This window comes from Carcharodon carcharias, chromosome 5 (assembly GCF_017639515.1).
Source record: "Carcharodon carcharias isolate sCarCar2 chromosome 5, sCarCar2.pri, whole genome shotgun sequence".
Lineage (NCBI taxonomy): Eukaryota > Metazoa > Chordata > Chondrichthyes > Lamniformes > Lamnidae > Carcharodon > Carcharodon carcharias.
This window is the reverse complement of record NC_054471.1, coordinates 40,260,935-40,549,292: the sequence shown is the minus strand read 5'-3', so window position 1 is coordinate 40,549,292 and position 288,358 is coordinate 40,260,935. Positions and strand designations below refer to the sequence as shown.

At 44.4% G+C, this 288,358-nt stretch overlaps 3 protein-coding genes across 8 annotated transcripts in view; all 3 read right to left on the bottom strand.

Annotated features, from left to right (window-relative positions):
• Positions 1-49,169: 49,169 nt before the first annotated feature.
• Positions 49,170-67,076, bottom strand: malb (mal, T cell differentiation protein b). The gene is made up of 4 exons (XM_041187300.1): positions 66,752-67,076; positions 57,992-58,159; positions 56,200-56,322; positions 49,170-50,381 (listed from the first exon to the last, which is right to left on the bottom strand). The coding sequence occupies exons 1-4, from the start codon at positions 66,839-66,841 to the stop codon at positions 50,304-50,306; spliced, it is 459 nt and encodes a 152-aa protein (XP_041043234.1). The 5' UTR covers positions 66,842-67,076; the 3' UTR covers positions 49,170-50,303.
• A 29,835-nt stretch (positions 67,077-96,911) lies between these two features.
• nphp1 (nephronophthisis 1) lies at positions 96,912-268,965 on the bottom strand. Of its 3 annotated transcripts, XM_041188671.1 has the most exons (23): positions 268,789-268,965; positions 267,075-267,133; positions 261,357-261,417; positions 257,425-257,570; positions 242,239-242,437; positions 232,904-233,005; positions 230,284-230,477; positions 225,257-225,305; positions 218,396-218,480; positions 213,611-213,705; positions 200,882-201,010; positions 189,624-189,698; positions 185,723-185,833; positions 182,021-182,103; positions 179,132-179,208; positions 178,958-179,051; positions 172,005-172,117; positions 168,565-168,638; positions 162,561-162,605; positions 115,218-115,517; positions 110,141-110,308; positions 102,009-102,134; positions 96,912-97,141 (listed from the first exon to the last, which is right to left on the bottom strand). In XM_041188671.1, exons 1-23 carry the CDS (start codon positions 268,849-268,851, stop codon positions 97,067-97,069), a joined length of 2,523 nt encoding a protein of 840 aa, XP_041044605.1. In that variant the 5' UTR covers positions 268,852-268,965; the 3' UTR covers positions 96,912-97,066. The 3 variants fall into 3 exon arrangements, with proteins under 3 accessions (XP_041044605.1, XP_041044608.1, XP_041044606.1); XM_041188674.1 differs by lacking the exons at positions 110,141-110,308; positions 115,218-115,517; XM_041188672.1 differs by lacking the exons at positions 96,912-97,141; positions 102,009-102,134; positions 110,141-110,308; positions 115,218-115,517 and adding an exon at positions 146,974-148,726.
• A 16,180-nt stretch (positions 268,966-285,145) lies between these two features.
• The window catches only part of LOC121278420 (mitoregulin-like), a 14,764-nt gene continuing 11,551 nt past the window's right edge, over positions 285,146-288,358 (bottom strand). For all 4 annotated transcript variants that reach the window (XR_005943139.1, XM_041188840.1, XM_041188839.1 and 1 more), the window contains exon 3: positions 285,146-286,356. The gene's annotated coding sequence lies outside the window, so the exon portion shown is untranslated. The remainder of the gene's footprint in view (positions 286,357-288,358) is intronic.

Sequence of the window (288,358 nt, the reverse complement as noted above, 5' to 3'; positions counted from 1 at the left end):
TGGGGACCAAGATAATGCTCAGCTGAAGGCAGATGTTGAGCCTCTGGAGTCATCCATTAGTAGGCAGATGCTGGATGTCCAACAAAATTTCCAGGAGCATCTGGCGGAGAAACATGAGGGTATGCGTGCCATGGTCTCTGTTGTGGAGGAGTCCATGCAGAGCATGAACACTGACCCTCATGGTTGAGCACATTGCATCCTCCATTGAGACAGTGGCGACTCTTATGGAGAGGCAGCTCCAGGGACAGAATCAGGTGTTCCTAAGGTTGTGCTCAGACCTGCAAGCCCTCACACAGATGGAGGTCACTGTCTTCCTTAAGAGGCGGAACCTCCTTCAACATTGCACCTCAGACATATTGAGGTAGCTGCATCACCGCCTGTAAACCCTGGCAGCAGGATAGTGGCATCTTCTGCAGCCCCTTTCACCTTGGACAACCTGCTGGCCCTGCACCCCTTGTGCCTGCACCTCTCCCCGGCAGGTCGCTCCCCTGAAAGCTGCATAGGGACATCTGGCCTCCTCTCCCTTCTGCCCCTCTCTTCCTCAGAGGAGGAGGTGCCACCAGCAGAGACCACTATCCCCATTACCAGGGTAACAGAAGGCTGTCTGATGCCTGGAAGGGTCCACATGGTCTGGATTCTCTGGTGTCCTTGGAGACACCAATGAGTCCTGAAATGAAGCCTGGAAATGCTAATAATGAAGACTTGAACATAAATGAAGCTGCCATATACCAATAAGTCACCAGCAGCAAACTATCTACCAAACTCCTCACTACTCACACTGGCAATGCTGCTGGCCCTTTTCATCCTGCCTGTGGATGAGGTTTTTGAAATTGTCGGCAGGCCGCCTGCCCATTATTCCCATGCAACAAGCACAAAATCGCACAGTCAACAAAAAATCGCCATCAATTCGCTTTCAATGGCTTTAACTGTCCTCCTAATTAATGGCGGGTGCAGCTCCGGCTCCTGTTCCTACGCCCGCCGACCGAAACGTCACATGAGTGCGCGATGGCCTCGAGACGCTCACCTGAAGCCACCACGCGCTATTTTACAATCGAGCCTGTTGGGCCCGCACCCTCATGCCCAGCAAAAAATTCTGCCCAAAGTGTTTCAGAAGTTCTCCCACTGGGTTGTTAAACCTCATTGATCAGTTTGGCACCAACTTCGATTCTGTTCTCAGTTAGCTGGTCATGTTTAGGGAGGCAGTTCAGCTACTATTGCATCCCAAAGGAGGTAAAGCTCAGCCAGAGTTCCATCTCTTAATCATCACTATCCTGTGACTCAGGTGCATGCATGTAGATATCAGAGGGAGAACAAGATTTCGCCATTTGTTATCTCCCCAACACTATCACCGCTACCAGTTAATGACCTGGAGCTATTAATAAGCACAGAACAGACATGGAAAGAAAATAATTTCACCTTCAATTACAAAGAAAGAAATTTAATTACACTTCTTACTCATCAAGGTAAGCACCATTCGTGCTGGGGAGGGGAAGTGTTTGTGGTTCGGACATGAAGAGTCAGCATCATGCACTTCCAGGTCAAGTATGGAACATTGGAATGCAGAGTATTGGTGCCTCTACTCGACCCAGTTCAGACGAACGGGTCACCAGGGAATTTCCATTTGCTAGCCCAAACATCTCGGTAAGTCTGCGTTCACAAAAAGATCTTGGCAACCCAAAAAAATAGTTACAATCGTTCATTCCATAGACAATGTCACCACCCCACATAGCACTGAGGTGGACAGACCAGAGAATAAATGGTTTGATCCCTGGTCTGTGCTGAGATTCAGCTGTGGGCAGCAAATTGAGCCGATACATTGCTGATGGTCAAGGAAAACGGGGAGAAAAACAAATCAGCCAGTTTCCTGGGATCAGTCGTATTCCAAAGACTCCAGCTGGGAATGTGAAGGCTGTCAGCCTAGGCTCACACATGAAAAAGAACACTAGGCACCTGTTGAACCGTACCCCAGTGAGAGTAGGTATTTTCAGGAGAGATGGCAAGAAAATTAGAGAAAACAACATGCTCTCGGTAAAATTAATTAATTTTTTGAAAATTAATTCAGTCACTTAACCACCATCATTCTTTATTATTCCTAATTCCGTTGCCTTTCAGGTCTAAGTCTAGAAATTAAAATGAGCAAACTTGTAAAGTAATCAATTAACATTTCTACATCCCTTATTTACTGCAATTATTAACTTTATAAAATTAAACTTTTTAATGCAAATATTTAAAATAATGAAGAAAGGAATTGGGATATGAACAGGCTTGTTGTGCATCTACTTATGCCATAAGTATGGGGAGGTGGTGACATAGTGGTATTATCACTGGACTGGTATTCCAACAACCCAGGGTAATACTCAGAGGATCTGGATTCAAATCCCACCATGCCAGATGGTGAAATTGGAATTTACTGGATAAAGTGGAATTAAAAGTCTAATGATGACCATGAAACAATTGTTGTAAAAACCCATCTGGTTCACTAAGGAAGCCTCTATCCTTATCTACATGTGACTCCAGACAGCAATGTGGTTAACTAACTGCCCTCTAAACAAGGGCAATAAATGCTGGCCTAGCCAGTGCTGCCCATGTCCAATGAATGATTTAAAAAACAAAAGCTTTGTCACTTAAATTTGAGTTTAAAAAGAATTGTTAATTGTTGGTTATTGTTCCGCACTTCGGTCCTTATTTAAAATGATTGGGCTTATTTTGTCCATTTGTTAAACATAGTAATGATCGATTATAAAGCATAGGTTCTGCACAAGTGGGAGTTAGTACTTCAAAAAGTACATGGTGACTTACTGTGGCAGCAATGTTGATTCTGTAATTTTTTTAATTCATGTGTGCTAAAGTGAACCTCGTGTCACGAGCCTCCAGAACGGCTATACTTAAATAAAACACAACTGCTTTGAAGTGGTAGAAGACATCCTGAAAGAAAAGAGGAAGCAAAGAATGACAAACCAGTTCACACAATCATTCACAATCAGCTCCCCCAAAGGTTCAGTTGGAAAATATACAGTTCATTGAGAAAAGCCAACAAGGTTCTGTGAGGGACATTACAATGGTTATCTTGAGATAGGCGTGTAAATATTAGTTATGCTCCCTGCTCTTGTAGCTCCATCTGCTCTAAAATACATCCTTGAGATGAACAACCAAAGAACCCACTGACCCTAATTGCCTAATTTCATACATGAATATTGACAACATGGCTGAGGTACCAAAGAGCAGCAGGCATCAACTGAACTGATTCCCACCAAGAGTTAGCATCTCTAGGAGAGGAGGGCAGAAAAGCAAAGGGACCAAAATAACATCACCAACTTGAAAACCATTTACAGAATATGACAATGGATCAAATAGCCACTTTCAGTATTATTTACACCCTTCAGCTGTCTCAAGGCACATTATTAAGAGCCATATAGCCATTGCTTCACTGTCGCTGGGTCACAGACCTGGAATTCCCTGCATAAGTGCACGGTGGGTGTAGCTACACCACATGGACTGCAGCGGTTCAAGAAGACAGCTCACCACCACCTTCTCAAGGGCGATTAGGGATGGGTTATAAAAGTTGGCCTAGCCAGCCACGCCCAAATCTCAACAATAAATTTTTAAAAGTTTCTAACATTAATTTTGTACACATTTTTTTTTTTCAATACTTCTCTTTTCCTCTTACTTTCTCTTCAAGGTTTTTGTACATCTGCAAATAAAAATAACAATGTAAAAACTGGGCTGTTATCTGGATGTAAAGTCTGACTTTCTATGCAAGCCATCGATCATAGAATTTTTCAGCACAGAGGAGGCCACTCAGCTCTGAAAATTGGCTGATGTGGAATAGGAAAATAGATTAAAAGGTGAGGCAGTGAGGAGGCAGTGGCAAACCTTTAAGGAGATATTTCATAGCCCTTAACAAAGATATATTCCATTGAGAAAGAAAGACTTTATGGGAAGGACGCACCATCCGTGACTAACTAAGGATTGTAAGGCAGGTAGCAAATTGAAAGAAAAGAAGCAAAATGCTGCAAAGATTAATGGCAGTGCAGAAGTTTGGGAACATTTTTAGAAACCTGCAAAGGATAACAGGGGAGATGGTGGTGTAGTGGTAATGTCCAGAGACCTAGGCTAATGTTCTAAGGAGATGGGTTCAAATCCCACCACAGCAGCTGGTGGAATTTGAATTGAGTTAATAAATCTGGAATCGTAAAGCTTGTCTCAGTAACGGTGACCATGAAACTATCATCCATTGTCATTAAAAACCCGTCTGGGTCATTAATGCCCTTTAGGGACGGGAATCTGCCATCCTTACCTGGTCTGGCCTACATGTGAATCCAGAACCACAGCCATGTGGTTGACTCTTAACTGTCGTCTGAATTGCCTGAGGCAAGCCACTCAGTTCAAGGGCAATTAGAGATAAGCAACAAATGCTGGTCTTGCCAGTGACACCACATCCCTTGAAAAGATAAAGAGGGAGAAATTGGAGTATGAGAGAAAACTAGCAAGCAAGAATAAAAACAAGACAGTAAAAGCTTCTACAAGTATATAGAAAGAAATAGAGTAGCTAAAGTGAACATTGGTCCCTGGAGGATGAGACTGGGAATTAATAAGAGGAAATAAGGAAATGGCAGATACTTTGGCTGGGATTTCCCACCTGCCCCCCTTTGTGACAGGTGTCACAGTGGGAGCGGAAAATATCAGGGGATTGCAAAAATTGGTTTCACGTTGTCATAAAACCAGTTTGCAATCTTCCACTCTACCCATCAATGGCAGACTGTGTTGCCTGCCACCCCACTTCAGGAACCTAGGCCAGAATTATTACCTAATTGGGCGGGAGTGCGTCTGACCTGAATGAGTGTAAAATGACGTACGATATTTCAGTCAGCGGGCACATGCAGGAGTCAGCAGTGAGACCGCTGACAATTAACAGGCCTATTAAGACCATTAAAGTTCCAATTAAATGTAACTTTTTGCTGCTTGTCCTACCTTACCATTGGCGGGCAGGCGAAAAGGCCAAGTGGCCTTTGCATTTGTTAGGAAATCTCATCCATGGTCAGGTTGAGGTTTCCAGCAGCAATTAAAAACAAAATTAAAATTTTAACTTTTCATTAATAACATGTCCCTGCTCACGTGACAAAGTCACATGTGGGGACATGTTTTGTAACACCGCTGAAATCTTTTATTTTTATTTCTTAAAATCTTCATCTCCCTGAGGCAGCTCTGTGCCCCCGTGAGCTTTTCCTGTGCGCGCCTGTATGCAAGCGCAAAGTTCCCCGCTCGCTCTCCTCTCCCCCCAACACTGGCAACGCTGAGCTATACACACTGGGCGGGCCTTAATCGGCCCACCAGCGTGAAATCACGGTCTGGCCCCGATCGCGAGCGGCGGTCAGCGTTCCCGCCCACCCCGCCAAGCCCACCCGACAAGGGCAACATCCTGGCCCTAATTTCAATACTTTAGCATCTCATTATAAGCCCTGCTCACCGTAATCATTCCCCTCAAGCTGAATCATGAGCTCACATCGTGTTTCACAAAGGTACATAAGTGACGTGCACCTGGCAACCTGCACTTTGCTCAGGACTTTGAGGTTTGTTTGCCTACCTTGCTTCGGTCAGCACTTGTGGACATCAGCGCCAGGCTTCGCAGGCAGCACCCCATCACTTTTAGGGGGGCTCATGGGCAGGTCTCTACCTACCAGGCCAGCCGTAAGGCGGGGATGGCTTTTCAACGGCTGCAGGGCAAGGGCTGCGCTGGGGAAGGAGGGGGTATCCCAGGGTGTGTGTGGGGGCACATGTTGAACTGTGCAAGTGGCCTCAAGATGGTGAGGGCTGGGGAGGCAATCTCCAGAGGGGATGAGGCCAGATGGAGATGCGAGGGTGTGTGTGTGAGAGAGTGGGTGACAATGCCCCTTGAGCTGGCAGTGAGTGAAGTGCCAGTGAATGTGTGATGGCTTCATGAGTGTGTGAGTTTAGAGTGATAAGATGTTGCCTCACCCTGGTGGCACGGATAAGATCATTTATCCACTTTCTGCACTGGATGGCCAATACCTTCTGTGCAGCTTTGGCACTGACCACCACTGACACTGCCTCCCAAGCCGGAGTGGTGAAATCGAGGACCTCCTGCGACCAGAGCGGGGGTAGAGGACATCATTGTGGGCCTCCAAAAGGCATTCTAGTGATGGGTCACTGAACTCATCTTCTATTTTGAGGCCATGTCTTCACTGGAGCAGTCCTGGGCTGCAAGTATTGAGAACTGCAGGCACAGCTGCAGTTGAGAAATGGCAACCAGAGTGAGGAAGCGCTGTGGTAACGATGACTCAGAGGCCGCCCGCCAACAAGATGGCGTGTTTCCTGTGGCTGCGTAATTAATGGGATGGGGAGCGGACGATACAGCGCAAAAATCCACCCTTGCGGCCAAGGGGAAAAACGTCTTTTTTCACGCCCACCACCACACAGTGCAATTCAGGGAAAATTAAGCGATTTGTACAAATATTTTGTATCTGTCTTCACAGTAGAAGACACAAAAAGTATCCCAAGAATAGTAGAAAATCAAGAGGCAAAACGGAGGGAGGAACTTAAAAAAATCACAATCATTAGAGAACGACCAGGAAAAATATTGGGACTTAAGGTTGACAAGTCTCCTGGACCTGATGGCCTGCTCCTAGGGTCTTAAAGGAAGTGGCTGCAGTGGTAGTGAATGCATTGGTTGTAATCTTCCAAAATTCCCTAGATTCTAAAAAAGCCCCAGCAGAGTGGAAAGCCGCAAATATAACACCACTATTCAAGAAAGGAAGACAACAGAAAGCAGGAAGCCTTAGGCCAGTTAGGCTGACATCTGCCATTGGGAAAATTCTAGAATCCATTATTAAAGAGGTACCAGCAGGCACTTCGAAAATCTTAATACCACCAGGCAGAGTCAGCATGGTTTTGTGCATGGGAAATCATTTTGATTTTATTTTGAATTTATTAGAGTTCTTTCAGGATGTACCAAGCAGGATGGCTAAAGAGGAGGTGTAGTGTATTTGGATTTCCAAAAGGCATTTGTTAAGGTGCCACACAAAATGTTACTACACATGATAAAAGCTCTTGGTGTAAGGGATGAGATATTAACATGGAAGAGGATTGGTTAACTAACAGGAAACAGAGAGTAGGCATAAACAGGTCATTTTCAGGATGGTAAACTGAAATTAGAGGAGTGTCGCAGTACAGGGGCTTTAGCTGTTTACAATCTATATCATGACTTGGATAAAGGGACCGATTGTATTATGGAAAATTTGCTGATGACGCAAAGGTAGAGATATGGGGATAGTATGAGAAAAAGGCTTTGAAGTGGATTATCAGCCATGATCGTATCGAATGGCTGAGCAGGCACGATGGGCTGAATGGCCTACTTCTACTCTTATGTTCCTATTGCTAGGAAAGCAAGTTGCGAGTAGGACACAAAGAGTCTGCAAAGGGATATAGATGGGTTAAGTGAATGGGCAAAAATTTGGCAGATGAAGCATAATGTGGGAAAATGTGATGTTGTCTACTTCGGTTAGAAGAATAGAAAAGCATAATATTCTTCAAATGGGGTGATTCCACAGAATGCTGCAGTACAGAGGGATCTCGGTAACCTTATACATGAATCACAAAAAGTTAGCATGCAGGTACAGCTTGGCAAATGGATTGTTGGCCATTATAGCAGGAGGATGGAGTGTAAAAGTAGGGAAGTCTTACTATAACTGTACGGGGCATTGGCGAGACCACATCCGGAATACTGTATATAGTTCTGGTCTCCTTGGGGTGAATTTTATGGGTGGTGTATTGTTCACAACCATCACCACCACCCCCCCCACCACCCCCCCACCCCCCCACCACCCCCCAACCCACCTCCAGCCAACCCACATTAAACAAGGCCGTCCCACAGCAATACCACACTGTGGGCGGCATGAACAAAGTGAGAGTGGGACTTCTGCCCTTCAGTGGGAGGAAGTCCCACCCTTGAGAGCTGCCAGCCAATCAGATTAGCAGTCCCAGCAGCACCAGAACTCACCAGGGGTAATTCTGGGGTTTTGAACGGGAAAGGACTGAGGAGCCTCAGGAGGGGAATAGTGGGGTAGGGGGTGGGAAGGCCAGGTTGGAAGTGGAGGATATCATCTTGGTGTGGGGGTGGAGCCGCTGATGCACACAGGGCACTCCCAAAGGGCATGACCCCCTTTCCTGCCCACCTTTTTAGCAGTTTGCTTATAAAAGGATTGGCCCACTGCTACCCGCCTGTTCACACCAACAACGATGTGGAATGGGCAGCGTATCATTCGGGTCAATTGGCTTGTTAACAAGCTCAGTTGACCCTCAATTCTTTATTTTAAAATGGCCGATTTTGGCACCCACCCACCTACCGTATTATGGGGGACACTCGGGCACGGGCAGGAAGGTGGTGGCCTTTCCACCCCTTGTACTTTATGTGGCCCCTCCCTTCCTTGATCGACAAGGGAATCAAGGGCTATGGAGGAGAGGCAGGAAAATGGAGTTAAGGCCACAATCGGATCAGCCATGATCTAACTGAATAGCAGAGCAGGCCCAATGGGCGGAATCGTCCCAGATTTGCACTAAGTGTGGTAGCGGGCGGGTAAAACAACACTTTACCTGCCAACCGCGATGGCAGGTTTTCACGCCGTATCACCCCGATCGCGCCTCATTATTTATGCAGACCCGGGAAACACGCCGTCTCCTTGGTGGGCGGGCTCTCATTCGCCCGCCACGCCATCACCTCACCGCTACATTACGCCGGGCGCCATATTTAAAGTCCAGCCACGGGCACACATCTCAGTGCTTCCAGCTCACGACTGCTGCAGGGAAGATGTCCACGAAAATCAAAAAGACTGCAGCCCCCAGGTTTAGCGAAGTGTCGCTGGAACACCTTTTGGATGCCGTGGAGGACAGCCCCGATGTTCTCTACCCCTGCCCTGGCCGCAGGACGGGCAGTGGCCTGACCAACCAGGCTTGGGAGGCGGTGGCAGCTGTGGTCAGCGCCAATGCCCTTAAAAAGAGGACAGCTACCCAGTGTCACAAGAGGATGAATGATCTCCGTTCCGCCGAGGTAAGTCACTCTTCTCAAGCCCATCACACATTCACAAGGATCTCACTCACTGCCAGTGTAAGGGACATCACCATTCACTCTCTCACACACACCGTCATTGTCCTCATCCTGTCCGTGGGACCACTCACCACCCACACATGCCAGGCATACTTACCATCTGGCCTGGCAGGCATCCTGCTTACACTTTCTCCATCTCTATTCATGCAGGACAAGCTGGCACACAGTAAGAGGGAGAGGTTGCAGAGCATTGGAGGGGTGCCAGATATCAAGGTCCTCACGGACTTTGAAAACAGAGCCATCCAGCTGGCTGGCAACAATCTGGACCGGTCCTGTGCTGACGGTGAGGTCGGCGCTGCTCTACCAAGTGAGGACCCAGCAGTGCAACATTATGTGAGCAATGTGTCCTGTTTCACAGGCCACTGCCATGCACAAATTATCTCCCCTTGCTTCCGCAGACACATGTGGGAAACAGCCCGGGGGTCCATGACCCAGGGCCTCCAATCAAGCTCGAAAGAAACTATTCTGAAGAGGAATCTGAAGGCACCCTCGCTGAAGTCAGGTCACAGTGCTCACCCGCACCCTCCACCATCACAGAGACACACACCTCGATGGGACCTAGTTCTAGAGTAGCCTCTCGATCACAGTCTGGTGAGCACATCTCACTGTCTGATCCACAGCAGGCGGCGGCAGGGACTTTTCAGGTGTCCGGCACTCGGAGGACTGCTGGAGGCCAGAAATCTGCTGAGTCCGAGTCAGATGACGGGTCATGTCACGGTTTCTGGAGCTGCAAAGGCAAACCCTGGAACATCAGGAAGAGATGTCCACTGCATTCCTCAGATTGCAAGGCATGATGGAGGAGTCCGTCCGCTTTCAGTCTGAGGTGATAGCATCGGCATGCCACCACACTGAAGTCAACACTGGCAGGTTGGCAGCCGCCATGGGGACCTTGGTCCAGGACGTCGCTCCTGCACTGCTGCGCGGGCTCAACTCCATCATTGGTGCCATAATTGGCCTCCAACAGTGTGTGAGGGGGTGGGGATACAGGGCACCCTAATCTCACTTCCCCCACCGGGACCATCCACCCAGGTATCTCCAGGTGTGCCCAGCCCATCCGAATCCCCTCTTCATGTGACCCCAGCAGCTCCAGCTTCACAGGCTGATGAGGGTGCCACTGCCACACCACACAGTAGGACCCCGAAAGCAGGCCAGGGCCCCCCAGGGTTTGGCCCTTCAGAGGACGCCCGCCAAGGTCATCACAGACAGGGCATCACAGTGAGCAGGCTGCCCCCACCTCCCCTGTGGATGTCCAGGGGGCACCAAGACATGGCGGCAGGGTTAGGAAAGTTAAGATGTAACTCTTTCGAGTTAAAACCAATAAAACCAAATTAACAAAATTGGGATAAATCAGGCACAGCCCCTAGTTCAGGTCAGCTGTAAAACCAAGAACAAAGTTTAAAGGAAACTTACAAACTTTAAATCAAAATGTGATTAAAGGGGTCAACAAAACACCCCAGTCCCCGCGGTGCCCACCGGGCATGGAAGGCAAAGTTAAGATGTAACTCTTTTGAGTTAAAACCAATAAAACCAAATTAACAAAATTGGGATAAATCAGGTACAGCCCCTAATTCAGGTCAGCTGTAAAACCAAGAACAAAGTTTAAAGGAAAATTACAAACTTTAAATCAAAATGTGATTAAAGGGGTCAACAAAACACCCCAGTCCCCGCGGTGCCAACCGGGCACGGAAGGCAAAGTTAAGATGTAGTTGCACAGCCTGGGCACGGGTGTTAATCACTTGTACAGAATGTTCACTATTGTCAATAAACTCCCAAGAATGTCTGACACAAAAACGATGGACAGTCTATCACCAGAAATGGAGACAGAGAGGTCAAGGAAGGGGAGGGAAGTGTCAGAGATGGACCATGTGGAAATAATGGAGGGGTGGAAATTGGAAGCAAAATTGGTAAATTTTTCCAGGTCCAGACAAGAGCATGAAGCAGCACCGAAACAGTCATCAATGTGCCGGAGAAAGAGTTGCGGGAGGGGGCCAGAGTAGGACTGGAACAAGGAATGTTCCACATACCCCATAAAGAGACAGGTATAGCTGGGGCCCATGCAGGTACCCATAGCCACACCTTTTATTTGGCGGAAGTAAGACAAGTTTAAGGAAAAATTGTTCAGTGAGAGAACTATTTAAGCCAGATGGAGGAGAGTGTGGGCGATGGGGATTGTTCGGGCCTCTGTTCAAGGAAGAAGCGGAGAGCACTCAGACCATCCTGGTGGGGGATGGAGGTGCAGAGTGATTGGATCCATGGTAAAGAGGGGACAATTACGGCCAGGGAACTGGAAATTGTTGATATGGCTTGGGGCATCAAAGGAATTGTGGATGTAGGTGGGAAGAGACTGGACAAGGGGAGAGAAAATGGAGTCAAGATAGGAAGAAATTAGTTCCATGGGGCAGGAACAGGCTGACAAGATCAGTCTACCGGGACAGTCCTGTTTGTGGATTTTGGGGAGGAAGTAGAAGTGGGCTGTCTAGGGTTGGGAGACTATAAGGTTGGAAACTGTGGAGGGAAGATGTCCAGAGGAGATGAGGTCAGTGACAGTCCTGGAAATAATAGCTTGATGTTCGGTGGTGCGGTCATTGTCCAGAGGGAGGTAGGAGGAAGTGTCTGAGAGTTGGAACTCAGCCTCTGCGAGGTAGAGTTCAGTGAGCCAGACAACAACAGCATCACCCTTGTTGACAGGTCTGATAACAAAGTCAAGGTTGGACCTAAGAGAATGGTGAGCAGCAAGTTCAGAAGGAGATAGGTTAGCGTGGAAGAGAGGGGCAGAGAAATTGAGACAGTCGATGTCACGCCGACAGTTCGCAAAGAAAAGATCAAGAGCAGGTAAGAGGTCAGAGGGAGGGGTCCAGGTGGAAGGACAAAATTGGAGGGGGCTGAAGGGATCTGTGGAACAGGGGGAGGAGGACTCTTGCCAAAAGAAATTAGCACGGAATCGAAGGTGGCAGAAGAAGAGTTCAGCACCATATTAAACTTATGCTTTTACCCCAAGAATGTCTCCTGACTATGGCTCCTTGTCCTGATGAGCAGTGTTCGTGTCACTCAGATGTGAAACTTCTCTGCACAAGATAAAGGCTGGTACCTCAATCCAGGCCCTCTTGCCTGTGCTCTGTGCAACCTTCAGACCAAAGTGAAGGTCCAGCCTCACATTCCCTGGACACATTACTGATGCCTGCAGCTCGCTGGTGCTTGTCATTGCTGCCAGAATGTAGTGGGCAGGCTTCACAGAGTTCCTTCATTCTCTCTGTGTGCTCTCAGCACCTTTAAAGTGGGGCTGGCCCCCATCTCTTCAGCATCTGTGACCAGTGACACTGTGCTTCTGAAGGGGTCAGGTGCTGAAGGAAGACAAAGGATCAGATGCTTCTAAAGTTTCACAGCTCAGTCTCCATGATATGACCCTGATCACAGAACGCAAGTGAGCTGCCCTCAGCCTGACAGGAGTCAGACATTCTCAGAGGCTATGTGAAGATCTATGGAGTGTCCTCACTGCATGTTGTCATCGTCCTCCTGCAATCAAGCGAGTCTTAGGGTCTCCACTACGTCTCCATGACAGGAGCATTATCACAGAGGGTATGTGCGCTGCCATAGGCCAGACTGGAGTCAAACATTCACAGATGCAATATGAGATCTTACATTGTCTCCCCACTGCATGTCGCCTTCATTCTCCACAAATCTAGCAGCTATGAGGGCCTCCTGAGCACACCTGCCTTGTCTGGTCAGTGCGAGGCCCTCATCCCCACCTTCGCCACCTTTGAGGACATCCTCACCCTCAACCCCATCAGCCTCCTCCTCATCTGAGGAGATCTCCAGCTCTTCCTCAGCCAGCTCCTCTCCCCGCTGCAGCGCCAGTTTATAAAGAACGCAGCAGGCGATGAGGATGCGTGACACTCTCTATTGACTGCATTGCAGGGCTCCACCAGACTGGTCTGGGCATCGGAACCTCATTTTCAGCATCCTGATGGTCTACTCCACCAAGTTGCAAGTTGCAGTATCAGCCTTGTCATACCATCGCTCTGCTGCGGTCTGAGGCCGTTTGCAGGAGTGTCATCTGCCACGGTCTCTGCGGGTAGCCCTTGTCCCCGAGAAGCCATCCTGCAGCCTCTGTGGATCCTGGAATACATCGGGGATTTGTGACCAACTGCGAATGAAGGAGTTGTGCACACTCCCTGGAAACTGTGCACAGACCTGCAGGATATGTTTGTGATGGTCGCACACCAGCTGTACATGCAGTAAGTGGAATCCCTTGTGGTTGATATAGTCCACTGCATGTTGCGATGGAGATCTCAGTGCCACATCAGTGCACTCGCTGGCACCCAGCACCTGTGGGAAACCCGAGATCTGGGCGAATCCAATTGCTCTTGCAACCTGGCTGTCCCTGCCCTGGGTGAAATGTACAAAGTTGTGTGCCCTCGCGAAGATGGTATCTGTGACCTTATGGATGCATTTGTGGGTGGAGGTGTGATATCCCACAGAGGTCACCTGTGGATCCCTGAACAGAGCCACTGGCATTGAAATTGAGCACCACAGTTACTTTCACAGTCACTGGCAGTAGATGCCCTCTATGTCCCCTTGGCACCAAATCCTGCAGCAGGTGATAGATGTGACAACCAGCTCCCTAGCCATGTGCAGTCTTCGGCGACACTGGTTCTCAGTCACCTGCAGGAATGGAAGGCAGCGTCTATAGACCCTGGGCGTCTCTAAGCCCCCACCAGCGTCGGTTCGCTGTGGTTCTTCAGCGACATGTGCAGGAGCCCCAGCCGCCCCTTCTCCTTGAAGGTGCTGCTCCTCCCTCTGCACAGCCACACGCCTCTGTCACTCTCTCCTCTGTTGTCTTCACTCTCAATAAGCCACGAGGCAAACAGCTAATTCACCAGGCTCCATGATCCTGATGTACTCCTCCTGCAGGATGAAAGAGACACATGGTAAGCATGGGTGTACTAAGAGCCTATCCTGGTTAAGTGTGATGGCCCCTTAACACATCCCAGAAAGTGCTGGCCACCACTTGGATGGCCAGAGATTAGTGCGCAGCATGGCTGCCCAAAACCCATTCATCTCTGCCCTACTCCACCTGACCGATGGGCAGCAGCTTTGCCCATTGGACTGCATACTGCACTCTCAGCTCAGGCGCAGGCATTCTCCTAACCTGCACTGCAAGGCTGCACTGTTAGCTTGAACTGTGGGGGAGACTAGTCCAAACCAGGATGCTGACATTGCAAGGGGTTGTGAGCTCTGGAGCACTTGGTGGCACTTTGATGCCTCTGCATTCTTGAGTGGGAGATAAGCTAGAAGCCCGACTCCAATCATATCAATGTGGCTGCGCCTGAACCGTCTCAGCTGCAGAGGAATGGTCACTTTATATAAGCTGTCCCTAATGCGTGGCCACTTACCTCACCAACCCTACCCCCCACCCCGAATGCTTGTGCACTACGTTCAACCACAGGGCAGCCCTAGCCGAGCCCCCCACCTCCCCAAGTCACCTCAAACACAGGGCAGCTCTTGCCCCCCACCAGCACTCCCAAGTCACCTCAACAGCTGGGCTGCCCTTACCCCAACCCCGACAACGTACCTCAAGCTTGAAGTCCAACAGGCGACCCTGACGAGAACTGCACAACGTTACTGTGCACTCACCTCCGAGTTCCCCTCAAAGTGCAGCCCGCCAAGTGCACACCTTTGATGTGCTGTTGTGAAACAATCGGCGTACTTTCCCGCCAACATGAGCGGACAATCCAGGGAGTGGGGAGACGATTCTGCTAGGCAGGCTCAAGAATGATATGCAGGTGCATTACAATGAGGTTCCTGAAGTCTGATGGAGGGAAATATGGCCAGCCATCGATGGGCTGAGTGGTTGATCGAAAACTGGTTTCACACCGTCGTGAAACCCATCGCGCCATATTGTCCGCTCATGCCACCTACCACGCCCGACGCCGGTAGGCACAGAAAATTCCGGCCAACAGGTCTCAAGCCTGTTCCATAATTCAACGGGATCATGGCTCATTTACCTGCCTTTGCCCCATATTCCATAATACCTTTGACTAAGAACATCTCTATCAATCCCTTTTTTAAAAATTAACAATTGATTTAGCAGAAGAGAGTTCCAAACTTCTATCACGCTTTACATAAAAATGTACTTCCTAATTTCCCTCCTGAATAGTCTGGTTCTAATTTTTTTGACCATGTCCTTCACTTCCAGACTCCACAGCCAGTGGAAATAGTTTCTCTCTATCTGCCCTATCTGTTCCCCTTAATATCTTGAAGACTTCAATCAAATCACCCTATAACCTTATAAATTCCAGGGAGTACAATCTTAGTTTGTTTAATACCTCCTCGTAGCTCAGCCCTTGGGGTAAGGTAACATTCTAGGCTAGCATATCCTTCCTAAGGTGTGGTGCTCAGAACTTCTCACAGTGCTCCAGGTGAGGTTTAACCAGGTTTTTGTATAGCTGAACCAAAAGGAAAATACTGTGAACATGGAAATCTTAAATAAAAACAGAAAATGCTGGAAATACTCAGCAGGTTTGGCAGCACCTATGGAGAGAGAAACAGATTCAAGTTGTGAGCACTCATCAGAATTGAACATTGGGCAGAATTTTTACCATCCCCCACCAGCAGGTATGCAGGGAGGGGGGGCCCATAAAATTCTACATGTGGCCTTCTACCGTCTCCCCGCCCACTCCCAACCTGTTCACAATTTTACAGGGGCAACCAAGGCCTAGAATGGCCCGTCTACCCTCCTCCCACTTAAAGCCCTAAAGTGAACAATTATTAGCCACTTAAGAGCCACTTCCCATCTGGCCGCTATATTTCCCCAGTGGAAGAAGTTCAGGGACAGGGGAAGAAACCCAGCAGATCACCCTGCTCAGGCCTCTGGTGCAAAACGTTGGAGATGGGGCAGGGGTTGTGAGGTGGCCCCTCTGTCACTGACCCCCCCCCCCTTTCCAGATCCGGCACACCCCCCAAGGTCTAACTCCCCTGGGTGCTCCCTGTCTGCCTGGCCTTGCTATCATGACCCACAACCCCCCTCCCCTCACTCACAAGGCCTCCCCTCCTGTCCCTGTCATGAGACCCCACACTTACCACCATTCTAGTTCCAGGGCTTAGAATCTGGGGACTCCTTGTAATCCCACCGTTAGCCAATGCTCTCAGTGGCCCTGCTGGGACTACAAGCTGCCGGTCAGTAAGATTGACAGGGAACTCTCTTAGGCAGGTTTTCCTCCCAACTGAGGTGTGGAAATATCACCTCCAATCAATTAACAGTTCTTTTTATTTTTTTATTCATTCATAGGGCGATGTGGGCATTGTTTGTTGCCCATCCCTAATTGCCCTTGACAGTGAGTGGCTTGCTAGGCCATTGCAGAGTCAGTCACATTGCTGTGAGTCTGGAGTCACATGTAGGTCAGACCAGGTAAGGACAGCAGATTTCCTTCCCTATAGGACATTAGTGAACCAGATGGGTTTTTACAACAATCAGCAACTGTTTCATGGTCATCATTACTGAAACTAGCTTTTATATTCCAGGTTTATTAACTGATTTTACATTGCACTAGCTATCATGGTAAGATTTGAACCTATGTCCTCAGAGCATTAGCCTGAGCCTCTAGATTCCAGGTTCAGTGACATTACCACAAAGACACATCTCTCCCCTCAGACTGTGGGGGTCTATTTCCAGCCGACTTTTAGCTTGGCAGGATGAGAAACTCAACCACCTGTAAAATTCTGCCCTACTCGGCTCCTTTCTCCGCTGAACAAACACTGGTAGTTTATTGGAACTAAGAACAGAGCACTAACACCATATGTGCTTCTTCAATCATCTCCAGCTCGAGACTTAATTACTCAAGAAGCCTGCACTATGTAGCGATTGGTCAATACAGTCACATGGCCAACTAATTACATTCTCTTAAAGGTACATAGCAATCCACTTTACCGCAGGGCTGCTAAGGGCAGAGGTAATATACATCTATTATGGCACAGATCTATGTTGAGTAAGATTATGTATAATTTTGATATTGTTTAGATAGAAGTAATGTTAACACTTACATCCCAGTAAGTAGCAATTCAACAGTGTGTGAAATTATTAAACAATTTTACTTGTATCACAAGATAGAAACCATGAAGAAACACATTGTTGCGGTGACCTACATCATTATGTTACTGTGTGCTGTTTTGAGTTTCTATGATAAAATAAATCTAGAGAATTGTTTATTAGTTAGTGATTTGATGACTAGAAGGTAAAACATTTAGGAATGAAGGGGGAGGTTTATGATATATATATATGTATATATATATATATATATACATACATATATATAACATACATATACACATAAAGTTGTTAGGACACATTAGGACATGAAATGTGCTAGCAGAAACAGAGGTGTAAGCATTGTAATTGTTAACCTTTATTGCAAGGAGGATGGAGTATTGAAATAGGGAAAGCATGCTACAGTTGTATAGGATATTGGTGAGACCACACCTGGAGTATGTACAGTTTTGGTCTCCCTATTTAAGGATGGATATACGTTCACTGGAAGAGGTTCAGAGAAGGCTCATTAGGCTGGTTCCTGGGATGAAGGGGTTGTCTTATCAGGAAACGTTGAGCAGATTAGCCATATACCCATTGGAGTTTAGAAGAATGAGAGATGATCATTTGAAACAAGTAAAGTTCTCAGGGGGTTGGACAGGGTAGATTCTGAGAGGGTGTTTCCACTTGCTGGGGAATCTACAACTAGGGAGCACAGTTTCAGAATATAGAGTCTCTCGTTTAAGATGAAGATAAGGAGGATTTTCTTCTCTCTGAGGGTCGTTAGTCTTTTGCAATGCAAGCGGACCTGCTGTGTAATACAGGGCTCACTGAAGGCCATAGACATACCACTGCAGTCCATGCAGATGAACTGTTCTGAACCTCCAGCCAGGTACAGTATGAGCAGCAATGTAGTTATAACAAAGCAGAAGACTGAAACAAACATCACCCAGCCTTGATCAGATGCAAGTGAAACTCGAGCCGAAGCCACAAACTAGGCCACCAAAAACATAGAAAGACAAATACAAACAAAAAAAATCAGTTAAGTATAAAATGCAAACCTGGTTTGCCCCAAGCATTATTCCAACTCCAGACAACTAATGTACTCATAATTTGACATTTGACATGGCAAGCCATTTTTAGAAGCTGCTAGGAAGTTTAGTAATATTAATACTATCAAGGAGCACCATCCATCACCACAAGGATTGCAGCAGTTCAGTGTTCACCTTGTCCAGAACAGTGGTCTGCACTTGAAAGGACTCAGTGCAAAACTGCTTAAAAGAAACAATATTTTGGTGAATGAGCGGTAAAGCTCTGGATAGATTCCATACGGACATGGTGGAAAATCAATATAGATCAAACATTACTTAACAGACAATTAATACACTGAACTAAAGAAAAGGTATTTCCACATCGACAAATTAATGCAATCAAGGTATATCTTACAGCTCCTTTTGCTGTGCACTGCACTTCTGGAGATATGTAGCATTATAAAGTCCAGAGCCAAGTCACTCCCTGCTTTCCAGCAGATTCACTTCTCCCTGCCACAACAGGTCGGATCTCCCAGTATTCTTCGAAAATTGTTCCACTCAGTCTGAGTATTCAAGAACTGACTTACCCCAGCAAGGCCCACCTCAGCGATTCCTTAAATTTTGTTCCCTAAATCTCCAAAAGTCCCATCTGTTCCATCTTCTTTTTGAACAGAGAACCTGCTCTCACCTGCATCCTGCTTGGGTGTTAACACAAAAACAGACTTTTCCTGTTCTTCACAGCAGTAGCTGCATTGTTTTTTCACTCTTTCTCTCCCTGTCTCTGTGTCTGTCTCCAAAAAGCAGCTGTCCCCTTTTTGTGTCAAGGTGTGAAAACTGTCATTTGATTTTAAATATGTTTAGGCTTGGGTTTCTTTCCCCATGAGAACCAGATCACATGGGCCTGTGTCTGGGCAGAGGTTTAGTATGACCACCATCCCCCCTTTTCCAGAACATTCTGCTTCACATTAAGGTAAAGGAGGCATTTTTAAGCATAACCATCTTGCAAAGTCCTGCATTCATAACACTTGGAACAAGTTGATCTGCCACCACCCAATCCTTTCCACCTCCTTTAAAACAGGAAATGGGCAGGTTGAAGGGGGTTGGAATTCAGACTTTTAACATCTTAACACCCCCACCCAGGATGACTCAAATGAGTAAGGTTAAGAATGTGATAAATAAAGCATGCTTGGGAGGAACAGATGACTTTGGACCTAATGTTCTCAAAGCTTTTCACCACTAAGTCTGTTGTAGACTAATTCAACAGTATGATTAATCATTTTTTATACATTTTTGTGATCTGAGTGTCACTGGCAAGGCCAGCATTTATTGCCCAACCCTAACCTGCTTTATCATTCTGTCATGTTGCCCCCCAGGATGGCTTGGCAAGGTAAAATTGCCCAGGATTCCTACTTCTGATTACTATCTATTGATCCCCGCTGGAACTGTACAGTGTGTGTGGACGTTGTCTAAGGGTAGGATTATACTTTGTCAGGATGTCTCCAAGTTGCATGACCAGTCAATATGTGCTGTTTGGGCTCGCATCTGAATAATTGAGTGAGGTAATGGGAGAGTGACTGCCATCAATGGAATTGTCTCCCAAGAAGAGGTAAATGCCTTGAGTAGGAGAGAGAGGAGAAAATTGGAGGGAAAAAAGAAAGTAAAATTGAGGCTCACATTTAAATATGAACTTAACTCAGCCTCAGTATTGACTTCAAACATTACTCCACCTTCAGCTTTGACTAGATTCAGCCTCAAGCTTAAATTCCACCATAGTCTCATAGGAACAGAGGAACAGGACTAGGCCATTTAGTTCTTCAAGCCTGTTCCACCACCATACCATGAGATCATGGCTGATTTGTATGTGACCTAAATCCATACACCCACTTTTGCCCCATATCCCTAATACCTTCGGTTAACAAAAAAAATATCAATCTCAGGTATAAAATTAACAATTGATTCAGCATCATTTTCCATTTGCAGAAAAGAATTCCAAAATCCTTCCTCGCTTTATGAACGGAAATGTTTCCTCATTTATCTCCTGAAAGATCTACCTCTAATTTTTAGACTATGCCCCCACTCATTTTTAGACTATCCCCAACAAGCGTAGTTTCCCTCTACCTACACCATCCGTTCCCCTTAATATTTTGAAAACGTGCCCATGCAATGGCATCCTCATGTGGCTCATCTGAATCCTCGCCATCTTCAAATTCATCCCCTTCAACGTCCTCCTCAACCAAGGAGATGTCCAGCTCCTCCATGTCTCCCTGTGGCAACACATCCCCCCTTTGTAGCACTAGGTTGTATAGTGCACAGTAAATAATGATGCTGCGGGACACTCTCTTTGGTGAGTATTGGAGAACCCCGCTGGAGCAGTCCAAACAGTTGAAATGCATCGTTAAGAGGCCAACAGTCTGCTCTATTAAGGACCTCATGTCTGAATGTACAGCATTGTACCTCTCCTCAGGTGCACTCTGTGGACAACGAACAGGTAGGTCTTCAGGAGGTACCCCCCAACAATGGGGAGCCAACTCTGTCAGTGCTGAGCTCCCTCAAATATCTATGGCACCTAGGAGTGACTCAAAAGGTAAGAGTTGTGTGAGCTCCCTGGGCACCTAGCACAAACATGCATGATATACTTTCAGTGATCTCAAATTAGCTGGACATTCAGAGACTGAATTCCTTTTCTATTAATGAAGGAGGCGATGGCCAACTGGTACTGTCAGTGGACTAGTATTCCAGAGACCCAGGGTAATGCTCTGGGGACCTGTGGTTGAATCCCACCATGGCAGATGGTGGAATTTGAATTCAATAAAAATCTGGAATTAAAAGTCTAAAGATGATCTTGAAACCATTGTTGTTAAAAACCCATCTGGTAATATCCCGTTGAAGGACGCCTGGTCTGGCCTAAATGTGACTCCAGGCTCACAGTAATGTGGTTAATTCTTAACTGCCCTCTGAACTGGCCTGGCAAGCCGTTCAGTCCTAACAAACCTTTACAAAGTCACAAAAAAAGGAACAAGACCAGACGCACCACCCGGCATTGACCTGGACACCGACAACAGCAATTTCAGCCCTGTTGACTCTGCAAAGTCTTCCTTACTAATATCTGGGGGCTAGTGGCAAAATTGGGAGAGCAGTCTCACAGACTGGTCAAGCAACAGCCTGACATAGTCATCCTCATAGAATCATACCTTACAGATAATGTTCCAGACACCGCCGTCACCATCCCTGGGTATGTCCTGTCCCACAAGCAGGACAGACCCAGCAGAGCCGGCGGCACAGTGCTATACTGTCAAGAGGGAGTTGCCCTGGGAGTCCTCAACATCGACTCTGGACCCCATGAAGTCTCATGGCATCAGGTCAAACATGGGCAAGGAAAGCTCCTGCTGATTACCATGTACCGCCCTCCCTCAGCTGATGAATCAGTGCTCCTCCATGTTGAACATCACTTGGAGGAAGCACTGAGGGTGGCAAGGGTGCAGAATGTACTCTAGGTGGGGGACTTCAATGTCCATCACCATGAGTGGCTCGGTTGCACCACCACCAATCGGTTGGCCGAGTCCTAAAGGGCATAGCTGTTAGATTGGGTCTGCGGCAGGTAATGAGGGAACCAAGAAGAGAGAAAAACATTCTTGAACTCATCTTCACCAACCTACCTGCCACAGATGCATCTGTCCATGACGGTATCTGTAGGAGTAACCACTGCACAGTAGTTGTGGAGATGAAGTCCCGCCTTCACATTGAGGATACCCTCCATCGTGTTGTGTGGCACTACCACCGTGCTAAATGGGATAGATTTTAAACAGATATAGTATCTCAAGGCTGGGCACCTATGAGGCACTTTGGGCTATCAGCAGCAGCAGAATTGTACTAGGACACAATCTGTAACCTCATGGTCTAGCATACGTGCCAATCTACCATTACCATCAACCTTGGTTCAATGAAGAATGCAGGAGGGCATGCCAGGAGCAGCACCAGGCATACCTAAAAATGAGGTGTCAACCTGGTGAAGCTAGAACAGAGGGCTGTTTGCATGTCGAACAGTATAAGCAGCAAGTGATAGACAGAGCTAATTGATCCCACAACCAATGGATCAGATCTAAGCTCTGCAGTCTGCCACATCTAGTCGTGAATGGTGGTAGACAATTAAACAGCTCAATGGAGGAGGAGGTTCCATAAATATCCCCATCCTCAATGATGGGGATGACCAGCACATCAGTGCTAAAGATAGGGCTGAAGCATTTCCAACAATCTTCAGCCAGAAGTGCCAAGTGGGTGATCCATCTCAGCCTCCTCCAGAGGTCCCCAGCATCACAGATGCCAGCCTTCAGTTAATTCGATTCACTCCACGTGATATCAAGAAATGGCTGAAGGCACTGGATACTGTAAGGCTATGGCCCTGACAATATTCTACAATAGTGCCCAGGTATGTCCTGTACACAAAAAGCAGGACAAATCTAACCAATTACCGCCCCATCAGTCTACTCGCGATCATCAGTAAAGTAATGGAAGGGGTTATCAAGTGTGCTATCAAATGGCACTTACTTAGCAATAACCTGCTCACTGAGGCCCAGTTTTGGGTTCTGCCAGGACCACTCAGCTCCTGGCCTCATTACAGCTTTGGTTCAAACATGGACAAAAGGGCTGAACTCCCAAGGTGAGGTGAAAGTGACTGCCCTTGACATCAAGCCAGCATTTCACTGAGTGTGACATCAAGGAGCCCTAGCAAAACTGAAGTCAATGGGAAGCAAGGGGAAAACTCTCCACTGGTTGGGGTCATACCAAGCACAAAGAAAGATGGCTGTGGTTGTTTGAAGTCAGTCATCACAGCTCCAGAACATCATTAAAGGAGTCCTCGGTCCAACCATCTTCAGCTGCTTCATCAATGACCCTCTTTACATCATAAGATCAGAAGTGGGGATGTTCACTGATGATTGGACAATGTTCAGCACCATTCGTGGCTCCTCAGATACTGAAGCAGTCCATGTCCAAACGCAGCAAGACCTGGGCAATATATAGGCTTGGGCTGACAAGTGTCAAGTAATATAGGCACCACACAAGTGCCAGGCAATGACCATCTCCAACAAGAGGGAATCTAACCGTTGCCCCTTGACATTCAATGGCATTACCATCACTGAATCCCACACTATCATCATCCTGGGAGTTACCATTGACCAGAAATTGAACTGGACTAGCCATATAAATACTGTGGCTACAAGAGCAGGTCAGAGGCTAGGAATCCTGCGATGAGTAACTCACCCCCTGACTCCCCAAAGCCTGTCCACCATCTACAAGGCAGGAGTCAGGAGTGTGATGGAATAATCCCCACTTAGCTGGATGAGTGCAGCTCCCACAACACTCAAAAAGCTTGACACTGTCCAGGACAAAGCAGCCCTTTGATTGGCACCATATCCACAAACATTCGTTCCCTCCACCACCGACGCGCAGTAGCAGCAGTGTGTAATATTTATAAGGTACACTGTAGGAACTCACCAAGGCTTCTTGGACAGCACCTTCCAAACCCACGACCACTACGATCTAGAAGTACAAGGGCAGCAGATAGATGGAAACACCACCACCTGGAAGTTCCCCTCCAAGTCACTCACCATCCTGACTTGGAAATATATCACCGTTCCTTCACTGTCGCTGGGTCAAAATCCTGGAACTCCCTCCCTAACAGAATTGTGGATGTATCTACAGCACATGGACTACAGCAATTCAAGAAGGCAGTTTCCCTCCACCTTCTCAAGGGTAATTAGGGATGGGCAATAAAAAATGCTGGCCCAGCCAGAGAAGCCCACATCCTGTGAATAAATAAAGATAAATTTCACAGGCTTCTGCCAGGGAGCCCTCAAGGCCATATGTGTGCAATTGATGGCACCCTGCACTTGTGAAAAGCCTGAGATCACCGTGAATCCCACAGCTCTGGCAGCCTGGCTTGCTTCATCCATGCCCATAATGGTGAGCTTTATTGATAAGGGCATTTGTCTTTTGCATTTGTGTGTCGCCAATTGTAAGATTCCACAAATGTCCCACATGAAGCCCTGGAAGGATCCGTAGGCAAAAAATGTTCACAGTGGCGGTAACCTTCAGAGAAACTGGCATTGGATGCCCTCTGTGTCTATGTGGCGTCAATCTCTCATGGAGAATCTGGCAAGTATGAGCTACCATATCCCTAGACAAGCGAATGCATCTGCAGCACTGTCTTTTACTCATCTCCATACATGAGCTGCTGTAGTCCTTTAGACGTGCCAGACATCTTTGTGGATTTAGCCCCTCCTTGACAGCAAATGCAACTACCTGGAGCCCCACTGACTCCTGTTCCTCAGGGCGATGGTCTTTCTTGAGCTGTGCCAATTGACAAAAGGCTCTTCTTCTCCTCATTTTAATCAAAGTTATCAAGAAGGCTGCATTGCCTGCAGCCTGCATTCTCCATTCCCCTCTGTATCTATGAACGGATACAATTGAGCAATCAATAGTCGTTCCTGTGGAATGGTCTCCCTACATATACAAGTCAGGGATGCAGTCTCCACCCCTTGACTTTCCCTTAGTCTGCACATCACATACCAAGATCATCCCTTGCAGGATGAAAACATCCTGGAGGATGATAGGTGACTGAACTTTCCCCTCAAACATGACTGTGCATCCACAGCAAGAGTCTTAATTCAAATCAAATCAAAAGACCCAAGTCCTCGGGTCCACTGTTAACCTTGTGTTGGTTCTCCTCCAGTGGCCTTGACAGTAACTATGGATACCCAGTCCTTGCACTTATGTCCCGACTGCAAGCGTGGTGCCTTGAAAGCCACGGCTAGTGCACTGGGAACATGGAGGCTTGTAGGATCCATGCTGCCTCTGCACTGCAGACATAGCTATTGATTTTTTGAACCTACATCTATTCTGACATGCCTCTATAAAGATCAGATGCCAGTTAAGACCACATGCACTACAGCACCGAAACGTGATGGATTCTCACCTGAATGCATACCATTAGTAAAGAGTCAAATTCATTCATTGCGCATTAGACCAATGAGTCCAGCTGAGCCATGCTCTCCCTGGTTTGAGCTGGACAGTTATAGGGCGCCCCTTCAATCAGCCATGAATTACTTTGATAAACTCCTCCCACATGCCCTGAGACCCCTCCCCAAATAATTTTTTTCTAGCTCATTTTTAAAACTGTGTATTGTAAGATGAATGGAGCTGCTGGCCTTTGTCTGGGAGACCAGATTCCCTATCGTCCACGAAGTCCCTCCCATCCTGCTCCATACTCACCGCCTCCTAATTCCCCTTCTTCCTGTCACTACCCAGCCTCCTGCTGTTACCCTTGAACCCATATCCACGTGGATATTCCTGTACTCCATCCGAACTCTTTAATGTTGATGCCCCCATGCCCTTTGTAGACCTGACCTCTCCCCTTCTGGAAGCCACATGCACTCTGACTTTCCAGAAACCCCCTTACCACCATGAGACCATCCAATACCCACCCATGACTTTTCAGCTACCGACTTGCAGGATACAGATGCCTCGCCTGACTGTGACTGTGCCATCTGCCTCACAGTAGCATGACTCAAATTCCAAAGACCAAATTCCTTAGTTGACTGACCATGCCCTGCACACCATACTGTGCATAACGTCACTGCCCAGAGGGGCTTTCCCCCACCTAAGACCTGGGCCAAGCCCTGCGTGCCATGGACAGCCCTCTAACATGGTCCACACAGACCCAGTCAGTCTCTTCAATATACCCCCAACAGCGTGGCCTCAGCCCCAGGACGGTGTCTTTAATATGCCCCTGACAGCATAGCCCCAGCCCCAGGGCAGTCTCAGACTCTTCCTTTGACAGTCTTACAACTCTTGTCTCAGGACAGTCTTTTACTACTCCACTCTGTTGACCACCCCTAGTCCTGCCTCCATCTCCCCCCTCTCATCTCATGTGTGGCACACCCCACCCCGAGTCTAGAGTTCCACATCCCCATTAGCTCTGCCTCTTTCCCCCCGTCTCCTGTGTTCCAAACCTCCCCACCCCAATCCTCCTTCATCTCCCTCTGCCCCCCCCAGCTGGTATTACCTCCCGTGCCCAGGCTTGGTGAAGCTTGTGATACAGGCACCTGAAATCTCGCTGCAATGGCCTTAAAGGCGGGCAAAAGCAATGTATCAGTGTGCTTTGAAGCCAATTTTATATACAGCTGGGGGACAGACCATTCTAACTATCTGTCGGCAAATGCAAATAATTTCGAGGGGCAACATAATTCGTGCAAGTTGGTCTTTTAATGAGCATTCATGAGATGCAAATATGGTTCCCAACATAGATCAGTGGGAAACTCATCCTGCCTTTAACCCACCCTCAAAGGCGGGAGAACAAAATTGCAAACTAATTCCCCACTGGCAGGAAACTGTCTTTTTCTATCACGCCAAATTTAGCGCCCCCACCCGCCACAATTCCCAACACTGGCGTAAGCAGAAAATTCCGCCCTTTGTAGCTGTTTCAAGTTTCTCCCTCTGAAACGCTACCTTGATTGAGCTCGATCATATCATGACAGTTATTAGATAAATGTTCATGCACCATTAGGATTTAACTAAACTGGCTCATTACTCATCACTAAATCTAACATGGCATTCCTCCTCGGTGTTTCTAGGCAAAAGTGTTGCAGTTGCAGGGAGATGGTAGCACACTAGCAATGATCCTGAGCAAATACACTGGAGATATGAGTTCAAATCACACACACCAGGTCGGAGAATTTACATTCAATTAATCAATGCATCTGAAATAAAATGTGATGTCATTCATAATGAGCATCATCTAACAGGTTGACATAAAAACGCATTTGGTTCACTAATGTCCTTCAGGTGTAGAAATCTGGCCTACAGGTCCTTCTTTTTATTTATTCATCTATGGGACGTGAGCGTCGCTGGCAAGGCCAGCATTTACTGCCCATCTCTAATTGTCCATGAGAAGGTGGTGGTGAGCCACCATCATGAACTGCTGTAATCCACCTGGTGTAGGTATACCCAAAGTGCTGTTAGGAGGGATGTTCCTGCAACCCAGTGGTGGTGAAGGAATGTTGATGTAGTTCCAAGTCAAGATGGTGAGTAACCCAGTGGTGAACTTGCAGCTGGTCCTCTTCTCGTGAGCTATTCAGCAATGGTAATGCACTTGAATGTCAAGGGGAATGATCATTGCCTGGCACTTTTGTGGCATGAATGCCACTTGCCACCCATCAGCCCAAATCTGAATGTTGTGCATCTCCTAATTCATATGTGCATTTGTATGTTCGTATTTGCAGGTCTTGCTGAGTGGAAGCACAGCCTGTTTCAGTATCTGAGAAGCTGTGAATGGTATTGAATATTGTGCAATCATCAGTGGACATCCCCATGTCTTTACCTATGTTGGTGAAAATGTCATTGGTGAAGCAACTGAAGATGGTTGGGCCAAGGACACTACCCTGAGGAACTCCTGCAGTGATGCCCTGGAGCTGAAACGATTGGACTCCAGCAATCACAACCATCCTTTGCGCTAAGTATAACTCCTACCAGTGGAGAGTGTTCGTCCGAGTCCCATTGACTTCAATTTTGCTAGGGCTCCTTGATGCCACTCTCGGTTAAATACTGCCTTGATGTCAGGGACAATCATTTGCACCTGACCTTTGTAAGTTAGCTCTTTTTTCCGTGTTTGGAGAAAGGTTGTAATGAAGTCTGGAGCTGATGGGGCCTGGAAGAGCCCAAACTGAGCATCTGTGAGCATGTTGTTGCCCAATAAGTGTTGCTTGATAGCACCGTCAACAATAACTTGCATCACTTTGCTGATGTTTGAGAGTAGACTGATGGGGCTGTACTTGACCGGGTTGGATTTGTCCTGCTTTTTGGGGACTGTACAAGTTTCTAGGTTCAATTCCCACTCCAGAACTTGTGTACAAAAAGCTAACACTCCTGTGCAATACTGAGGCAGCACTGCACTGTCAGAGGTGTTGTCTTTCAGATGAGAAGTTAAACCAAGGCCCCACCTGCCGTTCGGGCTGATGGAAATGATCTCTTTGCATTAGTTCAAAGAAGGACAGGGGGTTATTCCCGATGTCCTGGCCAATAGTCATTCCTCAATTATCATCACAATTACCTGGATTTGGAAGTTTGCTGTGCGTATATTGTCTGCCACATTTACCACATTCCAGCAGTGACTATACTTCAAAAAGATGTTTTTCATTGGCTGTAAATGCTTTGACATTTCCAATGGTTGTGAAAAGTGCTATATAAATGCAAGTCATTCATTCATTCAGGACATACCTGGTCAAGTATCCATATTATCAGGTAGATTCCTGCATCGTAGCTATACTGGAACAGCTTGACTAAGAGCGAGTTCTGGAACAGAAGTCATTAGCACTACAGCAGAGGTGTTTTGTCAGGGCCCTTAATGTTTGCTGAATCCAGGTCCACAGCAATGTGTTTAACTCTTAAGTGTCCTCTGAAACAGCCTTGCAAGCAATTCAGTTCTATCAAACTGCTAGAGAAAAAGGCAAGCTGGCTGTACCTACACCACATGAACTGTAGCAGATCAGGAAGGCAGCTCATCTCCACCTTCTTGAGGGCAATTAGGGATTGGCAATAAATGCTGGCCTTGCTTCTCACATATCCCAAGAACATGTCAGGGCCCAGAACCCGTGAAGGAACCAGGCCAGAGGTGAGTGGGGGGAGGGAAGGGGACACTGGCTAGGGGGGAGCAGGTGGGTGGGAGAAAAGGCAGGAGCAGACTCTCAGGGGCTCCCCGGCCCAATGCCAGGACCCTCAGTTAGACACTGGGTGCCTTTGAATGAGGGATACGTTCCTCCTCCCTGGAGCCTACAAGCAAACTCGGCGAGTGTTTGTTTCTCCGGCTCCCTGAGTGACAACTGCCCTGCCTGCCTCAGGTTAAATATCAGCAGCAACAGAATGAGGCCCTTAAGTGGGCATTAACTGAGTGAATTTAATCAGGGCAGAAATGGGGAGGCGATGGGGCACCCCTCCAACCCAATTAAGTGCCCCCCCACACTACCGCCAAACCCCCCCCGCCCCCCACTCTGGAAAAAAAGTTCCACCCTCTGTCTTAACCTAATGATTGTCTTATCTCTGCATTTACACAACCTACTGCTTCACGGCTGCTATCAGGGGGCCACAACTCTCATTACAATCTTAAATCCTTTTCTATTTCTTCATTCTATTCATAAAGCTTCCACTGCTTGCTTACCTCTCATTATATCCTCTCTTATAATTGAAGTGATTTCATCCTTAATTTGTGAAGCTACTCCTCCTCTGCCATTTTCCCTCTCTTTCCTACAGACCTAACAATCTGGTATATTTAGTTCCCAGTCCTGACCATCTTGCACCCATGTGTCAGTAATGGTCACTGTGTCATACCCTCCAAGTTAAATTTACAGATAAAATTCTTTCTATTTGTTCCTCAGACATGGTTTTATATAAAGAACACTTACTTGGTACATATCACCCCAACTTGTCTTTCTGCTGTAATGCTTTACTCACATGTTTCTTATTTTCCTCTCCTGGCTTAATCACTTTGCATCTTTCAGTTTTGCTTCATGTGTAGTGCCTCAAGCACTATTTCTGACTCTAATTCGATTCTCCTCCCTTTTGTTTATTTAAATATACATTATCTTTTCTGCTTGAGCTCTGTCCTGAGTTACTCATTTGAAGTCCTGGCGGCTGCCCTCTTTTTTTCTTTTCCACTAGGGCCCTGGTGCCAGCCCAGTTCGTGTGACAAAACAAAAACAAAAATACCTGGAACAACTCATTAGGTCTGACAGCATCTGCGGAGAGGAATACAGTTAACGTTTCAGGTCTGTATGACTCTTCAACTCAGTTCAGGTGACGCCTGTCCTAACAGTAAAGTTACTTCCTGTCCCAATACTAATGCTATTATCCCATGAAATGGAACTCATCGTTCCTACAGTTATGTGTTCACCTCCGTATTCTCCTTATCCTTTTGCCTAGTTGAATTTGACTTGACTAATAATCTGGAGATTAAAATCCTTGAGGTCTTGTTCTTTAATTTAGCACATAGCTCCTGGTACTGTCTAAATGGGATCTCTTGCCTACTCTTGCAAATGTTGTTGGTCCCAATATGGACCTCAACAACTGTATCCTCCCTTCTCTTTCAAAGTCCTTTCCAGCCAGTTCAAGGTGGTATCATACCATACTACACCATCCTCCTTACAAAGGATGCTATTTAAATATTGAATCCCCTACGACTATCACATTACTCTTCCCCTTTTCTTCTTCCTCCTCCTCCCTCCTTTGGACAGCCTCCTGCTCCAAGGTACCATGGTCACCATTCTGGCTGCCCTTACAACATCTTCATTCACACAGGTAGCAAGTACATCGTACCCGTTGAATAGGGTCAATTTCTGCAGATCCTCATTCTCTCTCCTACCTGGCTTCCTCTTACTCTACACACCTCTCTATGAAACGTCACTGATGTCCAGAGCAAACAGTCTGAGTACTGCTCCCTGCCCCACTCTCCTCCGTCCTTATGTGGTCAGGATTGTCTAGAACTTGCATTTCACCTCATGACCATAACTGCCAATTGATGAACTGGATTCAGGATTGGATGGGGATTGAAGCCCCAAAAAGTGCCAGTGGATTGGGAACCCAATATGATCCTCCCCACTTCTGGATTTTACCAGGGTGCATTTGGAAGCGAGCAGGAAACCCCCACGGAGCTGCTGGGTCAGTCATTTCAATATTTAAATAATAAGTTGAGTCTTTCATTCAGGATTGTGGCTTTAACTGCCAGTGTATGAATTTCCTGGGCTGTGTGGATCTCCCCAGGGTCAACAAGGTGAGAGAACGTTGGTGAGTCATTGATCAATGAAACCGATGGGCTGGAATGCCTTGGAATGAAACTGCCTAGCTGCTGCCCCACCTATATGGAAGACTATTGCTCACAAGGCTCGTTCAGAGATCCAGATTACACTGCTGAACAGGTGGTTTCCAACTTTTTGGAAGTCATTTGATCTACCATGGACTTCACACACCTTGATCCAATCTTGCTGCTGCCAGGCTTCACCACAGCATGGAGGTAGGGTATGCGGCTCAACCTTGCATCTCCGACGAGGAACAAGAGGAGCAGCACCAGCAATGCCAAAACTTACAACAACATCACCAACAGCCACACCAATACCAACAACACCAGCAGCACAAGGAGCAGCAACAACAGCAGCAGCTACTCCCCTCTCCAGAGCCACAGGCCGCTCCAAAGGACAAGGGGGAAGGACACAGAGCTTCAGTCAGAAAGAGCCAATATGCTCAGCACCGGATATGCAGACAGTGGATCAGCTTTCTCAACACCTGTGAGGAGGTTCAGCTTTCACAGCAGGTCATTTCTGACATCTGCAACCTCCTGGAACAAGACCTCCTTTCAAGAGGATCAGGACATACATTGTCAGTGGCCATCAAGGTCACCACAGACCTAAACTTAACCTGTACAGTCAATGTTGCTGCCCCCTCACTCTTCCCTTCTTACGGGAACAGCACATCCCCCATCGCCTCCAGCAATACAGCCAGAGAAGAGATAAGAACTGGGAGGAGGTCGGCTTCCCACATCTTCCTCCTGTTCCTGCACTTGCAGCAGCTTTCAGAGCCATTCTGACCTCGGCCGGAGTCCCTTTAGATAGCCTTTCATTGACATAGTGCAGATCATCATCACTCCTGCATTCTGAGATTGATCGAGAAACTCAGAAGTGGGATGCTAATACCATGACTGAGTGAAACAGTCGTGGAAAAGCCCACTGCTTCCTTAAACAAGCTCCTGATCTGCCACCATTCCTCATCACCCCGCTTCCCCACCCCCCACCGCAACCCCCCCACCCCCACCCCAACACACACCACCCCCCCCCCCGCCCAACTAACTGCCCGCCACAAGCCAGATCTGTTTTAATAAAATTCCAACCAATGATATTAAGCCAGAGATCAAGAGAGAGGCGTCTACTGTGAATACGCACTCTTAGGACTGTCTCACTGTCCACTAACTGCAAACCAGATACACATATCTTAGTCTAGATTATTTACAACTCTTTTTTACACACTATCTTGGATTAAGCACTTGAAATACTTACCACAGTTTTCAATTCAACTACAATCTCAACTTCAAGTTTACACACAACCCTTTTCCTTGCCACAACTTCAGCTCTACTTTAACTGACTGGGCCATTTCAGAGGGCAGTTAAGTGACAGCCACATTGCTGTGGGTCTGGAGTCACATATAGGCCAGACCAGGTAAGGATGGCAGGTTTCCTTCCCTAAAGGACATTAGTGATGGGTTTTTACAATAATCAATAATAGCTGTCACAGTCACCATTAATGGTGATTAGATTTCAATTCCAGAGTTATTAATTGATTGAATTTCAATTCCACCAGCTCCCATAGTGGGATTTGAACCTTTTCCCCAGAGATTGGGCCTCTGGTTCACTAGCTCAGTGACATTAGCACTACATCACTCTCTCCCCAGGATGGTAAAAGATACAAACACTTGAATTATTTGCATTGGAAGGTCTCAGGTTTGACCCCTGTGCGCTAGGCTCACTGACCTCACCCAATTTGATGGCTACATTTTGCCTCTATATCCTTAAGCGAGGGAGGGGAAAATGAACACAAATTCCTACTCCTGATCTCTAGCTACTCATCTTTACTGGAAAAGTGTATGGAAAACAGATGATGACTGTGTGATGGCTACTGTCCCCCCACCCCCAAGCTTGAATAACCTGCAAGCTCTGATTGTTTAGAGTCACATTTGAAGAGCAGACCACTTGGACGCTGCTGAAGGTTGCTTGTGGAACCATGGGCCAATAGGAATTGATGGCATCAGAAATCGAAGAGGGGAGAATATTGGGAAAGAAACGTTGAAGGATTCTCTTAGAAAAACATGTCACAATGCTCCTCTCTGAAAGCGTTGATGCAATCAATGTATGCACAATTTATCTTTCTGACTTGTATTTAAATTAAGTTGATCCTTTTACAGAATCCTTGGTCATGCAAGCTGGCATCATGCCAGCTTTCTTACAAGTAAGGGAGAAATATGCAAGGAAGATGCATTGTATAGATACAGATAGAAATACATGCAAGCTGCAGAAGGAAACAGGACCCTTGTCCAATTTATCCTTATTGGTGTTTATGCTCTGCATGGGCATATAGTTCCAACTACATCTACACACTTGTCTTCAAAACCTATTTCCTTCAACCACCCATTGAAGTGATTCTTGAATGTTAACTTAGTTTCTACCTCAAGCACCAACATTGGAAATGAATTCCACTGCCTTGCAACAGTCTGAGCAACACAGCTTTTCTTGCCCTTTATCCCATACCTCTGACATTTACAGGGAGAGCTTAACACTTGCCACCCAATGGAAACTCAATGTTAAAATGCTCAAGGTTGTTTAGCTGAATTTAAGGTGGAGTCTGAGGCTCAATTTCTGATCAGAATTTAAGTAAGACCAAAGGTGAAACTGAATTTTGGTTGAGGCTGAGGTTGAAGGTGAAGAAATAAAAACAGGAAAATGCTGGAAATATTCAGTGTTTGAGGTTGGGATAAACTTTCACCAGTCATCACCCATTCTGATGAAAGGTCATCTCAACCTGAAACGTTAACTCTGTTTCTCTCCACAGATGCTGCCTGACCTCATGAGTATTCCCAGCATTCTCTGTTTTTATTTCAGATTTCCAGCACCTGCAGCATTTTGCTTTTGTTGAAGATGAAGAACTGCTTGAAATTAAAGTAGAGATAGATTTAAATTAGAAGTTAAAACTGAAGCCGAAGGTGCGGTGAAGGGCTGTAGGTAAATTTGAAGTTGAAATTGCAGTTGAATTGAGAGCTGAGATAGCTTAGTTCAACAGCAAATAGGGATGGGCAACAATTGCTGGCCTTGCCAGTGATGCCCACATTCCATGAAAGAATAAAAAAATCTGAATCATTGACTGGGGACTTCTGATTTTTAAGCACTTTGTAGGTTATAATTACTGGTAAATTGTTACTTGATAATTAGTGCAGAGAGCTAGTATTATTTGCACTCAGGGGAGTGTTTGACTTTGGGCGACAACGTAAAATGGACAATATTCATTCAGCCACCCATATACATCTCCTGCAGTTTATGTTTACATTCAGTCGAGAGGTGCATATGGGGCTGGTCCAAAATTGCCTGTCTTACTCTATCAGCCAAAGTCAAATTTACCCCAGCTCTTTATATTACTACAGTAAGAGAATAGAGATCCACAGCCACCACTGAATGTATTAGAAAGGAAAAGCCAAACTATTCCTACAGTAAGATTAAATTGTTTTCAGCTGAGGGAGCCAAAGGGTTAAACAACCTTCAGTCAGGTTCATGTACTTATTGCATTCCATTGACTCTTAGTAATTAAGACAAACTTAAAACACCTGAATTGTTTTCCCCAGCTGAATAGTAATACAGCAACTGCTTATCTAAGTTGATGATAAACCTGTTTGTAATTTGAAAAACTGGGATAGAACTAGTATGACCTGTTGCTGCAAACACTAAAACCAGAAAAAACAGCTTCTCTTTCTTTCACAGCACTCGCTCAACATTCACAAATTATTTGAGAGGGTGTTAGAATCACATCCAAACATTCATCTTCAACCATTTAAGTTTAACTTTATTTACTCAATTCAGAATGCGCTGCCTTTCAGTTTTTAAACCTTCCTCACTTCAAGAAAATTATTGTTTTCATTCTCTGTGTGTATTTTTCCTCTTTCATTTTCATCCATTTTCTCACCCTTTGCATACGTGTCTCCACGCTAACACTGTTGCTCCCCTTCTTTCTCCTCCATTTCTCTATTTCTCTCCTTTCTCTCTCCATACGGATTGATATACAGGAGCCAGTTTGAAGGTGTGTCCCTCAAAATTAATCATTCTTCACCAAGCTTTTCATCATTGCACCAACACTGCCTGCGTAGTGAGACTGTGGACAAAGAGGAGGGGAGTGATTGTGCTAAGAATTTCTGAGATATTTACTCACCTGCTTTTCATTTTACTTTCCTGTGGCTCAGTGCAAGATTTCTCCATTCTATTATTTTATTGTGAAAGATAAAAGCTGCTGAATTGAATTAATTTTTATCACACTGAAACTTGTGAACAGTTTGTTTTGTTTCACAGGGTACCTTTTGAATAATGCAAATATCACTGCATGAAAGCCAACTCCCTTAAATCAATATGTGATTCAAAGCCTCAGTGCTCACTTTCTACTGTTATTACGTAAATGCACGTTAGCAACCAGTTACTACCATTGCTATAGTAACCACTCCTTCACGGTAGCACTCAAATGTCTACAAAATATGCTGCAAAGCCATTAAATCACCTTTTCCTTGGCACGTGCCCCCACCACAATGCCCATTTTCAGCTAAGTTTTATTTCTGTTGTGCCACTTTACCTGCTGGGCAACTTGAAGTGCACTCTAGCCCCAGTGTGGAGGTTTTACTCACAAGCTCAAAGCGTTGCATTTTTTTTATTACCAAATAACTAGTCTGAGGCACAATTCCCAGCTTGATTTCACATTCAAGGGACATGGAGCAAGTGGCCTGACATACTACAGCATGAATACTGAAGCCAATTCCCCTCATCAATCAGTGAAACATAACTGTCACGGACACAAAGAAAATAGTTGATCTTGATTTTTGAATATCTAATTCAGGGAGCACAGCTACATGTAAAATATTAAGAAGATTGTGTACCATTTTCGGATGAAACATATTTTACAGAAAGAATATCATCTGATTACCAAGGTTTTAGCATTTATCTGTCCTATTAATCGGACAACACTACATATGGGCATGGATTAACACAAAAATAAAAGTGAGGAGGGGTCAGGTGAAGGGAAATTTAGAAATCAAAAGTCAAGGCAATAGAACAGTGTCACAGTTTGAGTAAAGACAAGCAGAGACAGGCTGGAAAGGACAGAGAGTTTAACGGTAATAGTGCATCAATGAAAAATATCCATGCAAAGGATAGTAAAAAAAATTAAAGGCTCTTTATTTGAATGCTCAAAGCATTTGCAATAAGGTAAATGAAGTAACAGTGCAAATAGAAATAAATGGTTTAGATCCAATTGCCCATACAGAACCAAGGCTACAATGTGACCAAGGTTAGAAAATAAATATTCTGGGGTGTACAAGATTTCAAAAAGACAGACAGAATGGAAAAAAGATGGAGTAGCCCTCTTGGTGAAGAATGTCATAAGGAAAGTAGTGAGAAAGGATCTTGGTTCAGAAAATCAGGAAGTAGAATCAGACTCAACGGAGATTAGGAACAAATGAAGAGTGATTCTATGTCTTTCTATCTCTTCTTTCTTAAATGTGGAGGTCAAAGCTGCACACCAGCATTCCAGCTGTTGTCTCACCAAAACCCTGTACAATTGCAGCAAGACATCTTTATTCCCGTTCTCCAATCCCCTTACAATAAAGGCCAACATTGCAATTTGCCTTCCTAATTGCTTGCTGCGCCTGCATGCTAACTTTCTGCATTACTTGTACAAGCACACCCAAGTCTCTTTGAACATCAACACTTATAAGTTTCACACCTTTTAAAAAAAATCCTGCTTTTCTACTCCTAAAGTCCTTTGCAACTTGTGAAATAAGCTTGCAGATAATTTTCTGCTTCAATCCCTTAGAGTCACGCTTAAACAGGAGTTGAAAATGCCCAATATATGATGGAAGTGCATCTGGTGTTACGCAGTAAAAAAAATGTCATTTTAGAAACTAAATTAGAGGTTTTAAAGCATTTTGAGGTCAGAGAGTGAACAGTTGATATCGAGAGAGCACTTGGGCTATCCTCCACAATGGTAAGAACAATTTGTGCTAATGCTGATAAAATCAAACATAAAGCTCAGTGTTACACCTTTAAGTGCTCCCAAGATAAGTTATACTAGAAGCAGCATCATGGAAAGATTCCTGGCCGCCTAGATCAAAGGTCGAAACCCACACAATATGCGTAATATAATGGCCATCTAAGTGAGATCTAAAGCCTTGCATGATGCCTTAAAGAATGAGCAGGGTAAGAGTTCACAGTCAGAAAGTCTTAGTGCTAGTCATGGTTGGTTCGAGCGTTTTAAAAGGCATTGCTGTTCGCATAACACCAAAGTAACCAGTGAAGGAGCTAGTACCAATACTTAAACAGCTGATGAATTCCCTGTCCACTTGAAGAAAATTATTGAAGAAAGCGGATGCTCGCCGAAACAAGCGTTTAACGTCGATCAGGCAGGGCTTTATTGGAAGCGTCTGCCACAAAGAAGGGCATTTTCAAAGAGGAGACAACTGCGCTAGGATTTAAAACGCCAAAAGATCATCCCCGCCAAAAATCACTTAAGTCTTCCATTTGGTGGGAACACGGCAGGAGATTTGAAGTGTAAGCTTTTAGTGGTGTACCAATCGGAGACACCTAGGGCTTGCAAGGACTATTCTAAAGAAAATTTGTGTGTTATTTAGCTGTCAAATAAGAAAGACTGATTGTTAGGGGCACCCTTTCAAGGGTGGTTTTCTCTAAATGCCATCCCTGCTTGGAAAGGATGTTGTTCCAGAGAAAATATCATCCTCAAGATGTTGCTTCTTGTGGATAATCCCTAACACCCTCCCCTCCTGTCAACTTTAATGACTTATCGGAAATGTTAAGGTGATTTTCCTGCTACCCGTGCTACATTGCCGCAGCGACGTTCTGGTCTTGTTGTTTACATCATACCTTCTCCAGTCCCATCAAGGAAACACATGGTGAGAATAAGCCAATAACCATGGATTTTGGCATGCATATAATATCCTCAAGGCTATCGACAATATTGCCGTTTCATGGGATAAGGTTATGTCGACATGTATGAATGGTGTGTGGCGAAAAGCATGCCCCAAATGTGTCAATGACCTCAGGGGATTGGATGACATCATCCCCAAAGTTCAGCAGGAGGTCATCACTTTAGCAAAGGAAGTTGGCTTTGAAGAGTGGGAGGAGGCGGACGTGATTGATTTGGCTGAATCCTACAGGGAGGAATTGTCAAATGAGTGTTTAATGCAATTAGGAAAACAGCAAGCTGAAGAAGAAAGCCCACTGTTGAAACACCATCCCCTCGAATGTTAACAACAAAACACTTGCCAAGGGCTTTCCAACTTTCTGCAGAAGCAATGGAAATCTTCACCAAGGGTGCTCCAAACAGAAAGCACAGCTCCAAAGTGAATAAGGCAGTTCATGATGACATTAACTGCTACAAGGAGATCTACAAACAGAAGAAATAAAGCTGTCCAACAGTCTTTTGGATAAATTTTCAAGGTCGTTGATGATCCTGCCTCTTTGCCCCATTGACTCCACCATGACCTGGCTGTTCAGCCTACACTGTCTTCAATCCAAGACCAAAATCACTTCAACTTCAATCATTGAGCTTCTGTGTGCAGGAGAAGCTTGTGCCTGTACACACTCAGAAAGCATATGAGAAAATGAGCCTTTCACTAAACCCCCAGGAAACAAAGGTCCTCTTCTAACCAGCTCCCCGCTATCGATTAAGATCAGCAGTGAGATCCTGGAAAATGTGGACTATTTTACATATCTTGTGACGTCCTCTTGGCCAAGGCAAACACAGACAAATTCATCATTGCCTTCAATATGCCTTAGGCTGACTGAGGATAAGAGCATTTGAGGGCAAGGATCTCAAACCTAATTCTAAGGTCATCATTTACCGGGCATAGAATTAGATAACCTACAACAGGCACTTCAAAGCACTGGCAAAGTGCCCCGGTGGTCCCTTCACAAGCCCCTCCACATCCAGTGGCCAAAAAGGCAGTCCAACAGCAACGTCCTCTCCCAAGCCAACATGCCCAGCATCAAGGAGCTTATCACTCAAAAGCAGCTCCACTGAAACTTTTTAGAGATCTCCTCAAAGTAGTCTTGAAGAGGTAAAACATCCCGCTGACTCATGAGTCCCTGGCTTATGACCAACCAGAATGACGAAGGTTCATTTCGGAAGGTGCCAAACTCATTGAGAGTTATGGTCGGCAGCTCGAGGAGGCAAAATCAAGCCATTGGAGAGAGTGCACAAACCTCCAAACAACTCTCTACCTGACACTCCAAGTACCACCTGCCCCACAGGTGGCAGAGTCGGCAGGTTGGACATTGGACTTATCACCAATCTCAGAACCGGAGTAGGAACAATCATCCTCGAACCTGAGGGACTGCCAAGGAAGAAAGAGAGGCTGGTGAGTGTTATCTAATTTGAATTCATACAGTATTTCTTTCATATTTAGTGATTAATTTTGTTTTACAGGTTATTCCACTTAGGAAGAACAGCACTGTACATGGACTGTACAGTATTTCAACTTGCGAATAAGTTTTCCAGATGAGAAATGTCTTTAAGAATCAAACTCCACTTTATACATTGATTCCTATGGGAACCTCTTATTCACTTAAAATTTGTTTCAATTAAAGTCGCTGTTTTAAAGAACACAACTAGGAACAGGATTTTCCAATCCTGCCCACAGTGAAAATCGTCGGGAGCAAGACGGAAAATTTTGATCGGACCAGCCAAAGGTCCGTTGACTTTGGGCAGGAATTGGGACCGGAAAATCCCAGCCTAGGAATTTAAGTGAGGAACTACTACACAGAATTTTGGAGGCCAAACCTAGAGGGTTGTGTGCAGTTTTGGTGTCCGTATTTAAGGAAGGATGTCCTTGCATTGGAGGTGGTACAGTGAAGGTTCACTTGATTGGTTCTTGGGATGAGAAGGTGGCCCAATGATAAGAGGCCGAGTAAATTGGGCCTACAGGAGAATGAGAGCTGATCTCATTGAAACATACGCAATTCTGAAGAAACTTGACTGGAAATTCACTGAGAGATTGTTTCCCCTGGCTGGGGAATCTAACAGGAGGGCACAACATCAGGATAATGGGTCAATCATTTAGGACTGAGATGAGGAGAAATTTTGCAACTCAAAGCATTATGAACCTTTGGAATTCTCTACCCCTGTCAGGAAGATGTAATAATTTTCATAATGTTATTGGAATTTATTGTAAAATAGAATAATCGTGGGCTCTGTGTCAATGTCTGTGTGTGTCTGTGTGTGTGTGTGTGTGTGTGACTTAATTGAATTAAAGGCAGCTGGTTTGAAGGCTTTGATGTATCGGAAGATAATCTAGGTTTGAAATGTTAAGTAGATAAACATGGGGGAAGTTTTAGAATGTGAGGTGTAAAGGGAACATTTGCATTTTAAATAAACCAGTCTAGTTTGGATTCAAAGCAGGGGTGAAATGTTGTACCTAGTCAGGAGAAGTTAAGAAACAGTGTGATTATTTTTCCCAAAGATTACTGGTAAAATTGGTACTATGAGAGATTTTCATTATTAGAGAGGTAAAGTCCAAAGACAAAGTAAACCAATGTGAATTTGCATCCAAAAGGGAAAATATGTATAAAGGAGGGAAGGCTATGTGTAAGGGTAGGCATTCTAAGATCTAAAACAAGTGTGAAAAGCCTCCAGCATCTATGCCTCAAGCTGCTGTAAACAAAGAACTGAAGTTAAGAAAACTCACTTTGAATTGGATTGTTCAGGTTATCGTGTTTCTTTGGCTGAGTCTTACTGTTGCCTTCACAAGAGTGTAACTGGGGGGTTTAGAAGTTATCATAGTAGTAATCTCAGATCTATGTGTGTGCTTAAAATCATTTCTCCTATTAATAAAGCTTTAATTTAGTTTTGTACAAAACCTAAAAGACTCGGTGGCCTTATTACTATTGAATTCAAGTCATGCATCTCAAAATTTATACAAATTGCAAAACAGTTGTGGGAACTGTTTCAAGTTTCCCTTTGAGATTTGAGCTGCTCAGCATTTACCATCATCTGTGCCATAACAGCCCAGAGGTTGAGGGTGCTCAATCGTTAAGTATATTCAAGTCTGAAGTAGACAAATTTTTGTCTCTCAGGGACTCAAGTGAGATGGGGGGGACGGGGGGGTGGGAAAGTGGAGTTGAGTCAGAAGATCAGCCATGATCGGATTAAATGGCACAGCAGGCTCAAGGGACCTACTCCTAAATTTTATACTCTTTTGTTCTAAAGCACTTAAAACTCATGAGTCAGTAGAAACAACAGTAATAGTGTTAATGTTAACTCCACCCCTGCGCTGGATCATTTTTTTAATGGATAATGCAAGTATGGGTGATACAGAGACAAGGCAGCTCCCAGTATTTTCACCACAACACCTACAGTATCTTTTGAATTTAATGTTGTTATGTCTCTTTTCATACTCTCCTTCAGTTTTTACATTTTTGTACATTTTAACTACTGTTTTATGTTGTCTATAAACTCTTTGGTTGTCTGTGGCTTGGTTTTTTTTGGCAAGTAGAGCTCTTGCCCCTTATGGGTACAAACAGTTTCTGTGTCAGGTTAAATTTTTTATTGAACGCCTCCCGTTGAACATGTCGTTTTACTCATTAACAGATTTGCGCAGTTTGCTGTGAACATGTGGTCATGTGCAAAAAAAAAAGTCAAAAAGTCTAAAGCACTGTTAGCTTTAACACCTAGAGAGCTAGAGTACAAAGGGGAGAAAGTTTTGTTACAGTTATACGAAGTCCTTGTTAGTCCACATCTGGAGTACTGTGTATAATTTTGGGCACCACACATTTGAAAAAAATATATTGAGCCGTAACTCCCAATGGAATAGCAGTTGAGTTAGATTGTCACTCTTATCGAAAATTCTTACCTTAAAATCCAGGAGGTCCTATCTCGCTCGACCTTCCGACTCAGGCCGGCCAACAACAGTGCGGTGCAGCATTTTCCTGGGGCCTATCATCAAAGGACTGTAGGGTTGAAGGCAAGTAAACCCCATCCCCTTTTTTATATCACTAGCTGCCATAACCCAGGTAAGTTTAAAGGTCCAGACAAGTTTAAAGGTCTTTGACAAGATAAGGCAAGTGGGTAGGATAGGTTGTGGACTGGGTCAGGTCTCGGGGTGGGGGGTGCGGGGGGTGTTGGGTCAGAACTCGGTGGGCTTTGGTCCTCAGGGGGGAATTGGGTCAGGCTTTGTGGTGGAGTGGGGGTCGGGTTGGGCATCGAGGGGTTGGTCAGGTCAGGTGGAGCCTTGAGTGGTGGAGGTGGGGGAGGTTGGGTCAGTTCGGGCATCAGGTGGGGGTCAGGCCAGGCCTTGGAGGAGGTCAGGGCCTGGGTGTGGTGTTGGGTCAGGCCAGGTCGGGTCGGGCCTGTCGGGGGAATGTCAGTTCAGATGGGCTTTGGGGGTCAGGTCAGGGGGGGATGTCGGGTGGGGTAGGGCCTTGTGGAAGGGGATGGTCAACTTGAGCCTTGTGGGGAGCAGTCGGGTTGGGGCTGGAGTGGGGGTGGGTGTTTGGGTCAGTTTGGGTCATGGGGGTGGGGGATGTCAGCCCAGGCCTTGCTGGGAGGAGGGGTGTTGAGGCGGGCCTGAAGGGAGCAGGGGAGGGGGTGAGGGTTGGGCCTGGTGGGGTTGAGGGGTTGACAGCCAGGCCTGGCCAGGCAGAGGGCGGGGGTTGGAGTGGGAGGTGGGTGACGGTCAGGCCTGGTTGGGTGTAGAGGATGAGAGTCAGACCTAGTGGTCAGAGGGGGAGAATTTGAGAATTGGGCCTGGTCTGGGGACACGGGGTAAACATTCGTGTGGGGCTGGGAGGAATCCTGTAGGCTGGGGAGTTCCCGTCAGGGGTGTAGTCCCTTAGGGGTGGGTTTTGTCCCGTGAAGGGTGGTTGGTGAGTCCCATGTGGGGAGTAGTCTGGGATGGGGTGAGTCTCCTGAGGATTTGGGGTGTTGGGGGAGTCCCGTGGGGGATCAGTGTGAGTCAGTGCGATAGTTACTCAGAAGTTAGAACAGGTTTTCCTGGATAACTATTAATGTAACACAGTGCTAACAATCCAAAGTTTGTGATTTAAATCCCATTTTCAGATGATTCCCAGTACAGGGCAATTACCCAAGGAAAGTTTGCACTTCTGGGCAATTACCGTGCAAACCTTCCCTGTGACCTCCCAGTGCATCTCTGGGGTACCCCTCATACCATGCCCTGGAGCTCAGAAGTTACGGCCCAATGGCCTTGGAAGGAATTCAACACAGATTCACAAGAATGGAAATACAGCTGAGGGTTACCATTGACCAGAAACTGAACTGGACTAGCCATATAAATATTGTGGCTACAAGAACAGGTCAGAGGCTGGGAATTCTGGAGCAAGTAACTCAACCCCTGACTCCCCAAAGCACGTCCGCCATCTACAAGGCACAATTCAGGAGTGTGATGGAACACTCCCCACTTGCCTGGGTGAGTGCAGCTCCCACAACACTCAAGAAGCTTGACACCATCCAGGACAAGGCAGCGTGTTTGATCAGCACCACATCCATCACCTTCAACATTCATTCCCTCCACCACTGACACACAGTGGCAGCAGTACCCCTCCAAGTTTCAAACAGTTCTTACTTGGTTCTTTCACTGTCACTGGATCAAAATCCTGGAACTCTCTTCCTAACAGCACTGTGGATGCACCTACACCACATGGACTGCAGCAGTTCAAGAAGGCAGCTCACCACCACCTTCTCAAGGGTAATTAGGGATGGGCAATAAATGCTGGCTCAGCCAGTGAGGCCCACACCCCATGAAAAAAAAATTAAATGTTATCAGGCTTCCAAGGGTCAAATTATGAAGAGAGGTTTTTGAAGCTAGGTTTGCATTCATGGATTTTAGGTGCTTGAAAGGTGATTTGATTGAAATGTTTCCATTTTTTAAAGGAATTGTTAGTGTGGGTAGAAAGCAACTGGCCGGAGAGTCTAGGGCAAGAACCCATAACCTTAAAATCAGAGCCAGGCCATTCAGATGAGAAGTTAGGAAGCTCTTCTTCTTACAAAGGGTGGCAGGAATATGGAACTCTCTCTCTTACAAAAATACATTTTTTTAAATTCTTTCACAGGATGCAGACATTGCTGACAAGGCCAGTATATCCCCAAATTGCCCTTGAGAAAGCGGTGGTGAGCCAACAACTTAAACCGCTGTAGCCCACCTGGAAAGGGTACATCCATGGTGCTGTTCGGAATGGAGTTCCAGGATTTTGATCCAGAGACAGTGAAGCAATGGCAATATAGTTCCAGGTCAGGATGGTGTGTGGCTTGGAGGGGAACTTGCAGGTGCTGGTGTTCCCATGCATCTGCTGTCCTTGTCCTCCTAGGTGGTAGAATTCGTGAATTTGGAAGGTACCATCGAAGGAGGCTAGGTGAGTTACTGCACTACGTCTTGTTCAGGGTACACACTGCTGCCACTGTGCATCGATGGTGAAGTGAGTGAATGTTTAACGTGGTGGATGGACTATTCAAGTGGGCTGCTTTTGTCCTGGATGGTGTTGAGCTTCTTGAGTGTTGTTGGGGCCATACGCATCCAGGCAAATAGAGAATATTCCATCACACTCCTGACTTGTGCCTAGTAGATTGATGAGTCAGGAGGTGAGTTACTCATTGCAGTATTCCCAGTCTCTAAAAAGTTCTTGTAGCCACAGTATTTATATGGATGTTCCAGTTCAGTTTCTGGTCAAAAGTAACCCAAGGATGTTGATAGTGGAGAATTCAGCAATGATAATGCCTTTGAATGTCAAGGGGAGAATGGTTAGATTCTCTCTTGTTGGAGAGTCATCACTTGGCACTTGTGTGGCATGAATGTTACTTCAGATGCAAGCTGAATTTAAAAAGTTAAAGATATAAATGACGTCACTAAGGGCTCGCATTACTCCAGTCCCAAAGCCATCAAAAAAGATTAACTGGCCGTTAATCTCATTTGCTGTTTGTGGGATTTTGCTGTATGTAAATTGGCTGCTGAATTTTCTCAACTGACAAAAGTGATTGCACATCAAAAGTAACTCATTGGCCATGTACTGGCTTGCGATGTCCTGAGGGCATGAAAAATGTAATTTGGCTACCAGGCGGGGTTTTCATCAGGGAGAGATAAGAACAACTGAGTTTCAATAGTTAAGTGGGAGGTGGTGTTTTCTAACAGGAAGATTTTGATCACTTGCTGCTTGGATATTAGGGACACAGTTTTCCAGTGGTGATGGGAACATGGAACTTTCCGACAAGCATCAAGATGTAGCTTGATCCTTCCTACATGCCAGGGGTCTCACCCCCTCTGCATGTTGCCTTTGAGGTGGCTGTGGTGAGGGAAATCTACACCTCCTTGTAGATTGTGCTTTTGCAAAGAAAGTCCAGAGAGAGATGCAGTGGTTTTTGTCGAGGTTCATCCCGAGCAGTTCTGTGCCACAGGACTCTGTGCTCTACGGGCTGTTCCCAGGGGCACACACCCAGACAAACATCAACTGCAGCTGGAGGATAATCAACTCGGTGAAAGACGCTCTTTGGTCTGCCTGAAACTTGTTGGTCTTCCAGTGCAAAGAGTTGTCTCTGACTGAGTGTTGCAGACTGGCACATTCCAAAGTCCAGGACTATGTGCTGAGGGTACACTAAAGCTTGGGGCAGCCACCACAAAGGCGCAATGGGGAAAGGGCACTGTCTAAGACCTTTCTGCCATTACGCACCAAGGGGCTGGGAATTGTATAGACCCCTCGGGCTGTAAGACTCACAAGGAATGTATGCAGTGAATACTAAATGTATCATAATTGTACTGAAACACCTCAGAGTGCAACATGAACTATGTGGATAACTTGAGTACCATTACACTGTCTGACTGTCTGTAATGACTATATTGAAATGTCTGTAATGTTCATTGATTGTATTGAAGCACCTCATGTTCTATGTGGAAAACTTGAATATGATTGCACTTTTTGTGATGGCCATTTTGAAATGTTTTGTAATGTTCTTTCAGATATTTTATGAATAAAGTATACTTTTCCAAAATAAACTACGTGTTCATAGAATGATTACAGCATAAAAGGAGGCCATTTGTCCTGTCCAGTCCATGCTGGCTCTCTGAAGGATCTTATTCACCAGCCTCTTCACCATAGCCCTGCAAATCTTTCCTTTCAGAAAGCGTTCCAGTTCCCTTTTGAGAGCCTCAATTGACCCTGCCTCCACCACACCCTCAGGCAGGGCATTCCCAATCCTAACCACTCGCTACGTGAAAAAGTTTTTCCTTGTGTCACCTTTGTTTCTTTTGCCAGCCACCTTAAATCTGTGTCTCTGGTTCCAGATCCTTCCACCAATGGGAACAATGTCTCCATACCTACTCTGCCCAGACCCTTCATGATTATGAATACCTCTCCCACCTCCACCCCCCCCAACTCCCACCACCCTACACAAGCAGTGCTATTAGCAATCATTAAGTACTTACTGGTTAGTTGATGGCAAGTTTCTTCTGGCTGATACTGCAATTTTACCAGTGGTTGATGCCTCTATAGCTGTTTAAAGTTGTAGAGGTAAAAATCCTGGAACTGCCTCCCTAACAGCACTGCGGATGTACCTACACCACATGGACTGCAGCAATTCAAGAAGGCAGCTCACCACCACCTTCTCAAGGGCAACTAGGGGTGGGCAACAAATGATGGCCCAGCCAGCGAAGCCCACATCCCATGAATGATTAGAAAGAAAAGGAATGGGGGAGCATATGCTGAAGAACCTTCTGCTGACTTTAAGGCTTTTAGACAAATCAGTTCCTTCCTGACATGCGTTGAAGAGTGGCCATTCCCCTCGGAATGCAGCGAGACTTGGAGAATGAAGAGGAGGCCAGACAGAGCAGGACAAGCTGCTGGAGGGGTGAGGATTGGGGAAGGACAAGAAGGGCTCTCAGCGAGAGACCATATCTACCTAGGGTGCCCAGGAAACAATTCTCCAACCTGAAACTAAGCTTCAATGAGGACAACCTAACAGCAATTCCTCACAACATTCACATCAAATGCCTCATTGCAGGCCAAGGCCCACATTTCCAGTAGCTGTAAAAGTGATCAGAACATTGAGCTTATGTGCATCTGGCTCCTTGTGGGCTGGAGCTGGAGACTTATGCAACATCTCGTGGTTTTCCATCCATTGTTGTGTAAGGGAGGTCACTAAGGCTCTCTACTCAATGAAAGCTAACTTACATTTCACTCTTTCCTGCCAGAGGCAGAGGCAGAATGAGCGTGTGCCTTTTGTAGGATTGCAGGCTTCCCCATAGTTCAGGGTATCATTTTCTGTGCACACCTCACTGCACACACCATTGTACTTTATAGCAGAACTGAAAGGGGTTGCAATCCCTCAACTTCCAGCCAGTGGATGGCAATAGGCAGTGAATCATGCAGGTCAATGCCTGGTATCTTGGCAACAGTCATGGTGCTTACATTCTGCATAGTCCACTGTGCATTTGAGTCACCACACCAAACCAAAGAGCAGTTGCTATGCAACAAGGGCCATCTTCTAACAACATGACTGATGACTCCAGTGTTCATGCCATGCACATGTGCACAGCATACATACAATGAAAGCCATGCTGTCACACGTAATGTGATAGAACACAGCTATGGTGTGCTGAAACAATGCACCCACTGCATGGATCACTCTAGAGGAGCCTTAAGGTAGTCAGCAGAACAACTTTCAAAACTTGTGGTGGTCTGCTGTACACTGCACAACCATCTGAGGGGAAAGACCATGCCAACTGCTATACAGTTAAGCACCCAAGGAACAGGAAACAGAGGAGGTAGAGGAAGAACAGGAAGAGGAAAATGGGAGGCAACCAAGACAGCTTTTTTCTAGCTGGACTGTCCATGATAAACTCATCTGAGAGTACAATGTCAGTAATCGCAGCCCCAATTCCCCATTCAACAACAGTCCCACACTTCACCTTCCTTCTGTCATTGACCATCACATCATCACTTTGGTCGCAGTGGGAAAATAAAAGCCACCACAAAATGAACATTCCAGGCCAAATTTATATATGAAACCATGCAATATTACATACATTGGTCAACACTCCCATCTTGGAAAGGATGGGCTCCAAGCTCTGCACAAGGCCTTGTGTAAAGCTAGTGCTGGAGCCCTCCATAAAGGGGAGATGGTGGCAGAGTTGCTGAACTAGTAACCCAGGAGCCCAGGCTGATGCGTGGGGGCATGCCCATTGTAATGATTGTGCTTCCACTCAGATTGTAATGGCCATGCTGATATGCTTTGATACAGCTGTTTGGACATTTGCCATGTCAATACCTATGGCACCAATAAGGGTCATCACTTTAAATCATTTCAGAACTTGAAATTGAAAGGGGCTAATAAGTTAATTGACTTCCCGAATTCCAACATTGAGAGCCATGAAACTGTGGTGAATTGGGTAGCGTCTAAGGCTGGTAGTGCAATTCATCGACTATGACATTTGAAGATGCAATGACATCATTGAGCCTCTTGCAGCACTGCTCAACGCTAGATTAGGAGGTGCCCTCCATTGCTATCTACTTCCACCACCTTAAGTATATCTGGAGTGGCTCCTGGCTCCCAGCGGATATAGGGCACTTTTCCTCCAGCAATGCCTTCACTGCAGTGTCTGTTGGATCCCATTCTCTCACACGTTGTGCCAATCTTCAACATATCCCAGGTCACAGGCTCACTTCTTGAATGATCTCCTGCTGCTGATCCAACTACAAGGCACCTTAATTTTTTTTTGAGGTGCAGGCTAGCTTTGAGTGATACTGGCCGTTCACAATATTGGTCCCTTGCTGTTGCCTCCTGCCACTCAACAGTGTGGTTAGTGAAGTAAGCAGACAGCATAAAATTGGCATGCTACCACCATTACAATTGAGCAGCACAACCCCCCATGCCCATTTTCAGGGGTCTTCAAATTTACCCTCTAACATTCCGTATTAGTGATTGTGGGATCTTGCTGTGTGAAAATTGCTGTCACCGTATTCAAACGGTAAATATACATCAAAAGTACTTCACTGGTTCTATACACTTTGAAACATCCTGAGGCCATGAAAGCTGCTTTATACCTAAAACGTGTTTCTTTTTTGCCCTGATTTTTCAGGGTTTTGCAATTTTCATTAATTATTTATATTTAAAAACACAGTGGGGAAGCACAGCTACAACAGTGTTTGGCAATACATTTTTGTATATTTTATTATTTTCCTATTAAACAGTAAAAACCACAAATAAAATTCCTTGATACATATATCAGCTTAGGCTTTAAAAGTAAGAATATTTGATACAAAGTCAAATAATCCTCCAGCCAAAATGCAAAAGCACAAATCCGGTACAATGTGGCAAAAAGAGGAATTGTTTTGAACCAATTAAACAAAATGAAAAATAGATTATCAAGTTATTCTTTTAAAAACTCAGTTAGTACAATAGATTTATTATACATCCAAGAGCAAGAGTTCAAAGTATAAAGGCAGAGTTTTCAGGTGTAAAGACTCTCCTGGGTAAACAATATAGAGAATTTGGGTGGGGAGAATTCCACAGCATTCAGGCAGCATCATTGATTTTCCATCCTTTAAAATTAATAAGCAAATGATCAGACCGGCTCCTTTCTGAGCTTTGTGATCTCATCTGCTCTCTTTTTCTCCACCATGGCTGCCCCACCCAAACACAGGAAAATCCACCCCAAATTTTCCTCCCTATAGTCAGGGGTTACAAGGTTAACCATTCATTGGGAATTTTCAACCTGAGAGAGAGGGGGAGAGAAACTTGTCCACAAGAAAGTCTTTACACTGGATTTCAAACCTCCTGAAACTTGCTTCAGGATTCTCAATCTTTCAACTGTTTGAGTAAGACATGTGGTGTAAACCAGATACAAGCTATCCATGGGATATGGAATGCGGGAACAAAAGCAGATGATTCAGCTCCTCCACCTGCCAATTAGATTATGGATGATCTGCACTTGCATCTTAAATTCAACCACCTGACTCAGTTCTATAATTATTGATACGCTTACCGAACAAAAATCTGACAATCACAGCTTGAAATTAGTTTAGTTTTTTTTAGTGGAGGGTGTTCCAGATTTCCATTTTCCTTTGCAGCTTTTAGTACTCCCAATATGAAAAACGTTAAATATATTTTTGTACCCTATTAGTTCCACCGTTTACCTTCCTGGTTCTATATAAAATGCTGTAATTGCGGTTGCAATGAGAATGATATCAAACAATATTAAGGAAAGAGTAGTGAGCTAGTTTGGGAAGGGGGCAATAGCTTCTGGTAAAATGTTGCCATTTGCTGCTTGTCTTGAGGTTCATGAGGAGGACTTCCATCGCAGTATTGAAAATATCCCATGTATTGTGTAAAGCAAAGTGGCCAAAAATGCAAACACCTGAAACAACGAGAGACAAGAATATTTAAAACAAAACTAGTACCTTAGGACTTTAACCAGAACAGATCTGTAGCATTTTAGAAGAAGTGAGCTTTGATCTACATTCCATTGTTCACCCAGAAACATTCTTGCTACTCAAGAATGTAAACGTGGTACAGCGGTTTACCCAGTGGGCAATGAAGCCTGACAGATCAGGCCGATGTCAGCATTGATCCTATTCTCAGCTAGCTGATCAAACTTAGGGTGGCAGCTAAGGTCCCGCAATTGCACCCCAAAAAGGGGGGAAAAAAGCTCATCCAGAGTTCCAGCGCCTAACCCTATCCAGTGAGTCCCCGCTCCATGAATAACAATATGAGGGAGGAGGGAATTGGCCTCAATTCTGATGCCCTCAACACCATCGCCACTGCCATATTCATACCTCGGCCATTAATATGGCACAGAACAGACAAGGAAAGGAAATATCTTCACCTTCAATTATATAGAAATTTGTATTCACTTCTGCAGTTGTCAGGGTGAACAAAATTCATGCTGGGGAAGAGAAACTTTTCAGATTTGGACACGTACTGTGGAATCTTCCTGGTTCTACAGAGGTGCATTTAAAGATGGGAATGGGAGCAGAGCTCGGGATTGGGGCATCGAGTAAGTGAAACGGTGCGCTCTCACCTCCGATTGTTCCTGCTGAAGGCAGATGAACAATGGAAACAGCTATAAAAACAAAAAAACTGCGGATGCTGGAAATCCAAAACAAAAACAGAATTACCTGGAAAAACTCAGCAGGTCTGGCAGCATCGGCGGAGGAGAAAAGAGTTGCCGTTTCGAGTCCTCATGACCCTTCGACACCTGCTCAGCAGCAGCTGCTAGCCAATAATTACCAAATAGGATACTGAGGGGGAGGGGAAGGCTTCTCGGGATTTTCCTGAATTTGGTGCAGCCTCCTGCCATGCGCTGAGGCCTAGGCTGTGGGCAGAATAAAAATCCACCAGAGGGGTTCCTTCTCCACTCTAAGGAGCCTAACCAGCTTTAGCCATCACCATTTTAAAATTTGATGCACACCTCCATGCAGAAACATAGAAAAGAGAAGCAGGAGCCTGCTCCACAATTCAATATGATCGTAGCTGATCCTCCATCTCAACGCCGTACTCCACGCTCTCCCTATACCCCTTGATGCCTTTAGAGTCTAGAAATCTATTCTATTTCCTTCTTAAATATATTCAGTCACTTAGCCTCCACAGCCTTCTGTGTTAGAGAATTCCATAGGTTCACCACCCTCTGAGTGAAGACGTTTCTCCTTATCTCAGTCCTAAATGACATACCCCATATCCTGAGACTGTGACCCTTGGTTCTAGGCCAGAGGAATCATCATCCCTGCATCCAGTCTGTCCATCCCTGTCAGAATTTTATACATTTCAATGAGATCTCCCCTCATTCTTCTAAACTCCAGTGAATACAGGCCTAGTTGGCCCAACCTCTCCTCACATGACAATCCTGCCATCCCAGGAATTGGTCTGGTGAATATTTGCTACACTCCCTCTATGGCAAGTATTTCCTTACCTGAGAATGGATACCAAAACTGCACACAACGCTCCAAATGTGGTCTAACCAGGGTGCATCTGCAGTAAGACATCCTTACTCAAGTCCTCTCACAATGAAGGCCAACGTACTATTTGCCTTCTTAACTGCTGGCAGTGGCATAGTGGCATTGTCACTGGACTGATAATCCAGAAACCCAGGGTAATACTTTGGGCACCTGGGTTCAAATCCCACCATGGAAGATGGTAGAATTTGAGTTCAATAAATACATGGAATTAAAAATCTAATGATGACCATGAAACCATTGTTGATTGTCATTAAAAAAAAACCCATCTTGTTCACTAATGTCCTTCAGGGACACCCTGACAACTGCAGAAGTGAATACAAATTTCTATATAATTGAAGGTGAAGATATTTCCTTTCCTTGTCTGTTCTGTGCCATATTAATGGCCGAGGTATGAATATGGCAGTGGCGATGGTGTTGAGGGCATCAGAATTGAGGCCAATTCCCTCCTCCCTCAGATTGTTATTCATGGAGCAGGGACTCACTGGATAGGGTTAGGCGCTGGAACTCTGGATGAGCTTTTTTCCCCCCTTTTTGGGGTGCAATTGCGGGACCTCAGCTGCCACCCTAAGTTTGATCAGCTAGCTGAGAATAGGATCAATGCTGACATCGGCCTGATCTGTCAGGGACAAATCTGTTGTCCTCACCTGGTCTGGCCTACATGTGACAAAACACTCCCTCACCAAGGGCAATTAGGGATGGGCAATAAGCACTGGCCTAGCCAGTGATGCCCACATCCCAAGAATGAATAAGAAAAACCTGCATGCTTGCTCTCAGTGATTGTTGTACAAGGACACCCAGGTCCCTCTGTACATCAACATTTCCCAAACTATCACCATTTAAATAATACTCTGCCATTCAGCTTTTCCTACTAACTTATCTAAATTGTCTTGAAGCTGCCTCCTCACCACTCACATTGCTACCTAGTCTTGTGTCGTCAGCAAACACAGAAATATTATGTTTAGCTCCCTCACCCAAATCATTGATATATATCATGAATAGCTGGAGCCCAAGCACTGATCCCTGCAGTACCCCACTAGTCACCACCTGTCATTCCGAATAAGACTCATTTAACATCAGCCCAAGCCTGGATATTGTCCAGGTCTCGCTGCATTTGGACATGGACTGCTTCAGTATCTGAGGAGTCACGAAAGGTGCTGAACACATGAGCAAACATCGCCACTTTCGACCTTATGATGGAAGGAGAGTCATTGATGAAGCAGCTGAAGAAGGTTGGGCCTAGGGTACTACCCTGAGGAGCTCCTGCAGTGATGTCCTGGAGCTGAGATGACTGACCTCCAACAACCACAATGAGCTTCCTTTGTGCTTGGTATGACTCCAACCAGCAGAGAGTTTTCTCCAGATTCTGATTGAGTCCAGTTTTTCTAGGGCTCCTTGATGCCACACTCGGTCAAATACTGCCTTGATGTCAAGGGCAGTCACTGTCACCAAGGCTGGGATGAGATCAGGAGCTGAGTGACCCTGGCAGAACCCAAACTGAGCCTCAGTGAGCAGGTTATTGCTAATAAGTGATAACACAGTTGATGGCCCCTTCCATCAATTTACTGACGATTGAAAGTCGACTGATGGAGCCAGGTTGGATTTGCCCTGCTTTTTGTGTACAAGACATACCTGGGAAATTTTCCACATTGCCGGCTACATGCCAGTGTTGTAGCTGTACTGGAACAGCTTGGCTAGGGGCAATGCAAGCTCTGGAGCACAAGTCTTCAGTACTATTGCTGAAATATTGTCAGGGCCAAAGCCTTTGCAGTATCCAGTGCCTTCAGCCGTTTCTTGATATCACGTGGAGTGAATCGGATTGGCTGAAGACTGGCTGGGGACCTCCTGAGGAGGCCAAGTTGAATCATCCACTCGGCATGTCTGGCTGAAGATTGTTGCAAATGCTTCAGCCTTATCATTTGCACTGATGTGCTGGGCTCCTCCACCATTGAGGATGGGGATAGTTGTGGAGCCTCCTCCTCCAGTGAGTTGTTTAATTGTCCACCGCCATGCACAACTGGATGTGGCAGAACTGCAGAGCTTAGAACGGATCTGTTGGTTGTGGAATCGCTTGGCTCTATCACTTGCTGCTTATGTTGTTTGACATGTCTGTAGGCCTGTGCTGTAGCTTCACCAGCTTGACATCTCATTTTTAGGTGTGCCTGGTGCTGCTCTTGGCATGCCCTCCTGCACTCTTCACTGAACCAGAGTTGATTCCCTGGCTTGGCGGTAATGGTAGAGTGGGGCATATGCCAGGCAGTGAGGTTACAGATTGTAGTTAAGGACAATTCCGCTGATGGGCCACAACACCTCATAGATGCACAGTCTTGGGTTGCTAGATCTGTTCAAAATCTATCCCATTTAGCACAGTGGTAGTGCCAAACAACACGATGGAGGGTATTGGCAGGTTGGTGAGGATGAGTTCAAGTTTGTTGTATGAGGTCAAGTGTGTTCCTTCACAACCTGCCACAGACCCAGTCTAGCAGCTATGTCCTTTAGGACTCAGCCAGGTCAGTCAGTAGTGGTGCTACTGAGCCACTCTTGGTGATGGACATTGAAGTCCCCCACCCTGAGTACATTCTGTGCCCTTGCCACCCTCAGTGCTTCCTCCAAGTGGTGTTCACCATGGAGGAGCACTGACTCATCAGCTGAGGGGGGTGGGGAGTGGTAATCAGTTGGAGGTTTCCTTGCCCACGTTTGACCTGATGCCATGAAACTTCATGGGGTCTGGAGTTGATGTTGAAGACCCCCAGGGCAACTCCCTCCCAAATGTATACCAGTGTGCTGCCACCTCTGCTGGGTCTGTCCTGCTGGTGTGACAGGGCATATCCAGGGATGGTGACAGTGGTGTCTGGGGCATTATCTGTAAGGTATGAATTGGACAGGCCTCCCAGAGGCAGTCTCTTAAGATTGAGCAGGCAGGCAGAACTCATAAGCCATTTGACCCCAATGGAAGAATATTTTCAAAAGACAATAGGATTCTGCCCACAGTATCATATACTGCCAGGCAATTGCTGGAATGTTTGCCTGAGAACAACCCAGATGAGCAAGTCTTCAGAGTGACCCTGCATTGACAAAAACAATATTGGCAATCCAACAAAAGGTACTGAAAACATTTCAGTCCTCAGATGAAGTTAACACTCATCATAGCACTGAGGCACACAAACCAGAGAGTGACAGGTTTGTTCACTGATCTGTGCAGAGAGTTTGCTGATTTAGCTGTGGCAGCCATTGAGCTGCTACATCGGTCGCCACACCGCTGGTATAGGGAAACAGGGAAAAAATCAAATCAGCCAGTTTCTTGGGCCCAATCATAATCTGCAGACTCTGGTTGGGAATGTGAAGACCCGGGGTCACACATGAAGAACACCACCTTTGGAACTGTACCCCCAGCGAGATGTCAGAAAAAATTAACATATTGTACAGAGCATATTATTTTTTCACAACCAAAAATAATTAGTTCACTTAACCATCATTTCAATTTCTCGCATTGTTAGGTCGATGTCAGAGTTGTAGCCACATTGTTCCAGTACAGCTAGATGTGTAGCTACTTCTGGGGCACAAGTCTCCAATGCTTCATCATGGCCCATAGCCTTTGCTGTACCCTGTGCACTCAGCCAATTCTTGACATCCCATGGAATGAACTGAATTGGCTGAAGACTAACATCTGTGATGTTGGGAACATCAGGAGGAGGCCATGATGGATCATTCACTCTGCACTTCTATCTGAGGACATTTGCAAATGCTTCATCTGGTCTTTTGCACTACTGAGCTCCCCCAAGATGGGGGATGTTCATGGAGCACCGCCCCCACCCACCACCCAACCGCCCCCCCCCCCCCCCTCCCCACCCCCCCCCCCGCCACCCCTCCGCCCCCAACCACTTCTCATCAGTTATTTAATTGTCCACCATCATTCATGTCTGGATGTGGCAGGACTGCAGAGCTTAGATCTGTGAGGTTGCTTAGCTCTGTCTACTGTATACCTCTGCTGTTTAGCGTGCTTGCATTCTTGTGTTATAACTTCATCAAGTTGCCACCCCATTTTCAGGTATACCCGGTGCTGTCCTACATTCTTCATTAAACCTCATTGTTCATTAATAATCCACTGCTTGATGCTACTGTACTCAAAATAGTTACTTTGTCCATTCATTAAATACTGTACTGATCAAGTATACAGCACAGATTTTGTTCAATTCAGAGAGAGTATTTCAACAAATGACTTACTGTAGCAGCAATGTTGATTCTGTGAATTCTTTCAATCCCAAATAATAAAAACCTTGTGTCACTAGCCTCCAGAACGGCAATACTTAAATAAAACACAGCTGCAATGAAGTGGTAGAAGACATCCTGAAAGAGAAGACGAAGCAAAGAATGAGAAACTAGTTCACACGATCAATCAGCTCCCTGAAAAGGTTCAGCTGGGAAATGCGCTGCCCTGAGAAAAGCCAAAGAGGTTCCAGTAGGAACATTGCAATGATTAACTCGAGTCAATCATGTGAATATTACCCATGGTTCTAAAACAGTCACCACCCCAGGAAATGCATGCTTTAGGTCAAAAAATCCACTGACCCTCACTGAATCGTTCCACACACGAATAAGGGCAACTGAGCTGAAGTGCCCAGAGGGCAGCAGGAGTCCACATAACCATAACCCAGTAAGAATTGGAGAGGTGGGAGAAAACTAAAGGGACTAAAATAATATCAGAGCCCATTTACAGAATAGAATAGAGGGCAGAGTTCCTACTTCAACATTGTTCACCTACAATTGGCCCCAGGCAACTTTTCTAACTGTTTAAGACGTCATTCTTAAATTTCTGGTATTGATTTTAATTCAATAACTTGCTTTCCCTCCTACTTTCACCTTAAAAAGCTTGCATATAGGAACATAAAAATAACTATGCAAAATCTGGGCAGTTATCCAGGGTTAAATTGGATTAATAGAATTTAACAGCACAAAAGCACAACCTGTGCTATCTCTCTAATGGTTCAATGAAAGGGCCAATCAGTCCCATTTCCCTACCCTTTCCTCTTAACTTTATCTTTTTCTAATATTTATCCATTTCCCTTTAAAAAGGTACTACAGAATCTGCTCCCATTATTGTTTCTGGTCACATCCTCCTTCACTGACTCTGGATTAAAATCCTGGAGCTCCCCCCACCACGGACTGTCATAATTTAAGAAAGCACCTCGCCACCATCTCCTCAAGTGCAGTCAGGGATGAACAATAAATGCTGGCCTAGCCAATGTTCGCATCCCTTGAACCAATAAAAAACAATTCCATGTCCTAACAACCCTCTGCACATATATAATAATGTTAAACCTTTCTAGTTATCAAATCATTAATGGAAATAATTTCTCCAGATTTATTTTAGCAAAAAATAATAATATAGGCCAACCCAATAAACTGCTTCTTAGTAATGTCTTGTAATGCAAATAACTTTTATATTTTCACATGCTCGGTGCTGTTCACTGGGACAGAAGTGTTGACATCACTTCGTCGAAATGGTATCAAAAATACAATCCTTGCAAATTATACACTACTTATATGGATCTGCACTGTAAAACCCATACAGATCCACTTATTATCTGTTCCTGCCACTGCCTGTGCTGCCAAAATCCATGGAACTGTGCCCCAGCATGGCAGCATTAAAAAAAATCACAAATGTTGGCAATGATTAGTTGAAGGGTAATTTCAACTTACCCACCCAGCAGGCACAAGGTAGGGAGGCACTATTAAAATTGAGCGTTGAGTCTGACTACTTTTTTCGTGTTGGAAACCAGTTTGGTCACCATTTTATTTCCATCTCCTGTTATCATTAACTGTGTTTTAAGGACATGTGGGTAAAATCTATGATACGAGTGATTTTTCAGCAGTCTTCCTCCTGGACTGAAATATCAGGCAAAATAAAGCATTTCAGTTTGTTAACTTTGTTGCTGAAGTTAGAGTACCGCAGCAGATTTACAAGGCGAGCGGTCCTGCTGTGTAATACAGGGCTCACTGAAGGCCATAGACATACCACTGCAGTCCACGCCGATGAACTGTTCTGAACTCCAGCCATGTACAGTATGAGCAGCAATGTGGTTATAACAAAGCAGAAGACCGAAACAAACATCACCCAGCCTTGATCAGCTGCAAATGAAACTCGAGCCGAAGCCACAAGGATCCAAACGAGGCCACCAAAAACCTAGGGAGAGAAATTCAAACAAAAACATCGCATAGTCATTTGGTAGCACAGAAACACCTTTACGTTTGGTATTCTTGTGAATGTCCTGATTAGTGCAAGACAAAAAGCTTGAACGCGTCTTCTTTTTCACAAAAACATCAGTTTGATATAAAGTGCCTACCCAGTTTGGCCCACATAATTTTCCATTTCTAGACTATCTGATGTACTCATAACTTGACATTGCCTCAGAAGCCACCTTCAGAAGTCAAATTAACACCATCATGGAGAACTATCCATCACTACAAGGGTTGCAGTGGTTCAACATTCACCATGTTCAGACCAGTAAAACCAAAGGGCCTGTCCTACATTGAAAGGAGTGAGTTCAAAACTAAAGAGAGAAAAGGAAATTTTAGCGAGCAAGTGATAAAGCTCTGGAATAGACTCCTCGGGGACACAGTGGAAGTAAATAGTCTTGATTCACTTTAGAAGTAAGTTAGGTAGAATTCTTTTAGAAATGGAATGCTATACGTGTATAATTTGAGACATGATGTGGTAAGTATAGCATGCTTAGGAGGAGATGACTTTGGACCCATGGTTTTCAAGGCTTTACACCATTAAGTCTTCTGTGATTAGTCAACAACTTCATTATCATTGTATCATGGTCGCAAAAGGAGCATTTGTCAATTTCCTCACTCATGATCACTGTCTACTGATCACTGCTGGAACTGTTCAGCATATGTGGGGACGAAGCACAAGGGTAGGATTACGCTTGGCCAGGATGTCTCCAAGCTGAATGGCCTGTCAATATTCATTGTTAGGGGGTCATTGGAATAATTGAGTGAAGAAGTGGGAAGGCAACTGCCATCTATGAAACCGTGCTCCAGCAAGGGGTCAATGAGTAGGGGAGAGGAGAAAATTGAAGAGAAAAAAACTTTAAAATTGAGGTTAGCTCACAGGTTAATATGAATTAACCCTGCCTCAATCTTAACCACAAATATTACTACACCTTCAGCCTCTACTACAAATCAACCTCAAATTCCACCATAGCTTTCATTCAACCTCATCTCTCAATTCAACTACAGGTTCAATGTCACAGCTTTAATCTTGTATTCAACCTCAGCTTCTAACTTAAAACCACATCAACTTCCTTCAAATAGCTCTTCACAGTCAACTTCCGCCTCAACCAAAATTCAGTTTCAATCCAGCTTCAACCTTACTTCAATTCCAATCTGAAGTGGAGCCCCAACCCCTACCTTAAGTTCAGCCTTCTGCAAGTGAATAACCTTGAGCAGTTTAACAGGAAGAGCTGATTTACTAGAGTTACAAGACTGTGGAATTTATTTCCAGCACTTGAGGCAGAAACCATGGGCAGAATTTTCTGCCTACCGGGTGGGTAGGCCTGACCCAATCCCTGCTGGAGAAGCGGGCCCCGCCACCATTTTAAGTGGGCGGGCCAATTAAGGCCCACCCAGCGTGACATCCTGTGTGAGCGGGGGAGGATTCCCCAAATGCGAGAATGCGCTCTTTCACGCATGCGCACGGAAGAGCACAATCTCCCTGAAGCTAAGTGCTGCCTCAGGGAGATCACTGAAAGTTGCACAAACAATAAAAATAGAAAAATAAAAAAATCCTTAACATGCCCCCCTCATGTGACAATATCACACGAGATGGGACATGTTAATAAATTTCACTAAAACTTTATTAAAGTTTTTAAAACCCTACATGAAACCTCATCCCGCCGGTGGATGGGGTTTCATGTTTTTTCGGAAGACCGCCGGGGCTCCTGGCCTGTCCTTTAATTGTTTTAATTATCCTGTCAATGGCCTCAATTGGCCATTGACAGGTCGGCAGGCGGACAGCTGATTTCACTGTGCCCCCGTCTCCCTGAAGATTTAAATGGGGCGGGATGATGTTGGGGGTTCTGCCCGACGTCATCTTGCGTCATTTTGTGGGTTGGCGAGCGGGCCCTGCCCCCTTCTCGCTGACGGCAAAATTCAGCCCCATGTCAACATTCAAGGATTGACTAGACAGACAAAGGAAAAGGAATAGTGTGTGTAAATATGATTAAAATTATTGAGTCATAAACAGCACAGAAGAAGACCATTTGCCCATTGAGCCCATGCCAGTTGTGATTAGAATTATTTGCTTACATGAAACATAAAAAGCAACATGTGCTGATTGGGCAAATGTTGTTCCCTACTTTAGCTTCTATATATTCCTCTGTAATGTTTCTTGTTTGTATATTTGCACCTTATTGGTATGTAAATTGGTTTATAGACCAGCTCACATGGCAAAGTGGCAAGTGTAAAAGTCCTAGTACTTATTGAAGTGTATCGCTGTTGTTTTTGCTGCCAACGCAGTGCATGCACAACTGTGCTGATGTGAAGTCATTGCAAACGACAGGTTCCATTTGCTGGTAATGTCTGTGTACACCACACTCCTGATTTCACCATTTTTTGATGAAGGGACTTATTGTACTTGCAGCCATTCAAACTTAAGTTGTCTAATATTGGCTCAAAAGTTCATACAACTCCCTTATGGCTGATAAATAAAAAGCAAGCAAAAACAGAATGCAGGGTTATTTTCCCCTCACAAGCTCCAAAATGCTTCATTTTTTCATTGTTAAACGTGATAAGAAGATTAACTTTTCACTTACCAAATTTTTCGGGAGTCGGCGAACTTTGAGGCCACAGTCATAATCTTATTGAGCAGCAGAGAAGGCTCAAGGGGCAGAATGGCCTACTCCTGCTCCTAATTCATATATTTGTGCATTGCTGTTTGTGGGAGCTTGCTGTGTGCAAATTGGTTGCTGCATAATCCACTATGTCTCCTGCCAATGTGTTATATCTACGCAAGATAGCCACCAATACTCATCTGCACATGCATAGAAAAAACAGTGATACCGCTCCTCAATGTATGGCAATTATTCAATTATTCACAAGGTTATTCACCTGCAGAAGGCTGAATTTAAGGTAGGGGTTGGGGTTCCATTTCAGATTGGAATTGAAGTAAGGTTGAGGCTGGGATGAAACTGAATTTTAGTTGAGGCGGAAGTTGAAGGTGAAGAACTGCTTGAAGGAAGTTGACATGATTTTAAGTTAGAAGCTAAGGTTGAATTTAAGGTTAAAGCTGTGACATTGAACCTGTAGTTGAATTGAGAGCTGAGGTCGAATTAAAGCAATGGTGGAATTTAAGGCTGAGGTTGATTTGTAGTCAAGGCTACAAACCATTTGACAAGATAGTTGTCTGAAGCCGGTGACAATCGGAAAAATGGATTATTCCAGAAACTGATGAAGTTCTGGCGCAATTAGATTGTGAAGCAGTGATCTGACGTTTGTGTGCACTACACTGCTCTCATTGTGCTACATATGCAGTTGCATTGAGAGTTTTTTCTTCAGTATTTGAAAGGGAGATAAGGCTTAAAACACGAGGTGTTTTGACAGCTGGATTGGTTTCTAAGCATATGTGGCAAAATACAGTTTTAACCACTCCAGTACAGAATATGCAGATACTCAGAATATGCAGTAAATCAAAGCCATACATTGAGGCACAGTGTCATTGTTTTTTCTATGCATGTGCAGATGAGTATTGGTGGCTATCTTGCATGGCTATAATGCATTGGCAGGAAACAGTGGATATGCAGCAACCAATTTGCATATAGCAAGCTCCCACAAACAGCAATGCACGAACATATGAATTAGGGGCCGGAGTAAGCCATTCGGCCCCTTGAGCCTTCTCTGCTGTTCAACAAGATTATGACTGTGGCCTCAAAGTTCACCCACTCCTGATAACTTTTCACTCCCTTATTAGTCAAGAATCTTTTCACTCCCTTATTAGTCAAGAATCTATCTACCTCTGCTTTATGAATATTCATTGAACCTACCTCCACTGCTCTCTGGGGAAAAGAATTCCAAACATTCACAACCTTCAGAGAAAAAATTTCTTATCTCTGTCTTAAATGGGAGACCCCAATGTGATAATGACCAGATAAATCAATCTTTAGTAATGTTGATTGAGGAATAAATATTGGCCAGGACAACCAGGGATAACTCTGCTGCTCCTCTTCAAACTGGGCAGAGGATATTTTACATAAACCCGAGGGAGCATCTGGACCTTGGTTTAATGAAACCAGAGATATTCAGATTACAATGAGAAGGAAAAGAGAGGCTTTTAGCAGGTACAAGGGAAGCAAATCAGCAGAGGCATTAGTGGAATACATTTATATAAACGACATAGATGACTATGGGGGGATGGTAGGATTAGTAAGTTTGCAGATGACACAAAGATTGGCCGGGTGGTTAACAGTGAGGTTGAGTGTCTTGGGCTACAGGAAGATATAGACGGAATGGTCAGATTGGCTGTCTGGCAGGAGGCAGAGAGTGGGGATAAGCGGGTCCTTCTCAGGATGGCGGCCGGTGACTAGTGGAGTTCCGCAGGGGTCAGTGTTGGGAACACAACTTTTCACTTTATATATTAATGATCTAGATGAAGGAACTGAGGGCATCCTGGCTAAGTTTGCAGATGATACAAAAATAGGTGGAGGGACAGGTAGTATTGAGGAGGCAGGGAGGCTGCAGAAGGATTTGAACAGGTTAGGAGAATGGGAAAAGAAGTGGCAGATGGAATACAACGTGGGGAAGTGTGAGGTTATGCACTTTGGTAGGAAGAATGGAGGCATAGACTATTTTCTAAATGGGGAGAGAATTCATAAATCTGGAGTGCAAAAGGACTTGGGATTCCTAGTCCAGGATTCTCTTAAGGTTAACTTGCAGATTGAGTCAATACTTAGGAATGCAAATGTAATGTTGGCTTTTATTTTGAGAGGACTAGAATATAATAGCAGGGATGTGCTGCTGAGGCTTTATGAGGCTCTGGTCAAACCACATTTAGAATATTGTGAGCAATTTTGGGCCCCGTATCTCAGGAAGGATGTGCTGGCCCTGGAGAGGGTCCAGAGGAGGTTCACAAGAACGATCCCAGGAATGAAAGGCTTAACATATGAGGAATGTTTGAGGACTCTGGGTCTATACTCGATGGAGTTTAGAAGGATGGGGGTACCTGATTGAAACTTACAGAATACTGAAAGGCCTGGATAGAGTGGACGTGGGGAAGATGTTTCCATTATTAGGAGAGACTGAGATCTGAGGGCACAGCCTCAGAGTAAAGGGAAGACCTTTTAGAACAGAGATGAGAAGAAACTTCTTTAGCCAGAGAGTGGTGAATCTATGGAATTCATTGCCACAGAAGGCTGCTGAGGCCAGGTCATTGAGTGTACTTCAGACCGAGATAGATAGGTTCTTGATTGGTAAGGGAATCAAAGTTTACGGGAAGAAGACGGGAGAAAGGGGTTGAGAAACATATCAGCCATGATTGAATGGCAGAGCAGACTCGATGGGTCGAATGGCCTAATTTCTGCTCCTATGTCTTATGGTCACATGGGCAGATAAGTGGCAGATGGAATTTAACCCTGAAAAGTGTGAGGTGATACACTTTGGAAGGAGTAATTTGACAAGGAAGTATTCAATGAAAGGCATGGCACTAGGAATTTCTGAGGAACAACGGGACTTTGGCATGTGTGTCCATAGATCTCTGAAGGCAGAGGGGCATGTTAGTGGGGTGGTGAAAAAGGCATATGGGACACTAGCTTTTATCAATCGAGGCATAGATTGCAAAATGTTGGAGTTGTATAGAACCTTGGTGAGGACACAGCTGGAGTACCGTGTGCAGTTCTGGTCGCCACATTATAGGAAGGATGTGATTGCACTGGAGGGGATACAGAGGAGATTCACCAAGATGTTGCTTGGGATGAAACATTTAAGTTATGAAGAGAGGTTGGATAGACTTGGGTTGTTTTCATTGGAGCAGAGAAGACTGAGGGGGGGGGCGACCTGATTGAGGTGTACAAGATTATGAGGGGCATGGACAGGGTGGATAGGGAGCAGCTGTTCCCCTTAGTTGAAGGGTTAGTCACAAGGGGACATAAGTTCAAGGTGAGGGGCAGGGGGTTTAGGGGGGAATGTGAGGAAAACCTTTTTTACCCAGAGGGTGGTGACAGTCTGGAATGCGCTGCCTGGGAGGGTGGTGGAGGCGAGTTGCCTCACATCCTTTAAAAAGTACCTGGATCAGCACTTGGCACGTCATAACATTCAAGGCTATGGGCCAAGTGCTGGTAAATGGGATTAAGTAGGTATGTCAGATGTTTCTCACATGTCGGTGCAGACTCGATGGGCTGAAGAGCCTCTTCTGCACTGTGATTCTGAGAAAAGTGGCACCTCTAACAGTGCAGCTTTGTACTGGAATGTTAACTTTTTAAATCACCCTTTTTGTGCACGTCACTGGAGTGAGACCCACAACTTTCTGACTCAGGGGAGGGACTGCTAACAACAGGGCCACGGTTGACAACTTCATTTGATTGGAGGCTAAACAAAATAAAAGCAAAATACCACAGGTGCTGGAAATCTGAAATAAAAACAAAGTGCTGGAAAGGCTCAGCAGGACTGGCAGCATCAATAGAGAGAGAAACAGTGTTAACGCTGAGTTTATATGACTCTTCAGGGCTTTCCAACTTTCTGTTTTTATTTTATATAAGATAATTAGTTCACTCATTTAATGCATCAATGCCTTCAGGGAGATGTACTGTGACATGTTTTTTTCTAAAAGTACAGGAGAGGCAATGTTCCCCTTGTTCCTCATGCCCTGAATTCCTATTGGTCCAGCGTTCCACAATCACCCTCCAGGATTATGTCCAAGTGACCGATTCTTCAAGTATCTCTCAACAATGAACAGGCAAGGGACCGTCGTAAGAGGGAGTAGTCAAGCGTCACACTGCCCTCACCCAATAGCCACACACTCACACGTAACAGGTTTCTACCAGAGCTGACTGGTTGGAGAGTGGCACAAGAACATTTGAACAGTGTTCATTTCCCCCTGCCTCTGTGCCCTTAAGTCATCATCGAAATGGGCGAGGTCAATAAGCTCGATCAGCACAGACCAGGGATCAAAACCTAAGACCTTCCAGCTTCAAATAATTCAGCTGTTTGCATTCTTTACGGGGGGGGGGGGGGGGACGCAGATTGAGCTTTAAACAGCTTGTGGGCCTTGGTTGCTGTTAAATTGCCACTTGTTCATCTGAATGCAGAGTCCGTATCCTTTGCATTCAGGGCTTTGGGCGATAGGCAGTCAGCCGCCCGTATACATCTCCTGCAGTTTACATTTACATCCAGTTGACAGGTGTAGGACGGACCTGGTATCGACCGTTTTAATCTTATCAGCCAAACTTGCCCCAGCTCATTGATATGACTGTAGTTAAGAGATCAGAGACCGGTGCTGAAATGTATATAAAAAGATAGCGGAAAGTCTCGTACAAAAGGATGAATCCACGCAGATACGAGAAGAGCTGGTAATAGAAAATAGCTTCATTTAAACATTAACATGTTGCAGCCATAGTAACCCTTCAGACAAGTTAGTTCTCTTTTGGGTTCTCCGGCGCAGTAGTTAGTCTACAGGCAAGCTCTCGGCATTTTACCAATCGGACTGCTTTGCAATTCGGACTTCTGCCAAATTCCTATTGGGACATGGGCTGGCTTTCGGCAGGTAGGGACCGATAAGTCAAACGACCTTCAGCCTGGCTTATCTACTTGTTGCATTCTATTGCGTACTTTCAGCAGTTAAGACACACTTCAAATACCCTGCACCTGAATCGTTGCCCCCAGCAGAATAATACAGCGACTGCTCATCTAAATCCGAATCGCCTGTTCCCAATTTGAAAACCTGAGGCAGCTGAGGTCGGTCACCTGTTGCTGCAAACACACTAACGCCAGAAAAACCGGTTTTCCCTCCTTCGCAGCTTATGGTCAACAATCCTAAATTACTCGACAGCGCAAGAATCACTTGCAAACATTTCTTTTCCAAAGGAGTCATGTTGGACTGGAAACGTTAACTCTGGTTTCTCTCGCCACAAGTGCTGCCAGACCCGCTGAGTCTTTCCAGCATTATTATTTTGTTTTTAATTTCAGATCTCCAGCATCCGCAGTATTTGCTTTGATTGATCTTCGACCATTCACGTTTTTAGTCAGCTCGAATTAATTCAGGATAAGTTGCCTTTCAATTTTAAACCACTCTCTTCAGGTTTTTAATCCATCCTTCATTTTTATTTTCCCATTATCTCCACGTTTCCCTGTCTATGTCATCCCTGTGGCACGTTTGTCTCTCCATTTCTCCCGTTCTTTGTCTCCCACCATCCACACACATGCCATTTTCTCCCTTACCATTTGCGCCCCCCCCTCTCTCTCTCCCCCCCCCCCCCCCTCTCTCTCTCCCCCCTTCCTCCATTTTCCCTCCGCTTTTTTGCCCCACCGCTACCCATCCTTTTGTGGATGCGTCTGTTATGAGGGGTCCCCCCCCCCCCAATTATCCATTTCTCTTGCATCCCTTTCTGTCTCGCTATTTCTTCTCTTCAATCTCAATACCTCTCGCTCTACCCTCTCTTGACCTGTATTCCAGTTACCCAAAACATGCTCTCCGCAATCCTACTGGAACATCTGCAATGCACGATACAAATGTAAAAACACATTGTTAAACGGCGACGTTATAACTTGGTACAAAATTACTTACAAATTCACCAAACATCAAGATCTCTGGAAATGTCATGCACACTTTCACCCCAGATGGTATGGGACTGGTTGAAGAAGCTGGAGCTGACATGGTGTTACTTGTGTGCTACACCGAGTTTTGTCCAAGATTGCCTGGTCAGTGCAAGCAGTCACAGTTGATCGACCCTCTGAAGTTGTTGCCGTCTGGCGTGTATCACCAGCGTTGATATATCAGTGCCAGCTTGAAAGGTGTGTCACGCATGTAATCATTCCTCCCCAAACTTTTCATCATTGCACCAACACCGCCTCTCAAGTGAGGGGAGGGGAGAGATTGTGCAAAATGTTTCAGAGGCGAGCACTCCCCTCACCTGTTCCTCATTGTAGCCCAATTTAAGATGTGGTCACACTGTTATTTTACTACGAAATTTAAGTTTGATCATACCGAAACACTGTTTCATTTTTACACGGCATCTTTCGAGTGACACACACTATTACTGCTCGAAGACAATCCTGATTCAAAGCTTTGAGGATCCCGTTTCATTGCTACGAAAGCGCACAGTGATGCACGTTAAGCAAGCGGCTGTTACTGCTCTTAGTAATTCCTCACTGTATCCCTCAGCGACTCCCCAAATCGCTACAAAATGTGTTGCAAGGAGTTAAATCACCCCTTCTATGGCACGCAACCCCCCCACCCCTCCCTTCAATGCCCATTTTTGGTAAGTTTTATGGCTGAATTGTTCCCCAGGCCAGCTTGCAGCACACTCTAGACATGGTGTGGAGGTTTTAGAAACTCAAAGCGCCGTCTTTGTGTGAGTGAATGAACTCTCCCAGGGTTCTCTGATGGACAATTTCCAGCACGGTCCCACATCCGTGTAACAAAATAACATGCATGAAGGCTGGAGGAGCACTTGAACTGAGACCAGTTCCCTTCCCCCTAGCCAGTGAAACAACAGACATGGACACAGAGAAAACAGTTACTGTCGATTTTTCACTATCTTGATTCGGGTATATACAAGTTATTAACCAGATGGAGCACCCAATTGCCAGGACTTTAACATTTAGCCAGGACAATAACTTTCATTCATAATGCACCTTTAAGGGGTAAAACAACTTCACAAGAGCTCCTGCTCAGTACAGTGCAGGCATCATTGCCAAGGAAGCCTAGCATCACTTAAAGCTAGCCTTGTGGCTAGAATAGATGCTGGGGGCCAGTCTACAAGTGAATCCGACTTGGGCAAGAGTAAGAATAGCTGATCTTGTGAGAGAGGAAGTTCTAAGAAACACCTCACTGGAGATCTTGGTTAAGAGGTTGCAACAGACAAGAAATGTTCGGCATTCTTCAGGGGGAGAGGCAGGGGTGGTGGTACAGGAGGGCTTCTAGGCACATATTCAAAAGCTAGTGGTAAGAGAAAGCCAGGTAGGTCAGTGTCAAGAGAATAGCTCCAAGGACATGAATGCAGCGCAGGGAGAAGTTTAATAACCTCACACGAGTGGCGATGGTTCGAGAATGTTTCTTCAAACGCCATTTTCTACTAACTTCTCCAGTAGCCTCAGACACTGATCAATTCACCACACCCCAATACTCACCTACCAACAAACTACCAATCAGAACTCATATGCTTCACCTCACTCTTACACAAGGAGCAATGTTGCAAGCTTCAATTTCACATCTCACATCTGGCATGCACTGGCAGTTTTTCAACCATGAAAGTCACATCACTATGACACTCACTGTCACAGTTGCCTCTCACTTGCAGTAGATGGTCATGCAAAGCTGAAGACAGCCTGAGGAGAGGCACACCTACTTGTTCTAACCCTCATAGAGGAGGCTGTGCTGGCCACTAAGGGAAGGGTGGGTGTCTGGCTGTGAGGGTGGTAGGTGTGAAGGATAGGGTGAAATCTTGAACAGCCTGTGTGATGCTCGGCTGCCATACAGATTGCAATGCGCGTGCTCCACGAGCCTCCATGGAGTCTGTGTAACATGTCTTTTTGCAAGGACTTAGGAATGACCAAGCAGTGATCAAAAACTGAGAGGTCATCCACTATAGTCAAATGTCTGCATTGCTTGTGGTATTTACGGATGAGCTGGTCTGCAGGATTATATTTAGACCACCCTTGAAGGCAGAGCTCTTGTACTTGAGCACATTCCACATCCTCTTTTTGTGCTCGCCAGCTATCCTGGAGCTTCATGGCGGAGTTGGGAAATAAGTTCATTACAGTCGAAGAGAATACTTTGACTTCTGCGACAAGCATGGAACCCAAAACAATAGATTGGTCTACTGTTGCTGTGGAGAGAGTGTCAGCCATGGTTTGCGGCTTCCCTGGAACATAGATGGCCATGTATTGATAACGCATCAAGCTAGGGTGAAACCATTGAATACATAGGGACATTTTGACAATCTCCATGGAATTCAACAGGGTTAAGAGTGGACTGTGATCTGTACGTGGATGGGCAAGTCCATCAGGTAATCAGAGAACCTCTCAACGGCCCTTGTGACAGGCAGTGCTTCCTTCTCATTGGTGGCTTAGCGTCAATCGGTTTCTGTTAACGCTATGGATGCGAAGTATGTTGGCTTCCCATCGTCATTCTTCTGAAGCTGGCTAAGAAGAGCACCAAGGCCAGTGGAGGTAGCACCAGCAACCACAACAGTGGGCAATGTTAGATCATAATGTGCCAGCACATTTGAAGAGGCTAGCCTTTATTTAATACATTGAATGGCATTGCATTGTTTGATGCCCCAGAAACATGGTTGGCTTTTTCATAGGAGTTCCCGTAGAGGTTCTGTGATGGTCGCTGAGTTTGGGATAAACTTGCCCACCTGATTTACCATTCCTAGGAACTCCTGGATGTCTGTGATACACCATCAGTTGGGGAAAGTCAATGATGACTTTTGTTTTGTGCGGGTCCACCATGATCCCCTGCCTTTGGATGATATAGCCTAGGAACTTGATGGTAATCTTGGCGAATTCACACATGTCATTCAGCGTGAGACCTGCTTCCTGGAGAGTCTTGAGAACTTCCCGGACCCTGTGGTCATACTCTTCTCTTGTGGAGCCATGGATGAGGGCATGATCCATGTGGCAGATATCTCCTTGTTTGCATTCTAGGATTGTAGACGTGGTACACTGGAATATCTCCGGGGTTGATAAGATGAGGAAAGGAAGACGATTAAAACAAAACCGGCCAAAAGGCGTGATAAAAGTTGTCAGCAGTCTGGACTCCTGGTTAAGAGGTATCGGATGGGCAATGAATGCTGGCCTAGCCAGCGACACCCACATCCCATCAATGAGTAAAAAGATTTGCCAGATTCCACTATTAGTGTTGAGTTTGGTGAAGAGGACTTTGTTGTTAAGCTTCGCCAGGCCGTCGTCTACAGACACCATTGGGTGGACTTCCCACTCGACTGCTTTGTTTAATTGCATGAGGGCCACGCACAGCCTGAGCTGACCGCTTGGTTTGGGTAACCAAGACCGGAACACCACCTGGTTGGTTGCGCGACCGTTGAAATGACACCCCTGTGCAGCATGCGGTCAAGTTCCTCTTTGCCCTTTGATGGTAGAGGATGTGGTACCCTCCTGGGGGTGTTCAGGCAGACTGGCATAGCATCTGGGAGCAGTGAACTGGGGTATCCGGTTTTTAGCTTACCCAGCCCCTGGAACAGTCGTGAAAATTCCTGGTGGAGTTCAGTCCTGTTGTCCGGTGGAAGGACCTCATCTATCTTCTGTAGGATGCCCAGTTATATATCTGCTGAATAAAGAGATATTTAGATTATACTCAGAGTATAGAGAGTCCCTGTGACCTGTCGCCTCTTGTGGCACAGAGTGGCTGTGATCTGAGCCTTGATGTGCAGGTTAGTTCTCTTGGACACTGGAGTTTAATGTTTGATGGCTGGACATGAGCTGGGTTGAGCCATGCTAAATGCTCAGCCAGTATGGAGACTCCAGCACCCATAATCGAGCTGAAAGCAGGTTGGAAACCTTTTGACTTCTAAAGTGACTGACCAAAAGTCCTGGCAATGGTCTTGTACTTCTCCCAGGAAGTCTGAGATGGAGTTTGTCTGCTTGGTGGTTTATATTCTGGGTGAGCTGTGAACTGCAGTTATTCCATTCTTTTCTCCACTTATTAGAGATTTTAAATGAATGGAACTGTTGGAAGAGGCCTGTCCTCCCACATAGGCAGCACTCTGCGCCTCATGCTGGGCAGTCTTGCTGGGTTGTCTCTCTGCGCCGCAGTACTGACACTTCAAGATGGCAGCAGTACGGGTTCCCGCCTTTTTGGCCAGTTCGGCGTGCTACTGCATGGGTGGGGCTACTGCATTTGGGCCTAACAGATGAATGGACCTTGCTAATGCTTCGATGTGTCAAAGGCCAATAAGCCAAATTTGCATACTTGGGCTGGCTTGACCAGCGCCATGAAATGGTCAAACGGGAACACGATTGCTTGTTGCGGGCTCCTGTTCGCAGGGACTAACTACGGTCCCAATAGGCAGTAAGAAGCAGTTGGACTGATTCCCTTGGTTTGCGGGACCTGTGGTTGTAGCGTGTTCGTCCCAAGATGAAGTAAAAAAAGCGTCAAAGGCTTTTTACACAGAGTCTGCAGAGCTTTCGTCGAGCCTGTGGCTGCTAAGGATGTTGTTAGCAGCAGGCCTTTTGAAGTAAAGGAACAAACTGAGCTGGAACTGCTGCACTTTGGTAAGGAGACCCGAGGCTGCTCGATACTTCGAGAAGTTATAAAACGCCACATCTTCTAACAGCAGGTTCTGGGAGATCCCTTAAGACTTTGAAACAGGCGGGGTAGAGGCAGTGACTGCTTGTTGAGTGCCACCATTGCTACCTTTTTCCAGTTGGCTTGTTGCTTCGGCACACTTGTGGGATGCTGGCCTGACCAAGGACCATTGCCCATTGTGGGCTGTGGGCGTTCCTTCAACGGCACCAACTCTAGATTGGTTTCACCTTGAATGCTACCATGTTTGATGGATGTGCTAGGTTGTGTAGCTTATGAGGAGGTATGACTCAGGTAGTTACTTAAAACTAGTTTGTTTACACAATGTAGAATATATACAGGGTGGGTTATTGAGTAGGCACATCTCCCCTGAGTGCTGCCTGTCTGCTATACAGGGCCTCTAGCATATGACTGCTGATGTCACAGATACATCATAGTCTACATCATCGTTAGCATATCTATTCTACGAACCCATTACACCACAGAAACCATTGTTCAAAATGGCTTCCAGGGCATCACGGCACTCCAGCAATCTACTCACCAACAGAGTTCTAATTCCTGAGGAGCCAGCCCAGGAGAGAGGTAGTGCCTCTCTCTGGGTGACAGCATTCGTGTTCCCACCCCTCCCACTCCGTCAGTGCTTTTACTGCTGCCTGTCAGCCAGCCAGCCCAGATTGCTGCTGCCCAAGCTGCAGCCAAGTCTTCCAGACCCAGAGCTGCTCAAGGTCACCCTGCAATGCTATCTGCAGTCCCATCCACAGAAAGCCAGCAGCCTTCCACCAGTAATGCTGCAGCCACAGGGAATTGCCTTGTAGGAGCACTAGGATAGGCAGAGGTGCAAGGAAAAGGAACTATAGGGAAGACACAGGCTAAATATTTTATTTTTGTATTCATTATGGCATGATTAATTTATAAATTAGGTTGGAATGTGTATTTTGTGTTGCCTGTTATTTTTGCATTGTCGGAAAGAGGTCAATGTTACAGAGGAAAGGTAAGCAGTGTGGGACTGTTGGTGAATGGGGATTTGGGTTGAGGTTATTACTATTGCTCTTTAATTATTTGTTCATGTAGAGCCTGGGCTGAAAGAAGCTGCCAGCTTGCAGCCTGCCTTCCTCCATCTTCCTCTTCTCCTGCCTCATCATCTTCCAGCTCTTCCTCCTTCTCTGCTTCCTCCATCTTATGCTCCCACTCCTCAGCTTCTCACCTGATAGGTGGTAGCAAGGGCTGTTCCCTCAGGATAGCAAGGATGTACAGCATGTAACGTATCACCACAAATCTTGAGACCCACTCAGCCGAGTAATGCAAGGCTCCCCCAGAGCGGTCCAGGCAGCACCATCGTTGCTTGAGAATGCCTGTTCTATTAGATTTCTGTGGTAGTGTGGCTCCCTTTGTATGCCTGCTGTAGTGTACACGTGCATAGGTTGTGGTCCATAGTCATAGTCATTCCATTTCATCAATGGATTACCCCTGTCAATCAGTAACTGCTCTTTGATTTGTCATGGCAGTTGAAATGCAGCTGGCACAGAGGACTCTGGTTGAATGATGTGCGACTGATATCAGGATCCCGACATTGATCATGTGTTGTCTGTGGTCACACACCAGTTGCACGTTGAGGGAGTAGAGTCCTTTTCATTCAGGTACATGACAGAGTTGATGCTCACAAAATGATTTATCAGCTATCCATCGCACTGTTGATAGTACTCTTGAGCCTTTGACCCTAAAAGGTTGTGGGTTCAAGCCACCCTCCAGGACTTAAGCACCAAAATTAAGGCTGATACTCAGTACTGGCTAAGTGCTGTGCTGTCATTCCGACCAGATGTTAAATTGAGGCCTGCCTGTCCTCTCAGGAGGTTATAACAGACCCTATGATGCTCTTTCAAAGAGCAGGGGAATTATCCCTAGTGGCCTGTTCAATTTTTCCCCCTCAATCAACTTGACAAAAACAGATTACCTGATCATTATCACATTTCTCTTTGTGGGAGCTTGCTGTGAGCAAATTGATTGTCAGAAGGAGGTCATGCCTAACAAATTTGAGTGAATTTTTTGAAGAGGTGACCAGGTGTGTAGAAGAGGGTAGTGCAGTTGATGTAGTTTATGTGGATTTCAACAAAGCCTTTGACAAGAACCCACATGGGAGACTTATAAAGAAGGCAAAAGCACATGGGATACAGGGTAATTTGACAAGGTGGATTCAAAATTGGCTTAGTTGTAGAAGACAGAGGGTGATGACAGAAGGCTGCTTTAGTGACTGGAAGCCAGTATCCAGTGACGTACCATAGGGATCTGTGATCGGTCCCCTATTATTCGTCATTTATATAAATGACATAGATGACTATGTGGGGGGTAGGATTAGTAAGTTTGCGGATGACACAAAGATTGACCAGGTGGTTAACAGTGAGGTTGAGTGTCTTGGGCTACAGGAAGATATAGACGGGATGGTCAAATGGGCAGATAAGTGGCAGATGGAATTTAACCCTGAAAAGTGTGAGGTGATACACTTTGGAAGGAGTAATTTGACAAGGAAGTATTCAATGAACGGTATGACACTAGGAAGTTCTGAGGAACAAAGGGACCTTGGCGTGTGTGTCCATAGATCTCTGAAGGCAGAGGGGCATGTTAGTGGGGTGGTGAAAAAGGCATATGGGACACTTGCCTTTATCAATCGAGGCATAGATTACAAAAGTAGGGAGATCATGTTGGAGTTGTATAGAACCTTGGTGAGGCCACAGCTGGAGTACTGTGTGCAGTTCTGGTCGCCACATTATAGGAAGGATGTGATTGCACTGGAGGGGGTGCAGAAGAGACTCACCAGGATGTTGCCTGGGATGAAACATTTAAATTATGAAGAGAGGTTGGATAGACTTGGGTTATTTTCATTGGAGCAGAGAAGACTGAGGGGCGACCTGATCAAGGTGTACAAGATTATGAGGGGCATGGACAGGGTGGATAGGGAGCAGCTGTTTCCCTTAGTTGAAGTGTCAGTCACTAGGGATCATAACTTCAATGTGAGGGACAGGAGGTTTAGACCATAAGACATAGGAGCAGAAATTAGGCCATTCGGCCCATCGGGTCTGCTCCGCCATTCAATCATGGCTGATGAATTTCTCAACCCCCATTCTCCCACCTTCTCCCCGTAACCTTTGATCCACTTACCAATCAAGAACCTATCTATCTTGGTCTTAAATACACTCAATGACCTGGCCTCAACAGCCTTCTGTGGCAATGAATTCCATAGATTCACCATTCTCTGGCTGAAGAAGTTTCTCCTCATCTCTGTTCTAAAAGGTCTTCCCTTTACTCTGAGGCTGTGCCCTCGGGTCCTAGTCTCTCCTACTAAGGGAAACATCTTCCCCACGTCCACTCTATCCAGGCCTTTCAGTGTTCTGTAAGTTTCAATCAGGTCCCCCCTCATCCTTCTAAACTTCATCGAGTATAGACCCAGAGTCCTCAAATGTTCCTTATATGTTAAGCCTTTCATTCGTGGGATCGTTCTTGTGAACCTCCTCTGGACCCTCTCCAGGGCCAGAACATCCTTCCTGAGATACAGGGCCCAAAATTGATCACAATATTCTAAATGTGGTCTGACCAGAGCCTTATAAAGCCTCAGCAGTACATTCCTGCTTTTGTATTCTAGTCCTCTCGAAATAAATGCCAACATTGCATTTGCCTTCCTAACTACAGACTCAACCTGCAAGAAACCTTAAGAGTATCCTGGACTAGGACTCCCTAGTCCCTTTGCACTCCAGATAACTGAATTCTCTCCCCATTTAGAAAATAGTCTATGCCTCTATTCTTCGTACCAAAGTGCATGACCTCACACGTCCCCACGTTGTATTGCATCTGCCACTTCTTTGCCCATTCCCCTAACCTGTCCAAATTCTTCTGCAGCCTCCCCGCCTCCTCAATACTACCTGTCCCTCCACCTATCTTTGTATCATCTGCAAAATTAGCCAGAATGCCCTCAGTTCCTTCATCTAGATTATTAATGTATAAAGTGAAAAGTTGTGGTCCCAACACTGACCCCTGCGGAACTCCACTAGTCACCGGCCGCCATCCTGAGAAGGACCCCCTTATCCCCACTCTCTGCCTCCTGCCAGACAGCCAATCTTCTATCCATGCTAGTACCTTGCCTCTAACACCATGCGCTCTTGACTTACTGAGCAGCCTCCTGTTCAGCACCTTGTCAAAGGCCTTTTGGAAGTCCAAGTGCATAACATCCATTGGCTCTCCTTTGTTTAACCTACTTGTCACCTCCTCTAAGAATTCTAACAGATTTGTCAGGCATGACCTCCCCTTGATGAAACCATGCTGACTTTGCCCTATTTTACCACGCACTTCCAAGTATTCTGAAATCTCATCCTAAATAATGGACTCTAAAATCTTACCAACGACCGAAGTCAGGCTAATCAGCCTGTAATTTCCCGTCTTTTGCCTCACTCCCTTCTTAAACAGGGAGGTTACATTAGCGATTTTCCAATCCTCTGGGACCCTCCCTGACTCCAATGATTCCTGAAAGATCATCACTAATGCCTCCACTATCTCTTCAGCTATCTCCTTCAGAACTCTGGGGTGTAATCCATCTGGTCCAGGTGATTTATTCACCTTCAGACCTTTCAGTTTTCCTAGCACCTTCTCCTTGGTAATGGCCACCATACTCACCTCTACCCCCCGACTCTCTTGAACGTTGGGGATGTTACTCATGTCTTCCACTGCTAGGTACGTATTCAATTCCTCCGCCATTTCTTTGTTCCCCACTACTACTTCTCCAGCGTCATTTTCCAGCTGCCCAACATCCACTTTTAGGGGTGATGTGAGGAAAAACATTTTCACCCAGAGGGTGGTAACGGTCTGGAACGCGCTGCCTGGGAGAGTGGTGGAGGCGGGTTGCCTCACATCCTTTAAAAAGTATCTGGATGAGCACTTGGCATATCATAACATTCAAGGCTATGGGCCAAGTGCTAGTAAATGGGATTAGGTAGGTAGGTCAGGTGTTTCTCACGTGTCGGTGCAGACTCGATGGGCCTAAGGGCCTCATCTGCACTGTATGATTCTGTGATTGCTGTGTTTCCTAATTACAACAGTGGCTACACTTCAAAAGCATTACCTTGTACCATGGGGAAGACTGCAGTCCTTGCAAACCCTCCAGCTCACTCTGCCTGCTTCTCTCTGACAAAGGGAATGGGAATGAAATTGTCTTTCTTTTCATAGAGAGCCTCAATGAATACCATTATGCAAACTGTGAGATGTTGCTTCACCAGCAGCAGCTTGGAAAGAGCCAGATGCACAGAAGTTAAGAGATACAGGCACCTTTGCAACCACAGGCGATGTGGTCAGTGCCCTTGAGGAGCTGGCATTGTGGCTGCAGCCAATGGCAGATTTCATTGGCAACACCTTTGGCATAGTACAGAAATTTTAAGCTTTGGTCATCATGGAGGGTCAAGGCAGAGCATTTTTCCTGAAACACCGTCTTAGGATTTAGCCTGCTGTTGACAGTCTTTTGGCCCCTCTTCCTCCCTTTTCCAGCAGCTTGTTCTGCTCTGCATAGCCTCTCTCCATTCTTCCAGTCATGCACAATGGCAAGACAAAGATCTCGGGAGCAACTGATCTATGTAGAAGCCTTTAAGTCAGCTATAAAGATCTTCAGCATCTGCCATGCACTCCCTGTAGAGTAGTGAAGGCTCAATCAATTATAAAACTGAAACTTACAGAGCTGCGGCAACAACCAGAAGACATAAACAAGCAGATAATAATCCTTTAAGTAATGTAGGTGGTGTAGCTGCTTAACCATTGTGCTCAGCTGTGCAAGGTTAAGAGAAGGCATAGACTGGAGCCCGGAGTTTCAAAATGGCAGCTCCGGCTTCAAATCAGCATTGCACATTGACCCAACCCTTTGATTAAAGGAATTTCTCCTCATCTCAGTCCTAACTTTATCCTCAGACTATGCCCTTGTGTTCTAGATTCCTCAGCCAGGGAAAACAACCTCATGGTGTCTACCCTGCCCAGCCCTTCCAGAATCTTTTTTTCATTCGTGGGATGTAGGCATTGTGGGCTGGGCCAGCATTCATTGCTTCTATGTTTCAATGAGATCACCTCTTATTCTTCTAAACTCCAGAGAATATAGACCCAATTTACTCAGCCTCTCAGCATAAGACAACTCTCTCACCCGGGACCAATCTGGGAACCTTCACTGCGCCGCCTCCAAGGCAACTATATCCTTCCTTAGATATGAAGGCCAAAACTACAGACAGCTTTGCAGTGTAGTCTTACCAAAGCCCTATACAATTGTAGCAAGACTTCATTATATTTGTACCCGGATCTCCAACATGACATTTACCTTCCTAATTGCTTGCTGTATCTGCAGGCTCACATTTTGAGTTCCGTGTAAGAGTGGTTCTAAATGTCAACATTAAAAGTTTCACGCCTTTTAAAAAATATTCCTTCTTTCTATTCCTGTTACCAAAGTAAATAACCTCCACTTATTGCCCACTGACTTAACCTGTGCACATCTCTTTGCAATCTCTTTGGGGCCTACTCACCATTTACATTCCCACCCAGCTTTGTACAATCAGAAAACATGTATATAACTGCACGGTCTCTTCATCTAAGTCATTCATACAGATTGCAAACAGCTGAGGTCCCAGCAATGATCCTCGTGCCACTCCATTCGTTACAGCCTGCCAACTTAAAAAAGGCCCGTTTATACCTACTCCCTGCTTCCTGCCCATTAACTAACTAATCCTCCATCCATGCTAACATGTACCCCCAACTTGGACACTTATCTTGTGTATTAACCTTTTGTGTGGCATCTTATAGAATGTCTTTTGGAAATTCAGATATATTAAAACTCCTGGCTCCCTTTTATCGACCCTACTAGTTAAATCCTCAAACACTCAAATAAATTTGTCAAACATATGAGGTCCACATGCTATCCCGTTTCTAAATATGGTGTTCGGTGCACTTCCCATTGGATGTTGCACACACGCCAAGGAAACCATTTCAGATACTTAAGAGGCATTACAGGGTCAAAAAATGGGTGCTCCTGAACCAAATTTCACCCCTATTAGGTCAGGTGCCCAAAAGCTTGGTCAAAGAGAAAAGCTGTAAGGAATGATGTAAATGGAGATGTTATGGGAGGGAATTAAATGCTTAGAGAGCTGAAGGTATGTTCAGCGTTGGTGGAACAAATTAAATCTGGATCTACAAATGGCCAGAATTAGAGGAGAGCAGAGATCTCAGAGGGTTGCAGGGGTGAGAGATTTCAAATATAAGGAAGGGTGAGGCCCTGGAGGGGATCGAACACAAGAAAGAGAATTTTAAAATCTAGCTGTGGTTGGACTGTGAGCCAATGTAGGTCAGTGAGCAGAGAGTTGCTGGTGAACAGGACTTAATATGAGTTAGGACGCAGACAGCAGAGTTTTGGATAACTTGTGTAAATAGAGTTGGGAGGATGTCCAGGAGAACATTGGCATAACAAAAACAGAAAGTGCTGGAAAAACTCAGCAGGTCTGAAAGCATCTGTGGAGATGAAGACAGAGTTAACGTTTCAAGTCCGTTTAACTCTTCATCAGAGCTAAAGAACATTGGCATAGTTGAGCCTGGAGGTAACAAAGGAATATTTGAGGCAAATTCCTATTATTAATCATGTTGCACTACTTATGAATATTAATGGGTCTAAAATAAATATTAATCCCTCAGCCAACATCACTAAAATCAGTTGACGTTTCGAGTCCTCATGACCCTTCACAGAGCTGAGTGAATATTAGAAGGGGGGTAAAATTTAAACTGGTTTAATGTTGGGTGGGGGGAGAGAAGTGGGGGGAGGGGTGTGGTTGTAGGGACAAGCAAGCAGTGATTGGAGCAGATAATCAAAAGGTGTCACAGACAAAGAAACAAAGAGGTGTTGAAGGTGGTGATATTATCTAAATGAATGTGCTAATTAAGAATGGACGGCAGGGCACTCAAGGTACAGCTCTAGTGGGGGTGGGGTGGAAAGACTAGCAGGGCATAAAAGATTTAAAAATAATTGGAATAGGTGGGAAAAGAAACATCTATATAAATTATTGGAAAAAACAAAAAGAAGGGGGAAGAAATGGAAAGGGGGTGGGGATGGAGGAGGGAGTTCAAGATCTAAAGTTGTTGAATTCAATATTCAGTCTGGAAGGCTGTAAAGTGCCTAGTCGGAAGATGAGGTGCTGTTCCTCCAGTTTGCGTTGGGCTTCACTGGAACAATGCAGCAAGCCAAGGACAGACATGTGGGCAAGAGAGCAGGGTGGAGTGTTAAAATGGCAAGCGACAGGGAGGTTTGGGTCTTTCTTACGGACAGACTGCAGGTGTTCTGCAAAACGGTCTCCCAGTTTACGTTTGGTCTCTCCAATGTAGAGGAGACTGCATTGGGAGCAACGAATGTAGTAGACTAAGTTGGGGGAAATGCAAGTGAAATGCTGCTTCACTTGAAAGGAGTATTTGGGCCCTTGGACGGTGAGGAGAGAGGTAGTGAAGGGGCAGCTGTTGCATCTTTTGCATGGGCATGGGGAGGTGCCACAGGTAGGGGTTGAGGAGTAGGGGGTGATGGAGGAGTGGACCAGGGTGTTGGTGGTGGCATCATGCTGGAGTTGGCGAAATGGCGGAGGATGATCCTTTGAATACGGAGGCTGGTGGGGTGATAAGTGAGGACAAGGGGGACCCTATCATGTTTCTGGGAGGGAGGAGAAGGCGTGAGGGCCGATGCGCGGGAGATGGGCTGGACACGGTTGAGGGCCCTGTCAACCACCGTGGGTGAAAAACTTCAGTTAAGGAAGAAGAAGGACATGTCAGAGGAACTGTTTTTGAAGTAACATCATCAGAACAGATGCGACGGAGGCAAAGGAACTGAGAGAATGGGATGGAGTCCTTACAGGAAGCGGGGTGTGAGGAGCTGTAGTCAAGGTAGCTGTGGGAGTCGGTAGGCTTGTAATGGATATTGGTGGACAGTCTATCACCAGAAATTGAGACAGAGAGGTCAAGGAAGGGAAGGGAAGTGTCAGAGATGTACCATGTGAAAATGATGGAGGGGTGGAGACTGGAAGCAAAATTAATAAATTTTTCTAAGTCCCGACGAGAGCATGAAGCATCACCGAAGTAATCATCGATGTACCCGAGAAAGAGTTATGGGAGGAGGCCGGAGTAGGACTGGAACAAGGAATGTTCCACATACTCCATAAAGAGACAGGCATAGCTGGGGCCCATGCGGGTACCCATAGCCACACCTTTTATTTGGAGGATGTGAGAGGAGTTAAAGGAGAAATTGTTCACTGTGAGAACAAGTTCAGCCAGACGGAGGAGAGTAGTGGTGGATGGGGATTGTTCGGGCCTCTGTTTGAGGAAGAAGCTAAGGGCCCTCAGACCATCCTGGTGGGGGATGGAGGTGTAGAGGGATTGGACGTCCATGGTGAAGAGGAAGCGGTTGGGGCCAGGGAACTGGAAATTGTTGATGTCATGTAAGGTATTAGAGGAATCACAGATGTAGGTTTCCGTTTCTTCCCCCTCCTTTTTGTTTTTTCCAATAATTTATATAGATTTTTCTTTTCCCACCTACTTCCATTATTTTTAAATGTATTTCCACCCATTGTTTTATCTCTACCTTTTAGCCCTTTTAGTATTCCTTCATTCCACCCCCACTAGAGCAATCTGTACCTTGTCTGTCCTGCTTTCTACTCTTAATTAGCACATTCCTTTAGATAATATCACCACCTTCAACACCTCTTTGTCCTTTTATCTGTGACATCTTTTGGTTATCTCCACCTATTACTGGCTTCTTGTCCCAACAAACCCCTTCCCCCTCCCCCACCCTTAAACCAGCTTATATTTCACCCCTTTCCTATTTTTACTTAGTTCTGTTGAAGGGTCATGAGGACTCGAAACGTCAACTGTGCTCTTCTCCGCTGATGCTGCCAGACCTGCTGAATTTTTCCAGGTATTTCTGTTTCTGTTTTTGGATTTCCAGCATCTGCAGTTCTTTGCTTTTATCTCTCTTTCATCATTTGTTGACCATGCTTTTTAACAGCTTAAGGGGATTCTAGGCATTTGAGGATCTGCGTTGGTTTCTATCACATCAAATACTTTGTGAATACATTCCACTGTTGGTTCGGTTTACTTTGGTTAATTTATTTCTCATCCCTTTGAAGTCTACCTTACTTAAATTGAGGACTTCGGTCTATGGCTCTCTATCTCACACCTGATATCAAATTCAATCATATTATGGCCACTTTCTGTAAGGTACTCCTCTACTGTTAGGCTGTTAACTGGTTCTGTTATTCATCATTACATCCAAAATGACCTGTTCCACTGTCAGTTGAGAAAATTGTTCCAATTTCACTGTACAAATTCATTGCCTTTACTATTGGAGTTATTTTGCTTCTCCCAATTTATGTGAAAACAAAAATCTCCCATTGCAACTACTTGAGTTTGCTACTGTATCCCTGATCTCCATTGTAAAAAATTTATTCATGGGATGTGGGCGTCACTGGCTAGACCAGCATTTGTTGCCCACCCCTAATTGCTCTTGAGAAGTTGGTGTTGAGCTGCCTTCTTGAATGGTGTAGGTACACCCACCATGCTGTTAGGAAGGGAGTTCCAGGATTCTGACCCAGTGACAGTGAAGGAACGGCGATATATTTCCAAGTCAGGATTGTGGCTGTCTTGGAGGGGAACTTCCAGGTGGTGGTGTTCCCATGTGTCTGCTCTCCTTGTCCTAGATTGCAGTGGACGTGGGTTTGGAAGTCTAAGAGTCTTGCTGAGCTCCTGCAGTGCACTTTGTAGATGGTACACACTGCTGCTACTATGCGTCAGTGGTGGAACGAGTGAATGTTTGTGGATGGGGTGCCAGTCAAGTTGGCTGCTTTTCCTGGATGGTCTCAAGCTTCTTGAGTGTTGTTGGAATAGCACTCATCCAGGCAAGTGGAGAATATTCCATCACACTCCTGACTTGTGCCTTGTAGTTGGTGGACAGGCTTTGGGGAGTCAGGAGGTGAGTTACTTGTCGCTGGATTCCTAGCCTCTGACCTGCTCTTGCAGCCACAGTACTAATATGGCTAGCCCAGTTCAGGTTCTGATCAACGGTAGCTCCCAGGATGTTGATAGTGGGGGATTCAGTGATGGTAGTGCCATTGAATGTCAAGGGGCGATGGTTAGATTCTCTTTTGTTGGAGATGGTCATTGCCCGGCACTTGTGTGGCGTGAATGTTATTTGCCACTTGTCAGCCCAAGCCTGGATATTGTCCAGGTCTTCCTGCATTTGGAAATGGACTGATTCAGTAGCTGAAGAGTTGTGAATGATTATACACCCCCTTAACTAATATTAGGAAACCTGCAGACAACTACTAATAGAATATTGCATCCTTTGCTATTATCTTTGGTGTTTCCACTGCCCAATGACTCTTATCAAAATCTCCTCCTCCGCTTCTGTAATAGTGTCATTTAGCAGTACCACTCCTCCTCCCAATCACCCTGTCCTCCCTAAAGACCCTATCGTTTGGAATATTTAACATCCACTCATTTTAGTTTGTGGCCAGGTCTCTGTAATGGCGAATGCATCGTACCAATACAAAATTAATTTATGAATTTGCAGCAGCAGACGGTGGGAATATGAAACATTGGATCTGAATAGTGCCAGCGGTTGGTAAGTATCTGTTTGATATGTGATGCAGTGATAAATGGCAAAGAACATACCACTGGCCACCAGTTATGCTTTAGCATCAGCACAGAATATCTACAAGCGAGAAAGAAAAACACAGTTTGCCAGAAATGCACATCAGGGATTGGATTTGCAAAAGCCCGTGAGGCCAAGGTTGGGTGCATTCGAGCATAGTGTCATGTCATTGATGCTGAGACGCAGCATGAGGTGAGGAGCTGGCAGTGATCCGGTCAACGGGTTCCCAACCCTGGATTGAAAGCCCAGCCCTGGGGCTGAAAAATAGAGAGTCGTGATCTTCCGCTCCTCCAAACTTCGACCTTGTATTTTTGGATACATTTCCAGCACTTCCTGCCCATTTGCAGTTCCAGCATTTGTGGCTTTAATTTTTTTATTACACCAATTATAAACTTCCAATGCAGGCAGCATTCTCATCTATTCAAGGTGTTGTACAGCCATGAATGCTCTACTGTTTAGGCATTTTCTGTCAAGTGTTCTATTGTGAAAGAGCTATTGGTAATGACATCAGTGCTTAAGAATCTGGTGTTCTTCTAAGTGTTGTGCCCCTAATCATCCACCTTTAATGGAATTTGTTTTGAAAATTCTAAATGATAGCATTCTTTCCTGGAAGACTCCATTCTTCCCTGGAAACCGGTTTGACCGCTGCATTGTTATTCTTACTTAGCTCTTTGTCGAGAATCTGCCCCAACCCTTTGGTATTTGGAAATCACATTGGTATCTTGCTTGGTTTCATTCAAGATTTTTTCCATTCTCTTTGGGAAGATTGGGGTGGAGATCTGCCTCAGATAAAGTTCTTCTGTTGCTAAGGTTCTTGTTTAATGAGCCCAGCTCATGTGACAGGAGCAGCAGATTGAATTTTAACTTCCCTAATGTTGACATGTCCAAATCACTCCCATGGCCGATTAACTGCCCAGAGAAAAAATATCTGCATTCACATAACACCTGTCATAACATCGCAAAGCTCTTCACAGAATAGCAATGTCCCGTAAGCTATAATGTGATAATGGCCAGATAATCTGATTTTAGTGATAAAAACAAAAACAAAAAACTGCGGATGCTGGAAATCCAAAACAAAAACAGAATTACCAGGAAAAACTCAGCAGGTCTGGCAGCATCGGCGGAGAAGAAAAGAGTTGACGTTTTGAGTCCTCATGACCCTTCAGCAGAACTGAGTGAATATTAGGAGAGGGGTGATATATAAGCTGGTTTAAGGTGGGGGGTTGGGTAGGGGGAGAAAAGTTGGGGGGGGTGGTGGTGGTGTGGTTGTAGGGACAAGCAAGCAGTGATAGGAGCAGATAATCAAAAGATGTCACAGACAAAGGAACAAAGAGGTGTTGAAGTTGATGATATTATCTAAACAAATGTGCTAATTAAGAATGGATGGCAGGGCACTCAAGGTACAGCTCTAGTGGGGGTCGGGTGGAAAGACTAGCAGGGCATAAAAGATTTTAAAATAATGGAAATAGGTGGGAAAAGAAAAAGCTATATAAATTATTGGAAAAAACAAAAAGAAGGGAGAAGAAACAGAAAGGGGGTGGGGATGGAGCAGGGAGTTCAAGATCTAAAATTGTTGAACTCAATATTCAGTCCAGAAGGCTGTAAAGTGCCTAGTCGGAAGATGAGGTGCTGTTGCTCCAGTTTGTGTTGAGCTTCACTGGAACAATGCAGCAAGCCAAGGACAGACATGTGGGCATGAGAGCAGGGTGGAGTGTTGAAATGGCAAGCGACAGGAAGGTCTGGGTAATGCTTGCCGACAGACCGAAGGTATTCTGCAAAGCGGTCACCCAGTCTGCGTTTGGTCTCTCCAGTGTAGAGGATACCGCATTGGGAGCAACGAATGCAGTAGACTAAATTGAGGGAAGTGCAAGTGAAATGCTGCTTCACTTGAAAGGAGTGTTTGGGCCCTCGGACGGTGAGGAGAGAGGAAGTGAAGGGGCAGGTGTTGCGTCTTCTGCGGTTGCATGGGAAGGTGACGTGGGAGGGGGTTGAGGAGTAGGGGATGATGGAGGAGTGGACCAGAGTGTCACGAAGGGAATGATCCCTACGGAATGCCGCCGGGGTGGTGAAGGGAAGATGTGTTTGGTGGTGGCATCATGCTGGAGTTGGCGGAAATGGCGGAGGATGATCCTTTGAATGCGAAGGCTGGTGGGGTGATAAGTGAGGACAAGGGGGATCCTATCATGTTTCTGGGAGGGAGAGGAAGGTGTGAGGGCGGATGCACGGGAGATGGGCCGGACACGGTTGAGGGCCCTGTCAACCACCGTGGGTGGAAAACTTCAGTTAAGGAAGAAGAAGGACATGTCAGAGGAAGTGTTTTTGAAGGTAACATCATCAGAACAGATGCGACAGAGGCAAAGGAACCGAGAGAATGGGATGGAGTCCTTACAGGAAGCGGGGTGTGAGGAGCTGTAATCGAGGTAGCTGTGGGCATCGGTAGGCTTATAATGGATATTGGTGGACAGTCTATCATCAGAAATTGAGACAGAGGTCAAGGAAGGGAAGGGAAATGTCAGAGATGGACCATGTGAAAATGATGGAGGGGTGGAGACTGGAAGCAAAATTAATAAATTTTTCCAGGTCCCGACGAGAGCATGAAGCAGCACTGAAGTAATCATCGATATACCGGAGAAAGAGTTATGGGAGGGGGCCAGAGTAGGACTGGAACAAGGAATGTTCCACGTATCCCATAAAGAGAAAGGCATAGCTGGGGCCCATGCGGGTACCCATAGCCACACCTTTTATTTGGAGGAAGTGAGAGGAGTTAAAGGAAAAATTGTTCAGTGTGAGAACAAGTTCAGCCAGACAGAGGAGAGTAGTGGTGCTTGGGGATTGTTCAGGCCTCTGCTCGAGGAAGAAGCGGAGAGCTGCCAGACCATCCTGGTGGGGGATGGAGGTGTAGAGGGATTGGATGTCCATGGTGAAGAGGAAGCGGTTGGGGCCAGGGAATTGGAAATTGTTGATGTCACGTAAGGTGTCAGAGGAATCATGGATGTAAGTGGGAAGGGACTGGACAAGGGGAGAGAGAAGGGAGGCACGATAGTGAGAAATGAGTTCCATGGGGCAGGAACAGGCTGACACGATCAGTCTGCCGGGACAGTCCTGTTTGTGGATTTTGGGTAGGAGGTAGAAGCGGGCCGTCCGAGGTTGGGCGACTATCAGATTGGAAGCTGTGGAAGGAAGATCTCCAGAGGAGATGAGGTCAGTGACAGTCCTGGAAACAATGGCTTGATGTTCAGTGGTGGGGTCATGGTCCAGGGGGAGTAGGAGGAAGTGTCTGCGAATTGATGCTCAGCCTTCACGAGGTAGAGGTCAGTGTGCCAGACAACAACAGCACCACCCTTGTCAGCGGGTTTGATGACAATATCAGGGTTGGACCTGAGAGAATGGAGTGCAGTAAGTTCAGAGAGAGACAGGTTAGAATGGGTGAGACGAGCAGCGAAATTGAGACGACTAATGTCACGCCGACAGTTCTCAATGAAAAGATCAAGAGAAGGTAAGAATCCCGAGGGAGGGGTCCAGGTGGAGGGAGAATATTGGAGGTGGATAAAAGGATCCGTTGAACGGGGAGAGGACTCCTGCCCAAAGGAGTGAGCACAGAGACGAAGGCGGCGGAAGAAGAGTTCAGCATTGTGCCGAGCCCGAAATTCATTGAGAAGAGAGTACCACCTGAAAGATAAGACTTACACAAATGCAAGAAAAAGTGGAAAACAAGTGGGCCAGGAGAACTATCCAAAGCAACTTAGCATTACAGAGAGAAGAGGTACACAATGACAACAGGAAAAAGAAAAAAAACTTGCATTTATATAGCATCTTTCATGATATCAGGAGGCCCCAAAGTGCTTTACAGCCAGCAATGTAACTTTTGAAGTATAGTCACTGTTATAACATAGGAAATGTGGCAGCCAATTTTCTAACAGCAAGCTCCCGCAAACAGCACTGTGATAGTGACAAGAATGTTTGTTTCTTTTAGTGATGTCATTTGAGCGATAGGTGGTTTTTGTTGTGTGGACACAGAAAGAACATTGACAGGGAAACCATTCAAGATAGGGGAGCAAAAAGACAAGTGGTAGTTGTGGGGGTTTCTATAATTAGGGGAATTGATAGCTTCCTTTGTAAGCAGGATCGAGAGTCCCGCATGGTATGTTGCCTGCCCGATGCCAGGGTGAGGGACATCTTTGACCGGCTTGAAAGGATATTGACGAGGGAGGAGTAGGATCCAGTTGTTGTGATCCACATCGGGACAAATAACATAGGTAAGACTAGGAAAGAGGACCTGTTTGGGTATTATCAGGAACTAGGAACTAAATTAAAGAACAGGTCCTCAAGGGTTATAATCTCCGGATTACTACCCGAGCCACGTGCAAATTGGCATAGGGACACGAGAATAAGGGATGTAAACACATGGCTAAAGGAATGGTGCGGGAAAGAGGAGTTCCATTTTGTGGGGCACTGGCATCAGTGTAACAGGAGGGATCTGTACCACTAGGACAATCTCCACCTGAACCAATCTGGGACCAATATTCCAGTGAAAAGAGTAAATAGGGTGGTCAACAGGACTTTAAACTAGAAATTGTGGGGGAGGGAAGGGTAAAACTCCAAGAAGTATGACTAATGGGAAACAAAGCAGTGGGTTACCGTGTGTGGTGGTGAGGGGGGGTGGATTCAACTTCATGGAAAATTATGAAAACACTGAAAAGAAAGGAGAGCCCAGGAGAGGCTATTAAAGTCCCCAGAACACAAAATAGGACAGAGTATTTGGAAAGGGCTAGGAATCTAACTTCAAGCACATCAGATAAAGGGACGACAATGAGAAAGGGGTCGGGAAATACAGGACTGAAGGTGTTGTATCTGAATGCACGCAGTATACAAAATAAGGTAAATGAGCTTGTGGCGCAGATTGAAATTGGCAGGTATGATGTGATGGGCATCACGGAGACATGGCTGCAAGGGGATCAGGATTGGGAGCTAAATATCCAAGGATATACATCCTATCGAAAAGATAAACAGGTTGGCAGAGGGGGTGGGGTTGCTTTGTTAGTAAGAAATGAAATTAAATCGACAGCAAGAAATGACGTAGGGTCAGATGATGTAGAATCTGTGTGGGTAGAGTTGAGGAACCGCAAAGGTAAAGAAACCATAATCAGAGTTATGTGCAGGCCTCCGAACAGTAGTCAGGATGTGGGACACAAGATACACCAGGAGATAGAAAAGGCGTGTAAAAAAGGCAAGGTTAAAGTGATCATGGGGGCTTTCAATATGCAAGTAGACTCGGAAAATCAGTTTGGTAGTGGATCCCAAGAAAAGGAATTTGTGGAATGTCTACGAGATGGCTTTTTGGAGCAGCTTGTGGTGGAGCCCACTAGGGAACAGGCAATTCTAGATTTAGTGATGTGTAATGAGGCAGATTTGATAAGGGTGCTTAAGGTGAAGGAACGCTTAGGAGGAAGTGACCATAATATGATAGAATTTACCCTGCAATTTGAGAGGAAAAAGCTGGAATCAGATGTAACAGTATTACAGTTGAATAAAGGCAACTACAGAGGCATGAGGGAGGAGCTGGCCAGAATTGACTGGGCGATGAGCCTAGCAGGAAAGACAGTGGAACAGCAATGGCAGGAGTTTCTGGGAGTAATTTGGGAGACATAGCAAAAATTCATCCCTAGGAAGAAGAAGCATAATAAAGGGAGGACGAGGCAACCATGGCTGACAAGGGAAGTCGGGGACAGCATAAAAGCTAAAGACAAAGCATACAATGCGGCGAAGAGCAGTGGGAAACCAGGGGATTGGGAAGCCTACAAAGACCAACAGAGGACAACTAAAAAAGAAATAAGGAGGGAGAAGATTAAATATGAGGGTAAACTAGCCAGTAATATAAAATAAGATTGCAAGAGTTTTTTAGACATATAAAGGGTAAGAGAGAGGCAAAAGTGGACATTGGGCAGCTGGAAAATGACGCTGGAGAAGTAGTAGTGGGGAACAAAGAAATGGCACAGGATCTGAATAGGTACTTTGCGTCAGTCTTCACGGTGGAAGACACGAGTAACATCCCCAAAGTTCAAGAGAGTCGGGGGCAGAGGTGAGTATGGTGGCCATTACCAAGGAGAAGGTGCTAGGAAAACTGAAAGGTCTGAAGGTGGATAAATCACCTGGACCAGATGGATTACACCCCAGAGTTCTGAAGGAGATAGCTGAAAAGATAGTGGAGGCATTAGTGGTGATCTTTCAGGAATCACTGGAGTCAGGGAGGGTCCCAGAGGACTGGAAAATCACTAATGTAACCCCCCTGTTTAAGAAGGGAGTGAGGCAAAAGATGGGAAATTACAGGCCGATTAGCCTGACCTCAGTCGTTGGTAAGATTTTAGAGTCCATTATTAAGGATGAGATTTCAGAATACTTGGAAGTGCATGGCAAAATATGGCAAAGTCAGCATGGTTTCATCAAGGGGAGGTCATGCCTGACAAATCTGTTAGAATTCTTAGAGGAGGTAACAAGTAGGTTAGATAAAGGAGAGCCAATGGATGTTATCTACTTGGACTTCCAGAAGGCCTTTGACAAGGTGCCACACAGGAGGCTACTAAGCATGATAAAAGCCCATGGTGTTAGAGGCAAGGTACTAGCATGGATAGAAGATTGGCTGTCTGGCAGAAGGCAGAGAGTGTGGATAAGGGGGTCCTTCTCAGGATGGCGGTCGGTGACTAGTGGAGTTCCTCAGGGGTCAGTGTTGGGACCACAACCTTTCACTTTATATATTAATGATCTAGATGAAGTAACTGAGGGCAGATGATACAAAGATAGGTGGAGGGACAGGTAGTATTGAGGAGGTGGGGAGGCTGCAGAAGGATTTGGACAGGTTGGGAGAATGGGCAAAGTGGCAGATGGAATACAACGTGGGGAAGTGTGAGGTCATGCACTTTGGTACGAAGAATAGAGGCATAGACTATTTTCTAAATGGGGAGAGAATTCAGATATCTGAAGTGCAAAGGGACTTGGGACTCCTAGTCCAGGATTCTCTTAAGCTTAACTTGCAGGTTGAGTCAGTAGTTAGGAAGGCAAATGCTATGTTAGCATTTATTTCGAGAGGACTAGAATATAAAAGCAGGGATGTGCTGCTGAGGCTTTATAAGGCTTTGGTCAGACCAACATTTAGAATATGTGAGTAATTTTGGGCCCTGTACGTCAGGAAGGATGTTCTGGCCCTGGAGAGGGTCCAGAGGAGGTTCACAAGAACGATCCCAGGAATGAAAGGCTTAACATATGAGGAATGTTTGAGGACTCTCTATACTTGGGTCTATACTTGATGGAGTTTAGAAGGATGAGGGGGGATCTGATTGAAACTTACAGAATACTGAAAGGCCTGGATAGATTGGACGTGGGGAAGATGTTTCCATTAGTAGGAGAGACTAGGACCCGAGGGCACAGCCTCAGAGTAAAGGGAAGACCTTTTAGAACAGAGATGAGGAGAAACTTCTTTAGTCAGAGAGTGGTGAATCTATGGAATTCATTGCCACAGAGAGCTGTGGAGGCCAGGTCATTGAGTGTATTTAAGACTGACATAGATAGGTTCTTGATTGGTAAGGGGATCAAAGGTTACGGGGAGAAGGTGGGAGAATGGGGTTGAGAAACTTATCAGCCATGATTGAATGGCAGAGCAGACTCGTTGGACTGAATGGCCTAATTTCTGCTCCTATGTCTTATGGTCTTATGGAATATTAAAACTAAGAGCAAACATTTCTGTAAATCTATTCAGAAAAAGAGAGCAATAAAGCAAAATGCCAGCCCACTAAATGCAGGCAAAACTATAATATATATAAAATATATGAGAGAAAGCTAGCTAGAAATATAAAGATGGATAGTAAGAGTTTCTGTCGATACATAAATAAGAAAAGAGTTAATAAAGTAAGCATTGTCCTATAGAAAGCATTAGAATGAGGCTCTAGAAATAATAATGGGGTACCAGGAAATGGCAGAGGAATTGTATAAATAATTTGCATCAGTTTTCATGATAGATGACACTAATAGCATTCCAAAAATACAAAATAATCACAGGGCAGAAGTTGGTGAGGGGGGGGGGAGAAATAAATACAATAACTATCACTAGAGAACAAGTACTAGGAAAACTAATGGGGCTAAAGACCAATAAGTCCCCTGGACCTGATGGGTTGCATGGTTGGATACTAAAGGAAATAGCTGCAGAAATAGTGAATGCACTGGTAGTAATCTTCCAAGAATCCTTAGATTCTGGAAAAGTCCCAGAGGATTGGAAAACTGCCAATGTAACACGCTTATTCAAAAAGGGAGTGAGACAAAAAACAGGTAACCATACGTCAGTTAGCTTAACATCTGTCATTGGGAAAAGGTTGGAGTCTATTATAAAGAATGTAATTGCAGAGCATTTAGAAATATATAATCTAATCAAGCAGAGTCAGCAATGGCTTCATGAAGGGGAAATCATGCCTGACAAATTTATTAGAATTCTTTGAGGAGGTACAAGCAGGATAGATAAAGGGGAACCAGTAGATGTAATATATTTGGATTTCCAAAAGGCATTTGATAAGGTACCACACATAAGATTACTTAATAAGATAAGAGCCCATGGTGTTGGGGGTAGCATATTAGCATGGATAGGGAACTGGCTAACTGATAGACGACAGAGAGTTGGGATATGGGGGCATTTTCAGGATGGCAATCTGTAACTAGTGGAATGCCACAGGGATCAGTGCTGGGACCACAGTTATTTACAATATATATTAATGGCTTAGATGATGGGCATGAAAGTACTATTGCCAAGTTTTGTGGATGACACAAAAATAGGTGGGATGGCAAGTGGTGAGGATGACATAAAGAGTCTACAGAGGGATATTGACAGGTTAAGTGAGTGGACAAAAACTTGGCATATGGAATATAATGTGGGAAAGTGTGATGTTATGCACTTTGGCAGGAAGAATAGAGGAGCTGGATATTATTTAAATGGAGAGAGCTGCGGCACAGAGGGATTTGGGGGTTCTCGTGCATGAATCCCAAAAAGCTAACATACAAGTTCAGCAGGTAATAGGGAAGACAAATGGAATGTTGGCCTTTATTTCAAAGGGAATGGAGTGTAAAAATAGATAAGTCTTGTTAAAACTATACAAAGCACTAGTTAGACCACAGCTAGAATACTGTGAACAGTTTTGGTCCCCTTATCTAAAGAAAGATATACTGGCATTGGAGGCAGTCCAGAGAAAGTTCACTAGGCTGATCCTGAGGATGGAGGGATTTTCTAATGAGGAGAGGTTGAGTGGGTTGGGCCTGTACTCATTGGAGTTTAGAAGAATGAGAGGTGACCTTATTGAAACAAATAAAATTTTTTAGGGGGCTTGACAGGGTAAATGCTGAGAGGTTGTTTCTCCCTGTGGGAGAGTCCAGGACCAGAGGGCATAATCACAGAGTAAGGGGTCACCCATTTAAAACAGAGATGAGGAGGAATTTCTTCTCTCAGAGGGTATTGAATCTGTGGAATTCTTTAACGCAGAGGGTTACATAAGAACATAAGAACTAGAAGCAGGAGTGGGTAATTCAGCCCCTCGAGCCTGCCCCGCCATTCATTACAATCATGGCTGATCTCATTTTGGCCTCAACTCCAATTTCCCGCCCTCTCCCCATAATCTTTCAACCCATTACTAATTAAAAATCTGTCTATCTCCTCCTTAAATTTATTCAGCGTCCCAGCATCCACTGCACTCTGAGGTAGTGAGTTCCACAGACTCACGATCCTTTGAGAAAATTAATCCTCCTGATTTAAATCTGCCACCCCTTAGCCTAAAACTATGGTCTCTCATTCTAGCATGCCCCATAAGGGGAAACACATGCTCCACATCTACTTTATTCTCTTTAGCATCTTATATACCTCAATTAGATCTCCTCTCACCCTTCTAAGCTCTAGCGAGTATAGGCCTAAACTCCTCATAAGACAAGCCCTGCATTGCTGGAATCAATCTAGTGAACCTCCTCTGAATCGCCTCCAATGCAACTGCGTACTTCCTCAAGTAAGGGGACCAAAACACTGCACGGCACTCACAGTACAATAAGGCTGGAGAGGCTGGTTCATTAAGTATATTCAAGGCCGAGATAGACAGATTTTTAATCAGGAAGGGAATCAAGGGTTATGGGGAAAAGGCAGGAAAATGGAGTTGAGGATTATCAGATCAGCCATGATCTCATTGAATGGCGGAGCAGACTCGATGGGCCGAATGGCCTACTTCTGCTCCTACATCTTATGATCTTTTAATAATGGAAAATAATGAGACGGCAGATGAATTGAACAGATATTTTGTAACAGTCTTCATTATTGAGAATACAATAATACAATATCCCAGAATAAGCTGTAAATCAGGAGCTAGAAGGGAGGAAGTAACTCAGGAAAATTACAGTCACCAGGGAAACGGTACTTAGCAAACAGTTGGAGCTGTGGGCTGACAAATCCCCGGGTCTCGATGGACTACATCCTAGTGTCATAAAAGAAGTGGCTAGTGAGATGGTTGATGCAGTGGTTTTAATTTTCCAAAATTCCCTGGATTCGGTGAAGGTGCATGAGATTGGAAAATAGCAAATGTAAGTCCTTTATTCAAAAAGGGAGGGAGACAGAAAGCAGGAAATTACCGTTAGCTTATTATCTGTCATAGGGAAAATGTTAGAAGCTATTATTAAAGATGTTATAACAGGGTGGTTAGAAAAATTCAGTGAAATCAAGCAGAGTCAACATGGTTTTGCAAAAGAGAAATCATGTTTAACCAATTGATTGGAGTACTTTGAAGGAGTCCTGTGCTGTGGATGTACGGGAACCAGTGAATGTGCTGTACTTAGGTTTCCAGAAGGTATTTGATAAGGCGCCACTTCAAAGGTTATTGCGGAAAATAAAAGCTCATGTTGTAGGGGGTAACATATTGGTATGGATAGAAGATTGGCTAGCTAACAGGGAGCAGAGGGTAGCCATAAATGGGCCTTTTTCTAGTTGGCAGGATTTGGTGTGCGACAGAGATCAATGCTGGGCCCTCAATTCTTTACATTTTACTGAAATGACTTGGATGATGGGATCGAAATTATGGGTTCTAAATTTGCTGATGGTACAAAGATAGGTAGGAAAGTAAATTGTGAAGAGGACATAAGGAGGCTACAAAAGGGGTATAGATAGGTTATGTGAGTGGGCAAAGATCTGGCAAATAGAGTATAAAGTTGGCAAATGTGAATTTGTCCATTTTGGCAGGAAGAATAAAAAAGAAGCATATTGTCTAAATGGTGAGAGATTGCAGAGCTCTGAGATTCAGAGGGATCTGGGTGTCCTTGTGCAGGAATCACAAAAGACTAGAATACAGGTCCTTCAAATAATTAGGAAGCTAACAGAATGTTATCATTTAATATGAGGGGAATTGATTACAAAAGTAGGGAGGTGATGCTTTAGTTGTACAGGACACTGGTGAAGCCACATTTGGAGTACTGTGTACAGTATTGGTCTCCTTACTTAAGGAAGGATGTAAATGCATTAGAAGCAGTTCAGAGAACGTTTCCTAAATAATACCAGGAATAGGCAGGAAAGATTGGATAGGCTAGGCTTGTATCTGCTGGAATTTAAAGGAGTAAGGGGCGACTTGATTAAAGCACATAAGATCCTGAGAGGTCTTGAAAAGGTCGATCTGGAAAGGATTTTCCTCTTAATGGGAGAATCTAGAACTAGAGGTCACTGTTTAAAAATAGGGGTTGGCCCATTTAAAACAGAGGTGTAAAGGAATGTTTGCTCTCAGAAGGTAATGAGTCTTTGCAACTCTCATCCTTAAAAGGCAGTGGACACAGACTCTTTGAATAGTTTCAAGGCAGAGGTAGATAGATTCTTGATAAAGAAGGGGGCGAAGGGTTAACAGGAGTAGGCAGGAGGTTACAGTCAGATCAACCATGATCTTATTGAATGGCAGAGCAGGCTCAAAGGGCCAAGTGGCCTACTCCTGAGGAGATGAGGCCAGATGGAGGTGTGAGGGTGTGTGTGTGAGTGAGTCTGGTGATGTCCCTTGAGTTGACAGTGACTGAGATGCCAGGTGAATGTGTGATGGCCTTGTGAGTGTGTGAGTTTAGAGTGATGAGATGGTTGCCTTACCCTTGTGGTATGGATGAGATCATTCATTCTCTTTCTGCACTGGGTGGCCAACATCTTCTGTGCAGCATTGGCACTGACCACCACTGCCATTGCCTAGCAAGCCAGAGTGTTGAGATTGCTGGAGCTCCTGCAGCCAGAGTGGGGGTGGTGGGCCTCCACGGCATCCAAAATGTGTTCCAGGAATATGTCACTGAATTGGGGCGCTGCAGTCTTCTTGCCTTTCAAGGTCATGTCTTCTAGGCTGGAAGCACTGAGAGGTGTGCGTATGGCTGCACTTCAAATATGGCACCCAGTGTGAGGAAGTGGCAAGGTCATGACGTGGCAGGCAAATGAGAGCACGCCCGCCATCGAAACAGCGTGTTTCCCGGGAATGCATGATTGATGAGACAGGATTGGGACGATAAGGCCACCATTGCGGCCGGCGGGTGAAATGTTCTTTTTCCCGCCCGCTACCGCACTTAATGCCAATCTGGGACAATTCTGCCCCTCATCTCTTTTGTCATGTCTTCTTACACCTTTTATCTTTAATCTGATTCTCTTAAAAGATGACCAATACTTACTGTTCAATAAAAAGTGATGTACAACAATTAAGATTTTAATGTTCAACTTTGCAGTTACAAATTGATCAACATGTTTTTATTTGTTCTCAAGATCTTGGCAGTGCTCCTAAGGCCACATCTATTGCCTGTTCCTCTCTGCCCTAAGAAGGCTGTTGCAGCTTTCTTGAAGCCCCTCAGTCTTTGTGGTGATGTGGCTCCTGTAAAAGGATTCTGTAAATTTAGTAGCAAAATTGTACTCAGCCTGTGTGCTTTAACAGTTCTGTTTTCAAGTTTTCCTGAATTCAGTAAAGTTTACATTCCCAGTTGGGTATAGAATGGGACAGGTCACATTTCATACGACTCCCATGCAGTTACAGGGCTGACATAGTCAAGGAGAAACTGAAAATGCTGGAAATACTCAGCAGGTCAGGCAGCATCTGTGGAGAGAGAGAAACAGAGTTTGTGAACTTCAGCCAGAACAGTTTGTGACCTTTGATCAGGACAGGTTGCTGCCAGACCTGCTGAGCTTTTCCAGCATTTTCTGTTTTGATTTCAGATTTCCAGCATCTGCAGTATTTTGCTTTTGGTTTTCTGACACGGTCAAAGCTTGGGACAGGCAAAGAGGATGGATCAGTTGCTTGCTGAACAATGTACGGAAACAAGCTGTGCGCAGTGTGCAACCTGCCAGGGTTTGGCAGTAGAACTTTGAAAACTGGAACTTGCTTGCCTTGTGTTCTTCCAATTTTGGGAAGTTGTGGGGGGCTTGAGGGGAGGACTGGCTAAGGTAACTGTACCCACCCACAGCTTGCTTCCATTTTCATTTCCAGTGAGGGATATATTGACTACCAGGCTTTTATATTGCACTCCGACACATGGCACAAGGAGTCAGGCCAGCCGCATTAATTGTCTAAGTTAAATTTATCAAGTGTATGCTTTGAAATGTTCTTGTGTTGATATGAGCCGAGCTGGATTTTTGGGGCCTGACAGCTTTTCTCTTCTGTAACAGCTCCAAATCTCTCGAGAGTTGAATAGTCTGTAATAATGAACAGGAATGGCCTAGGAAGAGTGGGTGAGAAGAGTGGGGAAGTAACGAAAATACAAGGAAAATTAAAACAAGGTTACGCTTTATCAGAACAGAATTACCACCCCGGATGCAATATAGAACTGCATGACCATGTTACAAGTTGAGAAGAGGCGTATCAGCTTTCTGAAAGATGTCTTCCACAAATTCAACATTTACTTTTTGTACGCTTTGAAGATGGTTATACTGTTTTCCACCTTTTGAACGAGAAAACTGAATGAACTACATAGAGTACAGTGGCTGCAAATGCGAATACCTGCACAGTGAAAAGAAATAGGTGTTACGGTATATCTTCAATTTTAATCATAATCCAAGTATCTGTACAAAGCAACAATGGTTTAGCATGTCGTTTTTAATTGAATTATTTCTTATCCGCTCCTTTTGTGAGAATAAAGATTGGAATTCCACATTGCTAGTCATAGCCCCTTGGGATTTAATAGGATTGTAGGAATGATGGCTGGCTACTGTAATCCCACTCCCCAATCCTTTGCCCATGTTCTTCTATCTTTTCCTTTCAAATAAACCCCTTTAAAAAATATAGTACAGCCTCTGCTTTAAGTGGGGTGGGGAGAAAGAAGTGGAGAGAACAAGTGATTCTAAGTGTGACGAGCCAGGTAAGGGAGAGCGAGGAATGGAAACAGTTTGTCCAGCTACTGAAGTCATAGAATTTTACAGCGCAGGAGAGGGTTCATGTCTGAGGCAAATCAGGAAATGGAAGGGAGGGAGGAACTCGGGAAAATTATAATCACCAGGGAAGTGGCACTTAGCAAATCATTGGGGCTGTGGGCTGACAAGTCCCCAGGTCTGGATGGGCTTCAACCTAAGGTCTTGAAAGAAGGGTCTGCGATTTTTCGTGGCCGGTCCAGCCTTACGGTTGGCTGACGGGCGAATCGGCCAGGCGGCCTTTGCGTTTTTTCATCAAATGTCATCCAAGGGCGGGATGAAATTTCCGTTAAGAAATAAAGTAAAAATAAATATCTGGGGACAGCATTTTTATGAGGTATGCTTTCAGGTGCTTGATTGTGATGCATGAACATTTTTTCTGCAGCTTTGCTTCATCATTTGCGGGTCTGCAGCTCCCTGCGGCAGCTGTCTGCTTTCAGGGAGCTCTCTCGCAGTGTTCACCCATGCCCATGGTGATGTCATCGCCCGCCCCCCCCCCCCCCCCCATCCCGGCAGCGCTGAGCGTTTCAGCCCGCATTTCACGCTGGCTGGGCGTTAATTGGCCAGCATAGTTTCTAATGGTTCTATGAAGAAGACTTAACCACACACATGCACACACAAAAAAAAGTTTTTCTTTTCTCGTTAAAAAGTAAAAGAAGCAATGAGTGTACAAATAACATCTTAAAGAGATAACATAAGAGTGTCAGCCATTTTCCGCTCGTTTACTATAACTTTGATAATCAGTCCTCTCCCAAGGGTTAGGGTTGAGGAATTTTTTTTAAAAAGCGGCTCCCAATCAACAACCAAACTACAATTAATCTCTAAATGAGTTCAGGAAGCAGCTCAATGACAATGACAATAGCATCCAAGTATCATCAGTGATCTAGGATGGTGGGGGGCTGGCCAATTAGTAGCACTGCTACTAATCCTAGATCACCAATGATACCTAGAGCACTGTACACTGACCTGGTTCAAATATCTGATTACCAAGTCTGGCACGGTTCTGAACTGCCATCAGCAAACATCCTTTTGACCCAGAGACCCCACTTACCTTCATTTCCTAGGAAGTACTGCCCCTTACTGGTCAGTATATAACTGGACCCTCAGTAGCTGGACAGGCAGTACTGGGAACTTCTCACAAGTAGGATGGTGAACAGCACACCTCGGCATGAGTTGTGTGAGCGCATTGCCACTATTATCCCTAATTACAATATGGATAGATACCAAACTAGCTGAATGCTTGTTCCACCAGCTGGAGGTTCAGAGCTTCACTGGCAGCTTCTCTGCAATCCAATCAGGATAAACACCAACACTTGGATATATGAATAAAAACAAAAAACTGCGGATGCTGGAAATCTGAACTTGTTTTCTCTTACACAGTCTCCAGGTACTTCTTTTATCAGCTACTGCACAGATATCTGTCTTCAGCATCCGGGAATGGAGTTGTAAAGGCCAGTAATCCTGGTGTATGGATATCTGAGTCCAGTGCTGTGTCTTGCTCATCACCAACTGTTTTGTGAGGGGATTTGGTGAAGGGAGTTGCCTGCTATAGTACTTAACTGCACCATCCTCCCCATGCCCAACAACCCCACCACCCCAGATTAGTGTACCCTTCTACACCTCTTTCTCAATTTTCCCTTCTGCAGAAAATATCATGGGATTCCTTCCTTGACCAAGACCATCCAAACTAGCTTAATTGGTCATTTCATTGTTGTTTATGGGACCTTGCTGTGTGCAAAATGGATTCTACATTTTACCTACATAATAACAGCAAGCGTGTTTCAAAGTAACTCACTTGGTGTTAACCTGAACGCTCTGAAGAAGGGTCATATGGACTCAAAACATTAACTTTGCTTTTCTCTATCCACAGACTCTGTCAGACCTGCTGAGTTTTTCCAGCATTTTCTGTTTCTGTTTCAGATTTCCGGCATCCACAGTATTTTGCTTTTATTTTCACTTGGTGTTTAATTGGGCTACAGTTGTGCTCGTTTTTCAGAGTTTCGAGACTTGGAACTGGCATCGGGAAGTGTGCCACCTGACATATTGGGTTACTTTGCCCTTTACCTGCAGATTACAACCCCCTGATCACTGATCGCTACCTGCCACCCACCCCCCACCCTACCACCCTCATCCCATCGCTTACTCCCCTGAGGCGAGGGTGTTAATCAGGTGCTACATGTGTGCAGGCTCTTTTTACAGCAGATTAATTTTTAAATTGCAGTTATTTTAATGATGTGTGTACAGTAATGTTAAAACTGTAATACCCCACTAGTTCTGTTGGTATATATAGCTGTTAAATGTAGGCATGTGATCACCTCACAAGTTAATAAATAGCTATTCAGTGGGCAGGGAGGAGGAATAAGAAGCCATGAGTATATCCATGCTGCTTGACCTCTTGCGAACTACCCCTCCTCCTCAAGCCTGATCTGGATTACTGATGTTTACATTACCAGAGAGGTGGTGGAGAAACAAAATCAGAAAATGCTGGGAGCAGCGAGCGTTTCAGGTGTGAGCCCTCTATCAGGAGCACATGGATCAGCACCGCTTATTGCTGGATCACTGCTCTGAAGATGCTACACTAACTCCAGAACTAACTTGTAAAAGTGTGCCGTTCCATTCAACGTGCATTTGCAACAATTTATGTGTCCTTTTAGATCCAGGTAAAATAAATTGAATAAATGGATAAAGACGCTCTTCTTGGTGAAGTATTGCTGGGTCTTGCCGCCTGGCCCACAGAAACAGACAGACTGGATCCCAGTTTAACATTTCACCCAAAGGAGAATATTCAGTGATTTCTTTAAAAAAGATCATTCTTGGGAAATGAGTATCATTGCCTAGAGCAGCATTTATTGCCCATTCCATGTTGCCCTGAGAAGGTGATGGTGGTGGGCTCGCTTCTTGAGCTACCGGGCAGAATTTAATTCCCCCAGCCCAGGTGGGTAGGTTTATAAACTGGCGTGTGGAGGGGATGAAGAGTGGTGGGTGAGGGGAGGGGGGGTTTGCCGCTGTCTAATTGGCGGGAAGGCACATTATGGAGAGTCTGTCACCTTCCCAACCTCTCCCCAATTAAGTCGGGGTGTAGAAGGACAATGTCGGCCTTCCCGCCCCTGAGCCAGTTGAGACCTTTAAGTGGCCACGTCCTCACACCACATGGGCAGGCTGTCAGGCATACCCTGGTGGACTGTCTGCAGCTTAGGGTGACCCTCCTGTCTGGGCACCCTGTGCCCAGTGGACGGTCCCATGAGTGGCAGGAGACAGCCATGTGGGAAGAACCCTCTGCTCTCCACTCCGAACCCGCCCTCCCCCACCATCACTGGGATAGCCTGACTGGCTTCACCACTTCACTGCCGAGGCTTCGCCACTTACCTGGGTTCTGGGGCCTTCATGGTAGCTCCTTGTCTCCAGCCTCCTGCAATCCCAGCAATGGCCACTGCTCCCAGTGGCTCTGTCGGGTGTGAAGAGCTGCTGGCCTCAATTGGCAGGCAGCTCTTGGAGGTAGGATCCTCATCCTGAAAGCCCAGGAACTCCAATGGCAGGCAGGTAAGTGCCTGATTGGGAGCTAATCCCATCGGGGCTCCCAGTAATGGCTGCATCGCAATTGCCACTGACTCTCCACCAGCTAGTGGACAGGACTACCACAACATCCATTAAATTTAGCCCACTTCAACAGAGAGTCTACTTCAGGAGACAGTTGAAGAGTCAACCAAATCGGTGTGGGATTGGAGTCACGTGTAGGCTAAACTAGATCAAGATGGCAGGTTTCCTTGCACTAAAGCACATTGGTGGACCAGTTGTATATTTACCACATTGACATGGTCACAATTTCCTGATAATAGCTATTTATTTCCAGATAATTTTAAAACTCAGTTCAAATTTTGATGGTGGTATTGGGACTCATGTTCTCCTGGATTATTAATCCAGATATCTGAATTCCTGGTCCAGTAACATTACCATTACATTACCACACCCTGTTCTACTGGGATGGACAAAGTGGGAGTGAAGTACTTCAAAACAAAAATGGGCCACCTTTTTGAGTGATCCCATAAATTTTGCCTGTAGAGATATCACCAGGTCATTATTAGTCAAAAAGCACTTGATTATATATTGATATCCAATAGCTCGTGTGAGTGCTGAGTTCTGGATCAGAGCTGTGATGTTTAGCTGCTATGTTGGATCTGTGTTTCATGTAATATGTCCCTTTGGGGTAGAGCTCAACTGAGAACGTTCTGAGATCAGGTAGAGACTAATTGTTGGGAACGATTTCTGTAGATTGGTCGCTACATTTACATTTCTGGAAGCAGGGTGAGAGGTAAGCAAGGTAAAAAGTAAAAGCAGGAAATGTTTGGCTGTCTCTGAGAAAATATAGGCCCTTATTTTTGTTTGTATATAATTTACATTTGAGAAGAAAAAAAAGAACCTTTAGGATTGTACCATTCTTAGCAAATAAAGTGTGTGCTTACCGTGGTAGCAATATCAGTCTGGTATTGCTTTTTTAAATTGCTACCTTGCAGGCGTACTGTAGAATTGCCCTGTAGGACTGCAGCGCTGAAATAAAAAAGAGCCGCAATGCCATGATAGCAGACATCCTGTTGAAACAAACCAAGAAAAGATTAGATCAATAAAAAGCTCCTTGTAATCCAAGCATAACCTCAACAAGTAGCTGAGACCAGTGGCGATAGTTTCAGACTCAAAGGCGAAGAGATTGCTGCAAAGCTAGCTCCAGAAAGTATTGTCACCATGGAATGGTCACAGATACTAGGTGCCATTAAAAGCTGTATTAACTAGATCCCTTTTTCAATCTGTATCGTAAAGACAAAGGTTTTCCCATAATCAACAATGACAACTTGTATTTAACGCGGTAAAGCATCCCAAGGCAATTCACAAGAGAATGATCCGACTAGGTTTGAGGTGAAAGGTGACCGATAATTTGGTCAAGGAGATACATTTTAAGGAACGGCGCTAAAAAAAAAAATCAGAGGTGGAGAGGTGGAGGGGCGAGACAGCTGAAAGCATGGGAGCCAAATTGTGGAGTGATGAAAATTATGGATGCACAAGAGGCTGGAATCGGAGGAGTGCAGGGATCTCAAGGGGTCGGAGGGGATAAGAAGAGGCAAAGCCACAGAGGCGTTTGAACACAAGGGTGAAACCTTTTAAGATGAGGAGCTGCAGGACCAGGAGTCAAGATAGGTCAGTGAGCACAACAATGATAGGTGTGTGGGACTTGGCTTGAGCCAGGATACAAGCAGCAGAGGTTTGACCAATCTCAGTTTATAGAATGTGTAACGTGGTAAGCCAGCCGAAAGGGTAGTGAGATTGTTGAATTTAAAGTAACAGATGCTGCTCGCTAATATCTGGGGACTTGTGCCAAAATTGGGTGAACTGTCCCATAGACTAGTCCAGCAGCAGCCTAGTCATGCTCACAAAACAGCCAATGTCTAGGACCGCTCCATCTCCACCAGGGCAGCAGTGATGATAACAATGATATACAGTCAGGAGGATGTCCGTTGTAATACTGAACAGTGACTATAGACCTCAGGAAATCGCATGGCATCAGGTCAAACACAAGCAAGGAAAGTTCTTGCTGATTACCACATGATGTCCCTCCCTCAGCTGATGAATCAGTGCTTTTTCATGTTGAACAGTGCGGAACTTCAATGACCACTAGGCAGAAAGGCTCGGCAGCATCACTGCTGACTTTCCGGCCAAATTCTGAAGGGCATATCTGCTAGACTAGGCTTGTGAAAGGAAGTGGAAAAACCAACACGAGGTCAAAATATAATTTAACTTAGCCTCACCAATCTCTTTGTTGCAGGTGCATCGATCTGTTACATTATTGGTTGGAGTGACCACTGCACAAGGTACTTTTGGAAGCAAAGTCCCATCTTCACATTGAGGACACTCTCCATCGTGTTGAATGGCATTTACACCATGCTAAATGGGATAGATTCAAACAGATCTAGCAGCTAAAAATTGGGCATCCATGAGGTTCAATTGGTAGAACTCTTGCCTCAGAGTCAGAATGGTTCAAGGTCCACTTTAGAGCTCAAAATGTAAGCTGACACTCTAGTTCAGTACCAGAGGAGTACTGCACTGTCAGAGGTGCCATCTTTTGGATGAGTTGTTGAACCAAAGACCTGTCTGCTTTCTGAGGTGGGCATAAAAGATCTCATGACACTATTTCAAAGAAGAGGAGGGGAGTTATCCCTCAATCAACATCACAAGAACGCATTGGTCACATGCCTGACTGTGTGCAACTTGGCTGCTGCGTTTCATATATTACGATATAAAACTTCAAAAAGTACTTCACTGTTGTGAAAGGTGTTATATAAATGCAAGTCTTTCTTCCAATTTTAGCTTTGGGCCATCAGTAGCAATAGAACTGCATTCTATCATTCTCTATAAACTCATGGCCTGTAGATAATGAAGCAGTCTGTGTCCCTATGTAGCAAGACCTGGACAAAATTCAGGCTCAGGCCAATAGATGGCAATAGATTTTTTCTTTGTTCATTTATGGGATGTGGGCCAGTATTTGCTGTCCATCCTTGATTGTCCTGGAGGAGATGGTGGTGAGCTGCCTTCTTGAACCACTGCAGTCCATGTGGTGTAGGTACACCCACCGTGCTGTTAGGGAGGGAGATCCTGGATTTTGACCCAGCAACAGTGAAAGAATGATATATTTTCAAGTCAGGATGGTGAGCAACTTGGAGGGGAACTTGCAGGTGGTGGTGTTCCCATGTATCTGCAGCCCTTGCCCTTCTAGATGGTAATGGTTGTGGGTTTGGAAGATGCTGTCTAAAGAACCTTGGTGAATTTGAGAGTTCATTTGAACATTTGAGAGTTCATCCTCCCAGAAGGTTGCCCTTTGAAGTCCTCGGAGGTGATGCCTTGCAAGAAGATGACAACCAGGGTAGCTCGGCACCTCCAGCTCAATAACTCCTGTACAAGCCCTGCCAACTTCATCATCACTTCCTTAGCTACTCCATCCCCTCCCTAGATATATCCACACAAAATGATTTAATTAGCAAGTCATGAGGAGCATCACAGGGTGGCATATCGAGCAATGCTGAGCAGGAGGAGCTGAGATGAAGAACGAGCTGGAGAGCAGAGATAAAACTGCCCTCATTTCTGGAGTCTAAGCACCCTGGTCTTTGGAGAGCTTGACTATCAAGAAGAAGCAGCAGCAGCATGTGCAGGTCATGGAATAAAAGCAAAATACCGCGGATGCTGGAAATCTGCAATAAAAACAGAAAGTGCTGGGAAAAACTCAGTTGTTCCAGCAGCATCTGCGGAGAGAGAAACAGAGTTAATGTTTAGGGTCCATATGGAGTCATGCGGATTTGAAACATTAACTCTGTTTCTCTCTCCACAAATGCTGCAAGACCTGCTGAGTTTTTCCAGTATTTCCCTGTTTATATTGCAGATAGTGGGGGCTGGTTCTCAGTACTGGTTATGTTAGAAAGTCCACTACCAGCATGAGACAATATAGGGAACTCTGCAGCAATAAGTTGAATGCAACAGGATCTTTGGGCAGTCATGACTTCTGGAGTAGCATCGGTTCTGCTTCCCTAGCCTTTTCAATAGCTAAAATGAGCCAATTTGGTATGTTTATGTGGCAACCATTAGCCCAACTAAACCTGTGCCCAGCACTAACACCAAAGCAAAATACTAAGGATGCTGGAAATTGAAATAAAACTGGAAAATGCCAGAAATATTCAGTAGGCCAGGCAGCGTCTGTGGAGAGAGGAACAGCTAACATTTCACGTCAGCGACCTTTCCCTGCTGCTGCCTCTCCTAACAGAGACTGAGATAGCTTTATGACAGTTCCTAGCAAGACTCGCAAATACAAGGGTGATGCAACCAAAAGTAAGCGTATGAACATCACTGAGACAAATGTCTCAAATGTCCCAGTCACCCAACACTCAATCTCCTGATGCTCAGGGAACACCAGGTAGGTGTAACAGTTTAGATGGACAATTTTCTTGTGGTCAAGAAGGGCCTGGGGTCTGGAACAACTGTTTCTGGATGCAATGCAAACAAAACCAGGGCAGAAGCTGAGACAAGACTCGCTGCACCTTATTTAGAGTCCTGGAACAGTATTACAGGAGTATTGACTTGGCAATCTGGCTCTCTGTCCCTTTTTCTCAGCTCTTATTCCCATGGAATGTTCAGTTTCCAGGTGCAGGGGTAAGGAAATTAACACTTACCTTTGCTTTTAAGTAAGATTCAAGGTACCAGGTGTAGGTACATTGACAGGAAATAAAAGTAATATTTGATATTATTGATGTGTTTGTGTAATTTCTTAATGAAGCCTTCAGCTCTCATTTAATATGGTGGAGATGGTTAGAATGGTCCATTCTATGAATTATTGGTAGCCTGAATGATGAGAAGTAGTGGGAAATTGTTTTCTAGTGATGGGCCGCTTATTATCTAGAGGGAGAAACTGATGATGATTTCCCATTTAATCTCTCTTGCTGTCACCTCATTTCACTCCTGGGTAATCCCTTCATGCTCCAGAAATGGATAGCCTTGTACTTGTCCTTCATTACCTACAGGTAAGAAGGAGACATTGTGCAGTATGCAGCATGCCACTGTAATTCTGGTTAACCATGCTGGGCTGTATTGTAGGGCGTCCTCAGAACTATCCAGAAACCCGAAGAAGGGACTTCGGAATGCCATCAGGAGCTGAAGGAAGATATAATATAGTGCTTAGTACTTTGTTGTACCTGTTACCTACAGATGAACCTTGTGACGCACAGGCAAGAGTGCCACTAACTGAGCCACAGTAGCAATAGCTTGCAAATCTGAGTCTAGCCGATGGCATAACTCCCAAATTGCACCTGGTATGTCTTGCAGCCTTTTCACTCACTCCTTGGGCAGAATTTAATGCCCTCCCCTGTGGCGAGTTTGGTGAGAGGGGGCATTTAATCTGATAGAAGGGTGGTAGATGGAGACCCCACTGCCTTCCTGCCTCAACCACAATTAAGTCTGTGGTGGGAAGACTCATGGATGGTCTTCCCACCCCGCCACCAACTGAGGCTCTTAAATGGTCATTTAATGTCCACTTAGCCTTATTCCTCCACCGCTGGAATTAACCCAGCAGCGGGCAAGAAGGCTTGCCCTGTGGAGAGTACAACAAGCAAATCTGTGTGGGCTACCAGGGCAGGCGGGTGTGGTCCTCGAACAAAGGAGCTCAGTACCTGATCAAGGAAACTGGCATCAGGATGGGGACCTGCTGAGAGCCACGCCCTCCCCTGTGACATCCATCCCAGCACCCCCTTCTCGCCATAACTCACCTATGGCTGGGAACCAGTGACAAGCCTAAGCCTTGGGTAAGTGTAGTACCAGCAGCAGCCACCATTTCTCTGAGGTCACTGTCGTTCAATAGAGCTAACGGCCTCTGATTGGCTAGAAGTTCTCAGTGGGTGGGACTTCCTCACCAGGGGTCCTTAATCGCTGAGAAGGGCCACCACAATTCAGTTGAGTGCTGGCTCTCCAGCTGCGGGCAAGATCCTAGCACCTCCAATAAATCAAGCTATGAACTCTCTCCTCCATCCCCACCCCCTTTCCGATCCCCCTTTTTTCCAATAATTTATATAGATTTTTCTTTTCCCACCTATTTCCATTATTTTTAAATGAATTTCCATCCATTGTTTTATCTCTACCTTTTAGCCTATTTCGATCCCTTCCCCCCCACCCCACCCCCACTAGGGTTATCTGTACCTTGCTCGTCCTTAATGTCACCTATTAGCACATTCATTAGATAATATCACCACCGTCAACACCTCTTTGTCCTTTTGTCTTTGACATCTTTTGCCTATGTCCACCTATCACTGGCCCTCTATCCACCTCTACCTGTCCCACCATCCGCCCACCGCCCCCCCCCCCCCCGCCAATCCCAAACCAGCTTATATTTCACCTTTTTTCTATTTTTCCTTAGTTCTGTTGAAGAATCATTCGGACTCGCAACATTAACTGTGTTCTTTTCCGCAAATGCTGTCAGACCTGCTGAGTTTTTCCAAGTATTTTTATTTTTGTTTTGTAATAAATCAAGCCCCTTGTGCAAAGAATTCAGGTATGAACTTTACACCCTCTAGCCTGAGTATCCATGGGTAGAGTTTTGACAGAATTTATGCTCCCCTTGCATCTATCCTCTCTTCTTCCATACCCTGAAAATAGAGGAAACCCCTTCCATTTCCCAAAGGTACTCAGCAATATTATTATACTCACCAGATTCTTGCTGGTAAATTTTCCTGTCTAAGGTATCAACAATGTGAGTTATTTGGAATTCATTTCAGTCTATGAATGACCTGCAGGTTTTAGGCAATTCTTCATCACTGAACTGCATTGTGCTTCCCCACCTGATAATACCAACCTTGTAGTTGCGTTGTCATCTGGGCATGGGATAGGGTCTAAACAGCAGGAGAACATGCAGGGGTGGGATGTGAGTGAAACCACAACCATTGGTCAGGTAGGGTTAGGGCTTTTTGTCCAGGTTTCTGAGGAATAGAATGTAAGATAATAATGACAGGCAATCTTCAGGGTGGTATTTTATCACAAAGGGCCTGACATTATTTTCATTCTTTACAGCTGCTGTACTGCCCAAACATTAGGCAGCGAACTTAAGTCCAAGTCCCCTGGCATTTGTGCTGAATATGGAATAAAAGTAAATGCATTGGAGAGTGAAAAGAGGTGAGCAGTCAAAGTGTCTGTGGGTGTGTGGATAATCATTTATGAGGAAAGATTAAAGCTTTTCAAGTTCTAAAGACCAGAGCGAAGGTGCTCACCATGTTTCATAAAAGAGGGAGAAGCACAAAGATTGGAGACCCCACTACAAAGTCCAAACCCCCAACAGGAAGATCAATCTCCCACCAGAGAGATCAATATCCCCCACCCACAGGGGTCGATATCCCCCACCCACAGGGGTCGATATCCCCCACCCACAATATCCCCCACCCACAGAGATCGATTCCCTCACCCACAGGGATCAATATCCCCTACCCACAGGGATCGATATCCCCCACCCACAGGGATCGATATCCCTCACCCACAGGGATCGATATCCCCCACCCACAGGGATCAATATCCCCCACCCACAGGGATCGATTCCCCCACCCACAGAGATCGATTCCCTCACCCACAGGGATCGATTCCCTCACCCACAGGGATCGATATCCCCCAACCACAGAGATCGATTCCCCCACCCACAGGGATCGATTCCCCCACCCACAGAGATTGATTCCCTCACCCACAGGGATGGATATCCCCCACCCACAGAGATTGATTCCCTCACCCACAGGGATCGATATCCCCCACCCACAGGGATCGATTCCCCCACCCACAGGGATCGATTCCCCCACCCACAGAGATTGATTCCCTCACCCACAGGGATCGATATCCCCCACCCACAGAGATTGATTCCCCCACCCACAGGGATCGATACCCCCCACCCACAGGGATCGATTCCCCCACCCACAGGGATCGATATCCCCCACCCACAGGGATCGATTCCCTCACCCACAGGGATCGATAACCCCCACCCACAGGGATCGATTCCCTCACCCACAGGAATCAATCCTCTACCACAGGGATTCAAACCCCTACCACAGGAATAGGAGGCTGCACCACAGTGTTCAAATCCCCACCAGATAGTTTGAAGTTCCCACCACAAAGATCAAAAGCCCCCACTACAGGAATTGGAAGTCCCACCATTGCCAACCTGTGGTTAGTTTTATTGAATCCTTGTGTGCATCTCTGATTCCTGCTGCTTTCCTATACACTCGGCCCCATCTAAGCATTGTGGTTTGTGTCATGAAGGCATACCTAGAGTGCTGTTAGCGAGTTCCAGGATTTTGACCCAGTGACCATGAAGAAATGGTGATATATTTCTGAGTGTGATATGCATTTCTGAGTGTTCCCATGCACTTACTGCCCTTGTCCCTCTCAGCAGGTGTTGCCTCAGATTGACCAATAATTAGACTATTTTGTGATTTCTCTATAGTGAGGACAGGAGCAGAGTGGCCCTGTTACTGGCCTAGTGATCTAGAGAACCAGACTAACATGGTGGAGATGTGAGTTCAAACACCACCAGGGCAGATGGGGGAATTTAAATTCAATGAACTAATAAATACGGAATAAAATACTAGTCCAGGACAAAGCAGCCCACTTGATTGGCACCACATCCACAAATATTCACTCCCTCTACCACCGACGCACAGTAGCAGCAGTGTGTACTATCTACAAGATGCACTGCAGGAATTCACCAAGGCTCCTTAGACAGCACCTTCCAGACCCACGACCACTATCATCTAGAAGGACAAGGGCAGCAGATAGATGGGAACATCAACACCTGGAAGTTACCCTTCAAGTAACTCACCATCCTGACTTGGAAACATATCGCCGTTCCTTCACTGTCGCTGGGTCAAAATCCTGGAACTCCCTCCCTTCGATGGTTGAAGAAGGCAGTTCACCTTCTCAAGGGCAATTAGGGATGGGCAATAAATGCTGGACTTGCCAACGATGCTCACATCCCAAAGATGAATTGAAAAAAGTAACTCTGCTATCTATAAAGTTGTAATAAAAATCACATGCTTACCAAGAAACACCATAATGTTGAATTTCGGGGCCATCCGCTGAAGTAACATATCAGCAGCAGCAGAGTTAATACAAAGAGAAGGAGGGAAACAAAAATCACCCAGCCTTGGCTATCATTGTCAAAGATGTCAATAGAAGCCACAAGGATCCAGACTAACCCGCCAAAAACCTGTAGGAAGAATAGCAGATATTTATTTTATACTTGTAAAAGTCAACTGCTTCCCTAATGAATTATGAACAGCTCCTTCCTCCTATCACCGCACTGAAGGACATATGACTTGGTTGCAAACAGTATTGCCTACATGGATCCCACTTGCTGGATAGGATCATTCCCTAACACACAAACAGAGGAAGTGGGCCCCTTCTCCCATTGTTGCAGCCGTTGGGTGCACTGTGCATTATGATAAACCAGACATGGGGAAACTGTCAAACCAGTGGTTCTAGATATCCCTCCACCCTCCGCCTTCATCGAAGATGGCAGTGGCGTCTCTTCAGGAAATCCAAGTAGCCCTATTTCTCCTTGATGATCAGTTTGTGTACTTGCAGTGATTGGCTTATTCACCCCTCACTGAAATATAGCATTAATATACTAAGTTCATTCTAAATATTCTCAGATTATAAGCACACTTATTGGAGGGGTGGTGGGCATCCAAATGTCTAGAAAAACACCCCTGGAACTATTTTTGCAGAGAATTTAGGGGCAGCTTGAGCTCCCATGCAGAAGCTGCTGGGTGAGCAGGCAGCCATCCCAGGAGTGGCAGTGGTGAGTACGGCTGACTTTAACAGTTGGGCCACATTTACTGCCAGCACTTGGAGATCAAACAACCTGAAGGATCGCCTGGCAACACACAGCTACATCATGGGGAAGGGCATGGGAGTGGTTGGTTAAAAAAAAAACACTTGCATTTATATAGTGCCTCAAGGACCTCAGGTGTCAAAAGTGTTTCACAACTAATGAATGACTTTTGACGTGTACGCATTGTTGTAATGTAATGCAGCCAATTCACACAAAACAAAGATCCACAAACAGCAACGAGATAATGACCAGCTAAATTGTTTTAGTGATGTTGGTTGAAAAAGAAATATGGTTCAGGACACCAGTGAGACTCCCCTGCTCTTCTTTGAATTGTATCATAGAATTTTTTACATCTAGCTGACAGGGCAGACGAGTGAATTAAAAATTTCCCAAATTTAGAGTGGAACCTACGCTGCCTTATCCTACCTCCCACCCAGTCCTGTTCACCCACCAGCCCTGTGCTCAAAGACCTACATTGGCTTGCAGTCCACCAATGCCTGGATTCTGAAATTCTCATTCTGTGTTCCAGTACCTCCATGAACACTGCCTATCAATGTAACCTCCTCCAACTCTCCAACCCTCCGAGATGTGGGCATGAGAGCAGGGTGGAGTGTTGAAATGGCAAGCAACAGGGAGGTCTGGGTAATTTTCAACACTTCACCCTGCTCTCATGCCCACATGTCCATCCTTGGCCTGCTGCATTGTTCCAGTAAAGCTCTACGCAAACTGGAGGAACAGCACCTCATCTTCCGACTAGGCACTTTACAGCCTTCCGGACTGAATATTGAGTTTAACAATTTTAGATCATGAACTCTCTCCTCCATCCCCACCCCTTTTCCATTTCTTCCCCCTCCTTTTTGTTTTTTCCAATAATTTATATAGATTTTTCTTTTCCCACCTATTTCCATTATTTTTAAATGTATTTCCACCCATTGTTTTATCTCTACCTTTTAGCCCTTTTAGTATTCCTTCACCCCACCCCCACTAGGGCTATCTGTACCTTGTTTGTCCTGCTTTCTGCCCTTAATTAGTACATTCCTTTAGATAATATCACCACCTTCAACACCTCTTTGTCCTTTTGTCTATAACAGCTTTTGGTTATCTCCACCTATTACTGGCTTCTTGTCTCAACAACACCACCCCCCCCCCCCCCAAACCAGTTTATATTTCACCCCTTTCCTATTTTTATTTTGTTCTGTTGAAGGGTCATGAGGACTCGAAACGTCAACTGTGCTCTTCTCCGCCGATGCTGCCAGACCTGCTGAGTTTTTCCAGGTATTTCTGTTTCTGTTTTTGTTTTGGAGTTCCAGCATCTGCAGTTCTTTGCTTTTATCACTGAATGGGCTGATATGGAGACAAATACTTGACAGGCCAAATGGCCTGTTTCTGTGCTGTAACATTCTATGGTTATGTGCACTGCTGCCACTACTTTAACTGCTAGTCAATTCAAACTACCTCAAAATAATAAAAATATCAGTATCCAGTTCATTTTGTCCATAATTAGATCTAAGGCAGTTTATAAAACATAATATTCAGTTAATCTAAAAGCAAAAAACTGCAAATGCTGGAAATCCAAAACAAAAATAATAATACCTGGAAAAACTCAGCAGGTCTGGCAGCATCTGCGGAGAGGAACACAGTTAACATTTCAAGTCCGTATGACTCTCCAACAGAGCTAAGTAAAAATAGAAATATTTGGTTACTATGTGTAGTGATCTCTGCAGTAGATTCTCACGTGGTTGTTTGTGGGAGTTTGCTGAACATAAATTAGCTGCTGCGTTTCCTGCATTATAACAATGATCGCACTTCAAAAAGTACTTAATTGGCTTAAAGCACTTTGAGATGTCTGGCGGCTGTGAATAGCATTGTATAAATGCAAGTCTTTCTTTCTTTATTAAGTTTCTCATTCCATCTGACTGGAGGGAACAATGACTTGGACATGCCCCAAATAATCCAGCCGCATTCGGTGTTTGTACAGTTGTATAAGATGTGTAATGATTGGAATTAATTAGTCAGTACAGGTAAGCTACACTACTCTAACTTCAATAAGGCTTCTTGTTTTCGATTTATACAGTGACTTATATCAAGTCAGTTGATTAAAACTGAGGGTTTTTTTTCACCTTTTCAAATGAAATTGAGACTGTTCACAACCTTGGGGCAGGATGTTTCTGATGGTGGGACTTCCCGCCACCTAAAGAGTCTCCCTGCCAATACTGGCCACCTCACAGCCATTTAACATCCAGCGGGGTGCTAATTTGCTAAGTGTGAGAATTCCAGCCCCATCTGGGGAGGAAATCCTGCCTGAGAGAGCTCCTGGGCAATCGGATGGCCAGCAGCTCTGTAATCCCAGCAGCGCCAAGTTCAACTGGTGGCCACTGCTGGGACTACAGCCAGTCCCCGAAGAAGAGAAGCTAACGGGGACCGGACTGATGGTAAGTCTGGGGCATTGGCGGGGCCTGGCGGGCAGGCCCCAGTGAGGGAAGTGAGGGGATAGGGTGGCCAGATGTGCCAGTTTTCCTGGTGCCCTGACAATTCCCTCAAAAAATGTCCAATTTTTCAGCGTTTCCCTTTTTGGACAACCTTTAAACTATGCCAATGGGAACAAAGCAGTGGCAAAATACAAATGCGGCCAGAATGTAAACCAGAAAGGTGCAGTAGGGCTGGGGGGAACACCCTGGGATAATTGTTGGCTGAACCCAGGGAGACAGCCCCGGCCGGGCTCGTGCTCCAGGGAGCTCTCGCGAGATCCGTCCAGGCCACTCTCCCAGGTGTGGTGTTGGTGCTGTCTTTTAGCGAAGAGGAGCTCGCTGAAGGCGGAGGTTGTGCAGCAGGCGGTGCAGCTCCAAGTAAAGAAAATGAGAGGGCCGGGGAGGAACAGCTCAGTACTACACTGGAGTGGGGCACAATCACACAAACTCTCATGTGCCCTTAACGTGAAACTCAGTTTGGCCGGGACCTGGTTGATACGTCCTGATTTTGACTTTTGAAAGTCTGCTCACCCTACGTTGGGCGGCCGGGTTCGAGAGACAGGGACGGGGTAGGGCAGGGGGAGGGCTGAAGGGTGATACCGGGGTGGGGGGGGGGGGGGGGGGGGTGTTCCTCTGATGGATGCCAAAGGTGGTACCCCCCATCCTTGCCCAACCTCAGCCCGTGCAGCTAAATCTGCCAGGCTGTACAAGCTTGGCATGGACCTCCCCCTGCCATGGGTAAAATACCAGTAGGATGAGGCACTTATGTGGCCACTAATTGGCCACTTAAGGGCCTCAGTAGGCCTAAGATAGCAGGGTAGGGGGGGAGGGGGCGGGTTTGCTGCCCGATGTCCCCCCAAATCCCCCAGTAAAATGGGAGACATGTCGGGGGCAGTTTGGTAGTGGGCAGACCTTCAAACCAGCAGTGGGAAACCATGAAATTCTGCCCCCTGGTGTTATATTTGACCCAAGATGAGTTTCCAATCACATATTCATTGCCAACATGAAGATTACCTGTTTCTACCTCCATAACATCACCTGACCTCATTCCTACCTCAGCTCAACTGCTGCTGAAATCCTCACTTGTTGTCCCTAGACTTGACTATTCCAACAGACTTCTGCCTGGCCTCCCACAGTCTACCCTCTGTAAACTTGAAGTCATCCAAAATTCTGCTGCCCCGTTGCAACTCACACCCATTCATTCACCCATTACAGCTCTACGCACTAACCTGCATTGGCTTCCCGTTAAGCAATGCCCATGATTTTAAGCAATGCCCATGATTTTAAGCAATGCCCATGATTTTAAGCAATGCCCTTGCCCGTAGCCTGGCCCCTCCCTATCTCTGTAACCTCCTCCATCCCCACAACTCTCCAAGACAATTGTCATTTGTTATCTCTGGTCTCATGAGCATTCCAATTTTAATTGCTCCACTATTGGTGGCCTTGCCTTCAGCTACCAAGACCCTAAGTTCCAGAACCTCCTCCCTAAACCTCTCCCCTCTTTCCTCTTTTAAGACCCGCCTTAAAACCTATCCCTTTTACTGAGCATTTGAGTATCTATCCTAATATCTTTTTTATGGAGCTCGTTATCAGATTTTGCTTTATGTCCCTCCTGCAAAGACACTTATTGGGACTTTTTTGATCTTAAGGTATTGTACTGTTTCTAGCCTTTTAAAGAAGAAGCAAATATTATTGAAATTGCGCACCAGTGTGAAAAAAACATCTTTTGCAAAGCATTCTATCAAATCCTAACAAGGCAAAGTAAAGAGTTGTCTGGCAGTTCTTTTGAGTGAACCTTTTTTTAATGTACTCACAAGTTCAGGAATCATTAGGACATCTGGGATGCTGGTTAGTAATTTGGTCCCTGCAGGTATTATAGAGTCTGCTGGAGGGTCGACATTGCTGGGCTCCTGTGATGCCATTGTTTTATTCTCCCCCAAAGAAAACTTCTGACAATTCTTCGTGGTTTCGTATTTTTGCAGCCGGCAGTGATCATAGCACTGATAGGTAAGTACGGATTTGGACACACCTCTTCCCATGTTTTTCTTCAAAGAACTGGTTTCAGTTGTCATTCCTGCCACTCCTAAAAATGCCACTCTCTTGCAATGTGTATTCTTTAAATGACCAAAATGTAGAGAAATCAAAAACAATTAGCTTAGAGTTGAGCACTGATAGCTCAACTGTAGCTAGTTATACTTTCCTGGGGAGAAGAAGTCACATTCTTTAATTTGTTGGCTCTCCTTCAAAATCTAGTTGAAACACTTTATTGATAAATGGCGTATTTAGAGCTGCATCTTTCAGTTTGATTTTAATTTGTGTTTTCTTCTTGAGGAATGCCGAGTGGAGCGTAATGTTACTGAAATGTAGGAATCACACAGATAAAGGAGCATCAAGTTGATTCTCTCAATCAGACAGGTCAGGGAGGTGTAGGATTTTGTAGGTTGTGGGTGGGAACAGATTGTGAAGAGAAAGCTAATCAAAGGACTTCATTGTGGAATTATCTTACATATGTAGAGCAACAAATAGTAAGCCATGGATAAAGGCCAGCTACACAGGCACTGCACTCTTTTTCCTTTTACCGCCACAATTGGATTTTAATCATAGAAAAGCAAAATACTGGGGTGTTCAAAATCTGGAATTAAAAACAGAAATTGCTGGAAATATGCAGCAAGTCAGGCCACAGAGAAAGAAATAAAATTAGCATTTAAGGACGAACTGGAAAAAGGTAGAGGTGTACCAGGTCTTAAGCAAGCACAGGAGAAGGGAAAGTAGGGGCAAAGAACGAAAGGGAAGGTCTGAACTTGCTGAACTCAATGTTGAGTCCGGAAGGCTGTAAAGTGCTTATTCAGCTGGAAATCTGAAGTAGAAACAAGAACTACTGGAGATATTTAGCATTACCAGGACTGCCTACTGCCCAATACCTCAGTCCATCTGCTGCTGAAACTCCCATCCTTGCTTCTATTGCTTCCAGGAGCGACCCTTCCTGACTCCAGCAAATTCAAATTATAAACACTGCTCCCATCTTTTTGGATAACATTGGTAATGATTCTGCTTTTGCCAGCTATATCTCTCCCAAGCCCACCTTTTGTTTCTTTAGTTGTGCCATTATCACTCTTCACCTTGCACCATTATCCCTTTTTATTTACCCTCCTCATCTTCTATCCCATCACAGGTCTTCCCTTTTGTTCTTTCCTCCAACCCCCCCGCCCCCCTCCATCACTGCCTTTCCCTGCCTCTGATGAAAACGTTGGGTAGAGTTTTCGCCCTGGCATGGGGGTGAGTACTGGGGTGGGCAGGCAAGAAAATTAGTGGCACCAGCGAATGGCCTTTTTGCCATCGCCCTTCTGATTTTGCTCAACCTGCACCGATTCAGATAATTGGCCAATTGGTCTTGTTAACGAGTTTGTTGTCAGCTTGTCGAGGACCAGTTTGGAATTTTTTTGCGGGAACACGGGTTACATGATGGATCGGGAGCAGCCAAAGTGGAAGGAGATGCGCCAATACAGTAGGGAGCCAGTCATACCCGCACCATTGTGGCCCCAACATGGGCACCATTGGGTGAGCAGAGTTCGTGGAGCAAGTGGTCTGTGTAAGCTCAGTCAGTGCAGGGGCCATAGGAAGTAATTAGAATAATTATAGTGAGTGCAGCTGACTGCAAGCAAGGCAACTGCTAAGGTACTCGGAGATAGGGGCAAGTAGCAGCTAGGATCAACATCCTCAGGAGCAGATGCAGAGCCCTGGACATGAGGAGGGCAGAGGAGACAAACGAGGGACAGGAAGCCTCGGTATTGGCTCTACTGTTGAAGAAGAAGCCAGCTGGAGATGTCAGAGAATCAGTGCCGCAGGAGACTGCACTTATCTAGGTATGGAGAGTGACTGAGGTTTGTGTCCTTGTTGAGGAAGAGCTCAGACCTCACAGTACTGCTCGCCATACCATGCCAGTAGCTGTTAGAGTCACCCTGGCCTTGAACTTCTTCACCCCAGGCTCATTCCAACGGTCAGCATTGGACCTTGGGGTCGTCTCACAAGGGGCAGCACACCACTGCATCTTACAGGTCATTGACGCCCTGTTTACGCGAGCTGGGCAGTACATTTAATATCAAACAGATGAAGCCTCGCAGGCACAAAGGTGAGTGGGATTCACTTCCCTTGCTGGATCTCCACAGGTACAGGGCATCATCGATTGCACCCGTGTGGCCAACAAGATGCCGAGTAAGCGCCCCAGTGAAATTTATCAATAGGAAGTGATTCCACTCCGTCAGCGTTCAGCTGGTCTGCAACCACAGGAGCTTCCTGTATGTGTGCACTTGCTGTACAGGAAATTGCCATGACACCTTCAACCTTCACCTGCACAGGTTTCTGCAGCTCTTTGTTCCACCTCCAAACTTTATGGATGACTTTTGGTGAACAATCTCCCGATTTGTACCTTGAGAAAGTGGTTACTTGCCCTTTTATGTTACCCTGAGACAGAGGCACCGGGCACAGAGGGCACAAGCCGTCTGCTCACAAGGTCCTCCGCCACTGGGCAGGCCATCGAGCTTCTGAAGAAGCAGTTCCTGTGCCTGGACCAATTGGCTAGTGCCCGACAGTATTCTCCTGCAAGGATCTCACACATTCTGGTGACTACAAGGTGCTCCTCCAGAGGGAATTGAACCTTGAAGAAGCTAAAGCACCAGATGGACACAGTACATCAGAGGAGGAGGATATAGAACCGAACCATGCTCATATTGAGCAGGGAGATGGCTTGGGCCGACTGAGGAGTCAAAGCCCTCATCAGGGTGGCACCAATGCCAGGGCACATCTGATCCAGGAAGAGTTCACCCGAGCGCTACACATCCAGCAGGGCTGCATGCTTTGGCACTCACTTTGGATTGCCTATGAGAATATTTCCATGATAGAACCATAGAAAATAGGAGCAGGAGTAGGCCATTCGGCCCTTCGAGCCTGCTCCGCCATTCATTATGATCATGGCTGATCATCCAACTCAATAGCCTGCTCCTGCTTTCTCCCCATACCCTTTGATCCCTTTCGCCCCAAGAGCTATATCTAACGCCTTCTTGAAAACATACAATGTTTTGGCCTCAACTACTTTCTGTGGTAACGAATTCCACAGGCTCACCACTCTCTGGGTGAAGAAATTTCTCCTCATCTCAATCCTAAATGGTCTACTCCGTATCCTCAGACTGTGACCCCTCGTTCTGGACTCCGCCACCATCGGGAACATCCTTCCTGCATCTATTCTGTCTAGTCTTGTTCGAATTTTATAGGTTTCTATGAGATCCCCCCCTCATTCTTCTGAACTCCAGTGAATATAATTCTAACCTACTCAATCTCTTCTCATATGTTAGTCCCGCCATCCCAGGAATCTGTCTGGTAAACATTTGCTGCACTCCCTCTATAGCAAGAACATCCTTCCTCAGATAAGGAGACCAAAACTGCACACAATATTCCAGGTGTGGTCTCACCAAGGCCCTGTATAATTGCAGCAAGACATCCCTGCTCCTGTACTTGAATTCTCTGGCTATGAAGGCCAACATACCATTTGCCTTCTTTACCACCTACTGCACCTGCATGCTTACCTTCAGCGACTGATGTACAAGGACACCCAGGTCTCGTTGCAGATTCCCCTCTCTCAATTTATAGCCATTCAGATAATAATTTGCCTTCCTGTTTTTGCTACCAACGTGGATAACCTCACATTTATCCACATTATTCTGCATCTGCCATGCATTTGCCCACTCACTGAACTTGTCCAAATCACACTGAAGCATCTCTGCATCCTCCTCACAGCTCACCCTCCCACCCAGCTTTGTGTCATCTGCAAATTTGGAGATATTACATTTAGTTCCCACATCTAAATCATTAATATATGTTGTGAATAGCTGGGGTCCCAGCACCGATCCCTGTGGTACCCCACTAGTCACTGCCTGCCATTCGGAAAAAGACCTGTTTATTCCTACTCTTTGTTTCCTGTCTGCCAACCAGTTTTCTATCCATCTCAGTACACTACCCCCAATCCCATGTGCTTTAATTTTAAATGAACCACATCCACTGGCTCCCCCTCATCAACTCTATTAGTTACATTCTTGAAAAATTCCAGTAGATTTGTCAAGCATGATTTCCCTTTCGTAAATCCATGCTGACTCTGTTCGATTCTGCCACTGTTTTCCAAGCGCTCAGCTATTAAATCTTTTATAATGGACTCTAGAATTTTTCCCACTACTGATGTCAGGCTGACTGGTCGATAATTCCCTGTTTTCTCTCTACCTCCATTTTTAAATAGTGGAGCTACCCTCCAATCTGTAGGAACTGTTCCAGAGTCTATAGAATCTCAGAAGATGACCACCAATGCATCCACTATTTCTAGGGCCACTCCCTTAAGTATTCTGGGATGTAGATTATCAGGCCCTGGGGATTTATCGGCCTTCAATCCCATCAGAACTGAATAGGTACTTTGCATCAGTCTTCACGGTGGAAGACACGGGTAACATCCCCAAAGTTCAAGAGACTTGGGGGGCAGAGGTGAGTATGGTGGCCATTACCAAGGAGAAGGTGCTAGGAAAACTGAAAGGTCTGAAGGTGGATAAATCACCTGGGCCAGATGGATTACACCCCAGAGTTCTGAAAGAGATAGCTGAAGAGATGGTGGAAGTGTTAGTGGTGATCTTTCAGGAATCACTGGAGTCAGGAGGGTCCCAGAGGACTGGAAAATCATTAATGTTTAAGAAGGGAGTGAGGCAAAAGACGGGAAATTACAGGCCTATAGGCCTGACCTCGGTCATTGGTAAGATTTTAGAGTCCATTATTAAGGATGAGATTTCAGAATACTTGGAAGTGCATGGTAAAATCAGGCAAAGTCAGCATGGTTTCATCAAGGGGAGGTCATGCCTGACAAATCTGTTAGAATTCTTTGAGGAGGTAACGAGTAGGTTAGACAAAGGAAAGCCAACGGATGTTATCTACTTGGACTTCCAGAAGGCCTTTGACAAGGTGCCGCACAGGAGGCTGCTCAGTAAGATAAGAGCCCATGGTGTTAGAGGCAAGATACTAGCATGGATAGAAGATTGGCTGTCTGACAGGAGGCAGAGAGTGGGGATAAAGGGGTCCTTCTCAGGATGGTGGCTGGTTACTAGTGGAGTTCCGCAGGGGTCAGTGTTGCCACCACAACTTTTCACTTTATACATTAATGATCTAGATGAAGGAACTGAGGGCATCCTGGCTAAGTTTGCAGATGATACAAAGATAGGTGGAGGGACAGGTAGTATTGAGGAAGCAGGGAGGCTGCAGAAGGATTTGGACAGGTTAGGAGAATGGGCAAAGAAGTGGCAGATGGAAGTGTAAGGTCATGCACTTTGGTAGGAAGAATAGAGGCATAGACTATTTTCTAAATGGGGAGAGAATTCACAAATCTGGAGTGCAAAGGGACTTGGGAGTCCTAGTCCAGGATTCTCTTAAGCTTAACTTGCAGGTTGAGTCGGTAGTTAGGAAGGCAAATGCAATGTTGGCATTTATTTCGAGAGGACTAGAATATAAAGGCAGGGATGTGCTGCTGAGACTTTTTAAGGCTCTGGTCAGACCACATTTAGAATATTGTGAGCAATTTTGGGCCCCGTACCTCAGGAAGGATGTTCTGGCCCTGGAGAGGGTCTAGAGGAGGTTCACGAGAACGATCCCAGGAATGAAAGACTTAACATATGAGGAATGTTTGAGGACTCTGGGTCTATACTCAATGGAGTTTAGAAGGTTGAGGGGAGATTTGATTGAAACTTACAGAATAGTGAAAGGCCTGGATAGAGTGGACGTGGGGAAGATGTTTCCATTAGTAGGAGAGACTAGGACCTGAGGGCACAGCCTTAGAGTAAAGGGAAGACCTTTTAGAACAGAGATGAGGAGAAACTTCTTTAGCCAGAGAGTGGTGAATCTATGGAATTCATTACCACAGAAGGCTGTGGAGGCCAGGTCATTGAGTGTATTTAAGGCCGTGATAGTTACGTTCTTGATTGGTATGGGGATCAAAAGTTATGGGAAGAAGGCGGGAAAATGGGGTTGAGAAACTTATCAGCCATGATTGAATGGTGGAGCAGACTCGATGGGCCGAATGGCCTAATTTCTGCTCCTATGTCTTATGGTCTAACACCATTTCCCTACTAATACTGATTTCTTTCAGTTCCTCCCTCTCACTAAACCCTGTGTTCCCCAACATTTCTGGTATGTTATCTGTGTCCTCCTTTGTGAAGATAGAACCAAAGTATGTATTTAGTTGCATTTATTGAGAACACAACCTTGAATAGATCCACTCTTACTGCCAATGTGCGATGTATATCTATCCAGTGTTCTCTGTGTCCCTTTTCAAAGACTATGGCTTCCCTTTGACTTCTTCCCTCTTTTGTAGTCGTGACACTAAAGAATGGATACTTACACGTCTGGGATTATGGCTTCATTTCCGGTGTGAATAATAAATTACACAGTTCATATTCACCAGTGAAATAAGCCTGTGAACCATTCAGCATTCTGACCAGCGCAGTGGCCTCTGCTCTCAGCCACTTCTACATGATGCTCTCCCTGTGGCCTCGGATGAGGTGGAGGCGGCCTGCTCATATGAGTCTGCATGCAGCTGAAAGGCATGTGACAATCATCCTTGTCATGGAGGTGCCAGTGAGGGTGCCTACAGAGGCTGCTACATCGGCATCAATGCAGGGGCAGCCTGTGTTACAAGGCTCTGCTACATAGATGGTCCCTCAGTCAGAGGGGCCAAAGAGGCTGGTGGTGATGATGGGCCCCCAATGAGGGGTGGTGCCCTCATCCTCCTCAGTGACTACCTCTGCTCTCAGCGCTCTGGGCGGGGGGGAGGGGGGGGGCGGTGGAGGGGTGCACCAGCTGGACCCCAACCAGCATCCAATCCTGAATGGACTACCCACTTCGCAGTTCTTGACCCTGCACTGACTCAGGGAACTCTGACATGTGGGAACACATCTGTTGCCTGGGTAGCAGTCTTCCCCTGTGATTCCCAAGGCCCTGAATTTGTGCCCAGCTGAGCACATGGCTTGTGTCTGTCCTCCATCCTCCAATAGGGATCACCCACAGATCCATCTGCCTCCATCACCTGCTCTTACTCACTAGTGTTGTGCCCTTCTCCTGCCCGCCGCCGCCCCCCCCCCCCCTCCCCGCCAGTATCACCCTTTCTAACCGCTCAAGGATGTGAGTGTCTCTGCGCCGATGAAGGTTGCACTTGAATGAGGTGACGGTGGTGGCTCTGCTCTTTCGGTTTCCTCCGAATCCCCCGGTGACCCTGCCATGCCCCCTCTCCACAACTGACTCTGTGGGAGACACATATCAGGAACCCACCTGTGACTCACCTGTGACAGCAGAGGGCTGCATGAGAAAACCATGGGTCCACCCTGCCCTGAATGCCAGCCCTCTACCCCTCTTAAGTAAAAGCCCATGGGATGCAGGGGAATGTAGCAAGCTGGATATAAAACTTGATGGATTTTTTTACCACTGGAAGGCTATTCCCATAGGGTTCCGCAGGAATCGGCACAAGGTCCCCTCCTCTTTTTGTGATATGTATTAAAGATTTGGACATCCATGGAGGGGAAATGATCAAGAAGTTTGCAGACGGCTCAAAAATTGGCCACGGGGTTGATAATGAGAAGGGAAACTGTAGACCGTAGGACGATATCAGTGAACTGGTCAGGTGGGCAGAAAAGTGGCAAATGGAATTCAACCCAGAGAAGTGTGAGTTGATGCATTTGGGGAGGTCGAACAAGGCCAAAGGAATACACAATAAATGGGAAGATACTGAGAGGTGTAGCGGAAGCGAGAGACCTTGGAGTGAACGTCTATGGATCCCTTAAGGTAGCAGGACATAAGTTCAAGGTGAAGGGCAGGAGGTTTGGGGGATGTGAGGGAAAACTTTTTTACCCAGAGGGTGGTGACGGTCTGGAATGCACTGCTTGAGAGGGTGGTGGAGGTGGGTTGCCTCACATCCTTTAAAAAGTACCTGGATGAGCACTTGGCACATCATAACATTCAAGGCTATGGGCCAAGTGCTGGTAAATGGGATTAGGTAGGTAGGTCAGGTGTTTCTCACGTGTCGGTGCAGACTCGATGGGCTTCTGTGATTCTGTGACAGGTTGGTAAGGTGGTTAAGAAGGCGTGTGGAAATCTTTCCTTTATTAGCCAAGGTATAGAAAAAAGAGCAGGGAGGTTATGCTGGAACTATATAAAACTTCACTTAGGCCACAACTTGAGTACTGTGTGCAGCTCTGGTCACATCATTAGGGTACAGAGGACATTTACAAGGATGTTACCAGGACTAGAAAATTGCTGCTACGAGGAAAGATTGAATCAGCTGCGGTTGTTTTCCTTGAAACAGAGGAAGCTGAGAGGAGTAAATATAAACAGAAAATTCTGGAAGCTGAAGAGAGGTTTGATTGGGTTGTGAAGGGTCTCGATAAAGTGAATGGGAAGGGCCTATTCCTCTTAGCAGTGAGATCAGTGACTAGGGGGCAGAGATTTAAAGTGATTGGTAGAAGGATTAGGGGGAGATGAGGAAAACGTTTTTCACCCAGAGGATTGTGGTTTTTCACCCGAAGGGTAATAGAGGCAGAAACCTTCATCTCATTTAGAAGGTGTCTGGATATGCACCTCAAGTGCTGTAACCTTCAGGGCTACGGACCAAACGCTGGAAAGTGGGATTAGGCTGGGTGGCTTGTTTTTCAGCCAGCACAGATATGATGAGCAGAGTGGCCTCCTGTGCTGTAAATCTTTCTACCTTTTCTATATTTTCTAAATATCTGAAAAGGAGGAAAGTGCAGCAATGTGGGGAGAGGGCAGGGGAGTGGCAGTACATGAATTGCTCCTCCTTAGGAGAGCCAGCACAGACAAAATGGGCTGAATGGCTTTCTTCTCCTCCTGCTGACTTTCGGCTTCCATGGCAACACAAAATGGCTGCTGTTATGCCTTTAAGTTGGCATGGAGTCTATAAGAAGCGCATCCATCGCAAGCCCGCCCTCACTAGTTGGCCACCAAGCCCACTCTCTAGCCATTAGCAGGCAACTCCTCAGATACTGAAGCAGTCCGGGTCCAAATGCAGCAAGACCAGGACAATATCCAGGCTTGGGCTGACAAGTGACAAGTAACATTCAAGCCAAACAAGTGCCAGGCAATGACCATCTCCAACAAAAGAGAATTCAACCATCGGCCCTTGATGTTCAATGGCATTACCATCACTGAATCCCCCACTATCAACATCCTGGAGGTTACCATCGACCAGAAACTGAACTGGATGATTTATGTAAATACTGTGGCTACAAGAGCAGGTCAGAGGCTAGGAAACCAGTGGCGAGTAACCCACCTCCTGACTCCCTAAATCCTGTCCACTATTTACAAGGCACAAGTCAGGAGTGTGATGGAATATTCCCCACTTGCCTGGATGAATGCAGCTCACAAAACACTCAAGAAGCTTGACGCTGTCCAGGACAAAGCAGCCACTTGATTGATGCCCCATTCACCAATATTCACTCCACCACTGATGCACAGTAGCAGCAGTGTATACCATCTACAAGATACACTGCAGGAATTCACCAAGGCTCCTTCGATAGCACCTTCCAAACCCAAGACCACTACCACCTAGGAGGACAAGAGCAGCAGATAGATGGGAACACCACCACCTGAAAGTTACCCTCCAAGTCACTCACCATCCTGACTTGAAAACATATTGCAGTTCCTTCACTATGACTGGATCAAAATCCTGGACTCCCTCCATAACAGTACTGTGGATGTACCTACTCCACCTGGACTGCAGCGGTTCAAGAAGGCAGCTCACCAACACCTTCTCAAGGGCAGTTAGGATGGGCAATAAATGCTGGCCCAGCCAGTGATGCCCACATCCCATGAATGAATAAAATAAAACCTCAGGATCTGGAAATGGTTCTGACATCGGATTCTGGACCCCAAATGCAAAGATGAAAGCAAAATACTGCGGATGCTGGAAATCTGAAACAAAAACAGAAAATGCTGGAAAAACTCAGCAGATCTGACAGCATCTGTGGAGAGAGAAACAGAGTTAATGGGGAATTTGTATGACCTTCCTCAGAGCTCTGAAGAAGGGTCATATGGATTCGAAACATTAACTCTGTTTCTCACTCCACAGGTGCTGGCAAACCTGCTGCGTTTTTCTAGCATTTTCTGTTTATGCCCCAAATGTAGAGTCTTGCTGTTTAGCTCTGTTTCTCTCTCCAAGGATGCTGCTCTACCTGCTGAGCATTTCCAGCATTTTGTCTTTTTATATGTCAGATTTCCAGTGTCCACAGTATTCTGTTTTTTTTAATTCCAATGCTCTCCTGACCTGCTTCCCATCTTCCAACCTCGCTAACATGCTCATCCAAAGCTCTGCTGCTGTAAAGTGACTCCCGTGCTCGCTGGCTCCTGCTCCAGCAACTCTGATTTTAAACTTCTCATCATTGTGTTGAAATTCCTCTACAGCCTTGCCCCTCGCTATTTGTTACCTCCTCCAAACATACAACCCCCCTCAGAACTCTGCATTCCTCAAATCCTGACCTCTTGTGCATTCCCAATTTGTTTGACCCCATCACTGGCAGCTGCGTTTTCAGTTGCTAGGACCTATATCCTTCCATAAACTTTTCCTTTATGACATTCTTAAAACCTTCTATGGCCAAGCTTTTGATTGATTATTTTGATTGATAACAGTCCTATAAAACATATGTTCAAGGTGGTAAAATGTAACAACTAGTGCAGTGCTAAAGCAGTTTCAAGACACTTTGTTTTCTTGAATTAAGCATCAAGACTAGTTTCGATGACAGGGAAGAGTTAATTCTACATTATATAAGATTCACACAACCAAGCAACTGGAATACATAACACAGCAATAACAAGAGCTTGCATTTAAATAGCACCTTAAGCTTAGAAAAGTATATTTGGCAAACAGGTGCCAAATCAAGAGGGAGAGATTGAGGTTGGGTTTGACTTAAAGTTTAGTCAAAGGGCCTTAAAGTGGCGGGGGGGGGGGTGCGGGGGTGGTGGGTGGATATTGTCGGCATGGAGGAGGTTAGGAAAATAAGGAGGGGTGAGGTCTTAGAAGGATTTAAAAACAAACATGAGAAATTTAAATTTGATCCATTGAAAAACCAAGAGATAATGTAGGTCAGCAACATTATTTGTAAGTGGGGCAAAGTCTGTAATAGAATACAGCAGCTAATCTTGGTCAAATTGAATTTATGAAAGAGGAAGGAAAGCAACCCAAGGACAGGGATTGTGTTCCCTAGTTGGAAAATTTCGATTTTTGTATTAAATGGTACTCTTTATTTTCCGAACACTTTACTTCACAGTTGAAAAAATATTCATCACTCTAATAAAAAGTGAGTGCATTTACATTAGGTTGCTCTTACAGGGTACTATGAGCCTATCAATCAGCTTGGCCAACAGGCAGTAAGCATACTGTTGTGTTGAATTAATGGGGGGAGGGTGGTTAAACTCAGGCTTGATGGCTTTTAAATTTGAATCCCTGATTTGCATAGAAATTGGTGTTGGCATTGAGCCTAATGTGATAACAGACCATTACAGAGCAATTTAGCAAGTACGAGTTAATACCTGAACAACAAATGCTCCAAAATTGCAGCAGAACACCCCAGGTCTGATGCAGACTTGCAGCACGAAACCATATGAAGGGCTCACTATACTGTTATTTTGAACTTAACTCAAAACAAGGTCTGACAGTGTTGTGAATCTTCCTTTACCCCAGAGGTCTGTGGATGCTCAATCACTGAATATATTCAAGGCTGGGGTTGATAGACTTTTGGACTCTAAGGAGTTCAAAGGCCATGGGAATCAGGCAGGAAAGTACAGTTGATGTTGATAGGATCAACTATGATCTTATTAAATGGCAGAACAACCTTGAGGGACCAAATGGCCTACTTCTGCTCCTACTTCTTATTTTCTTTCTCTCTTAGAAAGGCAATGCTTTGTTGGCCTTCACGTCTCATGAGCATTCTCTTGGAGGCTATTGTCTGACCTTATGTCTTTACTTAGTTGCTGTATATTTCTGCAGAAACTTAAAAAGATGCAATCAGTACTCCAGTAATATTGGAATTGACAAAGTAACAAGAGCAAGAAAAGCTTGACCCTTACATCACTTCACAGGTTCAAAAAATGACAGATAAGTAAGGTCATTTGACCCATCTTAACTCATCCAGAAAAATCCTTTCCCCATTTCAATATCCAAATGTTTCTTAAAAGATGCCATCCTTTTGATTCCACTACTCTTCCTGAAGTCTACTAAAGCCGTAAACTCTGCAATTTGCTCACTAAGCCTCTCTGCCTCTCTACTTTTCTTTCCTTCTTTAAGGCACCCTTATCACTTTGACCAAGCTTCTGATGCAGCTGCCTTGTTATTTTCCCGTGTGGCCCAGTGTCAAATTTTATTTGATAACACTCCTGTGAAGTACTTTGGAGGTTTTACTATGTTAAAGGAGCTGCATGAACACATTATTGTTGACCATTTAATGAATTGCTCCTGAACAATCCTATATTTGCCTTTTATTAATTTGGACCTTGTCACTATTTAATTTAAGGTAATATTCTAGAACTACCTCCTCTCATTCCCTTAACTCTCTTGTATAACGAGAAGACCACCTCACACCTCTCCAGATTGAAAATCCTAAGTTTCACCCCCAGCGAGCTGTCCCATTCTAGGCACATTGCCCACAAACTACAGTAAGCATTGCCTTAGAAAACTAAAATTTTAACTTCCAGGCCACATCCAGTCAGCAATACCAGAGACCATCGACACACTGCCTTGTCCTTCAATTTCAATTCATTGCCTCCTGCCAGGCTAGCACTGGGAATATCTGCAATGTTAGTCAATTGCTTCCAGAGATGTGTTAAGGAGCTCAGAGATGTTTAATTCAACAGAGCAAAAACTTTCAAATTATGAATGAAAAGCAAAAGTGGCAAATCTAAAACTAAACAATAATGAAAATGTTGGAAACCACAGCAAGCCGGTCAGTCAGAACTGAGACAACTCAGCTAGGGTATTCTGTCCAGTTTTTGGCACTCCACTCTGTGGAAATATATCCAGGCATTGGAGGGAGTACAGAGGAAATTTGCTAGAATAGTATCAGGGATGTGGAATTTCAGTAATGTGGAGAGACTAGAGAAGCTGAAATTGGTTTCATTAGAGCCAAGAAGGTTAAAAGGTGATCTAATAGAGGTGTTCAAAATCACAAAGGTAGAGTTAATAGGGATGAACAGTTTCCACTGGCAGAAGGGTCAATGAACAAAGGACAAAGGGCAGAATTTAATCAATAGCGTGCAGAAATGGAAGTGGGAGCCACTTCTGTTTTCATGTCGGGAGCCAGCCCCCACACAACTCATGTGAAAATTTGAAGAACTGGAGGTGGACACGTGCAAACATGTGGCAGGGGTGACTTTCTATTGGAGGATACTACCCTCAGGTGACAGGTCAAGAGGTTTGGGCGGGCAGTAAAAAAGCTGCCTGGACAAGAGTAGATGCTCTGCGTCAAGGCCACAGGTTCCAGGTCCATCTCTCTTCGTCCTGCAGTTTGGTCAATTTGTTTTTTGCAACCCTACATAACCCTCAGCCTCCGTCAAATACATCCCCCCATCACTACTGCCGTCATTAAAATCTTTTGTCCAGGAACCACTCCCCGCCTCCCCCAACCACCACCCCACCAACCCCACCCCCGCCAACCGCCACCCCCTCTCCTCTGTCCCCCTCATAACATGCAAGCCATTTACAAATATAATTTGAGATGTCAGAACGGAGATATGAACTGGCCTCCCTGCCGCGTCTCTCCCAGGCCGTCAGGGAATGGCAGAAAGTGCTCTCCCCGAGCGATGGAAACAGGAAACCCTGTCAAAAGCGGCCTGGGAGGTGGCAGAGGAGGTCAGCAACCATGGGGTCCACCCAAGATCATGTATGCAGGGCTGGAAAAGTGCCGACAGCCTCTTTCAATCTGCCCAGGCAAGTGGCACAGTGGCATGGGATTGTCTCTCACGTAGGTATCAGGCTATGTATTTGAGTGAGTGTGCAGCTAGGCTAGGCAGGGGAATGTGTGACCAGCCTCAGAACTGCAAGGTGCTTGAGGCCAAAGCGTGTGAAAGTTTGGCTTGAGTGGGCGATTGGATACAAACTAACACATCGATGGGCCAGTGTCTGTGATGGAGGTGCATGCAGGCAAGGCGGTCAATTCCCATTTGTCAAGTCGCTAAATCTGCACTTTCTCCTACAGGACAAGCAGGCCCATAACCTGAAGGAAAGGGTAAAGATGGGTGGAAGGGTTCCTGAACTGAAGGTCCTCATCCCTGCTGCGGAAGAGTACCTCCAGATTGCTGACGAGCAGGGCGGCCAATCCATTGCTGATGGCAAGGCTGGAGTGGCAAGGCAGCAGAGTGAGAATGCATCCAACCTGGTGCTGCCATAGTGGGCACTCAGGGCCATGCAAGGAATTGTGCTGTGCTCGTCGACTCTGTGAAACCTTCATGTGCTTCTTTTTCTGTTCCTTTGCAGGTGCCTGCAATCCATACCCCAGGCCTCAGCCACTGGAGACTGAAGACTCCACCTCTGGGCACAATGACACTAGTGACCCACAGAGGATGCACTGTCACCTTTCTCTCTCTCACACCCTCCACCAACTCAGCTACAGCCACATGGGTCATGAAGAGGTCGAATATAGAATCAGAGCATCATTCTGGTGAGCACGGCACAGACACGTGCCAGAAGCTGAGGGAGGCTGTGACAGCTGAGGTCCCAGCCGCTTGGAGGACTGTTAGGGGTGCCCCCCCCCACCCACCCACTGCTAAGCTCCACACTGATCATGGGCCTTTAGTCATGGGCACAGGAAGCCTGCTGGACATGCACCAGAGATTAGGGGAACATATGGTGGAGATGCCAAGGGTTATGCATAGCTTTAAATGGAGTACGCAGAAGTTCATGCAAGGCATGAGTCTTGGCATGTCTCGGGCATGTGAGCACATAGAGAGGTGGCGATTGCCATGATGAGCCAGGTCAAGCGATTGACCCATATGTGCTCTGACCTGCATTCCGTTGGCTCCATACAGTACTGGCTGGTCGAGAGGAGGACGAGGCACCTCGACCAACACCCCCCCCCCCCACCCTGAACAATGTACCCCTTCTCCTCAGGTCCTCATGGGGCACACCCAAATGGAGGAGAAGGAGGAGGGTGTGCCAGCTGCCCCGGGGTTCCTCTCAGGACACCAGCTCTCTCTCCACGCCTCCCCCCCCAACCCCACCCCACCCCCCCCCCCCCCCCCCCCCCCCCCCCCCCCCCCCCACCCCCACCAGTTGAGCGGCCTCTCATCTTCCCCTGTGCCATTGACCCCATTCCCTCCAGCAGGCGTGGGTTGAGGAAATTGCCCCGCACCTGTGTGGGACAGCCCCCCCAATGCCACCCCGCCAAAGGAAGCAGGTCGAAGTCATGGCAGGTGACTCAGCAACCCGCCTCCACCTCAGCTGCTGATGTCAGGCTCACGTCTGCCCATCGCGGTGGGTAAAGAAAAATTAAGAAATTACTAGGGCACAAAGGTGCCAGGGGTTTTTTTTTTTACAAAATTCACTTTGTCACATGTAAATATCGCACAACACATTGTTGCCAATTTATTCATGTCTTCTTTACTTTTTAGAGATTTGATTAGTCAGAAACCTAGCGATACTGGCATGCCTCACGACTGGCATTCATTGGGGGTTGCAGGGGAACGATAGACATTTTCTTGGCTGCGTAGGAGACTGTGTCTGTTTCAGATCCGTCTTTATTTAAAACAAAAACAGAATTACCTGGAAAAACTCAGCAGGTCTGGCAGCATCAGATGCTGCCAGACCTGCTGAGTTTTTCCAGGTAATTCTGTTTTTGTTTTGGATTTCCAGCATCCGCAGTTTTTTTGTTTTTATCTATCTTTATTTAATGTTTGCGTGTGTCCATTTAGATGGTTGTTAGTCTTTAAGTCACAGAGGAACATGCAGGTTCTGCAGACACTCCATTATGTGCAGTGTCAAGGAATTGCCTGAAATTATGCTGCACAAGGACATTTGAACTCTCTTATGTGAAGTCAAGGACCTGTAAAGGTGCAGCAGGTTCTGAGATCTCGGTCATTTTTATGCCGCATCATTTGTCCTGCGTTACCTGGTTTTCTGTAGCGAGTGTTTGTGACAGATGTCCAGTCTCCTTGCTATTCTAGGTGGTAGAGGACGCAGATTCAGAGGTAGGTGCTTAGGTCGGGGTATGGGGGGGAGGTGGAGGCAGGTAGGAGTTAGTAGGCATCCAGAGCAGGCAAATCTGTCCCAGTGATGAGAGCATGTTCATGAAGCTTCCTCAATCTTGGGCAAATCTTGTGTCTATGAGATTGTCCCTGGCAGCCCTGGCACATTGTTGCATGGCCCTGGTGCCTATTAGGGGCTCATGCACGTTCATGTCCTCTTCCTCAGGCTCACCCCATTCATCCTCACCTGAGAAGAGTGTTGCTCCTCCCCGAAGTCCTGATGCAAGATTTGCTGCACTGCACGCCACATTGTGCAGTCCACAACATACCACAATGATCCACAAAACCCTGCGTGGTGCAGAGCCTCTCCGGACCTGTCAAGCCCATTTTGACTACGCTAATTGTTTGTTCAGTGGTAGCCCTAGTGAAGGCGCAGGCTGCAGTGTAGCGCTCTTCCCATGCACTTACGGGGATGCGTCACTGGTGTCACCAACCAGAACCAGAGGGGATAACACTTGGCACTCAGAAAGCTGCAGGTTCTGCCAGATATGAGTCATGACCAGCTCCCTGGGGAACGAGCACAGACTTGCAGGATTCTTTGCTTGCAGTTGCAAACCAGTTGAAGGTTGAGAGTGGAATCCCTTGCTGTTCACATTTGCCGCTGGCTTTTCCCAGGGAGCTCAATGGCTACGTGGGTGCAGTCTAAGGAAACGAGTGACGGCCGTGAAGCCCTTTGCCCTTGCTGCCTGGCTGCCAGCACCTGTGGTGAATCTGATGAACGCAGTGGCACAACGGAGGAGGGCATCGGTCACCTTTTTGACGCTCCTGCAGATGGCAGCTTGCGAGATTGCACGCGTGTCACCCCTTGAAGCAGCCGGTGGAGAAAATGCTGAGTGCCACAGTCGCTTTGAGGGCCGCTGGCATGGGCGGCTGCCAAATCCATGTGGCTGCGGGTCTTGCTGCCACACCCAGCAGATTTCTGTCTCTGCTTCCTTGGATGCCCTCAGGTGTGTCTGGTATTGCCCCCTCGGGCATCTGGAGGTGGTTTGGCTGTGTCCTGAAGATGTGCTGCCGCGCCAGTGAGCTGCCTCCTGATCACCTTCCCCCACTGGTTCTGCCTGCTGCCATCCTCAGTTGTTGACCAGTGAGAACGTTCCTTTGTCACATCCTCTCCTCCTGCTCTGGTGACTGCAAGAACATTGGGGGGGTGCGTGAGACCCACAGATATTCCACCAAATGAACTGTAAAAAAGGCAAAGCTATGAGTACCGGTATGTCCATGGGTCTCATCCTGCTGAGTGAGATTTCCCACTTCTCCCTTTGTCCACACCCAAAGCTCTGCCAACCCCACATTGGCCTCTCCCACTTGGATCTGAACCCCTGCCAGCGACAAGTGAGTTTTCGAAAACGGTCAGCTAGGCTGTGCAAGTGATCCTCGCTTTGCAACCTGATACCCTCCATCCTCCTCGTCACCTTCTATTTTGTCCCCATCACCCTTGACTTTTGAACATCACTGTGTACCTTCCCTCTGTGGATAACCTTTGAAACTCCACCCCAAAACCTGGACCATAGTGGAAGTGGGCATGCCAGCCTCCTCTCGAGACTATCCCCACCCTTCTTGAGATTCCTCCTCTGATCCTGGAACCTCCCCTCATCATCCTTAGACTTTCCATTAGATCCTGTGATGGACCCTACAAGATCTTTGAATAGCCCTACCGCAGACTAGACTTGCCATCCCCATATCGAATCAAACTGTGACTGCAGATGCTTCCTCCACCAGCCAGCAGCTTGAATTTGACCAGAGAGAGCGAAAAGAGCAGCGGGGCCTTTAACAGTGAGAGAGAGCGAGAGGAGCAGCGGGGCCTTTAACAGTGAGAGAGAACGAGAGGAGCAGCGGGGCCTTTAACAGTGAGAGAGCGAGAGGAGCAGCGCGGCCTTTAACAGTGAGAGAGAACGAGAGGAGCAGTGGGGCCTTTAACAGTGACAGAGAGCGAGAGGAGCAGTGGGGCCTTTAACAGTGAAAGAGAGGAAAAGGAGCAGCTGGGCCTTTAACAGTGGGAGAGAGCAAGAGGAACAGCGGGGCCTTTAACAGTGAGAGAGCGAGAAGAGCAGCGGGGCCTTTAACAGTGAGAGAGCGAGACGAGCAGCTGGGTCTTTAACAGTGAGAGAGCGAGAGGAGCAGCACAGCCTTTAACATTGAGAGAGCGAGAGGAGCAGCTGGGTCTTTAACAGTGAGAGAGCGAGAGGAGCAGATGGGCCTTTAACAGTGAGAGAGCGAGAGGAGCAGCGGGGCCTTTAACAGTGAGAGAGAGCGAGAGGAGCAGATGGGCCTTTAACAGTGAGAGAGCGAGAGGAGCAGCACGGCCTTTAACAGTGAGAGAGAGCGAGAGGAGCAGCACGGCCTTTAACAGTGAGAGAGAACGAGAGGAGCAGTGGGGCCTTTAACAGTGACAGAGAGCGAGAGGAGCAGCTGGGCCTTTAACAGTGAGAGAGAGCGAGAGGAGCAGATGGGCCTTTAACAGTGAGAGAGAGCGAGACGAGCAGTGGGGCCTTTAACAGTGAGAGAGAACGAGAGGAGCAGTGGGGCCTTTAACAGTGAAAGAGAGGAAAAGGAGCAGCTGGGCCTTTAACAGTGGGAGAGAGCAAGAGGAACAGCGGGGCCTTTAACAGTGAGAGAGCGAGAAGAGCAGCGGGGCCTTTAACAGTGAGAGAGAGCAAGAGGAGCAGCGAGGCCATTAACAGTGAGAGAGCGAGAGAAGCAGCACGGCCTTTACCATTGAGAGAGAGCGAGAGGAGCAGCTGGGCCTTTAACAGTGAGAGAGAGCGAGAGGAGCAGATGGGCCTTTAACAGTGAGAGAGAGCGAGAGGAGCAGATGGGCCTTTAACAGTGAGAGAGCGAGAGGAGCAGATGGGCCTTTAACATTGAGAGAGCGAGAGGAGCAGATGGGCCTTTAACAGTGAGAGAGCGAGAGGAGCAGATGGGCCTTTAACAGTGAGAGAGCGAGAGGAGCAGCACAGCCTTTAACATTGAGAGAGCGAGAGGAGCAGCTGGGCCTTTAACAGTGACAGAGAGCAAGAGGAGCAGATGGGCCTTTAACAGTGAGAGAGCGAGAGGAGCAGCACAGCCTTTAACATTGAGAGAGCGAGACGAGCAGTGGGGCCTTTAACAGTGAGAGAGCGAGAGGAGCAGATGGGCCTTTAACAGTGAGAGAGCGAGAGGAGCAGCACAGCCTTTAACAGTGAGAGAGCGAGAGGAGCAGATGGGCCTTTAACAGTGAGAGAGCGAGAGGAGCAGCTGGGCCTTTAACAGTGAGAGAGCGAGAGGAGCAGATGGGCCTTTAACAGTGAGAGAGAGCGAGAGGAGCAGATGGGCCTTTAACAGTGAGAGAGAGCGAGAGGAGCAGATGGGCCTTTAACAGTGAGAGAGCGAGAGGAGCAGCGGGGCCTTTAACAGTGAGAGAGAGCGAGACGAGCAGTGGGGCCTTTAACAGTGAGAGAGCGAGAGGAGCAGATGGGCCTTTAACATTGAGAGAGCGAGAGGAGCAGCTGGGCCTTTAACAGTGAGAGAGCGAGAGGAGCAGATGGGCCTTTAACATTGAGAGAGCGAGAGGAGCAGCTGGGCCTTTAACAGTGAGAGAGAGCGAGAGGAGCAGATGGGCCTTTAACAGTGAGAGAGAGCGAGAGGAGCAATGGGGCCTTTAACAGTGAGAGAGAGCGAGACGAGCAGTGGGGCCTTTAACAGTGAGAGAGCGAGAGGAGCAGCGGGGCCTTTAACAGTGAGAGAGAGCGAGAGGAGCAGATGGGCCTTTAACAGTGAGAGAGAGCGAGAGGAGCAATGGGGCCTTTAACAGTGAGAGAGAGCGAGACGAGCAGTGGGGCCTTTAACAGTGAGAGAGCGAGAGGAGCAATGGGGCCTTTAACAGTGAGAGAGAGCGAGAGGAGCAGTGGGGCCTTTAACAGTGAGAGAGAGCGAGAGGAGCAATGGGGCCTTTAATAGTGAGAGAGTGCGAGAGGAGCAGTGGGGCCTTTAACAGTGAGAGAGAGGAAAAGGAGCAGCTGGGCCTTTAACAGTGAGAGAGCGCGAGAGGAGCAGCTGGGCCTTTAACAGTGAGAGAGCGAGAGGAGCAGATGGGCCTTTAACAGTGAGAGAGAGCGAGAGGAGCAGATGGGCCTTTAACAGTGAGAGAGAGCGAGAGGAGCAATGGGGCCTTTAACAGTGAGAGAGAGCGAGACGAGCAGTGGGGCCTTTAACAGTGAGAGAGCGAGAGGAGCAGCGGGGCCTTTAACAGTGAGAGAGAGCGAGAGGAGCAATGGGGCCTTTAATAGTGAGAGAGTGCGAGAGGAGCAGTGGGGCCTTTAACAGTGAGAGAGAGGAAAAGGAGCAGCTGGGCCTTTAACAGTGAGAGAGCGCGAGAGGAGCAATGGGCCCTTTAACAGTGAGAGAGCAAGAGGAGCAGCTGGGCCTTTAACGGTGAGACAGAGCAAGAGGAGCAGCTGGGCCTTTAACAGTGAGAGAGCGAGAGGAGCAGCTGGGCCTTTAACAGTGAGAGAGCGAGACGAGCAGCTGGGCCTTTAACATTGAGAGAGCGAGAGGAGCAGATGGGCCTTTAACAGTGAGAGAGCGAGAGGAGCAGATGGGCCTTTAACAGTGAGAGAGCGAGAGGAGCAGATGGGCCTTTAACAGTGAGAGAGCGAGAGGAGCAGATGGGCCTTTAACAGTGAGAGAGCGAGAGGAGCAGCGGAGCCTTTAACATTGAGAGAGCGAGACGAGCAGTGGGGCCTTTAACAGTGAAAGAGAGGAAAAGGAGCAGCTGGGCCTTTAACAGTGGGAGAGAGCAAGAGGAACAGCGCGGCCTTTAACAGTGAGAGAGAGCGAGAGGAACAGTGGGGCCTTTAACAGTGAGAGAGAGCGAGAGGAGCAATGGGGCCATTAACAGTGAGAGAGCGAGAGAAGCAGCACGGCCTTTAACAGTGAGAGAGAGCAAGAGGAACAGCGCGGCCTTTAACAGTGAGAGAGAGCGAGAGGAACAGTGGGGCCTTTAACAGTGAGAGAGAGCGAGAGGAGCAATGGGGCCATTAACAGTGAGAGAGCGAGAGAAGCAGCACGGCCTTTAACAGTGAGAGTGAGCGAGAGGAGCAATGGGCCCTTTAACAGTGAGAGAGAGCGAGACGAGCAGCTGAGCCTTTAACATTGAGAGAGAGCAAGAGGAGCAGCGGGGCCTTTAACAGTGAGAGAGAGCGAGAGGAACAGTGGGGCCTTTAACAGTGAGAGAGCGAGACGAGCAGTGGGGCCTTTAACAGTGAGAGAGAGCGAGAGGAGCAGCACGGCCTTTAACAGTGAGAGAGTGCAAGAGGAGCAATGGGCCCTTTAACAGTGAGAGAGAGCGAGAGGAGCAGTGGGGCCTTTAACAGTGACAGAGAGCGAGAGGAGCAGTGGGGCCTTTAACAGTGAAAGAGAGGAAAAGGAGCAGCTGGGCCTTTAACAGCGAGAGAGAGCAAGAGGAGCAGTGGGGCCTTTAACAGTGAGAGAGTGCAAGAGGAGCAATGGGCCCTTTAACAGTGAGAGAGCGAGAGGAGCAGTGGGGCCTTTAACAGTGACAGAGAGCAAGAGGAGCAGCGGGGCCTTTAACAGTGAGAGTGAGCGAGAGGAGCAATGGGCCCTTTAACAGTGAGAGAGCGAGAGGAGCAATGGGCCCTTTAACAGTGAGAGAGAGCGAGACGAGCAGCTGAGCCTTTAACATTGAGAGAGAGCGAGAGGAGCAGCGGGGCCTTTAACAGTGACAGAGAGCAAGAGGAGCAGCGGGGCCTTTAACAGTGAGAGAGTGCGAGAGGAGCAGTGGGGCCTTTAACAGTGAGAGAGAGCGAGACGAGCAGCGGGGCCTTTAACAGTGAGAGAGCGAGAGGAGCAGATGAGCCTTTAACATTGAGAGAGAGCGAGAGGAACAGCGGGGCCTTTAACAGCGAGAGAGAGCGAGAGGAGCAGTGGGGCCTTTAACAGTTAGAGAGCGAAAGGAGCATCGGAGCCTTTAACAGTGAAAGAGCGAGAGGAGCAGATGGGCCTTTAACAGTGAGAGAGTGAGGAGCGTGGGGCCTTTAACAGTGAGAGAGAGCGAGAGGAGCAGTGGGGCCTTTAACAGTGAGAGAGCGAGAGGAGCATCGGAGCCTTTAACAGTGAGAGAGAGCGAGAGGAGCAGCCGGGCCTTGAACAGTGAGAGAGAGCGAGAGGAGCAGTGGGGCCTTTAACAGTGACAGAGTGAGAGAGGAGCAATGGGGCCTTTAACAGTGAGAGAGCGAAAGGAGCAGCTGGGCCTTTAACAGTGAGAGAGCGAGAGGAGCAGTGGGGCCTTTAACAGTGAGAGAGAGCGAGAGGAGCAGTGGGGCCTTTAACAGTGAGAGAGCGAGAGGAGCAGTGGGGCCTTTAACAGTGAGAGAGCGCGAGAGGAGCAGTGGGGCCTTTAACAGTGAGAGAGAGCGAGAGGAGCAGTGGGGCCTTTAACAGTGAGAGAGCGCGAGAGGAGCAGCGGGGCCTTTAACAGTGAGAGAGAGCGAGAGGAGCAGTGGGGCCTTTAACAGTGAGAGAGAGCGAGAGGAGCAGTGGGGCCTTTAACAGTGAGAGAGCGCGAGAGGAGCAGCGGGGCCTTTAACAGTGAGAGTGAGCGAGACGAGCAGTGGGGCCTTTAACAGTGAGAGAGAGCAAGAGGAGCAGCGGGGCCTTTAACAGTGAGAGTGAGCGAGACGAGCAGTGGGGCCTTTAACAGTGAGAGAGAGCGAGACGAGCAGTCAGGCCTTTAACAGTGAGAGAGCGAGACGAGCAGCTGGGCCTTTAATAGTGAGAGAGAACGAGAGGAGCAGTGGGGCCTTTAACAGTGGGAGAGCGAGACGAGCAGTGGGGTCATTAACAGTGAGAGAGCGAGAGGAACAGCGGAGCCTTTAACAGTGAGAGAGCGAGAGAAGCAGCACGGCCTTTAAAAGTGAGAGAGAGCGAGAGGAGCAGCGGGGCCTTTAACAGTGACAGAGAGCAAGAGGAGCAGTGGGGCCTTTAACAGTGAGAGAGCGAGACGAGCAGTGGGGCCTTTAACAGTGAGAGAGCGAGACGAGCAGTGGGGCCTTTAACAGTGAGAGAGCGAGAGGAGCAGCGGAGCCTTTAACAGTGACAGAGAGCAAGAGGAGCAGCGGGGCCTTTAACAGTGAGAGAGAGCGAGAGGAGCAGTGGGGCCTTTAACAGTGAGAGAGCGAGACGAGCAGTGGGGCCTTTAACAGTGACAGAGAGCGAGAGGAGCAGTGGGGCCTTTAACAGTGAGAGAGCGAGAGGAGCAGTGGGGCCTTTAACAGTGACAGAGAGCGAGAGGAGCAGTGGGGCCTTTAACAGTGAGAGAGCGAGAGGAGCAGTGGGGCCTTTAACAGTGAGAGAGCGAGAGGAGCAGCGGGGCCTTTAACAGTGAGAGAGAGCGAGAGGAGCAGTGGGGCCTTTAACAGTGAGAGAGTGCAAGAGGAGCAATGGGCCTTTAACAGTGAGAGAGAGCGAGAGGAGCAGCGGGGCCTTTAACAGTGAGAGAGAGCGAGAGGAGCAGCGGGGCCTTTAACAGTGAGAGAGAGCGAGAGGAGCAGCGGGGTCTTTAACAGTGAGAGAGCGAGAGGAGCAATGGGCCCTTTAACAGTGAGAGAGCGAGAGGAGCAATGGGCCCTTTAACAGTGAGAGAGAGCGAGAGGAGCAGCTGAGCCTTTAACATTGAGAGAGAGCGAGAGGAACAGCGGGGCCTTTAACAGCGAGAGAGAGCGAGAGGAGCAGTGGGGCCTTTAACAGTGAGAGAGCGAGAGGAGCAGATGGGCCTTTAACAGTGAGAGAGAGCGAGAGGAGCAGTGGGGCCTTTAACAGTGAGAGAGAGTGAGGAGCAGCGGGGCCTTTAACAGTGAGAGAGCGAGAGGAGCAGTGGGGCCTTTAACAGTGAGAGAGAGTGAGAGAGGAGCAATGGGGCCTTTAACAGTGAGAGTGAGCGAGAGGAGCAGCTGGGCCTTTAACAGTGAGAGAGAGTGAGGAGCATGGGGCCTTTAACAGTGAGAGAGAGTGAGGAGCATGGGGCCTTTAACAGTGAGAGAGAGCGAGAGGAGCAGTGGGGCCTTTAACAGTGAGAGAGAGTGAGGAGCATGGGGCCTTTAACAGTGAGAGAGAGTGAGGAGCATGGGGCCTTTAACAGTGAGAGAGAGTGAGGAGCATGGGGCCTTTAACAGTGAGAGAGCGAGAGGAGCAGCTGGGCCTTTAACAGTGAGAGAGAGTGAGGAGCATGGGGCCTTTAACAGTGAGAGAGAGTGAGAGAGGAGCAATGGGGCCTTTAACAGTGAGAGTGAGCGAGAGGAGCAATGGGCCCTTGAACAGTGAGAGAGAGCGAGAGGAGCAGCTGGGCCTTTAACAGTGAAAGAGCGAGAGGAGCAGCGGAGCCTTTAACAGTGAGAGAGAGCGAGAGGAGCAGTGGGGCCTTTAACAGTGAGAGAGAACGAGACGAGCAGTGGGGTCTTTAACAGTGAGAGAGAACGAGAGGAGCAGTGGGGCCTTTAACAGTGAAAGAGAGGAAAAGGAGCAGCTGGGCCTTTAACAGTGGGAGAGAGCAAGAGGAACAGCGGGGCCATTAACAGTGAGAGAGCGAGAGAAGCTGCACGGCCTTTAACAGTGAGAGAGAGCAAGAGGAGCAGCGGGGCCTTTAACAGTGAGAGAGCGAGACGAGCAGATGGGCCTTTAACAGTGAGAGAGCGAGACGAGCAGTGGGGCCTTTAACAGTGAGAGTGAGCGAGAGGAGCAACGGGGCCTTTAACAGTGAGAGTGAGCGAGAGGAGCAATGGGCCCTTTAACAGTGACAGAGAGTGAGAGGAGCAGTGGGGCCTTTAACAGTGAAAGAGAGGAAAAGGAGCAGCTGGGCCTTTAACAGCGAGAGAGTGCAAGAGGAGCAATGGGCCCTTTAACAGTGAGAGAGCGAGAGGAGCAGTGGGGCCTTTAACAGTGAAAGAGCGAGAGGAGCAGCGGAGCCTTTAACAGTGAGAGAGCGAGAGGAGCAGCGGAGCCTTTAACAGTGACAGAGAGCAAGAGGAGCAGCGGGGCCTTTAACAGTGAGAGAGAGCGAGAGGAGCAGCAGGGCCTTTAACAGTGAGAGAGCGAGAGAAGCAGCGGAGCCTTTAACATTGAGAGAGAGCGAGAGGAGCAGCTGGGCCTTTAACAGTGAGAGAGCGAGAGGAGCAGCTGGGCCTTTAACAGTGAGAGTGAGCGAGAGGAGCAGCTGGGCCTTTAACAGTGAGAGAGAGCGAGACGAGCAGCTGAGCCTTTAACAGTGAGAGAGCAAGAGGAGCAGTGGGGCCTTTAACAGTGAGAGAGCGAGAGGAGCAGATGGGCCTTTAACAGTGAGAGAGCGAGAGGAGCAGCTGGGCCTTTAACAGAGAGAGCGAGAGGAGCAGCGGGGCCTTTAACAGTGAGAGAGAGCGAGACGAGCAGTGGGGCCTTTAACAGTGAGAGAGCGAGAGGAGCAGTCGGGCCTTTAACAGTGAGAGAGTGAGACGAGCAGTCGGGCCTTTAACAGTGAGAGAGAGCGAAAGGAGCATCGGAGCCTTTAACAGTGAGAGAGAGCGAGAGGAGCAGTGGGGCCTTTAACAGTGAGAGAGAGCGAGAGGAGCAGTGGGGCCTTTAACAGTGAGAGAGAGCGAGAGGAGCAGTGGGGCCTTTAACAGTGAGAGAGCGAGAGATGAGCAGTGGGGCCTTTAACAGTGAGAGAGAGCGAGAGGAGCAGTGGGGCCTTTAACAGTGAGAGAGAGCGAGACGAGCAGTGGGGCCTTTAACGGTGAGAGAGAGAGAGATGAGCAGTGGGGCCTTTAACAATGAGAGAGCGAGATGAGCAGCGGGGCCTTTAACATTGAGAGAGCGAGACGAGCAGTGGGGCCTTTAACAGTGACAGAGTGAGAGAGGAGTAGCACGGCCTTTAACAGTGAGAGAGCGAGACGAGCAGTGGGGCCTTGAACAGTGAGAGAGCGAGAGGAGCAGTGGGGCCTTTAACAGTGAGAGAGCGAGACGAGCAGTGGGGCCTTTAACAGTGAGAGAGAGTGAGAGAGGAGCAATGGGGCCTTTAACAGTGAGAGAGCGAGAGGAGCAGTGGGGCCTTTAACAGTGAGAGAGCGAGAGGAGCAGTGGGGCCTTTAACAGTGAGAGAGAGTGAGAGAGGAGCAATGGGGCCTTTAACAGTGAGAGAGCGAGACGAGCAGTGGGGCCTTGAACAGTGAGAGAGCGAGAGGAGCAGTGGGGCCTTTAACAGTGAGAGAGCGAGACGAGCAGTGGGGCCTTTAACAGTGAGAGAGAGCGAGGAGCTGTGGGGCCTTTAACAGGAAGAGAGTAGAAGAGGAGTGAGACCATTAGTGTGGAGAGAAGCTGTTTGGTGAGTAGGATTGGTATTTTTAGTCTTTAAAGTGAAAGCAACGTCTTTAGTTTGTATTTAGGTCTCTAATCTTTTTATTTCTTTTGTTCTCTTTTTCTTAAGTGTAAAGAGCGGGGATACTCGAGTAATTAGTCAAGGAATTAAATAAAATCCGATAGCGACGGCAGGCCCAGTGATGTGTTGCTGCTGCAGCATGTGGAAGCTTCTGAACACCAAGGTGATCCAGAGCAAACACATCCAAACCAAATGTTTGCAGCTCGAGGAACTTTGGATCCCAGTTGAGGAGCTGGAGTCTGAGCTGCAGACATTGCGCCACATCAGGGTGGGGGAAGGTTACCTGGAACACTTTGCTTCAGGAGGCGGTCACACCCCTCAGATTAGCTAATTGAAATTTGGACTGTGATCAGGGACAGGAGGGTGTGACTGCAGGTGAAGCAGGTTTGAGGACCCAGGGGCAGCGTTCAAGGATCCTCAACTGTCCAATAGCTACGAGATTCTTGCCAGCTGTGTGGACGAGAGCAAGGACTGCAGGGAGGATGAGCAAACTGACCACAGCCCCGTGGTACAGGGAGACATTCAAGTGGGAGGAGGAAATAGGAATGTATTGGTAGGAGACAGTATAATTAGGGGGATAAATACTGTTCCCTGCAGCCGTGAGCGTGCGTCCTGAAGGCTGTGTTGCCTGCCCGGTGCCAGGGTTAAGGACATCTCCTCAGGGCTGGAGAGGAACTTGGAGTGGGAAGGGAGGGATCCAGTTGTCGTCGTCCACCTTAGCACCAGCGACATTGATAGGACTGGAAAGGAGGTTCTGCTGAAAGAATTTGAACAGTTAGGAACTAAATTAAAAAGCGGATCCTCCAAGGTAATAATCTCGGGATTACTACCTGAGCCACGGGCAAACTGGCACAGGGTAGATAAAGTCAAAGAATTAAATGCGTGGCTCTGAGATTGGTGTGTGAGGAATGGGTTTCAGTTCATGGGGCACTGGCACCAGTACTGGGGTAGAAGGGAGCAGTTCCAGTGGGATGGGCTTCAGTTGAACCATGCTGGGACCGGTATCCTGGCGAATCGAATAACCAAGGCTGTCGAGAGAGTTTTCAACTAAATAGAGGGGGGGGAGGGTTCTGGAGAGGGGAAATGTCAGCTTACAAAGCAAAAGGACATGGCAGCATTGCAGGGCAGCTATTTAGGTATTGATACCCAGAGTGTGACAGGAAGGGATAGGATAAGAAACATTAAAAAAACAGCAGCAAATGGGGTCAAACGGGGAAAAAATGGTAAAAAGGCAAAATTAAATGCTTAAATGCACGTAGCGTTCAGAACAAAATAAGTGAATTAACGGCACAAATAGAGGTTAATGGGTATGATCTTATCGCCATTACGGACACGTGGTTACAAGGAGATCAAAGCTGGGAACTAAATATTCAGGGGTATGTGACTTTTTGAAAGGACAGGCAGGAAGGAAAGGGTGCCCACCTTCAGGTACTTGATCTGCCTCCCCATCATGTCAGAAAATCCAAGCTGGTCTCCTAAAGTGACCTTTGACAAGGCTCTTGAGTCTAAGTGCCAGTCTGCCTCATGGGGGTTCCCGGGCCCCAAACCCATCTCCTCCAAAATGTCCGACACTGGGAATGGCATGTAGCAACTGACGCAAAGATCTGCGCTGGCATTTTTGGGCACCTCCCCCTCCCTTGCTGCCACCTTTGGGGGCCCCTTAAATGCAACTCAATGAATGCCCCTCATATGAGTAAAAGAAATTCTAACATCATGAAACCATTCAGCCATAGTTCGAATTGTCCCTCACAAGTTTAATCTTGTTGCTTAGTTTTTGTTTATAAAGAGTGGAGAAAAGTATTACACTGTCTTTGCTCCAGTTGGATGGATATGAGAGTGGCATGTGAATTTGCTAAGGTTTGCATTACTGAGAGGGTTTCATTCAATTTTGATGACTTAGACAAGTAAAAATCCAAATGCTGGAATTGTGAAACCACCACAGAAAACACTGGTGGGTATGGCATCTGTGAAAAAAAACAACAGGTCTCTGTTAATCTCAGTGGGGCAGCAGTTAAGATGCCTTAGGTTAGGGAGGATAAAAATGAGCTAGGGTCCTTGTTCCTGATTGCTATCCAGGGACTGCTTAAAAGTGTTTGTGCACAATTTGCAATGTAATAATCTGCCAACTCTTCGCTCTCTAGCCTTATGATGAAGAAAAACCACTGGGCGAGGGACCGGTGGGTTGTCAGTACCAATGAAATTGTGCTGCAGCAGGAATCGCAATCTCAAGAGGAGGCGAGGAAAGGGAATATAATAGTTTGCAATAAAAAAGTTAAAATTACATTAAGAGGAAGCAAGTAATGCAGCTGCCAGCTCACAAGAAACAATGGTAAACTTACTCAAAACAAAATAAAATTTCCTTCTCGCAAAGGCGCTGATTCCCATATGTTTTACAGGGACCAGCCACCATTGGTATCTTATTCAAATATAACTTGCGTAAACCTTGGCAATGGAATGCAGCCATGGAACCCTTGCAATGAGTGTACTATTCAGGCACTGTGCCGAGAGAAATGCTTTCAAATGGAAGGAGTGAATGCATGGACACCATTCGTCTGTGATCAGAACTACACAAGAATGAAGAGCAAGTTATACCTACTTATGGACTGGGCAAACTCACTCAGCATTTTATGCTGATTTTTTTTAAAATCAGATACAGAGGCTTCAGGTAACAGGAATTTTATAAAAGTATGTACCAAAGTAAACGCAAATTAATTTAAATATATTACTTAGGTATGCAAACAATGTGTTTTGGAATGTGGAGAATTCTGCCCTTTTTAACCTTTGCCTGCACGTCTGTTGCCAAATCCTTCATTGTTGCATGGAAGATGTCTATTCATCCTGTTCTTTGGAATACCATTTTCTTACCTGCAACAACCCCTTAAGGCATGAATGGTGGTGCCTGGTCTGCTTAGAGCTTTGACAGGCCTCACTTGAGAAGAATCAGCAGCATTAAAATAGCACTGGTATCTTGTTTTTCTCTAGCTCCTTGACAGTTTGCATTGCTCAACAATGTTAGATCAGTTTGAATACGTAAAACATTTCATTCCGCACTTTTTAAGCTAGCCACCCACATATTTTACATAGACATCCCAACCAGCCCCACTACCTCCATTCCTCTGTTCTGGTGGGGAATGAGGGGGTGTGGGGTAGAAAACCGAATAGTTTGTGTGAAATTCATTTATTTTTTTATTTACCTACCTCAGATATGTGCTAAGCTCCAGATACCACAACCCTCATTCTGCTGTCACTTTCTGTCCACTCTGATCTATTTTTCATCACTTTGCATTGCCTTTCCCATGGCCTGCTATTTCTAGTAACAGATCTATTTTTGAGAAAGTATTTATCATGACCTTCCAAGTATTCCACAATTGACTGAAGCATCAGTTTAAAGCCCTGAACCTTGGTTGCAGATATAGGTAAATTCATGAGAATCCTGGTCATGCTTAGTTTGTACTTGAGAAATGGACCATACAGTGTTAGCTGTGGCTCAGTGGTAACACCCTCACTTCTGAGACAGAATTTTGTGGGGTCAGGTCCAATCCCAGAGACTTGAGCGTAAATCCAGTCTGACACTGAGAAAGCTGCCTTTTGAGTGAGATGTTAACCAAAGCTGTCTGCCTTCTCAGCTGGCCATATAAGATCCCAGATTTCAAAGACAAATAGTTCTCCCCCATCCAGTGTTTATATCTCAAGCAACATTACTAAAACAGACTCACTGGTCATAACCTCATTGCTATTTGTGGGACCTTGCTGTGTGTAAATTGTCACGTTTCCTACATTACAACAGCCACTGCGCTTCAAAAGTAATTCATTGGCTGTAAAGTGCTTCGGGATTTCCTAAGATTGTGAAATAGACTCTATAAATACAAGTGTTTCCTTTTGAATTGTGGCGGGATACATATCATCAAATAGAAAAGGTGCGGGTCAGTTTAGCACAGAGAACCCAACAGCGTGTGTGTGTGTATGTGGGCGCAACGCCACTGACAGATTCCTCACCTGGAAGTCATCCTCATTGACAGGCTTGGCTTCCATCTGAATGGAGAGCAGTGTAGAGGCCACAGGACCAAAAAAGCCCACACACTTGGGAGGGGTATGGGGGAGATGAAGGTGGGGCAGGTTGATCAAAAGCCTGGGGGAAATGAGATTTCCAGCGTCAATCTAATACTGAAAATGCCAACTTGCTCCCCGGACCCTCCATCCGATTTCCATTAAAAGTGGCGGGTGGGTTAGAGGCATGTTGGGGGTTGAGATATAGATTTTTAACACCCAAGCCCCTCATTTTCTGAGGTTAAAATTCTCCCACTGTATCAGAATCTGAATTTGCATAGCATAAATGGTCTAACTTGTTCTAATGGTATTTCTTTACTCTGGTGTCTTCCCCATGTTATTCAAGAAATAAATCACCAATGGATGAGGTACAGAAAGAGCTACCAAAATTATATCCATCCTCTTATTTAGAAGAATGGCCCAAGAATTAGGACTATCTACTTTAGAGAAATGATGCTTTAGAGGGGTTATAACTAATTTTTTTCAAAATGGATAAAAAGATTGATGCCAGATTGGATTAGTTAGATGAGAGCAACTGGGATGATAGATAGGCAAAGAGTTAAGTTAGATACATTGATGATTTAAGTCACAGATGCATCAAGATGCACCTCCATAGAGTAAGGCAGAAAAACACTTGTTACCAGCCCAGATGTTATCACTGAGTATCTAAGATAAGAAACGTTCATTTTAAATGTGCACTACAAAGTTCTTATTTAAATACATCCAATAGTAATATCTGCCTTGCTCAGTCCCCTTGTTTCCAAGGAAATAAAGCAAACTGTCTATCTACCAAAACTGAAGTAGAGTGGATTTAAGATTGTTTTTATTTTGAAACACTTTTTAAGATCAGCCATCATTGTTCTCAGTACACAAAGCAGTGTTTCAAGTGCATGGTAAAAAGTCACGAATCAGCAACTGTACAAGTATTACACCTTAAGATAAGAAAAACGTTTGAAATAAGGAACAATCATTTGTTCCACTGAATCCCCACTTTCCACCACTCTATGCACCCTAGTCAAGCATCCTAACCTACCCCCGCCACTTGACACCACCACCCATCCACCTGCCAAGACTTCTATATTATTTTCCTAGCTTCCATGGGAATCAGAGATTTATATAATACTTCACCCATTTCCTGACATGTATTGATCCGTTTTTTTGAAAGTTGTCATTTGATCTAGAAATTATCACTCTTTCTAATAATCAGTTGCATATTACTTGATTAAACTTCAGACTTTGAGAAAATCTGATCCTGAAACTTTTCCCAGCTTCAATTTGCTAGTAATCTGGATTAATCAGATAAATGCCTGCTAAGTGTCTGATCTGAGTTAGTCCCATTTAACTGAAAAGAATTTATCATTTTTAAGGGAATGGTCTTTTTATTAGCCTATAAAAGATAATGGAAATAATTAACCAGGTACATGTGTTAATATGTTACCAGCATCATGAAGTTCACTGGCATGCAACAAACCTAATAGCTGTACAAGTAATCTTCTTTCGCTGAAAAATTACATTTAATAAAATGTACCAATAGACACACACACACAAAATCCTTGTGAGATTGTAAAAAATAGAATTTAATATATTATAATAGCTAGTGTAATTTAACTGGAAGAAGCTTTTCAAAGGGTCACAATCAATATTTTCATAGAATAATGTAAAATAAGACCCCCCCAAACTCTGGCAGAAGTCTTGGATTCCCATGCAGAAGAACAGAATTTGGTGTATTCAAGCACTGAATACCATTGGACCAGGTCAATATAAAGTGTACTCAACATAGCTTTTCTGACTTTTTTTTTCACAAGAATAATAACTTGGGGTCACTGTAAAGAAAACCAAGCGAATGTTCTGTTTGATTAGTACAACACACTGATTAGGCCACAGCTGGGTAACTGCATGCAGGTACAAATTTGTGCACAGGTGCCATAGCTGTGACACTAAAGTAGAAACCCTGAGGTCATGTGTCCAAATCCCATCATGGAGAATTAGATATAAATGCAGCTGTTCTTTGGGTTAACTAAGATTTGTGCATAGTTCCAGTTGACAAACTACCATCAGCACAGATGTGAGAGGCCAAATAGCCTTCATCTGTGCTGTCATTTTGATGATTCTATGATGAGATAAATCATGCTGAAATAATAGCATCCTGCCATTTGCACATGATCTTTTGAAAATAAAACTGACAGAATTACCTTTGCCTCTTCTCCTTCCCAAACAAATATGCAAAAGTGTTCATCAAAACATTTTGTGAGACTTCTCCTTTAATTGTGAATTTGCGAGTCAGTCTACAGCAGCTCTATTTCTACCCATTCCCAGGAAATCATAGCTTATCTCTGAAATATCAAAAGGTTGGTAAGCATGTTCCGGAGAAAGCAGGCTGTAAAGGGAGCCATTTTTCTTTTGACTTTCTTGTAAAAAGTTAGCAATAGCCTTCCAGCGGCTAATTTCAACGTCATCATCGGCCCAATTGTTTGCTGGTAGAGTTGTGGAACAAAGAAGAGGATATGCACTGTCATGGTACACTTTGATAAATAAATTCTTCAAAAATGCTGCATCCCTCTGAAAAGAACAGAAATAAGTTCTAAACTATTTCAATACTAAGAAATCTTTAAGATTCATTGAAACATAATAGTAACTTTATGATTTTGCTGTCAAAGGACGTCAAAATTTAAAGGAAAATGCAGGCAAGGATCCTATTCTATACAACAGGTATCTTAACTTGGTGTATCCTATTAATATCAAATTTAACACAAATGTAAAATAAACAACTACTAATTAGAATCAAGTGCGAGGTATTAGCAGGTTTAGGCAAATTTATATATAAAAACAAAATGAGATTGCAGTTATTTTCAATTTTGCAACAATACAGCAATGGCAGTATAATACTGGAGCCAGATTGATAATCATTTTATATTTGTAATTTAAATTTATATATAGTGCCTTTCACACCCACTGGACATCTCAAAGCACTTTACAACCAATAAAGTAATTTTTGAAGTGTAGTTACTGTTGTAATGTAGTAACATAATTCAGTTGGTAACACTTGCACCTCAGTCATGTGGTTCTGAGTTCAAGTTCCAGGGCTTGAGTACAAAAATCAAGGCTAATGCTCCAGTGCACTACGAGGGAGTGCTATGCTGTCAGTGGTTGCTGACTTTTGGGTGAGATGTTAAACTGAGGCCCCAAATATCTTCTGGGATGGTTGTAGAAGATTCCACACCACACTATTTTGAAGGAGGGGAGTTATCCCTGGGGTCCTGGCCAATATTTATCTTACAATCAACACCACAAAAACAGATTAACTGGTCATTATCACATTCCTGTTTGTGGGAGTTTGCTGTGTGCATATGTGTTTCTTGCATCACAACAGTGACTACACTTCAAAAGCAATTTCATTCGCTGTAAGGTGCTTTGAGATGTCTGGTGGTTATGAAAAGTGCCAAATAAACACAAGACTTTTTTAAAATTTCTACAAAATTGCACTGAGTGGGAGAAGCAAAACCCCATTAGCAGAGAATCTTAAACCGGATTGCAGGTTGTGATAAATCTTTAATTCCATGTTACAGTTACACAAAAAAAATCTGTTGAATGAATTGTGTCATGATGTAATGACACTATAAAACCAGAAGCATTAGTCAGCTATCTCTCCTCACTTGTTAACAGCATGCATATTGTGGGGCTCTGAACCTCAGAGTCTCAAAAGATTTGAAAATGGCATATTCTCTACAAGAATATGTGATAAATACTCAAGGATCATCTGCTCTCACATACCTATGTACAGTATAGATGCAACCATAGAATATTATTTCTAATTATTACTCAGGATATGGGCGTTGCTATGAGCAATTATTGCCAATCCCTGTTGCCTTTGACAACGTAATGCCTGAAAAACAGATACTGTGCAATACAATTTCCAGGTCCAAGAGGGTTGCAGAAACTCATTTCAAACACTCCCAGTCTCTCCCTTGTTCCTTTCGATATTTCTGTGTTACCTAATAAAACTGGTCTGATTAATCCACAGACCTTGCTGCAAATTATATCTGCTAGGTAAACTTACTTTGTGACTCAGTTGAAATGTTTCCTGCTGATAGCTCCATCATGTTTGCTTTACGTAAACATTCTTCTTCTTAAAAAAAATTTCTTCCCTGCACCACCCATTTTAATGCAAGGCTACAATGACAGGAAAACTTGGGGGAAAAATTTGAATACTCCCATTTCTAGGTGCAGGGGCCACAATTCATGATAACCTCATTTTGTCAGGAGCAGGGTACCGTTGGTGTTGGATTTCCCTACCCCCTCTCTGCCGATTACATCTCCCCAGAGGTCTGTGCCTGGCATTGAAGTCGCCAAAGAGGATCGGACTCGGGCCAGGGGCTGTTCGAGGCTGCAGTAAAATTCCTCTTTGGGCTCACCTGTATTAAAGTGTTGGGGCGTATGTGCTCAGGACTGAAGCGCAATGGTTCTGGGCTAAGGTGAGCCGAAGGGTCATGAGGCGCTCGTTTATCATGCAAGAGGAGTCTTTGAGACAGCTAACTAGTTCGTTTTTAATGGCAAAGCCAACCCCCTGGAGGTGATCACTGGTTTACCTTTCCAGAAGAAGGTGTTACCGCCACCTTGTTCCTTGAGCTGGCCTTCCCCTGCCCGCCGGATTTCACTTAGGGCGGCAATGTCATTGTCGAAACGCCTGAGCTCCCGGACAACAATAGTAGTGCACTGTTCCGGTCTGTCGCTGTTGGGGTTGTCCATGAGGGTCCTTATGTTCCAGGTCCCGAGCTTCATTTTAAGGGGTGGAAGATGCCTATACATGACTTCTTTTAACGTGGGGGGTGGGGGGGGGCCATTGCACTCCAGCTACCACAAGGGCAATATGAAACAAGACCCTGGTCCAGTGGCAAGGCGGTCCATGACGACTGAAAACCAGGCTTCGCTGTGTGGGCCTAGGCCATACAATCTTTATACTACATTCCCTCGGACGTGAGGGATGCTGACTCCTTCCTGTAAGATCTTGTTCAGGTTGCTCTCAGAGAAGCTGAGGATGCATTGCTTTCTGTGATTCCAATTTCACTGCCACCTCCTCCCTATTGGTGATGTTAATCGCCAGGTAGATATCACCAAATGAGTCGCTGCTGATTTTCCTGGCCAGTTTGTATTTTCCACTGACAATAAATCCCGCTTTTAAACCACTGGTGCTAGCCATCCTTGTTATTATTATATTTTTCTCTCTCTCTCAGCACAACAACAGGCAGACATAAAGAAGCCACTGGGTTGTGTCACTTTCCCCAATCCCACCTCTCCTGAATTATTCGGATCTGTTTCCTGTTCCTTTTCCTATTCCTTTCCTTTCTTTCCCTGAGCACCGCCTACTTTCCCTAATGCTCCATCTTCTCTCTCAATGAATGTAGTGATGGGGGTAGGGCAGAGATACTTTAAATTTCACAGGAGATCAGCATGAGAGATAGGGTTTAGGTCTTATGGTATAGCTAGTGTAATCCAGAGCAGAACATGTTGAGTTGATGTTGAGAGGAATCCAGGAACTAAAAGCCAAGCTTGAAAGATGTTGAAGATCTAGGTTTTTCCAGAGGTTGCAGATCAGGAAAGGAAAGAAAAAAAATTACAGCAGATTCTGGTCAGAAGCAGGGTCTTTTTTTTTCCATTATAATCCAGTGCAGAATCATGGTCTAGATGCCCGATGAAGTAGAGGAATTTAAAACCAGATTTGAGAGAAAATCTGCAGCCAGATCTTTTGCTCACATCGGGGGATGGGTTTTGAACCATGAGGCAGAGGTTGTTTAAAATAACAGTTACTTTGAAGTTTGCGATAAAATGCACCCACGGTTAGAATCAGAGGAACTTAATCAGCAGAAGTGAGGATTTAGAGGGGTGAAACAGCAAGGGATTGCAGCAGATAGCCAAGGATGGATAGGAATGGTGAGGAGCTCCCTAGGAAGCTGACAGCCTAACAGAAGCCATCTTGGATCATGTAACCCAGCACCACATGCATTGCTGACTAGCTGCAAGCTAAATAGGAGGCCCAATAGCAGGATGGCTAGCAGATGGCCTGCATATCTTAATGGCATCTTGCCACTCTTAAAAGAAAGCTGCATTCTGTCCATGGTGGAATTAACTATAAGGAGAAGCGCAGAGAATAGAGTACCACGCAAGAGTGGCTCCCAGTTTTCCAATGCAGTGCTGGAGATATTAGTCATGGTGATAGAAAGAAAGAGAGAAGCAACACCAGGAGGCTCTCAAGGCAGAATCTGAGAAGTGAATGGACGGAGGTGACCAAGGTGGTTAATTCCCACTGTTTGTTCCCAAGGATATGGCAGCAGTGCTAGAAGAAGTTCAACGACCTCATCTGGATGGTCAAGGTCAGTGAATGCATCTTCAAAGGACATCTCCTACCCACCACATTACCAACCTCTCTCGCTGCTCAATGCTCTATACCCTCATCACAAACCCAACAGTAAATGGATGCGAGCCTAACATTTAGAGACTCCACTTCACAGTCACACAACTACCAATGCTGCCAGCCTCTCACCCACCTCTTGTTGATTCCAAATACCTTCAACTATTCATCCATGGTAGGCACATCACCCAAACATATTGCAACACAATCACTGACAATCTTTCCATTCTCTTGTGGGAGAAGGTGGCCCAAAACAGGAGGGTATAGAACCAGAGAACAGACAAACATGCATCACCAGAGCCATCTGGAGGAACATGGTGCTCCGCATCATGGGGACAACTGTGTCAGCGCCCATTACACCTGGCACTGCCAAGAGCATTTAGGACTCAGTGTGTTCCACCCTGTGCCCCTTCAGAAATTGTGCCTCACCCTCATTCTATCAGGCATGAGGGGGAATTTTATGCACTTCCCCAACTGGCGCATTTACAGGCGGTGGGGCATATAAAATGGCTAGCCCACCACAATGGGCAGATAAGCCATCAGCCAGCCTGCCCACCCTTGGGTCTAATGAGGGGTGATTAATGGCCAGTTAAGGGCCTGTGACCACCCGCCACAGTAATGTGTGTGGCTGGGAAAGGCAGACCAAAACAAGCCAGCCTGCTACTTCACCAATTCAGATAAAAAGGCAGGTAGGAAGGGGGAGCATATCTCCTTTCAGCGGGTGCCCTGTGTCCATTGGGGACACCTACCCCAATATTTTACGCCCCCATCCCACTTTGTGACTCTCCCCCTGGCCTCCAGAACCTGACACCTCACGCCCCCCTACCCACCTCCTGAGGATCTCCAATCTACAATTATCTCATTAAGGCCATCCCCAGTGTGTTATCACTACAGGGGCAGCTTTTCTTTGAAGTTGGTTGGCTTATCATGACCAACTTTTCTAGCGGGGAGGTTGCTGCAGATAGTGTGATCATGGACCTCTTGCTTTCTACCTCAACACTCTTCCCTCACCCCAACCCTCTTCTCATCTCTGCTTTCAAATATCCAAGCCTGCTACCTGGCCAGCCACTGTGGGCTCATAAAGGGTAACAGCAGCACCAGAACTCTGATGCTCTGAGCTAATAGCTCAGATCCTGGCACTGGGTGTGCCTTAGAGAGCAGTAGAGAGTCAGAATTTGCAGTCACCAGGCGTGAGTGGCTTGCCTGCAGCAAGGCCTCCATGGCACACTAATGGACAAGAACATGCCACCCAGTACAACTAACTTGATGCTTGTTCTGCCAGTTTGGATTGTGCAGCTCCAGTTAATAATCTATTATTCACTCACAACTTAGCATGTTTTCAGTTGCACAAGAGATGCCCACTAGTTTTATTTAAAAGGACCAGCCATGCAACTTGCAGGTATGGTGCTGCTGACTTACTTCTGCTCTTGCAAATTTATAATGTGTCACTGGAGGAGTTTGAGTGAATTGTTGGATTTCTGTATATATTTCACAGAGAGCTCAGAGAAGTTTTATGCCCTTTCAACAAAATGTCTGCTTGAGTTTTAGGGGCTATAGTTGCAGTCAAATGAAGCACAGGCAGCAAAGAGGAGAAGGTGTGTGCAGAGGGGAAAGGAGGAAGGCTCTCAACAGAAGACCTGACCCACTAAGAAAAGTCAGAGAAAACTTTTCCTATTTCCACCTCAGGCAAAAGAAATGTGAGAGATGACTAGGATTCAGACTGCAAGCATGACCCAGACCTTCCTGTCACTTGCCATTTCAACATACCATCCTGCTCTTATGTCCACACGTTCTTGGATTGCTGCAATGTTCCAATTTTCCAGTGATGCCCAATGCAAACTAGAGGAACAGCACCTCATCTTCTGATTAGGCACTTTACAGCCTTCCGGACTTAATATTGAGTTCAACAACTTTAGACCATGAGCTCTCTCTTCCGTGTCTATGTCTTTCTTGATACAATTTTTTTTTAAAGTTTTAATTTTAACTTTTATTTTTATTCTTAATAATTTTCATTTTATTATTTATTTATTATTAACTTATTCATTTTTAAATCCTTTATCCCAAACCGTCCCCCACCCCCACAGGGCCATGTTGTGCTTTCACCCTTGTTCTGCTATTAACACATTCTGCCACCAACAGCACCTTCTTTGGTCTTTACCACTAACATCAACACTCCCTTTATCTTGTGTCCATGACATGTTTGTCAATCTCTCCTTAGTCCCACCTATCCCTGACCTTCTACCTTGTTTCACCTGCTCCACCCCCGCTTAAACAGTATAAAACCCATCACATTTCTACGTCTGTTTAGTTCTGAAGAGTCACACGGACTCGAAACGTGAACTCGGTTTCTCTCTCCACAGATGCTGCCAGACCTGCTGAGTTTCTCCAGCATTTTGTTTTTATTTCAGATTTCCAGTATCCGCAGTATTTTGCTTTCGCTCAATTACTTATAACCAGGTTGGTTTTACAGTTTCACATAAATTCATTAATCCTGTTAAATACGTTGTTAAATGCTGCTCTTTAAGTTAGGTTGGAAAGGCTGGAGTTGTTCTCCTTGGAGCAAAGGAGATTGAGGGGAGTTATGGTAGAGGTATACATGATTATGGCAGGCTTAGATAAGGTAGACAAGGAAAATCTCTTCCCAATGCTTGATGGCGCAAGGACTAGGAGACTTTGGCAAGAGATCCAGGGGAAATGTGAGGTGGAACTTATTTATGCAGCGAGTGCCAATGAACTGGAACTCGCTGCCCACAAGAGTGGTGGAAGCAGGGCCGATCAATGATTTCTGAAGGAAACTGGATGGAAATAAGTTTGAAGGGCTGTGGGGATCGAGTGAAGGAGTGGGACTGACTGGATTGCTCCGTGGGGTGCCACCATGGATTCAATAGACCTGAATGGCCTCCTCCTGTGCCATATATGAATCAATCACATGAGAAAAAATACTTTCATGAAGCGAGTGGTTAGTCTCTGGAATGCACTGCTGGAGAGTGTGATAGAGGCAGGGTCAACTGAGGCTTTCAAAGGGGAATTGAATCATTAACCAAAAAGGAAAGATTTTCAGGGAAAAGACAGGGGAGTGGCGCTAGGTAAATGACTCCTTCAGAAGGCCAACACAGACACACCAAGCAGAATAGCCTTCTTCTGTGCTGTAACCATTCTATGATTAGTCTCTTGGTAGTACAGAACTTGAGTAATGCTGAAAAAAAGAGACATGCTTATGAAGCTTTTTGTCTTACACTCATCAGGACAGATGCAAGAATATCCAATTTCAAAGGGACCGACAATTCGTACTGCATGAGAAAAGAGTGCTGATTGGTTGGCAAACCGATTCTGATTGGTCGAGGCATTGCCATGGAGAATGCACCAGGGAACGACTGTCCCCCATACTTTACCTCAATTCAAAAAAGTTGCAATGTCTGGACCTGGAGAGGACAGGTTCCTGCATATGTAGCTCCTAGCAAGCTTAAGTGAGCCACATTGCAAGTCCGACTGACAATGTTAAATTGGTTGTTAGTATAATTCTTAGCATACTCTGGGTTATTCAGCAAGTGCTGTCTAATTGCAGAATCACATCCAATGTTAGGAGCATAGGAAATAGGAGCAGGAGTAGGTCATTTGGCCCCTCGAGCTTGCTCCACCATTCAACTAGATCATGGCTGATCTTCTACCCCGGTAGCATCTTCCCACACTATCCCCACATTCTTTGATATCTTTCATATCTAGAAATCTATCAATCTTTGCCTTGAATGTGCTCAATGACTGAGCCTCCACAGCGACCAGGGGTAGAGAATTCCAAAGATTCACCACCCTGCGTGAAGAAGTTCCTCCTTATCTCAGTCCTAAATGGCCTACCCCTTATTTTGGGACTGTGTCCCCTGGTCCTAGACCTCCCCAGCCTGGAGAATCATCCTTCCTATATCTATCCTGTCAAACCCTGTAAGTATTTTGTATGTTTTAATGACATCACCTCTCATTCCTCCAAACTCTAGAGAATATAGGCTCAGTCTTCTCAATCTTTCCTCATAGGACAATTCTGTCAGCCCAGAATCAGTCTGGAGAACTTTCATTGCACTCGCTCTATGGCGAGCATATCCTTCCTTAGGTAAATAGACCAAAACTGTACAAATACTCCAGGTGCAATCTCACCATGGCTTTGCACAATTACAGCAAGACTTCTTTACTCCTGTACTCAAATCCTCTTGCAACCTGCCATCTGCTTTCCTATTTGCTTGCTGCACCTGCATGTTAGCTTTCAGTGACTCATGAACAGGGCACCCAGGTCCCTTTGAACATCAACACTTCCCAACCTCTCACTATTCAAAGAATATTCTGCCTTTGTTTTTCCTACTAAAGTGGATAACTTAACATTTTTTCACATTATATTCCATCTGCTATGTTCCTGTCCACTCACTTAGCCTGTCTAAATCCCCTTGAAGATTCTTTGCGTCCTCTTCAACTCGCGTTCCCACCTTGTTTTGTGTCATCAGAAAACTTGGAAATATTACATTTGGTCTGCACTTCCAGCTTATTGATATATATATTGTGACTAGCTGGGACCCAAGTACTGATTCTGGCGGTATCCCACTAGTCACAGCCTGCCAGCCTGAGAATGACCCATTTATTCCTACTCTGTTTTCTATGTATTAGCCAATTCTCAATCCAGTCTATTACCTCCAATCCCATGTACTCTAATGTTGCTTACAAACCTCCTGGTTGGGCCCTAATCCAAAGCTTTCTGAACATCCAAATACATATCATCCACTGGTTCCCCCTTATCTATTCTGCTCGTTACAGCCTCAAAAAACTCCAACAGGTTTGTCAAACACGATTTCCTTTTGATAAATCCATGTTGATTTTGCCCAATCCTACCATTACCTTATATGTGTCCAGTTATCACATCCTTTATAATAGGTTCCAGAATTTTCCCTACTACTGATGTCAGGCTAACAGGTTAGCCTTTCTTTCCCCCTCCTTTCTTAAATAGTGAGGTTACATTTGCTACCTTCCAATCTGCAGGAACCGTTCCAGAACCATTCTAGAGACTTTTGGAAGATGATCACCAACACATCCACTATCTTCATTATGTTAGACATTACGTTTTGAGTTTTGCAAGCACGGGTTAGTTGGGTACGGTCAGTACTCTGCCTACTGCGAACAGCCAAGGGGATGTGCTGTTTGATACAACCTGCCAGTCATTAGGACATATGGCCTACATACCTGGCATCACATTGGTAGTGAAATTTGCATGATAGGCAGAATGTCCCTTTGGCTTGACAGCATCATCCTGATAGTAGAAACTACCACACTGCGAGCATTGGTCTGATCTTGATAGCCTTATACCACAGAATAAGTTTGCTGGACCCTTGCATGATGAGCAAATGGCTCAGGCTCTATTTATGGGATTGCCAATAAGGCCAATCTTATAGAGTCTGGAGCTCTAGAAATCTGAACGCATATATTGACCGGTGAATGCATGCTTGCGGGAGACAGTAGTAAAGAACTCATTAGCAGCTTTCTCAACTAGCACATTGAGGGAAAGAAACTTGTTAGACTGCTCAGTTTCAAAGGTGAATTTGAGCATGGCATGGAGCGCATTAAGGTGTTTAAGCAAACTTTTATATATAGTTGCAGATTCAAATTCAGCAAACATATCATCTTTGTATTGGTACTAATGAGTGCAAGTTGAAACACTTCAACAGCATGTCTTTTTCAGCAATACTCACATTCTATGGTTCTATAATATAAAATCTTGCCTCACTTATCTTTTGATCTTTATCCATTTTGTTAACTCACAACAAACTCCTACTGATGCTTTACGATCCCAGTAATGATAATTCATAAGTTTTAGGTCATTTCAATCAATTCTTTGCAGGATGTATATTATTCCATCACTTTTTTCTAATGTACAAAATATAGATACACTTTGTTATTATTTTCTGTTGCTCAATTATCAACCAAACATACCATTGCAAGCAACTTCTTTACTATTATTCACTGTTCCTATTGCTCACTTAATTCACAATCCAACTTCCTTTACAAATATGATGAATTTAAGCATTTTCCACACTGCTTTATGAGACTGATGGCTCTGTGTTCTCCAAAATCTGCAGAATTTGTTCTGAGCACAGATCTGGCCAAGTCCAGCAGTAGACAACCTAATTGTATATCACATTAAAAAGATTGGCATCTTCTGCACACCAGTTTTTCCTCCCATCCTGCAGCATCTTTGTTAGCACTTAATCTGGTGTTCCAATTTTCATATTTTTTTATTACATGCTAGATTTTATTCTTAAAATGCAACCTAGGTGTTCCCACAAAGAGTGGAGTGGTATGGGATGAGGGGATGGGCAACATTTTAAAGTAAAAAAAACTGAAATGTACATTCCTCATTCCTAATAACAGGCTACTAAATGTCACTGAGATAGGTATCTTAAAAGCTCATATGCTTGATTTTCTGACCACAGAATTATGTGCAGCACAGAAAGACTTAGATGTTTCGAGAAAGAAGAACTTACATTGTCCGATGTTTGTCCCTTTTAGAATTGGGAGTAATATAGTAATAAAATAGCACTTTTTTTTTTCACTGGGGTTCGCATTGTTCTGTTTATCTCCATCTGAGCAGATCTTCCAACCACATCCTCCTGCAGTTTGCCAATCTTGCTCCTGAACAACCATTTGGCGGCACTCAAAAGCAGTACGATGGAGATGTCCCAAAAGATAAATTTTGTTTAATAATTCTCTTGTGAAGCTCCCTGGGATGTTTTACTACTTAAAAGTGCTATACAAATGCAGGTTGTTGTTGTTGATAGTTATTCTCCCTTCCACCTCAGCAAAAATAGTCTGGCCTATGTTTGGTACTTTCTCATTGCAGTTTTTAAAAATTAATTCATGGGATGTGGGTTTCGCTAGCTGGGCCAGCATTTATTGCCCATCCCTAGTTGCCCTTGAAAAGCTGGTGGTGAGCTGTCTTCTTCAACTGTTGCAATCCATGTGGTGTAGATACACCCACAGTGCTGTTAGGAAGCGAGTTCCAGGATTTTGATCCAGTAACAGTGAAGGAACGGCGATATATTTCCAAGTCAAGATGGTGAATGGCTTGGAGGGGAACTTCCAGGTGGTGGTGTTCCCACTGACCTGCAGCCATTGTCCTTCTAGATGGTAGTGGCTGTGGGTTTGGAAGGTGTAATCTAAGGAGCCTTGGTGAATTCCTGCAGTGCACCTTGTGGATAGGACACACTGCTGCTACTGTGCATCGGTGGTGGAGTGAACGTTTGTGGATGTGGTGCCAATCAAGTGGGCTGCTTTGTCCTGGACAATGTCAAGCTTCTGGAGTGTTGTGTGAGCTGCACTCATCCAGGAGAGTATTCCATCACACTCCTGACTTGTGTCTTGCAGATGGTGGACAGCTTTAGGGGGTCAGGAAGTGAGTTTCTCATTGCAGGATTCCTAGCCTCTGACCTGCTCTTGTAGCCACAGTACTTATATGGCTAGTCCAGTTCAGTTTCTGGTCAACGGTAACCTCCCAGATGTTGATAGTGGGGGATTCAGTGATGGTACTGACATTGAACATCAAGGGGCAATCGTCAGATTCTCTCTTGTTGGAGATGGTCACTGCCTGGCACTTGTGTGGCGTGAATGTCACTTGCCACTTGTCAGCCCAAGCCTGGATATTGTCCAGGTCTTGCTGCATTTGGACATGGACTGCTTCAGTATCTGCAGAGTTGTGAATGGTGCTGAACATTGTGCAGTCATCAGCGAACAACCCCACTTCTGACTTTGATGAAAGGAAGGTCATTGATAAAACAGCTGAAGATGGTTGGGGTAAGGACACTACCCTGAGGAACTCCTGCAATGATGTCCTGGAGCTGAGATGACTGACCTCCAACAACCAGAACCATCCTCCTTAGTGCTAGGAATGACTCCAACCAGCGGAGAGTTTTCCTCTTGTTTCCCATTGACTCCAGTTTTGCTAGGGTTCCTTGATGCCACACTTGGTCAAATGCAGCCTTGATGTCATGGGCAGTTACTCTCACCTCACCTCCAGAGTTCAGCTGTTTTGTCCATGTTTGAACCACAGCTGTAATTAGGTCAGGAGCTGAATGGCCCTGGCAGAACCCAAACTGGACATCAGTGAGCAGATTATTGTTAAGCAAGTGCCACTTGATAGCACTGGTGATGACCCCTTCCATCACTTTACTGATGATCAAGGGTAGACTGATGGGGTGGTAATTGGCCAGGTTGGATTTGTCCTTTTTTTTGTGTTCAGAACATACCTGGGCAATTTTCCACATAGCCAGGTAGACGCCAGTGTTGTAGCTATACTGGAACAGCTTGGCCAGGGGAAATGCAAGTTCTGGGGCACAAGTCTTCAGTACTATTGTCAGAATATTGTCAGGGCCCATTGCCTTTGCAATATCCAGTGTCTCCAGCCATTTCTTCATATCACATGGAGTGAATTGAATTGGCTGTTGCCTTATCTTTTGCACTGATGTGCCAGGCTCCCCCATCATTGAGGGTGGGGATATTTGTGGTGCTTCTTTCTCCAGTGAGTTATTAAGTAGTCCACCACCATTCACAACTGGATGTGGCAGGACTGTAGAGCTTAGATCCGATCCATTGGTTGTGGGGTTGCTTAGCTCTGTCTATAACTTGCTGCTTATGCTGTTTGGCACACAAGTAGTCCTGTGTTATAGCTTCATCTACCTCTTCTTAGGTATGCCTGCTGCTGCTCCTGGCATGCCGTTCTGCACTCTTCAATGAGCCAGGGTTGATCCCCTGGCTTGACAGTAATGGTAGAGTGGGGGATATGCTGGGCCATGAGGTTACAGATTGTGTTTGAATACAATTCTGTTGCTGCTGATGGCCCACAACACCTCATGGATGCCCAGTCTGGAATTGCTAGATCTGTTCAAAGTCTATCCCATTTAGCACAGTGGTAGTGCCACACAACACGATGGAGGTTACCCTCAATGTGAAGGTTGGACTTTGTCTCCACAACGACTGTAAGGTAGTCACTCCTATCGATACTGCCACGGATAGATGCATTTGCGGCAGGCAGGTTGGTGAGGATGAGTTCAAGTATGTTTTTCCCTCTTGTTGGTTCCCTCACCACCTGCCGCAGACCCGGTCTAGCAGCTATGTCCTTTAGAACTCATAGTGGTGGTGCTTTTGAGCCACACTTGGTGATGGACATTGAAGTCCCCCACCCAGGGTATATTCTTGCTTTGCCTTTGATTCATCTTTGCTTTGATTCATCAGCTGAGGGAGGGCAATATGTGTAAATGAGCAGAAAGTTTCCCTTCACGAGAATCAATATTGAGGACTCCCAGGGCAACTTCCCGAATGTATACTACTGTGCTGCCACTTGTGAGGGGTGGGACAGGACATACCCGGGGGTGGTGATGGTGAGGATGACTATGTCAGGCTGCTGCTTGACTAGTCTCGTAAGACAGCTCTCCCAATTTTGGCACTGGCCTCCAGATTATCAGCAAGGAGGAGTTTGCCATTGTCGTTTCCGGTGCCCAGATCAATGCCGGGTAGTCCATTCGTTTACGTTCCTTTATTGAGACTTTGTAGCAGTTTGATACAACTGAGTGGCTTGCTAGGCCGTTTCAGAGTCTGGAGTCACATGAAGGCCACCAGGTAAGGACGGCAGATTTCCTTCCCTAAAGGACATTAGTGAACCAGATGGGTTTTTATCACAATTGACAATGGTTTCATGGTCATCATTAGGTTTTTATTTTTATTAAACTCAAATCCCACATGACAGGGTTTGAACCTGGGTCCCCAGAGAATTACCCTGGGTCTCTGGATTACTAGCCAGCGACAATACCACTACGCCATTGCCTCCCATCACCTTCAGAATGGAGGAATCAAATATATTACATGCAGGGTTTTTCTTTCCAAGTTAACATGTTGTTGTTAATTTACAGGCAAATCAAACTGGTTCAGAAGATGTAACATACGTCTAAAGACACAATATTTTACCTTCTCAGACCGGCTTAGAGTTATTTCCTTTTCACACCACGCACTCTGTCAAATGGAAATCAAATAGGTATCAGTAATGATGAGAACATTTTGTATTTTTCAGTAATAGTATAAAACAGACAGAGAAAACATCTTTATCGTTAGTTACAAAAGTAAAAATATTCAAATAAATATGCAGAGAAGTGTAAAGTGATTCATTTCGGTAGGATAAACAAGGAGAGGCAAAATAAAATAAAGGGTACATTTCTAAAGTGGGTGCAGAAACAGAGAAACCTGAGGGTTTATGTGAACAAATCATTGAAGGTGGCAGAGCAGATTGAGAAAGTGCTTAAAAAGGCATAGGGGAGCATAGGCTTTATAAATAAATAGCTAGACATACAGTACAATAGAAAGGAATTTAAGCTGAAGCTTTATAAAACACTGATTTGACCACAACAGGAGTATTGTATCCAATTCTGTATGCCGTACTTCAGATAGGATATGAAAGCTTTAGAAAGGATACAAAAAACATTCACGAGAATGGCTTCAGAGATGAGAAACTTCAGTTACCTGAACCTACAACTGCTACCATCTAGAAGGACAAGCGCAGCAGACACATGGGAACACCACCACCTGGAAGATGCCCTCCAAGCCATTCACCATCCTGAGTTGGAAATATATCGCCATTCCTTTACTGTCGCTAGGTCAAAACCCTGGAACTCCCTCCCCAATAACATTGTGGGTGTACCTACACCACATGGACTGCAGCGGTTCAAGAAGGCAGCTCACCACCACCTTCTCAAGGGCAATTAGGGATGGGCAATAAATGCTGGCTCAGCCAGTGATGCCCACATCCCGTGAATTAATAATAAAAGAAGGATTGGAGAAGCTGTGGTTGTTCTTCTTACAGAGAGAATGTTGTGAGGAGATTTGATAGAGGTGTTCAAAATCATGAGGTGTCTACACAGAATAGATAGAGAGAAATGGTTTCTATTGGTGGAAAGGTGGAGAACCTTAAGGTGAATGGCAAAAGAACCAACAGCGACATGAAGAAAATCTTCTTTTGCAGCAGATATTTAGGTTCTAGAACGTACTGCCTGACAGTGTAGTGGAGGCAGCTTCTATCATAGCTTTCAAAAGGAAATTGGATGCAGCTCTCCAGGGTAAGGGTGGGGCGTGGGACCAGCTAAATTGCTCCTGCAGACAGCTGGCACGTATACGATGGGCCAAATGGTTTCCTTCTGTACATTCCGATTAAGGACATCTTTAAATAATGCAGGAACTCACCAAGTCTCCTTAGACAGCACCTTCCAAACCCACAACCTTTACCATCTAGAAGGACAAGGGCAGCAGATGCATGGAACACCACCACCTGGAAGTTCCCCTCCAAGTCATACACCATCCTGATTTGGAAATATATCACCATTCTTTCACTGTCACTAGGTCAAAATCCCTCCATTAACATTAACATTACCTACACCACACAGACTGCAGTAGTTCAACAAGGCAGCTCACCACCACCTCCTCAATTAGGGTTGGGCAACAAATGCTGGCCTAGCCAGTGATGTCCACATCCCATGAATGAATAAAAAAAATCTCCCAAGAGGAATATAATCAAATCATGGCCTACTACACAAATTAAGTACAATATCATTTTACTAATAACAATACTTGTTATTGATAATTACTTTAAAATAAAACATATTAGGATGATTAATATCACTGCTGAGTTAAAAGAAAAACCTATCTCCACTTTGGAATGCACTGTGCATTCCCAGGTCAGCTATAACACAGTATGTCAGCTATAAACTTCCCAACTGGATGATACACGTCATCTGACACTTGTAAATTTAGAGTTGGTGGATAGGGATGTTAGGGGGAATGGGTGGCTTTATTTGTAGCAGAGGGTGAAGAGCTTGAAATGCAGACTTGGGCCTCTTTGCAGCTCTTCACTGTTTTACTTGACCTCCCATCACTGCTTGAAATTAAGGACCTTAATTAAGGATAAATTAAGTCTACAGAACCATGTTAGCGCAGGCAATGGCATGAGAATCCAGCTCTTCAAATTTAGTTTTGAATGGAGACCTAACATGGCCCTTGAAAATAAAAACATAAAATGCTGGAAAAACTCAGGTCTGGCAGCATCTGTGAAGAGAGAAACAGATATAATGTTTCGAATCCGTATGACTCTTCTTCAGAGCTCTGAAGAGTCATACGGACCCAAAAGTCAAAAAAAGCTCTGAAGAAGAGTCATACCGACCCGAAATGTAAAAAAAAAAGCTCTGGAAAAGTCATTTTGACTCAAAACATTAACTCTGTTTCTCTCCACAGATGCTGCCAGACCTGCTGAGTGTTTCCAGCACTTTGTTTTTATTTCAGATTTCCAACGTCCGCAGTATTTTGTTTTCATCATAGCCCTTAGAAACGTCGGTTTAAGAGCTTCCTCTACAGAAATACTGAGCACCTGTAATCGATGGCACTCTCAACATTAAAACATTTACAGAACTCAGGGTGGCAGCCTTCAATCTCATAAGATGACGATTTGTGCGATGGTAGTCAACTTTATTAAGCCTCGCCTAGTGTGACTCAGGAGCCCCACTCTAGCATGGCAGGAAGACAGTGGTCTGAGAAGGTGCACAATTCATTGGCCTCCATTTCCTTTGGGCCGTCTTCTCGGCCAGCTGAGCTTTTTATTTCTGCTTACCTCTTCCAATGCCCCTCCAAAAAGTCAGCCTCCAGGGGTCTTCAGCAACTGATTCCCAGTTGTCAGTGTCAATGTCTGCCAGCTTCACATCTCGCTTGCAAGCGTCACTGTAGCGGAGGGACAGGCGCCCAGGTGGTCATGATCCAGTGGCCAGTTCAACATACAGAAGGTCTTTGGACATACTGCTTTCATGCATCTGATGAATGTGGCCAAGCCTGCAGAGTTGTTTTAACAATAAATGCATACTGATAGAATTAGCACATTCCAGGACCTCCGAGTTGGTTACCTTGCTCTGCTGAGAAATGCTGAGGATATGCTTGAGACAGCGAAAGTGGAAACTGTTCAGCCTTTTCTCCTGCCTGGCATATGTTGTCCAGTTCTCACCAGTGGAGAGCAGTGTGCTGAGGACGTAGGCTTGGTAGACTCGCAGTTTGGAGTTCTCAGTCAGGTTGCAGTTGTTCCATGCCCTCTTACTCAGCTTGAGCAGAACACCACTAACACAGGCCTGTGAACTAGTCAGTGATTATGCATAGCACAGAGCCAGCTAAAAAAAAAAATCACTTCTTTAAATAAAAGCAAAATACGGCGGATGCTGGAAATCTGAAACAAAAGCAAAAATTGCTGGAAAAACTCAGCAGGTCTGACAGCATCTGTGAAGAGAAAGACAGAGTTAACGTTTCAAGTCTGTATGCCTCTTCATCAGAATTAGAGAAATAGAAATATGGTGAAATATAAGCTGTTTAAGGGGATTTTAAATGTTGGATTTGCAGGACCAATATTAATTGACACTAAATTTTGGGAGAAATGCATGGTCTTTGATCATGACCAGTAAGATAGAAGTAATCTGAACATCTTGATTTCAAATTCTAAATGATCAAATGATTCCAAATAATCTGTAATCTTATGTCCTTGTATATACCTCACTCTACCACTACCATCCAGCTAGGAGACCAACTCTGGTGCAATGAGGAGTGTAGGAGAAACTCTTTTCTTCTCCGCCGATGCTGCCAGACCTGCTGAGTTTTTCCAGGTAATTCTGTTTTTGTTATGAGTAAAGTGTTGGCAGGTGTCATCACCAGTACCATTAAGTAGAATTGACTCACTTGTAACCTGGTCACTGATGCTTAGTTTGAGTTCTGCCAGGACCAATTGATTCCAGGCCTCATGAAAGCCTTGGATCAAACAAAGACAAAAGAGCTAAATTCCAGAGGTGAGATGAAAGTAACTGCCCTTTACATCAAGGCATCATATACTTAGCACAATGGAAAATGGCTATGGTTTATGGAGGTCAATTGTCTCAGTCCGGGACTTTGCTGCAAGAGTTCCTCAGGGTAGTGTTCAGGGTCCAATTATCTTCAGCTGCTCACTGATGATTGCACAGTGCTCAGTTACATTTGCAACTCTTCAGATAATGAAGTTGTCCATGAAGCAAGACCTAGATAACATTCAGGTTTGGGTTGATAAGTAGCACGTAACATTTACAGCACATAAGTGCCAGACAATGACCATCTCCAACAAGAGGGAATCTAACCACCACCTCTGACATTCAACAGCATTATAATCACTGAATACCCCATCATCAACTTCCTGGCTTGTCGTCATTTTCACAAGTAACTTAAGTGGACCAAGTACACAAATACTGTGGCTATAAGAATAGGTCAGAGGATGAGAATTCAGCAGCAAATAACTCCTGAATTTGTTGAAATGCTCTCCACTTGCCCAGATTAGTACAGATCCAACAACATTCAAGAAAGTTCAACATCATCCAGGACAAAAAAGCACACTTGATAGGCACCCCATACACCACCACCAGCAGTCATGTGAATGAGCTACAAGATCCACAGCAGCATCTCGCCAAAGCTCCCTTGACAGAACCTTCCAAACCAATGATCTCTAACAGCTAGAAGAATAAGAGTAGTGGGTACATGGGAACACCACCACCTGCAAGTTCTTCTCCTCTAAGTCACTCACCATCTGGACTTGAAAGTATCCTTCATTGTTGCTGGACCAAATTTCTGGAATACCCTGACAGCACTGTGGGTATACCTACACTACATGGAATTTAATGATTCAATAGTCAGCTCACTACCTTTCCTAGGGCAATTGGAGATTGGCAATAAATGCTGGCTTTGCCTGCAATGCCCACATCTTATGAATAATACATTTTTAAAAAACGTACCCCATACAACTGAGCTGAGCAAACTAAAGCCGTGAAGAAATTCCGGCTTAAGAATGCAATTCTGTGTTTGACCCTTAGACCAAAATTGTTTAATTTGTTCAAACTTGTATCCTAACCTGCATCAAATCCTGTCACAGACTTACACAGACTTCCAGGCTGGCACCATCTCCAATTTAAAATTCTGAACTTTGTGTTTATTCCCTCATGGCCTCATTCTACTTCCATTACCTCCTCTTGTCCTACAACTATATGAGAATTAATTGTTTCTCAAATGTATCCTAGTTCCCTTCATCATGCAACTGACTGCCTTGTTTTCAGTGAATTTGGTCCAAAGCTCTGGAATTCCCTACCTAAATATCTCTAACTTTCTCCTCCTTTAAGACCTTCCTTAAAACCCAGCTCTTAAATCAAGCTTTAGTCAGTCCCCAATATCTCATCCTTCGGCTCAATGTCAATTTTTGTCTGATTACACTTCTGGGAAATGTTTTCCAACATTAAAGGTGCTATATAAATGCAAATTGAAGTTGTTTTCACTGCCCATCCATACCTCAGGTAACACTGAAGGAGATTTAATAGAGGGATTTTGTCTCTATATAAAAAGTTGCTTTAGCATCTTGCATTTCTATAGCATGGTTAAAATATTTTCAAAATCCTCAGACACTATAGCACACTGATGAGTAGAAAGATAATTAGATTAATTGACCAAATCCACAATCAAAAAGATTCACTGAGGAAACTTAAAAGGCAGGAGGAAAAGAGGCCCAAACGACTGAAAGATCTGCCTCCAATCAACAGTGTTGCGGATAAACAAGAGTGGATGCAATGGAAGCCAGATACTTTGTACCACGGGCTGGAATGTTGGGCTGAAGGAAGTTACAGAAATTAGATAGGGCAACGTGATGGAGGAGCTTAACAAAAACTAGAATTATTAATTTAGCCTGGTGGTAAAAATGGAGCCCATGGAAGTCAAAGAGGACAAGTGTAATGAGTGAACATGAAATCAGTGGAGGAAAGACAATGGAGTTTTAAATGAGGTGGAATGTCTGTAAAATTGGGCATGGGAGTAGTGAGAAGGGCATTGGAGTAACTATCTAGTTTTCAGCATGTTCAGAAAATGGAGGTGCTAGCAACAACAGACTTACCCTAAGAGCATCTAAGATATCAGTTTGTTCCAGCAGTTCTGGAAATGTTGCCAGCACTGGGTCAGAGATGAGATCTGCAAATAAAACAAACAAGGGAAATCAATGTTGATAGGTGTACATTATTATAGTACATCAAAAGTCTCTTTGTTCAAAGCAAATTAGACAAAGTACAAGAACTGGCCCAACTGGTCTAAAACCAGTAGCTTCCTGACTTCACTGTTTGGGCAGGGAGTGTTATGGATTGGGTAGTTAATGGAGCTGCTGCAGTGAGGTGAAAACAATCAGTATTAGTGTGCGACGTTTCAGTTGAGTTTAACATCTTAATGGAAGAATTGTTGATGGGGAGGCCCTTTTTCAAAAGGAAGTGGCCATTATGAGGAGAGATTGACTCATACTTGGACTGTTTCTACTGCTACTGAGGAAGCTAAGAGGAGATTTAACAATGAAAGATTTTGATCGAATGAATAGTAAAAGACTCTAGTTAAGAAATCAGTGTTAAGCAGTCATTCATTTAAAACTGTCACCAAGAGAGTGAGATTAGGGAAAAAAATCTTTATACCGAAGCATGGAATAATTTTCTAACTGGTTAAATTCCTGTTTGAATCTCTCTAATCCACAAAACAGAAATAGCTCTTATCAAAGTCACGGGTGACATTCTAAGTGACTGTGACAAAGTTAAACTATCCCTCCTTGTCCTTCTTGATTAGTCTGCAATTTGGCATTTTTAACCACACTATCCTTCTCTCTCCATCACCATCCTATTGGGAGGGACTGTACTCCACTCGCCTGGTCCCATTCTTATCTATCCAGCCCAGCCAGAGAATCACTTGCAATGGCTTCTCCTTCCACTCCCGCACTGTTACATCTAGCTTTCCTCAAGGATCTATCCATTGGTCGCTTCCCATTGTCATGTGCATGCTGTCCCTTGGTGACACCATTCGAAAACAAGAGATTCAATTTTCGCCATTGAAGCGGGAAATTTCCGGATTCGGCAGACCTTTCTCCATAAAAACAACCCCCACATAAACGATTTTTGCTCCAGGGGCGGGGCAGGGGGGTGCGCGGGGTGGTTTTTACAATGGTGTGATCGAGTCAGGCAGCGCTGCCACTGGAGGCAGTAGGGAGGTGGCCATGGAGGTGGGTAAGTGCCAAGGCAGACTGGTTAGAAGGCCTGCCTCAGTTCTCTGATACTTCAGTTCAGTTGTATAAAAATCTGTTAAGTCCTCTAGATCTCGACCATGCCCCCATGCCATCTCCATAGTCCCTCATACCCCCATGATATCTCCAAACCCCTTCATACTTCCATGCGACCTCCATAGCTACTCACCCAGTATCCACTGTGACAGCACTCACTCATACAATCTTCAATCAGAAAAATATTTCCATTCATGAATCCCATTGAAAACTTTTAAATCCCCTCAAGTGGTCAATTAGTTATAAAAACAAACACTCTTCTCACAGCCGATTCTTTAAAAGCCTCTTTAAAAGCTGTCAATCAAGATGTGAACTCAGCCTCCTGCCGAAATAAGTGGTTTTGAAACTCAGCCAAGAATTCATAATGGGTTCAGTTGTAATAACAACCCTTGGAACATGTCAACAATGAGGTCTATTGAAACTGCAGGAAAAGATGGCTAACGATTTTTCTAAGCTATGCCAGATAGCCTGTTAATTAATGATCTCCAGTAGCAGGAATCTGCTTTTTTACTCTGACAGCAGCAGATTTTTTCATCTTTAAAGGACTGGAGATTTAAATAATTTCTGATCAAAACACTTAAACAGATCTTATCTGCCCCTCAAGAGCATTTACGCCTCTTTCATATATCTGTGGGTTAAGGCCCTTGGAAAAGCAAAAATGGGGTCTGTTTGAACTCAGCACTAATTTCAAATGGCCTTGCTAAGTTGGTGTTTCCTGCCTGAGAGATTCACGCCCTTCCACCTTCCCCTCCGCCTCTGGAAAAACTGGAATCTGCTAGAAATGGGGGCGGGACCTCTGCATCCTGCTCGCCATTTTTAAAGGCCTCCAGATTTGGCCCAACTCTGAAAATCCAGCCCAAATTGTCAGTTTCCATTGTACATTGATGATATTCAGCTCTAACTACCACCACCTCTCTTGACCCTTCCACCACACTGAACTATAAGACTGCTCCTCCAATATCCAGCATTGTGTGAGCAGCAATTTGCTCCAATGGAATATCTCTCATCCTGAGATAAGCTCCAGCCTATACCCGCACCATTACTAAGTCCGCTAAAATCTTCCAACTATGTCCCTGCTTTGGCTCATTTGCTATTGAAATCCATACCCCTGCGCTTGATTTGACTTTACTATTACAAGGCACTCCTGGTCAGACTCCAACATTCTACCCTCTATAAATCTGAGTCATCTAAAACTCTGCTGCCTATGTCCTAACTCACACAAATCCCTTTCACCCATCATTCTGTGCTCACTGTCTTATACTGGCTCTCAGTTAAGGAATCCCTTGATTTTAAAAATACTTATCCTTTTTTCAAATCCCTCCATGGCCACACCTTCTGCTGCCAAATCTAAAGCTTTGGAATTCTACCTCTCTTTTCTCCATGAAGATACTCCTTAAAATCTCTCTTTGGCCAAGCATTTGGTCATCTATTTTAATATCGCCTTGCGTGACTTGGTGATGTTTTGTTGGATAACACTCCCGAGAAGCTCATGGGAAGTTTTACTTAATTCATTTTCATCTTTTAGAGATGCATTAGTAAATATTTGAAGCAGTGGACAATATAGTGTAATGGGGGCAGAGTGAGCAATGAAATTAGTTTAGGATTGTTCTTGCATAAAACAATGTGCAAAAGAATCATTCTCCTGTGCTATAAACTTCAATGGCTATCTGAGAATTTATTCCCTTATGGCATAGAACATTTCATTGATGCAACAGGGTAATGGTATTCTCAGTGATAATAGTTTTTACTGCTTTCAAAAGATCAAACAATACAATGTACATATCAGTGCTGTTAAAACAATTCCCAATCATGGGCACACCAGTTGCTGGAAGAGCCTCGAATGCCCTTATCTAACAGGTATGAGATCCTAGCTGCCTGTGGGTGACGGCAAAGTCTGTAGGGTGAACCAGCAAACTAGCCACGCCACAATTTTAATAATTTAAATCACTAAACACATCTGATCAGTCAAGTCTGCTTGAACTTCCATGAGGAGAAGGGTGGGGATTAGTACTGTCTAACCATGAAAAAGGCTGTGGATTCTCAGTCATTGAGTATATTCAAGGCTGAGATCAATTTTGGGCTTTAATGGAGTCAAGGAATGTTAGGATAGGTGGGAAAGTGAAGTTAAAACAGAGGATCAGCCGTGACCTTATTAAATGGCAGAGCAAGCTAGAGCAATTGTAGGGCCTGCACCGACAGTAATTTTCACTTTTAGATTAGTGCAGATTTTTAGTCTGTGTTCTCACCAGCTGTTTGCATATTAACTCGGTCTTTAAGAAGCGCATCTGCAAGTAACTGTCGATAAAATGCCAGCAGGCAGATGTAGCAATTTGGGCCGACCAGAGTTTCTGGAAGCAAGCTGTAAATAAAGTAAGAAAGTACTTAATAAGAGTCAATCGAACTGTAACTGTTACATTATAGCTCTAGTATGTAGGCCTATACTATTCCACAGCTTCTGCAGTGTCCACATAAACACGTAGCCACAGCACCTTCCAAACCCACAACCGCTACCAACTGGAAGGACAAGGGCAGCAGACACATGGGAACACCATTACCTGGACATTCCCCTCCAAATCACTCACCATTCTGACTTGGAAATACATCGCCATTCCTTCATTGTTGCTGGGCTAAAATCCTGGAACTCCCTCCCTAACAGCACTGTGGGTACACCACATGGACTGCAGTGGATCGAGAAGGCAGCACACCGCCACCTTCTCAAAGACAATTAGAGATGAGCCTAGCCAGCAATGCCCATATCCCATGAATAGATTTTAAAAAAGCACTAAGAGTACACCTACACCATTTAGACTGCAGTGGTTCAAGAAGTTAGCTCACCATCATCTCCTCAAGGGCAAACTGGATTGGACAACAAATAATGGTCTTGGCCTTGCCATGGATGCCCAGCTCCCATGAAAGAATAAAAAACTCCCTTCTTTCCTCCTTTAAAACTCACCCCTCAAAACCTAACTCTGACCAAACTTTTGATCATCCCCCACAATATCTCCTCGTATGTCTTCATGTCAATATTTGTTTGTTAACAGACTATGAAGTGCCTTGGCATGTTTTTATTCCAATTTGAGGAACAGGGGCTGCTTTGCTTAATGCAGATTTATGACAATAAAGTGATTTTATTTTAGTATTTTCAGCCTAAAGTCATAGGGCAGAATTTTCTGATCCCGCTGCTGGCGGGCGTGATAGGAGGCATGCGTGCAAAATATGGCAGGACCCACTTCACAACAGTGTGAAGGCAGGCCAACGGCGGGCAGCATTTCTCACCATCGGTCAGTGGGGAGCTAATTGTAATACATTAGCATATAATTAAAAGGCCATCCCTCCAGGCTCTGGGAACCTGCCGTATCGTCTGTCCACATCAGCGGGAAAGCAGGCCAAGGTGTTTCACAACATCACGCAAGTGACGTGCACTTGGTGGCCTTCACTTTACGGGAACTGAGGTGAGGTGAGCAACTTGCCTGTTGTTTACAGGTCTCAGTGACACCGGAGGGGACGGGGGAAACTGATGCCTGACCCCGCAGGCGACTGCTGAGGGGTGGAGGATGTCCGGGGCAAGTGCTGGCCAGACTCGGAGGTGGCTGCTTGTGGCGGGGGGGGGGTCATGTGTTGCCCTCACACTGCATCCCGTGCACAGGCAATCGAGGTGGGGGGCAGAGTAAGTGAGGGAAATGACCACGCATTCAGGACACCTGTATAAACTGACCATGCCTCTGCAACTAAGACAGATCAGGCGCAGCCACAGTGATATTATTGGGGTCAGGCTCCTAGCCTGCCCACCCATGCAAGCATCACAGAGGCACCAAAGGGCCACCAAGCACTCCATACCTTACCCAGCTTCCAGCCCCCACCTCCCCGGCACAGACTTCAAGTCCACCACCACTTTATTGGACCGCAGAGCAGTTGGCCTGCAAACGTTGTACAATCTCCTCGCCAATGCTGGCCATGTAGTCATTAATGCTGGAGGCGCTCACAGCCCTTTGCAATCTCAGTATCCTGGTTTGGACCTGTGTCCCCCATGTCACAGGTTGACAGGGCAGCCATACAGCGCATTCATCTCTGGCCATCCGAGGGGTGACCAGCATTCTTCGTGAAGCATTAAGGGGCAGTCACACAGGGCCAGGAAAGGTGCTAAATATAGCCATGATAACCACATCTCTTTCCCTCTTTCATGCTGCAGGACCACGTCAGGATCATGGATCCTGGTGACCTAGCTGTATGCCTGTTGGCCTACAGAGACCATAGAAGAAGGAGAAAGGGACTGAGGCTCCTGGCCGCGCAAAGGCAGGAGCAGCAACCTCATGAAGGGGCAGCAGGGGCTCCTGCACACACTGCCCGGGGGCGACAGTGAGCCGTGGCTGGTCCAGGCCTAACGACACCCACAGTCTACATACGCCGCCTGCCATTCCTGCAGATGACTGAGAACCAGTGTCGCTGACAACTGCGCATGCCTAGGGATCAGGTGGCTCACATCTGCCACTTACTGCAGGACGTGGCACCAAGGGGACATGGAGGGCATCACTGCCAGTGGCTGTGAAAGTGACCGCTGCAATTTCTATGCCAGTGGCTCCTTTCAGGACTCCACAGGTGACCTCTGTGGATTTCACAATCCACCACCCACAAATGCATCCATGAGGTTGTGGATGCCATCTTCTCCATGGCACACAACTTTGTGCATTTCGCCTGGGACTGGAACAGCCAGGATGGCAAGGGCCAATGGATTCGCCCTGCTCTCGGGATTCCCACAAGTGCAGGGTGCAACTGACTGCACTCTTGTGGCGCTCAGGTCTCCATCACTACACAAAGTGGACCACATCAGCTGCAAGGGCTTCCATACACTGAACTTGCAGCTGGTATGCGACCACCAGAAGGTACGCGCACGGTTTCCAAGGAGTGTGCACGCGCCTACATCCTGAGTCGCTCGCAGATCCCTGCAGTCTTCCAGGGTCCAAAGAGGCTGCAGGTTGGCTCCTTGGGGATAAGGGTTACCCGCAGAGGCCGTGGCTGATGACACCCGGGCGGCGGCCTCAGACTGCAGCAAAAGCTCACAACTCAGTGAAGCAGACTATCGGGATACTGAAGAAGCGGTTCCTGTGCCTGAACCAGTCTGGTGGAGCCCTGCAATACAATCCGCAGAGGGTGTCACACATCGTCATCATCTGCTGCGTCCATTACAACCTGGCGCTGCAACAGGGTGAGGTGCTGGCTTTGGAAGAGATGGAGGAGCTGCCTGTCTCCTCCAATGAGGAGGACACTGACGGAAATGAGGGTGAGGGAGTCCTCGATGGTGACGATGACGGGGATGAGGCTCTCACACTGGCTAGACGAGGCAGGCGCACTCGGGAGGCCCTGATAGCTGCCAGATTTGTGGAGGATGATGACGACATACAGTGAGGTGTCCCCATAGATCTTCACATCACAGTTGTAAACATTTGACTCCAGGCTTATTTCAGCGCCAATACCCTCTGTGAGAATGCCCCTGTCAAGGAGATACAGTGGAGGCCCTTATAGCTGCTCAATCACAGGAGGATGAAGACAACATGCAGTCAGGACACTTCACAGATTTTCACATTGCCTCTGAGAATGTCTGACTCCTGTCTAACCGAGGACAGCTCGTTTGCACTCCATGATCAGGGCTGTCTAAGAGACGCAGCCATGAAACTTTAGATGCATCTGATGCTGTGTCTGTCTTCAACACGTCAGCTCTTCAGGAGCTGGTGCACAGCATCACTGGTCGCAGATGCTGCTGTGACAGGGGCCAGCCCCACCTTAAAGGTGCTGAGAGCACACAGAGTATGAGAGAACTCTGTGGTGCCTGCCCACTACATTCTGGCAGCAATAACCAGCACTGCCGAGGTGCAGGCATCAGTTATGTTTCCATGGAGTGTGAGGCTGGACCATCACTGTGGTGTGAAGGCTGCACAGAGCACAGGGAAAAGGCCCTGGACTGAAACATCTGCATTTTATCTTGTGTAGAAAGGTTTCACATCTGAGTGACAAGAACACTGCTCATCAGAACAAGGAGCCATAGGCAGGAAGACAGTCTTGGGAGTTTATTGACAATAGTGAACATTATGTACAAGTGATTAGCACCCATGCCCAGGCTGTGCAACCAATTCTCCTTAACTTTCTTAACCCTGCCGCTACATCTTGGTGCTTTCTGGACATCCACAGCGGAGGTGGAGGCAGCCTGCTGACTGTGATGCCCTGTCTGTGATTACTTTGGCGGGTGTCCTCTGGAGGGCTGAGACTTGAGGGCCCTGGTCTGCTTTCAGAGTCCTGCTGTGTGGCAGTGGCACCCTCCTCGACCTGTGAAGCTGGATTTGCAGAGGTCACAGGAAGAGGGGAGTCAGGTGGGCCAGTCACTCCCAGAGTCACCTGGATGGATGGCCCCAGAGCGTGCACCTGCTTATCCTCCTCCCTATGGGTGCCCGACGGCCCCTGCCCGACTCCAGGAGCGGGAAGGGATAGCTCGAGTAAGATTGAACTGCCCAGCACCCCTCTCGTGTACACGCTGTTGGAGGCCAAAGATGGAGTTAAGCCGGCGCAGCAGTGCAAGAGTGACATCCTGGACTAAGGTCTCCATGTCGGCCGCCAACCTGCCAGTGTTGACCTCGGTGCGTTGCAACGCTGGTGCTATTGCCTCAGTGTGAAGGCGAATGGACTCCTCCATCATGCCTTGCAATCTGAGGAGTGCAGCGGCCATCCCTTCCTGATGTTCCCGAGCTTGCCTTTGCAGCTCCAGCAACTGTGACATGACCGAGTCCAGGGGCCCATCATCTGACTCGGTCTCAGCAACATTCTGGCCTCCAGCAGTCCTTTGAGTGCCGGGGACATGGGAAGTTCCTGCCTCTGCCTGCTGTGGATCAGAAAGTGCGATGTGCTCACCAGATTGTGGTCCCAAGGCTACTCTAAAGCTGGGTCCCACTGAGGTGTGTGTCTCTGCGCTGGTGGAGGATGTGGGTGAGTGCTGTGGCGGGTCTTCAGGGAGGATGACTTCAGATTCCTCTTCAGAGGTTTCTTTGGAGCTTGCTTGGAGGCTCTGGGTCGTGGACTCTGTCGGCTGCTTCCTAGATATGCCTGCGAAAGCAGGGGGAGATTATTAGTGCATGGCAATGGCCTGTGAAAGAGGACACATCACTCATGGCATGGTTGTCTGGTGGATGTTGCATTGCTGGATCCTCACTTGGTAGAGCAGAGCCGACCTCGGCGTCAGCACAGGACCAGTCCCAGTCATGGCTGGCCAGCTGGATGGCTCTGTTTTCAAATTCTATCAGAACTTTGAATTCTGGCATCCCTCCACCTGTCTGTGACCTTTCCTTCCTGTTGTGAGCCAGTTTGTGCTGCATGGATAGAGATGGGGAGAGTGTATCAGGACGCTTGCCAGGCCAGATGATAAGTATGCCCGGCCTGTGTGGGTGGCGAGTGGTCCCATGGACGGATGAGGGCAATGATGGTGTGAGAGAAAGAATGAATGGTGATGTCCCTTGCACTGGCAGTTAGTGAGGGCCCTGTGGATGTGTGATGGGTTTGTTAGTGAGAGAGTTGGGAGTGATGAAAAGTGTGACTTACCCTGGCGGAACGGAGGATATCATTCATCCTTTTGCGGCACTGGGTGGCTGTCCTCTTCTGAAGGGCGTTGGCACTAACCACCACCTCTTCCCAAGCCGGGTTGGTGATACTGCTACCCATCCTGCGGCCAGAGTGGGGGTAAGAGCACATCCTGGCAGGACTCCACAGCATCCAACAGTCACTCCAGGGACCCGTCGTTGAAGCAGTATTTTTACCTTTGTAGGCCATGTCTCCCAGACAACGGTGGTGAGCTGGTGGTGATGAGCACTTTGCTGGCGGCTGCCTTTTAAAGATGACGACCGGCATGCTGCAGCAGTGGGGTGTAGGCGAGTGGGTGAATAAGAGCCCAGTGGCCATGGAAACGGCATGTTTCACCAGCGTGAATAAATAATGAGGCGGGCTTGGGAAGATACGGTGTAAAAACCTGCCATTTTCATCGGCAGGTAGGACTCCATTTTACCCACCCGCTACTGCACTTATTGCAATTCTGGGAAAATTCAGCCCCTAGTAATAAAGACAAACTGAACCAATGGGTAATTTTTTTTCCCACTTCCTGACTTATGCAAGTTGGTTGTCCAGACATTAAGGTTACTTCAGAAGGTCCTAGTACCACTTTACAAATTCTAATGTAGTTCTTTTTTTTTTTTACAATAAACACTTTTGTCCTTTTCCAGCTATTTTTTTCTCTTCTTCCTCCTCCTTGTTAAGCCATTGATTCACTGTTGTAGTAGAACACTACAGGTTTATGACTCACACCCTCACCAGCAAAAGAAACATAAAAATAAGACATTGAAACAGGACAAGCACTGCACTCAGCAATGACAGAAGAACACTGTCTAAGGAAGAAGGATGTCCAAACAGAAGACCTTAAGTGCTACGGAAGTTGATCACTCTGTCACTTTGGTTTAAGATTGTATGTGCTAGTTGATCCTCGTGAACCACTGAATCATTAAATATAATATCTGACTAAAGTGAAGTGCAGAGTAGTCTAAGTTTTTTGGACCATCTAACTGCTAGGTCCACAAATTATTGGGAAGTCAATAATTATTACACCATCTAGAGACATTGCCCTGACCTTTTAAGATATATTGTTCAAATATTTATCCACATCCCTTTTAAAAGTTATTATGTATTCTCTTTCCAGCACTATTTCTGGTAGAGCATTCAATGGCCTAGCTGTGTAAAAAAAAAAATTCTCTCAATTTCTTCCTTTGTCCTTTTGGTGATGATCTTAAATTTATGTCATCTGGTGAATGGAAATAGTTCCTCTCTACTTACCTGATTAGAACCTAGGGAATGTATTTTGACAGTGGCCCTTGTCCACGAAGAGCTGCAGAAACCCTGGAAAAATGCTGCTTATACTATTTTCTGGGGTTTCCACAGCGCTTCAGGTATAAGTCCTGCAGATAAGCGGGAGATCCCCTAGAAATTCATTCCCCTGCATCATCCTCCCACATATCCTAAATGAATGAAAAACATTAGACCCTCATCAGAGTTACTTGCACATCTCAGTGAGGGTGCAATTCATATTCAACAAAAAGACCTATTCAAAAAGGGATTGATATGGTTTGGTCATCTTACAAGATAAATTGTCATGTCATAGATCATAAATACTTACTTCAGAATATTTCTCATCTGTCTAGTAGGTGATTTCAGCTTTACTAGCAGTTTTGGTTGTTTCCTGGGTGCCATCAGCTGTTCAAAAAGATTTGCTAAAGTAGAACGGCAAAACAAGATTAGGATATAGTTCAAGGTATCAGGAATATTTGCATAAAAATGCTTAACGTCTCACCTCTCTTAGAAACTGTTGGATCAACTTCTAATCCTTTCTCATAAGGTGTTCCACCATTTAATACTATTTCATAGGTCCTATAATATTCATGAAAAAATACCAAACAAATGCACAAACATCAATATTTTTGGTAGGCAACTGAGAAATCTACATCAGAAAAATCACAAACTTGAATGGATATTATCATAGTGCAAGACATTTATACAGTATCTGACACATACCAAGCAGTGTTGCAGGAAGAGGGGATGAGGACACTGCACAGGAAGTGGAAATGAAGGTAAGGGTCGTAACAAAGCATGGGAAACAAGTACATTTTCAGGAAGCTCCTGAGGGAGGGGGGAGGAAGGGACCATTAATGCAGAGAGAAAGGGAACATACAGCAATGCAAGGAAAATGCCACAAAATACATTTTTGACATTTCTTTTGCAATCACCATCACTAAACTGAGCTAAAATCACTCAATATAATTTTATAAACATTTAAAATAATGGAGCAAATCACATGAGCCATGAGTCTGAATGTCCAATGAGCTTTTGATGGGAAAGGCCCCTCCCCTATTTCTATCAGCAACAAGGATCGAAAAATTACCACTCATGCATCGTGAAAAATACAAAAAAAATGTTCTATGCCCTTCCTTGTTATGTGCTCCAAATACAGAGCAAAGAGCTACTGACTATTACAGATTATACGTAGGATGTTAAAGGGACATACTTCAAGAGAAATTTAAAGTTACAATCTGATTTTACAATCTGGCAATGGTCATAAAGTACTAAGGCAAGCCGCAACTGTGATTCAGCACCTTTATCCACTGAGTAATATACAGACCAGGTGCAAGGTACCACCCCAAGTTTGTTCAAGTTACATAAGTTTGCAAATGCCACAAGAAGATCCTCTGATGAAGGAGGCAGTCGAAAGCAACATGTGATATTGAGGGCATGAGAAGTTTGGACAGTTATCACTTATTATGCCAATATTAGGGACCTGGTTTTAATTTTAGAAATTGGATTACACTGCACAGGATTCATAAGAGCAGAACATGAGTCTAAGGGTCCAATATGGCAAGTGGTGTGCACATGCTCATTTTACACCAGTGGCAGGCATGTGCTCATTTCACACTAACATCTAGAATGACAAGGGCAGCAGATGCATGGGAACACCACCATCTGCAAGTTCCCTTCCAAGTCACACACCATCATGACTTGGAAATACAACGCTGTTCCTTACCTGTCGCTGGGTCCTTCCCTAAGAGCACTGTGGGTGTACCTACACCACATGCAGGACTGCAGCAGTTCAAGAAGGCAGCTCACCACCACCTTTTCAAGGACAATTAGGGATAGGCAATAAATGCTGGCCTAGCCAGCGATGACCACATCCCATGGACGACTAAAAAAAAGCATACCACTCTCCATACTGGTAAAAACTAGCTCTGGGGGCATCAAGGCACATGGCTGAAACAGGCATTATGCAATTGCAAATGGGGCTGTAATGCCCATCTCAGGGCCCATTTGTAAAACTGGATTGCACATGACTGCAGCATGTACCATGCACGTTGTGGTCAATTTCTCCAGTTCCTTGGCAGCCTAACCAGTAGTCCACAAAAGTGGTCTGAAATTTTGAACTGCTTTACCTGTATTATTTTAAAAGCCACGTTAAATCTGTTGGGTCACTTCCAGCCACCACTAGCCCAACAACTAACTCTGGTGTCACCAAGGCTGCCTACTTCCATCTCCATAAAATTATTTATCTCTGCCCGTCTCAGTTCATTTGCTGCTGAAACTCTCCCATGCCTCTGTTCCCTCCAGACTCAGCTGTTCTAGTAGCCCCAAGACTAACCTCCCAAATTGCCTCCATAAACATGAACTCATCCAAAACTCTGCTGCCTAACTGATCCTAAGTGGCACTAAGACCTGTTCACTCATTATCTATGCTTCCGGTCACGCAATACCTCGATCGTAAAATTCTTGCCTTTGTTTTCAAAATCCTCATTGGTACATCACTGCTTACTTCTTTAAACTACTGCTGGTCAACAATCCTATGAAATCTCTGTGCTCCTCCGTTTTTGGCCTCTTGTGCATTCCTGATTTCTGTATTCCACCACTTGCTGCTGTGCCTTCAGCTGCCTCGGCCCCAAGTTTTGGAATTCTCTCCTTAAATGTCCTGAATTTTCCCTTCTCCTCCAAAATGCTCCTTAAAACTGACCTCTTTGACCAAGCTTTTGGTCACCTGTTCTAATTCTGTGCCTCAGTGTTAAATTTTGTCTGATAGCACTTCTGTAAAGTGCATTGGGATGTTTAATTACATTAAGAGCACTATATAAATGAAAGTTGTCACTTTTGTTGTTTAAGCCAGCTAATCTTACTACCCCTAGGACCAGCAAGCTGTCACTGAGGTCACTCACTGATCCATCGGTGCATACAACAGATGCTGCACCAGGGCCATGCCCTAATGTAGACAAAATTCAATTTCCAGCTCAAGAATCTTCTAATTAATGAAGAGTTTTGGTATTTTAATATAATCTAATGTTATGTTGATAACTCTTATCTAATTTTAAAAATACATTTAATTATGGCTTTAGCTGATCAGCCACTTGTCTTTGTGTAATATTTTCTGAAGTGAGTGTGAGGGTGTGGAGTTACTGCTTAATCTAGTAACAGTATTGCATCAAGGATCAATATTAATCTCAGGGTCAATATAGTCATTTTGGACAAAAAGCAAAAACAATCTTTTTCGCATCTTAAAAGAACATGGTTCCCGTACAGGAAATATTGTCAGGCCATTGAATAAGAAAACAGTGCTAAATAACTTTATATGTAATTCTTACAGGTTTGAGTTAAAATTTACTTTTATTTTTCCATTGATTAAGTTCTCTTTTACAAAGCATTCATTTACCTGTGAGGAACAGCATCTCCATTAGCAGTGAACAGCTTTAGAAAAGCCCAACCACAGCTTAACTCTCCTTGATGTCCGGTAGACTATGATATGAAAGAGATTCAATTAAAAAGCATGCGGAGGAAAAAATGTTTTTCAACTTGGTAGCTTTATTCAAATTCAAACACAATAGGATAAACAATAAGAACATTGCTCGAAATATCAATGTTAATTAAAATGGAAGAAAGTTAAACCCTGACAAACGCACAAGAAAAAGTTCCTGCACTGTCATTTCATTAAATTAAGTAGAATATTTACTTAAATGAGATCTGTTTCCAAAATGCATAAACATTTTTTATTTATTCGTGGGTGTGGGCTTCGCCAGCAGATCCAGCATTTATTGCCTATCCCAAGTTGCCTTGAGAAGTGGTGGTGAGCTGCCTTCTTGAGCTGCTGCAGTCTATATGGTGTAGGTACACCCACAGTGCTGTTAGGAAGGGAGTCCCAGGATTTTGACCCAGCGACAGTGAAGGAATGGTGATATATTTCCAAATCAAGATAGTGAGTGACTTGGAGAGGAACTTCCAGGTGGTGGTGTTCCCATGTATCTGCTGCCCTGGACCATCTAGACGGTAATGGTCATGGGTTTGGAAGGTGCTGTCGAAGGAGCTTTGGTGAATTCCTGCAGTGGTACACTGCTGCTACTGTGGTGGAGGGAGTGAACGTTTGTGGATGTGGTGCCAATCATGTGGGCTGCTTTGTCGTGGACGGTGTCAAGCTTCTTAAGTGTTGTGGGAGCTGCACTCATCCAGGCAAGTGGGGAGTATTCCATCACATTCCTGACTTGTGCCTTGTAGATGGTGGACAGGCTTTGGGGAGTCAGGAGGCAAGTTACTCGTCGCACGATTCCTAGCCTCTGACCTGCTCTTGTAGCCACAGTATTTACATGGCTAGTCCAGTTCAGCTTCTGGTCAATGGTAACCCCCAGGATGTTGATAGTGGGGGATTCAGTGATGGTAATGCCATTGAACATCAAGAGGTGATGGTTGGATTCTCTCTTGTTGGAGGTGGTCATTGCCTGACACTTGTCTGGCGCAAATGTTACATGCCACTTGGCAGCCCAAGCCTGGATATTTGTCCAGGTCTTGCTGTATTTGGACAGTATCTGAGGAGTCAGGAATGGTGCTGAACATTGTGCAATCATCAGCAAACATCCCCACTTCTGACCTTAAGATGGAAGGAAGGTCATTGGTGAAGCAGCTGAAGATGGCTGAGCCGAGGACACTACCCTCAGGAACTCCTGCAGCAAGGTCCTGGAGCTGAAATGACTGACCTCCAACAATCACAACCATCTTCCTTTGTGCTAGGATTGACTCCAACCAGCAGAGAGTTTTCCCTCTGATTTCCATTGATTCCAGTGTTGCTAGGGCTCCTTGATGCCACACTTGGTCAAATGCTGCCTTGACCTTAAGGGCAGTCACTCTCACCTCACCTTGGGAGTTCAGTTCTTTTGTCCATGACTGTACCAAGGCTGTAATGAAGTCAGGAACTGAATGGCCTTGGCAGAACCCAAACTGAGCATTAATGAGCAGGTTATTGCTAAGCAAATGCCGCTAGATAGCACTGTTGATGACCCATCCCATTACTTTACTGATGATCGAGAGTATACCGATTGGGTTGGATTTGTCCTGCTCTCTGCGTACAGGACATTGCTGGGCAATTTTCCACATAGCCGGGTGGTTGCCAGTGTTGTAGCTGCACTGGAACAGCTTGGTTAAGGGCGCAAGTTCTGGAGCAAATGTCAAAGAACAAAGAAAAGTACAGCACAGGAGCAGGCCCTTTGGCCCTCCAAGCCTGCGCCAATCATATTGCCCATCAACTAAAACATTTTGCACTTCCAGGGTCCTTATCCCTCTATTCCCATCCTATTCATGTATTTGTCGAGCTGCCTCTTCAGCACCACTATCGTACCTGCTTCCATCATCTCCTCTGGCAGCGAATTCCAGACACTCACTACCCTCTGCATAAAAAACTTGCCCCACACATCTCCTCTATAGTTTTCTCCTCTCACCTTAAATCTATGTCCCCTAGTAATTGACTCTTCCACCCTGGGAAAAAGCTTCTGACTATCAACTCTGTCCATGCCACTCATAATTTTGCAAACTTCTATCAAGTCACCCCTCAATCTTCATCGCTCTACTGAGAACAACCCGAGTTTCTCCAACCTCTCCTCATAGCTAATAACCTCCAGACCAGGCAGCATCTTGGTAAACCTCCTCTGCACCCTCTCCAACGCCTACATATCCTTCTGGTAATGTGGTGACCAGAATTGCATGCAATATTCCAAGTGTGGCCTAAACAAGGTTCTATACAGCTGCATGACTTCCCAGCTTTTATACTCAATACCCTTGCCAATGAAGGCAAGCATGCCATTTCCTTCCTGACTACCTTACCCACCTGCGTTGCCACTTTCAGTGACCTGTGGACCTGTACACCCAGGTCACTCTGCCCATCAATGCACTTAAGGGTTCTGCCATTTACTGCCTGTATTAGACCTAAATGCATTACCTCACATTTGTCTGGATTAAACTCCATCTGCCTTTTCTCCACCCAAGTCTCCAACCGGTCTATATCCCGTTGTATCCTTTGACAATCCTCTTCACTATCTGCAACTCCTCCAACCTTAGTGTCGTCTGCAAACTTACTAATTAGCCCAGTTACATTTTCCTCCAAATCATTTATGTATACTACAAACAGCAAAGGTCCCAGCACTGATCCCTGCAGAACTCCACTAGTCATAGCTCTCCATTCAGAAAAGTACCCTCTATCTTCTATGACCAAGCCAATTCTGTATCCATAGTAAAGAAAGATCAGTTCTGTTAAAGGGTCATGAGGACTCGAAATGTCAACTCTTTTCTTCTCCGCCGATGCTGCCAGACCTGCTGAGTTTTTCCAAGTAATTCTGTTTTTGTTTTGGATTTCCAGCATCCACAGTTTTTTGTTTTTATCTCTGTATCCATCTTGCCAGCTCACCTCTGATCACGTACGACTTTACCTTCTGTACCAGTCTGCCATGTCTTCCGTACTATTGCCAAAATATTGTTGGGGCCCATAGCCTTTGCAGTATCCAGTGCCTTCAGTTTCTTGATATCACGTCAAGTGAATCGAATCAGCTGAAGACTGGCATCTGTGGGACTGGGGACCTCTGGAGGAGGCAGAGATGGATCATTCGCTCGGCACTTTTGGCTGAAGATTGTAGTAAATGCTTCAACTTTATCTTTTGCACTGTTGCGCTGGGCTCCTCCATCATTGAGGATGGAGATATTTGTGGAGCCTCTTTCTCCAGTGAGTTGTTTAATTGTCCACCACCATTCACGACTGGATGTGGCAGGACTGCAGAGCTGTTGGTTGTGGGGTCACTAAGCTCTGTCTATCACTTGCTGCCTATGCTGTTTGGCACAAGAAGTCCCGTGTTATAGCTTCACCAAGTTGACACCTCACTTTTAGGTATGCCTGGTGCTGCTCCTGGCAAGTCCTCCTGCAATCTTCATTGAACCAGGGTTGATCCCCTGGCTTGATGGTAATGGTAGAGTAGGGGATATGCCGGGCCATGAGGTTACAGTTTGTGTTCGAGTACAATTATTCAAACAGTAGCTATATTGCAATCAGATTGTTCTGGAGTTGCAAGTTAAATTATCAACAAACTTTTCATAAATAACTTACAGTACGAATGTAGGTAACAGCCAGTTCAAACAGAATGCCAATATGTGAAGAATGGGAATTTGACCTAACAAAACAATCACCATCCAGCAGGCTAGGAAGTATGCCAGTAACCTGGAATGTTAGAGAGAGAAAAAAATAGAATCTTCTGCTGTTACAGAAACTATATATTAATAGCTTTACTTGTGGATAAATAAAATGCATCTAAGTCTAATCTCTCTGTTGGCATTTATGTTTAATTTTACACAAGATTAATTAACTTACTTTATAAATGAAAGATAAGCCTAACGTTATTTCTGAACTTAATGGATTTGGAAATCTATCTTAATATTCAATCTTCATAATTGAAATGAGAATCCTGATCTATTTTTGCTAATCCAGATGTGCTGAGCAGAAACCTTGGGGCCAGGATAAAAAAAAAGTACAGAGGCACATTTCATTGACACATTGCTAAATTTGTATGTGCAAAATACATTGGCACTGGGGCAGCAATGTCCACATACAAGGAGGCCATCTAAGATAGCAGGAAACTGGGAAGCAATTATATGACAAAGATAAAAGCTGAACTAAATACTGTCGTCGACCAAGAGGTATAAATAACTATATTTAGTGATAAAAATGTCACTATTCGAAGTAAATGCAATCAAATTGTTTGAAAGTCTATAAACCTTATCTTTTGCACTGTCAGTGACTACAATGTCTTTTTTATTTCTTGTTTTTCCCATATATTCTTATCAGATAAGAGTTTATCTCCTTTGTTAATTATTACCTGCCTTTGCAGGACTTCAGCATACCATTGGTCCATAACTTCCATTCCCCAGGGCGTTGTACCCCAGGGAGTGGGGGGGGATATCCCAAAGATGCGCTGGGGAACCCTCCCGGGAAGTCCACACGTAAGGATTACATGGCAATTGCCTGGAAAGTTCAAACTTCCATTGGGCAGCTACCCTGTACTGGGAGCCACCCAATACTCCGAATTAAATCGCAGTCTTCGGATGGTTCGGACTGTCTTACAGCAACAGTTACACAGGAGAAATTAGAAGCTTTAAAACCACTTCTAACTCCTGGGTAACTATAGTACTGACACCGGCCTACCCTCCCACTCAACCACACCCCACCCCTCCACTCCCACTGAGCAGCCATCCCACTGATCAGTCCCCCCACTGGCCACCTGACCTCCCTCTGAACACTCAAACCCCCGTGCCGCCGACTACTGCCGCAACTGACCACTCAACTCACCACCCCCCCCAACTAACCACCAGACCCCCACAACCCAGCCCATCCTATCCAATCACCTTCTCCCAGGCTTCTCAAAGCAGCTGGACCTTTAAATTTACCTCTTTTACGTCAGCCAGAGCCATTAAAAGGGAGTGTGGCTTCCTTTCCCCTGACATTTCTGCCCTAGGCTAAAGACCTCAGGAACCTGCTTCACAGCACTACTCTCAACCAGCCTGAGTCGGAAGGTCAAGCAAGAAAGTTGTGGCTACATTATAGCATAAATAAATAGGAGCGGAGTGGCAATCTGACTGTGATTGCCACTGCACAGATGATATGGCCCTAACATGCCAATGTAGTACTGTGGGTTGCTGCATTGTCAGAGCTATCAGTAAAGATCTTATGAAACTACTTGAAGAAGATCAGGGGCTTTGGCCTTTATTGCAAGGGGATGAAGTATAAAAGTAAGGAAGTCTTGCCACAACTATAAAGGGCATTGGTGAGACAGCAGCTAGAGTACTATGTATAGTTTTGGTCTCTTTATTTACAGAGAGATATAATTGCATTGGAAGCTAGTTCAAAAAAGGTTCACTAGGCTTATTCCTGAGATGAAAGGGATGTCTTTTGAGCAAAAGTTAAGCAGGTTGGGCCTATACCTATTGGTGTTTAAAAGGATGAGATATTGAAACATAAGATGCTGAGGGGGCTTGGCAGGGTAGATGCTGCAAGGAAGGGGAATCTAGAACTAGGGAGCACAATTCAAAATAAGGGATCTCCCTATTAAGACTGAGATGAGGAGGAATTTCTTCTCTCACACGGTTGTTAGTCTTTGGAATTCTCTTCCACAGAGGGCTTTGAAGGCTGGGTCATTGAATATATTCAAGGCTGAGTTAGACAGATTTTTGATTCACGGGGAGTCAAGGGTTGTTGAGAGGGCAGGCAAGAAAATGGAGCTGAAGCTCAATCAGATCAGCCATGATCTTATTGAATGGTGCAGGAGACTTGAGGGGCCTACTTCTGGTTCTATTCCTATGATCTTGACCAACATTTCTCCCTCAACCAAACTTCACCAAAAACCAGGACTCATCATTTATCTCATTGTCTTGTGGGATATTGTGTATAAACTGACTGCATAAAAACTCTTCAAAATAATTCATCGCATGTGTTATTCCTGAAATATGGGATGGTGCTGCATAAAAACATACATTAATCCATATTCTACTTATATGATACGAAAATACTATCGAAGAACATAAGCTATTTGATTAATCAAGGTTTGTCTGCAATTTTGTTAACCATGTTAAGTATTGTTTAAATTCCAATTCCTTGTCCTTTCTCCATAATCAATAAGCACACTTAACTTCTTTCCTCTTTATTCTCAATGTGAACACTTCAACTGATTCTGCGTCCATTGCCTGCGCAGCATTGCATTCCACGTTTTTATAATTTGAAAGGGACCTTGGGGCATACGGGTACACATCATTGAAGCTGGCAGCTCAGACTGAGAAAGCAGTTACTCAGGCATACAGAATCCAGGGCTTTATAAATAGAGGCATAGAGTACAAAAGCGAGGGAGTTATGATGACCCTTTATAAAACACTGGTCCCACCATAACTGGATTACTGCGTCCAATTGTGGGTACTACACTTTAGGAAGAACGTGAAGGCAATGGAGATTGTGCAGAAAAGATTCACGAGAATGGTTCTGGAGATAAAGAGATTTCAGTTATGTGCACAGAACAGTGAAGCTGGGGCTGTTCTCCTTAGGGAAGAGCAGGTAGAGAGGAGATTTGATAAAGGTGTTGAAGATCACAGGCAGAATTTTATGTTCCCCCTCCGGCGGGTTTGTAAGTGGGGCTGGAGGGGGGTTGGGACTTGCTGTAAAATTTATCGGATAGCCTTCCCGCTGGACTCATGCCTGCCCTGACCTCTGCAATTTTATGCTGGGACGGATGGCGCCTAGGCCAGCCTGCTCGCCTTACCCCAATTGGGGCCTTTAAGTGACCAATTATTGACCACTTAAGGGCCGTTTCTCACCCAGCCTCAATTTTCAGGCTGGCAGGTGTTCAGAGGCAGGGGGCAGCGCAAGGAGTAACCTTGTTCAGGCTTCAACCAGGGAGGGGGTTGGGGTGTGCTCCTCCATCAGCAGCCTCCTTTTAACACTGGCACCACCCCCCCCGCCACCTAAAAGGTCTCACCCCTGCAGGTGCTCCCTCACCACACCCCTCCACCTCTCCACTATTAGATAAGAAATTGGGGCAGGAGTAGACCATACGGTCTGATGCACCTCCTCCACCATTCACTACAATCATGGTGGACCTTCAGTTTCAATTCCATTTTCCTCCCCATATCCCTTGATTCCCTGAGACACCAAAAATCTATGTACCTCAGCCTTAAATATGTTCAACAATAGGTATCCACAACGTTTTGGGGTAGGGAATTCTAAAGATTCACAACCCTTTGAGTGAAGAAATTTCTCCTCATCTCAGTCTTTAATAATTCGGCTCCTTATCCTGAGACTGTGCCCAGTGTTCTAGATTCCCCGTGTACCTTTAGTTCATTTTCCTTCAAACACAAGTCAAAGCCATTCTTAAATATTGACACAGGCTCTGTTTTATCACTTAAATCTGGTAGTGCATTCCACTGCCTCACAACCCTGTTTTAAAAAAACTAGTGAAAAGTAAACCTACTCTTGGAGAAAAATTCCATGTTTTGGGATTCTTCAGTTGCCAGGTTGCTCTGATCGTATGTATATTGCTGAGAACCTGGAACACAGAAACAATGAAAAACAATGAACAAGTACTAGTTATAGTGTGTAATATGGAAAAATTGCTACCGGTTTGTTTACACACACACACACACACACACACAGAGGAAAGTTAAGGGCTGGGAAAGACCAGCTGTTTTATCATCAACCTTCATGGGCGCAACTCAGCATCATGATCCCCAATGCACTCCACCCACCTGCAGCCACATAATATGGGAGAAGAATACAGATAGAAAAAAAATCCATGCCAAATTGCAGAGTAAAACAGAGCAAATTCCTCTCCAACTCCCAAAAACAATCAAAGAAAATTCCAGAAGACATGTCCAAGATCCCACCTACCCTTTGTAAGCTGTAATATCAGGACAGCTAGTGACTTGTCCAGCTCTTTATAAGACATTTGCAGTAAATCTACAGTCACTGCGCAAACCAACAACTTCTTCCAAAGGCCAATGATCTTCTCTGCAAAGTCCTGGATTTTGGCAGAGTTACGGAGACAGCGCAGATATTTTAAAATGATGGGAGATAACCAGATTTGGAAGTTCTGCTCCCATTTCTGACAGATCCCATTTTTGCTGGTAGTGAAAAGGGGACAGGGTGTGATTCATATGAGGGAAACACAAACTCAGCGGGATCATTTGAACTCAGCTGAATTCAAACTGACCCCATTTTTGCTGTAACAAGGGCCTCAGCCCACAGTGTGGGAGTCACAAATTTATCAAGTAGATGTAGATGCTCTTGAAGGGTCTATAAGGTCTGCTGAACTATCATGATGTGAAGTTATTTAAATCCCCATCCCTTTAAAAATTAAAAAAACACTGTGTGTCAGCGAAAGGTTAAAAAAAAAAACACTGTTCTATAAGTTGCAACAGCTATTTGTTGAAATTTCTCCAAGGACTAACGTTATATCATTACTATTGCTTGACTGTTCACCACAACCCTATAATTATCTCGGGTTGGGGGCGGGTTCACTGTTGGATTACAGATCAAAAAGGTTATTGCAGAGAAGGTTCATTTGACTGATTCCTGGGATGAGAAGGGGTTCTCTTATGAGAAATGATTGGACAGGTTGGGCTTGCATCCATTGAAGTTTAAAAGAATGAGGGCTGATCCTATTGGAACATAAAAAATCCTGAGGGGACTTGACAGGGTAGATACCAGGAGAATGTTTCCACTTGTGAGAGAGACTAGAATTAGAAGGCGCAGTTTAAAAATAAAGGGAATCCCATTTAAGACAGAGATATTTTTTCGCTGTGTGTCGTTAGTCTATGGAATTCCCTTCCCCAGACAGCAATGGAGGCAGGGTCATTTAATATTTTTAAGGCTGAGTTGGAGAGATTCTTAAGTGGCAAGGGAGTCAAAGGATATAGGGGATAGACAGGAAAGTATAGACCACAATCAGATAAGGCACCATCTTTTCAAATGGTGGAGCAGGCTCGAGAGGCCAAATGGCCTACTCCTGCTCCGAATTAGTTTTCTCTGATATGGGGTTGGGAAGTAAGCAAGCAGGAAGATAGTAGCTCATCACTAAGGGTAACTCAAGAGAGAGTTTAAGCTTGGGAAGTTGATGAGTGACGGAATTCAGTGCAGTGAGGTAAGTGGTACCATTCTGACCTTTTACAGAAAAGGAGTGGGCCAGGAGAGGGAGCTGGAGACCAGCAGTGAGATAGGAGATCTGAAACGGAAGCATTAATTGGATGAGCAGAGAGGTGAAAGATTGGTGTTTTAAATTCTTTTTTTTTCTCTAAATGAGGGCAGTAGTTTAAATCGTTACTGTGGAGATATAAGTATTGCATTAAATTTGTAGCTTAATTGTTAAACCACTTTACATACTACAGATAATCGCTGAATGATATTTCTAAACTTAATTAGTTAAATAAAACACAATAAAGATAGCAGCATAGGAAATGTAGTGAAGCTGTAGCATGTGGGAGCTGGTGGACACCCATGTGATCCACAGCAACCACATCTGCACTAAGCGTCCACAGCTTGAGGAACTCAGGCTCGGAGTTGATGAGCTGGAGTGTGAGTTTCAGACACTGCCAAGCGTCAGAGTGAGAAAGTTACCTGGACACTTTGCTCCAGGAGGCAGTCACACCCTTTAGGCTAGGTGCTTCGAATATGGTCCGCAGTCACGCCCTCCTCTCTCTAACTGTGTGAGGCAGGTATGGGGATCCAGAAAGTAGCACTGTGGGAGATCACAGCCCCTGCAATTGTCAAACGGTTTCAAGGTTCTTGCAGCTTGTGTGAACGAGAGCAGGGACTGCAGAGAGGAGAAGCAGGCTGACTACAGCATTGTGGTGCAGAGAGCCATTCAAGCGGGGGTAGTTAAACGGATTGTAGTTATAGTTGGTGGCACTGTAGTTAAGGGGTTAGATACGGTTCTCTGCAGCCAAGAACATGAAACCCAAAGGCTGTGCTAGGGTTAAGGACATTTCCTCAGAGTTCAAGAGGTACTAGGAGTTGGGGGGGAAGGATAAGACCATAAGACACAGAGGCAGAAATTAGGCCATTTGGCCCATCGAGTCTGCTCCACCATTCAATCATGGCTGATAAATTTCTCAACCTCATTCTCCCGCCTTCTCCCCATAACTTTTGATCCCCTTACCAATCAAGAACCTATCTATCTCGGTCTTAAATACACTCAATGACCTGGCCTCCACAGCCTTCTGTGACAATGAATTCCATAGATTCACCACTTTCTAGCTAAAGAAGTTTCTCCTCATCTCTGTTCTAAAAGGTCTTCCCTTTACTCTAAGGCTATGCCCTCGGGTCCTAGTCTCTCCTACTAATGGAAACATCTTCCCCACATCCATTCTATCCAGGCCTTTCACTATTCTGTAAGTTTCAATCAGATCACCCCTTATCCTTCTAATCTCCATTGAGTATAGACCCAGAGTCCTCAAACATTCCTCATATGCTAAGCCTATCATTCCTGGGATCATTCTCGTGAACCTCCTCTGGACCCTCTCCAGGGCCAGAACATCCTTCCTGAGATACAGGGCCCAAAATTGATCACAATATTTTAAATATGGTATGACCAGACCCTTATAAAGCCTCAGCAGCACATCCCTGCTTTTATATTCTAGTCCTTTCGAAATAAATGCCAACATTGCATTTGCCTTCCTAACTACCGCATCAACCTGCAAGTTAACCTTAAGAGAATCCTGGACCAGGACTCCCAAGTCCCTTTGCACTCCAGATTTGTGAATTCTCTCCCCATTTAGAAAATAGTCCTTGCCTCTATTCTTCCTACCAAAGTGCATGACCTCACACTTCCCCACGTTGTATTCCATCTGCCACTTCTTTGCCCATTCTCCTAACCTGTCCAAATCCTTCTGCAGCCTCCCCGCCTCCTCAATACTACCTGTCCCTCCACCTATCTTTGTATCATCTGCAAACTTAGCCAGGATGCCCGCAGTTCCTTCATCTAGATCATGTTGTGGTGGTCTACGTGGGTGCCAATGATATAAGTAGGAGTAAGAAAGAGGTTCTGCCAAGAGAGTATGAATAGCTGGAGATAAATTAAAAATCAGAACCACAAAAGTGAACCATGAACAAACTGGCATAGGGGAATTTTTTTAATTCATTCATGGGATGTGTGCATCGCTGGCTAGGCCAGCATTTATTGCTCATTCCTAATTGCCCTTGTTGAGAGGGCATTTAAGAGTCAACTACATTGCTGTGGATCTGGAGTCACATGTAGACCAGGCCAGGTACAGATGGCTGATTTTCTCCCCTAAAGCATATTAGTGAATCAGATGGACTTTTACGACAATCAGCAAAGGTGTTGTGCCCATCTCATCAGACTTTTAATTCTAGATTTTTTTTAAATCAAATTCAAATTTCACCATCAGCCGTGGTGAGATTCGAACCTGGGTTCCCAGAACATTACCCTGGGTCTTTGGAATACTAGCCCAGTGACAATACCACTATGCGTGGCTCAAAGACTGGTGTGGGAGAAATAGGTTTTGATACATGGGGCACTGGCACCAATACTGGGGAAAAAGGGAGCTGTACCATTGGGAAACCCTTTACCTGAATCGCTCTGAGACCAGTGTCCTGGTGAATCATGTGACTAGGGCTGTAGAGAGAACTTTAAACTAAATTGTGGGGGAGGGGTTCAAGATAAAGAGAAAGGACAAGCCAATAGTGCAGGCTAATGATACAAGCTTTTTTTTTTTCTTTATTGATTCATGGAATTGGGTGTCACTGGCTGGGCCAACATTTATTAGCCATCCCTAATTGGCCTTGAGAAGGTTGTGGTGAGCTGCCTTCTTGAACCACTGCAGTCCATGTGGTGTAGGTGCACCCACAGTGCAGTTAGAGAGGGAGTTACAAGATTTTGATCCAGTGAAAGTGAAGGAACAGCGATATATTTCAAAGTCAGGATGGTGAGTGGCTTGGAGAGGGAAATTCCAAGTGGTGCTATTCCTATGTGTCTGCTGCCTTTGTCCTTCTAGATGGTAGCGGTCATGAGATCAGAAGGTGCTATCTAATGAGCCTTGGTGAGCTCCTGCAGTGCATCATGTAGGTGGTACACACTGCTGCCACTGTGCATTAGTGGTTGCGGGAGTGAGTATTTGTGGATGTGATGCCAATCAAGCGGGCTATTTTGTCCTGGATGGTATCAAGCTTCTTGAGTATTGTTGGAGCTGCACTCATCCAGGCAATTGGAGAGTATTCCATCACACTCCTGACCTGTCCCTTGTGGATGTAGGTGGACAGGCTTTGGGGAGTCAGGAGGTGAGTTAATCACCAAAGGATTCAAAGTCTCTGACCTGCTCTTGTAGCCATTTATTTATAGTATTTATATGGCTAGTCCAGTTCAGTTTCTGGTCAATGGTAACCCCCAGTGGTAATGCCACTGAATGTGAAGGGGCGATGGCTAGATTCTCTCTTTTTGGAGCTGGTCATTGCGTGACACTTGTCAAAGTGAATGTTACTGCTGTGAATGTTATTTGCCACTTGTAAGCCCAAGCCTGGATATTGTCCAGGTCTTGCTGCCTTTGGACATGGACTGCTTCAGTATCTGAGGAGTCGCGAATGACACTGAACGCTTTGCAATCATCAGCAAACATCCCCACTCCTGACCTTATGATGGAAGGTAGGTCATTGATGATGAAGAAGCTGAAGATGGTTGGGCCTAGGGTACTACACTGAGGAACTCCTGGAACTGAGATGATTGACCTCCAACAGCCACAACCATCTTGGCTTGGACTCTTAAGCTTGGACTCTTAAGCTTGGACTCTTAAGCTTGGACTCTTAAGCTTGGACTCTTAAGCTTGGACTCTTAAGCTTGGACTCTTAAGCTTGGACTCTTAAGCTTGGACTCTTAAGCTTGGACTCTTAAGCTTGGACTCTTAAGCTTGGACTCTTAAGCTTGGACTCTTAAGCTTGGACTCTTAAGCTTGGACTCTTAAGCTTGGACTCTTAAGCTTGGACTCTTAAGCTTGGACTCTTAAGCTTGGACTCTTAAGCTTGGACTCTTAAGCTTGGACTCTTAAGCTTGGACTCTTAAGCTTGGACTCTTAAGCTTGGACTCTTAAGCTTGGACTCTTAAGCTTGGACTCTTAAGCTTGGACTCTTAAGCTTGGACTCTTAAGCTTGGACTCTTAAGCTTGGACTCTTAAGCTTGGACTCTTAAGCTTGGACTCTTAAGCTTGGACTCTTAAGCTTGGACTCTTAAGCTTGGACTCTTAAGCTTGGACTCTTAAGCTTGGACTCTTAAGCTTGGACTCTTAAGCTTGGACTCTTAAGCTTGGACTCTTAAGCTTGGACTCTTAAGCTTGGACTCTTAAGCTTGGACTCTTAAGCTTGGACTCTTAAGCTTGGACTCTTAAGCTTGGACTCTTAAGCTTGGACTCTTAAGCTTGGACTCTTAAGCTTGGACTCTTAAGCTTGGACTCTTAAGCTTGGACTCTTAAGCTTGGACTCTTAAGCTTGGACTCTTAAGCTTGGACTCTTAAGCTTGGACTCTTAAGCTTGGACTCTTAAACATTTTTTCTAGAGAAATGTGTTCCTGGATGTGACAGAAAGGGACAGAGCATACAAACATAAGTGTGCCTCAGCAAATAAAGTCAGTGGAAGCAAAAACGGTAAAAAGACTGAATTAAAGGCTCTTCCTTTGAATGCTCGCAGCATTCATAACAAGATGGATGAATTGGTAGCACAAACAGAAATGAATGAGTATGATATAATAGTCATTACAGAGACAGAGGGCTGAATTTTTCCATCGGCGAGAAGGGGGCAGGGCCCGCTCACCGACGCGAAAATGACGCAGGATGAGTTCGGGGGGGAATTCCCGACGTCATCCCGCCCCATTTAAATCTTCAGGAAGGCAGGGGCACAGCGCGATCAGCTGTCTGCCCACCGACCTGTCAATGGCCAATTGAGGCCATTGACAGGAAAATTAAAACAATTAAAGGACCTGCCCATCCAACCTTAAGGTTGGTGGGCAGGCCAGGAGCCACGGCGGGCTTCTGAAAAAACATGTAACCTCATCCACCGGTGGGATGAGGTTTCATGTCGGTTTTAAAAAAGTTTATTAAAGTTTTTGTGCAATTTATTAACATGCCCCATCTTGTGTGACATTGTCACATGAGGGGGACATGTTAATGATTTTTTAATTTTTCTACATTTAAAGTTTGAAAACCTTTCAGCGATCTCTCTGAGACAGTTAAGGGTGGTATCAAATTGAAAGAAAAGGCATACAATGCTGCAAAGATCAATGGTAAGTCAGAGGATTGAGAAAGTTTTACAAACCAACAAAGGATGACTAAAAAATTATATTTTTAAATTCATTCTTTCACAGGTCTGAGCATCACTGGCGAGGGAGAAATTGGAGTACGACGGAAAACTAGCAAGAAATATAAAAACAGACAGTAAAAGCTTCTACAAGTATATAAAAAGGAAAAGAAGAGCTAAAGTGAGCACTGGTCCCTTAGAGAGTGAGACTGGGGAATTAATAATATGGATAATGAGAAGTGAGGAAACAGCAGATGGACAAGGGCAGCAGATAGATGGGAACACCACCACCTGAAAGTTCCCCTCCAAGTCATTCCCCATCCTGACTTGGAAACATATCACCGTTCCTTCACTGTTGCTGGGTCAAAATCCTAGAACTCCCTTCCTAACAGCACAGAGTGTACCTACACCACATGGACCACCATCAAGAAGGCAGCTCACCACCACCTTCTCAAGGGCAACTAGGGATGAGCAATAAATGCTGGCCCAGCCAGTGAAGCTCACATCCAGTGTATGGATTAAAAAAAGTTTCAGGTTGGCAAATTCACCAGTGGAGGGATCAGCGCTGGGGCCTCAACTACTTGGGTATAAGGACTGACTGTGTTGTAGCCAAATTTGCTGATGATATGAAGATAGATGGGAAAGCAAATTGTGAGGAGGATACAAAGAGTCTGTAGAGGGATATGAATTGGTTAAGTGATTGGGCAAGAGTTTGACAAATAAAGTATAATGTGGGAAAATGTGAGAATGTCAATTTGGCAGGAAGAAAAGAAAAGCAGAGTACTATTTAAATTGTGAGAGACTGCAGAATGCTGCAGCACAGAAGGACCTGAGTGTCCTTGTACATGAACCACAAGAAGTCAGCATATAGTTACAGCAAATAATTAAGAAGGCAAATGCAATGTTGGCCTTTATTGCAAGGGGGATGGAGTATAAAAGTAGGGAAGTTTTGCAACAACTGTAGAGGACATTGGTGAGATCAGACCTGAGTACTGTGTGCTGTTTTGGTCACCTTACTTAAGGAGACACAGTTGCATTGGAGGCAGTTCAGAGAAGATTCATTAGGCTTATTCCTGGAATGAAATGGTTATCTTATAAGGAAAGGTTGTGCAGGTTGTGCCTATACTCATTGGAGTTAAGAAAAATGACAGATGATCTCAATGAAACATATACGATTCTGAGGGAGCTTGACAGGGTAAATGTTGAGAGCATGTTTCCCCTCATGGGGGAATATATTACTTGGAGGCACAGTTTAAAAATAAGAGGTCGCCCATTTGAGATGGAGATAAAGAGGAATTTCCTCTCTCAGAGGGCTGTTAGTGTTTGGAATTCTCTCCCCCAGCGAGCAGTGGAGGCTAGGTCATTAAATATATTCAAGGCCGAGTTAGGTTTTTTATTGACAAGAGAGTCAAGGGTTTTGGGGAACAGGTTGGAAAGTTGAGTTAAGGCCACATCAGATCAGCTATGACCTTACTAACTGGTGGAGCAAGCTTGAGGGGCTGAATGGTCTACTCCTATTTCTTTTGTTCTTACACAATAGGAGTTTGTTTCAGGAAATTAAGCACCTGAGGAGATATAAAAGTTGTGAATGGACTTTCATGAATGGGAGTGTTTTTATATTATTTGAAGGCTGTAATAGATATTACATCTCAAAAGCGAAAATCCAGGCCAAATAGTTTAAACACATGGTCAATCTGGTTCTTTCATTATTTTATAAACCTCAATCAAATCTTCTTGAAATCTAGAATTTTAAAATGTAAGAGGACCCACTTCTCCCAGCCTATTATTTAGGTAAGGAAAGGTATTTAAAATTAGGTATGAATCTAGGTAGCAGATTTCCTCAACCTTTTCCAGGGCCTCTATATCACCCACCATGTGAAGGGACCAAAACTGAAAACAGTATTCTGTATGAGGCCTAACCAAGGCCTTGTGCACAGGAGTTTAGTGTCTTTTGTTTTGTATGGTTCATTCTCGGAATACATCCTAATAGGCTAAATGCTTTTCCAACAGTTACAAACGTTTGGAGATTAATGTTCTACAACACCTAGGTCTTTTCCCTGCTAAGCAGTCATTTATTTAGAAATCTGCATGGTGTATACATTCTTAGCATTAGCTCTACCCATGTGCTTAACACTGTATTTATCTATATTAAATGCCATTTGTTGAAAAGCATACCTTCACCCATTATATCAAGATCTAATTTCCTCACCTAAGGTCCAAAGACCTACAAACTTGAAGCATTTACCCCACAAAAGCTCAAAGAATTAACCTGTCTTTACTCTTCTCAGTTGGTGATGAACCCACTGTGCATTTCCAATATATTGTTTTTATTTCAGATTTTCAGTATTTGCAGCTTTAATTTTTTTCTCTGCCATAAAACATGGCTAATTTGTTATTACATACATTCTTTTTCAAAGTGTGACCTTCTATTTTCGATCAATCACACTGAAACCTAAAGGTAAACCAATTTCTCAGCAGTGAAAATTAGTTCTGTTAACAGCTAAAATAAATGTAAACTGCCTAAAACAAAATGATTTAAAGAGATGTTAACTCAGCTGTTTCTCATTTTCCTCACATTCGTGGTTTTACTTTTCACTACTATTCCTATTTATTATTTTTAAACTTCAAAATATAAAAAAATGCCACTGCACCTATTTTCCTCCACTTCTTTCCCCAACTCCACTCTTAACAGGTGGAAAAAATATCCAAAAAAATAGTTGGCTAAGTACCATTTCCAAAACGTTTTTTTTTAGCTAATCAAGGCCTGAAACTTCAAAGATTGGTTCTAGGAGCAGAAAATGAATCCTTGGCAGGAGTCCCAAACATCAAACACCTAAGTCACAGGATGATATTTAATGGCAGCGGTGGGGGTTTTTCCGCCAGCTGGAAATCCATCGAGAGTCCCAGGTCATCTCTTTTAGGATAGGCCTGTCGCATTAAGTCCAGGCACTTAACTGGACAGTGGCAGGCTACCCCTGGGATCAAGGACCGTGGGGTCGGAAGTCCCGCCTGCTGAGAGCTGCCAATCAATAAGCTGTCCTTTGCTCAGCAGCGCCACTGGGGGAGGCAGTGCCTTCTGCTGGTAATGCACCCATCCAAAGCTCAGGATCACTGAGGGCCACAGCTACAGCTGAATGATGGCAGAAGTGGAGAGTTGCTGGAGAGGAGAGTTGGCAGGAAGGATGGAGGGTGACTCTCAGCAGGCACCCCATTCTGATGCCAGGTTCTTTGATCAGGCACTGAGTGCCTTTGAACAAAGATCTGCCCTGGAAACCTGTAAGCAACCCTGACAAGAGTTTGATTTTCAAATTTCCCGCATGGTAAGTCCTCCACCCACTGCTGAGTGAATTCATGCCCCAGATTTAGTCAGGGTAGAGACGGGAAGGCAGCCACCCAGTCGCCACCCCTCACACCTGATGAAATGTGCCCCCACCCCCAAATTCGCCTTGACGGACGGCATTAAATTCCATCATAATCATCATGGCACTGGAGGCCGCTATTCGGTTCATCGAGTCCACACTGGCTATCTTCTCTGTGGCAGCAGGGTGTTTTTTCATTTACTACATTAGTGATCTCCTCAAAAATTCAACTACGATAGACATAACTTACGCTTTACAAATCCATGTTATCTCTTTATATTCAGTTCATTTTTCCCCCCAAATGTTCATTCACTCTGTTCTGAATAACTTCCCACAACAGCCATTAGAGTGTAATTTTCTATAATTAAGATTTATAATTTCTTGTATCCCTTTCCAACCCTTCTTAAATACTGGAGTAACACTGGCAATTTCCCAATCCAATAGGACAATACCTGAATCAAGAGAATTTTGGAAAATTATTGCTGAAGCATCTACAATTTCCTCACTTACTTCTTACCTTAGAATGGAATCATCAAGTTGCAGGTTCAAGTTCCACTAGCAACTTGAGTACAAAATCTAGGCTGAGACTCCAGTGCAGTACCAGGGAGCACTGCACTGTTGGAGGTGTCATCTTTTGGATGAAACATTAAATTAAATCATAAAAGGTCCCAACTTATTAAAGCAAAGATCAAGGGAGTTCTCCCTGATGCCTAAGCCAATGTGTATCCCCAACCAATATCTCTAAAACTTTATCTGATCTTTATCCCAAAGCTATTTGTAGGAGCTACTTATGTGCAATTTGACTTCATTCCATTCCTACATCCCAACTGCAATTAAACTTTTTTAATGCAAGTAACTGATTGGCTATAAAGCACGTTGGGACCCCTTGCATTTGTGAAGGGCTTTTTACAAATGGAAGTCTTTCTTTTATTGGCTCCATTTCAGGCATATGATCCTTGCTACCCACACGTCCTCTTAGCAGTCTATCCAGGTGACACTTTGTGCCCAGGTGATACAGACAACATTCTGCACTATAGAATTCACTATAAATGAAGGATTTAACTAGTAGGTGACTTACCCTTTGTCCATCAAAAAGGCAGAAACGAATCTGCCTGCTTAGCGCCTGGACAGCAGGCCCAGGCAAAGGAACCATTCTACAGCTCCACAACGTAAACATGTATGATATATGTGTCTTCCTCGGCCGGACCTACAGATATCAAAAGAAATTAAATGATAACCTCATTTTGGTAAAATATATATGAATGTTTATTCATTCCTTCCTCTCCAGAAGCTGGATTAAGGTTCTATGAATATCAGTTTCAGTCATATTAAGTTGTCCAAGTGACCTTTCTTCTCATGTGAACCTACACTGTATGTTGAGGGATGCATTTTGAGCATGAAAAACATCATTTGTACTTGTGGTGTGATATTAAACCAAAACTGTTCCGGTTAGGGATAAATATCACTAGCACCATCGGAAGAAATATTTCAGCCAATCTGCCTTCAACCAATACAACACTAAAATAAACCAGAGATACTCATCATTCATTTTATTGCTGTTTGTAGGGTCTTGTGAAAACAACATGGTTACCATGTTTTCCTGCATATCGCTTCTACTAGAAAATAAATTATTTTTGCAAAGCACTTCAAGTGTTTTGATGGGATATGGCATTGAACAAATCAAGCATTATTTATATATCACATATAGTCCTTGCTCTACAATCATTTTCCACTGTGACCAAGAACACCATGATAAATAGTGTTTAACCAATTTATTGGAGTTCTTTGAAGGAGTAGCAAGTTCCGTGGATAAAGGGGAACCAGTGAATGTACTGTACTTAGATTTTCAGAAGGCATTTGATAAGGCGCCTCAACAAAGGTTATTGGGGAAAATAAAAACTCAGTGTCGGGGGTAACATATTGGCATGGACAGAAGATTGGTTAGCTAACAGGAAAAACAGTTGGCATAAGTGGCTCATTTTCTGGTTGGCAGAATGTGACGAGTGGTGCGCCACAGGGATCAGTGCTGGGGCCTCAACTCTTTATAATTTATATAAATGATTTGGATGAAAGGACCAATGGTATGGTTACTAAATTTGCTGATGATTTGAAGATAGGTAGGAAAGTAAGTTGTAAAGAGGATATAAGGAGGCTATAAAAGGATATAGATAGGTTAGGTGAGTGGGCAAAGAACTGGCAAATGGAATATAATGTGGGACAATGTGAGGTTGTCCATTTTAGCAGGATAAATAAATAAAGAAGCATATTATCTAAACGATGAGAGATTGCAGGGCTCTGAGGTGCAGATCTGGGTGTTCTAATGCATGAATCGTAACAGGTTAGTATGCAGGTGCAATACATAATTAACAAAGCCGAGAGAATGTTATTGTTAATTGCAAGGGGAATTGAATACAAGAGTATGGAGGTTATGCTTCAGTTGTACAAGACATTGTTGAGACCACATCTGGAGTACCATGTACAGTATTGGTCTCCTTATTTAAGGCAAGATGCAAATGCATTAGAAGCAGTTCAGAGAAGGTTTGTAGATTAATACCTGGAATTAATGGGTTGTCTTATGAGGAAAGGCTGGACAGGCTAGGCTTGTATTCGCTGGAGTTTAGAAGAGTAAGAGGCAACTTGATTGAAAAATATAAAGATCCTGAGGGAAGTTGACAAGGTGAATGTGAAATGGGTGTTCCGTCTTGTGGGAGAATCTAAAACTTGGGATCACTGTTTCAAAATAACAGGTCATCCATTTAAGACAGAGATGAGGAAAGATTTTTACTCTCGGAGGGTTGAGAGACTTTGGAATTCTCTTCTTCAAAAGATGGTTGAGGCAGAGTCCTTGAATACCTTTAAGGCAGAGGTAGATAGATTCTTGATAAGCAAGGGGGTTAAAAGGTTAATGGAGGTAGACAGGAATGTGAAGTTGAGATTAAAATCAGATCAGCCATGATCTTACTGAATGAAGGAGCAGGTAAGAGGAGCCAAGTGGCCCACTCCTCATCCTAGTTCGTATGTTCATATAAATTATTTTCCTATTATATCTTGGATAAGATAGGAGTATTAAGAAAGAGGAGTGAGGCTAATTAGGGACCAAAATGGGGATTTATGCATGGAGGCAAGGGGCATAGCTGAAATCCTAGACGAATACTCCGCATCTGTCTTTATCAAAAAAGATGCTGCTGCACAGGTCATGATGAAAGAGGGGGTAGTACAGATACTTGAAGGCTGTAAAACTGATAAGGATTGGATAGGTTGTATGTGCTTGAAGTTGATAAGGCACCAGAACTGGGTAAGATGCATCCAAAGATACTGAGGGAAGTGAGAGTGGAAACTGCAGAGGCCATAATTTTCCAATCTTCCATAGAGGACTGGAGAATTGCAAATGTTACACCCTTGTTCAAAATAGGGTGTAAAGATAAGCCCTACAACCACAGGCCAGTCAGTTTAACCTTGATGACAAAGCTTTTAGAAACGACAATGCAGGACAAAATTAATAGTAATTTGGGCAAATGCAGGTAAAAGAAGGAAAATCAGCATGGATTTATTGAGGGAAAATCGTGGTTAACTAATTTGCTTGAGTTTTTTGATGAGGCAACAGGCAGGACTGATGAGATTAATGCATTTGATGTGGTGAATATGAATTTCCAAAAGGCATTTGATAAAAGTGCCACACAACAGACTTGTGAGCAAAGTTAGAATTCAACTCGACTGTCTTGGGATGAAGAGGTTATTTTTTGAGGAAAGAGTAGACAAGTTGGACCTGTATCCATTGCAGTTTAGAAGAATGAGAGGTGATCTTATTGAAATAAGATTCTGACGGGATTTGACAGGGTGGGAGAGAGTAGAACTAGGGAACACTTTAAAAACAAGGGTCTCCCATTTAAGATGGAGGTGAGGAGAATTTACCTCTCTGAGGGTCACTAGTCTGTGGAATTCTCTTCCCAGAGAGCAGTGGACGCAGGGTTATGAATACTTTTAAGGCCGAGTTGGACAGATTCTTGACTGACAAGGGAGTCAAACAGTGTAGGGCCACAAAAGTAGAGGCCACAATCAGGTCAACCATGATCTTGTCAAATGATGGAGCAGGCTTAAGGGGCTGAATGGCCTACTCCCGCTCCTAATTTGTATGTTCATGTGTACATAGCGCTGAAGGAATAAGTGAGACAGTAGCAACATGGGTACAAAATTGGCTGAGTGATAGGAAACAAAGGGCAGCGGTGAACGATTGTTTTTCAGATCCCCAGGGATCGGTGTTAGGACCCCTGATCTTCCTTGGTGTACAGGGCACAATTTCAAAATTTGCAAAATCACAGTTCACAGTACTTCCAAGTTTCATGAAGAGGATAGTGTACAACTTCAAAAAGTCATGGACAGTTTGGTTGAATGAGTGGACATGTGGCAGATTAAATTTAATGCAGAGAAGACTGAAGCGATTCATTTTAGTAGGAAGAATGCAGAGAGACAATATAAAAGGGTGCAATTTTAAACAGAGCAGCAGCAAAGGGATCTGGGTGTATATGTGCATAAATCATTGAAGGTGGCAGGGTAGGTTGAGAAAGTAGTTAATAGAGCATACAGCATCCTGGCCTTTATTGATAGAGGAAAAGAGTACTGAAACAAGGAAATTATGTTAAATTTGTAAAAGCACACTGGTTCGGTTTCAACCGGAGTATTGTGCCCAGTTCTGGACACCACACTTTAGGAAGGACAAGATCCAGATCTGAATTCCATCCAAATGTCACTCTGACTCGGTCTGCCTCAACAAGTGATCAACTCCGAGTAAGACTATGTTCACCTGGATTCTCAAGGCTGCATTCCAACACCAACTCACAGGCAGCACTTCAGCTATGCCAAGCAGAACACCGCTGCTCCAAAAGGGTACCTCTGCCCCAACAGCCCTCAAAACGGAGTCATCAACCTTCTGCCGCCTTTTCAGTTCTCCAGGACTTCACCTGAGCCCTCACTACTTGCAGCCTGTCAAGTGCAGCACTTTCACTGCTTGGATCCTCTTTCTTTGCTCCTCTCACCAGTGGTTTCTCTCCCCAGTGATTCCTCCCGGTGGCCTCCTCCTCCTGGTGGCTCCTTCTCTGGTCCCCTCTCTCTCTCCAGGACCTCTCCCTGTCCCATCCTGGAACTCCTCTGTCTTATAGCACCCTACTCCTGGGTCCTGTGATCAGGTTTTCACACCTTTTCTTTTGTTTCAGCAGGCACCCTGAGCACTTGTCCCCAGCCTGAAGATCTCACAATGCTGAACTACTCATGCGCAGCCCGCTCCGTAGACACACAGAAACTTCCGGTGCATGTCAGGACTTGTAGTTCCCAACATCCCCTCGGAAATCAATAATTTCTTATTTTTGACAAGCTGGAGCTGAAGACTCCACATGCTAGAACTGGATGGGGAAAAGTTTGATAGCTTTCGATAGCACCAATTCTTTCCAATGCAGCTCAGCATTAAGCACTAAAAACAATTTTGACAAGAGTTGACAATCCACCACTATATGAGGTATTGCTAATCTGCTAGAAGAACTAGGAAAAGGTGGAAGGGGGCTCAAGTAGAACATAAACGCCGGCATGGACTAGTTGGGCTGAGTGGCCTGTTTCTGTGCCGTATATTCTGTGTAATCTGTGTAAAAAACAGTGGGGGACCTGAAAGCACAGGGGGAGATAAAAATAGCAGCAGTAGCAGCACTCCAGGAACAGTGGGAGGCCCTACAGCACAGTGGAGATAAAAGGAGCGTCAGAGAGAGAACACTGCAAGAACAAAAAAAAAATCAAGGGGTGACATTACTGGACAGCAGTCATTTCAGAGAGTTGGAGGTGATTTCAGAGAGTGCAGGCACACAGGAACAAAGGGGCAGAGTGGAGTGAGCTTGAGCATTAGTGAGGAAGGTTAAAAAAAGTAGAAGTGGCATCAGCACAATGGAAGGTGCTGATTTGTGTGTAGCTGGTCAGGATTTTTTTTTTATATAAAAGTCTTTAATAAGTCTTCAGTTTATTTCAATTTAGTTAGTCTAATAAATTGAAGCATGCAGGACACCTTAGTCCTGTGGAATGCATATTTGTTTCCATGTGGGAACTCCAGGACCCTTCTCATGTCCTGGACAATCACATGCTGGAGAAATGGTGGTGTAGTGCTGTTGTCACTGAACTAGTAATCTAGAGGCCCAGGCTAATGCTCTGGGGATATAGGTTCAGCTGGTGGAAGGGCAATTAGGGATGGGCAATAAATGCTGGCCTAGTCAGCGATGCCCACATCCCATAACTTAATAAAAACGATCTGGAATACAAAGCTAATGTCAGTAATAGTACCATGAAACTATCAATTGTCGTAAAAATCCATCTGGTTCACAAATGTCCTTTGGGGAAAGAAATCTACCATTCTTACCTGGTCTGGCCTACATGTGACTCCAGATCCACAGTTGACTCTTAACTGCCCTCTGAAATGGCCTAGCAAGCCACTCAGTTCAATTAAAGCTGGGCAACAAATGCTGGCCTTGCCAGCCACGCCCACATTCCATGAAAGAATTAAAATAAAATATATGCAGGATGTGTCTTCAGCTGGAGCAGATCGAGCTCTGAATTTTGAAGTTTGAGTAGCAGTTGGAAAACAGGAATAGGTGACCGACACGCAGTCAAGGAGGACCAGGCAGAATGCAGGAGTCCCTGGACTGTATCCCACTCTCCAATGGTATTCTGTTCCGAATACCAGTGGAAGTGATGGTTCCTCTGCAGAATGCAGCCAGAGCCACGGCACCATGGGTTGCTCAGTTGTAAAGGAGTAGCCAGGAGGAAGATTGGGAAAGCAGCAATGATAAGGGAATCAACAGTTAGGGAAACAGGCAAGCATTTCTGCACCTCAGACATAAATCTAGTATGTTCTGTTGCCTCCCTGGTGCCAGGGTCACTGAGCAGCTGCAGAGCACTCTCATGAGGGATACTGGTACCAACGACATAGGTAGAAAGAGGGATGAGGTCCTGCCATCAGATTTTAGAGAGCCAAGAAGAAAACTAGCAAGCAGCACCTCAAAGGTAGTAATCTTCAGATTACTCCTCGTGCCACGTTCTACAAGAAACAAGAGGACAGGGCAGAGGAATGTGTGGCTGGAGAGATGATGCGGGAGGGAAGGCCTTAGATTCCTTGGTCATTGTGAGCAGTTCTGGGAGAGGTGGGGCATGTACAGGCTGAATGGGCTGCACCTTAACCAAAACACAGAGCCAATGTCCCCTTGGGATGTTTTGCTAGTGCTGGGGAGAGTTAAAACTAACATGGCAGAAGGATAGGAATCAGAATGTAGCATTAGTGCACTTTGTTTCTCCTTTCTAAAGATTGGGAGAGACAGATAGCATTAGAGTAAGAAATAGTACAGTATTAGGTGGGGTCAGAGTGAGAGGGATGCAGTATGGTATTAAATTACAGTACAGTTATGTAAACACACAAAGTGTGGTAAATAAGATTGGTGAGCTGCAGGTGCATAATAAGAACATAAGAAAAAGCAGCAGAAGACCATACAACCCATCAAACCTGCTCGACCATTCAAAATTATTACCACATGAGAACATGAAGTTTTGGTGGCACAGAGACCTGGTGCAAAAAAAGGGCAGGTATGAAATATTCCTGGATACAAGGTGTTCTGAAAAATAGAGAAGGAAAGAAAGAAGGAAGGATAGCAGTATTGTCAGGTTGATAATACAAGTGAAAACCAGATTAGCAAATTAAGTAACTGGCCTAATCTGGTTCTGTTACTGCCAGATAGGAGATTCATCTGAATTTCAGTTTTTTAAATAAGAGTGGTTAAATGCACTGTCAGAGTGCAACTGGTACAGAGTAGAATTACTGCAAGTTTGGTGAGAAGGGAGTTCAATGAGGAGGGGAAGGAGGTGCTCTTTTCTTTTTCTTTCTCTATCTTTCTCAGCCTGAAGGGGACCAGGAGTTGGAAAAGCTGCACGTGAGGGCTGAGTTTTGAAAACATCCAAGAATTACATCACAGGAGGAACACAAGTTCATTGGTTGGTGAGAAACAGCTGTTAGGGAGGGTCTTCATATAGCTGAAAATTAGAAAAACACATTCTTTTTAAAAGGAGCTGCTTAGATTTCAGTAAGAATCACAAGCAATAGAGAAGTAAAAGTAAGTCAAAGCCAGGTAAAACAATGTAGTATAAGTAAACAAAAGTAAAATAAAGTTAACATAAGGGAAGTAAATTGAAGCCATGGCAGGACACTTCAGTCATGTGGAATGCATGTCTTGTAATATGTGGGAAGCCATGAATATTACTGGTGCCCTAGACAACCACATGTGCAGGAAGTGTCACCAGCTGCAGAACCTTGGGCCCCAGGTTTCAGAGCTCGAGCAGCAGCTGGAGTCACTGTGGTGCATCCATGAAGCTGAAAGCTACATGAATAGCACATTCAGAGAGGTGGTCACACCACAGCTTAGGAGCCTGAAGGCAGAAAGGGAATGGGTGACCACCAGGCGTTCCAAGAGAACTAGACGAATAGTGCAAGGGTTCCCTGGTGTCCTGCTCACCAATTGATTTTCCATTTTGGATACTAGTGAGGGCGTTGGTACCTCGGAGGAATACAGTCAGAGCCAGGTTTGTGGCACCACAGACAGCTCTGCTGTACAGGAGGGAAGGAAGGAGAGAAGAGCAGAAATGATAGGGGATTTGTTAGTTAGGGGAACAGGCAGGCCTTTCTGTGGCCATAGGCATGACTCCAGGATGGTGTGTTGCCTCCCTGGTACCAGGGTCAAGGGTGTCATAGAACATCTGCTAGTCATCCTTCAGCCAGAGGTTGTGGTCTACATTGGTACCAATGACTTAAGTAGGAAAGGGGCCGAGATCCTGAAAGCAGATTTCAGGGAGCTCGGAAGGAGAGTGAAAAGCAGGACCTCTAAAGCAGTAATCTCAGGATTACTCCCAGTCCCACGTGCAAGTATAGAAACAGGAGAATTGAGCGATTGAATACGTGGCTGGAAAGCTGGTGTAGGAGGCAGGGCATCAGATTTCTAAAGCATTGGGACTGGTTCTGGGGAAGGTGGGATCTGTACAAGCTGGATGGTCTACATCTAAACAGGACTGGGATGAATATCCACATAGGGAGATTTACTAATGCTGTTGGGGAGCAGGTTTAGACTAGATTGGCAGGGGGCTGGGAACCTGAGGGCAAATTCAGAGCAAGGAACAGGAGATGCAGCATTAGTGAATGACTCTGAAAGACAGAAGCATAGGTTTAAAAGTGAACAGCACAGGAATTTAGCAGTGTTAAAAGGTGTAAATGTAAATGCAAACAGTATAGCCAATAAAGCCGATGAGCTGATGACACAGATAGACACATGGCAGCATGATATTATTACTATAATGGAATAATGGTGGGAGTTAGAAGAGCAAATATGTAGGCAAATTTCTGGGTGCAATAACAATAGAGCATTAATCATTGGGGACTTCAACTACCCTAATATCAATTGGGATACAAACAGTGTGAGGGGCACAGGGAGCACAAAATTCTTGAACTGCATTCAAGAGAACTTTTTCAGCCAGCGCAAAACAAGAGAGGGGGCACAATTGTAGATTTAGTCTTAGAAAATGAAGCTAGACAAGTGGGTGGAGTAGCAGTGGGGGACCATTTTGGAGATAGTGACTATAATACAGTTAGATTTAGCATTATTATGGAAAAGGACAAATATAGGACAGGGATAAAATTTCTAAAGTGGGGGAAGCTAAATTTTACAAAGCTGAGAGGTGAATTGGATACAGTCAGTAGAAGGGAAAATAGTGTCAAGTCAGTGCGAGGCATTCAAAAGCGGGATTCTATGGGCACAGTTTAGACATGTCCCCACAAAGAAAAAGGGTGATACTGCCACATCTAGAGCCCCCAGAAGCCTACAGGGTAAGATAAAGCAGAAAAAGAAAGCACATGACAGTTACAAGAAAGCCTAAAGGAGTATAGAAAGTACAGGGGTGAAGTAAAAATGGAAATTAGGAAAGCAAAGAGAGGATACAAAAACATTGGCAGGTAAAATCAAAAAAAAACCCGAGGGTGTTTTACCAGTACATTAAGAGAAAAGGAATAACAGAAAAGGGTAGAGGCAATCAGAGATGTACATGGTAACTTGTGCGTTGATGCTGAAGATGTGGGCAGGGTTTTCAATGAGTGCTTTGCCTCTGTCTTCACTAAGGAGAAGCATAATGCAGACAATCTTGTTGAAGAGGAGGAGTGTGAAACATTAGATACAATAAGCATAATGAGAAGGGAAGTACCAGAGGAACTGACATCCTTGAAGGTGGATGAATCACCAGGGCCAGATGGGTTTCATCCCAGGCTGTTGAAGAAAGCCAGGGAGGAAATAGCGGATGCTCTAAGGATCATTTTCCAATCATTACTAGATACAGGCAAGGTACCTCAGGAATGGAAGTCTGCAAACGTTGTATTAATATTTAGAAAGAGTATGAGAGTCCAGAAAATTATAGACCAATCAGTCTGACTTCAGTGGTGGACAAATTATTGGAATCAATTCTGAGAGACAGGATAAACTGTCATTTAGAAAGGTACTGATAGATCAGGGATAGTCAGCATGGTTTTGTTAGGGAAATTTTTGAGGAAGTAACAAGGAGGATTGATGAGGGTAGCGCAGTGGATGTTGTCTACATGGTTTTTGGGTAAGGCATTTGACAAGGTCCTACATGGCAGACTGGTCAAAAAAGTGAGATCCCATGGGAAGGTGGTGGGTTGGATCCAAAATTGGCTCAGCGGCAGGAAACAGCGTAACGGTCGATGATATTTTTGCGAATGGATAGCGGTTTCAAGTGGTGTTCCACAGGGCTCAGTGTTGGGGCCCTTGCTGTTTGTTGTATATATTAATGATTTGAACTTAAATGTGGGAAGCATGATTGGGAAATTTGCAAACAACACAAAAATTGGCCATGTAGTTGATAGTGAAGGAGCTACTTGTTGTCTCCAGAATTATATCAATGGTTTGGCTAAGTGGGCAGGAAAGTAGCAAATGGAATTCAATCAGAAAAGTGTGAGGTAATGCATTTGGGGAGAGCAAACAAAGCAAGGGAGTATTCAATAAACAGGAGAATATGAGAGGGGTTGAGGAAGTGAGAGACCTTGGAGTGCATGTCCACAGGTCCTTGAAGGTGGCAGGACAGATGGATAAGGTGGTAAAGAAAACATATGGAATGCTTTCCTTTATTGGGTGAGGTATTGAATACAAAAGCATGGTTGCAGTGATGGAACTGTATAAAACCCTGTTAGGCCACAGCTTGAATTTTGTGTACAGTTCTGGTCACCACATTACTGGACGATATAATTGCTCTGGAGAGAGAACAGAGGAGATTTACAAGAATGTTGCCAGGGCTTGAATATTGCAGCTATGGGGAAAGATTGGATAGGCTAGGGTTGTTTTCCTTAAAACAGAGGAGACTGAAGGGTGACTTAATTGAGGTGTACAAAATTATGAAGGGCCTAGATAAGGTGGATAGGAAAGACCTGTTTCCTCTAGCTGAAAGATCAATTACGAGGGGGCATAGATTTAAGGCCATTGGTAGAAGGATTAGAGGGGACATAAGGAAAAACCTTTTCACCAAGAGGATAGTGGACTTCTGGAATTCACTGCCTAAATTAGTGGTTGAGGTTGAAATGCTTAACTCATTTAAAAGGTACCTGGATCTGCATCTGAAGTGCTGTAACCTACAAGTGCTGGGAAATGGGATTAAAAATGAGCAGCTAGTTTTTTTTCTCTTTTTTGGTCGGTGCACACACGATGGGCTGAATGGCCTCTTTCTGTGCTGTAACTTTTCTATGGTTCTAACCAGGCGGGCTACATAAAGTTCAGAGAGGCAGTGAAAAAGAAAACGAGACACAGTGGGAGAGCGTGAGAAGGGATGGCAATTAACAAAAGGGAAATCAGAAGTCGTCCACTGGCATATAAATAGTGAAAAGGTAATAAGAATGGGGATGGCTGGGTTACTAATTGTGTATTTTTCATCTGTCTTTACCAAGATGCTGCTTAAGCTACTAAAGAGTTGGTAATTGAGATATTGAATGGATCAAAAATTGATAAAGAGGAGGTATTACGAAGGCTGGCTGTACTTAAATGTGATAGGTCACCAGGGCCAGATGGGATGCATCCGAGGAGAAGAACTATATAGGGTGCAGTTCTGAAAGGGTGCAGGACATAGAGATTTGGCATATATATACACAAATTTTGAAGCTAACAGGGCAGGTTGAGAAAGTGGTTAAAAAGGCATATTGGATACAGAGCTTTATACATAGAGGCATAGAGTATAAAAGCAAGGAAGTTGTGATGAATCTTTATAAAGTTATAGTTTAACCTCAATTGGAGTACTGTATCCAATTCTGGGCACAAGAGTTTAGGGAGGGTGTGAAGGCTTTAGAGAGACTGCAGAAAAGGTTTATAATTCCAGGATGAGAGACTTCTGTTACGTGGAGAGATTGAAGAAATTCGATTGTTCTCCTTAGAGGAGATAAAGATGATATTTGTCAGAGGTATTCGAAATCATGAAAGGTCTAGACAGAATAGGTACAGAGAAATTGTTCCCACTGGCAGAAGGGTTGAAAACCAGAGAACACAGAAGAGATGAATGGCAAAAGAATCGGTGGCAGCATGAGGAACATCTTTTTACACCGCAAGCGGTTGGGATCCAGAATGCACTGTTTGAGAGTGTGGTGGAGACAGATTCAATTCAGGCTTTCAAAAAAGAATTGGATAAGCACCTGAAGAGCAAAAATTTTCAGGGCCTCGAGCAAAGGATGGGTGAATGGGCCTAGATGAGAACCCTTACAGAGTCAGCATGGACACTATGGGCCAAATCCTTCTGTGCTGTAACCATACTGTGGCTCACCAAAAGCTCCCTATCCACCACATGGCACTTCAAACTTTAGCAACTGTAACACACTAAGGGGTTTCTGGATAGGAGTGCGCAGGGCAATAACTGTCCCATCACCACTTCCCAATTTGGCTGGAATCTCCCAGGCACTCTAGACCTACAGCACCCTGTGCAGGCTGCCAACACAGCAGATAACAGGGTCTGAACATGCCTCCCTCAATAGAAAACATCTTGGGAATGTCAATAAAATGAGAAATCCAACAACCAAAACATGAAAAGAAATCATATCCTGCTGACATCAGAATAACACATGACAGCAAAAAAAAAAGGAACACCACAGGAGATAGTCAATCCCAGGATATTTGTATGATAAAACAGATAAGCCATAGAAAAACCAGCTTGAAAAGAAAGACAATTGCAAATAAAGGGCACCTGAAACAAGTACCTTAGGATACCCTAATTTACAGGTTTCATTGCATTATCAAAATAAATTCAAGAATATGAATATAACAAAGCATTGAATGCTAAAAGATTATTCAACTCATCAAATCCAATCCTCTACAAGCTATGTGGAACCTATTCTAATCTGAAATTTCAATCAATTTAAAACAGACTGAAGGGTTGACCAAACTTCAAACTTAGGATTTGCCCCACTGACTCTAGAAACTTATTCATCCAGGGAATTGTGAGGATGTGAAATTCACTTCCAGAGTTCACGATTGGAGCAAAAATGTCAACATTGAAGACCAGATTGGATATGTGGACGAGGAAAAGGGTTAAAGGTATATGGTGACAGGTTGGGTAAATGAGATTAGAACTGTTTGTGTGCTTGGAGAGTATATGGGCCATATGGCCAGTTTCCATGTTGTATCTTCTATATACTTCTCAATAACATTCCATATGGTCATGGCATATAAAATGAATGATAGACAAAATACACTTTACTCACGCCACTATGTGTTTTGTCCCAGTGAAGGTCCTTAAAGGATAACTTGGACTGAGTTAACTTAGGCTGCAAATAATAACTCATGTGGAATTCATTTCCTGTGAAGGGAAAAAGCAAAATTAGACCATGATTATTTGAACAGTAGTAGGGGTAACCAGGGATACAGTCAGCCTATAAGACAACAGATTCAAAATACTATAGAAAACAAAAATAAACTGATGGAGAAATCAGCAAATAAATGGCACAACTCTTCTTGTAGCTGGCTCAAGAGCAGTTATGAACTGAGAGTAGGTCACCCACAGTCAGCCAACAACTTATATTTCTATAGCAATTTCAACAAAATGAAATGTCCCAAGGCACTTCACAGGTGCATTATGAAACAAAATATGAAATAAAGCCACATAGGGAGATATTATCTCAGATGACCAAAGGTTTAGTCAAAGTGGCAGGTTTTAAGGAGTGTCTTAGGAGGAAAGCAAGATAGAGAGGCAGAGAGTTGAAGAGACGGATTCCGGAGCTTGGGGCCAAGGCTATTGAAAGCACCAGTGGTGAACTAATTAAAAATTGGGGATGTGCAAGAGGCCCAGAATTAGAGCAATGCAGGGAGGGTTGTGGGGCTAGAGGAGATTACAGAGATAGGGAGGGGATAGGTTACTGAGGAATTTTTAAAACAGGATGAGAATTTAAAAATCAAGACTTTGCTTGACCGTGGACCAAATGTAGGTCAGTAAGCACAGGGGTGATGGACTTGGTGCAAGTTGGAACATGGGCAGCAGAGTTTTGGCTTACTTCAAGAATACAGATGATAGAATGTAGGAGACCAACCAGGAGTGCACTGGAATGGCCAAGTATAGAATTATAAAGGCATGAATAAGAGTATCAGCAGATGACAGAGGCAGGTGCAAAGTCGGACAATGTTACGGAGGTGGAAATGGGCGGTTCTAGTCATGGCACAAATACGTGGTCAAAATCCCATCTCAAATATGACACCAACGTTGCAAACACTCTGGTTTAGACTCAAAGGGCAGAATTTTGCCTTGATGGGCGGGCGGGTCTCGCTGCCATTTTAAGTGGGTGGGCCAATTAAGGCCCACCCAGCAGGCTGCCCGACAGGAAGCGCTATGCGCTTCCTGTGAGGTGGGTAGGGATTCCCCAACTGTCAGAGCGTGCTCTTTTGCGCATGTGCGTGTAAGAGCGCACATCTCCCTGAGACTAAATGCTGCCTCAGGGAGAACGCTGACAGTGTTTGAAACTTTAAAAATAGAAAAATAAAAACATTAACATGTCCCCCTCATGTGACAATGTCACACGAGATGGGACATGTTAATAAATATCACAAAAACTTTATTAAACTTTTTAAAAACGGACATGAAACCTCATCCCGCCGGTGGATGGGGTTTCATGTTTTTTCAGAAGCCCGCCAGGGCTCCTGGCCTGCCTGCCAACCTTAAGGTTGGATGGGCAGGTCCTTTAATTGTTTTAATTTTCCTGTCAATGGCCTCAATTGGCCATTAGCAGGTCGGCAGGCAGACAGCTGATTTTGCTGTCCACCCACCTTCCTGAATATTTAAATGAGGCGGGATGACGTCGGGGGCTTCCCCCGACGTCATCCCACGTCAGTTGCACATCAGCGAGCTGGCCCCACCCCCAACTCACTGACGGAAAAATTCTGCCCAAAGGTTCCAGGAGAGGAATGCAGTTGGATGTTAACGAATGGCGTTCGATGAGGGGTCTTAAAACAATAGCTTCAATATTCCCAATATTTAAATGGAGGAAATTTCTGCTCGTCCAGTATTGATGTCAGATAAGCAGTCTGATAATTTGGCCAGATTGGAGGAATTGAGAGAGGTGGTGGTGAGGTAGAGTTGGGTGTGGATAGCATAGATGTAAAAACTAATGCTGTGCTTTCAGATGATGTCACCATGGGGCAGCATGCAGATGAGAAATAGGAAGGGGTGCAGTAGATCCTCATGGGACACCAGACATACTGGTGCGGGAACAGGGAGATATTCTGGCTAAGATTAGATAGACAAGAACGGAATCAGGCAAGAGCAGTCCTACCGAGCTGGATGTCAGGGTTGAGGAGTTGGAGGAGGATGGTGTGGTCAATTGTATCAAAGACTGTAGAAAGGTCAAGAAGGACAAGGAAGGAGAGTTTACCTTTGTCACAGTCACATAGGATGTCATTTTTGAATTTAATGAAGACACTTCAGTAATGTGGCAGGGGCGGGAACTTAATTGGAGGGATTCAAACATGAAGTTCCCGAATGGCAAGATAATTGGGGGGAAATTCTCCAAGAAAATATAGAACTCTCCAGTTTGGGATAGAATCTGCCATTATTTTGCGAAAATCTGAACAGTGATCACACTGAATAGTGGAGTTTTAGAAACCTAGCAGCTTTGCTCTCGACAAAGCCCAAAATCCTTCTCACCACTGCTGAAATCCTTATCCATAAACTGTGATTCCTAGGGCAGAATTTTCACCTCAGCAGGCGGGCGCATGCCCAATCCGCTACAGCATGAAATAATGCGCAATGACATCGGGCGAGTGTCCCAATATCGACACACAGTCACATAATAGTTCGGTTGGCAGGCACACGCGGGAATTGGCAGCATGCCCGCTGACAATTAGAAGGCCTATTAAGGCCATTAAAGTATTAATTAACTTAAATTTTTCGCTGCCTGTCCAACCTTACAGCCTTTGCACTTTTTAGGAAACCTCATCCATGGCGGGATGAGGTTTCCAACAGCAAATAAAAAATTTTACATCTCATTCATAACATGTCCCTGCTTATGTGACAGAGGCAGCTTTTCCAGCACGCACCCACGCGACATTCCCCGCTTGCCCTCCTCCCACCTCCACCCCCACATAGGCAGCGCTGAGTGCTACAGCACATGTTCACGCTAGGCGGGCCTTAATTGATCCGCCTAGCATGAAATCATGGTCCGGCCCCAATCATGAGTAGTGGTCAGCTTCCCGACCGCCCCCGCCAAGCCTGCCTGAGAAGGGCAAAATTCTGCCCCTAGTTTCAACTGCTCCATTGGCCTCTTTGCCTGTCTCCCATCCTCTACTCTCCATAAGTTCTAACTTACCAAAAATGTGTGTTCAGTCCTGCAATAAGTTCCACTTGCTCATGGCTCCCACTCAACCAACAAATTTAAAATATTTGCTGACTCCTTCAAACCTCTGCAGAGCATGGTTGCAGCAAGAAAAATTTTGGCTGCCAACTACTATCTCAAACCCTCTTCTGAAAATGTCAGGTTGGATTAAGTTTGGCTGTGATGCCTTCCAATAACTACAAACAGTAATTCTATGCTTGAACTCCAAATATGGTTACTTGCAAAATGGGACTAGAAAGCTACTGACGTTTTTAGTACCTAAGCAAAGGTCAGTGCTTTCAAAGGCGGAGGGAAAAATTGGAAACAAAAGCACTAAACTAAATAAGAATTTTTTTAAAAATTCTTTCATGAGATGTGGGTGTCGCTGACAAGGCTAGTATTTGTTGCCCATCCCTAATTGCCCTTGAACTGACCTTGCTAGGTCATTTCAGAGGACAGTTAAGAGTCAAATACATTGCTGTGGGTCTGGAGTCACATGTAGGCCAGACCAGGTTAGGGATGGCAGATTTCCTTCCCTAAAGGACATTGGTGACCCAGATGGGTTTTTACAACAATCGATGATAGTTTCACGGTCACCATTACAGAGACTAGCTTTATATTCCAGATTTATTAACTGAATTCCAATTCCACCAGCTACCATGGTGGAATTTGAACCCATGTCCCCAGAGCATTAGTCTGGACCTCTGGATTACCACCACATCACCATCTCTCCTCCTTTAAAATTGGTGTTACGTCAGTTGAAATGTCAAAAAATTGGTGCATCAGAAAATCTCAATTTTATTTATAGTTGCAAACCCACTTCTTCACCCAGCAGAAAATGCACATAACCAATCAGGACTCTGAAAATGCTATTTTCTAACTAGCCATTGTGAGGTGCACCATTTTGGTCAATGAGGACACCTCTAATTTTTCGCTATTCCAGAGCAGAATTGTGTCATAGACTCAACATCTCCAACAATACAGACCAGATCAGGAACTCATCGTGAAGTAAAATTACAGTTGCAAACTAATGTCTGGTCCACATACACGCACATATGTACACTATAATTTTCTTTCTTTATTTTGTCATGGGATGTGGTGTAGCTGGGAAGGCCAGCATTTGTTGAACTGTGTGGCTTGCTAGGTCATTTCAGAGGGCAAAAATAAAAACAAAAAAACTGCGGATGCTGGAAATCCAAAACAAAAACAGAATTACCTGGAAAAACTCAGCAGGTCTGGCAGCATCGGCGGAGAAGAAAAGAGTTGACGTTCGGTCATGAGGACTCGAAACGTCAACTCATTTCAGAGGGCAGTTGAGTCAACCACATTACTTTGGATCTGGAATCACATGTAGGCCAGACCAGATAGAATGGCAAATTTCCTTTCCTAAAGAACATGAGTGAGCCAAATGGGTTTTTACAACAATTGATGATAGTTTCATGGTCACTATTACTGAGGCTAGATTTAAATTCTAGATTGAGAGTAGCTTTCAATTTCAGGTTTTATTAATTGAATTCTAATTCCACCAGCTGCCGTGGTGTGATTTGAACCCATGTCCCCAGAGCATTAGCCTGGGCCTTTGGATCATTAATCCAGTGACAATACTATCGTGCCACCATCTCTACAGCATAATCTAAATACATGGATTACATTTAATACCACACAAGATTACAAGCTAATTTTTCATACCGTCAGCTAACAGCTGTGCAAGTGTTGATGCTCTGAATCCTTCTGGAATGCTCCCCATTGCCTTTAGTATTTCTGTGGCACTAATCTGAAAATCCAAGTAAAAGATTCCAGATTAAAGGTGTTCAATACAAATTGAAGTAGATATTAGTTAAATGAGGCATTAGAACTAACTGTTCTTCCTTGAACGTAGCTAAAGGATCTATTACATCCATATGAACATGAATTTAGGGCCTGTGTTAACATCTCAACTGAACGATGCAAGTTCCAACGTTACAACATTCCTGAATATTACAACAACTAGTGTTTATATAGAATTGTTAATATAGTCAAAATGTCCCAAGGCACTTCTCAGGAGCACTCTCAAACACTAATCTAATTTATGGGCTCAAGTGAAAATACTCTAGTCAATTAAGTTCTTCAAATTATCTAATAATACAATTTTTTAAGCAATAAGGCTATGAAATTTGCATAGCATCGCTTCGAGCAGTGCTAAACAGATGTATGTACTGAGTTGAAGTACAGGAAGCACTACTGGCTGCTGCTTACGTGGCGTGAAGCAACTGGAATGGCACCCGCTGCTTGAGCCTGAAGAGGTTAAGGAGTGAGAATGGACCAATGTAACTCGAGTACTAAAATTGCTCAATAAATGAGCAGGGAACACCTTCCTTATTCAATCCTGACAAGTGTTCTGGGATTATTTAAAGGGTCACTCACTCATTGCAGCTGAGATGCTTTTGACCTACTTGTGGTCAGGCAAAGTTGGCGGAAGCACTGTGGTGAGTTGCGGAAGAGTTTGAAGGGTTGCTGCTCTGTCAATGTGCAGTTGGTACATGACCACGCCAAGACATTAATCTCGATGAATTCCCACCATCCTGACAGCACCCATGGCGCTTTCATCCTGCAGCAGTCATAAATTCTCACCGTCTTCAGGCCCCCAAGACTAACAACAAGATGGCTGCTCAGGGACAAGGGATACCCTCTACACACATGGCTCATGACCCCACTTTGCTATCCCATGACAAGACCAGAGGGCCTTCAACAAGAAAATTGGGAGGGGCTGGGACTGGGGGCAGGAATCCCAGAATTGGGTCCCATCGCTATTTTTAAATGGCTCTGGACTCCTTATGACTTTGTGAAAATCCAGCCCTATATTTCAGTAATTATAAGGGTAATTTTGAGTGACTCCCTCCATGCAAAAGTCTTCTTGATTGGCAGGAATGAAGGCCACAGAATCAGCCCTAAAGTGTGCAGCTGTATCTCCAACTCGTGCTCCAGTTTAACAATGCTCCAAGCCAACCGCCAGCCTCACAAAATTAGCCCTTTTAAATCAGGTATTTCTATAAAAAGTGCCTCAAATAAACCATAATGAACTTGTTTGTTTTCTTTCATATTATTTTGGTCTCTCCTCTTACAGCCCTTTAGTTTAAGTGTTCATTTTGTTGATTGCAGAATTTAAACTGTATATTTAGTTTTAGTTAAAAGCAAAATACTGCAGATGCTGGAAATCAAACAAAAACAAAAATTGCTGGAAAAACTCAGCAGGTTTGACAGCATCTGTGGAGAGAAAGACAGAGTTAACATTTTGAGTCCATATGACTCTTCAGAGCAAAGAGAAATAAAAAGGTGACAAAATTCACCACATTTTTACTTCTCTTTAGTTCTGAAGAGTCATATGGACTCGAACCGTTAACTCTGTCTTTCTCTCCACAGATGCTGTCAGACCTGCTGAGTTTTTTCCAGCAATTTTTGTTTTTATTTAGTTTTAGTGTTCCTTTAGCTCCCTCTGCTGCATGAAGTTGCCACACCAACAATCAAATGACAAAGCAAAGAATGGCTCTTGAAATCCACTGTCTATCGAGGCTTATATGCAAGAGAATGTCTACTTGGATGAGGTGCTAAAAAGGAATTTGATCACATTCCAGGAAGAAAAGAAGCAAAAAGGAGAAAAAAGGAATAATATTTCAATAGAAAACGAGGTATCAAGAGTTAGTGTTCCACAAAAGAAGTCAATCCTAATCCCAATCCTTTGCTCTTTTTCCATTTTATATTTTTCCTTTTCAAATGTCAAAATCTCTTTTTAAATATCTCCATCTCAATATCCACTCGTGATAAAGATTTTCCTCTTCTAATAATCCACTGTGTGAATAAATTGTTTCCAACTTTCTTTATTGTCTTGATAATATCCTTAATTTAAGAGCTCTCCACGACTAGTTCCCATTGTTAACTCATTCAAGTTACCAGCTAGCAGAGGAAAAGTTGGTATCAGATTGTAAAGCAGAAGGGAATAATTTGAATGCCCTATGAAGAAGTTTATATTATTTTGTGAGAAAAGGCTAAGTTTAGAGCACACCCCAAAAGCTGTGCATCCCTGTTCTTAATCATCCCACAGTTGGTGACCATGCCTTCAACTCCCTAGGCCCTATGCTCTGCAGTTCCCACCCTAAAGTTCTCTACCTTTCTACATCTTCCTTTTTCCTTAAGACCTCCTTTAAAAACCTACCTCTATGACGAAGCTTATGGCCACCTGCTCTAATGGCACCTTATTTGATTTGATGATTGATTTTACTTTATAATTTTCCTGTGCCTTTGGGTGTTTCGTTGAGTGGAATCGGCCTAGATTTGTTCTAAGTGCGGTAGCAGGCAGGTAATCAATGGGCAGTGTCTTTAAGTCAGCGAGCGGGGGGGGGGCCGCTCACCAACACGTAAAATGATGCGGGATGACGCCAGGCGGAACTCCCAATGTCACCCTGTGTCATTTCCATTTTCAGGTAGGCAGGGGCGCAGCTGAATCAGCTGTGCACCCACCAACCTGTCAACAGTCCATTGAGGCCATTTAAAAAGTCATTGACCTTAGAGTAGCGGGCAGGCCGGGAGCCTTGGCGGGCTTGAGAAAAAGCATGGAAACTCATCCACAGGTGAGATGAGGTTTCATGAGGGTTTTAAAATATTTAATTTAAAAAGGTATGAATTAAAGTGATAGACATGTCACAACTCATGTGACAGTGTCACATGAGGGGACGTCAGGGGAATTTCTCACACATTTGTCTTAAAAGTTTTAATCCTGAGCCGATCTCCCTCAGGCAGCACTTAGCCTCAGGGAGATGAATGCGCTGTTTCAGGCGCATGCGCAAAAGAGCGCACTCACAACTGAGGGAATCCCCCCCTCATCCGCACAGGGAGCACATAGCACTTCCTGGAGGACATCATGCTGGGCAGGCCTTAATTGGCCTGCACCTATAAAATGGCAGAGCACCCCCAATTGGTGGCGCCAATCAGAGGCGCACCTGCCCGCGCCCGCTCTTGCACTCCCCCCCACCGCCCCTCCAAAGGGGGGAAAATTCTTCCCAATCTTTTACCTGCTAGCCGCAATGGCGAGTTTTCATGCCGTATCGTCCCAAACCTGCAGCATTACTTATGCATTCCCGGGGAACACACCGTTTCCATGATGGGCAGGCTCTCATTCGCTTGCCACGCTATCACTTCAGCACTTCATCACACAGGGCGCCATATTTGAAGTCCAGCTACACATGTGCACACATCTCTGTGCTTCCAGCCCACAACAGCTGCAGGGTAGATGTAAATGAAAGGCAAAAAGACTGCAGGCCCCAGGCTTAGAGATGCGTCACTTGAACGTCTTTTTGATGCCGTACAGGCCCACCACACTATTCTCTACACCCACTCTGGCTGCAAGATAGGCAGCGGTGTAACAACTAGGCTTGGGAAGCGATGTCAGCTGTGGTCACCACCAACGGCCTTCAAAAGAGGGCAGCAACCCAGTGCCGCAAGAGGATGAATGGTCTCTTCTGTTCTGCCAGGGTAAGTTACTCTCCTCGCACTCTCAACTCACACAATCATAAACCCCATCACATATTCACAGGGATCTCACTCATTGCCAATTCAAGGGACATCACCATTCACTCTCTCATACACACTTTCACTGTCCTCATTCCACCCATGGGACCACTCACCACCGACATAGGCCAGGCATACTTATCATCTGGCCTGGCAGGCTTACACGCTCTCCATCTCTATTCATGCAGGACAAGCTGGCACACAAGAACAGTGAGAGGTCACAGACTGGTGGAAGAATAAAGGTCCTCACGGACTTTGAAAACAGAACCACCCAGCTGGGCGACGACAACCTGGACTAGTCCTGTGCTGACGGTGAGGTCGGCGGTGATCTACCAAGTGAGGGTCCAGTAGTGCAACATCCATCAACAACCATTCTGTGGGCGATGTGTCCTGTTTCACAGGTCACTGCCATGCACTAATCATTTCCCCTTGCTTCTGCAAGCAGATCTGGGAAACAGCCAATGGGGTCCATGACCCAGAGCCTCCAATCAAGCCCCAAAGAAACCTCTGAAGAGGAATCTGAAGACACCCTTCTTGAAGTCCCGTCACAGTCCTCACCCACACCCTCCACTAGTGCAGAGACACACATCTCAGTGGGACCTAGCTTTAGAATAGCCTCGGGATCACAATCTGATGAACATATCGCACTCTCTGATCCACAGCAGGCTGCAGCAGAGACTTCCCTGGTGTCCGGCACTCAGTGGACTCCTGGAGGCCAGAAATTTCCTGAGCGTGAGTCAGATGATGAGCCTCTGGACTTGGTCACGTCACAGTTGCTGGAGCTCAACAGCAAGTTCGGGAACATCAGGAACAGATGTCCACTGAACTCCTCAGATTGCAAGGCACGATGGAGGAGTCCTTCAGGCTGAGGTGACAGCACCGACGTGCCAATGCACCGAAGTCAACACTGGTAGGATGGCGGCCAGCACGAAGGCCTTGGTCCAGGTTGTTGCTCCTGCACTGCTGCATGGGCTCAACTTCATCACTGATGCCTTAAATGGCCTCCATCAGTGTGTACGCTAGAGGGGTGCAGGGCAGCTCTACCTCACTCTAGCTACCCCTTCTCCAGGAGTCAGCCTGGGGCCCATGGGCACCCAGAGGGAGAAGGATCAGCAGGTGTTCCCATCCCCCCCGCCCCGGGAGATCCATTCAGGTGACTCCGGCAGTGTCCAACCCATCCGAGTCCCCTCTTCATGTGACCTCGGCAGCTCCATAGGCCGAGGAGGGTGCCACTGCCAGACAGCAGGACCCCAAAAGCATGCTGGGGCTCTCCAGTCTCAGCCCTCCAAAGAGCGTCCACTGAGGTTATCACAGACGGTGTAGCGGTCAGCAGGCTGCCTTCCACTTCCACTATGGATGTCCGGGGAGCACAAAGATGGGGCGCCATGGTTATGAAAGTTAAGAAGAATTAGTTCCACAGCCTGGCACAGGTGTTAATCACTTGTACAAACTGTTCACTATTGTCAAAAAACTCCCAAGAATGTCTCTCTGCCTATGGCTCCTTGTTCTGATGAGCCATGTTCGTGCCAGTCAGATGTGAATCCTTTCTGCAAAAGATAAAGGCAGGTGTCTCAGTCCAGGGCCTCTTTCCTGCGCTCTGTGCAGCCTTCAGATCAAGGTGATGGTCCGCTCTCGCACTCCTTGGACACATTACTGATGCCTGCACTTCAACGGTGCTTGTCATTGCTGCCAGAATGTAGTGGGCAGGCGTCACAGAGTTCCTTCATTCTCTTTGTGTGCTCTCAGCAGCTTTAAGGTGGGGCTGGCCCACATCTCTTCAGCATCTGTGACCACTGAAGGGCTCAGGTGCTGAAGACGGACAAAGGATCAGGTGTTTCTAAAGTTTCATGGCTGTGTCTCTATATGACAAGACCCTGATCACAGAACGCAAGCGAGCTACCCTCGATCAGACAGGAGTCAGACATACTCAGAGGCTACGTGAAGATCTATGGAGTATCCTCACTGCATGTTGTCATCACACTCCTGCAATCCATCGACTATTAGGGCCTCCACTGTGTCTCTACGACAGGAGCATTATCACAGAGGGTATGCGCGTTGCCATAAGTCAGACTGGAGTCAAACATTCACAGATACAATGTGAGGATCTATGGTGCCTCCTCACTGCATGTTGTCATCATCCTCCACAAATCTAGCATAGCTAGATTTGGATGTCCGGGGAGCAAATCTAGCTATGAGGACCTCCCGAGCACGCCTGCTGATTTGCTTTCGGGGAAAATAAGAAGGATCAACTGCTTGGGTAAAGAAGACAACAGTTCCTGAAGCTTCAGATCCAGTCCAAAGCATAGAGTGAATGGAAGTTGCTCTCAAGTCACTCTATGTTCTGAAATCGACTGACTGCAAATTTTCCTTGAAATCCACCTGAAAAATAGTGCAAGAGTCATTGATTGGTGCGCAGTCCAGTGCTTCCCTTGAACCACTGACTTTTAGGTGTCTTCCTGTGAACCACTGACTTTTAGGTGTCTTCCTTTGAACCACTGGCTTTTAGGTGTGTGTGTGCATGCATGCATGTGTTTAGAAAGAGCAATGATGATACTTCCCTATTTCATACTGTATGTTAATAAGCTTTGCCTTCCCACTTGACAAATCTAGTTTTTTTTATAAACTAATAATTTTGTTTATTATTGAAGAAACCTGGGCAATGAGTGGTCATTCTGAGATTAATAGGTAAAGCACCTATCTGGGCACATAGCTAGCTGGAGAAATCAATTAAAAATATGTTGTGACCCGTGGAGTAGTGGAACTAGAGACAGACAGTGCATTCTTCCCATCTCAGTCGCAGCAATACACAAATGAGCTATAATTACAAGTATTCTCGAAAAGCAGTGGAGTGCCTACACCTGTTTGGTTGGTGAAATATTTGTCCAAAAATAAAAAGAAATTGACAACAAAAAAAAAACAAATTACTCTTGTGCACAATCCACTAAAGAGTACACCTACTCACCCTTTCAGAAGAGATAATAGAAATAATTAATCTTAAAACACGCTTACCTCTGAAACAACTTTTTTGACAGCGATCCTGTGTAATTGTGACTTTTCACTGTAGAAATAGTTAATTATAATTCAGTAAATATCTATATTAACACAAAATATAAACCTGATTTAATAACTGGCAAAATAACTAGAGATGAGATGAGAATTCTTTTCCACACATTAAATTATGAACTGGAAATCAGATTGCCCAAAAAATGATGGAACCAGATTCAATAGTAACATTCAAATGGAATTAGGCATACAGTTGAAAAGGAAACATTTACAAGTCTATGAGAAAAGAGCAGTGTAGCTGGACTAATCTCCTAGTTCTTTCACATGCACAAATGACTGATTGGCACTCATCGGTGCTGGAAACTGATTACAGCAGTAAACTGAGTGATAAATGCAGAATACTTGTACATCCCTGGGGAGAACATCACCAAACTCAACTAACCCACACAATGGTTGAAACGGGTCAGTGGAGGAGATAAAGGGGAAGATATAGATGGGATGGTCAGATGGGCAGATAAATGGCAGATGGAATTTAACCCTGAAAAGTGTGAGGTGATACACTTTGGAAGGAGTAATTTGACAAGGAAGTATTCAATGAATGGCATGACACTAGGAAGTTCTGAGGAACAAAGGGACCTTGGCGTGTGTGTCCATAGATCTCTGAAGGCGGAGGGGCATGTTAGTGGGGTGGTGAAAAAGGCATATGGGACACTTGCCTTTATCAATTGAGGCATAGATTACAAAAGTAGGGAGGTCATGTTGGAGTTGTATAGAACCTTGGTGAGGCCACAGCTGGAGTACTGTCTGCAGTTCTGGTTGCCACATTATAGGAAGGATGTGATTGCACTGGAGGGCGTGCAGAGGAGATTCGCCAGGATGTTGCCTGGGATGAAACATTTAAATTATGAAGAGAAGTTGGATAGACTTGGGTTGTTTTCGTTGGAACAGAGAAGACTGAGTGGCGACCTCATTGAGGTGTACTAGATTATGAGGGGCATGGACAGGGTGGATAGGGAGCAGCTGTTCCCCTTAGTTGAAGAGTCAGTCACGAGGAGACACAAGTTCAAGATGAAGGGCAGGAGGTTTAGGGGGGGATGTGAGGAAAAATTTTTACCCAGAGGGTGGTGACGGTCTGGAATGCGCTGCCTGGGAGGGTGGTGGAAGCGGGTTGCCTCACATCCTTTAAAAAGTACCTGGATGTGCACTTGGCACGTCATAATATCCAAGGCTATGGGCCAAATGCTGGTAAATGGAATTAGGTAGGTAGGTCAGGTGTTTCTCACCTGTCGGTGCAGACTCGGGCCGAAGGGCCTCTTCTGCACTGTGATTCTGTGAAAATGGAAAATGTAGACTTAACAATTTCCACTCATCGCCAGTTTTTCCTGGAGTCTTCCGCTGATTGGCCAAGTCACCCACCTGAACCAGGTAGGAGCCTCATTATTCTATGCAAATCAGGATCCCATTTTGTACATAGGTCCCAATGCCATTTTTAACCTCCAGTAGTCAGGGCATGAGGCATGGACACAGCATTCCATGAAGCTTGGCAGTACATCAGAAGAGACCCAAGAAAGTAAGTGCTAAGATTATTTTTGTGGAGCCAGGAGAAGCAGGGCTGTGCCTCTGGGCTCCACAAGAAATATGTGGGCCACTGCTATCCAGGGCTCCCCACCCCTGTGATCACAACTCTCGCCCACCAAACCCCATCCTACCTTTTTCCTGGCCCAGTGGCTTCTGAGCCCCTAACATTGTGCTGGTATTGGTTGGAGCCAGAGAGCTGCGTTGAGACATCTGTTTGTGAGGTCCAGCTCCCAAAGTGGATCTGGGCTCCCAATGACATAATGGGCAATTGATCAGTCCATTCCACCTATAGTTCCACCCAATAGTTAAGCGCTACTCCTACATTTTTAGTCAGAGTCAGTACGAGTGCTCGTGCTGAATCTTTCAGGTAAATACAACAACAGATACACTGAAGTTGTGTGCAAGGGAACTGGCAGTAACTATGTAAGGGTAAACAAAAAGGGTGATAGCCTGCTCCTGGCCAAAAACATTGCAATGTTATTATATAATTTATTGTTAAGAAATCTGATTCTGCTCTTAATCCTTCAGAGTGAGGGTGGACTTCCCTATAAAACAATGAGCTCAATAGGAGCTCCAGAACACAGTAAAGCCCCAACACAACCTTTCCGAGTAAGACTAGGAAAAGACCACAAGCCCACTTCTCTTTTTTCCCTCAGCATGGAACTCCCTACTGGTTGGTGACATGTTTAAGTGATCAAAAAAGTTATGCTTACTGGCATATTACAATGGAACTCTAATTACTGCAAAAGGGGGAATAAGCAAGAACCTTGTATTTAGCCTGACACAATTTAGCTTCAGCCAGGTCTACCTGCATTGTGATTTTACATTAACCAAGTTCCCAGGAGATACAGATGAAGACCCAGCTCTTTCCATTTAAAAAATGTGAACAGCATTTATTTTTAGTGGGTTGATTTAGAAATGCTTATGCATGGTCAAGAGTTTCCACATGTGTCAAACACCAAAACAAAATTAGGTAGTATTCCTGTAAGTGTCAATAGCCTGCCTCCTAATGATCGCCCAGTGTTGAATTTAATTATTAGATCTGCAAGGAAAGTAAATTCTACTAAATATTGGACACCCATATAACAGCCACCTATCTTGCAAGATGAAGAAACTAAGGACAATGAGAAATCAATTAAAACTTATTTTGCAGTCCAATTTCTGAAGTCCAATGAAATTTCTTGTAATTGAGAATGCAGTTAATGGAAGTGAAGATAATACCATGTATATGGTGCAAAAGACAAAATTCCCTGTATGTGCAATTTTATGTGTACATGTGTAGAATACACACACTAACTAATTTGTTCTCTTCCTGTCCTTGAAACTGAAAGATGTATGAACTATGGCATGAATGTGATAAGATTTGAAAGACTTGTGTATACATTTAGAAGGAGCAGTTATTATTGACTGTTATTACATTTACATGTTACAATTGCCAATATTGTGATTATTTCATCAACAAGCTGCCAATTAAGCACAAGCAATAAACTGCCGCTATTTGAAATGAAACACATTCCTTTTCAAAAAGTCTGATCCAAAATTCACATCTGGGGATTCCAAACTGCATCTGGATTTCTCCTATGTGTTTGTGCCCATAGCATTGCTAGAATACAGTAAGTTAAAGGATTAACACTGGCCAGGAAGTCACCAATCTCCATTCTGGTAGACTTTGAAATTGTACGAACAGGACAATTTTTATCTGTATCACACAACCATTTATACCAAATTAAAGGACACAGTTACTGAAATGAGGGAGACAAGAACTTAATGGAACTACGTATCCATTGGATGGTATAAAATCCCACAGTAGTTAGCATGTTAATATTAAACACCATTTGATCATAGGACTGGAAAATCTATGCAATTCATCTGGCTGGTCCCAAAGATTAATGCCTCTCAAACGCCCACCACCTCAAATATCCATCCAATTTTCCCATAAATTTTTGCCACATTATCTGCCTCCCACACCCATCCTGCAAGTTCACTATCCTTTTAAATTTCCTCTGAACTCTCTTTTAGCTTAGATCCATATATCCTGGTTCTAAAATTTGGGGCAATCTTGAACAATATTTATTTCCTTGTGAATCATAAAGAAGCACTTCACAGCCAAATAAAATGCTTTATAAGCTAATGCCACAGGCATCAACTTTGAATCTGGTATCAATTAGTTGCCCTTTTTCATACTGCCTCCAATGCTGGGATATCCTTGCTATGGTACGGCAGAGAGATTAATACACAATACACCAGGTGTGGCTGTGCCAGTGCCTTTTCCAAATTCATCACCACCTCCTGACATACATCCCAAGATGCCAATTTTCCTTATGACTCTTCAACAGTCATACAGACTCGAAACGTTAACTGTGTTCCTCTCCGCAGATGCTGCCAGACCTGCTGAGTTTTTTCAGGTATTTTTATTTTTGTTTTGGATTTCCAGCATCCGCAGTTTTTTGCTTTTATGCCAATTTTCCTTGCTGCTGTCACATACTGTACTACATGCATCGCCAATAAGGAACGCTAGCCAGGTTAAATAACAACATTATATAACACAAAATTAGGCAACATATGTAAATGAGCATAGTAGTGAATAATCAACATTAGCTGATCAAATCTACTCTGAACTGAAAACATGGATATCCTTGACCTACTCTACACAAAGCTAGCAGCATTTACTTTCACCTATACAACTCTGACAGTCTGTTTTACTGCAAACATCTGACTGTAAAGAGCAATTTTTCACTGACGGGGCTGTGGAGTTTTTTAATAAAACACTAAGAAACAAAAGATTCTGCTGCAGCCATAGTTTGGGACAGGAGTATTGCAATGAATTATTTTTTCTTTTCCCCTCTGGCAGCTGAGATTGATATGAGCCAGACAGACAGAGAATGAAAATATATCTCCTTTCTCTGGTGACCATGACATCTGTTTTGGGCAACTTCGCCCTGTTGTGACTACGTTTGAAACAACAGAATTAAAGCACCCACAGCAATGCACAGATTAGCACTAAATTGTCAAGCGCACTCACAGAAGCAAAAAAGGTGCACAATCTCGAAAATGGAATAATATTACACTTAAATAAGAGTGCTGAAGCTGGTTTTAAGTTGAGGGAGTGTCGAAGGAATTATACTCGAAATCAAACTATGCTGTTCTTGATGGTGTGAATCTTTTACAGCCTGCAAAGCCTAGAAAGGTTTCATTTCCCAGAAGTGACCTCCCTCAACTTTGATGACTAATTTTACTTTGGCAACATACTTATCCGGAATAATTTTTAATGTCGTATTGGAAAACAGTGATGACTTGATTCTTTCAATATACTTCTTCCTCGGTGTCCAAAACCTGTTTGCTATTTTTTTCCTCAAGTTTCTCAACTAATTCTCTTCATTGCTAGAGATCAACCAATCCAACCAACACCAGCTTAAGACAAGGAAGGTGAATAATCCAGAACTGTAATGAGATACCTGCGTGCTTCAGGTACTTCTTTAACGTTTTGTGGCTCATCTTCCTCTTCCTCATCATCATCATCATCATCATCATCTCCTTCATCTTCATCATCATCTTCATCTTCATCTTCGTCATCTTCATCTTCATCATCCCCCTCAAATTTAACCTGATCTGCAACATGTTTTGATCCCTTACTATACTGTTTGTGCACCTATAGCAATATAGAGAAATTGGAAGTGTAATTAGCGTTTTACAAAATTCATTATTAAAACAGAATTATAATAGGTTAAGTACAACTTGATTTTCAACACAGCAAACTATTACAAACATCACAAACAGATGGTCTTGCATGCCTGACCAATATTACCTGTTAGTGAAACTAACAGACAAATAGAATTTATTCACTAGTCTGTGTTTTTGTACCTAAATATTACATGCAACTAGGGATTTCCTATTCAAATATTTAGGTCTTTTACCAATGAATTAAATCAGCTTGGGAATCACTATTAGTAGCCTTATCTATGACATGTAACATGCTCAGAATAAATTAATCTCTACCATGTTAAATATTTATTTTAAATAGGTTAATAACTTAAAATAGCAAAGAGGAATTTGATATGACACATTAAGTTTTAAGACATTGCTTACAGTTTTTTTAGCCCAGACACTTTTGTTATATAAAGGTATCAACAGGTAAGGAGCAACAGCAGGAAAATGGAATTGATATGTTTATCAGCCATATTTAACTGAATAGCGGAGCAGCTTTGAGGGGCTGATAGCATGCTTCTGTTCTTAATATTCCTAAATTATGGGGCAGCTCTGGGATTTCACTCACACAAGGTCACCCCTTCCCAATACCAGGACCCTCAAATTAGCCACTGAGTGCTTTTGAACAAGATTTTTAAGAACGTGTTAATTTTTGTCTGTGATGTTTAGTTTACAGTTTGTACTTGATGTAGTATATTCACTGCTCCTGTGGAGCTCCTGGAAACCTACTCCAAACCATTCTCCAGATAAGACATTAAACTAGATTTGCCTATTCTTGTAGAAGTTAAAGATCCCATGATCCTACTCAAAGAAGAGCAGAGAATTCTCATGTTTTCCTAGTCAATATCTTCCCTCAGCAAGCACCACCAAATGACTGATTAACTGGTCACTAATCTCACTATTATTAATGAGATAATTCTGGTGCAGCTTCCCTGTATAAAAGTCAGTGCATTCCAAAATGTAATCATAATGTGAAACTCTTTGAGGATGTTCGAAAGTTGTATAGATACAAGTTACCCTTTTTCTTTCCAGAGTATGAGGGCTGAATTTTTGCTCCCAATCAGTTCTGCAAACCCAGCTCAGGACGAAGTACCCCGAACTGTTGGACTTTAACTCTGGTGGGTGGGATGGGAGGGGGGTTGAAGGCCCATTGCCCCCAGAAACAATGCAGAGGCTGCTGGATGCCAAGACAGGCTGTTCAGGAGGGCCAGCTCAGTGCCCTGGGCCTGGCTGTTAAAAACCCCAAGACAGCCCTCGAGCCATCACTGCTCACACCTCTCACCACCCCCAACCCCCCACCCCACATACTCCCCATACCAACTCATGCCCCCTCATACCCTCCATGCCAACCTGTATTCATCTACCTACCCCATGTCCCTTTATATCCAGTGCCAGCTCATGCCAACCCATGACCCCCGCTCATCCCCATGTCTCTTTGTAGCACCATGTCAACTTAGTGCAAACTCATGCCAACCCATGCCTGCCTGCCCACCTACCATCCTTTGCTCTTACACCCTCAATGCCAACTCACCAAGTATCACTATTCAAAACAAAACTTTATTTTATTAAAATACATTTAAATTCCCTCATCTATTTAACCCCTTATGAAAACAAAATTTAATTCAAGTTCTTAATCTCTTGTAAAATCAAATATTTGTATTCATAGCTCCACAACAAAGGCTTTGTAAACATTTAGAGGTGTCAATCAAACTGTGAATTTACAGACCCCCACTGTGACAATAATAATTTGTAGAATCAATCACACAGCACTAATCCTCAGGTTTATATCAACAGACAGTGAAATTGCAAGCAGTCACAGTAGGTGTTTTTTTTAAATTAAAGGGCTTGGGAATTTAAGTACCTTGACAGTTCCAATGAGCTCTTTTCTTTTTACACACATTGACATCTACCTTTAACAACCCCAAAAGGGCACCTTACCTCTCCAAAAGGGTTCCTGGACAATCCAAAAGGTTCCCTGACCTCTCCAAACAGGCTCCCTAACTCTCCAAATGACTCTGGCAGCTTTAGACATTTGCTCAAATGTCTAAAGCGCACAAGTCTTGTTTTGCACATCTCACTAGCAAAAACTGCATCTGCTTGAAAGCAGTTTCACTTCCACATACACAAAATATACCCTGCCAACGACACAACCACTAACCCCCTGCGAAAATGGTGAGTACTGGGTTCAGTGCCTGGATTCTGGAATCAGGGCTCTGGTGCAATTTTGGCTAAGTTGGAGAATGCTGCTATCCCCAGGAAAATTTGGGCCCAAAAGGTGTTTTGTGGAAAGCTGTACTATTATATGAATCACTGCTGTAGAAACCACAAATACTCTACAAATATAAGTCTCAAAACTAAAAGACTGCTTACCTGTAAATAGGTTTTAGGGACCAAACCTTTTTTCCCCTGAGCATTTTCACCGAGCCACCAGCCATCAGGCCTTTGATTGAGGATTCTTAAAACTTCACCGCTCTGCACCATTAGGACAAAGAAAGAATACAAAAATCAAATTAGACAACGAGAAGATAATTTGGGTTGCAAATAAAGTGATGGAAGGAGACATCAACAGTGCTATCAAGCAGTATTTGCTTAGCAATAATCTGCTCACTAATGCTCAGTTTGGGTTCTGCTAGGATCATTCAGCTCCTGACCTCATTACAGCCTTGGTTCAAACATGGGCAAAAGAGCTGGACTCAAGAGATGAAGTGAGAGTGACTGCCCTTGACATCAAGGCAGCATTTGACCAAATGTGGCATCACGAAGCCCTAGCAAAGCTGGAGTCAATGAGAATCAGGGGAAACATTCTGCTGGTTGGAGTCATAATCTAGCACAAAGGAAGCTCGTTGTGGTTGTTGACGGTCAATCATCTTTAGTTCCAGGACATCACTACAGGAGTTCCTCAGGGAAGTGCCCTAGGCCCAACCATCTTCAGCTCCTTCATCAATGACCTTTCTTCCATCATATGGTCAGAAGTGGGGATATTTGCTGGGATATACTCCCAATTCTTAGGCTTACAACTTTTTTCTGGCAAGTTTGTAAGCCTCTTCCTTTAATCTACTAGAATATTTAACTTCTCTTGTTAGCCATGGTTGGATCATTTTCTTGCTGTCTTGCTTCATCTTTAAGGAATGTAAATTTGCTGCAAGTCATGTATTAATGCAGCAAGACCTGGACGATATCCAGGCTTGGGCTGACAAGTGGCAAGTAACATTCGCATCACACAAGCGTCAGGCAATGACCATCTCCAACAAGAGAGAATCCAACAATTGCCCCTTGATGTTCAATGTCATTACCATCACAGAATCCCCCATATCGCAGCTGATTCCACAATGTTGAGTACATTTTGCAACTCCTCAGATACTGAAACAATCGATGCCCATACGCAGCAAGACCTGGATAATATCCAGGCTTGGGCTGACAAGTAACAAGTAACATTCATGCCACTAATGTACCAGGCAATAGCCATCTCCAACAAGAAAGAATCTAACCATGGCCCCTTAACATTCAATGACATTACCATTGCTGAATTCCCCACTGTCAACATCCTGGGGGCTTACCATTGACAGAAACTGAACTGGACCAGCCATATAAATACTGAAGCTACAAGCGTAGATCAGATGTTAGGAATCCTGCCCCAGCTAACCTGACCCCTGACGCCCCAAAGCCTGTCCACTATCTATAAGGCACAAGTCAGGAGTGTGATGGAATACTGTCCACTTGTCTGGATGAGTGCAGCTCCAACAGCACTCAAGAAGCTTGACACCATCCAAAGCAGCCTGCTTGATTGGCACCCCATCCACAAACATTCACTCCCTCCACCACCGACACACAGTGGCATCATTGTGTACCATCTATAAAATGCACTGCAGAAACTCACCAAGATCCTTAGACAGCTCCTTCCAAACCCAAGACCGCTACCATCTAGAAGGACAAGAGCAGCAGGCACATGGGAACACCACTGCCTCCAAATCACTCACCATCCTGACTTTGAAATATATTGCTGTTCCTTCACGAGCACTGGGTCAAAATCCTGGAACTCCCTCTCTATCAGCACTGTAGATGTACCTACACCACACAGACTGCAGCGGTTCAAGAAGGCAGCTCACCACCACCTTCTCGAGGACAATTAGGGATGGGGAATAAATGCTGGCCTAGCCAGTAACGCCCACATCCTGTGAATGAGTTAAAAAAAAAAATTGTTTGAATGTTATGTATCTGCAGAGGTAACATCCAATGAGCGTCTAATTTTAAGACTTCTGTGAACTTCATTTGGCTCAATGTGTTAATGATTTTCAAATATAGTGCAGGACCCATCAAAGAAGACCCATTAAAGAAATTGTCAATGTTGAAACTTGAAACCTTTTTCCTTTCCTTTTCTTCTCTTCTTAGATCTTCTACTTCATTCCTCCATCTTAGGTCATTTTTCTTTCCTATTTCATAACCTGACGTGCTTTTCTATACCTCTTCATTCTTTGAATGTCTTTTTTTGGCTCACTGAAATGGCATTTGCACATCAATCACATCTTTCCAGCATTTCAATAAACATAGTAAAGACACTTTACATGTGGGTACAGACCTTTAATCAAACTCTTAATGATAGGGGCTGAATTTTTAACACAAGGCAGGAATCAGGTCTGTTTCTGGGCTGGATTTTGGCTACCAAGACAGGAAGCACAAGTCAGGAAATTTCCCAACCCGTCGGACGTGCTTCAGTAAAAAGCACCCCTAGACACAATTTTTGTTCCAGGGTGGAGTTGGGCTTACTGACCCTGGAAGCAGAGCATCGATAACCATAGAAGTCCAGACTGACAGATGAGATGCTGGAGGAATTGGTGGTGCAGATTCCACAGAGGGGTCAGGAGACTCTCAAGGACCCCCTCAAAAGAGCATAGGAGCAGGTGGTCAGAATGGTCAACTCCCAAAGTTTGGACCCAAGAACCTGACAGTAGCACTAAAGAATTGGAATGACATCACACGACCCGTGAATACCATGAATACACCATGAATACCTCTTCACATGATGTTTCATTACACTGTGATTGTTGGAAGCCAATGGTCTCAAGCCAAAGACATTGCTGGGGGTGTTCCTCAAGGGAGTGTCATAGGGCCAGCCATCTTCAGATACTTCAATGACCTTCCATCTATCAAAAAGTAAGAAGTGGGCAGTTTACTGATGATTGCAGAATGTTCAATCCCATCCGGAACTCCTCAGATAATGGAGCAGTCCATTCACGCATGCAGCAAGATGTGAACAACATTGGGCTAATATTGCTGAAAAAACAGACATTTTTTGTTAAAGTGTTTCATCTTGCACTCATCAGGACAACTCGCAAGAAAATACCAACGTAAGGGGAAAAAACATATTTATACTGTTTGAGAATAGAGTGCTGATTGATTGGCAAGTGGACTCTGATTGGTAAAGGCTCTGCCATAGAGGGTGCACCAGTTGATTGTGACAGGCAGTTAACTGCCAAGCATTGTGTGAAATTAAACCAAGCATCCTGACTCTGATTGGTCAAGACATTGCCCTGAGGAATGAGTCAGCGAATGGCTGTCACTTATTTTGTTTAGCTGAAATAGGCTCAATGTGTGTACATGTTCTTTGCAAAGAACAGGGCCCCATGTATTAATAAGTGTAGCTTCCATTTCACGCAAATCCACCTCACTTCGAGCCTTACTGACGATCTTAAATTGGTTGTCAGTGCAATTTTGAGCACACTGAGGATTATTTAGCAAATGTTGTCAACTGTGGAATCGCATTTGACGTTGGACAGTGTTTTGAGTTTGGCAAGCACAGGCTGGTTGGATAAGGTCTGTACCTTTCCCGTTGCGAACAGCGGAAGGGACATCCTGTTTGATATGATCCACCAGCCTTTGAGATGTATGGCCTTTATACCTACACACTGGCACTGAAATTCATAAACTACATCATTCATTTATGTGATAGGTAGAAAATCTTTTTGGCTTGACGGCAGCATCCTGTTAATGGCGAATACCACTTGTGTTGCTACAGGATGCTAAGTTAAGAATGTTGTTTAAAAAAAGCATACGTAACCTTTGACTTTATAACTAGAGTACAAAAGCAAGCAAGTTATGCTAAACTTTGATAAATCACTGCTTAAGCCTCAGTTGACGTATTGTATTCAATTCTGGTCACCTCACTCTAGGAAGGATGATAAGACCCTGGAGAAGGTGCAGAGGATGTTTAATAGAATGGTACCAGTGAAGGTCTTCAGTTACCCAGAGAAGACAAGAGAGGCTGGGGTTTTTCCCCTTAGAGCAAAAAAAAGGTTAAAGGGAGATTTAATAGAGGTGTTCAAAATCAAGAAGGATTCTGACGGAATAAATAAGGAGAAACTGAAAGTAAGGTCACTAACCAAAGGACACAGACTGAACAAAACAGCCAGAGGTGAGTTAAGAGGGATTTTTTGTATGCACTGAGTTATAATTATCAAGATGAGAATGCACTCCCTGAAAGGGGAAACTGGGGCTATTTGGAGAGCTCTGCCAAAGAGCTGATACAGGCACGATGGACCAAATGGCTTACTTCCCTTTACAAATCTAACTGGGCCATTATTTAAATTCAGAATACGCCAAAGATTTATGATATGTAGCTTGGATATGTTTTGCTTTGCTATTTTTCATTTTTCCCTTTAAACAGCCTCAAGGTATTCCCTGAGGTTCTGCAGGTAAATGGCACATAACCATGTAGACCAGGAAAACCTCAAATTTCATCACTGGTCTCTGTTGGGTTAATTGATCTCAACTTACCCAACATTGGAGTGCAAAGGGACTTGGGAATCCTAGTCCAGGATTCTCTTAAGCTTAACTTGCAGGTTGAGTCGGTAGTTAGGAAGGCAAATGCAATGTTGGCATTTATTTTGAGAGGACTAGAATATAAAAGCAGGGATGTGTTGCTGAGGCTTTATAAGGGTCTGGTCAGACCACATTTAGAATATTGTGAGCAATTTTGAGCCCCATATCTCAGGAAGGATATGCTGGCCCTGGAGAGAGTCCAGAGGAGGTTCACAAGAATGATCCCTGGAATGAAAGGCTTAACATATGAGGAATGTTTGAGGACTCTGGGTCTATACTTGATGGAGTTTAGAAGGATGAGGGGGGATTCTGATTGAAACTTACAGAATACTGAAAGGCCTGGATAGAGTGGACGTGGGGAAGATGTTTCCATTAGTAGGAGAGACTAGGACCCAAGCGCACAGCCTCAGAGTAAAGGGAAGACCTTTTAGAACAGAGATGAGGAGAAACTTCTTTAGCCAGAGAGTGGTGAATCTATGGAATTCATTGCCACAGAAGGCTGTGGAAACCAGGTCATTCAATGTATTTAAGACTGAGATAGGTTACAGGAAGAAGGCGGGAGAATGGGGTTGAGAAACTTATCAGCTATGATTGAATAGTGGGGTAGACTCGATGGGCCGAATGGCCTAATTTCTGCTCTTTTATCTTATGGTCTTATTAACTGGGTTAGTCATAGTGTGATAGGTTTAGAGGGAGCGGAATTCTTAAAATGCATCCAGGAGAGCTTTTTAAGCCAGTATGTAGAAGGTCCTACAAGAGGCCTGGACTTAATTTTAGGGAATGAAGCTGGGAAAGTGGCAGGGGTATCAGTGGGGGTGCATTTTGCAGATAGTGATCATAACTCAATTAGATTCAAGGTTGTTATGGAAAAGGACAAGGATGGGCCAGAAATCAGAGTTCTAAATTGGGGTAGGCTGATTTTAATAAGATCAGATATGATTTGGCCAGAGCGGAAAGAGAGCAGCTACATTTAGGTAAATCTGCTTCAGAGCAGTGGAACTCATTCAAAAAGGAAATAGGGAGGGTAGAGGGCCAACGTATTCCAGTAAAGGTAAAGGATGAGAACAACAAATCCAGGGAACCCTGGATGTCGAGGGATATACAGGATTGGATGAAGAGAAAAAGCGAGGCTTGTGGCAGATACTGTGGGCTCAAAACAGCGGAAGCCCTAGGGGAGTATAGGATGTGTAGGGGGGAGCTTAAAAAGGAAATTAGGAGAGCAAAAAGGGGCATGAAAAAACATTGGCAGGTAAAATAAAGGAAAATCCAAAGTTATTTTACAAGTACATTAAGATTAAGAGGATAAGTAGGGAAAGAGTAGGGCCCATTAAGGACCATAGTGGTAATTTGTGTGTGGAGCTGGGAGACGTAGGTAGGATTCTAAATGAATACTTTGTGTTGGTGTTCACAAGTGAGAGGTACGACGTGGGAATGGAAATCAGGCAGAAGGACTGTGATATAATTAAAAGAAATTAGCATAGAAAGGGAGGAGGTTCTAAGTGGCCTGGCAGGCTTAAAAGTAGATAAATCTCCAGGCCCAGATGAAATGTATCCCAGGCTGGAGTGAGGCAAGGGAGGAAATAGCAGGGGCGCTGGTAATAATTTTCAATACCTCTCTGATCACAGGAGAGGTGCCAGAGGACTGGAGGACATCCAATGTGGTACCATTATTCAAGGAGGGAGGAAAGGATAAACCAAGGAACTACAGGGCAGTCAGTCTAACCTCAGTGGTGGTGGAACTATTGGAAGCAATTCTGAGGGACAGAATAAATCTACACTTGGAGAGGTAGGGATTAATCAAGGACAGTCAGCATGGTTTTGCTAAGCCTGACCAAATTGATTGAATTTTTCGAAGAGGTGACCAGGCGTGTAGATGAGAGCAATGCATTTGACGTAATCTACTTAGACATCAGCAAGGCTTTTGAAAAGGTCCCGTATGGGTGACTGATAACGAAGGTAAGAGCCCATGGGATCCAAGGTAATTCGGCAACTTGGGTACAGAATTGGCTGAGTGGCAGGAACTGAGGGTGATGGTCAAGGGGTGTTTTTGTGAGTGGATGCCTGTCCAGTGGAGTTCCACAGGGATCGGTGTTGGGTCTCTTGCTGTTTATGTTTTTACAAACGATTTAGACATGAATGTAGGAGGGTTGATCAGGAAGTTCGCGGATGACATGAAAATTGGTGGGGTGGTAAATAGTGAGGACGAATGCCTTGGATTACAGGAGGATATAGACTGGTCAGATGAGCTGATCAGTGGCAAATGGAATTTAATCCGGATAAGCGTGAGGCGATACACTTGGGCAGGACAAACAAGGCACCGGAATACATGATGAATGGTAGGACCTTGCAAAGTACCAAGAATCAGAGGGACCTTGGTGTGCATGTCCACTGGTCCCTTAAGGTCGCAGGACAGGAAGATAAGGTGGTTAAGAGGGCATATGGGATACTTTCCTTTACTAGCCAAGGTATAGAATATAAGAGCAGAGAGGTTATGCTGGAACTATATTAAACGCTGGTTAGGCCACAGCTAGAATACTGTGTGCAGTTCTGGAATCCGCATTATAGGAAGGATGTGATTGCAGTAGAGAGAGTGCAGAGGAGATTTACTAGGACGTTGTTTGGGCTGGAGAGTTTTAGTTATGAGGAGAGATTGGATTGAATGGGGTTATTATCCCTGGAACAAAGGAGATTGATGAGGGACTGGATTGAGATGTATAAAATTATGAGGGGCATAAATAGGGTAGGCAGGAAGGAACTTTTCCCCTTGGTGGAGGGATCAATAAGCAGGGGGCATAGATTTAAGGTAAGGGTTTAGAGGGGATGTGAGGGAGAATTTTTTCACCCAGAGGGTGGTGGGAATCTGGAACTCACTACCTGAAAGGGCGGTGGAGGCAGAAACTCTCATAACATTTAAGAAGTATTTGGATATGCACTTGCGATGCCTTGGAATACAAGGCAATGGGCCTAATGCTGGAAAGTGGGATTAGAATAGTTTGCCATTTCAACAAACCACCCTGCTCTCATGCCCACATTTTGGCCTGCTGCAATGTTCCAGTGAAGCTCAACGCAAACTGGAGCAACAGCACCTTATCTTCTGACTAGGCACTTTACAGCATTCCGGACTGAATATTGAGTTCAACAATTTTAGATCATGAACTCTCTCCTCCATCCCCACCCCCTTTCCGATCCCCCTTTTTTCCAATAATTTATATAGATTTTTCTTTTCTCACCTATTTCCATTATTTTTAAATGTATTTCCATCCACTGTTTTATCGCTACCTTTTAGCCTATTTCGATCACTTCCCCCCACCCCACCCCCACTAGGGCTATCTGTACCTTGCTCGTCCTGCTTTCTACCCTTAATGTCACCATTAGTACATTTCTTAGTTAATATCACTACCGTCAACACCTCCTTGTCCTTTTGTCTTTGACATCTTTTGGCAATCTCCACCTATCACTGGCCCTCTATCCAGCTCTACCTGTCCCACCCCCCTTAAACCAGCTTATATTTTACCTCTTTCTATTTTTCCTTAGTTCTGATGAAGAGTCATTTGGACTCAAAACGTTAACTGTATTCCCCTCCGCAGATGCTATCAGACCTGCTGAGTTTTTCCAGGTATTTTTGTTTTGGATTTCCAGCATCGGCAGTATTTTGCTTTTATCTTAGAATAGTTAGGTACTTGTTTGACCGGCGCAGACCCGATGAGCTGAAGGGCCTTTTTCAGTGCTGTAGACCTCTATGACCCTATGAACAAGAATGGTTGTGGGGATGGTGTAAATTACATTGCTGTCCCTGGACTGTGGCGAGTAAAGCAAAAAGAAAATGAAAAGCAACTAAACTTTGCAATCCAAGTGAGGTATTGGGCACAATTTTTACCCCCAGGGAGCAGGCATGTGGTTGGGTGGGGTGGATTGGTGGGTGGCCAGGCTAGATTAGATGGGGCAGGTCAGAGGCCTTGTAGTGAGAACCAGACATGTGGATTTGAGGCCTTCTGGTGGGGGGGGGGGGGGGGGGGGAATTAGGGACAGATCATGGGGAGGGGGACATCAGAGGCCTCATGGTGTTAATTGGAGGCTTTGTGGGGGAAGGTTGTTCAGGAGAGGGTGGCATAATCATGAAGACTGCACAAGCAGGCACCAGGACCCAGGAGACAGAAATAAAGATAAATACCTTCTGAATCCACCAGGTCCTCATCCTGAGGAAACCGCTGCATTTTCCCAACACTCAGGAAATTCAGTCGACAGCAAATTTTAAAGCCTGCATGACCATGAGGTTCACTGCCTCATTATAATACTTAAATTTCCAAGTCACCTCTTTGATTGGTTTGGCTGCCTGTCCAACTTCTGGCCTGAGTTAAAGCTGGAAATGGGCAGGTTGGACGTGGCTTTGAGTCAAGAAACAGATTCCTGAGACTTTAACCACGAACCACCCTCGACCCAAATAGGCACTTTTTTCAAGTTAAAATTCAACCAATGTTACTAATCACACTGTTTCAGCTAATGCGGTGTACAACAATTTTATCTCTCAGTGCTGCCTTCAGCACAACTTAAACAAAACTTTTGAATAATCAGAGCTGCTGAAGTTAATTTTAATTCTTTACAGCCACTTAAATTTGTAAAAGACCCGAACAAGTCCCTGGAGGCAAGGTTCTTAACTGGCCGGTCATATAATGTAGAGGTGTAATGATCCTTTAAGGTTCGTGTTAGAGCTGATATTCAATTCAACAGTTCTTTTTATTTAGGAAAAAATGGAGTGAGATTCCTTACTGAATGTACAATTCAGTGTTAAGGGGAAAACCAATAAAGTTTTCCCATGTTTTACAACACAGTCAAGTTAAATACAAATCAAATACAATACTGCAATATTTTAAATTACAGAATATGGTTACCTTAAATGCCAGATCACTTTCCTCCTGAGCTACAAAGTCACTGATTGTAATGAAGAGTTTAACAGTGTCTTGTTCATCACATTCCTCCTCTTCATCCTCATCATCTTCCTCATTCTCTTCATCTTCATCGTCATCATCACCATCGTTAACACCTCCCATGTTTCCCTGTTTTGCTACTGTAGTCTGGCTCTTGGGCTTGCTAGCAAAAGCAATTTAGGATGGTTATTTCTACTGTAATAAAGCTCGTCTTTAGTTATTAGTTCTGAATATCACAGCCACTAATCAAACTCCAATTCAAAATTTAGCTACAGTTTTATTGAACATGCCATTGCATTATCATATTGTTGCTGCTGCTTAAAAGGTCAATAATGGGTATGTTTTAATTTAGAGATTTTACTCAAGAGTTCCCTAGAAAATGCTTCTTTGCCGACTTCTGGAGCCTAAAGTTTAATCTAAAATACTTGCCTAGCGATTCAATTCTTGATTTGGGCTTTGCTCCAGTCGGAATAGGACTCCATCAAGCACACACAGCCCATGGCTCAGTAATGTAAGAATACAACATATTTTAAATCATACCACCACATTCTGAGAGGTGGGATTCACCTTTCCACATCATTTACGAGCTGATGGATCTCTCTAACATCACTTCTTGGACTTCTCCTTTCCAAATCAAGTCTTTCCAATTTTTCCTCAAAATTCAAACACTGGCCCATGGGATCAGCTTTCACAGAACCACAGAAACTTCACAGTGCAGAAGGAGGCCAATTAGCCCATCAAGTCTGGACAGGCTATCTGAAAGAGCATTGTATCAAGTCCCACTCCCCTGCCTTATCCCCGCAACCTTGCACATTCTCTCCTCTCAAAAAACAATCCAATTCCCTTTTGAATACCTCAATCGAACCTACCTCCATCACCCTCTCAGGAAGTTCGTTCCAGATTCCAACCACCCAGAAAAAACTTTTCCTCGCCTCATTTTTACTCCTTTTGCCAACTGTTTTGAATCTGTACCCTCTAGTTCATGATGCTCTTTTGAGTGGGAAGGGTTTCTCACTATTTACCCTGTCCATGCCCCTCAAGACCATGAATACCCCAATCATGTCTCCTCAGCCTTTTTTCCTCCAAGGAAAGCAGTCCCAACCTCTCCAATCTATCCTCATAGTTACAGTTCTTTATCCCTGGAATAATTCTTGTGAATCTCCTCTATACTCCCTCCACTGCCCTCACATCCTTCTTCAAGAATGGCACCCAGAACTGGATGCAGTATTCCAGATGAGGCCTAACTAGTGTCTCATTCAAGTTCAACATGGCCTCCTTATTCTTGTACTCAATGACCTTATTAATAAAGCCTAAGATACTATATGCTTTACTACCTGCTCTCAACATGCCCTGCCATCTTCAATTACCTATGTACATATACACCAAGGTCTCTCTGTTCCTGCACCTCCTTTAGAGTTTCTCCTTTTATTTAATACTGTCTCACCATATTCTTTCTGCCAAAATGAATCACTTCATATTTCTCTGCTTTGAACTTCATCTGCCACTTGTCTGCCTAATCCACCAACATGTCTATGCCTTTTGACGTTCAAGCCTATCATAGTTGACAACGGTTCCAATCTTGGTATCATCTGCAAATTTTGAAATCATGCCCTGAACACCATAGTCTAGTATCTAGTATATATAAGAGCAAGGGTCCCACCACTGACCCCTGGGGAACTCTACTACAAGCCTTCCTCCAACCTGAAAAACAGCCATTTATCAGCCAATTTCTTATCCAAGTGCCTACTATCCCTTTTATTCCATGAGCTAGAATTTGGCTCACAGATCTGTTGTGTGGCACGATGGCACACTGACCAGAAACTGCACTGGATTAGCTACATAAATACTGTGGCTACAAGAGCAGGTCAGAGGCTACGAATCCTGAGGCGAGTAACTTACCTCCTGACTCTTCAAAGTCTATCCACCATCTACAAGGCACAAGTCAGGAGTGTGTTGGAATACTCTTCACTTGCCTGGCAACTCCAACTACACTCAAGAAGCCTGGCACTATCCAGAACAAAGCACCCCACTTGATTGGCACCCACCCACATTCACTGTCTCCACCGCTGATGAACAGTGCCAGCAGTGTGTACCACCTATGAGATGCACTGCAGGAATTCACCAAGGCTCCTTAGATAGCACTTCCAAACCCACAACCACTACCATCTAGAAGGACAATGGCTGCAGATCGGTGGGAACAACACCACCTGGAAGTTCCCCTCCAGACCACACACTGCCCTGACTTGGAAATATATCGCTGTTCCTTCACTGTCGCAGGGTCAAAATCCTGGAACTCTCTCTCAAACTGCACTGTGGGTGTACCTACACCACATGGACTGCAACAATTCAAGGAGGCAGCTTACAACCGCCTTCTCAAAGGCAACTAGGGATGGAGCAATAAATGCTGGCCCAGCCAGCGAAGCCCACATCCTGTGAATGAATTTTTTTTTAAATTGCAATTTTCCAGTCCTCTTGTGTCTCTGGAAGATTATCACTAGTGCCTCTGCAATTTCCACTCTCACTTCCCTCTGTACCCTTGGATGCATCGCATCCAGTCCTGGTACCTTATCTATTTTAAGAAAGGATAGCCTTTCTAATGCCTCCTCCTTCTTGATTGTAAATTCTTCTAGTGTGCCTGTTACCTCCTTTTTGACCTTGGTCTGGGTAGCATCTTCTTTCTTTGTAAAGCCAGATGCAAAGTACTCATGTAATACCTCCACTATTTCTCCTGCCTCCATGTGCAAGTCCCCTTTTTTATCCCTAATCAGTCCTACTCTTTCTTTTATCACCCTTTTATTTATATGCTTATAGAAGACCTTGGGATTCCCTTCTATGTTAGCTGTCAGTCTCTTCTCATGTTCTCTCAATGTTTATCTTATTTGTTTTTTTACTTCTCCTCTGGTCCTTCGATATTCAGCCTGATTCTCCATTGTATGTTCTACCTGACATCTGTCGCATGCGCACTTCTTCCTTTTCATCATCACCTCTATCTCTTGTCATCCAGGACGCTCAAGATTTATTTGTCCTACCTTTCCCCTACAAGGGAATATACCTTGACATCGCCTGCAATATTTTTTCTTTGAAGGTGGCCCATTTTCAGCCACCATTTTTTCTGCCAACATTTGATTTCAACTCACTCGACTCAGATGCATTTTCATCACATCAAAGTTGGCTTTCCCCCAATGAATTATCCCTGCTCCAGTTTGTTCCTTGTCCTTTTCTATGGCCAGCTTAAACCTTATGATACAATGGTCACTGTCCCCTAAATGGTCTCCCATTAATATTTGATCCACTTGGGCCAACTCACTCCCCAGAACCAGGTCCAATAGTGCCTGACCTCTCGTTGGACCAGAAACACACTGCTGCAGAAAATTATCTTGAACACATTCCAGGAACTGTTGCCCCTCTTGTTCCTTTGCACTATTCCTATCCCAGTCTATATTTGGATAATTGAAGTCCCCCATTATAATTACTCCATAATTCTTGCACCTCTGTAATTTCTTTGCAAATTTGTTTCTCTACATCCCTTCCATTAGTTGGTGGTCTACATATTACACCGATCAATGTTATTGCGCCTTTTTCATTCCTTACCTCATTCCTTGCCAGAGAGATTCCGTCCTTGACCCTTTTGGAACACCCTCCTCTCCAGTACTATGATGCCATCTCTAATCAAGACTGCCACTCTGCCCATTTTTCTTCTTTTCCTATCTGTCTTAAACACCTTGTATCCAGGAATATTTAACAGCCCATCCTGCCCTTCTTTGAGCCGGGCTCTGTTACAGCAATAATACATAATTCCATTTGTCAACTTTTGCCTGTAGTTCACCAATCTTATTAACTCAACTCCGTGGATTCATATACGTGCACACTAACCCTAATTTACGTCCCACTTTTTCTGACCCCATCCAATGATTTACTATTGCTTACTCTAATTCTATCAAACTCTCCAAGTATTCTATTTACTTTGATACTACTCTCTGACATATCCTCATCAGTTAATGCTTCCTAATTCCAGCTACCAGTTTTTCTCCTCTCCACTCGGAATTTCCCCTCAGGTTCCCATCGTCCTGCCAATCTAGTTTGAACCCTCCCCAAAAGCACTAGCAAACCTCCCCGCAAGAACATTAGTCCCAATCCTGTTAAGGAGCAAACCATCCTTTTTGTACAAGGCTTACGGGACTCCTGTGATGTCACTTTTAGATTTTATGTGCCTTGGCCTATCACCAGTCCCAATGCCTCAGAAATCAAATCATCATCTCTCCAGCCTCATGTTGAACTGCTTAATCTTTCTATTCTTATGCTAACTAGCATGTGGCACTGGGAGTAATCCCAAGATTACTGTTCTTGAGGTACTGCTTTTTAATTCCCTTCCTCACTCCCTAAAATCTGCTTTCAGGACCTCATCTCTTTTCCTACCTATGTCATTGGTTCCAATGTGGACCACGACCTGTAGCTGTTCACCCTCCCCCTGCAGCTGCTCTGTGATATCCTTGACTCTGGTAACCAGGGAGGCAATATACCATCCTGGAGTCACATCTATGGCCACAGAAACACCTCCTCCTCTCCTGTGCAGCTGAGCCACCCGTAGTGCCACAAACTTGGCTCTTGCAACAGTCCTCTAGCAGACCTGGCTCTGGTTTCAGGCTGTCTGTCTAATTCTTGTCACCGTGAAACCACAGTATTCAAGGCACAGACTGACAAAAGCACAATTTCTTCTGACATATTCTACTTTTTTGCCTAAATAGTGCAACTATTTCAAAACTGGGAGTTTCATCAAGTAGTGGAAGGGGGTAAAAGAATGAATCTGAGGATCACAGTAGAGAGGGAAGAAAAGGGAAAACAACCTGTTATGCACCGAATTGAACATTACAAATTCCTTTCTGAAATTTATTCAGTCTGGATCATTTCAGGCTTTTGGTCGACCTACCCCTTATAAGCTGCAGCACAGAGGATGTTTCCTGCTATCAATTTGTCTTCATGATTACAAATGTCAGACAAGCAATTAACATAAAATAAAGTCCTGTATTTATACAGCACTTTTCACAACTTCAGGTCATCTGAAGGCCGCCAGTGAAGTACTTTAAATACTTTAAAGTGTAGTCACTGTTGTGATGAAGCTAGACAATCAGCAATAAAGTAGATGTTTAGAATTCTTCTGGAATCATAGAATGGTTACAGAACAGGAGACGACCATTTGGCCTGTCAAACTTGTGCAGCTCTCTGCAGGAACAATTTAGTTGGTCTACTTCCATCACCCTTGCCAGTAACCCTGCAATTTTTTTCCCTTCAGGTGCTTATTCAATTTCTTTTGAAAGCCTTCACCGCCTTTGGGCAGTGCATTCCAACCATAACTTGCGGTGAGAAGCTTCCCTTCATCTACTCTGTCTAGACTCCTCATGATTTTGAATACCTCTATCAAATCTCCTCCTAATCATCTCTTCTCCAAGCAGAAGAGCTCCAGCTTCTCCATCTATTGCAGTTACTCAAGTCTCATTACTGAAACCACTCTAAAGCTTTTGCATCCTTCCTAAAGGGCAGTGTCCAGAATTGCTTACAATATGCCAGTTGAGACCGAACGCATGTTTTATAAAGGTTCATCATAACTTGCTTACATTTGTACTTTATGCTTCTATTTATTAAGCCCAGGATTCCGTATGCCTTTTGAACCACTTTCTCAACCTGCCCTGTCGCCTTCAACTATCTTTTTGCATATACCCAGGACACACTGTTCTTACACTCCTTTTACTTCAATTTATATTGCATCACCTCATTCTTCCTATCAAGATGTTTTGCATCATCTGGAAATTTTAAAATTGTGCCCTGTATACCCAAGTCTAAGTCATTGATATATATCAAGAAAAGCAGTTGCACTCGTACCAACCCCTTGGGAACCCTACTGCATACCTTCCTCCAATCTGAAAAACAACCTTCTCTGTTTCCTGTCACTCAGCCAACTCTAAATCTATGCTGCAACTGTCCTTTCAATTTTATTAGGGATCTTGGATGTCACCTATGATCAAATGCTGCCTTGACGTCAAGGGCAATCACTGTCACCTCAACTCTGAACTTGTCCATAATTGGAAGAAGGCTGTAGTAAGGACTGGAGTCACAACACCCTGGTTGAACCCAAACATGAGCAGATTATTGCTGAGTAAGTGCCACTTGATAGCGCCGTCAACAACACCTTTCATCACTTTGCTGATGGTTGTATATGGACTGATGGGCCGGTAGATGGGCAGAATGAATTTGCCCTGCCTGTTATGGACTGTGCATATTTGAGCAATTTTCCACATTGCTGGGTACGTGCCAGTGCTATAGATGTACTGGAACAGGGTGTGGAGGGAGAAAGGTGCAAGTTTAGCCGCGGGCTGCAGGGAATCTTAGATGACATTAGGCCCGATGCACTAGGGAAAGAGAGTGACGCTGCAAAGGAAGCTAAATGATGGCCTCGATCTTTGTAACAAAAAGTCCATGAACTTCTCGCACTTATAATTAGAGGTGAGGGTGAGGGGAGCAGGGGAAAATGGTTTAAGATAATGGCTTGTGCTGGAGAAGAGAGGTCGGGGGTAATCTTTGCCTTCCTGGTAATATTTGAATTGTGGATAGTTTTAATGAAGATAAGCAGGGCCCGAATGTGATCCAGTGCTCACCAAAGACGCTCAAATCTGCATCCCTTAAAATTAAGGAAGTGTGATGGATGCTATACCAGAGGAATGACTAATGTGAGAGTGTTTGATGGTTTTAGTGGAGACAAAGTTATCAAAGGTGGTGACAAGGGACTGATTTAGGAAATCAGTGGCTGCAGAAATGTCATGATGAACCAAAGATTAGAAAGTAAGAGACTTGAGGGAGAGTTTTTTTCAAACAGAAAGGAATGGAGTGGGAGAGGGAAGGGTAATACAGGTAGAGAGCGACAGGTAGACAGCAATAGAAAGAATTAATCAGAGATTGCCTTATCGGAGGTGGCTACGATGAGAGTTGTGACACTGAGTGAAATGAGGTCAAGGGAGTGGCTGTGAATATGAGTAGGAGAATTTATAGGGAGGGAGAAATTTAGGGTGCAATAAACTCTAAGATGAGAGAGCAAAAAGATTTGACATGGAGGTTGAAATCATCAAGGTTGAGAAGTTGGTCAGTGCAGAAGCAAAGTGGGGAAAGTAGAGAAGATATCATAGTGAGAAACTTTGAAAGGTCTTTGGGTAGGTGGTATAGAATAAGGGTTTTAAAGGACAGATGAATGGAGTGGAAAAAGATGAGATGTTCAAAGGAGTAATCACAAGAGGAGTAGGGAGACAGGCCAAGATGTGATAACCTTAACAGATCAACTCAGTAATAGAATCTGAAAGGGAACCAGCTGCAGTAAGAAAGGAAGTGAGGGATAGGCAGAAAGGTAACAGAAAAACATTTACATAAACCACACAAGGATTAAACCATAAATTAGAAGCTGTATGAAAAAATAATTTGATCAGAGAGACTGCAAGATCATTTCCAATTAACACGTGTAGATCACAGTATTAATTTTTTTTAAACAAGTCTCTGCCTAATGAAGGTAGAACCGTCCAGTTTGTTGCACAGTTAGTTTGCTTTCGATAAGGAGAAATTTTGTTATCCAGCTGTTCAATTCAGTACCTTTCTGTGCAGTTCCACTGGTCAAATCTCAGTCAATCCCTCTTTTCCTTCTGTAGAAACGCAAAGCCTATCATCAAATCATCCACCTGTCCTTTCAATAATTTTCAGCTTCCAGGTATAAATCACTCTCTGTAGGCAAATACTTCCTGACATCAGTCTTGAACTTCCATTTTATCAGTCTGTCTCCTTATATTGTAGTCATGGTTTAACTTATAATAAATACTGCCCAAATCTTTGTTTTCGATTCTGTTTGATATACTATACATTTCTATGAAGATCCATCATATGCATTGTGCCCAAGTTGAATAACAGAATCATATTATAGAAATATATAAAAATTATATAGAGTAGTTATAATGGGAGACTTTAAATATCCAGATATAGACTGGGATAGTGGTAGTGTAAAGGGCAGGGAGGAGCAAGGGTTCCTAGAGAATGTTCAGGTGTATTTTCTATAGCAGCATGTGTCCAGTCCAATGAGAAAGTAGGCACTGCTGAACCTGGTTCTTGGGAATGAGGCGGACCAAGTAGATCAATTGACAACGGGAGAACATTTAGGGGATAGTGATCATTGTATCATAAGGTTTAAAGATCTCTTTCTCATTGGAATGTATCTATCTGTATATTCTGAAATAGCCATTTAAGAGACTGCCACAGCAAGTCTATTAACCTATCCCTTAACCTCATTTGCCAGTTCATTTTATCTAGCTCTGCTTTTACGTCCTCATAATTGCCCTTATTTAAGTTTAAAATACTAGCCTCAGACCCTCTTCCTTAAACTAAGTGCAAAATTCAATTATGTTATGATCACTGCCATCTAGGGGTACCTTCACTATGAGGTTATCAATTAATCCTATCTCATTGCACAATACCAGGTCTAGTATAGCCTGCTCTCTGGTTGGCTCCAGGAGGTGATGTCCTAAGAAACTATCCTGAAAACGTTCTATAAACTCATCTACACTACATTTGCCCATCTGATTTTTCCAGTCTATATGTAGAATAAACCCCCATAATTATTGCTGTAACTTTCTGACAAGCTTCCATTATATCTTCCGTTTGTACTCTATCCAACCGCTTAGTTACAATTAAGAGGCCTGTATGCAACTGCAACAAGGGACTTCTTGCCTTTATCATTTCTCATCTCAACCTAAATTGCTTCTACATCCTGGTTTCCTGAACTTAGGTCATCACTCTCTAATGTGCTAATACCATAATCAATTAACAGAGCTACCCCTCCATCTTTTCCTAACTTCCTGTCCTCCCTAAATATCATGTACCCTTCAACATTCAGGTTTCAATCTATGTCATCCTGTAGCCATGACTCTGTAATGGCTATCAGTTTGTACTTGGTTATTTCTAAGTGTGCTATCAGTTCATTTGTTTTCTTTCAAATGCTATGTGACCCACCATCCGTGGCTAACTAAAAAAGTTTAAATACAGCATCAAACTTGAATAAAAAGCCTATAATTGTGCAAAGATGAATGGAAAGTCAGAAGACTGGATAGAATATAAACAGCAAAGAATGACAAAAAGATTAATAAGGGAGGGAAAAATTACGGTACAAGAGGAAGCTAGCTGGAAATACAAAGACATAGTAAGAGTTTCTATAGATATTTAAATAAGAAAAGAGTTTAAAAAGTGAGCACTGGTCCTAAGGAATGAGAGTTTGGGGAATTAATAATGGAAAATAAGGAGATGGCAGAATTGAACCATCGGTCCTCACTATAGAGGATATAAGTGACATCCCAGAAATAGCTGTAAATCAAGGAATGGAAGGAAGGAACTCAGAAAAATTACGATCACCAGGGAAGTGATATAGAGCAAATTGTTGGAGCTGCAGGCTGACAAATCCCTGGGTCCTGATGGACTTCATCTTTGGGTCTTGAAAGAAGAGGCTAGTGAGTTAGCTGATGCATTCGTTTTAATATTCCAAAACTCCCTGGATTCAGGGAAGGTTCCATTTGATCGGAAAATAACAAATGTAACTCCTTTATTCAAAAAGGGAGACAGAAAGCAGGAAACTGTAGGCCAGTTAGCCTAATATTTGCCAGAGGGAAAACAACCCTCTGAGAGAAAAAAATTATAAGAACATGTGGAATTGGCGGATGTACTATACTTTGATTTCCAGAAGGCATTTGAGAAGGTGCCATATCAAAGGTTATTGTGGAAAATAAAAGCTCATGGTGTAGCAGGTAACATACCGGCATGGATAGAAGATTGGCTAGCTCTTAAGAAACAGAGGGCTAGTTTACAAGAAACAGAAGGTAGCCATAAATGAGTCTTTTGTGGTTGGCAGGATGTAACGAGTTGTGTGCCACAGGGATCAGTACTGGGGCCTCAAATTTTTACAATTTATACAAATGACGTGGATGAAAGGACTGAAGGTATGGTTGCTAAATTTGTTGACGACACAAAGATAGGTAGGAGAGTAAGTTGTGAAGAGGACGTAAGGAGGCTACAAAGTGACATAGATAGGTTAAGTGAGTGGGCAAAGATCTGGTAAATGTGAAATTGTCCATTTTGGAAGGAAGGATAAAAAAAATTATCTAAATGGTGAGAGATTGCAGAGCTCTGAGATTCAGAGGGGTCTGGGTGTCTTCGTGCATGAATCACAAAAGGCTAGTATGCAGGTACAGCAAGTAATTAGGTAAGCTAATAGAATGTTATTGTTTATTGCAAGATGAATTGATTACAAAAGTAGGGAGGTTATGCTTCAGTTGTACAAGACACTGGTGAGACTACATATAGAGTACTATGTACAGTATTGGTCTCCTTGTTTAAGGAAGGAGGTAGATGCATTAGAAGCAGTTCAGAGAAGGTTTACTAGATGAATATCAGGAATGGGCATATTGTCTTATGAGAAAAGATTGGACAGGTTAGGCTTGTATCCACTGGAGTTTAGAAGAGTAAGAGGCGACTTGATTGAAATCTTTAAGACCCAGAGAGCTCTTGACAGTGTGGATGCAGAGAGGATGCTTTCTCTTGTGAGAGAATCTAGAACAAGGGGGTCACAGTTTAAAAATAAGGGGTCACTCATTTAAGACAGATGATGCAAACATTTTTCTGAGGGTAGTGAGTCTTTGGAACTCTCTTCCTCAAAAGGCAAATGGAAGCAGAGTCTTTGAATATTTTTAAGACAGAGCTAGATAGATTCTTGATAAACAAGGGGATGGAAGGTTATTGGGTGTAAGCAGATATCTGGAGTGGAGGTCAGATCAGCCGTGAGCTTATTGAATGTGGAGCAGGCTTGAGGGGCTAAGTGGTCCACTTCTGCTTCTAATTCATCTATTCATATGTATGTTCATATGGAAAAGGACAAAGAACAGTCCAGAGTAAGAAAAATTAACTGGAGGAAAGCCAACTTCAATGGGATAAGAATGGGTCTGGGCCGAATCAATTGGACCCAAAGGCTGGCAGGATAAATGGTGGGCTACCTTCAAATGTGATGAAAGTATACTAATTTTCATAATATTTTTCTTATTTATTGTGAAGTAGGTCTATGGGTGTCATTATAGTTGGGTCGGTCTGTGTGATTGAAGAAGGGCACACCCTCCAATCCCGCAACTACCATCTAGGCCAGTTGAAGAGGAGCTGTTACACTCTCCAATCACACAGAAACCACAGAGACTCAGGCTTCCTTTAACTGGTTTTATTCAAGCATATGCAAGGAAGCCGCAATCATTCCTGAAAATAACCCAGCTCTCAGATTGATTACATTTGATTACTTTTGTACTTTTTCATTTGAGTACATTTGAATACATCCAATCGGTAACTGACACACAGGTACCATGTTAAAACTATCCTATTGAGTACATAAACATGTGATTTTGCTAACCAATTATTCTAAATGGTGAATAAATAATTATATTATCCAATCAAAATTAAAACACGTACGCAAAGACCTTGGTTCTCACAACTCAAGACTGCTTGCGTTTCAACAAAGCCCTCTTTGTCCATTGTATGTCTTCCCATATCTAAGCTAAAACCATCTGCCCCTTCCCTACGTGAGAGGGGAGTACACGTAATCTATTTTATGTCCTCCTTGTGTCTTCAGCCTGACTCTCAAAGCTGTGCAATGTTCATCTGGTCAACTCTTAATATGCTTAGCAGCCATGTCTGCCTGGAGATTTTACATGTTCTTCAGTAAATTCTTAGTGTTCTCTTTTAGCATTTTTAATTTTCCTCAAACAGTGATTTAATTACATTTGGAGTCAAGTAGACTGCAAGCTTGAAATCATCAAAAGAAGCTACATATAGAAATGTGCTTGATATGCCAATGAGTAAACATGGATGCTGGCTTAGCACGTAAGGTGTGAAGGGAATTTGCATTTTTAGATAAATGAAGGGATTGTTGGATTTCAAAAGGATGCTAGGCTGTTTACAACTAGCCAGGTAAGCAAGGCTAAGCAGTGTGCTTATTTTCCCAAAGGTTATGGACAATATTGGCAACATGGAAGTTTTATATTATGAGGAAGATACAGTTTCAAAGACATATGGAACAATTACACTTTGCATATTGAAAAGAGAGAAACACATATAAAGGAGAATGAAAGGCAATGTGAGAGAAGGCCACATAAGATCTAACAGGAGTGCGTGAAACAGCCTTCAAGAAGCTTCCAGCCATTTGTGCATAAGTCTGCTATGTAAATTAACTGAAGTTGGAGACTTGAAACAAAAATTGCTGGAAAAACTCAGCAGGTCTGACAACATCTGTGGACGGGAACACAGAGTTAACGTTTCGAGTACGTACGACTCTTCATCAGAACTAAAGAGAAATAGAAATGTGGTGAAATATAAGCTGTTTAAGTGGGGTTGGACAGGTGAAGCTGGATAGAGGGCCAATGATAGGTGGAGACAAAGAAGAGATTGCCAAAGATGTCATAAACAAAAAGGTCAAAGGGGTGTTGACGGTGGTGATATTAGCTAAAGGATGTGCTAATGGTGACAAAGGGTAGAAAGCAAGATGAGCAAGTGACAGATGGCCATAGTGAGGGTGAGGTGGGGGGAGGGGATCGAAATAGGCTAAAAGGTGGGGATAAAATGATATGGAAATAAATTCTAAAAATAATAACAGAAATAGGTGGGAAAAGAAAAATATATGTGTATATATGTATATATAATAATTATTAGAAAAAAAGGGGATAAAAAAGGGGTGAGGATGGAGGACAGAGTTCATGATCTGAAGTAGTTGAACTCAATATTAAGTCTGGAAGGCTGTAAAGTGCCTAATCGGAAGATATGGCAGATAAGGCTCTGTTCCTCCAATTTGCATTGAGCTTCACTGGAACATTGCAGCAGGCCAAGGACGGACATGTGGGCATGAGAGCAGGGTGATGTGTTGAAATGGCAAGCAGCAGGAAGGTCTGGGTCATGCTTGCGGACAGACCGAAGGTGTTCCACAAAGCGGTCACCCAGTCTGTGTTTGGTCTCTCCAATGTAGAGGGGATCCCACTTAAATAATACTCTGCCATTCTGCTTTTCCTACCGAAGTGGATAACTTCACACTTATCCATGTTACACTGTATCTGCCATGCACTTGCCACTCACTCAACTTGTCTAAATTGCTTTGAAGACTCTTAATACCCTCCTCATCGCTCACATTCTCACCAAATTTCGTGTCGTCAGCCAACTTGGAAATATTACATTTGGTTCCCTCATCCAAATCATTGATATATAATGTGAATAGCTGGAGCCCAAACACTGATACCTGTGGTACCCCATCAGTCACCACGTGCCACTCCAAAGAAGACCCATTTATTCCTACTTTCTGCTTCCTGTCTGTTAACCAATTCTCAATCCATGCCAATATATGACCTCCAATCCTATTTGCTTTAATTTTCCACACTAACCTCTTTTGTGGGACTTCATCAAAAGCTCTCTGAAAATCCAAATACACCACATCCACTGGTTCTCCCTTAGCTATTCTGCTAGTTACATCCTCAAAAAGCTCCAGTAGGTTTGTCAAATGTGATTTCCCTTTCATAAATCCATGTTGACTTTGTCTAATCCCGTTGATATTTTCTAAGTGTCCTGTTAACACATCCTTTATAATAAACTCTAGCATTTTCCCTGCTACTGATGTTAGGCTCACTGGTCTGTAATTTGCTGTTTTCTGCCTCCATCCTTTTTTAAACATTTGCCACCCTCTAATCTGGCAGGACTGTTCCAGAACCTACAGAATTTTGGAACATGACAACCAATGCATCCACTATTTCTATGGTCACCTCCTTTAGTACCTTGGGATGTAGATTATCGGGCCAGGGGGATTTATTGGCTTTCAGCCCCATTAATTTCTCCAGCACCATTGTTTTAGTAATACTAATTTCCTTCAATTACTCTTTCTCACTAGGCCCTTGGTTCCCTAGCATTTCTGAGAAGTCATTTGTGTCTTCTTCTGTGAAGACAGAACTAAAGCAGTTGCTTAATTGTTCTGCCATTTCCTTGTTCTCTATTATAAATTCTCCTGTTTGAAACTGTAAGGGACCTACATTTGTCTTCACTAATCTTTTTCTTTTTACATGCTTATAGAAGCTTTTACAGTCCACTTTTATGTTCCTTGAAAGTTTACTCTCATACGCCATTTTTCCCCTCTTAATCAATCTCTAGGTCCTCCTTTGCTGAATTCTAAACTGCCCCCAATCCTCAAGCTTGCTACTTTTTCTAGCAACATTTTATGACTCCTCTTTGGATCTAATACTACTTTTAATTTCTTTTGTTAGTTATGGTTGGACCACTTTTCCTGTTGTTTTTGCACCAGAAAAGAATGTATAACTGTTGCAATGCATGCATTCATTCCTTAAATATTAGCCATTGCCTATTCAACGGCATGCCTTTTAATGAAGTTCCCCAATCTATCTTAGCAAACTAATGCCTCATACCTTTGTAGTTTCCTTTGTTAAGATTTAGGACCCCAGTTTCAGATTGGGTTACTTCACTTTCCATCCTAAATAAAGAATTCTATCACGTTGTGGTCACTTTTCCCGAAAGGATCCCACACAACCAGATTATTAATTAAACCCTTCTCAATGCACAGTACCAAATCTAGGATCGCCTGTTCCCTAGTCAGTTCCTCGACATACTGGTCTGAAAAACCAACTTATACACACTCCAGGAATTCAGCCGCCACAGTATTATTACTAATTTGGTTTTCCCAGTCTACATGCAGATTAAAGTCAACTATGATTACTGTATCACCCTTGTTACATTTAATTGCCTGCTTAATGCTGTCCCTTACCTTATCGCTACTGTTTGGAGGCCTACAGACAACTGCCACTAATGTTTTTTGACCCTTGTTGCTTCTTAGCTCCACCCAGAGCTATGTACATCAAAATTTTCTGAGCCAATATCCTCTCTCACTATTGCTCTGATTTCATCCTTAACTAACAATGCCACGCCACCTCCTTTTCCATTTTGCCTGTCCATCCTAGATATTGAGTACCCTTGGATATTCAGTTCCCAGCCTTGGTCACCCCACAACCATGTCTCCGTAATCACATCTATTCAATAGTATCTTTATCTTACTTGTCAGTATCATCCATTTTCTGTTTGGTACATTCTTTATCTAGTCTCCGAGCAAGCTCCCAAAGTAGTTCTGACATGGCTGTCAGTCGCCTCTCTTCAGTTCGCTTCCGTTGATCATAATTACTTACAAGACTAAGTTCATTTGTCTGAGAAAAGATACATGTTTTGTGAGAACACATCAGATCATCTTAAAAAATGATTAACTTAACTGTAGCTTTTTCTTTACTTTATAAGCTAAGTATCAACTTCTGTTCCATGGTAGCACTTTTGAGTCAGAAGATTGAGTTCAAGTCGTACTCCAGAGACTTAAGCACATAACATAGGCTGGCACTTCAGGGCAGTAATGAGGGAACACTGCACTGTCAAGAGGTGTCATTTTTCAGATGTTAAACTGAAGTCCTATCTGCCCTCTCGGGTGGAACATAAGAATATAGGACTTATAGGCAGGAGTAGGCCATTTGGCTCTTTGAGCCTACTCCGCCATTCAATAAAATCATGGCTGATCTGGTTGAGGTCTCAGGTCCACTTTCTTGTTTGCTCCCCATAATCCTGGACTCCTTTATCCATCAAAAATCTATCTAACTCAGCCTTGAATAAGTTTAAAGATCCAGCCTTCACTACTTTCTGGGGAAGAGAATTCCACAGACTAATGACCCTCAGAGAAAAAATTCCTCCTCATCTGTATCTTAAAAGGGAGACCTCTTATTTTTGAACTACGTCCCCTAGTTTTAGTCTCCCCACAAGAGGAAACATTTTCCTAGTATCCACCCTATCAAGCTCCCTCAAGATCTTAGGTGGGCATAGAACATGACATGCTACTACTCTGGTGTCCTAGCTAATATCTAACCCTCAAACAATATCACTAACACAGGTTAGCTAGTTATTTATTTAGTTGCTGTTGCATGACCTTATTGTCCACAAATTGGTTGTTGCATTGCCCTACAAATGTAAATCTCACTCACTGAGCTTACACAGTGCCCATTCTGATTAAGTTATTTTCATACTTTCTAAAAAGTAACTGATTTAACCTAACTCCCCTGGATTATTTATACAAATAAATAATATTGAGTAGCAATAATAGGGGATTGATGCTCCTTAAAGAACGGGAAAAGGAATAAATGTGCAAAAAGTTATAAAGAAGTCTTAAATGATACTTGGGAACTGTACAGGAAGACCCAAGTAAGAGGAAGGTGAGAAAAGTACATTTAGAAATAAATGCCTTGCATTTGGCTTGTTAGCCCTCATTTTGCAGAGTTATGAATGTTGCTTTGACTCCACACTTCTGAAGCAAATTGTGCCAAATACCAGTTCGGTGAGGGCATTGGCTGCATGCAAGGAATGTTCGCCTGAAGCATGCAGAGTAAGCAAAGTGTGACATCAACTGGCATGTAACATTGATTTATCACCAGTGCTTCCATTTTGGAGATCAACTCTCCAGCCAATGTCATCTTGTAACCTTGCACAACCAGTGTTCAGCAGCAGAATGGCACCCCACCGACACTATTTAAAGGGATCATCAAGTACTTTCAGGTTTCTACTGGCCCTTTCTATGATTTCTACTGGCCCTTTCTATGATTGTAGAAGTGTTGACTGCTTTCTCCTCTTCCTCCTTCAGGTACCATGCCCTAAGAGGGTATTGGTGACCATAGATTTTCATTGGACTGGTTCTTGATTATGCTCGGCAAAGTGCTGCAGTGGTTTGCCATTGCCTCCTTGTATGCGTTCTAGAGTTTTTTAAAGCTCTTGAAGTCTATAGGGAGTGGTGTGACACGTGCTGAAGGACTCTGTTCTGTCTTCCAGGATTCTGTACCACCCCACTGGCCCAAGACATGGGTACTATAATATGCATCTCCCTTGGGCTTCAGCATGATTGGGAAAATGAGCAGAAATGACACAAGCTGCTGGAAGACGGGGCTGGAAGAAGGAGAGAAGGGCTCTCAGTCCAGGATGATCAGGGAAAGAAATACAAATAAATCGCCATTTCATGTAAAAGAAGCAGTGTGACCTTTGATGGTGAGGTGGTGGTAAAAAGGGAGATGTTGCATCTCCGGCGCTTGCATGGAAAGGTGGTGTAGGAAAGAGAGGAGGTAGTAGGGGTAACTAAGGAATGGGACCAGGGTATCACAGAAGGAATGGTTCCTTTGGAATCTGAAAGGGGAGGGGAAAGGCATGTTTGGTGATGACATCATGCAGGAAGTGACAGAAAGGGCGGAGGATGATCTGTTGGACACAAAGGCTACTGGAATGGGGGATGAGGACAAGGGGAACATCATCATGGTTTTGGGTGGGGATAGCAATGGCCAACAGCACATGTGTAGGAAATGGAATGGACACAATTGAGGGCCCCATCAACCACAATCAGGAGAATCTTCCATTGAGGAAAAAAGTAAGACATATTGGAAGTGCTGGTATGGAAGGTTCCATCGTCAAAACAGATGCGACAGCATCAGAGACTGGAGGAACAAATAGTGTCTTTAGAAGAAGCAGGGTCTGAGGAAGTTCAGTCAAGATAGCTGTGGGAGTCAGTGGGTTGAAAATGAATATTGATTGAGAGTCTATCCCCAAATCAGTAAGAGGAATCAAGAAAGGGAAGAGTCGGAGATAGACCATGTGAAGGCAAGGGAGGGGTGAAAATTGGAAGCAATGTCAATTAAATTTCAAGGCAAGAGCAGAAAACAACACTGACATAGTCATCAGCATACCAGAAAAAGGAGGTGAGGGAGAGAACCCAAGTGGGACTGGAACAAAGAATGTTCCACATATCCCACAAAAAGAGGCAAGCTAGCTAGGATCCAGGCAGGTATTCATAGCAACTCGTTTATTTGGAAGAAATGAAAAAGCTGTTCAATGTCAGAACACATTCAACCAGACAGAGGAGGATAGTGGTGGATTGAGGTCGGTTGGCACTATGTTCCAGGAAGAAGCAAAGAGCTCTCAGGTCATCCTGGAGGGGATGGAGGTGTCATTCATAGTGAAAAGGAGGCAGTTAGGGCCAGTTGGAGTGATGGAGAGCATTCAAAGAGTCATGAATGTAGGAAAGAGACTGGACAAGGGAAGAAAAAATATTGCCAAGATAGGAAGAAATCAGTTTAGTGGGACAGGAACAGATTGAAACAATGAGTCAATCAAGGCCATCCTGTTTGAGGATTTTAAGAAGGTGGTATAAGCAGGATTTTTGGGGTTGGGGGTCAATGAGGATGAAGGCCATGAAGGGAAGGACTCAAGATGAGGTAAGATCAGCGACAGTCCTCCAATCCATCCCCCATGGCCCTTCATACATCTCCACCTTTACGAAAATTCAGGCCCTAGTATATGAATGTAGGACACACAAAAGTGACACAAGGGGATGACAATGCCCGTCCCATACATTGTGAATTGCAGTGCAGGTTGCTAAAGCTGATGCCTCTCTGCTGGAAGGAAGGAAATATGTGTTAAGTGCATCAATATATATGTCAGCCGCAGGCTGATGTACACTTTTATTCCTGAGTAAGGGGATGGCCCCTTTAACAGCCTCTCCTTTAAAGATAATCTCATTTAGAGTGGACGGCTTTTCCCTGCCAAGTGAGCATAAAATAATTGAATGACATTTCCTGTATTATGTGATCTTGCTTTGTGACATGAGCATTAAAAGATATGTGGGATATACTTGGATTGATCAAGGACCACTTTTTGTAATCTTGGGGTCCAGAGCCTAATAATCTGGCTGCAAGCTATAGAATTCTATTGAGGTTTCTAGATCTTTGACATTCTCACCAAGTGCACACATAATAGGTAACCATAAAGACTTCCTTATTTCTTTACAAACAAGCTATATACAGGACAGATATTAATATCATTATACAGGCTGAGGAACTGGAAGATGCAAAACTGAAATGCTACAAGACAATCACTAAAGAGATACAGGTAACAAGCTTATTAAATTTTAAACTTACTTTCTTCAACTTGCGTAGAGTCACCAGGTTTTCATCCGCTAATTTCTTTAGCTGGATACATCTATAGAAACCCCAAACAGTCCAGTAAAAGTAAATAGTATAAAGAAAGATCATGAGCAGCAATATTCAAACGATAAAACTAAGAACCTCAAACACATTTTGATGCACTATTAAACTGTGCGATAGCATGCTTTAAATTGCTGCTTTTTCACCCAAAAATGCTATAAGCTGAAAGTATATATTCTAATGGTAGCTATAATCTGAGGATTAATTTAAGCAAAAGTTACACGAAAATTTGTAGTTCATTATAATAATGAAATTCCATAATTTTTATATCCAATTGCTACTTATTTGACTTTGACATTGGTACATGTGAGAAGTCCAGTCACAGTGAAAGGTTAATCAAGAACGTACAGCGCAGATTCACCTAGATACCAGGAAAGAGTAGCTACAGGTACAATAACAGACTTGCAATATTGCAGCAGAGATGGCCAACATGAGACATAAAACAGGTGTTTTACTTGATCAAAATTATTTACAATGTTAACGGAGAAATCTATTTCCTCTGGGGAATCAGGGGATCGTCAATTTAAAAACACCATTGGCTGAAAAGAGTAGTTGGAATTGGTTTCTGTGTAAGACCATAATATACTTTATACTATTTACTTTTACTGGACTATTTGGGTTTCTATAGACCATAAGACGTAGGAGCAGAAGTAGGCCATTTGGCCCATCGAGTCCGCTGCGCCATTCAATTAAATCATGGCTGATGTGATAATCCTCAACTCCACTTTCCTGCCTTTTCTCCATGCCCTTTGATTCTCCTACTGATTAAAAATCTGTCTATCTCAGGCTTGAATATACTTAACAACACAGCCCTCTTGGTAAAGAATTCCACAGATTGACTACCCTCTGAGAGAAGAAATTCTTCCTCATCTCTGTTTTAAGTGGGCACCCCATTACTCTGAGATTATGCCCTCAGGTCCTAGACTCTCCCACAAGGGGAAAACAACCTCTCAGCATCTACCCTGTCAAGCCTCCTAAGAATCTTATAAGTTTCAGTGAGGTCACCTCTCAGTCTTCTAAACTCCAATGAGTACAGGCCCAACCGACTCAACCTCTCCTCATAAGAAAATCCCTCCATCACAGGAATCAATCGAGTGAACCTTCTCTGAACTGCCTCCAAGCCAGTACATCTTTCCTTAAATAAGGGGACCAAAACTGTTCGCTGTATTCTAGGTGTGGTCTAACTAGTGCCTTGTATGGCTTTAGCAAGACTTCCTTATTTTTATATTCCATTCCCTTTGCCTTACCTTTTACCTACTGAACTTGTATGTTAGCTTTTTGGGATTCATGCACGAGGACCCCCAAATCCCTCTGTACCACAGCTTTCTTCAGTCTTTCTCCATTTAAATAATATTCAGCTCCTCTATTCTTCCTGCCAAAGTGCATACTTTTCCCCACATTATACTCCATCTGCCACATTTTTGCCCACTCACTTAACCTGTCTAGACCACTTAACTGGAAAAACTCAGCAAGTCTGGCAGCATCTGCAGAGAGGAACACAGTTAACGTTTTGAGTCTGAATGACCCTTCAATAGAACTAAGTAAAAATAGAAGAGAGGTGAAATATAAGCTTGTTTAAGGGAGGGTGGGGGTGGGACAAGTAGAGCCAGTGATAGGTGGAGATAATCAAAAGATGTCACAGACAAAAGGACAAAGAGATGTTGAAGGTGGTGATATTATCTAAGGAATGTGCTAATTAAGGGTAGAAAGCAGGACAAGCAAGGTACAGATAGCCCTAGTGGGGTTCGGGTGGGGTGAAGGAATCGAAAAAGGTTAAAAGGTAGAGATAAAACAATGGACGGGAATACATTTAAAAATAAGGGAAATAGGTGGGAAAAGAAAAATCTATATAAATTATTGGCAAAAAAGGGAGGGAACGGAAAGAGGGTGGGGATGGAGGAGAGAGTTCATGATCTAAAAGTGCCTAGTCATAAGATGAGGTGCTGTTCCTCCAGTTTGCATTGAGCTTCACTGAAACAATGCAGCAGGCCAAGGACAGACATGTGGGCATGAGAGCAGGATGGAGTGTTGAAATGGCAAGCGACAGGGAGGTCTGGATCATTCTTGCGGACAGATCAAAGGTGTTCTGCAAAGCGGTCACCCAGACTGCATTTGGTCTCTCCAATGTAGAGGAAACTGCATTGGGAGCAACGAATGCAGTAGAATAAATTGAGGGAAGTGCAAGTGAAATGCTGCTTCACTTGAAAGGAGTGTTTGGGCCCTTGGACGGTGAGGAGAGGGGAAGTGAAGGGGCAGGTATTGCACCTTCTGCGGTTGCATGGGAAGGTGCTGTGGGAGGGGGTTGAGGTGTAGGGGGTGATGGAGGAATGGACCAGGGTGTCCTGGAGGGAACTATCCCTGTGGAATGCCGCTGGAGGGGTGAAGGGAAGATGTGTTTGGTGCTGGTATCATGCTGGAGTTGGCGGAAATGGCGGAGGATGTTCCTTTGAATGCAGAGGCTGGTGGGGTGATGTGAGGACAAGGGGGACCCTAACATGTTTCTGGAAGGGAGTGGAAGGTGTGAAGGCAGATGTGTGGGAGATGGGTAGGACACAGTTGAGGGCCCTGTCAACCACCGTGGGTAGAAATTCTCGGTTAAGGAAGAAGGAGGACATGTCAGAGGAACTGTTTTTGAAAGTGGCATCATCAGAGCTGATGCAACCGAGGCGAACGAACTGAGAGAATACAGGAAACGGGAAGTGAGGAGCTGTAGTCGAGGTAGCTGTGGGAGTCGGTAGGCTTGTAATGGATATTGGTGGACAGTCTATCACCAGAAATTGAGACAGAGAGGTCAAGGAAGGGAAGGGAAGTGTCAGAGATGGACCATGTGAAAATGATGGAGGGGTGGAAATTGGAAGCAAAATTAATACATTTTTCCAGGTCCAGACGAGAGCATGAAGCAGCATCGAAGTAATCATCGATGTACCGGAGAAAGACTTGTGGGAGAGGGCCGGAGTAGGACTAGAACAAGGAATGTTCCACGTACCCCATAAAGAGACAGGCATAACTGGGGCCCGTGCGGGTACCCATACCCACACCTTTTATTTGGAGGAAGTGAGAGGAGTTTAAGGAGAAATTGTTCAGTGTGAGAACAAGTTCAGCCAGACGGAGGAGAGTAGTGGTATAAGCAAAAGCTGGCTGAGGCTGTAAGGTAATGACTAGCTGGAAAATTCCTAAGTGGATTACTTGACCAACCAGTTGAGAAAGAACAGAATGTCACACGTAAAATGTGGCACATCAAAGGAAAAGATACAAGGCAAGCTGAACAGTAATCTCCTGTGGTTGTGGAAATAATGGAAAATGATTACCACCTCAGCCGAAATCACCTCCTGTTGAGTTATATTGCAGACTGTGAACATGAACTGAGTTTGAAAAGAAAACAGATCTGGGCTAAAGACATTTTGCTTTTCCCTTCCAGGAATGCACAAGGAAATGGGTTTTAAAAAGCCAACTGCAACCCTATTTCTGTGTGCGTGCGTGTGCGTGTGTGCGTGTGTGTGTGTACACGCACTGTCAAGGTCACAGCTGAAGAACACCAACTGGGCATCCCTGCGCTTGCAGGTAAAAAACTAACTCTCTCTGATTGCTGAAAGCAAGTCACAAGTCAGCAAAGCCACAGTCAAAAAGGAAACAGCACAGCTCCTTTCAGCTAACCTGCAGAACCAAGAATGTCTAAACCAACTACTCAACTGCCAAAGTCAGCGCTAACAGAATCACCCCAACTTAACTGCTGTAATGTTTCACCATCTGCTCCTCACGGACAAGCCAAAGGGCTGATTTGTATATCTTTTTAACTTTTATTTTTGGACTCAATTTCTCATTTCTAATCTGCATGTATGTGTGTTGCGTTTTTATTATTTTTCTTCATAACTAATAAATTCACTCTTTCTTTGACTCAAGCCAACCTGGTTAAATTGGCTCCTTTTAAAACAAAAATACATTTGGACTGGGAAAAGATCCTTTTTAAATTAACCTTGTTGCGACCAACCTAGGGGGTTGAATAAAGAACGGGAACTCAGTTCATCCCTCCTCACCTAGGAGCATAACAATTTGGGAACCTCATCCGGGATCATAACAAATTTGGGGACCTCGCACAGGGACCAGTCGTAACAGCAAGCAGCATGGAAAACCAAATAATATGGAAGGGTCAAGTAAGATGTTACTTAGGTAGAGCTAGGAGGCATCGGAATGCCTGTGGAACCTGACTTGTTTTTGGATGATGTTACTAAGTGGCAGCACGTGGCTGAGAAACAATGCCAAGGCAGTAAGGTACAAATAAGCTTTTGTATTAATACAGAATAGTTGACAGAACTGGTTTAAACACCGTTTTCTCAAAAGTGTCTTTTCCACTAATGATGCTATTCCAATAACATTGGAGGATTAATTTCAGGACCAAAGATATTGTACTGTAAAAATAAGCACATTATAGATTATCAAATAAATGAAATGGAATTATAGTTAAGATTAAAACACATATGCTTTTGAAGTACACTATCCCCTTGCTGTGATGAAAACGTGCAAGAGCAGATTGCTGTGATATTAAAGGCAATATGTGCATACATCAAAGGTTTCTTTTTACAACAAAACTAGAGGAAAGCAAACTTGGAAAGTACAAAAACAGTGTGAAAAGGCATTGGAACCTCATCCTTATTTAACAATCTAGTTGTTCAAACAGATCAGCATAAAACGGTGTCACATCCAGCAGGAAGCAAATCATAAAGAAAATGTAATGTATCACAATGTATTCATCTTTTTAGGAAGGACTCTGCTATTAATCCAAGGCCTGGTAGCATGAACAGCTTGGGGAAGCCATTTTCATTCTTTAAGTCATGTAAATAAGTGTTGGACGTAAGGTTGATATGTGCTATTCTGTTTAAGGTTTAAAGATTAAAGTTTTGTAACTAACTGAATTATCAGGCATTACCAGCTGTAGCTTTCGAATCAGTTAAAAAGGGGAAATTCCAGAGGAATGGTTGAGATGGATAAATATTGAAGGAGAAGAAGATACAGAACTACAACAACTTAGATTTATATAGCTCCTTGAATATAATAAAATGTCCCAAGGTATTTCCCAGGAACATTTTCAAACAAATATGTGACACTGAGCCACATAAACAGGTATTAGAGCAGATGACTAAAGAATGCCTTAGAGGGGGAAAGAGGTTTAGGCAGGGAATTTCAGGGCTTAAGGCCTTGGCATTAGAAGGCTCAGCCAACAATGGTGGAGTAATTAAAACTGGGAACGCTCAAGAGGTCAGAATTAGAGGAGTGAAGATAATCAGGCAGTAGAGCTGGAGAATAGATAAATGAAGGGGTGAGGCCAGGAAGTGATTTAAAAACAAGGATACGAATTTGCAATTTCTTGGGTTACTTAATTGGGAGCCATCGTAGGCCAGGAAGCACAGGTGTGATGGATATACAGAACTTGGTTTAAGTTAAGACATAGGTAGCAGAGAACAGGGCAATGAAAGTTTTTAAATTTACAGCCTTGAAGTGAGTTAAGAAAAAGTGCAATATATGACAGGAACTGTGACATTCCCCACCTAACATGTGAATAACCGTTGTTTATAGCTGTAAAAGAAATGTTACTTCTGGCCAAATGTTAGTACCATAATTAATAAAAACTTCTAAGTCATCAAACAAGCAACTTACCTCTCATAAACTTCCTCTCTTTTATCATGCTGTTTAACTTCCTTTAACAAGACATCAACCTTGAGATACAAAATAATGAAAACACATTTTGTGTATGTTTTGTCACAATGTGATGTTTTGTAGATCAGTGAATACATATATGACAAACATTTTCCATGGAGCACTTTGAACCAATCATGAAATTCAAGGATATTCTCTATGGTTTAGCCTGATCGATAATCCTACATTTTTATGAAAACTCTGGGGCTTGAACACAGATTAAGAATGTTCTGTGAGGCATTATAGGTAATCGCGATCAGCATAAGTTAAATATTCCAAGAATTTCCAAAAACAGCCAGATTTTTTTTGTCTTTCCTCATAGGAACTAGTGGAGTCAAGAGGACAGTGTCTGTGGTTGTACCTTCTAAAGGATCGGTTAACATTAGGCTTTATGGTTTTCTCATTGTAAGAGGGCTGAATCCTGCATGCACACAATCCAATGTGCTACAAATACATAGTTGAAAACGGTGGTGTTGATTTTTTTGCCATAGACGATACAAATACAAATGATTCAATCTTCAATTAAACCACTTCATTTCTTTGGACGTGCACAATTCAGCGGCATAAATCATGTTAGATCACACACAGCTTTGGTAAAATGAACAAGTGCACATTTCAATCTCTCATTCCTCCATGTCCAACAGAAAAAATGTTATGCTGGATTTATTGTCCATCTTTTACAATGAGGAGCTTTAAGCCACTTAAGAAACATTAAGAGTTACATGTAGGCCAGATTAGGGAAGGGTGGTGGGCAACACTCCATCCTAAATGTTTTTCTACTGAACAGACTACACACTACGCTGAACACAACTTTTTGTGTCCATGGGCAATTTACAGTTGAACTGTCATGACTTACATTACACAGAATTTTTTTCCAACCAACTGACAAAGTTGGGAGCTGCCTGTTTATGTTAATACAAAAATAAAAATACCTGGAAAAGCTCAGCAGGTCTTGCGGAGAGGAACACAGTTAACGTTTCGAGTCCGTATGACTCTTCAACAGAACAGCTTTTATCTTACTGTTTATTTTAATGCTCTGCATATTCCAGATTGTAGCATAGCTTGGCATGTGGGCATTTTAACAGGAACGCTCCTGTCTGAAGGGAATTACTGATCGAGTTTGGATTTTAATGGCAGAAGAGCAAGTTTACTGATCAGTCTTTGGCAGCACCACTTGTCAATTCAAATTCCCACTTTACCCCGGTGAGAGTGGAGTCCAACAAATTTACAGCGCAGTTGCAAATAAACCACTTGCACGACACTATTGTACACAATAAATGCAGCAATTTGCTGCTACTACCTCGCCTCCTTTAAAGCCCCTATTTTACCATGTCTTTGGTTACCCTTCTACATAGCTCCTTTGGGCCAATGTTGATGTTCTTCGCCTCTGGACATCTTTCTATGTTAAAGACGCTATATCATTGCTGCTCTTTGGAACATAGATACTGCTAGAGCAAAAAAATAAAAACCCAAAGCCAACCCAGGTCGCCTTCTACAGCATCCTGGCCGCGAGTCTGTCCCATGTTACTGTCGAGTGTGGGCCGGCCAGCCGACTGGCTGGCTAATCACCGCGATCAACCCCCATCAGTCAGTCTGCAGCAGACCCGTAGATGACCGGAGGAAAAACCTAAGCAGGAATCCAAGGGGGTAAATCACGGCTCTCAGTTGCAGCTACCTGGTTCTGCAGGCTGTCGATGGTCAGCTGCGCCGACCGCAGTGGCCCCTTCCGCAAGGCCATGGCCGCTCGGTCACAGTTCGGGGTGGGGAGGGGGGTGGTTTGTGAGGATGGAAGTGGGGCGGGGTGTGGGGGCGGCTGCTTGGGGCTCCGCTCCGCTCTTTAACGGCCGCTCCCCTCCCTCGCTGCTCCGGCCGTCGCCATGGCAGCTGCGCCCACGCCCTGACGTCACAGCCGCGCGCGCGCACGCGCGGGCCCGGGAACCCCCCCCCCCCCCCACCATACGCGACTACCTCCCGCGCGCTCTGCACGTGGACCCCGGAGGCGGGGGTCAGCTGGGCTGCCGCTCTATGCCCTGCTCTCTGCGAGCTGCTTCAACTGGTACGGATGAGGTTCGCTGGTAGTTGACTCCTCTAGCATTGCATTTTCAATTTTAATTACAACCCACTGCTTGGAAGAGCTTTTCTAATGCATTTATTGCTGCAAAATTCCCAAAATCAGGCTCTGACTGGATAACTTGGGTATTGATGATTGCTCTGGTGGGCTATGGCAATTCATTGAAAACCTAAACAAAATGCTTATGCCTAAGATTGTGATAGCAGTTGCCAGCACTTGAGGCCACTGGCTAGTGTTGTGGAAGGTGCTAGGCCAGAATTCTATCCAGGAAGGGCCACAGGCGTATCAGGATATTAACTTAAAATTACACTTACATACATAGTGTTAAGAAATAGGGATAGATTAATGTAAGTTATATTGGTATTTGTAGGTATAGCTGGATAGCTAACAAGTAAAGCCCTCAGAACATGATGGCAAGGTGGCCATTCCAGAAGACGAACCAAGAATGGTGGAAAAGACTGAGGTTGCAGTTTGAGGATCTAATCTGCAGAGCAGACTCCTCATGCTCAACACAAAACCCCTGGAGGTAAAGGTCGCTAAGTTAAGGGCAGATAAAGGGAACAACAATAGAGCAGATGCATTCTGTTTGTAACGACCATTGAATTGGAGGATGACCTCAGAGTCATGGGGGCTTGGATATTCTTCTTGAACGTTCTGGAGACCAGAAGAAAACATATAAAAATAGGAGGGTTTGAAGTCTCAGCAGCAACAACCCAGGAATAACCATCATGAAGGAGAGACCCTGAGTTTGGTACTCAGAGACAATTACGACCCATTGGAGGGAGCCTGGCCTCTTCACCTCGCACAGATAGTATCTAAGCCCAAGCTGTGAGTCTTGTGATTTACTATAAGCCTGGATTAATAACAATAATCAATTAAATGTGTATGCTTAAAAGCTTGTATGTTTTAAGTGACTTGAGTATTAAATAAAAGGTCAAATTGATTAAGATTTTTGTGAGAATATACCTTTGTCCAATACGTCAGGTTGACACCCTGAAAGAAGGAAAGGGTCAACATAGGTGTTAGGAATAAGTTTAACTTTAAAGTTTAAGTTTGATTTGTATTTCTGTGCCTGTGTGTTAAGAAAGGTCAAATGGAGTTTTAGTTTCACTTTAAAAGGGTGCTTGCATTTCTAATGAGGTTTTTTATGACTGTTGCAGCTAAATCAAACAAACAAGGGTAGAAGAATTGAACTATTGCCTAGCAACAGGGGGCCAGAGAGGCAAGTCCCTCCCAGAGACACACACACAAGAAGAGAAACAACAGCTTTGATTTGGAAGCAATGGGGTTCAGTTGGTTTTTTGAAATTTGCTGCCAGGAGAGACTGGAGCAAAGGGGACAGCTAGCCCATCTCAAGCAAAGGAAAACCCCCAAAATTCAGGGGAGTAGAAGAGGAGAAAGCCAAAAGAAGATTTTCTAGTCAAAGGAAGGACCCAGAAAAGATCCTGTTAAGTGCAGTTAAGAGTGAGGAGCAGAGAAAAAGGCTGTAAGCTTCAAATTTAATATGCCAAAAGCTGCAGAAAGTATATTTAAAGCAAAAATAGTTTGCAAGAGGCAAGAAAGCCCAAAGAGATGCCTAAATGTCTGTAACTCTTTGCTATGGGCATATGAAACATTGGTGTACTATTGACAGCTGAGTTGGTGAGAGAGAGTATGTGGAATACAGCTTGAATGCATATGGTGACCCAGGGAAGACGAACATCGGAAGAAGAGTTCAAAACCCTGGAGATAAACCCTTGCAGAAGGCATCTGAGAGAAAGTGTTAGTTTGGGAGAAGATTCCAAAGCGAGTTCTTGGAGAGTGGAGATTGGAAACCCTCGTGTGAAAGACGGAGTTCAGTGAGACCGGTTGGCTCACCATGTGAGAAGCATTGGGGGGTGGGAGGTGGGGGGGGGCAGAGTTGAGGAGAGTTCCATAGCATCTGGTTGAGGTGGTATCTGTCACTTGATTTCAGAGTGTAGTGTGTCTGACCATAGGTTACTATAGATTTACATGGACTGTGTATTTACTGTGAACATTAAAGTATAAGATAGCATTTGTAACTTGTGTTATCGTAACAAATCTGTATATACCTGTAAGATTATAGTTGTGGATGAAGGAGTATTGTAATATAGTTCATCTTTTCTTGTTGAATAATTTTTTTTGTTAAAAGTTCACCAGCTGACTTTGGTGACTGTTCAGTAGCCACTCTCTACTTATCTAAACAAACAAATAGAAGTTAGGATCTATCAAGCTGGGTTCCACCCTGGGATCAGGTTTGTCCAGTGGTAACCTCAGCTGGGGATCGTAACAATAGTGTGGTACCGGGAAGACATATCTCCCCTCAGGGTTGCCCATCCACCCTCTAACATGTTTCACACACAACTGCGTGACATCACTGATGCATTAACATCATGTGCCCCATAGATTAGCAAATGCATTCATTGAACCCTTCTTCTACACCTGTCCCCACCACCGAGTAAACCAGCTTCTTTTTGCAACAATATGAGACTATCGCTTTATCTATTTACATGTTCTTTGCTTTAAACTATTTACATTACTGCCTGTTATGACGTGGCAGATGATGTGTGCCAGGCGGACCAAGTCCTCAAAGGAAACTTGATCACACTATAACAATGGTTTTGCAATTTGTATTTATTATGAGATGAATTCAGAAGTAATAAGTCCACCAACTCCTTTAGAAATTTTGAAAATTAAGTTAATTTATTGACAAAATAAAATATGTCAAGCACGTACATAAGACTGCAATTACTTGCTACTATAAAAACTACTAAAATTCCTAATTAATCTGACTCCCAGTTACACCCCTTTTAAGGCAACAGTCCTGAATGGATTTTGAATTTAAAATAGAGCCAGAAAATTAACACAATACCCACCTGACAGTGGAATTCCAAATGGTTTTTCCCCAATATCAGTTTTGTTATATAGCAGACTTATGCACAAATTCTGGAGCTTCATTGAGATGATTTCACACACTCCTGTTAAATCTTACATGGCCTTTCTGACACAGAGCCTTTCATTCTCCTTTATATATGTTTCTCTCTTTTTAATATGTAAATTCTATTGTTCCATACGTCTTTGAAACTGTTTCTTCCTCATAACATAAAAACTATCATGTTGCCAATACTGTCAGTAACCTGTGGGTAAAATTAACACATTCCTTAGCCTTGCTTATCCGGCTAGTTGCAAACAAACTAAGATCCCTTTGAAATCCAAATCTCTTCATTTATCTAAAAATACAACTTCCCTTCACACCTTACAAACTAAGCCAACATCTATGTTTACTCATTAGCCTGTCAAGCACCTAGCTTCTTTTGATGATTTCAAGCTTGCATCCTATTTGACATAGAAACATAGAAAATAGGAGCAGGAGTAGACCATTCAGCCCTTCGAGCCTGCTCCGCCATTCATTATGATCATGGCTGATCATCCAACTCAATAGCCTGCTCCTGCTATCTCCCCATATCCTTTGATCCCTTTTGCCCCAAGAGCTATATCTAACTCCTTGAAAACATACAATGCTTTGGCCTCAACTACTTTCTGTGGTAGCAAATTCCATAGGTTCACCACTCTCTGGGTGAAGAAATTTCTCCTCATCTCAGTCCCAAATGGTCTACCCCGTATCCTCAGACTGTGATCCCTGGTTCTGGACTCCCCCCACCATCGGAAACATCCTTCCTGCTAGAATTTTATAGGTTTCTGTGAGATCCCCCCTCAATCTTCTGAACTCTAGTGAATATAATCCTAACTGACTCAATCTCTCCTCATACGTCAGTCCCGCCATCCCAGGAATCAGTCTGGTAAACCTTCACTGCACTCCCTCTATAGCAAGAACGTCCTTCCTCAGATAAGGAGATCAAAATTGCACACAATATTCCAAGTGTGGTCTCACCAAGGCGCTGTATAATTGCAGCAAGACACCCCTGCTCCTGTACTCGAATCCTCTCGCTATGAAGGCCAACATACCATTTGCTTTCTTTACTGCCTGCTGCACCTGCATGCTTACCTTCAACGACTGGTGTACAAGGACACCCAGGTCTTGTTGCACATTTCCCTCTCTCAATTTCAGATAATAATCTGCCTTCCTGTTTTTGCTACCAAAGTGGATAACCTCATATTTATCCACATTATATTGCATCTGCCATGCATTTGCCTACTCACTCAGCTTGTCCAAATCACCCTGAAGCATCTCTGCATCCTCCTCACAGCTCATCCTCCCACCAAGCTTTGTATTATCTGCAAATTTGGATATATTACATTTAGCTCCCTCATCTAAATCATTAATATATATTGTGAACAACTGGGGTCCCAGCACCGATCCCCACTAGTCACTGACTGCCATTTGGAAAAAGACCTATTTATTCCTACTCTTTGTTTCCTGTCTGCCAACCAGTTTTCTGTCCATCTCAGTACACTACCCCCAATCTCATGTGCTTTAATTTTACACGCTAATCTCTTATGTGGGACTTTGTCGAAAGCCTTCTGAAAGTCCAAATAAACCACATCCACTGGCTCCCACTCATCAACTCTACTAGTTACATTCTCGAAAAATTCCAATAGATTTGTCAAGCATGATTTCCCTTTCATAAATCCATGCTGACTCTGTCCGATTCTGCCACTGTTGTCCAAGTGCTCAGCTATTAAATCTTTTATAATAGACTGTAGAATTTTCCCTACTGCTGACATTAGGCTGACTGGTCTATAATTCCCTGTTTTCTCTCTTCCTCACTTTTTAAATAGTGGGGTTACACTAGCTACCCTCCAATCTGTAGGAACTGTTCCAGAATCTATAGAATCTCGGAAGATGACCACCAATGCATCCGCTGTTTCTAGGGCCACTTTCTTAAGTACTCTGGGATGTAGATTATCAGGTCCTGGGGATTTATTGGCCTTCAATCCCATCAATTTCTCCAAAACCATTTCCCTACTAATACTGATTTCTTTCAGTTCTTCCCTCTCACTAAACCCAGTGTTCCCCAACATTTCTGGTATGTTATTTGTGTCCTCCTTTGTGAAGCCAGAACCAAAGTATGTATTTAGTTGGTCAGCCACTTCTTTGTTCCCCATTATAAATTCCCCTATTTCAGACTGTAAGGGACCTACATTTGTCTTCACCAATCTTTTTCTCTTCACATACCCATAGCAACTTTTACAGTCAGTTTTTATATTCCCCGCAAGCTTACTCTCATACTCTGTTTTCCCCTTCTTAATCAATCCCTTGGTCCTCCTTTGCAAAATCCTAAAGTGCTCCCAATCCTCAGGTCTGTTGTTTTTTCTGGCCAATTTGTACGCCTCTTCCTTGGATCTAATACTATCTCTAATTTCCCTTGTAAGCCATGGTTTGGCCACCTTTCCTATTTTACTTTTGTGCCAGACAGGAATTAACAATTGTTGCAGTTCACCCATGCGCTCTTTGAATGTTTGCTATTTCCTATCCACCGTCATCCCTTTAAGTAACATTTCCCAATCCATCATAGCCAACTTGCGTCTCAAACCGTTGTAGTTTCCTTTATTAAGATTCAGGACCCTAGTCTCAGAATCAACTACGTCACTTTCCATCTTGATGAAGAATTCTATCATATTATGGTCGCTCATCCCCAAGGGGCCTCGCACAACTAGATTGCCAATTATTCCTTTCTCATTACACAATATCCAGTTGGTTCCTCAACATATTGGTCCAGAAAACCATCCCATATACACTCCAGGAATTCCTCCTCTACGGTATTGTTACTAATTTGATTTGCCCAATCTATATGCAGATTGAAGTCACATTGACTCCAAATGTAATTAAATCACATACACACCCAACCATCCTTCCCCTCAAACCTACTTTACAATAAACCACAAAAATATAATTTTAAAAATATTAGTTTCATGAGACTGCCTCATTCTCCAGCCAAACCACCCCCCCGCCCTCTAAGCTTTCGCTCTGTGCCTGGTACTGTACTTTTGGCATTGTTTTTCCTAGAAGTTCAGCTCTTTTGCCTACACTGTATTAGGGTCAGCGGGGGTGATATGCAGTTGATAGCTTGGGACTCCAGCAGGCTATTAACATGTCAAGCACCCAGCTTCTTTTGATGACTTCAAGCTTTTACAAATCATTTGATAGGGAGAAATGGAAAACAAATGTATTATTGACTTCTTTTCTGTGCCCAGGAATTGTTTTTGCTGATTTCTTTATCATGAATCTGATTCCGTGGGGAGAAGGATCTTCAGCAACTATACCTTTTGGAACAGAGGTTGCCATCCTGGCATTGCAGTTTGACATTTCAGTGCCTCTGACCTTCAGTGCTTATTTTGGCTTCAAGAAACACACAATGGAGCATCTCGTCTGCATCAATCAGATCACACACCACATCCCTGAACAATAATTCTACACAAATTCTGTGCCTGGAATCATTATTGGTGGGATACTGCCATTTGGATGTATCTTTATTCAGCTTTTCTTCATTCTTAATAGTATATGATCTTACCAGATGTTTGGTTTCCTGTTTTTGGTGTTCAATATTCCCGTCTGCTCGGAGACAACTGTTCTTCTCTGATATTTACATCTTTGTGCTGAGAACTACCACTGGCAATGGCTATCATTACCAACTAGTGGGTTTACAACAGTATATTTCTTAATATCTGAGTCTCTAAACTCTAGGTAACAGGCACTGACAGCATTATTCTGTACTTTGGATACACAATGATAATGGCGTTGATCTTCTTCCTATTCACAGGAACTATTGGTTATGTTGCATGTTTTTGATTTGTGAGCAAGATCGACAGAATTGTCAAGGTGGATTAAAAGAACTATCTTCTTGGGGAAGTGTGCGTATGTTTGACAGAACTTGTTTACCAAATTGATTTGATGACTTGCACATGGAAGAGTCTGGCTAAATCAGAAGAACTATTTGTTATGATATTGTAGGTGATATTTGCTAGGCTGACCAAATCCCAAAGGGAAACTTGGCCAAGCTATCACAATGATTTTTCAACTTGTGTTTATTAAGAGAAGGTTTGTATACTGAAATTAAAAGTAGAGTCCACTACCACCTTTGAAGATTTTGAAGATTAAATTAAAATATTTATCAACAAAAGAAAAGAAAAAGTGAAACAAACAAGATAACAGTTTAACTTAGTCTTATAACAGTTCCCAAAGGATTTCTATTTAACTAGACTCCCAACTACACACCCCTTTCAGGCAACAGTCCAAATAGATTCTTAATTTATAAAACATCCAGCAATATTACCACAAGCACAAACTGTTGCTCTAAGGGAGGTGTTTCACAACTTCTTTCTCCCTCTCACTTGACAATGGAATTCCAAGACTTTTCACAAACTTTGCTGTCTGGAAAAAGCAATCACTTCTCTGGGGTGGCTAGAGGCTGCTTTTTCACAGGTCTGTTTCACACAGTTCACCTTTTAAGATCTCACATGGTCACTCCCCATACAGCTTTCCATCATTCTTTAAATATATTTTCTCCCATTTGATCTGGAAACTACATTGTTTCACCCTTTCTTTGCAAGTTACCTTTCCCAGAATATAAAAGTCTTTCATGTTGTCCTTATTACCAGCACTTATAGGAAAAATAAACTTAAGAACTTTGCCATACCTATTTTGCCAGTTGTAAAACATCTTCTCATGTCCCTTTGAAATTCAAATAACCTCTCAACTTATTTATTAATGTAAACGCTAGCTCTAACCTACTTACCTATCTTACTTAGCTCATCCGTTTCCATTTCAAAATGCCTGTCCACTTAACCCCTTTGATGATCCAAACCTTGCAGTCTGACCGTCTTTAGTTTAATTTAATTAGTCACACATACACATTCACACACACAACACAGCCCCCACAAGCCTGCTTTAAAGTATCCCACAGTAACATTAGGAAAAAATATTTCATTTATATATTGTAGAAAATACTGGCACCACGTTTGTATTTCCTACTTAAAACGTGTTGGGATACAAATCATTTTGAAATGACTGCACATTTGCATGAGAAGAAAACTTGTCCTGTTTGCCTTTTTGCATTGGGATTTAGTTCAGCTTTCCTTTGTTATATTTTACAATTCTATTTGCACAGTTGCTTAGAAAGACATGTGTGACACAATAATCCTTCTGCAAATTATGTTGTATTATCCACTGAAAGAGATCTTTAATATTCAAAATACCATAAATTTGAGTAGCAAAACTCAGTGCAATAAACCAAAAAACATGGTTTCTAATTAAAGATGTATTTGATTACTTGTCACTCCATCCATTTTTCTATGCTTCTCATTGCTTACTATTTGGCTTTGGAGTTATAAAACAATAGTTATGCAAGCAATTAAGGAGTGTGTGTGACTTTTTTGTTCTTTTTGTTTTGTTACCATGAGGCATTAACCCATTTTTTAAAGCCTCCCATTACAGCAGCAGAGGAAGACACTTCAGATGAACTTGTTAACAATTCATATGCCAGCACCCCAAGGCATAATTTCAAGGCAGTTGATTCCAGAAAGTAATATAATTTATTGGCCTGATGAAGCTGGCAGCTATCTTCTCTGAGTTGGCTGTGTTGTCATGAGAATGGTTGATCAGTCATGTTGCAGCAGAATGAAAAATATGTATGCATCCAATTTAGCCTAGAAAGGCTTATTAAAAAGCTTAAAGCCATTGAATTTCCTGATCTGAGTCACAGGGTTGTAGCATTTTTCTTATTTCCCATCAAAACCCAAAAAGATTGTTATTCCTGCTTTACTTTGTCCGTGCTGTTAGTTGCCTCACTCAAGCAAAAAAATTGCTTCTTCATATTTTCCTAGGATTGTTTATAGTTGCCTCTGCTCGATCCTCCCTCAACTTTTTCTTTTTGCAAACTCAAATTTCACAGGAAAAGGCGGGAGAATGGCACTAAGTGAATTGAACATTCAGAGAGCCGGTGCAGACACAATGGGCAGAATGGCCTCCTGTGCTATGACAGTTGTGTGATTCTGCAAAGTTTAGCAGGCAATAGGGAACACGTTTTTAAATGACTGCCATAAGGAGTTTGACCAGAGAGAACCCGTTGGCTAGGGGAGTAGCCCGATACTGCATGAGATCTGTATGCCAATCCGAATTTTTGGACACCAGATCCTTACTGGTTTAGATTGCTCACTCAGCTTCTTCATTAGCTTGCGGGTGAAGAGGGAAGCTGGCGACATGAGTGGTCTCCACTATCAACAGTGAACTTCCAAAAATGATTGTTGGCAAATTAGGGCCCATTATTTGAAATAATTTCATCTGGGAACCTGTGGGCATAGAAGATGACTTGTAGCGCTTTGATGATGAGTTCTAATGTGGTTGTATGAAGCCTGATTATCTCTAACCATAGAGAATAATAATCAATAACCACAAGGTATGTCTTGCCATGGAAGCCAAAGATGTCGAGTCTTAACTTCTGCCAAGGGGCGTGAGCAAAGACTGATAGTACTAGGGGTTCTGTTGGTGTCGGACAGTGAATGCTGCAGGTGTGGCAGGATAGGACAAAATCCTGGACTGCTTGTTTGATACCCAGCCACCACACTGATTGCATCGCTCTCAATCTGCGTTTATCAATGCCCAAGTGACCTCCGTGGAGGCTGTGGGGAATATCTTGTCACATGGGACTTAGAATGACTAAACGATGGTCATAAACCAGGAGGTTGTCCGCAACTGTCAGATGGGTTAATTGCTCATAGTGTTTGCGGATAAGACAGTCGGTAGGATTGTATTTGGACCACCCTTGGAGACAGAACTCCCACATCATCTTCTATGCCCACAGGTTCCCAGATGAAATTATTTCAAATAATGGGCCCTAATTTACCAACAATCATTTTTGGAAGTTCACTGTTGATAGTGGAGACCTCTCATATCACCAGCTCCCCTCTTCACCTGCAAGCTAATGAAGAAGCTGAGTGAGCAATCTACACCAGTAAAGATCTGGTGTCCAAGAATTCGGATTGGCAGATCTCATGCAGTATCAGGCTACTCCCCTAGCCAACGGGTTCTCTCTGGTCAAACTCCTTATGGCCGTCATTCAACATCCTCTTTTTGACATGTCAAACACCCTGGAGCTTCATGGTGTAAATGGACAGTGGAGGAAAATACTTCTATTTCTGACCCCAATGTAGAATCGAGGGCAATAGCATGGTCAACCGGGGCTCTGGAGATTACATCAGATATGGTTTGTGACTTGTCCGGGGCATAGACAAGTACATTGATACCGCATCAACCCGAGGCAAGATCATTGAATACATTTGGCATCTTAGTCTCAGTGGATTTGAGGAGTATTATGAGGGGCTTGTGGTCAGCTTGCAGAGGAAGGGTAGCCCCTTCAGGTAACCTGAAAAGCACTTGACAGCCTATGTAACCACCAGTGCCTCTTTCTCAATAGTGGCCTAACTTTGTTTCTGTGAGAGCTTTCAAAGCAAAATAGACAGGTTTTCTCTCACCATTCTTTTGCAGTTGGATAAGAACACCACCAAGGCCTGTAGAGGAAGTGTCTGCAGCAACAACTGTAGGCAAAGTGGGGTCATAGTGCGCTAGGACATCCGAGGAGATCAGGTGATCTTAAGTGGTTTGAAAGGCCTCGATTTGTTCTGCTCCCCTGAACCATTCTGGGCTCTTCCACCGGAGATCTCTCAAGGGATAAACTTTTCCACCTGGTTTACCATCCTTGAGAAACATTGAACATTGGTGATGCATGTTGGTTGAATAAATTCTACATTTTCTGGAAGTCAGCTGTAATGCCATGCATTGGATGATGTGTCCCAGTAATTTTACATTGGTCCTGGCAAAATCACACTTGTTGAGCATGGGACTTGCCTCTGGAGCACCTAGAGGATCTCTGTGATCCTCTTGTCACGTTTGGCTCATCCAAACCCCAGATGAGGATGTCATCCATATGGCGGATAACACCTTGCTTGCTCTCAAGGATTGTTGACATTGTACATTGGAATATCTCAGGGGCAGATGTAATACTGAAAGGGAGGCAGTTAAATCAAAAAAAAAATCGACCAAAGGGTGTGATAAAGTTCAAGAGCCTAGATTCCTTGTCAAGGGGTATTTGGCAAAACCCAATGTTCGCATTGATCTAAGTAAAAAGTCACTATTGGCAAACTTGGCCAAACTGTCAGGTGGATTTCTTTCTGCACAGCTGTGTTAAGCTGAGTAAGATCCACACAAGGCCTGAGGTGGCCATTAGGCTTGGATGGTGAACAGACCAGAACACCAGTGAGTTTGTCGTGTGACCAGGGAAATAACACCCCTACGTGACATGTGGTCAAGTTCCTCCTTAATCTTCAGCAATACCCCCTAGGGGTGAACATACACACTGGCATGGCACCTGGGAGCAGAGAAATACTATATTTGATCTTCAGGCTCCCCAACTCTCAAAAAAGTTGTGGAAACTCCTGGCAGGTGACCCGGATGTCAGACAGAAGAATCTGATCAAATTTATGTCGGCCTGACCGTACACACACATACCTGCTAAGCAGAAAAATAGTTTAGTTGTGTATGACATAAAGGATTTCCGTAATCTGTTGATCATTACAGCAATGTGGTGGTAAACTAGCTCTTAACGTGTAGGTGTGTTCAACCTGGCCCCTGGAGTTTCAGAGCAGAAGGCTGAAGAGAAATTGTGCATAGCCATGCAAGATTATCAGCCTGTACAGACACCCCTGCATTTGGAACACTCTGACCTAAATTAAAGGGACCAGAAGTCCTGGGGATGCTGGCAAACTTGGCCTAGGAAGCATGAAAGATGTGCCAATTTCTGGTGCGGTCATCATTTGTTGGAGACTCTAATGGAGCAGAAACATTGGAAATGTCCTGTCTGGGTGCATCTGAAATACTCAATCCTGCTGTTGGTGCTGTCATCTTCAGCCCAAGCAGAATTACCAAATGTGTTCCTACGATAAAAAGGAAAAGACAGGCTTGGATTGGTTGTGGATTTTTCTCGTGGCACATCTTCCCGCTGCAAAGTCCATGTACGTCTTCAATGCTTGAAAATGAGCGGCGTAGGAGACATAGCTTTCCTTACTGCACCGCCATCGCTACCCACCTATGTCGCTTAACGAGGTACCTTGCAAAAGCAGGACCGTAGTCGTCTTGGAACGTGAATGTTCATTGTGTGACACCAACCATAGACTAACTTGATGCCATCCCTCAATGTTACCATATTGTGAAAGGTGCTAGGCCAGGATTCTATCCAGGAAGAGCTGCAGGCGAATCAGGGTATTAACTTAAGACTAGTTTATTTACACTACGTGCATAGTGAGGTTCCGGGAAAGCATATCTCCCCTAAGGGCTACCCGTCCTCTCTCTACCATGTTTTGGAACAATTGCCTGACATCAGTACCCCCACAGATTAGCATATCTATTCTCTTAACCCTTTATACTACAGCCAGGAAAGGTCCCAGGTTTGATCTCCAGTTACTGCTCGAGTTAACTGAGCTCAGCTGTATTGGCCATTAACATCAGTGCCCCTGTAAGTGCCCCTGTATTAAAATAACGAAATTGAGTCATAGAGGTCTACAGCACTGAAAAAGGCCCTTCAGCCCATCAAGTCTGCACCGGTCAAACAAGTACCTAACTATTCTAATCCCATTTTCCAGCACTAGGTCCATTGTCTTGTATGCCATGACATTGCAAGTGCACATCCAAATGCTTAAATGTTATAGGGTTTCTGCCTCTACCATCCTTTCAAGCAGTGAGTTCCAGATTCCCACCACCCTCTGGGTGGAAAAAATGTTTCCTCACATCCCCTCTAAACCTCCTGCCCCTTACCTTAAATCTATGCCCCCTGGTTATTGATCCGTCCACCAAGAGGAAAAGTTCCTTCCTGCCTACGCTGTCTATGCCCCTCATAATTTTATACACCTCAATCATGTCCCCCCCATAATCTCATTTGCGCCAGGGAAAATAACTCCAATCTATCCAATCGCTCCTCATAACTAAAACTCTCCAGCCCAGGCAACATCCTGGTAAATCTCCTCTGCCCTCTACTGCAATCACATCCTTCCTATAATGTGGATTCCAGAACTGTTTGCAATACTCTAGCTGTGGCCTAACCAGCATTTTATACAGTTCCAGCATAACCTCCCTGCTCATATATTCTGTGCCTCAGCTAATAAAGGCAAGTATCCCATATGCCTTCTTAACCACCTTATCTACCTGTCCCGTTACCTTAAAGGATCAGTGGACATGCACACCAAGGTCCCTCTGATCCTTGGTACTTCCTAGGGTCCTACCATTCATCGTGTATTCTAGTGCCTTGTTTGACCTGCCCAATGTGCATCACCTCACACTTATCCAGATTAAATTCCATTTGCCACTGATCAGCCCATCTATTTGACCAGCCCGTCTATATCCTCCTGTAATTTAAGGCTATCATCCTATTTACCACCCCACCAATTTTCTTGTCATTCGCGAACTTACTGGTCAACCTTCCTACATTCAAGTCTAAATCGTCTATGCATACCACATACAGCAAGGGACCCAACACTGATACCTGTGGAACCCCACTGGACACAGGCATCCAGCTGCATAAACACCCCTCAACCATCACCCTCTGCTTCCTGCCACTCAGCCAGTTCTGGATCCAATTTGCCAAATTGCCCTGGATCCCATGGCTCTTACCTTTGTTATTCGTCCCCCATGTGGGACCTTATCAAAAGCTTTCCTGAAGTCCAAGTAGACTACGTCAAATGCATTGCCCTCATCTTCACACCTGGTCACCTCTTTAAAAAATACAATCAATTTTGTCAGACATGACCTCCCCTTAACAAAATCATGCTGACTGTCCTTGATTAATCCCTGCCTCTCCAAGTGTAGATTAATTCTGTCCCTCAGAATTGCTTCCAATAGCTTCCCCGCCACTGAGGTTAGACTGACTGGCCTGTAGTTCCCTGTGGAATACAACCCAGCAATCTACAATATCAGCATTATTGGGCCAAATTATGATTCCCCCAACCCCCTCAATTTTCTTTTGAATAGTCTGCCATCACTATCAAAATGATACATGTCAATCTAGTGGACTAGTAAAAGGTAACTATTTAAAGCTTAGGGGAACTCAAGAGAATGGTCCTCAAGGCAGAAAACATTTTTGGGCATGATGTTCAATGAACTTGGGAACAAATAATCTAGCACATAGTGAAAATCAGCCAAGCACTCCTGATCATTAGCCTTCTGGAAAGAATACATGTTTCAATGTTGGGCAAAAGCAAGATTAGACTCTTCTGTGATTCTCATCAACCACTCCCAGTTAAATGGTCCACTCCAAAGATTGGTCACACAAGATTGGTCTCTTGGGGGAGCTACAAAAGCCATGAAACCATATTCCAACCTGAATCAGTGCTATCCAGAGAGGAAGATTTGGGCAAGCAACCTTTTCACCACACAAATCACAAACAGCAACCATCTCCAATGAGAGAATCCAACCATATCATCTTCACATGCAATGATATCACTCAACATCAACATTCTGGCAGTTACTATTGATCAGAAGCTTTAACTTGACCAGCCACATAAATACTATGGCTAAAAGGGGCTGGAAATTCTGTGGCCAATGTCCACCTGACTCCCTTAAGTCTTTCCACCATCTATAGGAATGTGATGGGATACTCTCCACTTGCTTGGATGAGTACAGCTTTAACAACACTAAAGAAGCTCAACTCCATCCAGGATAAAGTAGCCTGCTCGATTGGCACACCCACCACCACCAGTGCAGTGTACACCATCTACAAAATGCACCGCAGCAACTCGCCAAGGGACCTTCAATAGCACCTTCCATACCTGTGATCTCTACCACCTAGAAGAACAAGGATAGCAGGCATATGGGGGCCACCATCACCTGGAAGTTCCCCTCCAAGTCATGCACCATTTCTATATTGTTGCCGGGTGAAAATCCTGGAGCTCCCTCCCCAACAGCAATGTGGGTTATAGTATACCTACATCACCTGGACTGCAGCAGTTCAAGAAGGCAGTTCACCACCACCTTCTAAAGGGAGAGTTAGGGTTGGGCAATAAATGCCAGACTTGCCAGCAATGCTCACATCTCATGATTAAATAAAAGACTTCTTGCATCTCCCTTAACTTTGTGCTCTAAAAGGAGAATAATCCCATTTATTGAAATCGCTTAGTATTTTTAAACATTTGTTCATGGGTTTATTTGTGTTTTGTTCGTTCATTTATTGCCCAGCATTCAAGAATCAACCACATTATTGCAGATCTGGAGTCACATGTAGGCAGCAAACTTCCTTCCTTAAAGGGCATTAGTGAATCAGATGGGTTTTTATGACAATGGTTTCATAATCATTATTAGATTTAATTCCAGATTTTTATTGAATTCAAATTCCATCATCTGCCATGGTGGGATTAGAACCCGGGTCCCCAGAGCATTACCCTGGGTCACCAGTCCAGTGATAATACCACTACTCCACCGCCTCCCTTATAATGTACTCTCATACTTTCTAGCAGATTATTAATGAAGAATAAGATCATTTACTGATCATCCCTCTCCAAAAATAGTATAAATCCTAGTTAATGAAAGACTGAGGCAACTGAATAGCCAATCAGAAAATACATAGTAAGCAAAAACTGCAGATTCTGGAAATCAGAAATAAAAATAGGTAATGCTGGAAACATGTTGCAGATCAGTATCTGTGGAGAGAATAATCAAAGTAATGCTTCATGTGTGAACTCCTTTTCAAAACAGGCATTGCAGAAGAGTGTGCATCCAAACGGTTTACTTGCCTGTTTTTTCCACAGATAATGATTAAGTTGCCATGTCTCCAAAAAAGGGCCTGTGTGGAATAAATTAACTTGCAGCATATACAAATGATCAGCCTCTTTTAAAACAGGTAATGTATTGCTGACGTACAGGTGCCATGTTTCCACATTGGTTAGTGTTCCATGCAGTACGTTTGTGAAAGAATTACAGTTCTGATCATTTCTGGTAATTAATTCAGAGCACAGAAAACCTTCGCATCAATCCTTTACTGATGATACTGAAACATCTATACTTCAGTGTAAATTGACTTAAAAAGGTATAAACAGGAACTACCAGTGCAAAATGTCGTAACAACAGAAAAAGAAAATGAAATATTTTAGAGCTTATCACTCCAAATGTATGCTAAAATTCTTGGTATGGCTGGAGTTAGGGCAGAGGTAATGCATGCAATACCTCTGCTAATACATGCAAGAAGATACGAAGACAGTTGACTCCATCACGCCAGTGCTGGTTCTAGCTCCACAATGGAGTTTTCTCCTTCAATGTTATTTCACTGCTCTTTCTCGGTACCATTTTTATATTTTTCTTCTTCAATTACTTATCTAATTTCCTCTTAAATGTTGTGGTTCACTTGACTCCTAATCTCCACTTTATGCTCCTAGTACTAATTATAAGTTTATATCCCCCTTGTTACTAACACAATACCAAGTAAAAACAACTTATTTACCCTCTCAAAAACTTTCCCTTCCACAGTTCATTAACAGTCAATACCTCTCCCAAAAGTAAATAAAGAGGCTCTCACAATTGGCTGAACTTGAGTATTTTGAGCTTAGGGGAAATCTAAAGTTTCTCCTCAAAAGGATAAAGCAATTGAAAGAAAAAAAAGTTTAGTACGGTATTTCCCTTCAAGCCATTCCAATGTTCACCCCTAAAAAGCATCTAATGTTGATATTGTAGAGCTACGCACTAGGAGTGGTATTTATCCTAGGAGTTCCAGAATATTTATTTTCAATTGCAGACCAATTAGGATTAAGTTTTTAATATCTTTGTACTTATCAATTTTAATTGATGAAAAATACTATTTTAAAAAAAGGAAAAATATATCTTGAAAGTCACCCAGAGACAGGTATTTGCCATTACTGGTGCATACCCCTACAGCTTTTGTATGAGAAACAGTGTCTTATTTAAGATGCAGAAATTACTCTTAAATTAATTCATATTTTGTGCATTAAAAAAACGGAACAAGTGGCAGATCAGCTTCTTGGCCACAGTCAAAGACATTCAAAGCAAAAATAGCTTTCCGTGTAAACATTTTGTGAATTGGAATTCAAAACTGAAGAGTCTTTTGCTCTATGGCAGCTGGTTGCTGCTCCATGATTGCTTCAGAAAAAAGGTTCAATTGGTATCTTCACGGCCAATACTGGCATCCCGGGTCCTCACTTGGTGCTGTTGGCCTGTTTGCCTGGAAAAAGGATAACAATAAAGAAGGAAATTAACAACTTGGCAATGTATTTAAATATAAGCACGCTAACTTTAGCATTATAAACTACTTTGCTAAATAAATAGGTTATCCTTTCATTATTTGTTTTTCAAAAGGGACCTTAATTAAAAATTGTTTTAATTCACTATTCCAAGGCAGCACTATTATTTTTAAAAGTGTTCCAAGGCTTAGAAAATTCTACCTTGGCTTCTTCTGCATTATGTCTACATATAGTTGATTGTGAAAGGTTAGTGAAAGAGGACGTGGATTGGAACTGCAAGTTACCTGTCAGCCTTCTTGATCAGGGAATACTGGGTGGTCTAAAGGATAAATTTAAAAAAGGACCAGAGAACAAAATGAAAAATAGTGGGGTGGGGCAGGGAAGAAAATAAGTGCAACTGGCACAAATCGTAAAATAACAAATGTGGTGGGTGAAGTTAAGGAACAACCATATCTATTCTGTGATTGATACCAATGTTCCCTCTGTGTGACCATGCAGCGACCCAAAAGTCCCCGCACAGGCCCCCTCTAGGTTACAATGCATGTTCGGGAGGGCAAAAAATAGGCCATGCACTTAAAAGGAAGGCACACTCCAAAAGAAAATTAGGAGATACTTTGATTGATACTAGCATGTAAAACTTTTGATATATTCATGGAAAACATTGCATTTAACACTCACTGAAATATCACGTTAGGCACAAAGTAATTGGCAATTAAGACTCCAGGTGAACAACAAATCCTTTTATGCTTTCAAGATAACACACAAAACCTCCATTAAACCTCCCAGCTCTTTGAGAAACTATTCATATTTACCACAAAGTTCAACAATCAAAACAGGGTGGATGCAAATATTTACAGATGATGGGCTTTTAACACTTGCTTGGAGATCTTAGCATAAAACAAAAAATTTGTATTCTAAGGCAATGGTCCTGATATCCTGAGGAAATCAACAGAAAGTAGTCTTTGCAAGATTCATTCCGGCAGGTACTTGTGGAGTCATGTTCCACACCTCCATTGTCGGAATAAACTAAAACAAAGTTGGCAACCCTGAAACGTGTATGTTCAAGGCACCTATAATCTAAATGCTGATGAAATGAATTAAAATATACCATGAACTAAACTGTGATGCTGAGCACACAGCATGCAAAATAATTACAAAGTATATGTGAAGGGAAAAATAACTTGTATTACTTAGTTTTAAAAGTCAATCCTTAGCATACAGCTGACAGTCAAAGCAACGTTTTGTCCATCCCTATGGCCTTGAGGGCGCTCACCATAGAATGGAATAAGGTCTCATGTAGATTAGGTGAGCTTGGGTGTGACATTTTGCTTCCGTGCGTACGATGCATTGGTAAACCAGTTGAGTTTTTACAACAATGTCAAATTTCTGGTGCCCGCCCACAAATACAAGATATTATCCAAGACACCTTACAGTCAATTAATTAATTTTGAGACACAATAACTCATTATATAAACAAATATGACAACCAATTTGCACAGAGCAAGATCCCACACACCAAGTGAATCTGTTCTAGATGGAGTTGAGGAAGGAATGTTAATCTGATACCCTTCACGCTCAGACAATAGTGTAGGGGGTGTGTTATTTTAACATCGCACTTGTTTAACAACAGGTCATTCCTTCAGTGCAACACTTAAATGTCAGCATAGATTGGGCTCAAACCCGTGGAGGGGCTCGAATTCACAAACCTCTGACTTAACTGGCTCTCAGATATGAATGTTCTTTTTCTAGTTCTTGCACCCTGAAAGCTTGACCAGCTGTTGGAATAATGTATTAAATATGCACGACATTGATGCAAGTGCACAGCTGCTCCAGTAACAATGCATTCGTGTAACAGTTATTACAATGCAAATTAAAATTCCATCGCTACCACCACCTTTTAACGAATATTAACGTGCCAACGCAGTTACAGAACTGTTTAGCAAGTAGCAAGTCTAACTACTAAGAAAGTTTATATTCTTATAA

Coding starts and splice junctions, on each gene's coding strand:
- malb (XM_041187300.1), bottom strand. CDS start 66,841: ATGTCAGCTCCAGCTTCTTCAACCAGTCCCATACCATCTGGGGTGAAA. Junction 56,323..57,991: donor CATCGGCGTGGACTGCAGTG/GTATGTCTATGG, acceptor CTTCTCTTTCAG/GATGTCTTCTACCACTTCAT. Junction 50,382..56,199: donor GAATCAACATTGCTGCTACA/GTAAGTCATTTG, acceptor TCGTTGTTTCAG/GTGTTTGCATTTTTGGCCAC.
- nphp1 (XM_041188671.1), bottom strand. CDS start 268,851: ATGGCCTTGCGGAAGGGGCCACTGCGGTCGGCGCAGCTGACCATCGAC. Junction 230,478..232,903: donor TCCCTAAAACCTATTTACAG/GTAAGCAGTCTT, acceptor ATATTGCTATAG/GTGCACAAACAGTATAGTAA. Junction 162,606..168,564: donor ATATCTTAGATGCTCTTAGG/GTAAGTCTGTTG, acceptor TCCATTTGACAG/AGTGCGTGGTGTGAAAAGGA.